The sequence below is a fragment of the Rhineura floridana genome, chromosome 3, assembly GCF_030035675.1.
Source record: "Rhineura floridana isolate rRhiFlo1 chromosome 3, rRhiFlo1.hap2, whole genome shotgun sequence".
Classification (NCBI taxonomy): domain Eukaryota; kingdom Metazoa; phylum Chordata; class Lepidosauria; order Squamata; family Rhineuridae; genus Rhineura; species Rhineura floridana.
In genome coordinates, this window is record NC_084482.1 from 225,444,906 (window position 1) to 225,720,610 (window position 275,705).

Here is a 275,705-nt window from a genome sequence, read left to right on the forward strand (position 1 = left end):
CATCGCCGCGGAACTGAAGTACCGCCGCCGCTCTGCCCCGGTAGGGCCGCGGAGAGGCAAGCCATTGAGGGGCGGGGGTCACGGCCGCGGAGAAACGTGGCTGTAAGACAGCCCCCCCCAAGGGCGTTATACCCCCTTCTCCAGGCAGCCTGGCCTGGATCGGGCTCCCAAACACGCGGTTCAGTGGAGCCCGACAAGATGGAACAATTTAAAGGACCCTTAACTTAAAGGGACAATAAAAAAAAGAGGCTTACAAGTCTAAAAAGGCGCAAGAAAAAAGGGACGGGGGGGGAGAGAGAAACTCCATCCCCCTAGTCCTTAAAGAAAAAAGGGGAGAAAAAACACAAGGAGTCAACCCCTAAGTAAACAACTCACGTGGAGAGTAGTTCTGATAGTCTGCCTTGGACCAGGACAGGAAATGAACTGGGGTCTGCAGGCCAGTGATGCCCCCTCAGACTGCAAACGACAGCGCATTTCCTGTCCTGGGACCAGATGACAGACTACTACCCAGGTGTTGGACTGGCATCCAGGGAAAATAAGCTTGCTTCTCATAGCGAAGCTCTTTCCACAATCCATGCATTCATGCAGTCTCCTTTATGTTGAGTAAGGCAGTGCTTCTGAGTGAAGCTTTCCCCACACTGGATTTCATACCTCTTTGATGTGAAGTAAGATGTATACTTTGGTATCCCCCCTTTAGAATGCACACCTTAACATGGTCAGGGGGTTTGAGAGTGTTGAAGAAGCTGAGAGCAATGCCGTCAGGAGTCTAGACCAAAAGGCTAGACTCCTAGCAGGGGCACCCAAGGTGGAATGGTAAAAGCTGAGACACCAGACTAAGATGCATCCAGACTCAGAGGAAGGCAATTCTAAACCACTTCTGAATACCTCATACCACGAAAACCCTATGAGCAGAGTATCCAAAATACTGGGGCTTCCCCCAGGCACCTGGTTGGCCACTGTGAGAACAGGATGTTGGACTAGATGGGCCACTGGCCTGATCCAGCAGGCTCTTCTTATGTTCTTAAAATGCAGCACGAGATAGCGCTGGAAGATGAGACCTCCAGGTCAGATGGCACTCACCGAGCTACTGGGGAAGAACAATGGGCAAGTACGAGTAGCGCTGTGACTAATGACGCAGCTGGGTCAAAGGCAAAAGGAAGCCCAGGGGCTGATGCGCACAGATGGAAAAGGAGAGTCTGGAGTTGTACGACAGACACAATAGGAACATGGAATGCTAGAATCATGAACCAGGGAAAGTTAGAAATCGTCAAGCAAGAAATGGAATGTATCAACATTACAATACTTGGCATGAGTGAATTAAAATGGACGGGAATGGGACATTTTCAATCTGGCAACTACAAAATATTTTATGCAGGAAATGATAAAGAAGAAACAGGGTTGCTTTAATAGTGAGAAGTGATGTAGAAAAAGCAATTAGGAGCTACAACGCAGTGAGTTCAATGAAATTAATCAGGAAACCTATTAATATAACCATTATCCAAGTCTACGCTCCAACGGCAAACACAGAAGAAGAGGAATTGGAAAGATTTTATGGAGAAGTACAGTAAGAAATAGATCACACACCAAAACAAGATGTGCTGATAATCATGGGGGACTGGAATGCAAAAGTAGGGGAAAGAGAAGAATTGGGAATTGTGGGGAAATGAGGCTTAGGAGATATAAATGGTGAAAGAGTTACTGAATTCTGCAAAGCCAATACTGTCTTTCTAGCAAACACATTTTTTGAGCAACCAAAAAGACGACTGTATACGTGGACATCACCAAATGGTCAATATAGGAATCAAATTGATTGTATAATTGGTAGCAGAAGATGGAGAAGTCCCATACTTTCTGCGAAAACAAGACCGGGAGCAGACTGTGGTACTGATCATGAACTGGTATTATTGAAAAGCTAAAGAAGAACAACAAAACAATCATAATGCCAAGATACAATCTAAACATCCCAGAAAAATATGGAAATGGAAATGGACTGCCTTCAAGTCAATTCTGACTTATGGCGACCCTATGAACAGGGTTTTCATGGTAAGCAGTATTCAGAGGTGGTTTACCATTGTGTTCCTCTGAGCCTGAGAGGCAGTGACTGGCTGAAGGTCATCCAGTGAGCTTTATGGCTGTGTGGAGATTTGAACCCTGGTCTCCCAGGTCATAGTCACTCTAACCACTACACCACACTACACCTGTACTAAAAGAGCTTCATTGGCTCCAAGTTCGCTTCCAAGTACAATTCAAGATTCTGGCTTTGACCTTTAAAGCCCTAAATGGTTTGGGACCTAGGTATGTGTCTGCCTGCCTTCCCCTCCTTAGTCATGCCCATCACACAAGAGCAGGAGAAGAGGGCCTGTTGCAAGTGCCTACTATATCTGAAGCCCAATTGGTGAATACTAGCAACAGAGCCTTCTCGGTTGTGGCCCCTACAGTATGGAATGTTCTCCCCTATGAGCCAGGATCAGCCCACCCTCCAAAAAATATAAAGAGCGAATAAGGAACAGAATTGAGGCGTTAAACTTAGTTGATAGAGAACCAGAAGAACTCTGGATTGAAGCAAGAGACATTATCAGGGAAGACTGTAAAAAGACAATACTTCTAGTTAAAAAGAGAGAAAGACCTCAATGGATGATTGAAGAAAGACTTAAAATGGTTAAAGAGAGAAGGAAAGCAAAAGCAAAAGGAGGCAGAAACATGGTTAGAATCCTAAATCCAACAATACAGTGACTAGTACGTAGAGACAAAGAGAACTATTACAACCACTATTGTATAGAAATAGAAGAGGACAACAAAAAGGGAAGAACAAGAGCCCTATTCCAAAAGATTAGAGAAATGAAAGGGAAATTTAAACCAAGAGTAGGTATGTTGAATAATCAACAGGGGAGCACACTGACTGACTGAGATAAAATAAAAGGAAGATGGAAGCAATACACTGAAGAACTCTATAAAAGAGATGCAAGGATGACAGATTCATTCATGGAGGAACCATATGATGAAGAACCAGAAATCTTAGAATGTGAGGTGGAAGCTGCTGTTAAATACTTGGAAGAAACAAATTACCAGGAATAGATGGCATACCAACAGAGTTGCTACAAGCTACTGAGACAGAATCTGTCCAAATTTTGAAAAAAATCTGTCAAGAAATATGGAAAACTAAACAATGGCCCACAGACGGGAAGTGTCCAATATATATCCCAATTTCAAAGAAAGGGGATCCCAGGGAATGCAGTAATTATCGAACTATTGCCTTAATATCCCATGCAAGTAAAGTAATGCTCAAGATTCTACAACAAAGGCTCTTACCATATATGGAGCAAGAAATGCCAGACATCCAAGCTGGATTTAGAAAAGGAAGAGGCACCAGAGATCATATCGCAAACATACATTGGATAATAGAAACGACCAAGGAATTTCAGAAGAAAATCACCCTATGATTTATAGATTATAGCAAAGCCGTTGATTGTGTCGATCATGACAAGCTATTATTTATTTTATTTATTATTTGATTTATATATCTTCTTCCCAGTAGGATCCCAGGGTGGCATCACTAGAAAAGACGATAATGCAGGGGAAAACAGAAGGGGTAGAAAATAGGAAGACCAAACAAGAGATAGATTGATTCCATAAAGGAAGCAACAGACCTGAACGTACAAGATCTGAACAGGGTGGTTCATGACAGATGTTGTTGGAGGTTGCTGATTCATAGGGTCGCCATTGAAGGCACATAACACACACATTCTTCTGGGAGGATGCTCTCTCTCCCCCCCCCCCAACCTTCTCCACACAAGCAAGCTCTAGCCACAGCCTGCCCAGGCTTGTACAACCAAGGCTTCAGTTGTTACTGAAGAAAACAATGGTAAATCCGGCCTGCCTGTGTTGGCTGGCATTGTGTGGGGCTGTTTCCCTCCCCCTCTCTTCCTGGAACCAGCTGCTGGAGCAGGCTCAATACGTACCTTGCAGGGTGGGCTGGCTTCTCTGAGAAGATTTCAGCAGCAAGATCAGAATGCTAAAATAGAAGAAATGTTCACAGCTACAAAGCAAAGTTAACATCTCAGAACCCCAAATTATATTGGGGTACCCCAAACAATATACCTCCATGGTCTGGGGACTCTCCCCATCAAGAATGACAATAGACTTATTGCATCAAAATTATCAGACTACTGAAATGTTCATAAATGTATAATGATGTCATAAAGTATAAAAAAATAAGTAACTGGGGGTGCCCACCACAAACTCTTCTCTGGGCCAGGACAAATCATACATCCCAGGAAAGGTGAAGTTGCCAACTCTGACTGAAGCACTTTCCACACTCCATGCATTTATATTTAGTGGTTTGATGGATTATTTGGTAAAGAAACCAATGTCTCATTAACCACTTTTTATAGGAATATCATTTGCACTATGTAGCTACAAGTTATTATGTTGAGGTGGCTTTTAGACAGGGTAGAAGAGTATATAAGGAGCTGTTTGGATTGTAAGGATGCTCGCTCTCTTAACTTGGCTGCGACATCGAGACCCAGGCTTGGTAAAGTATACTTTTATATTGTAACCTGATCGATGCTCTTTTAATCATTCTTAGGGAGAGCATTTTCTGTATTAGGGATAGATAAATAAAACAGAGTTGTGTTATTTGTGGTTGTTCTTGGTGGCTGTTCTTCAAAATAACTTGTCTTTCTCCTAAGAAAGGTATTGGAGGCTGTTTTATAAGGCCTTGCTTACTCACAAAAGGAATTTGGGGTACAAGTGCCTGAAGAAGAGGTTACCATGACAACAACACCCCACAGAAATTTGTGTAGCATTGGTCTTCAGCCTCCACTGCCTTTGTATCTGACCACCTGTTCTTTTGACTCTGACCAAATCTGTGGCTCTTTGAACGTAGAGAACCAAGTCCTTGGCTCTGATCCCTGACCCAATCATTGGTCTCTGCCTTAAACTCCTAACAGGTTTTTCTTTTTCTTTCTTATTTGCCCAAACAGGTGAAGGGCAGGAGAAAAAGCATTATATGGATCCCTTTGTAGTGTCTTTGGAAACAAGAAAGTGGGAAAAGAGACATCTGGGACTACAGTAAAAGGCACAAGGAAAACCAAACAATGAGGAAATCTTGTACTTTGCACCCTCTTGTTGCCAATTAAGTCTTGATTCAGTAGGAAGATCACAAAGGGATAAGAAAGGGAAAGTTTACGGTGGAGGAAGGAATATTAAAAAATAAACCAATTTTTTTTTAAAAAAATCTGAAACCCACAGAGGGGCGAAACCATATGAATGCATGGAGTGTGGAAAGTTTTTAAGACACCATCACCACCTTACTTCACATCAAAGAACCAGTACAGGACAGAAAGCTTATGAGTGCATGTAAGATGGAAAAAGGTTCAATATGAGCTCTCATCTTACTTGACATCAAAAAAACTCACACAGGAGAAACTGTGTGCAGGGGGGAGACTGCACTTGGACCATCAAGGGGCAAGCGTTTCCACCTGCCTTGCCCCACCCCTCTGCCTGGGCCTTATCAGGAGGAGCTGCAGACTGAGAGGTGCTGCTGCAGGGGTGAGACTGTGCTGGGACCATCAAGGGGCAGGTTTTTCCACCTGCTTTGCCCCCACCCCTGTTCTTAGTGACATTTTTCTGGGGACTGCCCTTTACCAGGAAGATGAATGCTTTTGGTTTGCTTTTTTGAAATGTTAGGATTTTGTTAGTTTGATTTTTTTTTTTTTGTAAATGGTATTGTTTTTATTTGTATTTTGTATTTGTATGTAAGCCGCCTTGGGGGCCTATTTGGCCAAAAGGCGGCCTAGAAGTAAAACGTAACATGACAATATAAATGCATGGAATCTGGAAAGTTTTTCAGTCAAAGTGGACACCTTACTTCACATCAAAGAACCCACACAGGCATGAAATCCACCCAGTGTGGAAAAAGCTTCACTCAGAAGGGCTGCCTTATACAACACTGGAAAGATCAAGATGGACTTAACCTGCAGATCTGGTTCAACAAAATATGGACGATAGCTATACTAGACAAAATCACGCTACATCTTCGATTTCTAAGAGGTGCAGCAAAACCGGAATTGTTTACGTCAGTATGGTGGAACTATATGGAATACACCTCACGACGAGACCTACATACCCAGCTTTCTTCATCTGCAAAAACTATCTGGTTTTCCTAAACAAATAATAATACTCCTACAATTTTAAACCATCTCGTGATAAAATTGTATTTAATTTTTACTCACTATAATAATCACCTATATACCAATACTTACCAATTTACTTTCCATAACATAGCACATAAACCGAATCAAAACAGGAATTGGCTCTAAAGTGGGGGGAGGGGGGAGGGTATTAAAGTTAAATTGATGTATTTTTGTATCATTATATTATTCATGTTAAATTACTATAAAATCAATAAAAAACAATTAAAAAAAAAAGAAGGGCTGCCTTACTCAACATAAAAGTACGCACACAGGTGAGAAAATGAACAAATGCGTGAAGTGTGGAAAGAGTTTCACTATGAGATGTAACCTTACTTTACATCAAAGAACTCACACAGGTGAGAAACCATATACACGCATAGAGTGTGGAAACAGCTTCAGTGGTAGAAAAGATCTAACTATCCATGAAAGAACCCAAACAGGAGAAAAGCCATATATATATTTATAGAGTGTGGAAAAGGTTCAGTCAGAGCCAACACCTTAATTCTCATCACAGAATCCACACAGGAGAGAAGCCTTATAAGTGTCTGGAGTGTGGAAAGAGTTTCAGTCATAGTGGAAGCCGTATTTTACATGGAAGAACCCACACAGGAGAGAAATCATATAAATGTATGGAGTGTGAAAAGAGCTTTAGTGCGAGCTTTAGACTTAGTATGAATCAAAGAACCCACACAGGAGAGAAACCATATGAATGCACAGAGTGTGGAAAGAGCTTCAGGTTCAGAAAAGTTCTAACTGTACACGAAAGACCCCACACAGGAGAAAAAACATATCAATGCATGGAGTGTGGAAAGAGCTTCATTGATAGTAGCAACCTTAGGTCCCATCAAAGAACCTATACAGGGGAGAAGCCATATAAATGTTTGGAGTGTGGAAAGAGTTTTAGTTATAGCGGAAGCCTTACTTTACATCAAAGAATCCACACATGGGAGAAACCACACAAATGTGTGGAATGTGGAAAGAGTTTGCAGTATGGAAAGAGCTTCAGAAACAGCAGAATCCTTACATCAAATCAATGAACTTGTGTAGAAGAGGAACCATAGACATGCCTTAACTGTGGAAAGAAGAAACCATATCAGTGCATCCTACGGCAGAAACATGAGTGTTAGAGGAAGTCTTTCTAAACATAAAAGAATGTAAATGTATGGAGTGTGGAAAGAGCTTCAGGGCAAGCTTTAAGTTCACCTCACATCAAGAAGTGCCTACCTCACAGCATTGGTGTAAGGATAACTTGAGGAAAAGGATACCCATAAATGCCATCTTGAGTGGTTTGGAGAATAGGTGAAATGGATATAAATGCAATACTGATGAATAAAGAATAAGTCTTTCTCCAGCCTGCCTGTCCCTGATATTGAATTAGGAGGGGTGTGTGCGAGTGTGGTGCGCACATGCATGTGCATATTTGGAACTCAAGATTCAGATCCGGTGTAGAACAGGTCTACAGCATACATTTAAAGCACATCTGACACACTTTTAAAGAACATGACTTCCCCAAAAGAATCATGGGAACTGCAGTTTGTTTAGGGTGCTGAGAATTCGTGGCTCACTGAGAGGAAAACCACAGGTAGCACAATTCTTTGGGGGAAATCATGTGCTTTAAATGTGCATTGGATGTACTTCAAATGGTGAGTATGTGGCTGAATCATCCCTGCCTCTGTCGCCATGGGTGCACTAGAGGATGTCCAGGTGCAAAGAGAGTGAACCTGTCATTCATAGGAGTGGCCGTTTGCTTGCTCAGTCCCAAGCTGGGAGGCAAGCCCTGCGCAACTAGATGTGCCCACCCTGTCCAGTTATGGGGGATGCAAGGGGCATGTCAAGTGTTGCGACAACATCTTCACTTGTGTAGCCATGCCTAGTGGTACCTTGCTGCAGTCTGAATGCTGTCCCATCTGTAGCCTTTCTTTCAACAAGCCTTTTAAGTAGAGACCGTATCCCAGCCTGCATGTGCACTGGAATTGCTTTTTAAGATGTTTTTAAAGCTTTTTTAAAAATATGTTTTTAAATATGTTTTGTTTTAATATGTCTTTAAATATGTTTTGTTTTAATATATTTTAAAGTCTGTGTTTATAATGTTTTAGAGTGTTTTTAGTGTTTCTCTTAGCCTACTGGGAGGGAGGGATATAAATTTAAATAGTCTGATCTATATTCCAGTCCTGTGCTAATCTGTGGATCAAAGCCACTGGCAATAACCAAACTGAGAGTCCCAGATCTGAATCTGTTGGCAGGAGCCAGGACACAGGTGGCTTCGGAGCAGTTTGCAAAACAGGGAAAACCAACTGTACAACACTGCTAAACTACAGAATAATTAAAAATGCATCAAGATTAAAATACACAAGAAACAATTGATGAAAATATGAAAGTACACACAACCATGATTAAAATATGCAATAAAATTAAAATGTGGAATAAAACAATCCCATTAAAACAGCACAGCAATTAAAATAGCAATTAAAATAGAGAGTCGGGTCAAGAGATTATGGGCAATGCCTGTGTCAACGGCGGTGTCTTCAGGGCCGGTGGGAGGCCAACACCACCAGTGAAAAAGCCCCCCACCCTGTCACCATGGCTTTACCCTTCACTGTACATCTTGCCAATGGTGATCAGGGGTTGGTTGCAAATCTCTGTCTCATGGTCCTTTATTTCCCCTCCCAAAACAATCCTCCATAGTCGCCTGCCTAAGGTGCACCTTCTTTGGCTTCGGGGTGGGGGGGGCGGAGAAGGAACTTGAGCCGGAGAGGGGAAGCTCTCACTCTGCCCTGCACCCCTTATCCCTTACTTATTGAACCCTTATGCAGCTCATTTTTAACTGCTGCTATGTACCACTTCTGTCTTCCGCCTGCAACTCAAAATTGGCACTATTACCGGTGGCAAAACCTTTGTTATTTACAATACCCACACCCATCGATAGCTCGGGGGACTGTGGGGGGGCACAAGGTTTGCCGGTACCACAGAGTCATCTATGTCTCATGATGGCACACCCTATAGGATAGGGTGTGTTTGCATATACCGTAAACAGAGAGTGTGAGGAATTAAATTGACCCTGCAAATGCTGTTGGACCCCATCAGCAATAGCTGTTTTGTCTAGAGTTGATGGGAGTTGGAGTGTATGATTTCTCACAGCCCACAGCAGATTTGGGGGTGAGCACCCCAGTTACTTATTTGTCTATTTTTGTTGTGCATAAGTGGCCTTGTTTATGCCACGTGCTCACAAGAAGCTCCAGGTCAGGCCGCATGCAGTGGCGTTTCATTGAGGACTCTCCCCTATGCTTCAGCGTATGATTTGTCATGGCCGGCAACAGATTTGGGGGTGAGCAACCCCAGATACTTTTTTCCTGTCCACTTTGTCTGTTTATGTTCACTCGTGAAGTGGTCTGCCAAGACCCTCAGCAATTTTCAAGTGCCCTGTGGAAAACACAGTTTGAGAACCACCGCCCTACAACCGTTGGTCAGGAAACTGAGCAGAGGGGCAGTGACCCTGGACGGAATTAAAGGTGGTGCCCAGGACAAGGTGTGAGATGTGAGTCTTGGGTAAGAACAGTGTCCGTAGTACTGTCAATTCAATATATGTAAATGGCCAATTGCTCCAGCCCTTTAGCAAGATTATATTACTACAATAATTCTAGTATGAAATAAGACTAGCTATGTTCTGCCTCCATAGTCAGAAATGGCATGCTTTCGAATACCAGTCGCCGGAAGCCGCAGGCGGGGAGGGTGCTCCTGCGCTCAGGGCATCTCGGTGGCCACCGTGAGAACAGGGTGCTGGACTCTTCTTACGTTCTTAAGACTAATATTGACTGATATGTCAAAGTCCTGATGAGAAAGGAACCCAATTTAACTCAGAGATATCACTTAATTTGCAGTCCTGCACAGACTTCACCTGTGAGTCCATTGAAGTCAGTGGGGCATCCTGAGCTGGCGTGCCATTTGCTGGGATTATCGACTTCCACTATGGGATGCCCAAGGGCCGCCAGACACCTGGAACTGTCCTTGATTTGATCTTCTTGGCATTGCCTTTCACTCTTTTTTACCAGTCCTTCCACCTGCATTCTGAACGGATGCACGTCCATTCTTGGCCTTCAAGCAGGTGCTGTGCACAATATGAGGAAAACATAGTTAAACTCTGCACTATGTGGAGAAGTGCTTTAATTTGTCTGTCCCGAATCTTCCGATATTCAGCTTCATTGGATGCCCGGGACGTCTAGTGTAATTATTAAGAATCTTTGGTAGGTATATATTGCAGCTGAGTGAAGAATAACTGGCCAGTTAAGGCTGGTAGTGGAAAAAACAGACAAAGGTAAGGTTTATTACTACGAAGAGGTAAAGTCATACATGATGAAGGGGCCATGCGGCCTGCGCTCAAGGAGCCGTTACTGAGAACAAAGGAAGAAAAGGGAGGCAGGGGAGGAGCAAAAGCTGCAAAAGCAACACTAGAGGAGGACTCAGCAGAGGGAAGAATAGATTGCCTTTCTGTCCCCTCTCCCTGGTTCAGGTCACTTGTAACATGTCTTGGTGCTTTACTCCAATTATGAGAGAGGGAGGAAAACTTCTTTGTCCGCCTACTTCATGCCTTGCATAATTTGTTAAACTTCTGTGGTGAAGTGCAGCTCAATTATCAAAGGGATGTTTTAAGGAAGCTCCGATTCAATTTCCCCTCTGCTGCAACCAATCCACCGGCAGGGGCGTTTGTTTTCCTTCAGGATCGGCCTTGAGAGTTTAGGGTTAGAAAGCAGAAAAAGAGGAGCCCGGGCAACCGCACACAGCCTCGTAGTAGCTCCTAGGAAGGACGGCGCTCCTCTGTCCCTGAGCCCGCGGAGACGACCAAGGGGCTCCTCCTCCGGCTCCGACACGTGCAGGAAGCAGTCCGGTCATGCTGAAGGTGTGCTCTACCGCCGTAGCTGTATGGTTCTCTGCCTTCGAAACGGAACCCGAAGTGTCGCTGGAACAGGTTCCGAAGGGCCATCAGCGCAGCTTAAAGAAAGGGAGGGAGGGAGAGAGAGGGAGGAAGAGGAGGGGGGTTTCTTCAGAGGCGGGAGATATTCCGAGGGGCGGAGTTCTGGCAGTTCTCCAGGAAGGGGAAACTCGCGTGGTCAGATTCCCGGGCAAAGGGGAAGCTGGTGCCTGGAGAGGACAAACAGGTAAGAGGGGTTAATTTGCCTCTTTTTGGGGGGAGGAAGAGCCCCCTCCCAAACGCCCCTCTGGGAATGCATGCACTCCGGCCGAGAGAGGGAGAAAAACTCGGTGCGGGGGCCGAACAGCTAGTTTTGCATTGCACAATCCTGTTTAAATCTCCCTCTCCCGTGGAGAGCAACTCCCTCCGGCCTCGTGATGGGGAGGAGGAAAAAGAGCTCCCCCAAGAAGGAAGAGATCCCCCTCACCAAGAATCGCCCCGCTGCTCTCCAACTGATTCCCCCCCCCGCTCAACTTGCAGGCTCCTCCCGCCCTCCCCTCTCTGAGTTCTGTCTAGTGGGGGGGGGAGACAAAGCAGCCTCCTTTGGGGGGGGTAAATGGCTGCAGGCAGAGGCTGGAGGGAATGAACCGCGAAAGCCCCCTTCTTCCCCGGAGGGGCTTCTCCGCTGACCTCCGGGCCATTCATTCATTTCCATGGTTACTTTCTGCCAATCCACCATGCGGTCCCCGGGGTGGGTTGCCGCCATCCCAGGCGGGCAGCGAGGCCTTCTCCTGTGCGCGGAGGAACAAGGCAGCGCTGGGCGCGGAGAGGCGCCTCCAGGCCGGGCTACTTCTGGCCCGGGAGTCGCGACGTGCGTGTGGGGCGAGCGGCGCCCTCCTCCCGGCTGACGGCCAGGCCGGGCTCCAGCCCGACGGAGAGGGGAGGAACTGCCCCCCCCGGAGAGCAGGCTAAGCCCCGGCTCCTGTAGGGAGGGGTCCTGGGGACACCCCGAGGTCCTTCACCGAGGCTCACGGAAAGGGGCACCCCAGATCGGCCACCGCTGCCCCCCTGAGAAGGCACGGCGCCACCTTGTGGGCGTCACAGGACGCTCCTCCGGCACTGTCTTGAATCCCAAACCAAGAATCCAGCTGTAGACCATGGAGAAGGCAGAAGTTCTCTGGGCCCTTTTCAGACATCTGGTCTGAGTCCCCCTTGTCAGGCCAGGAGGAGGAGAAATGCAGTGGGCTGTAGGTAAGGAGGCAGCACTTGGTGACATTTAGGGGGCCCTTGTTTAGAGGTTTTCTACTGCTCTGGCTGAGATTTTTATATATGTTAAAGTTGCTAAGTCACCCATATCTTCTCCCCAAATCTTCCCTCTCTCTCTTCCCCTCCCCCCAGCTTGGTGTCCTTTGAAGAGGTGACCAGGTGTCTGTCCAAGTAGGAGAGGGCTGTGCTGGATCTAGGTGAAAGGACTCTGTAGAAAGATGTCTTGCTGGGGATCTGTGGGAATGTGGCTTCTATGAGTAAGGTTTGAAGTCATGTTGTTCTCATTAGTTCCTGGGAAGGATGGAGCCAGAGAGGAAGGCTGTGGCCGGTAAGTCTGCCCTGCCCATCCTGAGCCTTCCTGTGTCACCGTCTTCTGGCCTGGCAAGGGCTGAAGGTACAAGAGCAGTTTCTCTCTATGCTGGGTCTTCTCATCCCGTTGCTGTGAGGGGAAGACTTCTGCCTTCTCCACTATACCAGTGAGCAGAAGACTTAATTTGATAGTACTGTGGTCACTGTTCCCAGTCGGTTTGACAACACTTTTGTCTCTCTCTCCCGGGAGCCACTTAATCCTGAGTCTGTCGTGATCACTGTGTCCCAAAATCCTTGAAACCCCCAAACCAACCTTGTAGTCACCAAATTCACCAGGGCTGGTAAATAATTAAAGCCAACCCTGTCAGGTAGGCCATGTTGCTACCACCCCTTTGTCTGCCAGTCTGGGCCAGCTTAACACCTTAAGTTAAAAGAACGTCATTGGGATTTCAAAGACACAAGAGCTAAAGACCAGACTGTGCTTCTTGCAGCCTGAGCAAAAAAGCTAAACAGTAGGAAATAACCCAAAGGCCAAGGTGCTGGTTTCACTCAACAAGGCTTACAAAAGAACACACACCAGTCAATATGAGGTCGCTTTATTAAAAATATAAGTGCATATAAGAGCAGCATGAAAAATCCTGAAACCCACAACACCCACAAGGCACAGGTAGAACTCTCTAATAAAGATCAAAGGGCGGTTGCAAATTGAAGCACGTGATGAAAATTAAGAAACTAACTTCCTAACATTAAGAAATGCAACCAGAGCTTAAAATAAGAAGAGGCCTGGCAGCAACAGCTGAAGGCCTAAAATCCAATCAGTCAATCAGGAGCTTCCTGGAAGATGGAATATTCCAGCGCCTTTTCCCGCCTTCTCATAGGTGCGCTCCCACAGCTAGCTAAGGCTAAGGACTTTGAGTGCATGCAGGTATCTTAATCCTGGCTCGTCTAGAAAGGGAAAAGATGTTACCCATAAGGCTGCATTCCAGTAGTAACATGTTACCCACAATTCTTCATGGCAAAGCCATGTTTTGAGGCCAAATGAACACATTTTCTTGACAAAGTCCACAGTGGCTGCCCCTATGGTCAGTTCCATGACTACCTGTTCTAGGGCACCGTTATTTAGCTTATGTAGAAATATCACCTCTTGATTGTGACAGCAACGCGCATGTAGCCAGTCAATGTGAGGTTAGTTGAAGTCGCCCATTGTTACATTTCCTTTTTCATATACTCTTTTCCCCTTCCTCCTCATCCCCTCCCCCATAGTCAGTTTCACCTATCGTAAGCATGATTACAGGGGAGTAAATCCCACTGAACTCAATAAGCATGCAAATCATCAGCCCATTCTCAGTAACTTGCACAGGATCCCATTTCTTACCTCATGGAATAAAAAGCAGACAAATTCACCAACCAGCAAAAAAAAATTGCAGTTTGAGAATGTACCCATAGCCAACAGATATTTCTATCAAACTTTAAAAAGCCGGGTAATTGGGCAGCTACAGTGAATGCACCAGGGGGAGCAGGAGGCCTGACCTCCTCTCTGAGATATTGTACTGCCCTACAAATTTGTAAAAATGCAAACACAATTTAGGTTGGTCTTTCACAGTCCAATCCACTTCCTGTGTAGCTTGGAAGAATTTGGTAACGTGCCTCTGAGCATACTGTGAGTGGTGGCAAGGGTTGTTTTGTTTTGTTTTGTTGCCAATTAGTGAATTAAGTATCTTGGACATGGGAGCATATTTAGTGTGCATCTGAGCATACTGAAAATGGACAATTAGGAATTCTGGTACAACTTATTTTTGTGAAAACTAAGTTACTCAACTAGTTGGAACCGATTAGCAATTTAAAACAGGCATATTTTGTGGCTATATTGTAAGTGCGATCTTATTGCTTGTAATTGATGTTAATCAATCCAAGGCCATGTCCTCGAGAGAAGATTGAGTTTTATGGCAGTAGACACAGCTGCATTAGGAAATGATGGGCCAGGAATGTGGATCTGGTGTCCATCACTTGTCATTCTAAGGAGGGTATCACAGAGAGACAAACGATGCCTTTTCTTCCCAGTGTAATAGGTTTAATTGGGCTACCTTGGGTTGAGGGAAATTACGGACACGATTGACATGAGTATCAGCTCTGGAGCCTGATCCATTCACCCTGAGCCCAGCCAAGACAAGTTGTGTAGAAGGGGAAATATTTGCCACAGAGGCAGATACTCACAACTATCCTGTCCCGGAATCTGCCTCTTTTGGGATTTCTGGCATGTTGGACTCGATGCCCTCGTTCACATACAGAGCAACAGGGCATCCTTCCTTCTCCTTCCTAGAGAGTTTATATCCAGAGATAAGTGTCCCACTGCTTCTTTCCATAGGATAAGGTTTTCATTACGCCCAATATATCAGTGCTGTCCTGTAAGACCAAGCACTTCAGTTCGCCCATCTTGGCTCCGGGTATTGTAGCATCAGCAGTTAGACACTTACATCTCAAGCCCTGGCCTGGGAGGTGGCTCCTTAGTCCCAAAAATGCATCTCGCCTGTAAGGACAGCGACTAAACTTTGTCTCCCTTTGCCTGTCCAGAATTTTGGATGATGGCACCTGCCTCTGATCCTGTTGGATTGATGAAGAGCTGGAAGTCCTGATGTTGACTGGCTGGAACTTCCTTGTTATGCTTTCATCGGGCCTTGAAAAGCTGGCTCTTTAACCAGGCTTGGGAAGGGGGTTAGGGTGGCAGAGGGCAGTTCCGTGGGGGTTTATTCAGTTTTTAAATTTTATACTGTTTGCTTTTTGAATTGTTTTTACATAGATTGTATTGTATTTTGTTGTACGTCACCCAGAGTGGCAGATTAACCTCTGCCAGATGGGCATCTAACAAATCTAATAAATAAATAAACTTCACCCTCTTTGAGGCTGATTATAAATCCCTCGATAAATAAATGCATGTTTGCGATGCAATCCTGGCAGACAGAGCTGTAGGCTTGAAAGGCACCAGCCTACCACAGCACTCATTCAGCTTATCCCAAGCACCAGTTCCTGTCACTACTTCACTGTTAAATGCCTGGCCTCAGAGCTGACTCCTCAATCCAAGAAACGCATCTCACTTTGGAGGACATTGCCTAAACTTTACCTCCCTTTCCTTTCCTGGAGCCTTGCATTATGACACTTGCCTTTGGCCTGCTCTCATCCCTCTTTCCTACTCCGGAACTTTTCCCTGCCTGCAACTTTTGGACCTCACTTTTGCATTTGGCCCTGTTGGGTCAATGGGCAGCTTCCCCCACATCCTGATTTTGCCCTTTGTTGATGTCTAAATCAGAGAGAATTGTTTCATTGCAGGACAGGTTATAAAGGGAACAGGTATTCCACCTGCCCTTCTTAGACTAGATTCAGAAGTTGCAGGCAAAATATAGACATGAATGGGTATGGTGGTGAGCAATTCCCTCCCAGTACATCACACCACCACAAACCTGTGTAGCACTGGTCTTGGGCCACGACTGCCTTTGTATCTCACCACCTACTCTTTGGGCCATTACCAAATTTCCTTTCCATCATATAACCTCCTGGATATTTGAATGTAGAGAAGCAGCTCATTGTATTTGATCCTTGATCCAATCCTTTGTCTCTGCCTTGAACTCCTAACAGGTTTTTCTTTTTCTTTGTTTGCCCAAACAGGTGAAGGGCAGGAGAAGAAGCATTATATGGATCCCTTTGTAGTGTCTTTGGAAACAAGAAAGCAGAAAGTGGGAAAAGAGACATCTGGGAATCAAAGGGAACTTAAAAGGCAGATGGTAAACCAAAGAAAGAAGAAATCTTGTACTTTGCAGGATGCTGTTATTGATGAACTCTTGATCCCATAGGAAGATCACAAAGGAAAGGAAAGTGTCCAGTGTGGAGAAACTATTAAAAAGTAAGCCAAAATAAAATTGGGGAACCTACAGGTGGGAGAAACCATATGAATACATGGAGTGTGGAAAGTGTTTCAGACTGTCACCACCTTACTTCACATAAAAGAACCCATATAGAACAGAAAGCATATGAGCGCATGGACTGTGGAAAGAGGTTCAGTGGGAGCTGTCACCGTACTTTGAATCAAAGAACCCACACAGAGGAGAAACAATATGAGTGCATGGAGTGTGGAAAAAGCTTCAGTCAGAAGGGCCACCTTACTCAACATAAAACTACTCATGCAGAGGAGAAATAAGCTTACTTTACATCAAAGAATCCACACATGCGAAAAACGGTATGAATGCATAGAGTGTGTGAAATGTTTCAGTCGGAGTGAACACCTTACTTCACATCACAGAACTCACACAGGGGAGAAGCCATATAAGTGTCTGGAGTGTGGAAAGTGTTTCAGCCATACTGGAAGTCTTACTTCACATCAAAGAACCCACACAGGAGAGAAACCATATAAATGTATGGAATGCGGGAAGACCTTTAGTGCAAGCTGCAAACTTAATTTACATCACAGAACCCACACAGGAGAGAAACCATATGTATGCATGGAGTGTGGAAAGAGTTTCATTGATAACGGAAGCCTTACTTTACATCAAAGAACCCACACAGGGCAGAAGTATGAATGTATGGAGTGTGGAAAAAGCTTCAGATATAGAGGAGGTTTAACTAAACATGAAAGAACCCACACCGAAGAAAAACCATATGAATGCATAGAGTGTGGAAAGAGCTTCAGCGATAGTGGAACACTTTCCTCCCATCAAAGAATCCACACAGGAGAGAAACCATATATATGCATAGAGTGTGGAAAAAGTTTCAGTCGGAGTGAACACCTTACTTCACATCACAGAACTCACACAGGGGAGAAGCCATATAAGTGTCTGGAGTGTGGAAAGAGTTTCAGTCAGAGTGGAACTCTTACTTCACATCAAAGAACCCACACAGGAGAGAAACCATATAAATGTATGGAATGTGGAAAGACCTTTAAAGGAAGCGGCAAACTTACTTTGCATCATAGAACCCACACAGGAGAGAAACCATATGTATGCATGGAGTGCGGAAAGAGTTTCATTGATAATGGAAGCCTTACTTTACATCAAAGAATCCACACAGGGGAGAAACCATATGAATGTATGGAATGTGGAAAAAACTTCAGAAGTAGAGGAGAGTTAACTAAACATGAAAGAACCCACACAGGGCAGAAGTATGAATGTATGGAGTGTGGAAAAAGCTTCAGATATAGAGGAGGTTTAACTAAACATGAAAGAACCCACACAGAAGAAAAACCATATGAATGCATAGAGTGTGGAAAGAGCTTCAGCGATAGTGGAACACTTTCCTCCCATCAAAGAATCCACACAGGAGAGAAACCATATATATGCATAGAGTGTGGAAAAAGTTTCAGTCGGAGCCAAAGCCTTACTTCACATCACAGAACCCACACAGGGGAGAAGCCATATAAGTGTCTGGAGTGTGGAAAGAGTTTCAGTCAGAGTGGAACTCTTACTTCACATCAAAGAACCCACACAGGAGAGAAACCATATAAATGTATGGAATGTGGAAAGACCTTTAAAGGAAGCGGCAAACTTACTTTGCATCATAGAACCCACACAGGAGAGAAACCATATGTATGCATGGAGTGTGGAAAGAGTTTCAGTGATAGTGGAAGCCTTACTTTACATCAAAGAATTCACACAGGGGAGAAGCCGTATAAATGTATGGAATGTGGAAAAAACTTCAGAAGTAGAGGAGAGTTAACTAAACATGAAAGAACCCACACAGGAGAGAAACCATACAAATGTTTAGAGTGTGGAAAGAGTTTTAGTGTGAAATCTAAACTTACTTTGCATCAACGAACCCACACAGGAGAGAAACCATATGAATGCATGCAATGTGGAAAGAGCTTCAGTGATAGTAGAAACCTTTCCTCCCATCAAAGAACCCACACAGGAGAAAAACCATATACATGCACAGAGTGTGGGAAAAGTTTCAGTTGGAGCCACAGCCTTACTTCACATCAAAGAACCCACACTGGAGAGAAGCCATATAAGTGTCTGGTGTGTGGAAAGAGTTTCAGTCGTAGTGAAAGTCTTACTTCACATCAAAGAACCCACACAGGAGAGAAGCCATATAAGTGTCTGGAGTGTGGAAAGAGTTTCAGTCATAGTGGAAGTTTTACTTCACATCAAAGAACCCACACAGGAGAGAAACCATATATATGCCTACAGTGTGGGGAAAGTTTCAGTTGGAGGCACCACCTTACTTCACATCAGAGAACCCACACAGGGGAGAAACCTTATAAGTGTCTGGAGTGTGGAAAGAGTTTCAGTCGTAGTGAAAGTCTTACTTTACATCAAAGAACCCATACAGGAGAGAAACCATATAAGTGTCTGGAGTAACATCTTACTACACACCAAAGAACCCACACAGGGAAGGAAACAAAAATGTATGAGGTGTGGAAAGAACTTTTGTCATAGCAAAAGCATTACTTTGTATCAGATGAAGTGGCTGCATGATGGCCCTACCTTCAGACTGTGTCCCTGGACATTATCCCTTCCCCTAGAAGCTGTTGACATGGACTCTAACATAAACAGTAAGCAAGGTTCATTACTGACTGGCCTGTTTTGCCTCTTTAATACGAAGAAGGGTATTCCTGTCTCATATTAGCTTATACTATTTGGGCAGATGCAAGTCACTAAACCTTGTGGCTAATGTTACTAGATTGCAACCTGCCCTGGGACCTGATGGTAAAGGAAAGGTATTATTATAGGCCCACTAGTCTTTTAGCCTGTGTAGACGCGGGGACAGAGTTGACTTCTGTGCTTGTTGCAGGGTTTGATCGTGTTCTCTGTTTCTCTGTTGAGTGGATCATCATTGCAGATAAGCTGTTGTTTCAAATTAGGGTGTTTGTCAACAAGGAGAAGCCTATCCCTGAAGCCCTGAGCAAAGGAGGTGGAATGTTAAGATGACAGTTACAAAAGGAGCACTACTTAACATCTTAACGTCTTAATATTCAATCGATTTAATGCATTTTACATTTAATATTTTAGTACTGGGTTTTGTAGTTGTTTATATGTTTAATTATGTTTAGGTATTTTTGGTATAATTTTTAAGTTTAATATATGTTTTTAAATTGTATATTGGATGTTATATGTTGTGAACCGCCCAGAGAGCTTCGGCTATGGGGCGGTATAGAAATATAATTAATAAATAATAAATAAATAAATACTGAGAAGCTGGCAATTTCCAGATTTTACTAAAACAAACTTTTAGAAGATGAGTTATACCTACATCTGAGCAAGAGTGTGGTTAGAGAGTTAGACTTGAAGTTGGGTGACCGGGGTTCAAATTTCTCTTCGGCCATGAAGCTCACTAGGTAACCTTAGGCCAGTTAGGTCAGCCTAACCTACCTCACAGGGTTGTTGTGAAGATACCATTGGGAGGGAGGGAGCCATGTCTGTATGCCACCTTGAGCAACTTTGCTTTGGAGTTGCTGTAGCTGTGAACCTTTCTTCTTTTTTAGTATGAATGCATTCTGAACTTTCAGGCAACTGGGAACTAGGAACCAACTTCAGCATGGTACTGCAGAGGGAATGGGGGCAGCAAACTCTATGCTATTTGCAGGCCGGCTTTGATTGCTTTTGGGATCCAAGCAACAAGTTCTTATTTCCTGCAACAAACCTAAAAGGACTATGAGCTTTTGTTGTTGTTGAACCCTGTTAATTGCTGGGGGGAGGGGAAGAAATTGTAATTCCTTTACTGCTGAGAAGCAATGGCAACCAGACTGTTACAGAGGATTAGTGTTACTTATCTGTTCTGATCACATATGAGAATTATTTCTTTTACTTCAATGTACATTTAAGTTTGATCTTTATGGTTTTGCCTTGTCGCTGCAACTATGGATGGGAATCCCATTCAGAAAAGACTGAACTGGCAATTCTCCTATTTAATGTAGAGATATTTGTGGGTTACATTTGCATCCTTTGCATTGCACAAGCCTTCTGCAAGTCACGCCCGGATCTCCTCTCCAGCGGATATTTGGAAGGGGCGGGGAAGGGTGACTCTGGCTGCAAAGATAAATGGCTGTGCACTGTACAGACTTCATACACGTGAGGAGTCCTTTCAGTGGTCGGAGGTTCTCTTTGCCCTATCTGGAGATGCTGGTGGGGATTGAACATGGACTGTGGGCCTTCCCAATAGAGAAACCCACCTTCAAAAATTAGGACACCTGCATCTCTTCAAAAAAACACACACCATGATACTAACACTAGACTACACTTTAGGGTTGTTGTACGCTACTGCTTCAAACCCCTCCCATCCCTCCAGCAAAATGAGTATAACAGCACTGGGCTATTTTGCAGGGCTTGTGTTAACTGACTCCCTGGCATTTTATTTTGTTTTAATTAAAAGCGCTTCTAAACCACTTAACGTTTAAAAAATCTCTTAAGAGGTGTACAGTATTTACAATAAGAAAACCATTGAAACAAAAATAAAAGCTGTAACCAATAAAACAACTGTATAAAGTATATAAAAGCAAATAAAACAGATTCAGGGGATTATGACCCTCAGTTACAGTTAAGCTAAATTCGGGGAGACCTGGATTGTTTTCTACAGGACACCAGAAGAAGCAGAACGTGCGTCTCCAGCAGGGGAGCCCAGCAGAAAAGGTTTAAAGTCAAACAATCCGCTTTCTTTTCTTTTTTTTAAAATGACAGTTTGTATACCACTTTATTGTCCAAACCTCTAAGCGATAGCATGAAATATACATTAAAATTATCTACAGATGTCAAAAGTTAAATACAAGGTAACTTCAAATCTGTCAAGATATAAATAAAACCACCCATTTAAAACTACATTATAAAATAAAATTGCTTATGAAAATACATGTCAGCATTGCATGGTTGGGTAAGCTTGCCCAAGCAAAACTGTTTTAGCAAGGCACCAGAAATAATCCTGCAAAGGTGCCTGCCTGACATCAAGGCGCAGAGTTCCAGAGTGTAGGCGCTGCCCTGCTGAAAAATGGATTCCTTATGACTGGAACAAAAATTATGTGGCCGTTACACAAGACGGGAACAGCGCTTGTACCTTTTGCCTCATATTTCATGTTCCACAAATGCTAGAAATTTACTCTTTCATTAAGATGAAAGCGGAGAATCTGGGGATTATGAATCCTCCCACGGACAGCCCATGTTTTCAGTGCAGAAGGAGATGGGGGGCTGGAGTGCTGTCTCCTGACTGATGCACATCACGATCAGAGGGGAGTGCTCTGAGGGATGTTGATGCAAATCACACTTTTCTTTCACCTGCTTGGGGACTCCTTTGCAAATTCAATCCATCCTGAGCAGGATGCCTCGAAGGGTTGGGGGTGGGGAGGCAACATCCCTTCCGCCAATCACTTTCTATTTTGTTCACCAATGTCACATGCTCATCCTCTACCCCCTTTGTTATATTTTTATGCCATGTGCGTTCTATTTAGTTTGTTTAGAGTTTTTACAATATTTTATCAGAACACAAAGTCACCCCCCTTTCCCACCCCACCCCCTTTCTTAGTTGTAGGGCCATGGGGGGCTGAGCAGTGGCATCACTAGGGTTGGGGTCACCCAGTGTGGTAACTCATGGTGTCACCCCCATGGACCTCCTCCCATACCAGACCATACAGAATCCTTAGTAATGTTTTTTGTACTAATGTTACTCGTAAATTGTAATATCCGTATATCACTGAATGTAATAGCACACACACACACACAGAGCCAGCTGTGGGATCGTCACACAAACAACCTAGAACATTTTCCCCCTTTCACAAGGACATGCAAAAGATTGAACCCAGGACCTTCTGCACGCAAAGCACATGCTCAGCCTACCACTGAGATATAGGGTAGAAAAGCACTCACTGTTCTGCTGGCCTGGGGATAATTCTGAGGGCCAGTGGGAGCCACAGATGTGATGGGAGGCAGGGAGAAGTGAGTGGGCAAAGAGTGCAGGTGCAATGCCAAGGTGCCGTCTCAGCAAAACTGATGCCAGCCCTAGTGGGTAAGCCCCATTCAACAGGGTGGGATTTACTTCTGAGTAAACATGCACAGGATTGCAAGGTGGAGGGAGCAGCAAATCCCCCCTCTCTGAACCCCAGCTTAGCCCTTCCCCACTTTAAAGTTGACAATGAGGACACTGAACTTGTCAAGGATTATCAATACCTTGGCACAGTCATTAACCAAAATGGAGAAAATAGTCAAGAAATTAGGCTAGGACTGGGGAGGGCAGCTATTGGAGAACTCACATGTGAATATGTATCACTGAACACTACAGTCAGGATCATTCAGACCATGGTATTCCCCATCTCTAAGTATGGATGTGAAAGTTGAACAGTGAAAAAAATGGATAAGAGAAAAATCAGCTTATTTGAAATGTGGTGTTGGAGAACTTTGCGCATACCATGGACTGCGAAAAAGACAAATAATTGGGTGTTAGAACAAATTAAACCAGAGCTATCACTAGAAGCTAAAATGATGAAACTGAGGTTCTCATACTTTGGACACATAAGAAGACATGCTTCACTAGAAAAGACAATAATGCTGGGAAAAACAAGGGAGTAGAAAAAGAGGAAGAACAAACAAGAGATGGATTGATTCCATAAAGGAAGTCGCAGACCTGAACTTACACGGTCTGAACAGGGCGGTTTACAACAGATGTTACTGGAGGTTGCTTATTCATAGGGTTGCCATAAGTCATAATCGACTTGAAGGCACATAAGAACAAAAACCTTGAAACGCAGGAAGCTGCTTTAGACTGAGGATCATTGGTTCATCTAGTTCAGTATTGTCTGCCCTGACTGGCAGCAGCTCTCCAAGATTCCAGGCATGGGCTCTTTCCCAGAAATGTCGGCGATCGAACCTGGGCCCTTCTGCATCCAAGGAGGTTCTCTTCTAATGAGCTTCGTTTCGTTCCCAAATGGTGAGCCCCCCTTCAAAAGATCCACCATCTGTCCGCTGCTGAAGTGTATCCAGGGGGTGGAAGGGGGTGAGCAGCCTCGATGTCAAAGCAGGGACAGAGAAAGGGTAGGCCTTGGCCTTGTTGGAGGCAGGTGTTCGTGGGGGCCATTACTGGCCCTGGGATCACAGCCCCCAAAAAGTCTGTTGCCAACCCCTCTCATACCATCAGAGGAGCCTGGCTGCTGGGTCAGGCCAAGAGCCCAGCATCATGCCCTCAGTGGCCAACCAGAGGCCCCACTGGGAAGCCTGAAAGCCTCAAGGGCAACAGCAACACTTACCCCCAAATGACATTCCCAGCAACTGGTATTCAGAGACATTTCCTGCCTCCGACAGCGGAGGGAGCAACAGAGCCATTATGGTCAGCAGCCATTGAGCCTCTAGAAACGTGTGCAACCCGCTTTGAAAGCCATCCAAGTTGGCGGGCATAGAATCGTAGAATAGTAGAGTTGGAAGGGGCCTATAAGGCCATCAAGTCCAACCCTCATTGGCATCCCAAAGTGCAGCCTCTGTTCCCACCCGCCCCATGCTTACTCTGCACCAGGACAGCCCCCCCACCAAAAAAATCTGGAGGTTGCAAGAAAACCAGGCAATGGAAGCAATGGAGTTTGGGCTCTGTTTTGCATGACATTGGATTGGAGTTGATTGCACGGAGAAGCCCTCAGGTTCTTAAAAAGGGTGGAGCCTAGGAGTTTATTCTCCCCCTCCTCCGTCCCTGCTTTCCCCGCCTTTTTTGCGAAGGAAACTGACCAGGCTGGAACAGGGAGGTGCAACGACCAACCAGAGACTCAGAAAAGCAGTGGAAGACATGCAGCCTTCCGGTCCTCATTCAGAGGCTGGAACTGGTTTCATTGCCGTCATACCTCTTTCATCCCCCCTCCTTGCGTTTCTTTGGACCGGCACCCTTCCGCATTGCTGCTCTCGTTTGGGAACCGGAAGTGTTTTGGAGTCTAAGCACTACCCTACCCCTTTGGTCCATTAACCATTAGAGTTCCGTTGACCTTTTCCTCCACCTGAGGAGCCGCTCGCTCTCACGCTCTCACATTCGTCACTCATTTGAGAGCAAATCTAGCTCGAGGGAGTGCGAAGGAGCCAGCCTGTGAGGCGGCAGGGCGGGCGCTGAGGGAAGAGGGCAGTCGCCGCGCTCGCTCCTGATCTCTGTCTCCCTCTCCTCCTTGGCCGCGCCTGCCGCTTCCCAGTGGTGCCGGCTGCACCGCCCTAGTGACGCCCCTGCCGAGAGGGGCGTTTGGAGGGGACTCTTCCTTCCCCCCCCACAAAACTGCCATTTCCTCCCCCCCCCTTTATCTCCTTGTCCTCTCCAGGCAGATTCCCCCTTCTGGAGAGCGAATTGGAGGTGCATCGCTGCACCCCTGGGAGTGTAGCGGGGACAACCCACGTCTGGTCCCTGTTCGAAGGGGGGAGACTCACAGAGCTACGGCTGTGGAGCAGTCCCGGCGAGGCCTGCCCGGGTTGGCGTTTCCTGTCCCAGCCGGGCAAAGAGCCCCCTTGTAACGCCCTGGGGCTCAGCGGACGAGGAGGGGCGGCGTTGCTCAGCGATTGCATAAGGCCGGGCGCAATTGGAGAGGCTCCTCCTTTGCTGCTTTCTAAAGCTCAGCCCCAAGGCAGGCTGTGAGGAATTGTTACCCGGCATCCCATCTGTTCAATGATTCGAAAGGTTTGCAGGGGGAAAATTCTCTACCATGTACAAGCCCCAACCTTTTTGGACTGAGGCGAAAGGGGTTCAAACTTCTTTTTTTAAAAAAAGAGCACTTGCAAATGCACTTACACAAGTTACCAGCCTAGCAAAGTTCTTACTAGACTGTCCAACCACCAGTAAATACATGAATTAAAAGCAAAATCATCATGAGCTCTGAAAACTCTAATTTCAGAAATTAGAAAAATTAGCATTACAAAAATATTTTTAGGGATTTGCATTATTGTTTGTGTTTTGCGTTATTTATTAATTAATTAAAATAATATCCTGCCCTTCCTCGCAGCTGGAGCCCCAGGGTGGCAAACAAAAACACTAAAAACACTCTAAAACATCTTGAAAATATATTAAAATAAAACATCTTTTTTAAAATCTTTTAAAAAAAATCTTTAAAAACAACTTAAAAACCAATTCCAACACAGACACAGACTGGGATAAGGTTGCTACTTAAAAGGCTTATTGAAAGAGGAAGGTCTTCAGCAGGCACTGGAAACATTTAGCTAGCTTGCTAAGCAGAATATCACAGGGCACTTTGTCAAAAGCTTTGCTGAAGTCAAGATATATTATGTCCACAGCATTCCCACAATCTGCCAGGAAGGTTACCCAATCAAAAAATGGGATAAGATTAATCTGGCAGGATTTGTTCTTGATAAATCCAGGTTGGCTTGTAGTAATCACTGTATTGTTTTCAAGCTGTTTACAGACTGGCTGCTCCAGAATTTTCCCAGGGATGGATGTCAGGCTGACTGGTCTGTAGTTCCCTAGTTCCTCCTTTTCCCCCTTTTAGAAGGCAGAGATGACATTAGCCCTCCTCCAGTCATCCGGCTGATGGGAGGTGGGGTCCAATAACATTTCAAGGACCAGACGTTCCCCACCTTTTCCCTGGCTGTTCAGTGTGGCCGAGAGGGACACACAGATAACTGGGGACTGAAGTGGGTGCCTAAGAACTGACTGGGTCCATCTGGTGAGTGAGCTGTGATGGAGCAATTCGCTGGAGTGTTGAGGAGAAGCAGGTTGGAGAGAAGTAAAATATATATGTAATTTTTTATAGGTGAAATACAAGTATATTTGCATCAACATTCCTCAAAGCGCTGTGACCCCTCTGATCTGTGTCAGGAGGGAGCACTCCACCCCCTCCCCCCAATCTCCTTCAGCATTGAAGACATGGGACTGTCTGCAGGAGGATTCATAATCCCCATATTCTCAGCTTTCATTTTAATGAAAGAGTAAATTTCTAGCATTTGTCGAACATGAAATATGAGGCAAAAGGTGCATGCGCTGTTCCCCCGTCTTCTGCAAGGAGCTCACAGGCTCTGGCCTTTCCAAGTTTTTAGCCAATGGACAAAGCCATGGCGATGACTGACATTCCTCTCCTATGGGAGGGCTGCATAATGTTTGTTCCACAGTTGTAAGGAATCCATTTTTCAGCACGGCAGCGTCTACATTCTGGAACTCCCTGCCCCTTGACGTCAGGCAAGCACCTTTTTCGGGATTATTTTTGATGCCTGCTAAAAAGGTTTTAGCTTGGGCACGTTTACCCAGACATGCACTGCAGACTCGTATAACTATATGCAAATTTATTTTATGATGTATATTTTGAAATAGCTGAGTTTATTTACATCTTGACTTTTTTGAGGTTACCTTGTATTTGACTTTTGTTGATAATCTTAATGTGTATTTAATGTTATTCGCTTAGAGGTTTGGACAATTAAGTGGTATACAAACTCTGTCAATTTTTTTTTAAAACATGAAAGCAGATCTAGCAGATTTAAGCCTTTGCTGCTGGTCATCCCTGGTGGAGACACAAGTTCTGCTCCTTCTGCTGTCCTGTAGAAAACAATCCGGGTCTCCAGGATTTTAGCATAACTGTAACTGAGGGTCATAATCCCCTGAATCTGTTTTATCTGCTTTTATATACTTTGTTGTTGTTATATGCCTCCAAGTCAATTATGACTTATGGTGACCCTATGAATCAGTGACCTCCAAGAGCATCTGTCACGAACCACCCTGTTCAGATCTTGTAAGTTCAGGTCTGTGGCTTCCTTGATGGAATCAATCTATCGATGAAAATGTCGACCCAGTGTGTGGCAGCTGTGAAAAAGGCAAATTCCATGCTAGCGATAATTAGGAAAGGTATTGAAAATAAAACAGCCGATATCATCATGCCATTGTATAAATCTATGGTGCGGCCGCATTTGGAATACTGTGTACAGTTCTGGTCGCCTCATCTCAAAAAGGATATTTTAGAGTTGGAAAAGGTTCAGAAGAGGGCAACCAGAATGATCAAGGGGATGGAGCGACTCCCTTACGAGGAAAGGTTGCAGCATTTGGGGCTTTTTAGTTTAGAGAAAAGGCGGGTCAGAGGAGACATGATAGAAGTGTATAAAATTATGCATGGCATTGAGAAAGTGGATAGAGAAAAGTTCTTCTCCCTCTCTCATAATACTAGAACTCGGGGACATTCAAAGAAGCTGAATGTTGGAAGATTCAGGACAGACAAAAGGAAGTACTTCTTTACTCAGCGCATAGTTAAACTATGGAATTTGCTCCCACAAGATGCAGTAATGGCCACCAGCTTGGACGGCTTTAAAAGAAGATTAGACAAATTCATGGAGGACAGGGCTATCAATGGCTACTAGCCGTGATGGCTGTGCTGTGCCACCCTAGTCAGAGGCAGCATGCTTCTGAAAACCAGTTGCCGGAAGCCTCAGGAGGGGAGAGTGTTCTTGCACTCGGGTCCTGCTTGTGGGCTTCCCCCAGGCACCTGGTTGGCCACTGTGAGAACAGGATGCTGGACTAGATGGGCCACTGGCCTTATCCAGCAGGCTCTTCTTATGTTCTTATGTTCTTATCTCTTGTTTGGCCTTCCTCTTTTTCTACTTCCTTCTGTTTTTCCAAGCATTATTATCTTTTCTAATGAATCATGTCTTCTCATTATGTGTCCAAAGTATGAGAACCTCAGTTTCATCATTTTAGCTTCTAGTGATAGTTCTGATTTAATTTGTTCTAACACCCAATTATTTGTCTTTTCTGCAGTCCATGGTATCCGCAAAGCTCTCCTCCAACACTGAAACACGAGAGTCCCTAAAGCGGCGGCGGCGGGGATCTTCTCAGAGGCCATAGCTCTAGGGGTCCCCGTATTCTAAAAGGAACCTGAAGTGTCGCAAGTGAGTGGGAGAGGAGAGGAAAGTTCCCAGAGAGGCCGGAAATTTAAATGAAAAAGTGTGGGGAGGGACTTCAGGCCACACACACCTCCCTTTGTATTGCAGGGCGGGAAATCGGCCCTGTAAGATTCCCTGTGGAAGTGGGGAAAGACGATGTCCGGAGAGGATAAAGAGGTAAAGATGCAAAAGGGTGTGTGTGATGAGACGCGGGGGCAGGAGGGTAAAGACTCTCCCTCCAAAAAAGCTCCCCTCCCCTCTCAGAACCCATAGACAGGGGCTGAGCCCATGCACCCCACCTGAAAAAATGCTGCACGATGGCGCAAGCCTCCTTGAAGTCCCCCCCACCCAGCAAAGATCAACTTCTCCGAAAAAAATCGTCAGGGAAGGTGCAAGGAGGAGGGGGCTGCTGGGCGGCTTTCTGCGGAGGAAACAACCTTGCATGGTTGGGGAGGGGGGGGGGAAGGAGATGTCCAAAAACGGGGGGAAGGAGGAAGGAATCCCCCTCAAGGAATCCAGGTTGGTCTGCCCGCAAAGACCCCCCCGCGCCCATTTGCAGGGCTAGAAATGGAGGGTCTTCCTGCCCTCTCTGATCGCCCTCCAGTCTCCATGGGAGGGGTGGGATGGGGTTGCTCGGTCCAGAGGAAAAAGCCTTTGGGTATGGGGTAGAGACAACTGTGCGGCATCCCTGCTGGAGGAAACCCCCCTTTGGATTTTCTGTACCTGCAAAAAAAGGTGATGGTGCTTGTCTTAAAACTGAGCAGACACCCCCCCTCAAAAGCCGCAAGGCAGAGGCGGAAGGGAATAAAGTCAGTGCCCCCCCCCCTTGTCCTCTGCTGGACTTGCAGCTGTTGCTTTTTGGGGAGAGGGAAGGGCTCTCCAGACCTCTTTAGTTTGACGGGACTCTCTGTGCTGTGAGGAAGAAGGATTTTTTGGAAAAATCAGTCCTTAAACTTCACTCCCTACAGCGAGCAGAGTGAGGCCAAATTTAAATTTTTTTTGAAAGGTTTATATCCATCAAAACAGAGAGATGATTACTTTAAGAACATAATCACTAACAGGCAAAAACCCTTGCGGTTCATTGTTTATTAGCCCACAGATATTTCTATAAAGTTTTAAAAGCAGCGAAATTGGGCAGCTATAGTGAACGCACCAGGGGAGCAGGAGACCCGACCCCCTCTTGAGATATTGGACTGCCCTACAAATTTGTCAGAATGCAAACACCATTTGGGTTGGTCTTTCACAGTCCAATCCACTTGCTGTGGAGCTTGGAAGAATTTGGTAACATGTGCCTCTGAGCATATGGTGAGTGGTGGCAGCACCTGCCATCTCCAAAGATGGAGAATTATATTTTTGTGTTTGTTGGTGTTCTTCTTACTTTGCTTCTTTTCTGTGTTACTTCTGTTTCTACAGAGAATCTAACCTAGAAAATTATTTTCTCTCATTATTCATCCTAGAAATCGTAAAGACAGCCTTTTCACTTTCAAACTGGAGGTTATGTTCTATTTCTATTTTGGGTGCATTAACAGTTGAATCTGAAACTAGTTTGGAAAAACAAACTTGGCCTGCCCAAGATGCATGTTTTCAGCCTGCTGTGCTGAAACTACTCCACCTAACAAAAACGTGGGCATGGTCAACTTAAAACATAAAGTACACCTAGCATTTTGCTAGAATATATTTCACCTCCCACTGTTTTATCTTGTGCAAACTGAGACACTCCTCATGTTAATTGGAAACAATTCTGCAGAACAGTCAGTGCCATTATTCCACAATTGTTTTTGGAGCTTTTTCTTAGTGTTCCAAAGTGTTGCTATACTTCATATACTCACAGGAACAGAAGCAAAAGAAAATGATTTACTATCGAAACTTTGCTAAAATTGCAAAGTAAGTCAAACACATTTAAAGTGACTATCTGAACTATATCAACTGTTTTAATATTGTTGCTTCCTGCTAAATCAAGATCAGCACAGCATATGTCTTGTTTCTATTATCTGGGCAGATTGCACGTGTTGCCACCACTCACCATATGCTCAGAGGCACATGTGACCAAATTCTTCCAAGCTACACAAGTGGATTGGACTGTGAAAGGCCAACCCCAATGGTGTTTGCATTTTGACAAATTTGGAGGAGAGGAGAGGAGTTCAGGTCTCCTACTCCCCTGGTGCATGCAGTAAAAAAGGTAAAGGTGTCCCCGCACTTACAGTGCGAGTCATTTCCGACTCTTAGGGTGAAGTCTTGTGACGTTTACTACACCGTATATATGGGGTGGGATTGCCAGTTCCTTCCCCGGCCTTTCTTTACACCCCAGCATGTGCCGGGTACTCATTTTACCGACCACGGATGGATGGAAGGCTGAGTGGACCTCGACCCCTTTTACCGGAGATTCGACTTCCTCCTTCCGTTGGAATCGAACTCTGGCCGTGAGCAGAGCTTCAGCTGCGTTACCGCCACTTACCACTCTGCACCACGGAGGATCTTCTTTTTAATCCGGAAGGTAAGAAATGGGATCCTGTGCAAGTTTGCTGAGAATGGATTGATCATTTGCGTGCTTATTGAGTTCACTGGGATTTACTCCCCTGCACTCATGTTTAGGATTGGTGAAACTGACCATGGGGGGGAGAGGGAGGGAGGGCTGCAGTGGCCAGGGGAGGAGGAAGAATGAAGAGGGGAGGGGAGGAAGAATGGAGTAGGAAGGGAGAAAAAAGGGGAAGGAGGGGAACGGCAGGTTTGATCATTTACATGCTTATTGAGTTCAATGGGATTTACTCCCATGCAGTCATGGGTAGGATAGGTAATACTGACCATGGGGGAAAAGGAGTAGAGTGGAGAGGAGAGGGAAAGCGGAAGGAAGGGGAGAGGTGAGTGGAAGGAGGGGTTGGGGGAAGGAGGGGATTGGAAGGGGAGAGGGAGGGACAAAGGAAGGGAGGGAAAGGTCAAAAGGGAGGAGGAGGCCAGGTTTGATCATTTGCATATTTATTGAGTTCAATGGGATTTACTCTCATGCAATCATGCTTAGGATAGGTCAAACTGACCATGGGGAAGGAGGCCTGGAGTGGGCAGGGGAGGAGGAAGGGAGAGGAGAAGGGAAGGAGGGGAAAGGCAGGTCTGATCATTTGTATGCTTATTGAGTTCAATGGGATTTACTCCCGTGCCATCATGGTTAGGATAGGGAAGAAACTGACCATGGGGAGGAAGGGGAGAGTAGAGGGAATGGAGTGGAAAGGGGAGAGGAAGGAGGAGGGGGAGAGGAAGGAGGAGGGGGATGGGGAGGAAAGAGGAAAGAGAGAGGGGGAGGGCAGGTTTGATCATTTGCATGCTTTTTGAGTTCAGTGGGATTTACTCTTGTGCAATCATGCTTAGGATAGGTGACACTGAAGTGGGGAGGCAGGGAGGGGAGGAGAAGGGTGGGAGGGGGAAGGAAGAAGGGGAGGGGAGGAGATTGGGTGGGTGGGCACTGGGCAGAGGGGGAACCCCCTTCCTTTCCAAAAGAAAAAGATAGTAAACAGTACCATTGCTTTTCAGCATTTTCCCCAACTTTTTATTCTACAGCAGGCACATGTAGCCTCCCACCCAAATTTAAACCAAAGCTGTTCCTGGCCACATCCACACCAGACCTTTATTCCACTTTAGACAGTCATGGCTTCTCCCAAAGAATCCTGGGAAGTGTAGTTAGTGAAGGGTGCTGAGAGTTGCTAGGAGAGGCCCTGTTCCCCTCACAGAGCTTCAGTCAGAGTGGCTGACTGTTAATCCACTCTGGCCACTGGAGCTCTGTCAGGGGAAGAGGAGTCTCCTCTCAGTCCCCTTCACAAACCACACTTCCCAGGATTCTTTGGAGGAAGGCATGACTGTCTAAAGTGAAATAAAGATCTGGCGTGGGTGTGGCCCTGATTAGGCAAGCCCAGCAGTTATGAATCTGGCTTTTAGAGCACTGTTGGTTCTTACTGAGCAGGCCCAGCGTTATCATTGATGTCAATGCAACATTGGTTAAATTAATTAAAAATCAGCCAGGCATTTTTTAAACTTTTAAAATGCAGAAGATGAAGGACAGAGTACGGGGCAAGGTCAGTAATAGGATTGCGTTGGCACCACCTTCATAGTCAGTCATTCACCCAGAGTATTTTTCCCCCTTTCTACTCCTCTTCTAATAGCAGAAGGAGGTTGAGAAAACTCTCTGAGCCCCAAAGTCCTTGAGTTTCCTTCCTAGAGCATCAAAGTCTGACGTGATTTCCTCATAGCTTTGCTTGGCAGTATCATTCGTTCCCACATGGATGAGAAGAAAGGGATATCTGTCATTGGGCTTTATGAGTGATGGCAACCCTTCCGTCGCATCTCTCATCCATCCTCCAGGGAGGCAGCATACCTGGCGAGTCCATGGATCTTCTCGGCATATGTGGCTTTCAATCCCATGCAGTAGGGAGTCTCCCAGCAGTGCTGCTCTTCTCTTCTTGTTGTCGTGGGGCGTGGATTCATTGCCTCTGCTTGACTGAGCTTCAGCCTCTCGCTCGCTGTCGTGTGTGGTCCCCTGTAATTCTTCCCCTTCAGGCGCCTGGAAGTGGTTCTGTAGTTCCCCTGGTGATAGATGTCTTCTTGCTCTTCTACTCCTGTCACCTTTTTCCATGGAGTTTCCTCCACTTCATTGTTGCTTTCCATAACAGTCTCCTCTTCTGCTTCAACGTGCTGTTGTTCTTCCACCTCCTGTACTTCTCTTTGCTGTTATTGTTCCAACATTCTGTATAAGAACTCTTCATCTTCTCTTATTCTCTTCAGTGTAGCCACCTGCCACTCCAGGCCCCTCACTTTTCTTCCAACAGTGCCACCAGCTTGCACTTTTTGCATGTGTACGCCATGTTGTTCTCAGGCAAGAAAACAAACATCGTACACACCTGGAGTGTCCTTCCTGTCCATAGTCTCTACTGCTTTCTTTCTTTCTTTCTTTCTTTCTTTCTTTCTTTCTTTCTTTCTTTCTTTCTTTCTTTCTTTCTTTCTTTCTTTCTTTCTTTCTTTCTTTCTTTCTTTCTTTCTTTCTTTCTTTCTTTCTTTCTTTCTTTCTTTCTTTCTTTCTTTCTTTCTTTCTTTCTTTCTGTTAGAATGACCTGTGCTTTGTCTTTCCTTCTCCAGGGAAATTGGAGAGTCCCACTGGTATGTGGTGCGCCGTACAAGGAAACATTTGTTTTCAGGAACTTCCCCATTGACCTCCCCTGCCAAACTCCTCTGACAAACTCCTGTTCACTCTCTCTCAGAGAGCTGGCTTACTTGTATATCCTCTGGACCAGCTGACACAGCTCCCTCTGCTCTGCTCAGTTAGGAGTCAGGAAACACAGTGAAAACTCCCAGCATGCACAGCTGCTCCTAGTTGCACTCAGCAGCTATCAGGCCACGCCCCTTCCAGTCAAGCTGCTATGGAGCCCGTCAGAGCTATATTGGGCAGGCATGTTTGGCCGTATGGTGCCGTGGGACCAGTCAATGTGAGGGCAGTTGAAGTCACCTATTGCTACATCTCCCTTTTTCAATACTCCTTTGTTTTCATTTTTCATCTCAACATCACCCTGAGTATTTTGACCAGAGGGACAATGACACCTCCCCAGTGCTAAGTTACAAGGCATTACAGATGTAAACCATTTGTCTCTGCCTTGAACTCCTAAACAGGTTTTTCTTTTTCTTTCTTATTTGCCCAAACAGGTGAAGGAGCCCCTTTTGGTGTCTTTGGAGACAGGCAAGCATTGAAGTAGGAAAAGAGACATCTGGAAATCGAAGGGGACTTACAGTAAAAGGCACAAGGAAAACAAGGCAGAAAGGAAATCTTGTACTTAGCAGACGGCTATTGTCAATGAACTCTTGATCCAGTAGGAAGATCACAAAGGGAAAAGGAAGGGAAAGCGTCCAGGGGGGTGGAATATTAAAAAAATAAACCAAAGGTTTTTTTAAAAATCCAAAACCCACAAAGGGGCGAAACCATATGAATGCATGGAGTGTGGAAAATTTTTCAGACACCGTCACCACCTTACTTCGCATCCAAGAACCAATACAGCACAGAAAGCTTTTGAGTGCATGGAATGTGGAAAGAGATTCAACAGGAGCTCTCATCTTACTTGGCATCAAAGAACCCACATAGGGGGGAACCGATATAAATGCATGGAATATGGAAACCTAACTTCACATCAAAGAACCGACACAGGCTTGAAATCCACACAGTGTGGGAAAAGGTTCACTCAGAAGGGCTGTCTTACTCAACATAAAGACACGCACACAGAGCAGAAACTGCATGAATGCATGGAGTGTGGAAAGAGCTTCACTATGAGAAGCAAGCTTACCTTACATCTAAGAACCCACACAGGAGAGAAACCATATCAATGCACAGAGTGTGGGAAAAGTTTCAGTCAGAGCTCACAGCTTAATTCACATCACAGAATCCACACAGGGGAGAAGCCATATAAGTGCCTGGAGTGTGGAAAGAGTTTCAGTCAGAGTGGAGGGCTTTCCTCCCATCAAAGAACCCACACAGGAGTAAAACCATATAAATGCATAGAGTGTGGAAAAAGTTTCAGTCACAATCAAAGCCTTACTTCACATCACAGAATCCACACAGGGGAGAAGCTATATAAATGTCTGGAGTGTGGAAAGAGTTTCAGTCAGAGTGGAAGCCTTTCCTCCCATCAAAGAACCCACACAGGAGAGAAACCATATAAATGTATGGAGTGTGGAAAGAGTTTTAGTGTAAGGAGTATACTTACCAAGCATCAAAAAACACACACAGGAGAAAAACCATATGAATGCATAGAGTGCGGAAAAAGTTTCAGTGTTAGAGGAAATCTTTCCTCCCATCAAAGAACCCACACAGGAGAGAAACCATATAAATGTCTGGAGTGTGGAAAATGTTTCACTCATAGTAAAAGTCTTACTTTACATCAAAGAACACACACAGGGGAGAAACCATATAAATGCACGGAGTGTGGAAAGAGCTTTAGTGTAAGGAGTAAACTTATTTTGCATCAAAGAACACACACAGGAGAGAAACCGTATAAATGCATGGAGTGTGGAAAGAGTTTCAGTGTTAGGGGAAATCTTTCCTCCCATCAAAGAACCCACACAGGAGAGAAACCCTATAAATGCATAGAGTGTGGAAAATGTTTCAGTCAGAGCCAGTACCTTACTTTACATCAAAGAACCCACACAGGAGAGAAACCATATTTATGCATACAGTGTGGAAAATGTTTCAGTCTCAGCCAACACCTTACATCACATTGCAGAACCCACACAGGGGAGAAGCCTTATAAGTGTCTGGAGTGTGGAAAGAGTTTCAGTCATAGTGGAAGCCTTACTTTACATCAAAGAACCCACACAGGAGAGAAACCATATAAATGTATGGAGTGTGGAAAGAGCTTTAGTGTAAGGAGTAAACTTACTTTGCATCAAAGAACACACACAGGAAAGAAACCATATGAATGCATGGAGTGTGAAAAGAGTTTCAGTGATAGTGGAAACCTTTCCTCCCATCAAAGAACCCACACAGGAGAGAAACCTTATAAATGCACAGAGTATGGAAAAAGTTTCAGTCACAGCCAACCCCTTACTTCACATCACAGAACCAACACAGGAGTAGCCATATAAGTGGAGTGTGGAAAGAACTTCAGTTGTAGCGACAGACTTACTTTACATCAAAGAGGAAATCTTTCCTCCCATCAAAGAACCCACACAGGAGAGAAACCATATAAATGTCTGGAGTGTGGAAAATGTTTCACTCATAGTAAAAGCCTTATTTTGCATCAAAGAACCCACACAGGGAAACCTCTTAAATGTATGGAGTGTGGAAAGTGCTTCTTTCAGAGTCAGCAACTTACTCAACATCAAAGAACCCACAGGAAGAACTGTAAAAATGTATTGACTGTGGAAAGGTTCACTGTGAGCTCTTACCTTAATCTGCATCTCCAATGACATCTTACTGCACCCTAAAGAACCCACACAGGGAAGAAAACAAAAATGTGTGAAAAGAGCTTCATTCATAGCAGAAGTGTTACTTAACATGAAATAGCTGCATCATGGCCCTACCTTCAGATTATGGCCATGCAACATTATATCTTCTCCTAGAAACTGTTGACATGGATGATTTTGAACCCACTGCCCAGAGTATTGATTTGAGCAATGAAACCGAATTCAATCAGCAGAAGTCTGGGATAGGTGTGATAGCTTTCCTTGGTCCTCCATTAATCCCTTCTACCCACCACCCACTTCCAAAATATTGAGTGTGCAAAGGTTCAGTGTGAGCCCTTACCTTAATTTGCATTATCAGTAACATCTTACAGCACAGCAAAGAACCCACACAGGGAAGGGAAAAAAACGTATGGAGTGTGAAAGAGCATCGGTCATAGCAAAAGCAAATGAAGTGGCTGCATCATGACCGTACTTTCAGACTATGGCCTTGTAACGTTACATCTGCTCCTAGAAATGTTAACATGGATAATTTTTAATCCAACGCCCAGAGAATTCATATGCGCAACACTAAATCTGAATTCACAGTAAACTTTCCTAAATCCTCCATTAATCCCTTCTACCCTCCACCCACTTCCAACTATCTACCAATTAAATTGTCACCAGGACCCTTACTGTTATTCCATGTTCCCTTCATTTCCTCTTCCCTCTCTCCGAGGGATCTTCTCTCTCCTCCAACATAAACAGTAAGCATGGTTCATTACTGATTGGCCTGTTTGTCCTTCGTAACAAAATGAAGAAGGTTGTTCCTGACATATATAAACTTATACTATTTTGGCAGATGCAAAGCACTAAACCTTGATGTGGCTAACATGACTAGGTTGCTGCTGAAGGACGGGTAATCAATTTAATCATCATCATCATAAGTCATCCTGTGGCCTTGTTTCCTCAATAAATGTGGGGACAGAGTTGACATCTGGGCTTGTTTCAGGGTTTCATCATTTTTTTCTTTTTTGAGTGGAACATCATTCCTGATGAGAAGCTGTTTCAGATGAGGATGTTGTCTGTAGATAAGGAGAAGCCTATCCCTGAAGTCCTGTGTGAGGGAAGTGGAATGTTAAGATGATAGTTGCAAAAGGAACAGTACTGAGAGAAGTTGACGATTTCTGGATATATGCTAAATTCCCTCTGGTTCCCTCAAATTAAACTTAACCATGCCCCGGCTGCTTATCTTACCAGTTTGACCTGTGCTCAGTTGCGCAGAGCCTTTACAGAATTGCGGTTTCAAACCATGCCCTCAGCTATTCTAGAGGGCAGATATAAGGGCACCCCGATCGCTGAACGCCTCTGTATTTTTGGTTGTAAAGTCCCTGAAGATTTAGCCCATTATATGCTTTTATGTCCCTTATATCAGCACCCCAGAGAAAAATTTTTAGCTTCTTGTTTGAGTTCCACCAGGGGGTCTCCCAATGCAAAATTAGTAATAGAGTTATTAATGGACAATAACAAGCAGGTCACAATTGCATTGGCTAATTTTGCTTTCGCTGCTAAAAAGCTTAGAGCAGCGTACGTAAACTCCCTATGAAACCAACTTGGTGACATACTCAAGTTTTAAGTCTTCTGATTTTAAAATGTTTTCTTGTAATCCTTTGTGCCAAATCATGTCTAATTGTTTTTATTCTGTTATTTTTATGATGCAACGGCCTATGGCTATATGCAAATAAAGGAAATTGATTGATTGACTATTGTCTCCATTTTGGTTAATGACTGTGCCAAAGTATTGATAATCCTTGACAAGTTCAGTGTCCTCATTGTCAACTTTAAAGTAGGGAAGAGCTAAGCAGGGGTTGAGGGATTTGCTGCTCCCCCCACCTTGCAATCCTGTGCATGTTTACTCAGAAGTAAATCCCACCCTGTTGAATGGGGCTTACCCACTAGGACTGGCGTCAGTTTTGCTGAGACGGCACCTTGGCATTGCACCTGCACTCTTTGCCCACTCACTTCTCCCTGCTTCTCATCACATCTGTGGCTCCCACTGGCCCTCAGAATTATCCCCAGGCCAGCAGAACAGTGAGTGCTTTTCTACCCTATATCTCAGTGGTAGGCTGAGCATGTGCTTTGCGTGCAGAAGGTCCTGGGTTCAATCTTTTGCATGTCCTTGTGAAAGGGGAAAAATGTTCTAGGTTGTTTGTGTGACGATCCCACAGCTGGCTCTGTGTGTGTGTGTGTGCTATTACATTCAGTGATATACGGATATTACAATTTATGAGTAACATTAGTACAAAAAACATTACTAAGGATTCTGTATGGTCTAGTAAGCGAGGAGTGTCGGTAGAACAGGTTCCGAAGTGCAAGGAGGGCAACTTAAAGAAAGGAGGGGGCTTTCTCCAAAGGCGGGAGATATTCCGAGGGGCGGAGTTCTGGCAGTTGAGTCTCGTCCTTTCGTTTTCCAGAACGGGGAAACCCACGTGGTCTGATCCCCTGAGAAAGGGAAGGCTGGTGCCTGGAGCGGACAAAGCGGTAAGGGGGGGTTAATTTGCCTCTTTCTTGGGGGAGGAAGAGCCCCCTCCCAAACGCCCCTCTGGGAATGCATGCACTCCGGCCGAGAGAGGGAGAAAAACTCGGTGCGGGGGCCGAACAGCTAGTCTTGCATTGCACAATCCTGTTTAAATCTCCCTCTCCCGTGGAGAGCAACTCCCTCCGGCCTCGTGATGGGGAGGAGGAAAAAGAGCTCCCCCAAGAAGGAAGAGATCCCCCTCACCAAGAATCGCCCCGCTGCTCTCCAACTGATCCCCCCCGCTCAACTTGCAGGCTCCTCCCGCCCTCTCCTTTCTGAGTTCTGTCTAGTGGGGGGGGGAGACAAAGCAGCCTCCTTTGGGGGGGGTAAATGGCTGCAGGCAGAGGCTGGAGGGAATGAACCGCGAAAGCCCCCTTCTTCCCCGGAGGGGCTTCTCCGCTGACCTCCGGGCTATTCATTCATTTGCAGGGTTTCTTTCTGCCTGTCCGCCATGCGGTCCCCGGGGTGGGCTGTCTCCAACCCGGGCTCCGCGGCAGAGAGAAGCGGGACTGGCCCCGGGCATCAGCCTTAGCGCTGGTTCCTGTAGGGAGGGGTCCTGGGGACACCCCGAGGTCCTCGACTCGAGGCTCACGGGAAGGGGCTCCCCAGCTTTGCTTCTGGCGCCGCGGGATGCCACAGCTGCCCCCCGGGAAGGCGCGGCGCCCCCTTGCGAGGGTCACAGGCTGCTCCCTCCAGTCCTCTATTAAGTCCCGAATCAAGAATCTGCAGCGCTGTTGAACACGCAGAAGGCAGCTGTTCTTTGGGCCCTTTTCAGACATCTGGTCGGAGTCCCCCTGTCAGGCCAGGAGGAGGAGAAATGCAGTGGGCTGTAAATAAGGAGGCTACACTTGGTGATTTTTAGGGGGTCCTCGTAGCAGAGTTTTCTACTGTACCTGCTGAGATTTTGAGTTAGTTTCTTCTCCCCAAATTTTCCCTCTCCCCCTCCCCCCACTTGGTGTCCTTTGAGGAGGTGACCGCCTGTCTGTCCAAGGAGGAGCGGACTGTGCTGGATCCAGGCCAAAGGGCTCTGTAGAAAGACGCCTTGCTGCGGATCTGTGGGAATGTGACTTCTCTGGGTAGGGATCCTTCTGTCCGTCCCTTCTGTGGTATGGCTGAAAGGCTTGCAGCCCTGTTATTATTAGTTATGGGTAAGGCTGTGGCCAGAGAGGAAGGCTGTGTCCAGTAAGTCTGCCCTGCCCATCCTGAGCCTTCCTGTGTCACCGTCTTCTGGCCTGGCAAGGACTGAAGGTACAAGAGCAGTTTCTCTCTATGCTGGGTCTTCTCGTCCTGTTGCTGTGAGGGGAGGACTTCTGCCTTCTCCACTATACCAGTGAGGGGAAGACTTAATTTGATAGTACTGTGGTCACTCTTCCCAGTTGGTTTGACAACACTTCTGTCTCTCTCTCCTGGGGCCATTTAATCTTAAATCTGTCATGATCACTGTGTCCCCAAATCCTTGAAACCCCAAAACCAGCTCTGGAACGTAGAACGCTGCTGAACACCACAGCTCTTTTTCAGGGACCCTGTAGTCACCAACTTCACCAGGGCTGGTAAATAATTAAAGCCAACCCTGACAGGTAGGCCATGTTGCTAGCACCCCTTCTGTCCACCAGTCTGGGCCAGGGGACTCTTAACACCTTAAGTTAATGTCAGTGGGATTTCAAAGACACAAGAGCTAAAGACCAGACTCTGCTTCTTGCAGCCCGTGCAAAACAGCCAAAGAGGAGCAAATAACCCAAAGTCCAAGGTGCTGGTTTCACTCAACAAGGCTTACCAAAAAACACACACCAGTTAATATGAGGTAGCTTTATTAAAAATATAAGTGCATATGAAAGAGCAGCATGAAAATCCTGAAACCCAGAATGCCCACAAGGCACAGGTAGAACTCTAATAAAGATCAAAGGGCGGTTGCAAATTGAAGCACATGATGAAAATTGAAGCACATGATGAAAATTAAGAAACTAACTTCCTAACATTAAGAAACACGAACAGAGCTTAGAATAAGAAGAGGCCTGGCAGCAACAGCTGAAGGGCCTAATATCCAATCAGGAGATCCTGGAAGGTGGAATATTCCAGGGCCTTCTCCCTCCTTCTCATAGGTGTGCTCCCACAGCTAGCTAAGGCTAAGGACTTTGAGTGCATGCAGGTATCTTAATCCTGGCTCGTCTAGAAAGGGAAAAGATGTTACCCATAAGGCTGCATTCCAGTAGTAAGATGTTACCCACAATTCTTCATGGCAAAGCCATGTTTTCAGGCCAAATGAACACATTTTCTTGACAAAGTCCATGGTCGCCGCCCCTCTGGTCAGTTCCATGTTCTGGGGAACTGTTATTTAGGTTATGTAGAAATATCACCTCTTGATTTTGACAGGAACGCACACGTAGCCAGTCAATGTGAGGTTAGTTGAAGTTGCCCACTGTTACATTTCCTTTTTAGATAGTCCTTTGATTTCATTTTTCATCTCAATATCTCCCTGAGCATTTTGACCAGAGGGACAATTACATATCCCCAGTGCTAAATTACAAGGCATGATCTAAAGCACTGATGCAGAGTGGTCTCCTAATTTGTTGAAATTAATGAAAGATCAACCATGTTCACAAAGTACCTGTAATCCTATTGCTGACCTTGCCTCATACTCTGACCTTCAATTTCACCTGTCCTAAGGATGATTGCGTGGAAGTAACTCCCATTAAACTCAATAAGCATGCAAATGATCATCCCTCCCCTCCCTAACTCCTACGCCTCACCCCTTACCCTCTCTAGCCATGATGGCTGTGCTCTGCCACCCTAGTCAGAGGCAGCATGCTTCTGAAAACCAGTTGCCAGAAGCCTCAGGAGGGGAGAGTGTTCTTGCACTCGGGTCCTGCTTGCGGGCTTCCCCCAGGCACCTGGTTGGCCACTGTGAGAACAGGATGCTGGACTAGATGGGCCACTGGCCTGATCCAGCAGGCTCTTCTTATGTTCTTATGTTCTCTCCCTTCCATTTCCTCCCTTCTCCCCTCCCTTCTCTCCCCACTCCAGCCCTCTCTCCCTCCACCATGCTCAGTTTCACCTGTCCTAAACTTGATTGCATGGGAGTAACTCCCATTGCATGGGAGTAAATCCCATTAAGATGAATAAGCATGAAATGATAACTTCTGCCCTCTTCCTCTCCTCCCCCTCCCACCTGCTCCCATCTCCCCATCTCCCCTCTGCCCTTCCTCCTCCCCTCCCCCATAGTCAGTTTCACCTATCCTAAGCATGATTACAGGGGAGTAAATCCCATTGAACTCAATAAGCACGCAAATGATCAACCCATTCTCAGTAAACTTGCACAGGATCCCATTTCTTACCTCACAGAATAAAAAGCAGACAAATTCACCAAGCACTTCAGTTCGCCCATCTTGGCTCGGGGTATTGTAGCATCAGCAGTTAGACACTTACATCTCAAGCCCTGGCCTGGGAGGTGGCTCCTTAGTCCCACCAATGCATCTCGCCTGTAAGGATGGTGGCTAAACTTTGTCTTCCTTTCCCTGGCCAGAATTTTGGATGATGGCACTAGCCTTTCTTCTCCTCTTATCCCACTTTTCCTGCCTGCTACCTTTAAACATCACACTTGCCTCTGACCCTGTTGGATTGAAGAAGAGCTGGAAGTCCTGATCTTGACTGGCTGGAACTTGACCCTTGTTGAGACCGATTATAAATCCCTCAATAAATAAATGAATCTGTTTACGATGTAAACCTTGCAGACAGAGCTCTAGGCTTCAAAGGCACAAGCCTCATCTCAACTCTCTGATTTGCTCTGGAACTTTTCCCTGCCTGCAACTTTTGGACCTCACTTTTGCATCTGGCCTTGTTGGGTCGATGGACAGCTTCCCCCACATCCTGATTTTGGCCTTTGTTGATGTCTAAATCAGAGAGAATTGTTTCATTGCAGGACAGGTTATAAAGGGAACAGGTATTCCACCTGCCCTTCTTAGACTAGATTCAGAAGTTGCAGGCAAAATATAGACATGAATGGGTATGGTGGTGAGCAATTCCCTCCCAGTACATCACACCACCACAAACCTGTGTAGCACTGGTCTTGGGCCACGACTGCCTTTGTATCTCACCACCTACTCTTTGGGTCATTACCAAATTTCCTTTCCATCATATAACCTCCTGGATATTTGAATGTAGAGAAGCAGCTCATTGTATTTGATCCTTGATCCAATCCTTTGTCTCTGCCTTGAACTCCTAACAGGTTTTTCTTTTTCTTTCTTGTTTGCCCAAACAGGTGAAGGGCAGGAGAAGAAGCATTATATGGATCCCTTTGTAGTGTCTTTGGAAACAAGAAAGCAGAAAGCGGGAAAAGAGACATCTGGGAATCAAAGGGGACTTAAAAGGCAGATGATAAACCAAAGAAAGAAGAAATATTATACTTTGCAGGATGCTGTTATTGAAGAATTCTTGATCCCATAGGAAGATCACAAAGGGAAAGAAAGGGAAAGTGTCCAGTGTGGGGGAAACTATTAAAAAGTAAGCCAAAGTAAAATTGTGGAACCTACAGGTGGGAGAAACCATATGAATATATGGAGTGTGGAAAGTGTTTCAGACTGTCATCACATGTAGTATGGAAGGTCTGTCTATATAAGAAAGAAGCTTACATTATATCAAAGAACCCATACGGAGAAGAAAACGTATATGTGAATTGAATGTGGAAAGACTGTCAGTATGAGAAATAAGCTTAGTTTACATCAACGAATCCACATAGGTGAAAAACTATATGAATGCCTACACTGTGGAAAAAGTTTCATTCGGAGTAAACACCTTACTTCACATCACAGTACTCACACAGGGGAGAAGCCATATAAGTGTCTGGAGTGTGGAAAGAGCTTTAGTGCGAGCTATAGACTTAGTATGAATCAAAGAACCCACACAGGAGAGAAATCATATGAATGCATAGAGTGTGGAAAGAGCTTCAGTGATAGTGGAACACTTTCCTCCCATCAAAGAACCCACACAGGAGAGAAACCATATATATGCCTACAGTGTGGGAAAAGTTTCAGTTGGAGGCACCACCTTACTTCACATCACAGAACCCACACAGGGGAAAAACCTTATAAGTGTCTGGAGTGTGGAAAGAGTTTCAGTCGTAGTGAAAGTCTTACTTTACATCAAAGAACCCACACAGGAGAGAAACCATATAAATGTATGGAATGCGGAAAGACCTTTAGTGTGAGCTGCAAACTTAATTTGCATCACAGAACCCACACAGGAGAAAAACCTTATAAGTGTCTGGAGTGTGGAAAGAGTTTCAGTCGTAGTGAAAGTCTTACTTTACATCAAAGGACCCACACAGGAGAGAAACCATATAAATGTATGGAATGTGGAAAGGCCTTTAAAGATAGAGGCCAACTTACTTCACATCACAGAACTCACACAGGGGAGAAGCCATATAAATGTATGGAATGCGGAAAGAGTTTCAGTCATAGTGGAAGCCTTACTTTACACCAAAGAACCCACACAGGGGAGAAGCCATATGAATGTATGGAGTGTGGAAAAAGCTTCAGATATAGAGGAGGTTTAACTAAACATGAAATAACCCACACAGGAGAGAAACCCTACAAATGCATAGAGTGTGGAAAAAGTTTCAGTTGGAACCGAAGCCTTACTTCACATCACAGAACCCACACAGGGGAGAAGCCATATAAGTGTCTGGAGTGTGGAAAGAGTTTCAGTCAGAGTGGAACTCTTACTTCACATCAAAGAACCCACACAGGAGAGAAACCATATAAATGTATGGAATGTGGAAAGACCTTTAAAGAAAGCGGCAAACTTACTTTGCATCATAGAAGCCACACAGGAGATAAACTATATGTATGCATGGAGTGTGGAAAGAGTTTCAGTGATAGTGGAAGGCTTACTTTACATCAAAGAATTCACACAGGGGAGAAGCCGTATAAATGTATGGAATGTGGAAAAAACTTCAGAAGTAGAGGAGAGTTAACTAAACATGAAAGAACCCACACAGGAGAGAAACCATACAAATGTTTAGAGTGTGGAAAGAGTTTTAGTGTGAAATCTAAACTTACTTTGCATCAACGAACCCACACAGGAGAGAAACCATATGAATGCATGGAATGTGGAAAGAGCTTCAGTGATAGTAGAAACCTTTCCTCCCATCAAAGAACCCACACAGGAGAAAAACCATATATATGCACAGAGTGTGGAAAGAGTTTTAGTGTGAAATCTAAACTTACTTTGCATCAACGAACCCACACAGGAGAGAAACCATATGAATGCATGGAATGTGGAAAGAGCTTCAGTGATAGTAGAAACCTTTCCTCCCATCAAAGAACCCACACAGGAGAAAAACCATATATATGCACAGAGTGTGGGAAAAGTTTCAGTTGGAGCCACAGCCTTACTTCACATCAAAGAACCCACACTGGAGAGAAGCCATATAAGTGTCTTGAGTGTGGAAAGAGTTTCAGTCATAGTGAAAGGCTTACTTCACATCAAAGAACCCACACAGGAGAGAAACCATATAAATGTATGGAATGTGGAAAGACCTTTAAAGAAAACGGCAAACTTACTTTGCATCATAGAACCCACACAGGAGAGAAACCATATGTATGCATGGAGTGTGGAAAGAGTTTCAGTGATAGTGGAAGGCTTACTTTACATCAAAGAATTCACACAGGGGAGAAGCCGTATAAATGTATGGAATGTGGAAAAAACTTCAGAAGTAGAGGAGAGTTAACTAAACATGAAAGAACCCACACAGGAGAGAAACCATACAAATGTTTAGAGTGTGGAAAGAGCTTTAGTGTGAAATCTAAACTTACTTTGCATCAACGAACCCACACAGGAGAGAAACCATATGAATGCATGGAATGTGGAAAGAGCTTCAGTGGTAGTAGAAACCTTTCCTCCCATCAAAGAACCCACACAGGAGAAAAACCATATATATGCACAGAGTGTGGGAAAAGTTTCAGTTGGAGCCGCAGTCTTACTTCACATCAAAGAACCCACTCTGGAGAGAAGCCATATAAGTGTCTTGAGTGTGGAAAGAGTTTCAGTCATAGTGAAAGGCTTACTTCACATCAAAGAACCCACACAGGAGAGAAGCCACATAAGTGTCTGGAGTAACATCTCACTGCACACCAAAGAACCCACACAGGGAAGGAAACAAAAATGTATGAAGTGTGGAAAGAACTTCAGTCATAGCAAAAACATTACTTTATATCAGATGAAGTGGCTGCATCATGGCCCTACCTTCAGACTGTGTCCCTGGACATTATCCCTTCCCCTAGAAGCTGTTGACATGGACTCCGACAGAAACAGTAAGCAAGGTTCATTACTGACTGGCCTGTTTTGCCTCTTTAATACGAAGAAGGGTATTCCTGTCCAATATTAGCTTATACTATTTGGGCAGATGCAAGTCACTAAACCTTGTGGCTAACGTTACTAGATTACAACCCACCCTGGGACCTGATGGTGAAGGAAAGATATTAACAATAATAATAATAGGCCCCCTAGTCTTTTAGCCTGAGTAGACGGAGAGACAGAGTTGACCTCTGTGCTTGTTGCAGGGTTTGATCATGTTCTCTGTTTCTCTTTTGAATGGTTCATCATTGCTGATGGGCTGTTGTTTCAAATTAGGGAGAAGCCTATCCCTGAAGCCCTGAGCAAAGGAGGTGGAATATTAAGATGACAGTTACAAAAGAAACACTACTCAGAAGCTGGCAATTTCCAGATTTTACTAAACTTATAGAAGATGAGCTAGAGAGTTAGACTGGAAGTTGGGCGACCAGGGTTCAAATTTCTGTTTGGCCATGAAGCTCACTAGGTAACCTTAGGCCAGTTAGGTGAGCCTAACCTACCTCACAGGGTTGTTGTGAGGATACCATTGGGAGGGGGAGAGCCATGTCTGTATGCCACCTTGAGCTCCTTGTTAACTTTGCTTTGGAGTTGCTGTAGCTGTGAACTTTCCTTTTAGTATGAATGCATTCTGAACTTTCAAGCAACTGGGAACTAGGAACCAACTTCAGCGTTGTACTGCAGAGGGAATGGGGGCAGCAAACTCTATGCTATTTGCAGGCCGGCTTTGATTGCTTTTGGGATCCAAGCAACAAAGAAAGTAGTTCTTATTTCCTGCAGCAAACCTAAAAGGACTATGAGCTTTTGTTGTTGTTGTTGAACCCTGTTAATTGCTGTGGGAGGGGGGGAATGAGATTGTAATTCCTTTACTGCTGAGAAGCAATGGCAACCAGGCTGTTACAGAGGATTATTGTTACTTATCTGTTCTTTTTTTTTTTAATAATTTTTATTCAAATTTTTCAAAAGACAAACAAAACAAAGTCAAAAAACATAACAATACAACAAAAAAATAAAAATAAAATAGTTGACTTCCGATTTGTCGCAGATCAGCTATAAGTATATAATATACATCAAACCTGTCCCTTAATAAATACATACAGGATCACTTTTCTCCATAGGCTATCTTAGTTAATCGTCAAATCCCAATATCATCATTTTATTTTGATCTTTCAACAAAAAGTCTAAGAGAGGCTTCCATTCCTTAAGAAATGTGTCTGTCGATTTTTCTCTAAGTAGACATGTCAATTTATCCATCTCTACTAAGTCCATTAATTTCAATAGCCATTCTTCCGTTGTTGGTGTTGATTCCATTTTCCACTTTTGTGCATATCATAATCTTGCTGCCGTAATCATATATAATATTATTCTTCCATATTTCTTTTCTATTTGTTTATCCATAAAACCCAATAAAAAAAATTCTGGTTTTGACTGAATATTTATCTTTAGAATTTTTTGCATCCTACCTATCTGTGCCCAAAATGATTTTGCCTTTTTACACAGCCACCACATATGATAAAATGATCCTTCTTGTTGTTTACATTTCCAACAAACATTAGAAACATTACTATACATTTTTGACAACTTTTCTGGAGTCATGTACCAACGGTACATCATTTTATAGAAATTTTCTTTAAGATTATAGCATAATGTAAATCTCAAGCCTTTTTTCCACATATTTTCCCATTGATCCATTTGTATGTTATAACCAAAATTTTTTGCCCACTTTACCATACACTCTTTTACTTGTTCTTCCTCCATATCCATTTTCAGTAAGAGTTTATACATTTTCGCAATTATATTTTCATCATTTGTACACAATCCTATTTCAAAATCAGATTTACTTATTTCAAACCCATACATTTTCTTGTCCATTTTAAATCTTTCTAACAATTGTAAATAGGCAAACCATTGAGAACTATATCCTTCCTTTATCAGTTGTTCTCTCTCTTTCATTATATATTCTCCATGTACATTTTCTAATAGTTCTTGATAAGTTAGCCATTTCTCTTTTCCAGCCATTTCTCTTCTGTAAAAAGCTTCTTGACTTGAGACACATAATGGTATTTTCGAATAGAACCTTGGTTTATATCTATTCCATATTTTCAACAAAAGACGTCTTATAAAATGATTGTTAAAGTCTACATTTACTTTTGCTTTGTCATACCATAGATATCCATGCCATCCCCACTTCAGGTTATGGCCCTCCAAATCCAATAGTCTTTTATTCCTCAATAAAATCCATTCCTTTATCCAGACTAAACAGCAGGCAGCAAAATAAAGTCTCAGATTTGGTAATCCCAGTCCTCCTCTTTCTTTGGCGTCTTGTAGTAATTTAAATTTAACTCTTGGTTTTTTTCCTTGCCATACAAATTTAGAGATATCTTTTTGCCATTGTTTAAAAGGTAAATCAGAGGATATTACAGGTATTGTTTGAAACAAAAACATCATTCTCGGTAATACATTCATTTTTATCACAGATATTCTACCCATTAATGACAATTGTAGTTTATCCCATTTTAGCAGATCTTTCTTAATCTCTGTCCATAATTTTTCATAATTATTATGAAACAACTTTGAATTTTTATTTGTCATAATGATACCTAAATATTTCAACTTTTTCTCTATTGTAAAATCTGTCTTGTCCATTAACTCTTTCTGTTCCCTTAAAGTTAAATTTTTCACCAACATCTTTGTTTTTTGATTGTTAATCTTAAATCCTGCTAACGGTCCAAATTCTTTTAATTTGTCCATCAATACATTAATTCCTTCCAAAGGGTTTTCTAATACAATTATCAAATCATCAGCGAATGCTCTCAGTTTATATTCTTCTTTTTTTATCTTTACTCCCGAAATCCTTTTATCTTGCCTTATATCTCTAAGCAGCACTTCTAAGACCAGAATAAATAGAAGGGGAGATAATGGACATCCCTGTCTTGTACCCTTTTGTATTTCACATGAATCCGTTAAATCTCCATTAACAATTATCTGAGCCTTCTGAGATGTATAAATCGATCTAATCCATTTTATAAAATTGTCTCCAAAATCCATTTGCTCCAAAACCTGAAACATAAATTTCCAATTCAAATTATCAAATGCTTTCTCAGCATCTAAGAAAATCAAAGCTGCTTGTTTATCATTTCGTTGTTCTAAATATTCCAACACATTCAAGACATTCCTGACGTTGTCACGTAATTGTCTTTTAGGTAAAACCCCCGAATTACTTATCTGTTCTGATCGCATATGAGAATTATTTCTTTTACTTCAGTGTACATTTATGTTTGACCCTTATCATTTTGCCTTGTCACTGCAACTATGGACGGGAATCCCACAGTCAGAAAAGACTGAACCAGCCCACTTCTCCTATTTAATGCCGAGATATTTGTGGGTTACATTTGCATCCTTTGCATTGCACAAGCCTCCTGCAAGTCACGCCCGGATCTCCTCTCCAGCGGATATTTGGAAGCGGCGGGGAAGGGTGACTCTGGCTGCAAAGATGTAGGGTGTGTGCTGTGCAGACTTCATACACATGAGGAGTCTTTCCCTACCTGGAGACGCTGGGACATTCCGCGGTTCTGCATGCAAAGCAGATGTTCTGCCACTGAGACGTGGTCCTTCCCCATAAAGAAACCCACCTTCAAAAATCAGGACCCCTGCATCTCTTAAAAAAAAACAATAAACCATGACACTGACACTAACTACACTTTAGGGTTGTTGTACGCTACTGCTCTAAACCCCTCCCATCCTTCCAGCAAAATGGTTATAACAGCAGTGGACTACTTTGCAGGGCTGGTGTTATTTTGTTTTAACTGAAAGCAGTTCTAAACTGCTTAACGTTTAAAAAATCTCTTAAGAAGTGTACATTATTTACAATTAAAAAACCCATTAAAACAAAAATACAAGCTATAACCAATAAAACAAGCCTCTAAACCATATAAGAGCAAATAAAACATTCAGAGGATTATGACCCTCAGTTACAGTTACGCTAAAATCCTGGAGACCCGGATTGTTTTTTCCAGGACAGCAGAAGAAGCAGAAATTGCATCTCCACCAGAAAGACCAGCAAAAAAGGCTTAAAGACAAACCTAAATCTACTTTCATGCTTTCAAAAAAAAATTAACAGAGTTTGTATACCACTTAATTGTCAGAACCTCTAAGCGAATAACATTAAATACACGTTAAAATTATCAACAAAAGTCAAATACAAGGTAACCTCAAAAAAGTCAAGATGTAAATAAAATGAGCCATTTAAAACTATACATCATAAAATAATTTTGCATATAGAAATACAAGTCTGCAGTGCATGTCTGGGTAAATGTGCCCAAGCAAAAACATTTTTAGTAGGCATCAAAAATAATTTCGAAAAAGGTGCTTGCCTTACGTCAAGGGGCAGGGAGTTCCAGAGTGTAGGCGCTGCCCTGCTAAAAATATGGATTCCTTACAACTGTGGAACGAACATTATGCAGCCCTCCCATAGGAGAGGAATGTCAGTCATCGCCATGGCTTTGTCCATTGGCTAAAAACTCGGAAAGGCCAAAGCCAGTGAGCTCCTTGCAGAAGACAGGGGAACAGCGCTTGCACCTTTTGCCTCATATTTCATGCTAGAAATTTACTCTTTCATTAAAATGAAAGCTGAGAATATGGGGATTATGAATCCTCCTGCAGACAGCCCCATGTCTTCAATGCTGAAGGAGATTGGGGGGAGGGGGCTGGAGTGCTCCCTCCTGACACAGATCAGAGGGGTCACAGCGCTTTGAGGGACATTGATGCAAATATACTTGTATTTCACCTATAGAAAATTACATATATATTTTACTTCTCTCCAACCTGCTCCTCCTCAACATTCCAGTGAATTGCTCCATCGCAGCTCACTCACCAGATGGACCCAGTCAGTTCTTAGGCACCCACTTCAGTCCCCAGTTATCTGTGTGACTCTCTCGGCCACACTGAACAGCCAGGGAAAAGGTGGGGAACGTCTGGTCCTTGAAATGTTATTGGACCCCACCTCCCATCAGCCGGATGACTGGAGGAGGGCTATTCTTGTCTCTGTCTTCAAAAAGGGGGGAAAGGAGGAACTAGGGAACTACAGACCAGTCAGCCTGACATCCATCCCTGGGAAAATTCTGGAGCAGATTATAAAGCAGCCAGTCTGTAAGCAGCTTGAAAACAATACAATGATTACTACAAGCCAACCTGGATTTATCAAGAACAAATCCTGCCAGATTAATTTTATCCCATTTTTCGATTGAGTAACGTCCCTGGTAGACTGTGGGAATGCTGTGAACATAATATATCTCGACTTCAGAAAAGCTTTTGACAAAGTGCCCTGTGATATTCTGCTTAGCAAGCTAGCTGCGTGTTTCCGGCGCCTACTGAAGACCTTCCTCTTTCAACAAGCCTTTTAAGTAGAAACCTTAGCCCAGTCTGCATCTGTTATTGCTGCTTTTTAAGTTGTTTTTAAAGTTTTTTTTAAAAAAGATGTTTTTAAATTTTTCTTTTTTAAAAAAATATGTTTTGTTTTGATATATTTTCAAGATGCTTTAGAGGTTTTTTTAGTGATTTGTTTGCCATCCTGGGCTCCAGCCGGGAGGAAGGGCAGGATATAATATTAATTAATATTAATTAACTAATTAATATGCAAATCCCCCAAAATATTTTTGTAATACTAATTTTTCTAATTTCTGAAATTAAAGTTTTCAGAGCTGATGATGCTTTTGCTTTTAATTCATATGTTTACTGATGGTTGGGCAGGCTAGAAAGAATTTTGTTAGGCTAGTAACTTGTGTAAACGCATTGGCAAGGCTGTATCCACCCTCACCCCCCTTTTCCACAGCTATGCTGTGTGGAGCTGACTGGAGTTGGAGTGTATGATTTCTCACGGCCCAATTTAGGGTGAGCACCCCAGTTAAGTTATTTTTTCCTCCGCTCTTTGTCTGTTTTTGTTGTGCCATGCACCCACTAGAAGCTCCAGGTCAGACCGGATGCAGGGGCGTCGCATAGCGGACTCTCCCCCCTTTGCTTGAGTGTACGATTTGTTAGGGCCCACCGCAGAGTTGGAGGTGAGCAATCCCAGTTACTTTTTTCCTGTACATTTGGTCTCTTTATGTTCAGTCATGGAGTTTTCTGCCAAGATGATCATGTGCACTGTGGAAAACACACTGAGAACCACCGCCCTACAACTGTTGGTCAGGAAACTGACTAGAGGGCAGTGACCCTGGACTGAATTTTAAGTGGTGCCCAGGACATGGTGTGAGATTTGCAAATGGCCAATTGCCAAGCAAATCCAACACTTGTCACACTTGACTTTCAAAGAGGAAACTTCACAAAAATGAGAGGATTGATAAAGAGGAAACTGAAGGGCGCCCTCAAGAGGTGCTCCAAGTTTCTGTAGGCCCTTGGTCACAGAGACACAGTGGGCTCCTTCGCCCCTCCCTTTCCTCCTCAAACCACACCCCTCCTCCTCTTGGCCCTAGCCCTTTAGGCAAGACTATTTTACTACAATAATTCTAGTATGAAATAAGACTAGCTATGTTCTGCCTCCATAGTCAGAAATGGCATGCTTTCGAATACCAGTCGTCGGAAGCCGCAGGTGGGGATGGTGCTCCTGCGCTCAGGGCATCTCGGTGGCCACCGTGAGAACAGGGTGCTGGACTCTTCTTACGTTCTTAAGACTAATATTTATTTATTTATTTATTACATTTGTATACTGCCCCATAGCCGAAGCTCTCTGGGTGGTTTGCAACAATTAAAAACATTAAAAACAAATATACAAATTTAAAAACACATTTTTAAAAAGCAATTTAAATGGTATTTTATGCAGGGTTATCTTATGCCAGAATATGGATAGAGATGTACGTTTTAACATGCATTCAGTGTGTATCCTACTGAATGCAATTATATTTATATTATTACATTATGGCTTATTTATGTACTGTTTTTTGGCCCAAAGACCCCAAAGCAGTGAACAGAATATAAAGATACAGTAAATCAATCAAAACAATAAAATTTTGGCTGCAGTATTAGGCAATACTGGAACTGAACTCTTAGGATCAGGCTACACAATATACAGGCTAGACACAGCAACACAGATAAAGTGAACGCACAACCATTCTCGTACATTTGGATGAACATCCTACTTATGTCTTAATTCTTAATCCAACAAGTGATACATGCACAAAAATCCGGGCATGGTGAAGGTGTGCTCTACCACTGCCTTCGAAAAGGAACCTGAAGTGTCGCTAGAACAGGTTCCAAGGTGCAGTGAGTGCAAGCTAAAGAAAGTGGGGGGGGGGAGAGGAAGAGGAGGGGGATTTCTTCAGAGGCGGGATTTATTCCGAGGGGCGGAGTGCTGGCCGTTGAGCCCCCTCCTGTCGTTTTCCAGGACGGGGAAACCAGCGGCGTCAGATCCTCTGGCAAAGGGGAGGCTGGTGCCTGGAGAGGACAAAGAGGTAAGGGGGGGTTAATTTGCCTTTTTTGGAGGGGAGGAAGAGCCCCCTCCCAAAATCCTCTCTGGGAATCCATGCAATCCAGCTACCAAGTTTGCATTGCACAATCCTGCTTAAATCTCCCTGCCCTGTAGAGATCTACCCGCCCCCGACCCACAGGATGGGTGGGCAGCAGGCCAGCTTGGTGATGGGGAGGAAAGAGAGCTCCCCCCCAGAAAGGAAGAGATTTCCCCTCACCAAGACGCCACCAGCTGCTCTCCAAGTGCCCCCCGCAAATTGCAGGCTTTAGATTGGAAGCTGTTCCCACCCTCCCCTCTCTGAGCTCTGTCTAATCTGGGGGTGGGGAGAAGCAGCCTCCTTTGGTTGGGGGCAGTGGGGGGCGTAAATGGCTGCAATCCTCCAGGCAGAGGCTGGAAAACCACAAACACTCCCTTTTTCTCAGGAGGGGCTTCTTAAGATGACCTCTTGAGGGTTTGCTGGACCTGCCTTCAAGTCTTTTTTATATATGTAATATTTATAAGATTTATTTAGTGTTGATGAAAAAGTAACAACAGCATAATATAAAAACAATAATTTCATTATGAACATTAAAATAGTAAAATGTTAAAGAAAAATATATATCAGACCACAAAGAGAAAAAGAGTGAATAAAAAAAGGATTATTTTAATGTATTTCTTGGCCTTCTCCCTATGGTCCCAGGACAGGTTGCAACAATTTTGAATACAACCCTCCTGCCCTGTAATTTAAAATATGCAATTTATAGAAATGGATAAAACAGTCAAAATTATAAAAACAAGCATCATTTCCGCCAGAACAACCTGTACTGAGGAGGGGAAGGTTAAAAAGGCACCCCCTTGCAGGGTTGGCAGCAGAGGGTTGTAAATAAGTCCCTAAATTTCGCTCCCTTCAACTTATGGTGATCATTGGAGAAGGAGCAGAGTCAGGCCAAAATGAAACGCAAACGTGATTTCTTTAAATCAAAGCAGAGAAATGATATTTACAAACACTCAGTAAGGTTTGAAATAACTGGATGAAAAGTGTATATAAATGAAATATATACTGCAGTCTTATATTTCATATCTATTATGGGAATGAACAGTATTAAATTGGCAAATAAAAATAACTGGCAGGTCAAGGAAGAATAGATCGCTAAGCCCTAAATTGCATCTTCTTAAAACTTCTGCCAGCCCAACCTTGCTAACAGCACTCTGGATTCCGAGCATTATAGCACCTGTTCCAAACTGTCTGTGAGCCAAATTCCCTGTGGAGTTGGCGGCCCCAGCCTCCTTTTGGAGGAGGGGGGGATAGAAATGTAATACTAAATAAATAAAATGTGGAGGCCCCCCCCAACCCTTTCCCTAGTTCTTGTGCAGATGACTTTCCAGAATACAGAGATTTTAAGGAGGGGGGGTTGATGGGAGCTCCCAAGGTCAAGAGTGGAAGAAGTTGGTGAGGTGGGGAGATATTGGGCCAACCTCTCTTGACCCGTTCTAGATCAAGTCCACCAAGGGAAGTAGCGGGGTGTGGTTCTCCTGCGAGGAAGTAGCACTGGAAATATGTATCCTGGCATATTTCTCCCTCCCCATTGTTACCCTCACATGCAGGGGAAGACACTTGTGACATGCTCTGGATCCTCTCCCCTTTGTATGAGGTCAGGCTAGCCCAGATAAGGGAGGGGAGATCTTCTCCTTCTCGGGTTTAATGGCTTTGCAAGGCAAGGGTGAGGTCTCCTTCAGAGGTGGAAGTTGTCCAGGAGTGGGATGGCTCCTCCCACTTGCTTCAGAGGCAGGGCTATGCACCACCACCACCACCACCAAACATGTGTCAGAGATTGGCAGGATGGAGAGGAGGGCCTATCTGGAAGATCTCAAGACTCACGAGAAGTCAGTCCTTCCAGTGACCTGGTCCCAAGCCGGTTAGCCTTTTCTGCGTCACAACCGGCCCTTGAATCATGCCCAGACACACCTTGGGAGGCAGGCAGTGCAGCTGTTGTAATGTGAGAGATGCAGTCTGCCCAGAACTGGCCCTTGTCCACTGCCGGGCTGCAGTGTTCTGAACCAGCAGAAGTTCCTGATCACTCTTGGAGCCAGGTATCATCACCAGCAACAATTCTCGTGAGAAGTCTACCTCTCTGGGGATGTCTAGCCTGTGGCTCTGCCCTCTTTCACGTACAGAGCAACACCACCTCCAGGACATCCTTCCTCTTCTTTCCCACAGAGTTTGCATCCAGAGATAACGCTGCACCACTGATTCTCTCCATCCCACCAGGTGTCAATTATGCCCGCCACATTGGTGCTGTCCTCTGTGACCAAGTGCTCCAGGTTCCCCATCTAAATGCAGGTATCTCTGTTAAAGCCCGGCCTCAGAGGGGTCTCCTCAGTCCCAGCAGTTCATCTCAGGTGTGAGGTCCTTGCCTAAGAAATTAACCTTCCCAACATGGGTCTCTGTCTTCATTCATGAGCCTTGTTGCAGTTCTCCTGTTTTTCTGCTTTTCAGTTGGTAATCTGAGATTACAGGATCAGAGGAATTTGGGTTGTTGCCTTCACACAGTAATCAAAAGGTTTCAGCAATGCACAGAAAGAGGAAAGTGGAGAACTTTGGAAATGATGAAGGCAAAGAAGGAGGCAGGTGTGTATTCTCAACGGGATGCCTTGGGACGCAGTCGCATTCCTTTTTTTGGAGGAGGTCCCCTCCTGGCCCCCTCTGTCTCTACAGCCAATCAAGTTGTGCAATTCCCAAGTGCTGAGCATGCATGTTAAAAGCTAAGTCCTTTCCTGGTAGCCTTGGGAGAGACGGGCCTTGAATCCAGTGAGGTGAGCAGTCACTACAGCCAATAAACAGTCAGCATGGATCCCCCTTGTACACTGATTGGCTCCCACCATTGTTGTGGGGAAGAGAGAGTCATGAGGACCTGAGACATAGAAGTTTACATAGAGGAGGGTGGACAGCCAAGCCCAAGTGCTTACTTTCTTTTGATCGCTGCAAACTCAGGCTGCCAGCCAGCCGCAAGGTTTGGGGAAGTGCCGGGGGCTTGCTTTTAAAAATGGTTGTGAAAGGAACTATGGGGCAGTATATGGGTCGCTGCATGCTGAAGATGCTGTTCACTGCCAGCGAGTACCTCCTTTCCTTTGCCCCAGGGAGAAATTTTCCGGAGGGTGTGTGTGTTCAAGTAGTGTGTGTGTGAGAGAAAGCTTTTGTTCAATGGGGACTTACTCCTAAGTAAATGTGCCTTGGATTGCAGCCTTGCAGCCCATTCCCATGCATGCTCACTCAGCAGTAAGTCCCACTGTGTTCAATGGGTTTTACTACCAGGTAAGTGTGTATCTTAATAACAACTGTAGGAAGATCATCAGAAAACTCTGACAGTGCAAATGAAATCCCAAGACAGAGAGAGAGAGAGAGAGATCCACTCTAAAGCAGTAACTAGAAACCTTCTCAGATTGGTACCTTATTTTTGGAGCAGAGAAATAGAAAGTGTATTATTAACTCTCCTTTTAAAAAAAAAAAGCCAAAAAAGAGGGGATGTGTGGTTTTGTTCCAGCCCAAAGCCAGGAGTTAGGGAGGGAAAGAGAGAGAAAAATAAGTTTGGGGAGGTGTGTGTGTGTGTGTGGAGATCCATAGAGCTGGTGTGTGTCTGGATGTTTCTGTTGGGGAGGTGGAGTTGAGTTACTGAAGGTCTTCCTGCTGATCTTAGGCTGGTAATCTTAGGCATTGCATTTCAGATGGAAGGGGCTGACAGTGATTTAAGAAGTACAGCAATTATGTTCAGATGCTCATACTGGGATAAACTGAAGATTTAAATAGTTGGAAATCAAGACTGATTCATTCGTTATGGTTATTGACTAGTACATCATAATAACTACCTCTCTTTTTTCTTTTTCTTTTTTGATCAAAAATGATTTTTTACCTCACAGGCTTGTTGTGAAGGTATAGAGGGAGATGTACAATGGTTGAAAGGGGGACTTAGTGCTTGTATCATAGGCATCCTTCCTATGCATCTTTATAAAGGAAGGGACATGATTTTTTTCTCCACCCCGCTTAGTACACCTGCAGGCTTCAACCAATCTGGCATGATTATTGTGTGTTTAGATGCATGCATTAGTCCCGATGGCATTCAAGGGTGCTTATTCCCAGGTTGGTGCGTACAAGAGGCCCTCTCACCATGAACCCTCTGCCCCTTCCTCACAAGAAATCCTAGGCTATAATCTTTTACCCACTTACCTAGGATTAAGTCCCATTAAACATATATGCTTCTCTGAGTAGGCATGTATACCATGGGATTTTTTAAATATCCATCCACGCTTACTGAGTAGTAGAATCTACAGAAAATAATTTATAAGGTGTACCTGATCTTAAATGCAGATTACAAGGAGACATAAGCCAGTAGCTTGTACAGGGAAGGGGAAAACAGCAGCTCTTTAGGACCCCAGGTATTCCTGGTGTCCAAGATGAAAATGAAATGGACTGCCTTCAAGTCGATCCAGATATATGGTGACCCTATGAATAGGGTTTTCATGGTAAGCAGTATTCAGAGGTAGTTTACCATTGCCTTCCTCTGAGGCTGAGAGGCAGTGACTGGCCCAAGGTCACCTAGTGAACTTCATGGTGGTGAGGGGATTTGAACCCTGGTCTCCCAGGTTGTAGCCCAACACTCTAGCCACTACACCACACTGGCTCTAAACAACGCACTTATCAATGGATGAGACTGAAAGCTTATTTTTACTGAATAAAATACAATGGTATTGTATTGCCACCCTGGGCTCCTTTGGGGGGAAACGCAGGATATAAATTCAATAAATAAAATAATCTTAGAAGGTTGCATAATATTACAAGGGAACATGGCTGTAAGGGATAGGAGGGGGCACTGTGTGACTATCATGAAGGGGTCCTGCACTTCTAAATTTAACACTACACTACTGAAAGCAGGTGTGTGGGGTTCATTCCTGCTCAGATAATTAGTCTTTGCCTTGAATTCCTAAGAGGAATTTCTTTTCTCTTTCTCCAAACAGGTGCAGGGCAGAACAAAGAGAATTATAGGGAGCCATCTGTGGTGTCATCAGAAACAAGCAACCTTGAAGTGGGAAAAGAGACATCTGGTTGCTGAAAGGGACCAAAAATCATGAGGGAAGCCAACTGAAGAAATTCTGTATTTTGCAGGGGGCTGATGTCCAATAACTCTTGGGAAGTTTACAAAGGCAAAAGAAAGGGAAATTGTCCAATGCGGGGAGAAATATTCAAAAGTAAACCAACATTAAATAAACATTGCGGAACACACATAAGGAAGAAGCCATGTCAAGGCATGGCTTGTGGAAATAGTTTCAATCAGAGTGGCAGACCATATGCAGGAGAAAAACCATATGAATACATGGAGTGTGGAAAGGGCTTCAGTAGCAGTGGGAGCCTTTCTACATGTGAAAGGACCCACACAGGAGAGAAACCATATAGATGTATGGAGTGTGGAAAGAGTTTCAGCCGAAGTGGGAGCCTTATTTCACACCAAAGAACCCACACAGGGGAGAAACCATATAGATGTATGGAATGTGGAAAGAGTTTCATCCGAAGTGACTACCTTACTTCACATCAAAGAACCCACACAGGGGAGAAACCATATAGATGTATGGAATGTGGAAAGAGTTTCAGTCGAAGTGACAGCCTTATTTCACACCAAAGAACCCACACAGGGGAGAAACCATATAAATGTATGGAGTGTGGAAAGAGGTTCAATCAAAGTGGAAGCCTTAGTTTGCATCAAGCAACCCACACAGGAGAGAAACCATATAGATGTATTAAGTGTGGAAAGTGTTTCAGTCGTAGGGGAAACTTTATTGTACATCAAAGAACCCACACAGGGGAGAAACCATATAGATGTATGGAGTGTGGAAAGAGTTTCCGTCGAAGTGACAGCCTTACTTCACACCAAAGAACCCACACAGGGGAGAAACCATATAGATGTGTGGAGTGTGGAAAGAGTTTCAGTCGAAGTCACAAGCTTACTTCACATCAAACAACCCACACAGGAGAGCAAAAGTACCAATGCACTGAGTGTGGAAAGAGTTTCAGTCGAAGTGAGAACCTTACTTCACATCAAAGAATCCACACAGGGGAGAAACCATATAAATGTATGGAGTGTGGAAAGAGTTTCAGTCATAGTGGAAGCCTTCATATGCATCAAAGAACCCACACAGGAGAGAAACCATATAGATGTATGGAGTGTGGAAAGAGTTTCAGTCAAAGTGGCAGCCTTACTTCACACCAAAGAACCCATACAGGGGAGAAACCATATAGATGTGTGGAGTGTGGAAAGAGTTTCAGTCGAAGTCACAAGCTTACTTTACATCAAACAACCCACATAGGAGAGCAAAAGTACCAATGCACTGAGTGTGGAAAGAGTTTCAGTCGAAGTGAGAACCTTACTTCACATCAAAGAATCCACACGGGAGAAACCATATAAATGTATGGAGTGTGGAAAGAGTTTCAGTCAGCGTGGAAGCCTTCATTTGCATCAAAGAACCCACACAGGAGAGAAACCATATAGATGTATGGAGTGTGGTAAGAGTTTCAGTCGAAGTGGCAGCCTTACTTCACACCAAAGAACCCACACAGGGGAGAAACCATATAGATGTGTGGAGTGTGGAAAGAGTTTCAGTCGAAGTCACAAGCTTACTTTACATCAAACAACCCACACAGGAGAGCAAAAGTACCAATGCACTGAGTGTGGAAAGAGTTTCAGTCGAAGTGAGAACCTTACTTCACATCAAAGAATCCACACGGGAGAAACCATATAAATGTATGGAGTGTGGAAAGAGTTTCAGTCAGCGTGGAAGCCTTCGTTTGCATCAAAGAACCCACACAGGAGAGAAACCATATAGATGTATGGAGTGTGGAAAGAGTTTCAGTCGAAGTGGAAGCCTTACTTCACACCAAAGAACCCACACAGGGGAGAAACCATATAGATGTATGGAGTGTGGAAAGAGTTTCAATCGAAGTGAGAACCTTACTTCACATCAAAGGATCCACACAGGGGAGAAACCATGTAAATGTATGGAGTGTGGAAAGAGTTTCAGTCATAGTGGAAGCCTTCGTTTGCATCAAAGAACCCACACAGGAGAGAAACCATATGGATGTATTCAGTGTGGAAAGAGTTTCAGTCGAAGTGAGAGCCTTACTTCACACCAAAGAATCCACACAGGGAAGAAACCATATAAATGTATGGAGTGTGGAAAGAGTTTCAGTCAGCGTGGAAGCCTTCGTTTGCATCAAAGAACCCACACAGGAGAGAAACCATATAAATGTATGGAGTGTGGAAAGAGTTTCAGTCAAAGTGGAAGCCTTACTTCACACCAAAGAATCCACTCAGGGGAGAAACCATATAGATGTATGGAGTGTGGAAAGAGTTTCAATCGAAGTGAGCACCTTATTTCACATCAAAGAATCCACACAGGGGAGAAACCATGTAAATGTATGGAGTGTGGAAAGAGTTTCAGTCATAGTGGAAGCCTTCGTTTGCATCAAAGAACCCACACAGGAGAGAAACCATATGGATGTATTCAGTGTGGAAAGAGTTTCAGTCGTAGGGGTATCTTTATTGTACATCAAAGAACCCACACAGGGGAGAAACCATACAAATGCATGGAGTGTGGAAAGAGTTTCAGTCAGCGTGGAAATCTTGGTGTACATCAAAGAACACATACAGGGGAGAAACCACACAAATGTTGGGAGTGCGGAAAGAGCTTCAGTCAGATTACCAGCCTCACTTCACATCAAGGAACCCACACTGGGGAGAAACCATAGAAATGCATGGAGTATGGAAAGAGTTTTAATCTCAATAGAAGACTTCCTTCACATCAAAGAACCCATACAGGCGAAAACCTATATGTATGAATAGAGTATGGAAAGTGTTTCACTAAAAAGGGAAGCCTTACATCACATCAGAGAATCCACACATGAGTAAAACCATATAGCTGTATGGATTGTGGAAAGTGCTTCGATCGCAGTGAAAACCTTAGTTTACATAAAAGAACTCCCACTGGGGGAAAATGGCACAAATGTTTGGAGTGTTGAAAATGCTTCAGTTGTCCTGGAAGCCTTAGTTTACATAAAAGAACCCACAAGGGGGGAAGTTGGGAGTGTGGAAAGAGGTTCAGTTACAGGGTAAGCCTCACTTCACATCAAAGAATGCACACAGGAGAGAAACCATGTTGATGTATGGAGTAGTGGAAAGTACTTCTGCAGTAGAAAAGCAATAACTGTACATCAAAGAATCCACATGGTATAGAAACTATACCAATGCATGGAGTGTGGAGAGAGTTTCAGTCATTGTGGAACTCTTACATGAAAGAACCCACATGGCAGAAATCACACAAAGTTTTGGAATGTGGAAAGAGCTTCAGTTATAGGGAAGCCTTACTTCACATCAAAGAATCCACACAGAGAAAAACCATATACATGCATGAAGTGTGGAAAGAGCTTCAGTACAAGTGATAAAGGTTCTTCAAACCACAAAAGTGGAAGCCTTACATTTCATCAAAGAACCCACACAGTTGAGTAGGTGTGGGGAAACTTTTTGATTCCATGGCGCAGATTGTTCTCAGGATCAGCTTCGCAGACCAACTTTGACAGGTGTGCATGGTTACCCACCTGTCAATCACACAACACCAGTATGACCCCCATATGACTGACACGGAGGTTGCCCCACGTTCCCAGTAAAATCTTTATGGGGTTCTTATATGTTTTGCAAAGTGGAAGGGGCATGCCAAGCAGGAGTTAGAAGCTTACATGTAAGAGGCTTTCTTTGGCTGTGTGTGCCTCTTCCTACAGAGCAAACTGGGCAGAATTTAATTAAGAATGAGTGGGGATCAAATCCTGTTGCATAGCATACAGGTTGACTCTTCACTGCTAGGAGACTTCAGCTGATTGTCAGATATGCATGGTTTGTGAGAAATGGCCTCACAGGCCAAGCTTGGCCCATGGGTTACAGGTTCCCCACCTCTGCAGTAGAGAAATGATATAAATGTATGGAGTGTGGAAAGTATTTCCATTACCATTAGAACCTTGTTTCTCATAAAAGAACCCATACAAGTGAGCAATGATATAAATGTATAGAGTGTAGACAGAGCTTCTGAAGGAGGCTGTATTATGGTGCCTCTGGAACATCTCAGAGAATGGTGGAGCATGCAATGATATTAATATGATTTATGTATTTGTTTAAAAGCAAATCTTCGAGAACCCATGTCTCATTAGTCCTTCTTGAGTCTTTTAGCAAAAGTTTATAAATGTATTAAGGCTCATCCATACGAGAGTTCAATGTGGGTTTGAGGATGCTTGTGCCTTTGCTATTTTTATGTCATCCATAAGACGTCGTCACCCCACTTGTAACTATCCTCTTCTGCACAACTTCCCTTGGCTGGCCAGTGTAGCCTATTTAAACCTATTATATTTAGAATAAAAGCCAGCTTTTGTCTCTTTGCGATGTCCTTACCGTGATGACAGGTGACAGAGACCAGATTCACAGTCCCAATCCATCATTCCCTGCCTTAAATCAATGCGACTGTTTCTCCTGGCAAAAAACGTACAAGTTTAAGCTTATTTTAAAGACGTATCACCTTGAATTGACTAACATCAATTGCAAGCAATAGATGACACTCAAAACCACGCCGTAAGCCAGTGGTTCCCAAACGTTTCCCTCTATGGACCCCTTGAACATTTCTGAGAATCTTGGTGGGCCAATTAATCCTTTTTTTGGCCTGTTGTAGCAACTGTAATGCAGTGTGCTAGATGCTGTATGATTTTTAATTGTGTTTTTATTGCTTCATTTCTTATGTATTGTTTTACAGTTAAGAATCGATATATAAACGGGAGGAATTTACTGAGGGATTTGTCTGTGTGTAGGTGGAATTGCTTGCAAAAGGCAAGTCATCTCTTTTAAGGTGTGGGAAAGGGCTGAAAAGGTACTCCACAGATCTGAACTCAGTTATCTCTAAAAAAATCCTTAAAAGCTGTCACTGTTTCCCCTTTCCTTCCGCAAAATAATCTTCAGTTTTCTCTCCATTCATTTCTAAACCTCATCATCATGCAGCCAATCCCGTGCATATTTTCATGGAGGCAAGCCCCACTGAAATGGATAGTAAATGTACATAGGACTGCAGCCTTACAAGCTTGATCCTATGCACTTTTACTCAGAGGAAAGCCTAACTGTGTTCTATGGTGGAAAGGTTTGTGATTTACTCAAAAGGAATCATTATGGTTCACAGCCTCTTTGTTTTACCTCTCCTTAGCCTGGGGTCACAGAGTTCCACTTCAAGGAGGGGGGGCATGTGTGCCACAGTATGTTAAAGGGGGCTGCAAAATAGGGGGGAGGGAAATGTGGAGTGTGAAAGAGGAGAATGGCAGCAGCTGTGCTAGGAAGGGTGTTGTTTGCCAAGTCTTTGCTTGTCCAGTCGACTTGACCACTCCGCCTCTGAATGAGTACTTTGCTAGAGGAGTTAGGGGCAACTCAGTTTGCACAGAAGGCTGATGTGTCTGCATAGGAAAGAGTAGACATAGAGAAGAGCCTCCACGTTTCCTAGACTGTCCTTTCCCCTTTAACCTGTGTTGATCTTTCTTCCAGTGCTAGACCGAAACTCTTAGGGATGCTGATCTCACCTGCTGCTCCGTTTTCCTCCCTTGGAGTGGAGACCCTTTGAATCTCTCTTCACTTGAAATGCAGGAGCAAGCATGACTTGTTGCTTCTCCACCGTAACTAGCCAGAACGAGGGATCTATCCTATCAACCTGTATTTCCTTTACTAAATGCCAGCTTTGCTGTTTGCTCAAGGCCAGCGTCTCGGTGTGATTGTATCCAGGGTGAAGTGGGCTCCTCCAACAGGGATTCTGCTGCAGCCCAGCTTCTGCCGGCATTCAGCTCGGCTGCTAACAAGGCTTTCCATATCCAGTCATTTGCACCTCCAAGATGAAACAGATTTAGAAGGAAGAAAGCGAGACAAGGGAAATGTGGACTGCTACGCTAGCCACCAAGGAGGTAGGCTGGAAAGGAGATCCACCTCACACCACCATGTAGTGTGAAGCCGAGCGGCTGCTGTCCCACCACGGTTCACAGACATACCACGGACCAGCAGCATGAAGCTTGCAGACCAAGAGAGCCACCAAGCACAGGAAACCAATGGATGATTTCCATCAGCATCTCCTGCAAAGCACTGATTGGACAGCCAGGGTTAAAACCTTTGAGATGTGCCAGTCACAAAAGGGAAGGGGGGAGTCCCTGCACATTTCCCTTCAGCACTGTAAAAATGGGGGGGGTCCCCACAGGGTGTTTCTTAATTCCCAGATTCTTTTTTTAATAAGAGCTTAATTTCTAGCATTTGTGGAACCTAAGATATGAGGCAAAAGGTGCAACCGCTGTTCCCGTTTGTTTTGCAAGAGCCTCACCTGCTGGCACTTTTCCATGTTTCATAGCAATGACTTGACATTTCTCTCCAATCAGAGGGCCACATAATCTTTTATGAATCTTTTAACATGGCAGCACCTACACTCTGGAACTCCCTGTCCCTTGACATCAGCCAGGTGCTTTCGATTGCATTGTTTTTGCTCCTGCTGAAAACCATTTTTATTTTGGCAAGCATATCCAGACATTCAATGTTGGTGTGTATTGCAATATGCAATTTTATCGTTTTATTTTTTCAACTGCTGGCTTTATTTATATCTTGCATTCTTGAGGTTGCCTTGCTTTTAACTTCTGATTTTTGTTGGTAATTCTAATGTATGTTTCATGTCAGCTGCTTACGGATTTTACAGTTAAGCGGCATACAAATTCTGTTAAATAAAAATGAAGAAATAATTGATGAAAGCAGATCTAGCTCTGTCTTTAAGCCTTTTCTGCTGGTCTTCCCTGATGGAGATGCGATTGCAGGTAGTGCCCTGGAGAAAAAAAATATGGGTCTCCAGGAGTTTAGTGTAGCTGTGCCTGAGAGTCATAAACTCCTGAATTGGTTTTATTTGCTTTTATTTCTTATTTAATTTTATTTAGAATATTTCTATCCTGCCCTTCTATACAATAAAATCACACACATATATAATAAAATACACAATAAAACATAAAACATTACAGTAAATTAAAATGAATAAAATGCTATTAAAATGCATAAGATGCATTATGCATACACATACAAACATGTATATATCTGCATACATCTATAAGAAAGTGAGAATAAAAGAACTTAAAAGATAAAAAACTTGAAACAGCATCAGGCTGACCCGTCAGTCCCAACCAAAGGCTCTCCGGAACAAAATAGTTTTTACAAGTTTCCAGAAGACCATCAGGGAAGAAGCAAAGTGGGCTTCTTGGGGCAGGGAATTCCAAAGTCTGGGAGCCACCATTGAAAAGGCTCTCTCCCCCGTTTTATTTGTTTTTATACAGTCATTTAGGTTGCATTTTTGTTTTAATGAAGATTAAAACAGTGTACATAGTGTTCACTGTGTAGAGATTTTTTAAAATATTAAGGTAAATATTTCTATTTCTAAAATATTTAGAAATGCTTTTAAATAAAATACACACAAAAGCAGCAAGGACAGAACGAAGGTCATGATGTTTCTTACTCAGTCTTATCTCATACCCCCATGTGAGTTTATAAACATTTTTAAAAATCCTCTGTTAATGCCAATGCACAAAAAGGTCCATCATTGATTTAATTTTAAAAATGATTTAATTTTAAAAATGTTTATTGTGTTGGATTGTTGCTTGTATTTTAGTATTGTTTTGTTATTTATTGTATTTTTATGCTGTTTTATGTTCACCGCCCAGAGAGCTATTGCTAGTCGGGCGGTATATAAATTTAATAAATAATAATAATAATAATAATTATTATTATTATTATACCCATTTTGCAGGGAGCAAGACTGTGGCCAAGAATCAGTTACACCAGCCTTGCAAAGTAATGCAGTATTGTGATGTGCAGTTTGCTGAAGGGATGGGAAGAGTTTAGGGCAGGAGCTAACCACAACCTTTACGTGCAGTCCAGTGTTGTTATCCTGGCATGTTGGGATATTTTTAGGGGAGATTGGGGGGGTTCTCTTTTAAGTTGGGGTTCCCTTTAGGGAAGGGCCATAGCTCAGTGGTGGAGGATCTGCTTTGCATGAAGAAGGTTGAGGTTAAATCCCCAAGATCTCCAAATGAGGCTAGGAACAAGACCACTGTCTGAAAAGACTTCTCCAGTGAATGAAGGTTGGACAGCTTTACACACACACCCCTTTTTATCTTTGCACCCAGAGACACTTTAACCATTTATTTTGGTTTATGAACTGAAATTGGTGGAGAGCAGGAACCTCTCCGGGCCTGTAGATTTGCTTCAGATGGTTGAGGACCCCAAACCTGCGTCTCCTCTGGGCAGGCAGGCAGGCAGTTGAGCTGCTTGGGAATTCTACCCATCCTCCCTTGCCCACGGAGGAACTTAGCTCTCTAGGAGCAAGAAGCAACCCGGGGCAGAAGCTCACTCAGGATAACCGTTGCCTGGCTGCGACAATGGACTGGATGAGAACTAACAAACTGAGACTCAATCCTGACAAGACTGAGATGCTGTTGGTGGATGGTTTCTCTGATCGGATGGTGGATATATACCCTGTCCTGGATGGGGTTACACTCCCCCTAAAGGAACAGGTGCGTAGTCTGGGAGTCATCTTAGACTCTTCCCTCACACTTGAGGCTCATGTAGCCTCGGTGGCCCAGAATGCGTTCTACCAACTTCGGTTGGTAGCCCAGCTACGTCCCTATCTGAGTAAGGAGGACCTCGCATCAGTGGTACATGCTATGGAAACCTCGCGTCTGGACTACTACAATGCGCTTTACGTAGGGCTACCTTTGAAGACGATTCGGAAGCTACAGCTAGTGCAAAATGCGGCAGCCAGACTGCTAACAAGAACTAAACGGTCTGAGCATATAACACCTGTGCTAGCCCGTTTGCACTGGCTTCCAATATGCTTCCGGGCCAGATTCAAAGTGTTGGTACTTACCTATAAAGCCTTATACGGCGCGGGACCACGATATCTGTCGGAACGCCTCTCCCGATATGAACCGGCCCGTACACTACGGTCTACTACGAAGGCCCTCCTCCGGGTTCCGACTCATAGGGAAGCCCGGAGAGTGGTGACAAGATCTAGGGCCTTCTCAGTGGTGGCCCCCGAACTATGGAATGGTCTCCCTGAGGAGGTGCGCCTGGCGCCGACACTATCATCTTTTCGGCGCCAGGTTAAAACCTTTCTCTTCTCTGAGGCATTTTAATTCCTGTTAATTCTAAATTATTATATTTTGATTTTAGACTGTACAGTTTTGTGTACAGTTTTGTGTTATTTTTATTGTATTTTTAATGTTCACCGCCCAGAGAGCTGTTGCTAGTCGGGCGGTATATAAGCTTAATTAATTAAATAAATAAATAAATAAATCCAAAGCCTCCCCACGGCCCCACCTGTATCTGGGGAACAGCTGTCCTCCTTCAGCTAGGCTGTAGTCAGGCAGGTGAGGCTGAGCAAGAGTGGCACATTGGCCTCGGCTGACCCTGGGGCATTTTCATGGCTGAGCCCATGAACTGGAGCCCAGGATGCAATGTCCATAATCAAGAAATAAATAATACAAAATTCAGGTGGCTGCCTCTATTTTAAGGGCAGAGGGTCTCGGGTGCAGATTCTGTCTCAGTTTAGACCCCCTCCCAGGCTTGTAGTCAGCCTTCCTTATTAGGTGGGGCAGCCACATTTCTAGGTGGGCGTTTGGAGGGGAGGTGCATAGAGCCAGCCAATCCCCCCCCACTGATAGGACGTGAGGGCCAGGACAGGGGAAAGGTAAGATAGTGACCTTCCCCCTCACTCCTCCATCCAGAGAGCATGTTAACTTACATGAATGAAGTTTAATCTGTTGAATTGTCTCACCTTTTTTTGAGAGATCCCCAGCAATATCATACTCAAAAGCATGACTTTGCCTAAAGCTACAGGCCTCTTTCACTTGTGGCCTGTCCCTGCCTTCTGATTCTCCATGAACTCAACTTTGATCATGACAGTGAGCTCCTGAGCGTGACTTTGATGCTATATTAGGTATTTCAGGTTTAGATTCCTCCTGAAAAACAAACTTGTCCATACTTCAAGTTTAGGGAAAGGCAGAGAGAACAGAAATACTTTAGGGTGTGTTTATTAACTCCTCCTTGAGAGTCCCTCCTTCTACTCTTGTTCCTGGACTTTAGATTTTCCTTCCTATTGGACAATCAAGGGAAAACTGACTGACCGAGATGAAATAAAAGCAAGATGGAAACAACAGATTCAATCATGGAGGAACCGTATGATGAAGAACCTGAAATTTTAGAATGTGAGGTGGAAGCTGCTTTTAAAATACTTGGAAGAAAAAATCACCAGGAACAGATGGCACACCAATAGAGTTGCTACAAGCTACTGAGACTGAATCTGCCAAATTTTGACAAAAAGCTGTCAACAAATATGGAAAACAATGGCCCACAGACTGGAAGCATTCAATATACATCCCAATTCTAAAGAAAGGGGATCCCAGGGAATGCAGTAATTATCAAACTATTGCCTTAATATCCCGTGCAAGTAAATGCTCAAGATTCTACGACAAAGGCTCTTACCATACATGGAGCAAGACGTGCCAGATGTCCAAGCTGGACTCAGAAAAGGAAGAGGCACCAGAGATCATATTGCAAACAAACATTGGAGTATGGAACGGACCAAGGAATTTCAGAAGAAAATCACCCTGTGCTTTATAGATTACAGTAAAGCCTTTGACTGTAGATCATGAAAAACTATGGAATGCTTTAAAAGAAATGGGGTGCCACAGCATCTGATTGTCCTGATGCGCAACCTATACTCTGCACAAGAGGCTACTGTAAGGACAGAATATGGAGAAACCGATTGGTTCCCAATTGGAAAGGGTGTGGGACAAGCAGGGCTGGTTCTAAAGGGTGGCCCGAGGGACTCTGGAGCTACAGGGGCCCTACAGGGGCCTTCCGCGATCCAAGGCAGGAGCCGCGGATCACAGGACGGGAGCTTCCGAGCCACCCGCCATCCCCCCGCTTCACCTACCTTTCTCTCTGCTATTTTTTGCGGCTGCGTGCAGTGCGTGCACAGGGTTGCTATCAATCAAGATGGCAGCTGAGATTTTCCTAAGGGGCTGAAGCCTCTGCTGCCATCTTGGTTGATGACAGCGATGTGCACGTGTAGTTACTTATTTTTTCTGCGTGTTTTTTTTCCATTTTGGTTGTGCGTAGATACCATTATTTATGCTGTTTGCCCAGCAGAAGGTCAGGGCCAGGCGGGAAGTAGTGGCATCTTGTAGAGGACACCCTCCCCTTTCCTGGGGTATAAGATTTGTCCTGGCCCAGAGCAGACCTTGGGGTGGGCACCCTCAGTTACTTTTTTTAAAATGATTTTATAATATCATTATTCATTTATGACAATTTCAGAAGCCTGATTATTTTGATTGAATAAATGTATTGTTATTCTTGATGGAGAGAGTCCCCCAATCACAGTGATATATCATATGGGGTACTGCAACATATATTTTGCGGTTCAGAGACATGTCAGCTTTGGGGTGAGGTTGCTGTAACTTTCAACTTTTCTTTTCTAGTGTTTTGAACTTTCAAGCAAATAAGGAACTGGGAACCAACTTCAGCGTCGTCACAGAGAAGCAGTGGGCTCCTTCCCCCCTCAAATCACACTACATTATAATAATTCTAGTATAAAATAATACCATCTGTCAATGGGGATCCTTCTGAGCTGACGTGCCATTTGTTGGGATTATCGACTTCCACAATTGGAAAGGGAACTTCTCTTAGGGGCTAAGTGGCCCACTGATGCCGTGTACCCAAGGGCCCCCAGACACCTGGAACTGGCTTTGATTTGACCTTCCTGGCATTGCCTTTCACTCTTTTTTACCAGTGCTTTCCCCTGGATTCTGAACGAACACAGAACCACTCTTGGTCTTCAGGCTTCATGCAGGTGCTGTGCACAATATGAGGGAAATGTACTTTAACTCTGTGCTATGTGAAGGACTTTATTTTGTCTGTTCCAAATCTTCCAACATTTAGCTTCATTGGATGTCCGGGAGTTCCAGTCTAACTATTACATTTTGGGGCAGGGGAGGAGCAAAGCCTGCAAAAGGAGGACTCAGCAGAGGGAAGAATAGATTGCCTTTCTATGGCCCCTCCCTGGTTTGTCCACTTTCTCCATGCCCCGCATAATTTTATACACTTCTGTCGTGAAGTGCAGCTCAATTATCAAAGGGATGTTTTAAGGAACCTCTGATTCAATTTCCCCTCTGCTGCAAACAATCCACCGGCAGGGATGTTTGTTTTCCTTCCTAGTGTGCCTTGAGAGTTTAGGATTAGAAAGCAGGAAAAGAGGAGCCCGGGCAATTGCACGCACCTCATCCTAGCTCTGAGGAAGAACACAGCTCCCCTGTCACTGAGCCCGGGGAAATGAAAAGGGAACTTTTCCTCCCGCTTCGATACCTGTAAGAATGCAATCCAGGCATACTGAAGGTGTGCTCTCCGCCGTAGCTCTATGGCACTCTGCCTTCGAAAAGGAACCTGAAGAGTCGCTAGAAGAGGTTCCGAGGTTCAATGAGGGGACAGGAAGAGGAGGGGGTTTCTCGAGGGGCGGGAGATATTCCGAGGGGCGGAGTTCTGGCAGTTGAGACCCTCCAGGAAGGGAAACCCGCGTGCTCAGATCCCCGGGCAAAGGGGAGGCTGGTGCCTGGAGCGGACAAAGAGGTAAGGGGGGGTAACTTGCCTTTTGGGGGGAGGAAGAGCCCCCTTCCAAACGCCCCTCGGGGAATCCATGCAGTCGAGCTGCCAGGTTTGCACTGCACAATCCTGCTTAAATCTCCCTCCCCTGTAGAGATCCACCCCCGGCCCACGTGATGGGTGGGCAGCAGGTTGGTGATGGGGGGAGGGAGGTGAAATAACTCTTCCCCCCCCCGAAGGAAGGGATTCCTCCTCACCAAGAAGCCACCAGCTGCTCTCCAAGTGCCCCCCCCCAAATGCAGGCTTTTGATTGCAGGCTCTTCCCGCCCTCTCTGAGCTCTGTCTAGGTTTTTTTGGGGGGGGGAGAAGAAGCACCCTCCTTGGGTGGGGGCCGTAAATGGCTGCAAGGCTGCACGCAGAGGCTGGAGGGAATGGACCGCGAAAGCCCCCTTCTTCTCCGGAGGGGCTTCTCGCTGACCTCCGGGCTATTCATTCATTCATTTCCTGGTGCCTCTCCACCATGCGGTCCCTGGGATGGGTCGCCTGCCTCCATCCCGGGCGGGGAGAAGAAAGGCAGCGCTGGGCGCGGAGAGGCGCCTCCAGGCCGGGCTACGTGTGGCCCGGGAGCCGCGACGTGCGTCTGGGGCGAGGGGCGCCCTCCTCCCGGCTGACGGCCAGGCCGGGCTCCGGCGCAGCGGAGAGAAGCGGGACTGGCCCCCCGGGGAGCAACCCCGGCTCCTGTAGGGAGGGGTCGCGGGGACACCCCGAGGTCCTTCCTCGGGGCTCACGGGAAGAGTCTCCGCGGCTTTGCCTCTGGCGCCGCGGGATGCCACAGCCGCCCTCCCCCGGAAGGCGCGGCGCCACCTTGTGGACGCTCCTCCGGCTCTGTCTTGAGTCCCAAATCAAGATCGGGAGTGCTGTTGAACATGGAGAAGGCAGGTGTGCTGCAGCCCCTTTCAGACATCTGGTCGGAGTCCCCGTCAGGCCACGAGGAGGAGAAATGCAGTGGGCTGTAGGTAAGGTGGCTGCAATTGGTGACATTCAGAGGGTCCTTGTAGCAAAGTTTTCTACTGCTCCTGTTGAGATGTTGATAGATTTTTTTTTGCTAAGTCACCCATAGAGTTACTTTCTTTTCCCCAAATCTTCCCTCTCCCCCTCCCCCTTGGTGTCCTTTGAGGAGGTGACCACGTGTGTCCAAGTAGGAGAGGGCTCTGCTGGATCCAGGCCAAAGGACTCTGTAGAAAGACGTCTTGCTGGGGATCTGTGGGAATGTGGCTTCTATGAGTAAGGTTTGAAGTCATGTTGTTCTCATTAGTTCCTGGGAAGGATGGAGCCAGAGAGGAAGGCTGTGTCCAGTAAGTCTGCCCTGCCCATCCTGAGCCTTCCTGTGTCACTGTCTTCTGGCCTGGCAAGGACTGAAGGTTGAAGCAGAAGCTTCTCTCTCTGTGCTGGATCTTCTCTTCCCATTGCTGTGAGGGGAAGACTTCTGCCTTCTCCATTATACCAGTGAGGGGAAGACTTAATTTGATAGTACTGTGGTCACTCTTCCCAGTCGGTTTGACAACACTTCTGTGTCTCTCTCCTGGGAACCACTTAATCTTGAGTCTGTCATGATCACTGTGTCCCAAAATCCTTGAAACCCCAAAACCAGCTCTGCAATGTAGAATGCTGCTGAACACCACAGTTCTTTTCAGGCACCCTGCAGTCACCAATTTCACCAGGGCTGGTAAATCAAAGCCAACCCTATCAGGTAGGCCATGTTGCTACCAACCCTTCAGTCCACCAGTCTGGGCCAGGGGACTCTCAAACTTTAAGTTAAATGGATGTCCTCAGGATTCCAAAGCGGCAAGAGCTAAAAACCAGACTCTGCTTTCTGAAGCCCTGAGCAAAACAGCTAAACAGTAGCAAATAGCCCAAAGGCCAAGGTGCTGGTTTTACTCAATAAGGCTTACCAAAAAACACACACCAGTTAATATGAGGTAGCTTTATTAAAAATATAAGTGCATATGAAAGAGCAGCATGAAAATCCTGAAACCCAGAACACCCACAAGGCACAGATAGAAGTCTCCAATAAAGACCAAAGGGCGGTTGCAGATTGAAATTCCTAACACTAACGCCAACAGAGCCTAGGATAGCAAAGATACCTGAGCCCACCAGAACACGTTGCCTGAGATGTAGTGCCAGGGAAGATGTGGGGCAATGAGACAAAGAAAGTTCTATCTTTCATAGGAAAAGGCTTGGCAGCTACAGCTGAGGGCCCTAATAGCCAATCAGGAGACCCCTGGAAGGTGGAATATTTCAAGGCCTTTTCCTGCCTTCTCATAGGTGCGCTTCCATAGCTAGCTAAGCCTGATTTATTTTTATTTTTTTATTTGTGAGATTTGTTAGATGCCCATCTGGCAGAGGTTAATCTGCCACTCTGGGCGACTTACAACCAAACACAAGTACATTCCATATAAACATAATCAGAATCCAAAAAATTAGAAATTAAAAATTAAAAGCTTAAACATTTAAACCCCCCAAGATCTGCAATCTGCCAGCCTAAATTTGAATTTAAATCCCCCAAGAACTGCAGTCTGCCAGCCTAATCCCCTTCCCATGCCTGGGTAAAGAGCCAGGTCTTCAAAGTCCGCCGAAAGCATAACAGGGAGGGGGCCCGACGGAGGTCAGTTGGCAACAAATTCCAAAGCATAGGAGCCACGATAGAAAAGGCTCTAGACCTTGCCCTCATCAGCCTCGCTTCTTTTACTGGAGGTATAAGAAGTGAGCCATTCAAGGACGATCTTGTAAGCCCCTGGAGCGAGTGAAGGCGACTCTTTAAATAGAGTGGGCCGGCCTCATGAAGAGCCTTATAAGGTAAACCCAGGATCTTGAATTTGGCCCGTGCAACCACAGGTAGCCATTGCAATTCCTTAAGGACTGGGGTGATATGGTCACAGCGGCGACTGCCCTTAATCAGGCGAGCCGCCGCATTCTGCACTAGTTGCAGCTTACGAACCGTAGTCCAGGGAAGACCAACATATAAGGCATTACAATATTCCAACCGGGATAGGACCAGAGCATGTACTACTTTGGGAAGCAAGTAGCTCGGGAGGTAAGGGTGTATCCTTCGGACGAGATGTTATTGATAAAACGCTGCCTGACTGACGGCCGCTACCTGCGCCTCCATAGATAGCTGGGAGTCAAGAATGACCCCCAAACTCCGGACTTGATCTCTTAGGGGCAGTAGTACCCCATTGAGCATCTAATTCCCAATTTCTCTTTGTCAGCCACCAACAGAACCTCAGTTTTATCAGGACTCAGTTTGAACTTACTCCTGCTCATCCAATCCCTCACCGACTCCAGACACTTAGACAGCATTTCTATCGCCGCTGGTGGGGAAGATTTAAATGAGAGGAACATCTGGGTATTGTCTGCATATTGGTGGAATTGCAGCCCAAATCTCCTAATGACATCTCCCACTTTGAGTGTGTGCAGGTGACTTAATCCTGAGCTCATGGCTCATCTAGTGAGGAAAAACTGCTTCTCAGCAGAAGGATATTACCCATAAGGCTGCATTCCAGGAGCAAGATGTTACCCAGAATTCTTCATGGCACAGCCATGTTTTCAGGCCGAAGGAACAGGTTTTCTTGACAAAGTCCACGGTGGCCACCCCTCTGGTCAGTTCAATGGCCACCTGTTCTAGGGCACAGTTATTTAGGATGTGTAGAAATTTCTCCTCTTGGTTGTGACAGGAACGCACATGTTGCCAATCTGTGTGAGGGCAGTTGAAGTCACCCATTGCTACATTTTCTCTTTTGGGTACTCCCTTCATTTAATTTTCATCTCAAGTTCACATTGAGACATCCCCAGTGCTAAATTACAAGGCATTACAGATCTAAAGCGTTGATGCAGAGTAGGGTTGCCAGGTTCCTGGCCTGAGAATGATCCTGTATCTTTAGGAGAAGAGAAAGTCAGCCAAGTGCAGGTGTTCTTGCAATAGTGTAATGGGAAAAACCACAAGGTGAAATTCTCCCTTCCCCCTGCACAACTTTTAAAGATACAGAAGACCTCTTGGTTGCCAGGCGACCATTGGACCTCACTTTTGCATCTGACCCCATTGGGTCGATGGACAGCTTCTCCCTTGTCCTGATTTGGCCTAAATAGGAGAGGTTTTTTTTCATTGAGGGACAGGGTACAAATGCAACTGGAATTCCATTGTTAAACGATGGCGCAATACCTGGCCTCCTTAGACTATTTTATTTATTTATTTATTATTCCATTTATATCCTGCCCTTCCTCCCAACAGGAGTCCAGGGTGGCAAGACTAGAATCAGAGGTTGCAGGCAAAATACAAACATGAATATGAAGTGGTGAGGAATTCCCCTCCCAGCACATCACATCAGCACAAACTTGTGTAACATTGGTCTTGGGCCACCACCGCCTTTGTATTTGACCACCTACTGTTTGGGCCCTTACAGAATTTCCTTGTCATTGTTTAATCTTCTGGATATTTGAATATAGAGAAGCAGGTCCTTGGGTTTGATACCTGCCCCAGTCCTTGGTCTGTGCCTTGAACTCCTAACAGATTTTTCTTTTTTTTTCTTATTTGCCCAAACAGGTGAAGGGCAGGAGAAAAAAGACGGAGCCCTTTCTGGTGTCTTTGGAAACAAGCAAGCACGAAGTAGGACAAAAACATCTCGGACTCAAAGGGGTCTACAGTAAAAGGCACAAGGAAATCTGAACAAAGAAGAAATCTTGTACTTTGCAGACTGCTGTTGTCGATGAACTCTTGATCCAGCAGGAAGTTCAGAAAGGGAAAGTTTCCGGGGGGGGGATATTAAAAAATAAACCAAAGTTAAAAAAAAATCCAAAACCCACAGAGGGGAGAAACCATATGAATGCATGGAGTGTAGAATGTTTTTCACACACCATCACCACCTTTCTTCACATCAGAGAACGAATATAGGACAGAAAGCATATGAATACATGGAATGTGGAAAGAGGTTCAACATGAGCTCTCATCTTACTTGGCATCAAAGGACCCAACCAGGAGAGAAATGATATAAACGCATGGAATGTTGAAAGTTTTTCAGTTGAAGTGGACATCTTACTTCACAGTGTGGAAAAAACTTCAATCAGAAGGGCTGCCTTACTCAACATATACATACAGAACGGCCCCGCTCATACAGCGGGTTACATTCCGGACCCCCGCTGTAAAGCGAAAACCGCTGTAAAGTGGATCCCATTTATTTACATTGACCAAAATGGCGCCCGGCGGCAAAAAAAATGCTGTAAAAGCAGAACAAGCGTTGTCAAGCAGGGCCTTTCTACAGTTCACAACCGTTGTATTAGCGGAACGCTGTAAAGCGAAGCACTGTAAAGCTGGGGCCCTACTGTACACACACAGATGAGAAACTGCATGTATGCATGGAGTGTGCAAAGAGCTTCAGTATGAGAAGTAAGCTAACTTTACATCAAACAACCCACATAGGAAAGAAACCACATACATGCATAAAGTGCGGAAAGTGCGGAAAGCGCTTCAGTAATAGAAGAGATCTAACTGTACATGAAAGAACCCACACAGGAGAAAAACCTTATGAATGCGTAGAGTGTGGAAAAGGTTTCAGGCAGATCCAACACCTTACTTCACATCACAGAATCCACACAGGAGAGAAGCCATATAAATGTATGGATTGTGGAAACAGCTTCAGTCGTAATGATATCCTTACTTTACATCAAAGAACCCACACAGGAGAGAAGCCATATAAATGTGTACAGTGTGGAAAGACCTTTAGTGTGAGGTGTAAACTTACTTTGCATGAAAGAACCCACACAGGAGAGAAACCGTATGAATGCATGGAGTGTGGAAAGAGTTTCATTGATAGTGGAAGACTTTCCTCCCATCAAAGAACCCACACAGGAGAGAAACCATATATATGCATAGAGTGTGGAAAGAGCTTCTGTAGTAGAAAAGATCGAACTGTACATGAAAGAACCCACACCGGAGAAAAACCATATACATGCACAGAATGTGGAAAAGGTTTTAGTCGGAGCCAACACCTTTCTTCACATCACAGAACCCACACAGGGGAGAAGCCTTATATGTGTCTGGAGTGTGGAAAGAGTTTTAGTCGCAATGGAAGCCTCACTTTACATCAACGAATCCACACAGGAGAGAAACCATATAAATGTATGGAGTGTGGAAAGAGCTTTAGTGTGAGCTGCAAACTTACTTTGCATCAAAGAATCCACACAGGAGAGAAACCTTATAAATGTATGGAGTGTGGAAAGAGCTTTAGTGCGAGGTATAAAGTTACTTTGCATCAAAGAACACACACAGGAGAGAAACCATATGAATGCATGGAGTGTGGAAAGGGTTTCATTGATAGTGGAAGTCTTTCCTCCCATCAAAGAACCCACACAGGAGAAAAACCATATAAATGCATAGAGTGTGGGAAGAGCTTCGGTGGTAGAAAAGACCTAACTGTACATCAAAGAACCCATACAGGAGAAAAACCATATAAATGCATAGAGTGTGGAAAAAGTTTCGGTCGAAGTCAACACCTTACTTCACATCACAGAACCCACACAGGGGAGAAGCCATATAAGTGTCTGGAGTGTGGAAAGAGTTTCAGCTGCAGTGGAAGCCTTACTTCCCATCAAAGGACACACAGAGAGAAACCATATACATGCATAGAGTGTGGAAAGAGCTTCAGTGGTAGGAAATATCTAACTGTACATGAAAGAACACACACAGGAGAAAAACCATATGAATGCATGGAGTGTGGAAACCGTTTCATCGATAGTGGAAGCCTTATCTCCCATCAAAGAAGCCATACAGGAGAGAAGCCATATAAGTGTTTGGAGTGTGGAAAGAGTTTCAGTCGCAGTGGAAGCCTTAATGTACATAAAAAAACCCACACAGGAGAGAAACCATATACATGTATGGAGTGTGGAAATAATTTTAGTGCAAGGTATAGACTTACTTTGCATCAAAGAACACATACAGGAGAGAAACCATATGAATGCATGGAGTGTGGAAAGAGTTTCATTGATAGTGGAAGTCTGTCCTCCCATCAAAGAACACATACAGGAGAAAAACCATATATATGCATGGAGTGTGGAAAGAGTTTCAGTGGTAGAAAAGATCGAACTGTACATGAAAGAACCCACACTGGAGAAAAACCATATAAATGCATAGAGTGTGGAAAAAGTTTTAGTCGGAGCCAACACCTTACCTCACATCACAGAACCCACACAGGGGAGAAGCCTTATATGTGTCTGGAGTGTGGAAAGAGTTTCAGTCATAGTGGAAGCCTTACTTTACATCACAGAATCCACACAGGAGAGAAACCATATGAATGCATGGAGTGTGGGAAAGGTTTCAGTTACAGTGGAAGCCTTACTTTACATCAAAGAACCCACACAGGGGAGAAACCATTTAAATGTATGGAGTGTGGAAAGTGCTTCAGTCAGAGTCAACAACTTACTCGACATCACAGGACCCACATGGGGAACTGTAAAAATTTATTGAATGTGGAAAGGTTCAGGGTGAGCTCTGACCTTAATTTGCATCATCAGTGACATCTTATTGCACACCAAAGAACCCACACAGGGAAGAAAACAAATGTATGGAGTATGAATGTATGAAAAGACTTCATTCATAGCAAAAGCGTTACTTTACATCAGAGACCTTCGGCTATGGGGTGGTAAACAAATGTAATCAATAATAATAAATAAATAATAATAATAAATGAAGTGGCTGCATCATGACCCTTCCTTCAGACTATGGCCTTGCAACACTATGTCTGATCCTAAAAACTGTTGACATGGATTATTTTGAACCCAAGTCCCAGAGTATTGATTTGACCCACAATGAAAATGAAGTCAACTGAAGGCTGGAATAGGTGTGATAGCTTTCCTTGGTCCTCCATCAATCCCTTCTACCCACCACCCACTTCCAACTGTCAACAGATTAAATTCTCACCAGGACCCCTACTGTCCCCTCCTGTCCTCCCACACTCCGAGGGATCTTCTCTCTCCTCCAACATAAACAGTAAGCATGGTTCATTACTGATTGGCCTGTTTGTCCTTCGTAACAAAACGAAGGGTGTCGCTGTCAGATATTAACTTACACTATTTAGGCAGATGCAAATCGCTAAATCTTGATGTGGCTAGCATGACTAGGTTGCAATCCGCCCTGCTGGTGAAGGACAGGCAATAAATTGAAGAAGTCCTCCTGTGGTCTTGTTTCTTGAGTAAATGTGGGGACAGAGTTGACATCTGGGAGGGAAGAGGAGAGGACCTAGAGAGGAAGGAGATCTTTTTTAAAAAAATTAAGGGGGGGGAGGGACTTCAGGAGCCACCCGCCTTTGTACTGCACGGCCGGAAATTGGCCTGTGAGATTCCCTCTGGAAGGGGGAAAGGATGATGGACAGAGAGGAAAAGATGCAAAAGTGGGGGTGATGAGACAGGGAGGAGGAGGACAAAGATGGGCAGAGGACAGAGAGCTGTGCTGTTTCCCTGTTGGAGGGGAGCCCCCTTGAAATTTTCTATACCTGGGGGGGAAAGTTTGGTCCCTCTTCCCCTTGCTAGACCAGGAAAACCGGGGAGGAGGTGGTCATAGAATGATAGAATAGTAGGGTAGGAAGTGTCCTGCGAGGCCATCCAGTCCAGCTCCCTGCTCAATGCAGGAATCCAAGTTGAAGGTTGTGTTGAAACACAACTTGTCACTTTTAAATTTAAAATCCTCTATGCAGATTTGGAATCCTGCCCTGAGCAAGGGGTTGGACTAGATGACCTAGTGGTCCCTTTCAACTCTACTATTCTATGATTCTATGAGGCTGAGGGAAATAAAGAAATGTCCCCCTCCTCACCTGCTGCTCATGGGGGGGGGGAGAAACAGGACTTCTCCAGACACTAAATTGAGAGTTTGGCTGGATTCTCTATGCTGGGGGGAGGGGAGAGATTTTTTAAAAAAAACACTACCATAGGGTTGGCAGCCAAGGTTGAAAATTGGTCTCTAAATTTTGCTAACTTGAGTTTGTGGTGATTATCGGAGAGGAAGCAGAGTCAGGCCAAAAATAAAAGATTTGAAAGATTTATGTAAATCAGAGTGAGCAATATATGTGAGAAGGATCTTGGAATTGTCATTGATCACAAGCTGAATATGAGCCAACAGTGTGATGTGACTGCAAAAAAGGCAAATGCTATATTAGGCTGCAAAAAAGGCAAATGCTATATTAGGCTGCATTAACAGAAGTTAAATTCTAGTAAAAGCATAATGATGTCATAAAATCATTAAAAAAAATAAGTAACTGAGGGTGCCCACCCTGAAATTTGCTCTGGGCCAGGACAAATCATACACCCCAGGAAAGGGGAGGGTGTCCTCTATGAGATGCCAGTGCTTTCCACCTGGCCCAGGGCATCTGCTGGGCGCAGGGCACAACCAAAATGGACAAAAAGATGAATAAACAAGTAAGTAACGGGGGGTACCTGCCCATAATTTCCTCTGGGCCAGGACAAATCATACACCTCAGGAAGGGGGAGGATGTCTTCAACAAGATGCCACTTCCACCTGGCCCAGAGCTTCTGTTGGATCCAGGGCATGTATAAGTGCATCCACGCAAAACGAAAAGAAGCAAAAACCACAAAATCTTATCTGGGCAAAGGCAAAACACCCCAGAAATTGATAGGGTGTCCCCCTATGATACTCCAGTGCTTACGGCCAGTGCTTATGATCTATGTGGAATTTTATAATGTTTAACTTTTGTATTGGTCTTCTCTGTTACTTATCATGTTATAGCTCAATTATTCTTAAAAGCCATTCGTGTTGGTGACAGAAGGACTCATGGCAGGGTCAACAAACAATGATTTCTTGAAGAAGATGTAATTAGATGACACTCTAAAGTACGCATGGATGGCATCTCAGAGAACACACTCCCCCAGATGCATGGAAGTATGATTTGTGGTGCCCCAAATCATCTTTTAGCATGGGCACCCCAGATTCTTATTGTCTTCTACATATTCCCTGTTTTTCTAATACATATATGCCCTTGCCTGTACCATACATACAAAAGAAGCTCTGGGCTGGTGGGAACCCTCTCCCGCATGCATGGATGTACGACTTGTACTCCCCAAAGCATGTTTTGGGGTGGGAACCCACAGCTCCTTATGCAATTTCTACATTGCTTGTTGTGCATAGATGCCCATATCTGTTCCTTGTGTCCACAAGAAAATCCATGCCGGACAGGGTGCAGTGGCATCTCGTTGAGGACACCCTCCCCTTTGCTCTGGTGAATGATGTTTCATGGCCCACAGCAGATTTTGGAGTGGTCACCTCATTACTTTTTTCCTGCATGTTTTTGTCTATGTTGGTTGTGTGTACTGTTCACTCTTCATTATTTTAGTTCTGTATATATGCCTTTATGAGTGCCCTGCACCCAGCAGGACCTGGGCAGGTGGGAAGTACTGGCATCTTGTAGAGGACACTCTCCCCCTTCCTGGAAGGTATGAATAGTCCTGGCCTAGTGCAAATTTTGAAGTGGGCACCCCCAGTTACTTTTTTTCTGCATGTGTTAGATGCCATTATTTGTGCCCTGAGCCCAACAGAAGATTTGTCCTGGCTCAGAAGACATTGTGGGGTGTGCACCCCCAGTTACTTATTTTTTCCTGCATGTTTTTCTCCAATTTGGTTTTGCATAGATGCACTTATTCATGCCATGCACCCAGCATAAGCTCTGGGCCAGGTGGCAAGCAGAGGCATCTCATAGACACCCTCCCCTTTCTTGGGGTGTATAATTTCTCCTGGTCCACAGCAAATGTTGGGGTGTGCACCTCCAATTATTTCTTTCTTTCTTCAAGTTTCAGTCTCTTTTGGTTGTGCATTGATGCATTTACCTGTACCCTGCACCCAGCAGAGGCTCTGGGGCAGGTGGGAAGCACAGGCATCTCATAGAGGACACCCTCCCCTTTCCTGGGGTATATGATTTGTCCTGGCCCAGAAAGGATTTTGAGGTGGGCACCCCCAGTTACTTATTTTTTATGATTTTATGACATCATTATGCTTTTACTAGAATTTCAGAAGCTTGAAAGTTTTAATGCAATATATTTGTTAGTCCTGAGGGGGATCATGGAGATATATGATACAAAGTATTGCAACATATATTTTGGGGTTCAGAGACATGTTAACTTTGGCTTGCAGTTGCTGTAGCTGTCAACTTTTCTTCTTTTTTAGTGATTTGAACTTTCAAGCAAATAAGGAACTGGGAACTAGGAACCAACTTCAGTGTTGTCAGAAGTTTCTGATCACTCTCGGAGCCAAGTGTCACCACTAGGGTCACCAGGTTCTTGGCTTGAGACTGATCCTGTATCTTTAGGAGAAGAGAAAGTCAGCCAAGTGCAGGTGTTCTTACATTGTAATGAGAAAAACCTCAAGGTGGAATTTTCCCTCCCACCTGCTCAGCTTTTAAAGATACAGAAGACCTCTTGGAGGCCGGGCCTGGCAACCAAGAGGTCTTCTGTATCTTTAAAAGTTGTGCAGAGGGAAGGGAGAATTCCACCTTGTGGTTTTTCCTATTACAGGGTTGCAAGAACACCTGCACTTGGCTGACTTTCTCTTCTCCTAAAGATACAGGATCAGTCTCAGGCCCTGAACCGGCAACTCTAGTCACCACCCACAACAATTCTCTTGAGAAATCTACCTCTTCCGGGCTGATTGCCCTCTTTCACATACAGACTGTTGGACTTATTGCCCTTGTTGGAGAAATTTTCCTCCTCCATTGGGATCTTTTGCTGGGGGTCCTTAAATAAATTTGAAGACACAGACTTGAAGCAAAAAAGTAGGCCTTTATTCTTTACAAGCATATGCATATGCACGGGCAAGGTAAGCCTCCAGAAACGTCCAGGAGAGACTGCACTGAGACACTGTGTGCAAGCTCTTTTATATCTTAATATTACAGCATGTGACAGTAATTCACCAATCTTATGAGTCCTTGCCCCCATAACATCATTCCAAACCAATCAGAAAGCATTAGCTAACTCCCTTGGTGATTCCAAGATTCTGTCCATATCATAAATGTTACCGTTGTCCTACTGTCTCTAATGAATCTTGGTTCTAGTTAGAACAGTTACTTATTGTGAATATGCTTTCAGGCATACTCAGTACATCCCGTATGCCATTGTTTTCAGATGGGTCAGGCTGACTCAGGCACACCTGGACAGAGCTTGGAAGATTACTTTTAAAAAGTAATAAATTACAGTTGCAATTACTTGGCCCAAAAAAGTAGTAATTACCGTTACAATTACAATTGCTCTGAAAGTAACTGATTACTTTACTTTTCCTCAAAAGTAATCACTACAATTACATTTCAGTTACTTTTTAAACAAAACTCCTACAAGGTGCTGGCCTTGGCTGCTGCACATCTAAGAAGCCTAAAACAATATTAAAAATAAACACACACACACAGGGGATAGTAGAATAAAAATTTTTATCTGTAAGATTAACATAATGGCATAACAGAATCTCACATCCCCCCAAGCAATGAAGATACCCCAACTCTTGAAATCAAATTTTACACTTGAAATGCTTTTATAATATGTTTCTGTTATGTCTCAAAAGAACAAGATGCTCAAAGAGCATGTCAGACAAGGAATGTCTTTTTACAGTCATTACGTTGCCACCAGTACTGAACAGGCGTTCTACTGCGGCGCTTGAAGGCATGCCTGTGTCGTGCTGCAAAAAACACTGCAGCACACGTGGAAAGCCATGGAGTGATGACACTTCCCTGCTGGGAGACCTCAGGTACCTCACCAGTTCCTCCTCAGCAGTGTCCACTGCTGACTTCTTGCCCTGGGGCAGAAAGTTAAAGAAGTCATCTGCTAAGTCATCTCCTGCCTGGTCTTTATCTGAAGACTGATCACTGTCCTCATTAAGTACACCCATCTTTATTTCAGCTTTCAACAAGGCTTCCATTGTGTATCTAAGAAAGAGAGAGGATATGTTAACACATATATGTTAGGAAACCATCATCTGCTCTTCATTTCCTGATGCTTGTCATGTCCCCTGGTTCAGGGTCCAGCCTGAGCCTGTGGATGATGACATGGAAGGTAGGAAGGTGACCAAGTCACCACACTCATGGGGCAGCACAGCAGACCCTTAAGGATTACCTGCAGCAACCCAAGGTTGTGATGAGGAGCCCCAGGAAGAAAAGGCCCAGCCCCTGCCTACCACCTTAAGCCCTCTGATGCCTCCCTTGAGACGACATTTCCCTTGGAGTAATCCACCCAAAGGGCTTCCCTAATGTTCTTACTTGTTGGTATGGGTGGTGGCCTGACACGATTCCAGCCGATCTAGTTTGAAGCGAGGGTATACGCAGGCTGCTAGAAGAAGCAGATCCCTGCCAGATCCCCACCTCTCAAGGGTTGTCTGCTGCTGCTTCAGCATTTTGGGAGGAGGGGTGTCATGCATTGGTTCAGGAAGGCCACGTCTCCTTGCCTTTATTGCTTCTTCAATTGCTCTCAGCTTCTCAGGGTGTGCCCTCTGAGGAAGAAGAACAAAGCATGAATCCAAGAAAAAATGGAAGAGGAACTTCACAATTTAAACATAAATAGACAATGGACACTCTGTGAGGACCAGCATGACAAAGGCTTACCTCAAAATGTTTCTTCACATTGGATGAGGAGGAAACAGCTGATCTCAGATTTTTGATCCTTGGAAGGCAGTAATTGCATCGTACAACAACATTTTTCCCACTCTGGCTCACAAATGTACAAGCTTTCTCAAAGCCAAACCATGGTACTTGCTGTTCTGCAGATGTGGCTGTGGGCAATTGGCACTGCTTCATGCCCTCCTCCTCATGCACAGGGCCTCCTTTCTGAACCTCACTTTCTAGTTTTGCCTCCTCAGGATCAACAAGCTGTGACTCAAGTGGCCGCACTAACTGACTGCTGCTCTCAGCAGCAAAACCTGCAACAGGCGTCTCTGTAATAAACAAGAGATGATGCTCCTATATGGGTGAACTTCAGCTGTGATGTGCCCCCATCTCTTCCCCATGCTGCAAGATCCCCCAGTCAGAGTGGAAGTAAGCAGGTCGATAGCACAATTAAAAGAGATCCTATTTGCTCACTTAATAACCCTGCCTGGGCCAGTCTAACCTACTATCTCACAGGGTTGTTGTGAGAACAAAATGAGACTAGGGTTCAAATCCCCACATAGCCATGAAGCTCACTGAGTGACCTTGGGCCAGTCACTGCCTCTCAGCCTCATGAAAACCCTATTCATAGGGTCACCATAAGTTGGAATCAACTTGAAGGCGGTACATATATTTTTTATTTTGAATATGATGATTATGATAATAAATATGCAGCATTTCAAATTAATTCTGTATGAGAAGCATTCCATGCCAAGCTTGGAAAACCAAGGATGAGGTATAAAATGTAGACAAAAATACTTTTGACAAAATGCCGTTTATATTTTATATATATGAGCCTGGGTAGGGAACATTTAATCTAGCCTACTTGCTTTCAGCAAGAAGGGTTAAGTGCCTTCAGGCCAGGGCAGTCACCAGAAGGCCACAGCAGGGACAAAGGAGCCTAGTGTTGTGGAGATGTTAGATGGGAGCTTTGGGGAGTAAAGATGGAGGCTCCTGAAGGCTGCAATTCTAAACACACTAAGGGATTAAGCCCCATAGAACTCAACAGGACTGACTTCTAAGTAGATATAGTTTGGACTGTGCTGTTGGTAAACCTTGACTAGGGTTCTTCTGCAAAGACATCCATATCCAAGCAGGGTTGGCAACCCCCTGCCTGGAATACCCTGCCCTTATCTTTTAATGTGGCTGCTCCAAATGTTTTTACAGATTTGACCCTTTACTTCAGAAAGAGGTCTGAAAAATGAGTAAGAGTAAGAAGTATCTTTTAAAATTGTTCTTTTCAATTCACTCTTGAATGAACATCATACCTAGGGCAGATCCATACCATTCCTTTAAAGCACATTCAACACCCATTTGAAGCACATGAATCCCACCACAGAATCATGGGAACTGCAGTTTGTTAAGAGTGGTGAGAACTATAACTGTGTGGGGGAAATGACACTTCCCAGAATTCTTTAGGGGAAGTCATGCGCTTTAAATGCGAGTTGGATGTGCTTTACACATATTGTGTGAATCCGCTTAATAAATTTTGCCTGCATGTAAATTGTTTTAATTAATTTTTCAAAATGAAAATAAGCTATAAAGTGTAGTGGGTGACCATGGGCTACTCACCATTTCTCAGCCTATCTGCCCCTCAGGATGAAAACAATGGAGAACCATGACTACCCCAAGGCATACTTAAAATGTAAAGGAAGTATTGTACAACCATAGTATGCAATTGAATACTTATAGGGACACAGCATGACAAAACTGGGTGGAAGTAAAAGTTCTACACTTAGGAAAAAGAAACCAAATGCACAGTTATAAGATGGGGGATACTTGGCTCAGCAGTACGACATGCAAGAAGGATCTTGGAATTGTTGTTGATCACAAGCTGAATATGAGCCAACAGTGTGATGTGGCTGCAAAAAAGGCAAATGCTATATCAGGCTGCATTAACAGAAGTATAGTTTCCAAAACATGTGAAGTATTAGTTCCCCTCTATTCAGCACTGGTTAGGCCTCATCTTGAGTGCTGTGTCCAGTTCTGGTCTCTGCACTTCAAGAAGAATGCAGACAAACTGGAACAGGTTCAAAAGAGGGCAACAAGGATGATCAGGGGACTGGAAACAACGCCCTATGAGGAGAGACTGAAGGAACTGGGCATATTTAACCTGGAGACGAGAAGACTGAGGGGAGATATGATAGCACTCTTCAAGTATTTGAAAGGTTGCCACACAGAGGAGGGCCCGGATCTCTTCTCTTTTTTTTTTTACAATAATTTTTATTCAAATTTTCATAAAACATAGAAAACAAAATCATAAAACATTCAAAGACAAAAAACAAAACAAAACAAAAATGATTAAACAAAAAAAAATAAAATGTTGACTTCCCATTTGTCACATATCAAATCAGTTATAGGTCTACAATATATAACAATCCTGTCTCTTAAATCATATTATAAAATCACTTTCCTCCAGTAGTTATCTTAATTAATCATCAAATCTCATAAACATTACTTTATTCTTTCCACAAAAAGTCAAAGAGAGGTTTCAATTCTTTAAGAAATATATCTATCAATTTTTCTCCAAATAAACATGTCAATTAATCCATCTCGTTAATAATTATAATAATCTTATTGTCATAATCATAGTCCAAATAAACATTTCGATTAATCCATCTCATCAGAATCTGTTAGGTCCAATAATTTCAATAGCCATTATTCCATTATCCCTATTAGTTCCATCTTCCATCTTCAATAGTCCTGTTAAGTCCAGTAATTTCAGTGTCCAATCTTCCATTATCAGTATTCCATAATAATCTTGCTGTTGTAGCCATAGTCATATAATAAGAGTCTGATGGGAATTTCCTCTATCCCAAATATTTTCTTGCCATCCATTCTGAATAAGTTGCTGAAACATTGTTGTAAATTCATATCTGTGTTCTTCTTTTTTAGAAAATGCACTGGCTCATCTCTTAAGAGTTTTTCCATTGTCACATGACTGCAGTTAATTCCATAGATTTTCTCTATATCAAGCTCCATCACATCATTCCAGTCCAGAAGATTATCCAAGCCATTGATAACTTTATCTCTAATATCTTCATTAATTTCTTCAGAGATAACGTTAAATTCCAAACAGTAGATTTTATTTCTAAAATCCATAAACTCCAGATCTTTTTCCAATTCCACATTTGTTCCAATCTCCAGGGCTTGTATCTTCCCTTTATTTTTTCTTTTCTCATCTCTGATCTCATTCTCCTCTCTCACAGGGTCCCCTATTTCTTTAAACTCCTGCGTCATTTTGCTCAGTTCAATTTTCAGCTCCTTACTACCCTGTCGCAGGGTTTGTTTCGTTATCTCAATCTCATCCATTATTTTCTGAAACATAATTACTTCCAGATTCTCAGCCACTTTCTTGATTGCCATTTTTAAAACCACGAAAACAAAGCAAAACAAAAATCAAGAAGAACCACTTCTTATTTCAGCAACAATTGGGTTAATATTCCAGGCTTGATGACATCACAGTATAAACAGAGCAACCTGCCTTATCTCTCTATGTTCAAGAATGCAAAATAAATTTAGTTCCCAGCATCAAAACAGTTAGTGGCGTCGTGAAGAAGCAGATTCGTCAAAATAAAATAGACCAAAAAGAGAATAGTCCCAGACAATATAATATTCCTCGGAATAGAAATCAGGAATAGAAATCCCTCTTCTGTTTATTATCTTTAGAATGCACTTCCAGGACAGCTTTTTGCGACAGAAACAGAGATAAGCTGTTAATTTCGTGAATAACAGAGAAAAGCTATATCTCACCCAGAAGTTGTCCAAAGCCGATCAATCTGACAAATCTCCTTTTGCTGCAACAATTTAAACCAAGTAAAAAAAATAATAGAAAGAAGGGTGCTTGCCTGTTAGTCCGTTCTCTCTTTCAAGAAAAGATAAACGTATCGCTTAAGCAGATAGAGCTTGTTAGGAAGTCCGTCCGGCATTGTTGGCTGGACCTTATCTCATAAATTAATGAAATCCAGTCCTCCCAACAAAAACAGGCTTTGAGGTTGATCTCTACGTTTCTCCCTGCCCGGGAGAAATTTCATCAGTCAAAAAAAAAAATGTTCCGACTGATTTATATCTGAATAAGCTTCTTTTGAGGCGGGAGCCCGTCCCAAAAGCAGGCACAAGCGAAGTCACCCTTCCCGGAAGTCTCGGGCCCGGATCTCTTCTCAATGATCCCAGAGTGCAGGACACAGAATAATGGGCTCAAGTTGCAAGAAGCCAGATTTCGACTGGACATCAGGAAAAGCTTCCTGTTAGAGCCATACAACAATGGAACTAATTACTAGAGAGGTAGTGGGATCTCCGACACTGGAGGCATTCAAGAGGCAGCTGGACAGCCATCTGTCGGGAATGCTTTATTTGTATTCCTGCATTGAGCAGGGGGTTGGACTTGATGGCCTTATAGGCCCCTTCCAACTCTACTATTCTATGATTCTATGAAAATATTTATATAAGCATGACTATCAAATATGTTTATTTATATAACCTGTAAAGATATTTATAGTGCAATCCTATGTTTGTTTACTCAGAAGCAAGTCCTAATGTATTCAATGGGGCTTACTCAACCAGGGAAAACTGCAGCCTCAAGTGATAAGGAACTTCTTCTTTTAACAAGTCCTTTAAGTTGAGAGCTTATCCCAGTCTGCGTCTGTGTTGAAATTGCTTTTTAATATGTTTTTAATTTTTTTCTTAAAAAAAATGTTTTTAAAGCTTTTAAAAATGTTTTTAAAGATGTTTTGTTTTAATATATTTTAAAGTCTGTTTTTATGATTTTTAGTGTTTTTAGTGCTTTTGTTTGCTGCCCTGGGCTCCTACTGGGAGGAAGGGTGGGATATAAATAAAATAATAAAAGTAAATAAATAAACTTCATTCATTTTTTTAAAAAATGAGTATTAGTTTCCTACATAATAAAAACTGTGATAAACCCTGCCTAATTTCTTTAAAAATAGGGTTGGAGGGAGAGAGATTTACAACACAAACACAAGTCTGCACTTTACTCACAATCATGAAAGGGCAGGGTTGCAAGCCAGAGCTTTGAAAAGTTACTTTAAACTACAACTCCCATCAGCCCCAGCCAGCATGGCCACTGGATTGGGCTGATGGGAGTTGTAGCTAGAGCATGATCTGTTTAAAAAAAAGTTGTGCAGGGGGGGTTTACGTTGTGGTGTATATCTCTGTGATGTGAAGTAAGGTGTTGCCTCTGACTGAAACTTATTCCACACTCTGCACATTTATAGGGTTTTTCTCCTGTGTGGATTCTTTGATGTACAGTTATAACACTTCTACCACTGAAGTTTTTCCCACACTCTATGCATTTATATAGTTTCTCTCCTGTGTGGATTCTTTGATGTAAAGTAAGCTTATTTCTCATACTGACGCTCTTTCCGCATTCAGTACATATATACTTTTTCTTCCCTGTATGGGTTCTTTGATATAAAGTAAGCTGAGTTCTTATACGGACGGACTTTCCACACTACATGTATTCATGCAGTTTCTCCTCTGCATGCGTACATTTATGTTGAGTAAGGTGGCCCTTCTGACTGGAACTTCTTCCACACTCATGCATGCATATCATTTCTCCCCATCTGAGTTCTTTGATGCAAAGTAAGGTGAGAGCTCATGCTGAACCTCTTTCCACATTCCAGGTACTCATATGCTTTCTGTTCTATATGGGTTCTTTCATGTGAAGTAAGCTGGTGAGAGTCTGAAACACTTTTCACACTCCATGCATTGATATGGTATTTCCCCTCTGTAGGTGCCGCAATTGTACTTTGGCTTACTTTTTAATATTTTTCCCACACTGGAAACTTTCCCTTTCTTTTCCCTTTGTGATCTTCCTAGGGGATCCAGAGTTCATCGATAACAGCGCCCTGCAAAGTACAGGATTTCCTCTTTCATTGATTTTGCTTCTGCCTTTTAAGTCTCCTTTGATTCCCAGATGTCTCTTTTCCCACTCTGTGCTTGCTTGTTTCCAAAGACACCACAAAGGGCTCCATATAATGCTTTTTTCCTGCCTTTCACCTGTTTGGGCAAATAAGAAAGAAAAGGAAAAACCTGTAAGGATTTCAAGGCACAGAGAAATGATTGGATCAGGGATCAAACACAATGACCTGCTTCTCTACATTCAAATATCCAGAAGATATTTCTCTTTGCTTTCTTTATGCTCACATCTTTCCTAAATTGAGATGCACACACTGGTCTATTGCTGATGTATTTTAAATAAATTGTCCAATCAGCTTCCAGCTTCTGCCCATATCTGGTCACCAGCCTCTGGGCTACTGGGGCAAATTAAGGACCTCGCTTTCAGCAAGAGAGGTTACCTGTTTCTGCCCTGTGTTGGAGTTTTAAAATATATCAGTTTTGTGGAAACATGCTTCACTATATACACATTTGTTACATATATCTTACATTATACATACAGATCTAGGACAATAGGCTGAAATCGGCATACGCAAACATATAATAATATAATAAATAATATGATAGAAACATATAATAAAGTCTACAGAACTCTCTTGGTCTGTTTTAAGTATTAATTGTGTTTGCATTTTGACCAATTTGTAGGGCAATACAGTATCTCAGAGAGGAGGTCAGGTCTCCTGCTCCCCTGGTGCATTCACTATAGCTGCCCAATTTCCCTGCTTTTGAAAGTTTGATAGAAATATCTGTGGGCTATAGGTATGTTCTTAAACAGCAAGGGTTTTGGCAATTAGTGAATTTCTCTGCTTTTTAATCCAGGAGGTAAGAAATGGGATCCTGTACAAGTTTGTTGAGAATGGATTGATCATTTGCATGCTTATTGAGTTCCATGGGATTTACTCCCCTGCAATCATGCTTAGGATAGGTGAAAGTGAGCACGGAGAAGGGGGAGGAGGGAGGGCAGAGGGGAGGAGGGGGATGGGAGCAGGCAGGAGGGAGAGGAGGACAGGTTTGATCATTTGCATGCTTATTGAGTTCAGTTGGATTTACTCCTGTATAATCATACTTAGGATAGGTGAAACTGAGCATGGGGAGAAGGGGGAGGGAGGGGGGAGCGAAGAAGGGGTAGTGGGAGGGAACCGTAGGAAGGGAAATGAGACCTCTGACAGAAAAATGTATAACAGGGCTCTGGATTTACTCCATTTTTACAGTTTGAACTCTTGATTATCTCTCTGACTGTTTTCTCTATCGCCATGAAAACTTAAGAGAGTTGTTAAGCAAGCGTTTCTGGGTTCAGGACTATAAGTTTAGTAAGGTTTTGTTTTGAAATGAGCTTATGGGAAGCAGCAGAATGGCATGGAGGGGATTTTCAATGCAACATGGCAGAATGTGACAAACCCAGGCTGGCTACTATAGCCACTATTGTGACTCTATAATGTATGTTAATTGTGAAGCTGTATTGAGGCCTCGAACCATCTGGAAATGACCTTTTTCTCCTGGAGGTGGGGATATGTGATTTGAGTTGGCCCAAATTGGTGATTGACGGGTACAACCTGGCCATTTTGCTGTGTTCAAAAGGGCATCAAGTATAGCACATAGTATCCACCTGTTACAAAATTCTTCCAAGCTACACAGGAAGTGGACTGCACTGTGACAGACCAACCCAAATGGTATTTGCATATTTACAAATTTGTAGGGCAGTCTAATATCTCAGAGAGGAGGTCAGGTCTCTGCTCCCCTGGTGCATTCACTATAGCTGCCCAATTTCCCTTCTTTTTAAAGTTTGACAGAAATTTCTGTTGGCTATAGGTACGTTCTTAAACCTCAAGGATTTTTGCCTATTAGTGAATTGTATTTCTTTCAAATATCCAGATATCTGAAGAATGTACCCCCATCCTGCTATAATTTAGAATGGTTTTGCTTTTCTCTGATAATTGTGATACTAATTAATTAAGCTTAGGAGTGTATCATAAACTTATATTCTTTTGCTTGTCAAAGGAAAAAGTAATGTAAACATTATTTCCTTTGAGCACCTAGTCAGTCTTCTCATCCGTGAAGCTCACACATTGCTTATGCCCAGATAGCCTTGTGATTCAGGTAATGATGAATTCAGAAGGCTCCCCCCACTCTGCATCAATGCTTTAGATCTGTAATGCCTTGTAATTTAGCACTGAGGATGTGTCAATGTGAACTTGAGAAGGAAATTAAATGAAGGGAGAAAATGTAGCAATGGGTGACTTCAACTGCCCTCACACAGATTGGCAACATGTGCGTTCCTGTCACAATCAAGAGGAGAAATTTCTGCACATCCTAAATAACTGTGCCCTAGAACAGGTGCCCGTTCAACTGACCAGAGGGGTGGCCACTGTGGACTTTGTCAAGAAAACCTGTTCCTTCAGCCTGAAAACATGGCTCTGCCATGAAGAATTCTGGGTAACATCTTGCTCCTGGAATGCAGCCTTATGGGTAATATCCTTCTGCTGAGAAGCAGTTTTTCCTCACTAGATGAGCCATGAGCTCAGGATTAAGACATCCACACATCCACAGGCTGCATTCACACTATACACTTATTCCACTATTATTCTACTTTAAACCATCATCTTCCTCCAAAGAATCCTGGGAAATGTAGTCTGAGAAGGGTGCAGAGAGTTGTCAGGAGAAGCCTAATTCCCTCACAGAGCTACAATTCTGAAAGTCCCCTTGGAAGAGGGATTGATTTGTAAAGCTCTCTGAGGAAAAGAGGAGCCTCCTGACAACTCTTAGCCCTCTTCACAAACTACATTTCCCAGGATTCTTTGGGGGAAGCCATGAGTATTTAAAGTGGAATAATAGCGGAATAAATATCTGGTGCGAATGTGACCTAAAAGTCCCCAGCTGTGCGAGCGCACCTATGAGAAGGCAGGAAGAGGCCCTGGAATAGTCCACCTTCCAGAGGTCTCCTGATTGGCTATTAGACCCCTCCGCTGTTGCTGCCAGGCCTTTTCTTACAAGAGTCAGAACCATCCTAAGCTTTGTTAAGTGTCTTAGTGTTAGGAATAGTCAGTATTTCATCATGTGCTTCAATTCGCAACCACCCTTTGATCTTTACTGGGAGATTTCTACCTGTGCCTTGTGGGTGTTCTGGGTTCAGGATTTTCATGCTGCTCTTTTATATGCACTTATATTTTTAATAAAGCCACCTCATATTGTAAGCCTTGGGTAGCAAAACCAGTACTTTGGCCTTTGGGATAAGTGCTACCATTTAGCTGTTTTGCTTGGCGCTCCAAGAAGCAAAGAGTCTGGTCTTTAGCACTTGCCTCTTTGGAATCCTAAGCATGCCTGTTCAACATAAGGTTTGAGAGTCCCCTGGCCCAAACGGGTGGACAGAAGGGATGGTAGCAACATGGCCTACCTGATAGGGCTGGCTTTGATTATTTACCAGCACTGGTGAAGTTGGTGACTGCAGGGTGCCTGAAAAAGAGCTGTGGTGTTCAGCAGCGTTCTACGTTGCAGAGCTGGTTTTGGGGTTTCAAGGATTTTGGGACCCAGTGATCATGACACATTTAAGATTAAGTGGCTCCCAGAACCAGATGATAGAAAGAAGTGTTGTCAAACCAATTGGAAACAGTGGTCATAGCACTATCAGATTAAGTCTTGCCCACACTGGTATATTGGAGAAGGCAGAAGTCTTCCCCTCACAGCAACGGGATGAGAAGACCCAGCATAGAGAGAAACTGCTCTTGTACCTTCAGCCCTTGCCAGGCCAGAAGACGGTGACACAGGAAGGCTCAGGATGGGCAGGGCAGACTTACTGGCCACAGCCTTACCAATAACCTTTCAGCCATACTAAAGATGGGACAGACAGAAGGATCCCTACCCAGAGAAGTCACATTCCCACAGATCCGCAGCAAGGCGTCTTTCTACAGAGCCCTTTGGCCTGGATCCAGCACAGTCCGCTCCTCCTTGGACAGACAGGCGGTCACCTCCTCAAAGGACACCAAGCCTGGAGGAGGAAGGAAGAGGGAAGGTTTGGTGAGGAAAAGGTAACTCCGTGGCTGACTTAGCAAGTCAAAAAATCCTAACTTGTACCAAAATCTCAGCAGGAGCAGTAGAAAAACTCTGCTACAAGGACCCCCTAAATGTCACCAATTGCAGCCTCCTTACCTACAGCCCACTGCATTTCTCCTCCTCGTGGCCTGACAGGGGGACTCGATCGGATGTCTGAAAAGGGCCCAGAGAACAGCTGCCTTCTCCAAGGTCAACAGCGCTCCGATTCTTGATTTGGGACTCAAAACAGAGCCGGAGGAGCGTCCTGTGACGCCCACAAGGTGGCGCCGCGCCTTCGGGGGGCGCAGCTGCAGCATCCCGCAGCCTCAGAGACTAAGCTAAAGGGACCCTTCCGGCGCGCTTCGGGTCGAGGACCTCGGGGTGTCCCCAGGACCCCTCCCTACAGGGGCCGGGGCTGAGCCTGCTCCCCGGTGGGGCCAGTCCCACTTCCCTCCCTCGCGCTGGAGAGTCGGCCTGGCCGACAGCCGGGAGGAGGGCGCCCCTCGCCCAACACGCACGTCGGGACTCCTTGGCCAGAAGTAGCCCAGCATCGAGGCGCCTCCCCACGCCCAGCGCTGCCTTTATCCTCCCCGCCCGGGATGGAGGCAGCCCACCCCGGGGACCGCACGGTGGAGAGGCACCAGGGAATGGATGGATGGATAGCCCGGAGGTCAGCGGGAAGCCCCTCCGGAGAAGAGGGAAGGCTTCGCGGTCCATTCCCTCCAGCCTCTGCCGGCATCCTTGCAGCCAATTACGCCCCCCTCCCCCCTCCCCCCACCAAAGGAGGCTTCTTGTTCCCCCCCCCACTAGACAGAGCTCAGAGGGCGGAGAGCTTCCAATCAAAAGCCTGCACATTCGGGGGGGGGGAGGCTTGGAGAGCAGCTGGTGGGTTCCTGGTAAGAGGGATCCTTTCCTTCCTGGGGGGGGGGGAGAAGCTCTTTTTCCTCCCGCCCCAGCCAAGCAAGGCTGTGTCCTCCCCACCACCACTGCCACCCAAGCTGGCCTGCTGGGCACCCATCCCATGGGCCGGGGGCGGGTGGATCTCTACAGAGCAAGAAGATTTAAACAGGGCTGTGCAATGCAAACCTGGCAGCTCGACTGCATGGATTCCCCGAGGGACATTTGGGAGGGGGCTCTTCCTCCCCCCAAAAGGCAAATAACCCCCCCTTACCTCTTTGTCCTCTCCAGGCACCAGACTCCCCTTTGCCCGGGGATGTGACCACGCGGGTTTCCCTTCCTGGAGGGTCTCAACTGCCACAACTACGCCCCTCGGAATATCTCCCGCCCCTCCACAAATCCCCCTCCTCTTCCTCTCCCTCCCTCCCTTTCTTTAAGCTGCGCTGATGGCCCTTCGGAACCTGTTCCAGCGACACTTCGGGTTCCGTTTCGAAGGCAGAAAATCATAGAGCTACGGCGGAGAGCACACCTTCTTCAGCATGACCGGACTGCTTCCTGCACGTGTCGGAGCCGGGGGAGGAGCCCCCTGGTCGTCTCCGCGGGCTCAGGGACAGAGGAGCGCCGTCCTTCCTCGGAGCTACTACGAGGCTGTGTGGAGTTGCCCGGGCTCCTCTTTTTCTGCTTCCTAACCCTAACCTCTCAAGGCCGACCCTGAAGGAAAACAAACGCCCCTGCCGGCGGATTGGTTGCAGCAGAGGAGAAATTGAATCGGAGCTTCCTTAAAACATCCCCCTGTTAATTGATAATGATAATAATAATAATTTAATTTGTGGGTCGCCTATCTGGCCAATGGCCACTCTAGGCGACGTACAATTTAACAACAATACATTACATCATAATAAAATACATCATAAAATACAATAAAACAATAAAACAGTTACAGTACAGAGTAGTAGGCTATTCGTCGTAAAAATTTAACCCTCCCCGGAAGTCCCACAGGCCTGTCTGAAGAGCCAGGTCTTCAAAGCTTGGCGGAATACATTCAGGGAAGGGGCTGCACTTCACCAGAGAAGCTTATAAAATGACCGCAATTCTTTGGGGAAATCACGTGCTTTAAATGTGCAGTGGATGTCCTTTAAATGTATGGCCCTTGAGATCTTTTCCAATCGGCTTTCAACTTCTACCCAGCCGCATCTGGTCGCCAACCTCTTCCCTAATTGGCAAAGACTCCCTTTCAGCAGGAGGGCTGGTTGTGTCTGCCCTGTGTTGCAGTTTTACATTTACCAATTTTGTGGAAACATGCTGCAGCATATGTAGCATGTAGAAATATAATGATGGCTACAGAGCTCTCTCTTGACCTTTTTAAAGTTCTGTTTCAAACACTCTGGTTCAGGATTCCCGGTCTGAGTTAGGCCTCAGTGAGCGTGTTTACGAACATGACTGAGTCAGATCCATCAGTACATCTGGCTCAGTATTGTCTACACTGACTGGCAGGGGCTCCCCAGGGTTCCAGGCAGGCCCTCTCTCCCAGCTCCACCTGGAGATGCCGCTCAGGATTGAACCCGGGACCTCCTGCATGCAAGGCGATGCTCAACCACTCAGCTGCAGCCCTGCCCCCTTGGCATTCACGAACAATAATATTGGGTGCCATAATAAGGGGATTCTGGAACCATCCAGGCCATGCGGTGGCAGTCCACCTGTGGACTCCTTCCTTTTCTACTGTGCTTCAATCTCTTTTAAGGCAAAGGTCTTGCCGTGATAGGGGGGTGTTTGCTAGTTCCCTGGTTGTCAGATAAACAGCCCAACCAGCATTTGTCTGTCTCTGCGTTGGTTGTGCATTTGCCCCCGATGATGTTTTTGCTGAACCCTCATTTTTTGGAGAGAGACCTTTTGGCCCTGCAAATGCTGTTGGGCTCCAACTCTCCCCATCCCTCCCCATTGGCTGTGCTGGCTGCAGCTAAAGAAGGGGGAAGTATAAGGAAACTGTTTGCTGGCATAATAAAAAGCAAGAATTACAAAAGAGAATACAAATACACACCCTTATCACTTATGCCACAAGAGGGAACAGCTATTCTCTGCCAAGATTACAACCTGTCATATTAATTAATTAATCAAAATTAAGACTTTGAAACTTAACTCTACCTACGTTTGGGGGTTTTCCACGGTAGCTGTCTGTCATCTGAGGGAAATAGGAATTCTGGGCTTGATGGACTTTAGTGCAGTTTCCCATTCATGGACGAGGTGGAAGATCTGCTCTGCCACAGCAGATCCTCAGAGACAGTCCCTGGAGGACCAAGAGGCCTTCAAGCCTCCTTAGAGTCTGCACTTGTTCTGCCTGTGTAGTCCCAGCTACAAAGCTGCTCTCTCTCTCTCTCTCTCTCTCTCTCTCTCTCTCTCCGCCACCCCTTCTGTCTGACACTTACCTATCCACCCCCTTTTTTACCTGTAGGGGCTGCCAACTCTGATGGGATCTCAGGTTCACCACGATCTCCTGCCCAAGAGCCCCAGTTAAGAAGCACCAAACAACCATTTTGTATCTTTAACCCGTAACCCAGCTCAAGAAAAAACCATGACAGCCAGCACCACAAGGATATAGGTTTGGTCCCATCAGCCTTCTCTCATACAGATAAATTGAGTGTGTGTTTGAAAAAGAAATGCATGTTTGTTTATTCCATCTATATCCCACCTTTCCTGCAAGGAGCTCAAGGTGGCATATGAACATGGCTCTCCCCCTCCCAATGTTATCCCCACAACAACCCTGTGAAGTAGGTTAGGCTGAGCTAACTGGCCCGAGGTCATCTAGTGAGCTTCATGACCTAGCAGGCACTTGAACCCTGGTTGTCCAGGCTCCAGTCTGACACTCTAACCACCACATGACACTGTCTCTCAAATGTAGATAAACCTCATCTTCTACAAGTTTTCCTAATGTAAATCTAGAAATTGTCAACTCTCAGTTCTGTTACTTTTATCAACGTCACCTTAATATTCCACTTCCCTTGCACAAGGCTGCAGGGATAGATTCCTCCTTGCATAAAAACAACACCCTAATCTGAAACAGCTTCTCATCAGCAATAACGATCCATTCAACAGAGAAACAAAGAAAATGATCAAACCCAGCAACAAGCCCAGAAGTCAACTGTGGCAACAAGATCACAGGACCTATTCTTATTCTTGTTCTTGTTACCACCACCACCTGTCCTTCACCAGCAGGTCCCAGGAACGGTTGCAACGTAGTAATGTTAGCCACGTCAAGGTTTATTGACTTGCATCTGCCCAAATTGTATAAGCTAATATCTGACAGCAACATCCTTCTTCATTTTGTTACGAAGGACAAACAGGCCAGTCAAGAATGAACCATGATTACTGTTTATGTTGGAGGAGAGAGAAGATCCCTCAGAGTGTGGGAGGAGGAGCATGGCATGACAGTAAGGGTCTTGGTGAGAATTTAATCAGTTGGCAGTGGGTACAAGGGATTAATGGAGAACTAGGGAAAGCTATCCACCTATCCCAGACATTAGCTGATTCTCAATTTGGTTTCCTTGTTGCTGAAATCAATACTCTGGAAGTTGGGTTCAAAATTATCCATGTCAACCGTTTCTAGGAGCAGATAAAATGTTGCAAGGCCATAGTCTGAAAGCAGGGCCATGATGCAGCCACTTCCTTTGCTTTTGCTATGACTGAAGTTCGTTCCACATTCCATGCATTGTTGCTTTCTTCCCTGTGTGGGTTCTTTGGTGTGCAGTAAGACGATACTGGTGGTTCAAATTAAGGTAAGAGCTCGCACTGAACCTTTCCACATTCAAGACATTTTTATGGTTTCGCCCCTCTGTGGGTTCTTTGATGTCAAGTTAGCTGCTGACTATGACAGAGGCATTTTCCATCCTCCAGACACTTGTATGGGTTTCCCTCCGTGTGGGTTCTGTGATTTGAAGTAAGGGGCTGGCTCTGACTGAAACTTTTTTTCACACTATATGCATTCATGTGGCTTTTCTTTTGTGTGGGTTCTTTCATGTTTAGTAAAATTTCTACATCTGAAGCTTTTTCCACACTCCATACGTTCTTCTTCCCTGTGTGGATTCTTTGATGTACAGTAAATCTTTCACTATGACTGAAACTGTTGCCACACTCCAAACACTTGTATGGCTTCTCTCCTGAGTGGGTTCTGTGATGTGAAGTAAGGTGATGGCTCTGACTGAAACGTTTTCCACACTCTGTGCATTTATATGGTTTCTCTCCTGTATGGGTTCTTTGATGTAAAGAAAGGCTACTACTCTGACTGAAACTCTTTCCACACTCCAGACACTTACATGGCTTCTCTCCTGTGTGGGTTCTTTGATGTAAACAAAGACTTCTACTACGAGTGAAACTTTTTCCACACTCCAGACACTTATATGGCTTCTCCCCTGTGTGCGTTCTGTGATGTGAATTAAGTTGTTGGCGCTGAATGAAACTTTTTCCACACTCTGTACATTTATATGGCTTTTCTCCTGTGTGGGTTCTTTCATGTACAGTTAGCTCTTTTCTACCACTGAAGCTCTTGCCACACTCCATACATTTATATGGTTTCTCCCCTGTGTGGGTTCTGTGATGGGAAGTAAGACTTTGGCTGCGACTGAAACTTTTTCCACACTCTATGCATTTATATGGTTTCTCTCCTGTGTGGATTCTTTGATGTAAAGAAAGACTTCTACTACGAGTGAATCTTTTTCCACACTCCAGACACTTATATGGTTTCTCTCCTGTGTGGGTTCTGTGATGGGAAGTAAGGCTTTGGCTGCGACTGAAACTTTTACCACACTCTATGCATTTATATGGTTTCTCTCCTGTGTGGGTTCTTTGATGTAAAGTAAAGTTTCCACTATGACTGAAACTCTTTCCACACTCCATACATGTATATGGCTTCTCCCCTGTGTGGGTTCTGTGATGTGAATTAAGTTGTTGGCGCTGAATGAAACTTTTCCCACACTCTGTACATTTATATGGCTTTTCTCCTGTGTGGGTTCTTTCATGTACAGTTAGCTCTTTTCTACCGCTGAAGCTCTTGCCACACTCCATACATTTATATGGTTTCTCCCCTGTGTGGGTTCTATGATGCGAAGTAAGGCTTTGGCTCCAACTGAAACTTTTTCCACACTCTATGCACTTATATGGTTTCTCTCCTGTGTGGGTTCGTTGATGTAAAGAAAAGCTTTTACTACAACTGAAACACTTTCCACACTCCAGACACTTATATGGCTTCTCCCCTGTGTGGGTTCTGTGATGTGAAGTAAGGTGTTGGCTCTGACTGAAGCTCTTACCACACTCTATGCATTTATATGGTTTCTCTCCTGTGTGGGTTCTTTGATGTAAAGGAAGGCTACTACTGTGACTGAAACTCTTTCCACATTCCAGACAATTAAATGGCTTCTCCCCTGTATGGGTTCTGTGATGGGAAGCTAGGCTTCGACTACAGCTGAAACTCTTTCCACACTCCAGACACTTATATGGCTTCTTCCCTGTGTGGGTTCTGTGATGCGAAGTAAGGTGATGCCTCTGACTGAAGTTCATTCCACACTCTGCACATTTATAGGGTTTTTCTCCTGTGTGGATTCTTTGATGTACAGTTAGAACACTTCTATCACTGAAGTTTTTCCCACACTCTATGCATTTATGTAGTTTTTCTCCTGTGTGGATTCTTTGATGTAAAGTAAGCTTATTTCTCATATTGACGCTCTTTCCGCATTCAGTACATATATACGTTTTCTTCCCTGTATGGGTTCTTTGATATAAAGTAAGCTGAGTTCTTATACGGACGGACTTTCCACACTACATGTATTCATGCAGTTTCTCCTCTGCATGCGTACATTTATGTTGAGTAAGGTGGCCCTTCTGACTGGAGCTTCTTCCACACTCATGCATGCATATCATTTCTCCCCGTCTGCGTTCTTTGATGCAAAGTAAGGTGAGAGGTCATGCTGAACCTCTTTCCACATTCGATGCACTCATATGCTTTCTGTTCTATATGGGTTCTTTCATGTGGAGTAAGCTGGTGAGAGTCTGAAACACTTTTCACACTCCATGCATTGATATAGTTTTTCCCCTCTGTAGGTGCCGCAATTTTACTTTGGCTTACTTTTTAATATTTTCTCCCACACTGAACACTTTCCCTTTCTTTTCCCTTAGTGGTCTTCCTAGGGGATCCAGAGTTCATCGATAACAGCACCCTGCAAAGTACAGGATTTTCTCTTTCATTGATTTTCCTTCTGCCTTTTAAGTCACTTCTATTCCCAGATGTCTCTTTTCCCACTCTGTGCTTGCTTGTTTCCAAAGACACCACAAAGGGATCCATATAATGCTTTTTTCCTGCCTTCCACCTGTTTGGGCAAATAAGAAAGAAAAGGAAAAACCTGTAAGGATTTCAAGGCACAGAGAAATGATTGGATCAGGGATCAAACACAATGACCTGCTTCTCTACATTCAAATATCCAGAAGATATTTCTCTTTGCTTTCTTTATGCTCACATCTTTCCTAAATTGAGATGCACACACTGGTCTATTGCTGATGTATTTTAAATAAATTGTCCAATCAGCTTCCAGCTTCTGCCCATATCTGGTCACCAGCTCTGGGCTACTGGGGCAAATTAAGGACCTCGCTTTCAGCAAGAGAGGTTACCTGTTTCTGCCCTGTGTTGGAGTTTTAAAATATATCAGTTTTGTGGAAACATGCTTCACTATATACGCATATGTTACATGTAGCTTACATTATACATACAGATCTAGGACAATAGGCTGAAATCGGCATACGCAAACATATAATAATTCACTAATAGGCAAAAAAACCTTGCGGTTTAAGAATGTACCTATAGCCCACAGATATTTCTGTCAAACTTTAAAAAGCAGGGAAATTGGGCACCTATAGTGAATGTACCAGGGAACCAGGAGACCTGACCTCCTCTCTGAGATATTATACTGTCCTACAAATTTGTCAGAATGCAAACACAATTTGGGTTGGTCTTTCACAGTCCATTTGACTTGATGTGTAGCTTGGAAGAATTTGGTAACATGTGCCTCTGAGCATATGGTGAGTGGTGGCAACACCTGCCTTCTCCAAAGATGGAGAATTATATTTTTGTATGTTTGTTGGTGTTCTTACTTTGCTTCTTTCCTGTGTTACTAATGTTTCTGCAGGGAATCTAAACCAGAAAATGCCCCACCCTCCTTATTCATCCTAGAAATCTGTGTCAAATGTATTTTTATTAATTTCAAAGCCTTTTTATTGGTCATTGTCATGTGATGGTGAAGACAGCCTTTTGTGTTTGATATTGGAGGTTATGTTCTATTTCTATTTTGGGTGCATTAACAGTTGAATCTGAAACTGCAGTTTGAAGTAAAATCAGACTTACAATATGTTGCTACTTCAGCAATGACTCCAGCTGTTGGGAAAAAGAGGATGCATATTTTCAGCCTGCTATGTTTAAACCACTACATTTAAGGCAATCTAGGCACAGTCAATTAAAAGCATAGATGCACACCTAGAATTTTGCTAGAATATATTTCACCTCCCACTGTTTTATTTTGTGCAAATTGAGACACTTCTGACGTCCACTAGAGACTATTTTGCAGACGTCAGTGCCATTATTCCACAATTATGTTTGGAGTTTTTTTAGTATACATGTTGCTGTACTTCACATAGTCATAGAAATAAAAGCAAAAGAAAATGATTTCCTATAGGAAACTTCACTAAAATTGAAAAGTAGATCAGACATATTTAAAGTGACCATCTGAAGTATATCAGCTGTCTTAATAATGTTGCTTCATCCCTGCTAAAACAAGATCAGCACAGCACATATCTTCTTTCTATTATTTGGGCTGATTACAGGTGTCGCCAACACTCACCATATGCTCAGAGGCACATTACCAAGTTCTTCCAAGCTACACAGCAAGTGGATTGGACTGTGAAAGACCAACCCAAATAGTGTTTGCATTTTGACAACTTTGTAGGGCAGTCCAATATCTCAGAGAGGAGGTCAGGTCTCCTGCTCCCCTGGTGCATTCACTATAGCTGCCCAATTTCCCTGCTTTTTAAAGTTTGATAGAAATATCTGTGGGCTATAGGTACATTCTTAAACTGCAAGGTTTTTTGCCTATTAGTGAATTTCCCTGCTTTTTAATCCGGGAGGTAAGAAATGGGATTCTGTGCAAGTTTGCTGAGAATAGATTGAACATTTGCATGCTTATTGAGTTCAGTGGGATTTACACACACACACCCAACAATCAAGCTTAGGATAGGTGAAACTGACCACAGGGGATGGGGAAGGGAGGAGGAGGGATAATAATAATAATAATAAAATTTTATTTATGAGTCGCCTATCTGGCCGAATTAACAGTCGCTCTAGGCGACGTACATTTACATATTAAAATACAATAAAAACCCATGAAAACCAAAACAGTAATTAATGTACCAGTATTAAAAACAACCTACCCCAGAGATCCCATAGGCCTGCCTGAACAGCCAGGACTTCAAGGCCTGGCGGAAACCTATCAGGGAAGGGGCATGGCGAAGATCAAAAGGAAGGGAATTCCAGAGGGTAGGGGCCACAATTGAAAATGCCCTCTCTCTGGTCCGTACCAGCCTCGCTATCTTAACTGGTGGGACCGAGAGAGGGTCTTGTGTGGCTGATCTCATCAGGCGGCATAATTGGTGCTGCTGGAGGTGCTCCTTCAGATAAACTGGGCCGAAACCGTATAGGGCTTTGAAGGTCAACACCAACACCTTGAATTGGGCCCAGTAAGCAACTGGTAGCCAGTGTAGATCTACTAACACCGGAGTGATATGATCACGGCGACGGCTGTTCTTAATCAAACGTGCCGCCGCATTCTGTATCAGTTGTAATTTCCGGACCGTTTTCAGGTGTAACCCCATGTAGAGCGCATTACAGTAGTCTAAGCGGGAGAAGTCCAGGGCATGTATCACCCGTGGGAGCAGATGGGCAGGAAGGTAGGGTTGCAGTCTCTTTATCAGATGTAATTGATACCAAGCTGCCCAGCTCACTGCCGAGACGTGAGCCTCCATGGACAGCCGGGAGTCAAGAATGACCCCGAGGCTGCGGACCTGGTCTTTTAGGGGCAATTTTACCCCATTGAACACAAGGTCTATATCCCCCAACCTGCCCCTGTCTCCCACGAGCAACACCTCGGTCTTGTGGGGATTTAGTTTCAGCCTATTCCTTCCCATCCATTCACTAACGGATTCCAGGCACTTGGAAATGGTGTCCACTGCCAACTCTGGTGAGGACTTAAACGAGAGATAGAACTGAGTGTCATCCGCATATTGGTGGCACCGCAGCCCAAATCTCCTGATGATGGCTCCCAGCAGCTTTACATAGATGTTGAATAGCATGGGGGAGAGGATAGAGCCCTGTGGCACTCCACAATTGAGAGGCCAAGGGTCTGAAACCTCATCCCCCAATGCCACCCATTGGTGCCTGTCTGAGAGACAGGAACAGAGCCACCGTAAAACAGTGCCCCCTATTCCTAATCCCTCCAGGCGATCTAAAAGGATACCGTGGTCAACGGTATCAAAAGCCGCTAAGAGATCCAGGAGGACGAGGAAGGTGAATTCTCCCTTATCCAAGGCCCTCCTCATATCATCCACCAGGGCGACCAAGGCTGTTTCCGTTCCATGTCCAGTCCTGAAACCTGATTGGAATGGATCTAAATAATCTGCTTCATCCAAGTGTGTCTGTAACTGTTTAGCCACCACTCGGTCAATCACCTTGCCCAGAAATGGTAAATTAGAGACTAGGCGAAAGTTATTCAACTCTTGGGGATCCAAGGAGGACTTTTTCAGGATGGGCTTTATAACTGCCTCCTTGAAGGCTAATGGCATTGCACCCTCTTCCAAGGATGCATTTACTATTGCCTTGATCCCTTCGCTCAGTCTTTCTTTGCAGCTCATAATGAGCCACGAGGGGCAAGGATCCAACAGACAGGTGGTTGGCTTCACAGTAGAGAGCACCTTGTCCACTTCCTCAGAGGGAAGAGGCTGAAACCGATCCCACCATACCGGAATGCAACTGGCCGGCTCTGGCTCACTTCCTGTATCCACGGCGCACGGAATCCTGCTCTTCAGGCGCTCGATTTTATCGGCAAAGTGTTTAGAAAATGTGTCACAGGAGGCTTTAGAATGCTCCATGGGTTCCTGAACAACTGGACCGACCAGATTTCGGACCACTTGGAACAACCCCCTGGGACAGCACTCTGCGGACGCAATAGAGGCAGCAAACAATTCCTTCTTTGTTGCCCTTGTTGCCACCTGGTTGGCAGCTATTGCTGCTCTAACCAGTGTCCGATCGTCTTCAGAGCAAGATTTCCGCCACCGGCACTCTAGGGAGGGGTAGAAAGGCAGAGGGGAGGACTGGGATGGGAGCAGGCAGGAGGGGGAGGGGAGAAGAAGGACTGATGTGGTCATTTGCATGTTTATTGAGTTCAGTGGGATTTACTCCTGTGAAATCATGCTTAGGATAGGTAAAACTGACGGGGAAGGGACGGAGGGCTGGAGTGGGCAGGGGAGGTGGAAGAAGGAAGAGGGGAGGGGAGGAGAAAGGGAGAGGAAAGGGAAAAGGCAGGTCTGATCATTTGTATGATTATTGAGTTGAATCGGATTTACTCCTTTGCAATCATGGTTAGGATAGGTAAAACTGACCAGGCTGGGCCTGCCAACCAAGAGGTCTTCTGTATCTTTCAAAGTTGTGCTGGGGGAAGGGAGAATTCTACCTTGTGGTTATTCCCATTACAGTGTTGCAAGAACACCTGCACTTGGCTGACTTTCTCTTCTCTTAAAGATACAGGATCAGTCTCAGGCCCTGAACCTGGCAACCCTACCTCCCACCCAAATTTAAAACAAAGCTGTCCCTGGCCATATCCACACCAGACCTCTATTACACTTTGGACAATCATTACTTATTTATCTATTTATTTAGTGTATTTATATACCACCCCATAGCCGAAGCTCTCTGGGCGGTTTACAATAACTAAAAACATTGAAAACAAATCTACAAATTTAAAAACACATCTGTTAAAAACAATTTAAAACAATTTATCATGGCTTCTCCCAAAGCCATGGCTCAAAGCCAATCATGGCTTCTCTCAAAGAATCCTGGGAAGTGTAGTTAGTGAAGGGTGCTGAGAGTTGCTAGGAGACGCCCTGTTCCCCTCAAAGTCCTTCAATCAGAGTGGCTGACTGTTAAACCACTCTGGCCACTGGAGCTCTCTCAGGGGAATAGGAGTCTCCTCTCAGCACCCTTCACAAACTACATTCCCAGGATTCTTTGGGGGAAGCCATGACTGTCTCAAGTGAAATCAAGTTAGGTGTAGCTGTGAGGCTTTTACAACACTGACAGTTGGTCCTTACTGAGCATTTCTTAAATTAATTAAAAATCAGCCAGGCATTTTTTTAACTTTTAAACTGCAGAAGATGGAGGTCAGAGTATGGGGCAAGGTCAGTATTAGAATTACAGGTACCCTGTGAACATGGCTGATTTTTAATGAATTTCAACAGATTATGGGAACTCTGGCAGAAAAAAGTCCAAAAGGGCTCTGAGTTTTTTTCTCTCTTTTTAGACTGTGAACTCTCGATTCTCTCTGACTGTTTTGTGTATTGCCATGAAAATTGAGAGGTTGTTAAGCAAGTGTTTCTGAGTTCAGAACTATAAGTTTTGTAAGGTTTTGTTTTGAAATGAGGTTATGAGAAGCATCAGAATGGCATGCGGGGGATATTTTCCATTTAACACTGCGGGATGTGAAAAATCCCCGCTGGCTATCGTATACAGTTGAATATGTGATTTGAGTCGGCCCAAACTGGTGATTTAGGGCTACAACCTGGCCATTTTGCTGTGTCCAAAAGGACATCAAGTACAGCACACAGTATCCACCTGTTACCAAATTCTTCCAAGCTACACAGGAAGTGGACTGCACTGTGACAGACCAACCCAAATTGTATTTGCATATTTACAAATTTGTAGGGCAGTCCAATATCTCAGACAGGAGGCCAGGTCTCTGTTCCCCTGGTGCATTTACTATAGCTGCCCAATTTCCCTGCTTTTTAATGTTTGATAGAAATGTCTGTTGGCTACAGGTACGTTCTTAAACCTCAAGGGTTTTTGCCTATTAGTGAATTGTATTTCTTTCAAATATCCAGATATCTGAGGAATGTACCATCCTACTATTAGAATGGTTTTGCTTTTCTCTGATAATGAATGGTAGGTAGGTAGGTAATACTTCATTGCTCATGACCAAAGGCCGCCGCAATGATATACAAATAACAAAACAGAATACAAATATTAATAGTAAATATGAAAGGGTTAGGGTTTAAAAGGATTAAAATTTTACACTAAAAACCAATATTCATACAGTCCTGTACAACCAAGGATACTAAAACAGGTATGAAGAGGTGACCGACCAAATGAAACATTTGTACACTAACAACCACTATTCAGGATTAGGGTTGCCAGGTCTCCGGTTTTCTGCCGGAGTCTCCGGCAAAAGGGGGCCGTCTCCGGCCTCCGGCAATACTTTATTTAAACTGGAGAATCTCCGGCTTTTCATTGGCCCCCTCAGGCACGCATGTGTGATTGACACACGCATACTGTTGGGCTGTAGCTGGCTGTCTTCCCGCTCTTTCTCAGTCAGGCAGCAGGGACTGCAGTACAGACAGACAGGAGGACTTGAGCAGCCGCCGCCCCTGCAGGGACCCCCCCAGCAGTAAAAAGTAAAATCGGTCACTCTCCCTACCCCCACCCCCATTCCCTCCCCCTGCCTGCCCTCCTAAATGGTTTAAAAGTAAGAGATCGCTCACTCTCCCTGCCGTCCACCCCCATTCCCTCCCCCCGCCTGCCCTCCTAAATGGTTTAAAAGTAAGAGATCACTCACTCTCCCTACCCCCACCCCTATTCTCTCCCCCCGCCTGCCTTCCTAAATGGTTTAAAAGAGATCGCTCACTCTCCCTGCCCCCACCCCCATTCTCTCCCCCCGCCTGCCCTCCTAAATGGTTTAAAAGTAAGAGATCGCTCACTCTCCCTGCCCCCACCCCCATTCTCTCCCCCTGCCTGCCCTCCTAAATGGTTTAAAAGTAAGAGATCGCTCACTCTCCCTGCCCCCACCCCCATTCTCTCCCCCCACCTGCCTTCCTAAATGGTTTAAAAGTAAGAGATCGCTCACTCTCCCTGCCCCCACCCCCATTCTCTCCCCCGCCTGCCTTCCTATATGGTTTAAAAGTAAGAGATCACTCACTCTCCCTGACGTCCACTCCTATTCCCTCCTCCCGCCTGCCCTCCTAAATGGTTTAAAAGTAAGAGATCGCTCACTCTCCCTGCCCCCACCCCCATTTTCTCCCACCTTCCCTCCTAAATGGTTTAAAAGTAAGATCGCTCACTCTCCCTGCTGTCCACTCCTATTCCCTCCCCCCGCCTGCCCTCCTAAATGGTTTAAAAGTAAGATCACTCACTCTCCCTGCCGTCCACCCCTATTCCCTCCCCCCACCTGCCCTCCTAAATGGTTTAAAAGTAAGATCGCTCACTCTCCCTGCCGTCCACCCCTATTCCCTTCCCCCACCTGCCTTCCTAAATGGTTTAAAAGTAAGATCGCTCACTCTCCCTCCCCCCACTCCCATTCTCTCCCCCCGTCTGCCTTCCTAAATGGTTTAAAAGTAAGATCGCTCACTCTCCCTGCCGTCAACCCCTATTCCCTCCCCCCACCTGCCCTCCTAAATGGTTTAAAAGTAAAATAGCTCACTTTTACATGTTTAACGTTTTGCTTTTTTTTAAAAAAAGAAATGAAATCCTGCCTAGCCTAAACGAAGTTATTTATTTTAAAAACAATATCAAACATTATTTTATTTTGGCGATTTTTCCCGTCAGTGAGAGGGCACTTCCGGTGCTCTTCCGGATCACGCGACGCCTCAGCTGAGGCTTCCCAGCAGGCGGGTAGGAGACTCAGCACGCTCTTTCCTCCCTACCTGGGAGAAATGGGAACGGGGGCAATTTGGGGGAGCAGTGAGTAACCTAGCAAGAAAAGCCGGCGGAAGAAAATAATCGTGACACGTTCCTCTTTTGCGTAGATGGAGCGTGTACTAATTCACAGGTTGCCTGCCCGTTTATTATTATTGAGACGGGAGTTAGAGCAAAGCCACACACCTTTTCCTCAGTCCAAACCAGCGGTACTGGTTTTTTTAAAAAGGCAAGCAGTAAATAAAATGCATGTACCAAAATATAGAAGATAGAGTGGGAAGGAACAAGACCTTTTAAAAAGGGGGATTGACTGGAGAGACTATGGAGGTTAGAGGAAATGAAAGGCAGGTGGAGGATCTGTAGGGTAGAACCAGGACAATAAATAGCCACTGTACTTGTATCAGCTAGAAAGTATTTGGACAGTAACCAGGATGATTTTTGTTCAAAGCTTCACACTGCTATAAAAGTTTCTTAGTGATCTTGTGCTAGTCACTGTCTCTCTCTCAATTTAATGCACCTCAAAGGGTTGTGAGAATAAAATGGACATGAAGGAGAACTATTTATGCCTTCTGGAGTTCCTTGGAGGAAAGTGAGCCAATAAATATATAGATTTGGTAAATGTCTGTTGCAACAGAAACATATTGTTATTAATGCAAATATGGAAACGTGCAAATTATTATTATGCAAATACAAAGCAGCTGTAACATAGAAAAGATTTTTTTTAATTGCATGATCTGTAGATGTGGTTGTAGCTTACTTTGCTAGGGTGGAATACAAAATGAATAATGGCAAATTCTTCTACATGTCTGCTTGTAAGTAAGTCCTAGGTAAGTGCATAAGATTGCATCCTAAGGCAGAAAATGTAAATAGGCAGGGAAGGTAATACATAGGTAGAGAGATGCAGATTAATAGTTTGTTTGAAAGGGGGGAAACAGTCTGAAAGAGGAGGTATCCAGCTACCAAAGGTAAGATGCATGATCTTGGAAAAGAACAGTCTGGAATGTTAAAGCCCCATTGCAAGGTACAGCAGGCACATAGTCAGTCTAAACATTTGGGAGGCACCAAAAAGCGTAGGGAAGCCAGAAAAAAGTAATACATTTAATTATTTTTAATACATATTGTGGGCAGAAAAAAATTAGGGGGATGGGGACCAGTAACCTCCTCCAGCCGAAGCCCCTGGCTACTGGCCTGGGCTACAGTAACTTAGAAAGCCATAGGGTACAGTGATGTTCTATATAGCCCATTAAACTTAGTCGTCTTGTGGAGAAGGTATTGAAGAAGAAAGGCAGTGTACAAATGTTTTATGTAAGTAAATAAAAATACTAGCTCTTACGTCCAAATAAACAAACATGGGATTATTGTTTATATATATATAAACAGCACTGTAACACTGCTTCTGAGATTTGGCATCTGGGAAGAGGAGGCAGAAGGGATTATTTTACAAGCTGCTCTCCCCTTCCACTTCTACGTCTTTCACCACTTTCATCCCAGCTAGCAAAAAGTTAAAACACAGAGATGAAAAGAAATGCTGGCTGTTACTCATTCGCATTTGGTAAATTGCCTGTTAACTAATAGTAAATGTTGGAGTTAAAAGCAAGTGAAAATGGGGATAGGGAGGAAGAAAAAACAAACAAGACTTGGCATTTCCTTGTTGCTGTAAATGCATGCTTATTACATTTATAGTTTCCACCAATAAGATCAGAGCAGGACTATAGCTTCACATCAACCCTGTGAAGTATTGTTAGGCTGTGAGAGAGCATGTGACTTGCCTATCAGAGTGAGCTGCACAACTGAATGGGATTTAATGTTTGGATTTCCAATCCCATCCTGCTAGCAGGAAAGCACTCCTGAGGTACAGAGCCTGATCTGTAATTCTGGGATGGGTGGCTCGGTGGGATTGTTATATGAAATCCTTTGCTCACTGTCTCCCTGTATATAACATGCTGCCTCCCACTTACCTTTGCCTCTCTTCTCTTTTGTACTTTCCTCTGCTTGTGTGGTGTTCCTGTTGTTCAGATCTTGTAAGTTCAGGTCTGTGGCTTCCTTGATGTCGGAGAGCCCACTACCTACCTAGCTCTCTAAGGTAATTGGTTCCATTGCTGTATGGCTCTAATAGTTAGGAAGTTTTGCTGATGTTTAGTCGAAATCTGGCTTCCAGCATTATTGAGCCCATTATACCATGTCCTGCACTCTGAGACGATCAAGAAGAGATCCCAGCCCTACTCTGTGTAACAACCTTTCATGTATTTGAAAAGTGCTATCATATCTCCCCTTAGTCTGCTCTTCTCTAGGCTAAACATGCCCAGTTCTTTCAGTCTCTCCTCATAGGACTTTGTTACCTGTCTCCTGATTATCCTCGTTACCCTCCTCTGAACCCATTCTAGTTTGCTTTATCTTTCTTAAAGTGTGGTGTCAAGAACTGGATGCAGTACTCAAGATGAAGCCTAACCAGTGCTGAATAAAGGAGAACTAGTACTTCACTCACTTTGTTAATGCAGCCTAAAATAGCATTTGCTTTTTTTGCAGCCACATCACACTGTTGGCTCATATTCAGTTTGTGATCAACAACAATCCCAAGATCCTTCTTGCATGTAGTATTGCTGAGCCAAGTATCCCCCATCTTAATAACTGCATTTGGTTTCTTTTTCCTAGGTGTAGAACTTTGCACTTATCCCTGTTAAATTTCATTCTGCTGTTTTTAGCCCAATGCTCCAGCCTATTAAGATCCCTTTGAATTTTGTTTCTGTCTTCCAGGGAATTAGGTATTCCTCCCAATTTTGCATCATCTACACATTTGATAAGCATTCCCTGCCCCTCCTCATCCAAGTCATTAATAAAAATGTTGAAGAGCACTGGGTCCAAGACCAAGCCCTATAGTAGCCAGCTAGTTACCCCCCCCAGGTTGAGAAGAAACCATTGATTAGCACTCTGAATATGATTGTGTAGCCAACTGTGGATCCACCCAATAGCTGTTCCATCCAGTCCACATTCAGCTAGCTTGCTAATCAGAATATCATGTGGCATTTTGTCAAAAGCTTTGCTAAAGTTGAAATATATTGTGTCCACAGCATTCCCACAGTCTATCAGGGAGGTTTGTTGTTGTTGTTATGTGCCTTCAAGTCGATTATAACTTATGGTGACCCTATGAATCAGTGACCTCCAAGAGCATCTGTCATGAACCACCCTGTCCAGATCCTGTAAGTTCAGGTCTGTGGCTTCCTTTATGGAATCAATCCATCTCTTGTTTGGCCTTCCTCTTTTTCTGCTCCCTTCTGTTTTTCCCAGTATTACTGTCTTATTTAGTGAATCAGGTCTTCTCATTATGTGTGCAAAGTATGATAACCTCAGTTTCATCATTTTAGCTTCTAGTGATAGTTCTGGTTTAATTTGTTCTGACACCCAATTATTTGTCTGTTTTGCCTAGAAGGCCCTCCTTTGTCCTTAACAGGCTGCAAATGGAATCTACATTCAGAGGCTGTATACTTCTGGTTGGCACATCCTGATTTGCTTATGGGCATTTGAAGTAATTTGTTTGGCTGCTGTTGAAGACAGAGTAGTTATGTTCAGATGTAATGCTAAACCATGGTGGCATATTGTGTGAATGAACAGCTATAGGTCACATACTCTCTTGTCCCATGCAATCAGAAGCAAGGGACACATTTGGGAGCTATTTGGGAGCTATTTGTTGTTGTTATGTGTCTCCAAGTTGACTACGACTTATGGCGACCCTACGAATCAGTGACCTCCAAGAGCATCTGTCATGAACCACCCTGTTCAGATCTTGTAAGTTCAGGTCTGTGGCTTCCTTTATGGAATCAATCCATCTCTTGTTTGGCCTTCCTCTTTTTCTACTTCCTTCTGTTTTTCCCAGCATTATTATATTTTCTAGTGAATCATGTCTCTTCATTATGTGTCCAAAGTATGATAACCTCAGTTTCATCATTTTAGCTTCTAGTGATAGTTCTGGTTTAATTTGTTCTGACACCCAATTATTTGTCTGTTTTGCAGACCATGGTATCCGCAAAGCTCTCCTCCAGCACTACATTTCAAATGAGTTGATTTTTCTCGGGGGGGGGGCAGAGAGGTGCCGGGGCTGAAGCGGCCCAGAGATCACCAAGGTTGCCTGGCCCAGAAGGCCCTGGCATCGAGGCTGGGTGGGGCAGCTTCGGGGGGAAAAGGAGGCAGGCGCTCTGCACAGTGCACATGCTTATTGCTTAGGAGGAGGCGCTCTCTTCCTTTATTTTTATTTTTTTTTCTTTTTCTTTTTCTGGTCCTCCCCTCTCTCCTGCTGCCTGTCGGTCCTATATAAGGCCTCGTAAAGTAGAAAGGCAATTGCTGCCTACACTCACCCTGTTTGTATGGCCATAAATATTAGGGGACACCCACTGCAGTAGCCAGCCAACACATAAAGTTGCAGTGCCTTATGGATAACTTTGTGGATGATCCCCAGTCAAGTGTTAGCAACAGCACAATGCTGACAGGCAGTTCCCAACTGCTTGCCTAGAATGCCCTCCCTTGTCCTTAACATGGCTGCAACCGTATCTACTCAGAAGTAAGTCCTATTGAGTTCTATGGGGCTTAGTTCCTTAATAAGCATGTTTACAGTTGCTGCCTTCAGGGGCATCCATCTGTGCTCCCATCTAACATCTCTGCAACACTGAGCTTCTTTCTTCCAGTAATGGCCTGGCCTGAGGGCACGTAAACCCTTCTTGCCAGAAGCAAGTAAGCTAGATTAAATGTTCCCTAAAGGCGTTGAACTGTGATCTGGCAGACCAGGGTTGGAATCCCCACACAGCCATGAAGCTCCCTGGGTGACCTTGGGCCAGTCACTGCCTCTCAGACTCAGAGGAAGGCAATAGTAAACCCCCTCTGTCTGAATACTGCTTACCATGAAGACCCTATCTGGGATCAACTTGAAGGTAGTCCATTTCCATTTTGCATCACCCTAAGCTTGTGAGAAAGAATGACTTTGTCACTTCAGATGGACCTAGCAACACCCTATTTTAGGTAAGATTTCTATTTTAATCTCCAGAGAATTTTTTTTGAATGGTATGCTCCAAGCAACTGTGGTTGATACAATGTATCATGTTTAATGATGTCACTAGGGCCCGCCCCGTGATGTCACTAGGGCCCGCCCCGTGACGTCACTAGGGCCCGCCCCCATTTTCTCAGGTTTTTGAATGGTTCCGACCTGGCAACCCTATTCAGGATCCTACATTCTTTTGAAACTTGGCTCTAATTTTCCCAGCTGCAAAAGCGAAGTTTGCCACTTATCTAGTTATAAAAATATCCGTGCCCACTAAAAGGACACAGACTTGTTCCAAAGTAGGCCTGTTATCAATCAGATGGGTGATAGGGGCAAAGAACTTAGCCCTCAAATCTTTGTAAAGAGGGCTGTGCTGCCTCCACAGGGTTAGAATAGTATATAGAGATATTCCTTCTGTTGTGTTACATAAGGCATTTATTAGGTTAAGTTATGGAACTCTAGAGGGTTGTCTCTATGCTCCCTCAGCCTCATAGTAACTTCCTGTCAGGTGATATCACCCCTCTCTTTAATTGGTTAGTTATTTTTTCCCTCCAAAAACCTGCCTCAGTTTGTTTCAGTCATCAGTGAAGCTAGCAGCAGGCCTAGTAGCACCAGAGGACATCACTCCTTTTTTACCTATCTCTCTCTCAGAAGATATCTCTCGCAGAAGATACTTCTCTTCCAGAATTGCCTCTTCCAGAAGCTTCTTTCTCAGAAGGTAACTCTCCTCCATTTAATCTACCTCATCAACAATCCTACAATATAATTACCTGCTATCAACCTTCTTCATCATCATCATCACCCTCCTCAGTTCATCATCCCCAGAGACTGTATGCTTTCCTTTAAGTTTCTGTATACCTTTGTGTTTCCTGGTTTAATAAAATAGTTCTGATTAAAAGAGAGAGATTGAGTTGACTGTCTGGCAAAGTGGGTTTCAGAACCACGGGCTCAGAACAGTAAAAAAAGGAGTGTTTACACTTCCTCTGAAGTCTTGAAAGCAAGTGAATTAGCATGTAACCCTCCTGCTAAAAAATCCACTCAGCTTCTCTTACAAGTTTCTAGCCTGCTTGTCACACAAAGTAGCTGGGCCCATTCTGAGTTATCAGGAGACTGTGTTTGGCTGTACATTACTCCAAAGCAGACTGGAAACTCATACGCAGAGTTCTTCAACCCCCAGACGGCGCAGACCAAGCCAAGCGGGAGACAGAACAAAGCACATGGGTATTCCAACCACGCTGAAGGCAGTAGCCCACCAGCTATTCACAAGGCCTGATTGCTCAAGGCAAGCCCTCAGACCACCTTGTACTCAGCTCCAAACTCAAGCTCTGGGTGCAAAACGCAGATCGGCCTACAAAGAGCCAGCCCTGTTGTTTCCCCACATTGAGTGAGCACCAGAGCGCCACCTGCTGGACTCCAAGCATAACTGCAGTCCAGCTACCCACATTAGAAGTTGCAGCCATTTTAGAAAGCTTCTGCAAACTGCAAAATGCAGGTTTCCACAATGCCATTTCCCAATGAAGCAAACTGCAATGAAGGCAGTCAGGATAAGGCTGAAAGTGCTACATCCCTATCAGACAAAAGAAAAATGAAACTAACATCTAAGATGAGGGAGTTTCTAGAAGCGCAAGAGGCTCAACTTTCCATGAAGTGCAGCAGAGCCTGGGAAAAGGTAGAGAGTGACCTGGAAGTATCCAGAACAGCTGCCATCCTGGAAGACATGCAGAAAGTCCACAAAAACCTGGCAAAGCACTGCATCGCCTGGCTTGGCCTGACACAAAACCACTACCGCATCCTAGACAGACTGAATTCAGAAACAAGCCTGAGTGAGAAACAGGTAAACAAACAGCGACATAAACTAGTTGATGAGGTTCAGGAGGACCTGCAGCAGCGCATCCTAGCCTCAAGGGAACTAGAAATGCAAGATGGGTTATCACCTGCATCATCTGGTGACAAAGTCAAAGGGATTGAGCCTCGGGAAGCACCAAACCCTAAGGCCCTTCTTTCATCAAGAGCTTCCACAACATCAAGCTCCAAAGCTTCTTCCAAGTTAACCAGTAGTTCTGGGAAGTCAGCCATAATTGCCCTAACCCTTGCCGCAGCCGAGGCAGATGCTGAAGCTGCAGCAGCAAAAGAGCGCACAGAATTTGCCAGGAGAGAGGCTATTCTATGTGTAGCAGCCGCTCAGGGGAAGGCAAAGATGGAAGGGGAATTGGCTCTTCTTGAAGAAGAAAAGGTAGCTGCCCAGGCCACTGCACGGGCCAAGGCCCTGAAAACAGCCCTGAAAAGGGAAGAGACAGATTTCCATCCTGAGAAGCTGGAAGAGGTGGACTATGCTCAGCGCATATCAGAATACATATCAGACCAGACAACTTCGCTGTTTGAGTCCATAAGGTGTGAGCCCAGCCACAGCCCAGAGTATGCCTGTCAGCCTGACTCCCGTAGGCCTCGATACACTGAAGCTTCCTATTGGGCCCGTACAGCAGATGTTTGCACTGGGAGCAATCCATTGGACAAGATAGAGTTGGAGTTCAGGGGCCAATCACAGCCATGCCTTCCCAAGATGGATGACATCCCACCTCTCCTTGATGAGGATCCCCTGCTGAGGTTCCACCAAATGGGCCCATCTCCCATGCACCCTGGGAGACTTCACAGGTAACCCCTCCAGAAACTTACACTGCCCCCCGCGAAGGCCGTCAGAGGCTATGGAATACTCCAGGTCATGCTGTCAACTACTCCGGCTTGGCTGCCCAGTTATCTAGACAGGACCTGTTATCTGGAGGGCTTACAGAATTTAGCGATAGACCAGAAGACTTCAGACCCTGGAAAGATGCGTTCCTAACCACTACCCAAGGTCTGGAGCTGTCAGCTGCTGAAGAGCTTAACCTCATGACAGCCTGGCTGGGGCCTGATTCTGCAGCCCAAGTGCGGCGTATCCGTGCAGCATGCATAGGCAAACCCAAGGAAGCGCTGTGTCGAGTTTGGAATCGGCTAGAGACACGCTATGGTGCACCTGCAGAGATTGAAAGTCCCCTTATGGCAAAACTGGAAAGCTTCCCCAAGGTAACCAGTAAAGACTACTACAGGCTGTGGGACCTGACAGATCTCCTGGAGAAGCTTGCAGCTGCGAAGGCAGACCCACATCTTCCAGGACTCTCATGCCTAGACCACTACCTGTCTCAAAAGCCTATTGTAATCAAGCTGCCATATCCAATACAAGAGAAATGGAACTCTGCACTCACAAACTACAGGGAAAGGTACCAAGGCATCTATCCTCCCTTTTCTTTCCTTGTCAGCTTCGTCCACAGAGTTGCTAAACAGATGAATGACCCCTACTGTACCTGCTCTGCATCGAGTACCATTGACCCTACTCATAGGAAGACATCTACACGTGACACCAAACCTAGAGCAGTTGCAACTGTCCGTAAAACAGAGATTGCAGATCTCATGTCTACACCTAAGAAAGCAGAAGGCCCAGACCATATCTGCCCACTACACAAAAGGCCCCATCCTCTAAAGAGGTGCAGAGCCTTCAGAGAGAAGCCACTTGAAGAACGCAAGGCTCTGTTGAAGGACCACAAGATTTGTTTCAGGTGCTGTGCCTCCACTGAGCACTCTGCTAAGGACTGTAAGGTCAGCATTAAGTGCACCGATTGCAGCAGTGACAGACATGTTACCGCACTGCATCCTGACTCAAGCAAAGCAATTCAGTCCTCATCTGTTCCCTCTGCCATCAACCATGGCGGGGAGGGAAGTAACAAGAAGACAGAGCTTGATGTCTCCACAGTCAGGTGCACCAAGGTGTGCGGTCCAGGGCCTAAAGGAAGGTCCTGTCACAAAATATGCCTAGCCAAAGTGTTTCCTGAAGGGCATCCAGAAAGAGCTATAAAAATGTACGTCATGCTAGATGATCAGAGCAATGTCGTTGGCAAGACCTGAATTCTTTGAACTGTTCAATCTCCATGGGAACAAGATCCCATACATTCTTGAGACGTGTACGGGTGTCACACAGACAGCGGGGAGAAGGGCCACCGGCTTCCTGATTGAACCCATCCAGGGTGAGGTGCAGCACCCCTTACCTCCACTGCTAGAATGTGATGCCCTACCGAATAGGCGTGACCAAATCCCCACCCCAGATGTTGCCTTCAGCCAACCACATCTCAAGCCGATTGCCAACCACATTCCGCCTCTAGATCCAGATGCCCAGATTCTGCTCCTGCTGGGGACAGACATCTCAGAAGTCCATGTGACCCGTGAACAACTTACTGGAGCTTATGGTGCTCCCTATGCCCAAAGACTGGACCTCGGGTGGGTTATTGTGGGCAACGTCTGTATGCATCGTATTTGCAGGCAAGGCCACACGAGTGTCTTTGCTACAAGTATTCTGGAGAACGGACGTTCTTCATTCTCAGAGCCGTGCCCAGAACACTTTACTGTGAAGGAAGACCTCTCCCTTAGAGGGCCTCTCCAGCCTCCTAGAAAGGGAGATATAGCTTTAGGAGCCACAGTGTTCCAGACAACCAAGGATGACAACAAGCTTGCTCTGTCTATAGAAGACAAGCAGTTCCTGAAAATAATGAACAAAGAATTCTTTCAGAATGAGTTCAATAGCTGGGTGGCACTGCTTCCATTCCTCACACCTAGACATAGCCTGCCCAACAATTGTGAGCAGGCCCTGTCACGGCTCATCACCTTGCGCCGTACCCTGGAGAGAAAATCTGAAATGAAAGCCCACTTTGTGGATTTCATGGACAACATGTTGAAGAATAAGCATGCAGAACTCGCACCACCACTGAGAGAAGGTGAAGAGTGCTGGTATCTTCCGTTCTTTGGCGTGTACCACCCACAGAAGCCAGGGCAGATCCGAGTGGTGTTTGACTCCAGCGCACAGTTCCAAGGATTCTCCCTGAACAAGTCCCTCCTCACAGGACCAGACCTGACCAACAGCTTGCTCGGTGTAATTATCCACTTCAGAAAAGAAGCCATTGCAATAACCGCATATATTCAACAGATGTTCTACTCATTTATTGTCAGAGAAGATCACCGCAACTACTTGCGGTTCCTGTGGTACAGTGATGAACATCACAATAAAGAAGTGACTGAATACCGCATGGGAGTCCACGTCTTCGGAAATGGACCATCTCCTGCAATAGCTAACTATGGACTGCACCGTACTGTGCAACTAGGTGAAGAAAAGTATGGCCGTGATGCCAGGCAGTTCATAGAGAAAGACTTTTATGTGGATGATGGCCTGAAATCCTTACCTACCCCAGAAGAGGCTATTGACCTGTTGAAGAGAATGCAGCAGATGTTAGATGCCGCCAACTTAAAGCTGCACAAAATAGCCTCTAACAGCCCTCAGGTGATGGAAGCATTTGTTCCTGAAGATCACGCTAAAGGCCTAAGAGATTTGGATTTGAGTTCTGACACCCCACCAATATAACACAGCCTTGGGCTGAGTTGGGACCTCAAAGGTGACACCTTTACATTTCAGGTGTCATCTCAAGAAAGGCAGTTTACTAGGCCTGGTGTCCTATCAACGGTGAACAGCCTGTTTGACCCCCTGGGGTTTGCAGCTCCTGTGACTATCCAGGGAAAATATCTTTTGAGAACTCTGACCGTAGAAACCAAAGACTGGGACGAGCCACTTCCTCCTAGCCGAAGGCATGAGTGGGAGTCATGGAGTAACTCCCTCAGTACTCTGCAAACTGTTAAGATACCACACACCTATGTTCCAATCTCACCCTCCACTGCCATGCGAAGAGAAATCCATGTCTTCTCCGATGCATCCACGAAAGTGATAGCAGCTGTGGCATACTTGAAAGTCACTGATGGGGAGAAGCGCCCCCACGTAGGGTTCATACTTGGCAAGGCCAAACTAGCGCCACGGCCAGAACTCACCATTCCAAGACTCGAGCTGTGCGGAGCAGTGTTGGCTGTGGAGATTGCACAATTAGCAGGAAAAGAGTTGGACTTTGAACTTGATGCTGTACGTTTCTACACAGACAGTAAGGTAGTTCTGGGCTACATATACAACGAGAGCAGAAGGTTCTATGTGTACGTAAGCAACAGGGTAACGTACATCCACGAACCCTGAACAGTGGCACTGTATTCCCACCGACCAGAATCCAGCAGATCATGCCACACGCTCAATCCCAGCAGTGCAGCTCCCTGTGTCAACATGGCTAAAAGGCCCAGAGTTCCTCTTAAATTCGGAAGCTACATTTCCAGAGGAAGGGGACTGCTATAATATCTTCGCTTCAGACCAGGATGTAGAAATACGTCCAGAAGTTGCCAGCTTGAAGACAGAAGTTATACCAGAGGATCATCTGGGAACACAGCACTTTGAACGTTATTCCAAATGGACAGTGCTTTCCCGAGGAGTCATCGAACAAGTCATCCCTTGCACAGATGGAAAGGTCTGCAAGGTACAGACCAGAATCGTCAAGCAAGGTACCCAAAAAGCCTTCACCCAACCAATCACTGAAGTAGTACTCTTTGTATCCAAGCAGGAAGCTCAGACCTAGTATATATGTCCTTTAGTCAGTATTGAAGCTGTATGTTTCTTAGTAATGTTGATTCCCATCATCACAGTATATAGGTGATGGAATCTATAGAATTCCAGACGGGGAGTGTGCTGCCTCCGCAGGGTTAGAATAGTATATAGAGATATTCCTTCTGTTGTGTTAAATAAGGCATTTATTAGGTTAAGTTATGGAACTCTAGAGGGCTGTCTCTATGCTCCCTTAGCCTCATAGTAACTTCCTGTCAGGTGACATCACCCCTCTCTTTAATTGGTTAGTTATTTTTTCCCTTCAAAAACCTGCCTCAGTTTGTTTCAGTCATCAGTGAAGCTAGCAGCAGGCCTAGTAGCACCAGAGGACATCACTCCTTTTTTACCTATCTCTCTCTCAGAAGCTATCTCTCTCACAGAAGCTATCTCTCTCACAGAAGATACGTCTCTACCAGAATTGCCTCTTCCAGAAGCTTCTTTCTCAGAAGGTAACTCTCCCCCATTTAATCTACCTCATCAACAATCCTACAATATAATTGCCTGCTATCAACCTTCTTCATCATCATCACCCTCCTCAGTTCATCATCCCCAGAGACTGTATGCTTTCCTTTAAGTTTCTGTATACCTTTGTGTTTTCTGGTTTAATAAAATAGTTCTGATTAAAAGAGAGATTGAGTTGACTGTCTGGCAAAGTGGGTTTCAGAACCACGGGCTCAGAACAAGGGCAGTTCAACAAATAGTGGAGAATATCCTCCACTTTGCCTGAGTTACATATACAGCAGCGGAGGTAAATAGGGATGTTACCATATCTCCCTGTGAGGAGTGCTGTGGGCATTGTTTGGAAGCGTAAAGCAGTAAAGGCTCTCCTCAGCCATGGCGCATCTAGGAAGAAAAAATATGGTTCCAGAATAAAAGAAGATTTATACATGGGGAACCAATAAGAAAAAGACGACTGCGTAGAAGCATGAAGATCCCATCTTTTAGAGGAGAGAAATATTCTATCCTTCAATAACAATTTAGCATGAGTGGAAACATGGGAAGGGGGGGACTCTATACTTATCCCATAGAAAGCCAGGGTCGACTTAGTCCTGTTTAGCCAATTATTTTGCAAGGGGTTTTGTAGTTGTTCAAGCAGGCATTTTTTTGGTAACTGAGAGTCATCCATGGAGACTAGTCTTAGCCAAAAAAAGGCCAGAGCTGCATGAGCCGAAGCTTCTAAGGAATACAAACCTGTCTCTAACCTCAAGAGACAGACAGGCATGCCTTTTGGGGTTGCCAATAGTGTGCGAAGGAAAGCATTTTGAACTTTCTCTAATGTGTTCATATTGGTATAGCCCCAGATCTCTGCACCATAAAGCAACATAGGTATTATTTTCCTTTGGAACACTTCCAGTACGGGTGGTACCAAACTGCCTCCCTTGAATTTAAAAAAGTGCAGTAGCAAATAAATGGAATGGGAGGCCCTCAATTTGGAAAACTCAGCTTGTGGTTTCCGTGAGAGGGTGGAAGTAAAGGTAAGACCTAAATACTTAAAGGTGCGTTGTTGTTGTATAAGTTTTTCATTTAATTTCCATATGTGACTCTTAATGTTCCTGCCAAAGACTACCACTTTAGTCTTGGGGTAGTTTATTTCTAAGTGTTCCTTCATACAGAAGGCGCACAGGCTTCTTAATAGCCTCCTCATGCCTATCTGCATGATGGAAATCAGAGCTAAATCGTCAGCATAAAGCAGCACCGAGACCTTTGAATCTAAAATCGAAGGCGGGAAAAAGCAGGGCCAGTAAATTCATTGGCAATATTATTAATATAAAAATTGAAGAGGAATGGGGCCAGGAGGCCACCCTGGCGTACGCCTCTCTTTGTTGGGACCGCATCGGAAAGCAGACCATTTGCACCTAACCTAACCCTAAGAAACGTGTTGGCATGAAGTATTTGTAACAGGCAAAGGAGTTGTCGATCGATGTTTGTGGAGGCAAGTTTTTGCCAAAGCCTTTCTCTGTCAATGAGGTCAAAGGCAGATGTAAAGTCGACGAAAGTAACAACTAATCCTCTTATGACAGGAATATTTCTGGATGAAGTGGAGCAATGTCAAGCAATGGTCCATGGTTGACTTTCCCTTAATAAATCCTGCCTGTTCTTCCGTGATAATCATGTTCTCATTAGCCCAAGAGTGCAATTTCCCCAACAAATATTTAGCATACAACTTAGCAGCAACATCAATAACGCTTATCAGGCGAAAAATTTTCGGGTCAGAATCTGAACCCTGTTTATGAATTGGGATCACTATACTGCCCGCCCATGCCTTGGGCACATTACCAATGAATGGTGATACTAAGTGATTAAGCTTAGGAATGTATCATAAACTTATATTCTTTTGCTTGTCAAAGGAAAAAGTAATGTAAACATTCTTTCCTTTGAGCACCTAGTCAGTCTTCTCATCCGTGAGTCTCACACATTGCTTATGCCCAGATAGCCTTGTGATTCAGGTAATGAGGAATTCAGAAAGGTACCTCCACTCTGCATCAATGCTTTAGATCTGTAATGCCTTGTAATTTAGCACTGGGGATGTGTCAATGTGAACTTGAGAAGAAAATTAAATGAAGGGAGTACCCAAACGAGAAAATGTAGCAATGGGTGACTTCAACTGCCCTCACACAGATTGGCAACATGTGCGTTCCTGTCACAACCAAGAGGAGAAATTTCTACACATCCTAAATAACTGTGCCCTAGAACAGGTGGCCGTTCAACTGACCAGAGGGGTGGCCACCGTAGACTTTGTCAAGAAAACCTGTTCCTTCGGCCTGAAAACATGGCTGTGCCATGAAGAATTCTGGGTAACAACTTGCTCCTGGAATGCAGCCTTATGGGTAATATCCTTCTGCTGAGCAGTTTTTCCTCACTAGAGGAGCCATGAGCTCAGGATTAAGACATCCACACATACTCAGGCAGCATTCACATTGTACATTTATTCCACTATTATTCCACTTTAAACCATCATCTTCCTCCAAAGAATCCTGGGAAATGTAGTTTGAGAAGGGTGCAGAGACTTGTCAGGAGACGCCTAATCCCCTCACAGACCTACAATTCTGAGAGTCCCCTTGGAAGAGGGATTGATTTGTTAAACCACTCGGGGAATTGTAGCTCTCTGAGGAAAAGAGGAGCCTCCTGACAACTCTTAGCCCTCTTCACAAACTACATTTCCCAGGATTCTTTGGGGGAAGCCATGAGTATTTAAAGTGGAATGATAGTGGAATAAATGTCTGGTGCGAATGTGACCTGAGAGTCCCCAGCTCTGCGAGCACACCTATGAGAAGGCAGGAAGAGGCCCTGGAATAGTCCACCTTCCAGAGGTCTCCTGATTGGCTATTAGACCCCTCCGCTGTTGCTGCCAGGCCTTTTCTTACAAGAGTCAGAACCATCCTAAGCTTTGTTAAGTGTCTTAGTGTTAGGAATAGTCAGTATTTCATCATGTGCTTCAATTCGCAACCGCCCTTGGATCTTTATTGGAGATTTCTACCTCTGCCTTGTGGGTGTTCTGGGTTCAGGATTTTCATGTTGCTCTTTTATATGCACTTATATTTTTAATAAAGCCACCTCATATTGTAAGCCTTGGTTAGCAAAACCAGTACCTTGGCCTTTGGGATATGTGCTACCATTTAGCTGTTTTGCTTGGGGCTCCAAGAAGCAAAGAGTCTGGTCTTTAGCACTTGCCTCTTTGGAATCCTAAGCATGTCTGTTCAACGTACGGTTTGAGAGTCCTCGGGCCCAAACGGGTGGACAGACGGGTTGGTAGCAACATGGCCTACCTGATAGGGCTGGCTTTGATTATTTACCAGCCCTGGTGAAGTTGGTGACTGCAGGGTGCCTGAAAAAGAGCTGTGGTGTTCAGCAGCGTTCTACGTTGCAGAGCTGGTTTTGGGGTTTCAAGGATTTTGGGACCCAGTGATCATGACACATTTAAGATTAAGTGGCTCCCAGAACCAGATGAGAGAAAGAAGTGGTGTCAAACCAATTGGAAACAGTGGCCATAGCACTATCAGATTAAGTCTTGCCCACACTGGTATATTGGAGAAGGCAGAAGTCTTCCCCTCACAGCAACGGGACGAGAAGACCCAGCATAGAGAGGAACTGCTCTTGTACCTTCAGCCCTTGCCAGGCCAGAAGACGGTGACACAGGAAGGCTCAGAATGGCCAGGGCAGACTTACTGGACACAGCCTTACCAATAACCTTTCAGCCATACTAAAGATGGGACAGACAGAAGGATCCCTACCCAGAGAAGTCACATTCCCACAGATCCGCAGCAAGGCGTCTTTCTACAGAGCCCTTTGGCCTGGATCCAGCACAGTCCGCTCCTCCTTGGACAGACAGGCGGTCACCTCCTCAAAGGACACCAAGCCTGGAGGAGGAAGGAAGAGGGAAGGTTTGGTGAGGAAAAGGTAACTCCGTGGCTGACTTAGCAAAAATCCTAACTTGTACCAAAATCTCAGCAGGAGCAGTAGAAAAACTCTGCTACAAGGACCCCCTAAATGTCACCAATTGCAGCCTCCTTATCTACAGACCACTGCATTTCTCCTCCTCGTGGCCTGACAGGGGGACTCAGATCGGATGTCTGAAAAGGGCCCAGAGAACAGCTGCCTTCTCCAAGGTCAACAGCGCTCTGATTCTTGATTTGGGACTCAAGACAGAGCCGGAGGAGCGTCCTGTGATGCCCACAAGGTGGCGCCGCGCCTTCGGGGGGCGCAGCTGCGGCATCCCGCAGCCTCAGAGGCAAAGCGGAAGGGACCCTTCCGGCGCGCTTTGGGTCGAGGACCTCGGGGTGTCCCCAGGACCCCTCCCTACAGGGGCCGGGGCTGAGCCTGCTCCCCGGTGGGGCCAGTCCCACTTCCCTCCCTCGCGCTGGAGAGTCGGCCTGGCCGTCAGCCGGGAGGAGGGCGCCCCTCGCCCCACACGCACGTCGGGACTCCTTGGCCAGAAGTAGCCCAGCATCGAGGCGCCTCCCCGTGCCCAGCGCTGCCTTTCTCCTCCCCGCCCTGGACGGAGGCAGCCCACCCCGGGGACCACACGGTGGAGAGGCACCTGGAAGGGGATGGATGAATAGCCGGAGGTCAGCGGGAAGCCCCTCCGGAGAAGAAGGGGGCTTCGCGGTCCGTTCCCTCTAGCCTCTGCCGGCAGCCTTGCAGCCAATTACGCCCCCCACTCCCCACTCCCCCCAACCAAAGGAGGCTTCTTGCCCCCCCCACTAGGCAGAGCTCAGAGGGCGGAGAGCGGCAGAGCTTCCAATCAAAAGCCTGCACATTCGGGGGGGGGAGGCTTGGAGAGCAGCTGGTGGATTCCTGCTAAGAGGGATCCTTTCCTTCCTGGGGGGGGGAGCTCTTTTTCCTCCCGCCCCAGCCAAGCAAGGCTGTGTCCTCCCCACCACCACCGCCACCCAAGCTGGCCTGCTGGCCACCCATCCCATGGGCCGGGGGCGGGTGGATCTCTACAGAGCAAGAAGATTTAAACAGGGCTGTGCAATGCAAACCTGGATTCCTCGAGGGGCGTTTGGGAGGGGGCACTTCTCCCCCCCCAAAAAAGAGGCAAATTACCCCCCCTTACCTCTTTGTCCTCTCCAGGCACCAGCCTCCCCTTTGCCCGGGGATGTGACCACGCGGGTTTCCCTTCCTGGAGGGTCTCAACTGCCACAATTCCGCCCCTCGGAATATCTCCCGCCCCTCCACAAATCCCCCTCCTCTTCCTCTCCCTCCCTCCCTTTCTTTAAGCTGCGCTGATGGCCCTTCGGAACCTGTTCCAGCGACACTTCGGTTCCGTTTCGAAGGCAGAAAACCATAGAGCTACGGCGGAGAGCACACCTTCTTCAGCATGACCGGACTGCTTCCTGCACGTGTCGGAGCCGGGGGAGGAGCCCCCTGGTCGTCTCCGCGGGCTCAGGGACAGAGGAGCGCCGTCCTTCCTCGGAGCTACTACGAGGCTGTGTGCAGTTGCCCGGTCTCCTCTTTTTCTGCTTCCTAACCCTAACCTCTCAAGGCCGACCCTGAAGGAAAACAAACGCCCCTGCCGGTGGATTGGTTGCAGCAGAGGGGAAATTGAATCGGAGCTTCCTTAAAACATGCCCCTGATAATTTAGCTGCACTTCACCAGAGAAGCTTATAAAATGACCCCAATTCTTTGGTGAAATCACGTGCTTTAAATGTGCAGTGGATGTGCTTTAAATGTATGGCCCTTGGGATCTTTTCCAATCGGCTTCCGACTTCTACCCGGCTGCATCTGGTTGCCAACCTCTTCCGTAATTGGCAAAGACTCCCTTTCAGCAGGAGGGGCTGGTTGTGTCTGCCCTGTGTTGCAGTTTTACATTTACCAATTTTGTGGAAACATGCTGCAGCATATGTAGCATGTAGAAATATAATGATGGCTACAGAGCTCTCTCTTGACCTTTTTAAAGTTTGAGAGTTCTGACACTCTGGTTCAGGATTCCCGGCCTGAGTTAGGCCTCAGTGAGCGTGTTTACGAACATGACTGAGTCAGATCCATCAGTCCATCTGGCTCAGTATTGTGTACACTGACTGGCAGGGGCTCCCCAGGGTTCCAGGCAGGCCCTCTCTCCCAGCTCCACCTGGAGATGCCGCTCAGGATTGAACCCGGGACCTCCTGCATGCAAGGCGATGCTCAACCACTCAGCTGCAGCCCTGCCCCCTTGGCATTCACGAACAATAATATTGGGTGCCATAATAAGGGGATTCTGGAACCATCCAGGCCTTGCAGTGCCAGTCCACCTGTGGACTCCTTCCTTTTCTACTGTGCTTCAATCTCTTTTAAGGCAAAGGTCTTGCCGTGATAGGGGGGTGTTTGCTAGTTCCCTGGTTGTCAGATAAACAGCCCAACCAGCATTTGTCTGTCTCTGCGTTGGTTGTGCATTTGCCCCCGATGATGTTTTTGCTGAACCATTTGCTCATGTTTTGGAGAGAGACCTTTTGGCCCTGCAAATGCTGTTGGGCTCCAACTCTCCCCATCCCTCCCCATTGGCTGTGCTGGCTGCAGCTAAAGAAGGGGGAAATATAAGGAAACTGTTTGCTGGCATAATAAAAAGCAAGAATTACAAAAGAGAATACAAATGCACACCCTTATCACTTATGCCACAAGAGGGAACAGCTATTCTCTGCCAAGATTACAACCTGTCATATTAATTAATTAATCAAAATTAAGACTTTGAAACTTTACCTGCGTTTGAGGGTTTTCCACGGTAGCTGTCTGTCATCTGATGGAAATAGGAATTCTGGGCTTGATGGACTTTAGTGCAGTTTCCCATTCATGGACGAGGTGGAAGATCTGCTCTGTCACAGCAGATCCTCAGAGACAGCCCCTGCAGGACCAAGAGGCCTTCAAGCCTCCTTAGAGTCTGCACTCTGCCTGTGTAGTCCCAGCTACAAAGCTGCTCTCTCTCTCTCTCACTCTCTCTCCGCCACCCCTTCTGTCTGACACCTATCCACCCCCTTTTTTACCTGTAGGGGCTGCCAACTCTGATGGGATCTCAGGTTCACCACGATCTCCTCCCCAAGAGCCCCAGTTAAGACCAAACAACCATTTTGTATCTTTAACCCGTAACCCAGCTCAAGCAAAAACCATGACAGCCAGCACCACAAGGATATAGGTTTGGTCCCATCAGCCTTCTCTCATACAGATAAATTGAGTGTGTGTTTGAAAAAGAAATGCATGTTTGTTTATTCCATCTATATCCCACCTTTCCTGCAAGGAGCTCAAGGTGGCATATGAACATGGCTCTCCCCCTCCCAATGTTATTCTCACAACAACCCTGTGAAGTAGGTTAGGCTGAGCTAACTGGCCCGAGGTCATCTAGTGAGCTTCATGACCTAGCAGGCACTTGAACCCTGGTTGTCCAGGCTCCAGTCTGACACTCTAACCACCACATGACACTGTCTCTCAAATGTAGATAAACCTCATCTTCTAAACTTTTTTTTTAGTGTGAATCTAGAAATTGTCAACTCTCAGTTCTGTTACTTTTATCAACGTCATCTTAATATTCCACTTCCTTTGCACAAGGCTGCAGGGATAGATTCCTCCTTGCATAAAAACAACACCCTAATCTGAAACAGCTTCTCATCAGCAATAACGATCCATTCAACAGAGAAAGAAAGAAAATGATCAAAACCTGCAACAAGCCCAGAAGTCAACTGTGGCAACAAGATCACAGGACCTATTCTTATTCTTGCTCTTGTTACCACCACCACCTGTCCTTCACCAGCAGGTCCCAGGAACGGTTGCAACGTAGTAATGTTAGCCACGTCAAGGTTTATTGACTTGCATCTGCCCAAATTGTATAAGCTAATATCTGACAGCAACATCCTTCTTCATTTTGTTACGAAGGACAAACAGGCCAATCAAGAATGAACCATGCTTACTGTTTATGTTGGAGGAGAGAGAAGATCCCTCAGAGTGTGGGAGGAGGAGCATGGCATGACAGTAAGGGTCTTGGTGAGAATTTAATCAGTTGGCAGTGGGTACAAGGGATTAATGGAGAACTAGGGAAAGCTATCCACCTATCCCAGACATTAGCTGATTCTCAATTTGGTTTCCTTGTTGCTGAAATCAATACTCTGGAAGTTGGGTTCAAAATCATCCATGTCAACCGTTTCTAGGAGCAGATAAAATGTTGCAAGGCCATAGTCTGAAAGCAGGGCCATGATGCAGCCACTTCCTTTGCTTTTGCTATGACTGAAGTTCGTCCCACACTCCATGCATTGCTGCTTTCTTCCCTGTGTGGGTTCTTTAGTGTGCAGTAAGACGATACTGGTGGTTCAAATTAAGGTAAGAGCTCGCACTGAACCTTTCCACATTCAAGACATTTTTATGGTTTCGCCCCTCTGTGGGTTCTTTGATGTCAAGTTAGCTGCTGACTATGACAGAAGCACTTTCCATACTCCAGACACTTGTATGGGTTTCCCCCCGTGTGGGTTCTGCGATTTGAAGTAAGGGGTTGGCTCTGACTGAAACTTTTTTCCACACTATATGCATTCATGTGGCTTTTCTTTTGTGTGGGTTCTTTCATTCTTCTTCCCTGTGAGGATTCTTTGATGTACAGTAAATCTTTCACTATCACTGAAACTGTTGCCACACTCCAAACACTTGTATGGCTTCTCTCCTGAGTGGGTTCTGTGATGTGAAGTAAGGTGTTGGCTCTGACTGAAATGTTTTCCACACTATATGTATTTATATGGTTTCTCTCCTGTGTGTGTTCTTTGATGCAAAGTAAGTTTGCAGCTCGCACTAAAGGTCTTTCCACATTCCGTACATTTATATGGTTTTTCTCCGGTGTCGGTTCTTTGATGTAAAGTAAGACTTCTACTACGAGTGAAACTTTTTCCGCACTCCAGACACTTATATGGCTTCTCCCCTGTGTGGGTTCTGTGATGTGAAGTAAGGTGTTGGCTCTGACTGAAGCTCTTGCCACACTCTATGCATTTATATGGTTTCTCTCCTGTGTGTGTTCTTTGATGTAAAGTAAAGCTTCTACTATGACTGAAACTCTTTCCACACTCCATACATGTATATGGCTTCTCCCCTGTGTGGGTTCTGTGATGTGAATTAAGTTGTTGGCGCTGAATGAAACTTTTTCCACACTCTGTACATTTATATGGCTTTTCTCCTGTGTGGGTTCTTTCATGTACAGTTAGCTCTTTTCTACCGCTGAAGCTCTTGCCACACTCCATACATTTATATGGTTTCTCCCCTGTGTGGGTTCTATGATGCGAAGTAAGGCTTTGGCTCCAACTGAAACTTTTTCCACACTCTATGCATTTATATGGTTTCTCTCCTGTGTGGGTTCGTTGATGTAAAGAAAAGCTTTTACTACAACTGAAACACTTTCCGCACTCCAGACACTTATATGGCTTCTCCCCTGTGTGGGTTCTGTGATGTGAAGTAAGGTGTTGGCTCTGACTGAAGCTCTTGCCACACTCTATGCATTTATATGGCTTCTCCCCTGTGTGGGTTCTGTGATGTGAAGTAAGGTGTTGGCTCTGACTGAAGCTCTTGCCACACTCTATGCATTTATATGGCTTCTCCCCTGTGTGGGTTCTTTGATGCGAAGTAAGGTGATGCCTCTGACTGAAGCTCATTCCACACTCTGCACATTTATAGGGTTTTTCTCCTGTGTGGATTCTTTGATGTACAGTTAGAACAGTTCTACCACTGAAGTTTTTCCCACACTCTATGCATTTATATAGTTTTTCTCCTGTGTGGATTCTTTGATGTAAAGTAAGCTTATTTCTCATACTGACGCTCTTTCCGCATTCAGTACATATATACTTTTTCTTCCCTGTATGGGCTCTTTGATATAAAGTAAGCTGAGTTCTTATACGGACGGACTTTCCACACTACATGTATTCATGCAGTTTCTCCTCTGCATGCGTACATTTATGTTGAGTAAGGTGGCCCTTCTGACTGGAGCTTCTTCCACACTCATGCATGCATATCATTTCTCCCCATCTGCGTTCTTTGATGCAAAGTAAGGTGAGAGCTCATGCTGAACCTCTTTCCACATTCGATGCACTCATATGCTTTCTGTTCTATATGGGTTCTTTCATGTGGAGTAAGCTGGTGAGAATCTGAAACACTTTTCACACTCCATGCATTGATATAGTTTTTCCCCTCTGTAGGTGCCGCAATTTTACTTTCGCTTATTTTTTAATATTTTCTCCCACACTGGACACTTTCCCTTTCTTTTCCCTTTGTGATCTTCCTATGGGATCCAGAGTTCATCGATAACAGCGCCCTGCAAAGTACAGGATTTCCTCTTTCATTGATTTTCCTTCTGCCTTTTAAGTCACTTCTATTCCCAGATGTCTCTTTTCCCACTCTGTGCTTGCTTGCTTCCAAAGACACCACAAAGGGCTCCATATAATGTTTTTTCCTGCCTTTCACCTGTTTGGGCAAATAAGAAAGAAAAGGAAAAACCTGTAAGGATTTCAAGGCACAGAGAAATGATTGGATCAGGGATCAAACACAATGACCTGCTTCTCTACATTCAAATATCCAGAAGATATTTCTCTTTGCTTTCTTTATGCTCACATCTTTCCTAAATTGAGATGCACACACTGGTCTATTGCTGATGTATTTTAAATAAATTGTCCAATCAGCTTCCAGCTTCTGCCCATATCTGGTCACCAGCTCTGGGTTACTGGGGCAAATTAAGGACCTCGCTTTCAGCAAGAGAGGTTACCTGTTTCTGCCCTGTGTTGGAGTTTTAAAATATATCAGTTTTGTGGAAACATGCTTCACTATATACGCATATGTTACATGTAGCTTACATTATACATACAGATCTAGGACAACAGGCTGAAATCGGCATACGCAAACATATAATAATTCACTAATAGGCAAAAAAACCTTGCGGTTTAAGAATGTACCTATAGCCCACAGATATTTCTGTCAAACTTTAAAAAGCAGGGAAATTGGGCACCTATAGTGAATGCACCAGGGAACCAGGAGACCTGACCTCCTCTCTGAGATATTATACTGTCCTACAAATTTGTCAGAATGCAAACACCATTTGGGTTGGTCTTTCACAGTCCATTTGACTTGCTGTGTAGCTTGGGAGAATTTGGTAACATGTGCCTCTGAGCATATGGTGAGTGGTGGCAACACCTGCCATCTCCAAAGATGGAGAATTATATTTTTGTATGTTTGTTGGTGTTCTTACTTTGCTTCTTTCCTGTGTTACTAATGTTTCTGCAGGGAATCTAAATCAGAAAATGACCCAACCTCTTATTCATCCTAGAAATCTGTGTCAAATGTATTTTTATTAATTTCAAAGCCTTTTTATTGGTCATTGTCATGTGATGGCGAAGACAACCTTTTGTGTTTGATATTGGAGGTTATGTTCTATTTCTATTTTGGGTGCATTAACAGTTGAATCTGAAACGGCAGTTTGATGTAAAATCAGACTGATTACAATATGTTGCTACTTCAGCAATGACTCTAGCTGTTGGGAAAAAGAGGATGCATATTTTCAGCCTGCTATGTTTAAACCACTTCATTTAAGGCAAGGTGGGCACAGTCAATTAAAAACATAGAGCACACCTTGAATTTTGCTAGAATATATTTCACCTCCCACTGTTTTATTTTGTGCAAATTGAGACACTTCTGAGGTCCACTAGAGACTATTTTGCAGAAGTCAGTGCCATTATTCCACAATTATGTTTGGAGTTTTTTTAGTATAAATTTTGCAAAGTGTTGCTGTACTTCACATAGTCATAGAAATAAAAGTAAAAGAAAATGATTTCCTATAGGAAACTTCACTAAAATTGAAAAGTAGATCAGACATATTTAAAGTGACCATCTGAAGTATATCAGCTGTCTTAATAATGTTGCTTCATCCCTGCTAAAACAAGATCAGCACAGCACATATCTTCTTTCTATTATTTGGGCTGATTACAGGTGTCGCCAACACTCACCATATGCTCAGAGGCACGTTACCAAATTCTTCCAAGCTACACAGCAAGTGGATTGGACTGTGAAAGACCAACCCAAATGGTGTTTGCATTTTGACAACTTTGTAGGGCAGTATAATATCTCAGAGAGGAGGTCAGGTCTCCTGCTCCCCTGGTGCATTCACTATAGGTGCCCAATTTCCCTGCTTTTTAAAGTTTGATAGAAATATCTGTGGGCTATAGGTACATTCTTAAACTGCAAGGTTTTTTGCCTATTAGTGAATTTCCCTGCTTTTTAATCCAGGAGGTAAGAAATGGGATCCTGTGCAAGTTTGCTGAGAATAGATTGAACATTTGCATGCTTATTGAGTTCAGTGGGATTTACACACACACACCCAGCAATCATGCCTAGGATAGGTGAAAGTGACCACAGGGGATAGGGAAGGGAGGAGGAGGAGGGAGGAGTAGAAAGGCAGAGGGGAGGACTGGGATGGGAGCAGGCAGGAAGGGAGAAGAAGGACAGATGTGGTCATTTGCATGTTTATTGAGTTCAGTGGGATTTACTCCTGTGAAATCATGCTAAGGATAGGTAACACTGACGGGGGAGGGACGGAGGGCTGGAGTGGGCAGGGGAGGTGGAAGAAGGAAGAGAGAAGGGGAGGAGAAAGGGAGAGGAAAGGGGAAAGAGGGAAAAGGCAGGTCTGATCATTTGTATGATTATTGAGTTGAATCGGATTTACTCCTTTGCAATCATGGTTAGGATTGACCAGGCTGAGCCTACCAACCAAGACATCTTCTGTATCTTTCAAAGTTGTGCTGGGGGAAGGGAGAATTCTACCTTGTGGTTTTTCCCATTACAACGTTGCAAGAACACCTGCACTTGGCTGACTTTCTCTTCTCTTAAAGATACAGGATCAGTCTCAGGCCCTGAACCTGGCAACCCTACCTCCCACCCAAATTTAAAACAAAGCTGTCCCTGGCCATATCCACACCAGACCTCTATTACACTTTGGACAATCATTATTTATTTATCTATTTATTTAGTGTATTTATATACCACCCCATAGCCGAAGCTCTCTGGGCGGTTAACAATAACTAAAAACATGAAAAACAAATATACAAATTTAAAAACACATCTTTTAAAAACAATTTAAAACAATTTATCATGGCTTCTTCCAAAGCCATGGCTCAAAGCCAATCATGGCTTCTCTCAAAGAATCCTGGGAAGTGTAGTTAGTGAAGGGTGGTGAGAGTTGCTAGGAGACGCCCTGTTCCCCTCAAAGACCTTCAATCAGAGTGGCTGACTGTTAAACCACTCTGGCCACTGGAGCTCTCAGGGGAATAGGAGTCTCCTCTCAGCACCCTTCACAAACTACACTTCCCAGCATTCTTTGGGGGAAGCCATGACTGTCTCAAGTGAAATTAAGTTAGGTGTAGCTGTGAGGCTTTTACAACACAGACAGTTGGTCCTTACTGAGCATTTCTTAAATTAATTAAAAATCAGCCAGGCATTTTTTTAACTTTTAAACTGCAGAAGATGGAGGTCAGAGTATGGGGCAAGGTCAGTATTAGAATTACAGGTACCCTGTGAACATGGCTGATTTTTAATGAATTTCAACAGATTATGGGAACTCTGGCAGAAAAAAGTCCAAAAGGGCTCTGAGTTTTTTCCCCTCTTTTTAGACTGTGAACTCTCGATTCTCTCTGACTGTTTTGTGTATCGCCATGAAAATTGAGAGGTTGTTAAGCAAGTGTTTCTGAGTTCAGGACTATAAGTTTTGTAAGGGTTTGTTTTGAAATGAGGTTATGAGAAGCATCAGAATGGCATGCGGGGGATATTTTCCATTTAACACTGCGGAATGTGAAAAATCCTTGCTGGCTATCGTATACAGTTGAATATGTGCAGAGTTTGGAAGATTACTTTTAAAAAGTAATAAATTACAGTTACAATTACTTGGCCCCAAAAAGTAGTAATTACCGTTACAATTACAATTGCTCTGAAAGTAACTGATTACTTTACTTTTTCTCAAAAGTAATCACTACAATTACATTTCAGTTACTTTTTAAAAAAACTCCTACAAGGTGCTGGCCTTCGCTGCTGCACATCTAAGAAGCCTAAAACAATATTAAAAATAAACACACACACACAGGGGGTAGTAGAATAAAAAAAATTATCCATAAGATTAACATAATGGCATAACAGAATCTCACATCCCCCCAAGCAATGAAGATACCCCAACTCTTGAAATCAAATTTTACACTTGAAATGCTTTTATAATATGTTTCTGTTATGTCTCAAAAGAACAAGATGCTCAAAGAGCATGTCAGACAAGGAATGTCTTTTTACAGTCATTACGTTGCCACCAGTAGTGAACAGGCGTTCTACTGCGCCGCTTGAAGGCATGCCTGTGTTGTGCTGCAAAAAACACAGCAGCACACCTGGAAAGCCATGGAGTGATGACACTTCCCTGCTGGGAGACCTCAGGTACCTCACCAGTTCCTCCTCAGCAGTGTCCACTGCTGACTTCTTGCCCTGGGGCAGAAAGTTAAAGAAGTCATCTGCTAAGTCATCTCCTTCCTGGTCTTTATCTGAAGACTGATCACTGTCCTCATTAAGTACACCCATCTTTATTTCAGCTTTCAACAAGGCTTCCATTGTGTATCTAAGAAAGAGAGAGGATATGTTAACACATATATGTTAGGAAACCATCATCTGCTCTTCATTTCCTGATGCTTGTCATGTCCCCTGGTTCAGGGTCCAGCCTGAGCCTGTGGATGATGACATGGAAGGTAGGAAGGTGACCAAGTCACCACACTCATGGGGCAGCACAGCAGACCCTTAAGGATTACCTGCAGCAACCCAAGGTTGTGATGAGGAGCCCCAGGAAGAAAAGGACCAGCCCCTGCCTACCACCTTAAGCCCTCTGATGCCTCCCTTGAGACAACATTTCCCTTGGAGTAATCCACCCAAAGGGCTTCCCTAATGTTCATACTTGTTGGTATGGGTGGTGGCCTGACACGATTCCAGCCAATCTAGTTTGAAGCGAGGGTGTAGGCAGCCTGCCAGAAGAAGCCTCTTGTCCTCCCAGATAGCTGCAAAACGCTTTCTTAGGGCTTCGCGCACACCTCTCAGCAGCTGAAAACAGTATGTGTACCTCTCAGGTTTGTTTTCCAGTCCTTCTAACTTGCGGTCCAGATTGCAGAGCATTGGTAGCAAATACCCCATGAACATGCCGTTCTCCCGTTGCAGGATATCTAGGGACTGGGCTAGTGTCTCCATAATCTCTGTGTATTCCTGTACCACTTCAATCTCAGCAGCTGTGATCCTGGACAAGGAGCAGCGGTCCATTATGGCATGCATTTTTAGTGGCACAGTTGACAGGAGCTCATGTAGTTGCTTCAATGAATCAAAGGTGGAATTCCACCTGGTCTTATTCGGTACCTTCAGATACACACCACATTGCGCACGGATATACTCAGCAATCTGTGCTGACTGGTTCTGCTTGGACCACAACTTGCTGCACTTTCCCATCAAGGAACGAAACTGTTTCTTGAAAGGACCAAGAAGACTACTTTTGGAGGAGTCAGAAAGCATGGCCTCTATGTCTTGTGTTGCCACAAGGTTGAGGGTGTGGCTAGCACATCTCTGGTGTGGTGGTAAAACAAAATCCTCTCCTGAGTCTGCAGCTTCCTCCTCTGCCTCAGGTCCTGTGTCCAGGATCTCACAGATAGGCACAAACTCCACCTCAGCCTCCTCCTCCTCCTGGTCATCACCATCATCGTCACTGGTGCCTGCAGCTTCCACTGGTTCTTTGGCCATGAAAACTCTCAACGCTTTCACAAAGTTGGAGCCATTGTCTGTAGTAGTGCACATAACTTTGTTGTGGATCCTGTACTGCACATGTACATCATGCAGTGCTTTTGAAAGGACATCGTATGTATGGCGCCCCTTCAGACGCTTACAAGCCAAGGCCCCGACCTCACGTTTCAGGGTAGTTGGGTTGATCCAGTGGGATGTTACCCCAAAGTAACTCTTCTTGCTATTGGTCCAACAATCTGCAGTGGTTGCTATATATGCCACAGCACCCATTCGGTTTGCAAGAGTTCCTCTCATGTGGCATGCTCTCTTCTCAATTCTGTCTCTCAGAGTCTTGGCACATATGCTGGTGAGATCTTTGGGGAGTCCAATGCGAACCAGATTAATGAATGATGGTTTGTCCACAGTCTGAAGTGGTAATGTCTCCTCTACAATGAAATCAATGATTCTCCTGTCATAAGAACATAAGAACATAAGAAGAGCCTGCTGGATCAGGCCAGTGGCCCATCTAGTCCAGCATCCTGTTCTCACAGTGGCCAACCAGGTGCCTCAGGGAAGCCTGCAAGCAGGACCCGAGTGCAAGAACACTCTCCCCTCCTGAGGCTTCCGGCAACTGGTTTTCAGAAGCATGCTGCCTCTGCCTAGGGTGGCACAGCACAGCCATCACGGCTAGTAGCCATTGATAGCCCTGTCCTCCATGAATTTGTCTAATCTTCTTTTAAAGCCGTCCAAGCTGGTGGCCATTACTGCATCTTGTGGGAGCAAATTCCATAGTTTAACTATGCGCTGAGTAAAGAAGTACTTCCTTTTGTCTGTCCTGAATCTTCCAACATTCAGCTTCTTTGAATGTCCACGAGTTCTAGTATTATGAGAGAGGGAGAAGAACTTTTCTCTATCCACTTTCTCAATGCCATGCATAATTTTATACACTTCTATCATGTCTCCTCTGACCCGCCTTTTCTCTAAACTAAAAAGCCCCAAATGCTGCAACCTTTCCTCGTAAGGGAGTCGCTCCATCCCCTTGATCATTCTGGTTGCCCTCTTCTGAACCTTTTCCAACTCTATAATATCCTTTTTGAGATGAGGCGACCAGAACTGTACACAGTATTCCAAATGCGGCCGCACCATAGATTTATACAACGGCATTATGATATCGGCTGTTTTATTTTCAATACCTTTCCTAATTATCCCTAGCATGGAATTTGCCTTTTTCACAGCTGCCGCACACTGGGCCGACATTTTCATCGTGCTGTCCACTACAACCCCGAGGTCTCTCTCCTGGTCGGTCACCACCAGTTCAGACCCCATGAGCGTATATGTGAAATTAAGATTTTTTGCTCCAATATGCATCATTTTACACTTGTTTATATTGAATTGCATTTGCCATTTTTCCGCCCATTCACTCAGTTTGGAGATATCTTTTTGGAGCTCTTCGCAATCCCTTTTTGTTTTAACAACCCTGAACAATTTAGTGTCGTCAGCAAACTTGGCCACTTCACTGCTCACTCCTAATTCTAGGTCATTAATGAACAAGTTGAAACGTACAGGTCCCAATACCGATCCTTGAGGGACTCCACTTTCTACAGCCCTCCATTGGGAGAACTGTCCGTTTATTCCTACTCTCCGCTTTCTGCTTCTTAACCAATTCCTTACCCACAAGAGGACCTCTCCTCTTATTCCATGACTGCTAAGCTTCCTCAGAAGCCTTTGGTGAGGTACCTTGTCAAACGCTTTTTGAAAGTCTAAGTACACTATGTTCACTGGATCACCTCTATCTATATGCTTGTTGACACTCTCAAAGAATTCTAATAGGTTACTGAGACAGGACTTTCCCTTGCAGAAGCCATGCTGGCTCTGCTTCAGCAAGGCTTGTTCTTCTATGTGCTTAGTTAATCTAGCTTTAATAATACTATCTACCAGTTTTCCAGGGACAGAAGTTAAGCTAACTGGCCTGTAATTTCCGGGATCCCCTCTGGATCCCTTTTTGAAGATGGGCGTTACATTTGCCACTTTCCAGTCCTCAGGCACGGAGGAGGACCCAAGGGACAAGTTACATATTTTAGTTAGCAGATCAGCAATTTCACATTTGAGTTCTTTGAGAACTCTCGGGTGGATGCCATCCGGGCCCGGTGATTTGTCAGTTTTTATATTGTCCATTAAGCTTAGAACTTCCTCTCTCGTTACCACTATTTGTCTCAGTTCCTCAGAATCCCTTCCTGCAAATGTTAGTTCAGGTTCAGGGATCTGCCCTATATCTTCCACTGTGAAGACAGATGCAAAGAATTCATTTAGCTTCTCTGCAATCTCCTTATCGTTCTTTAGTACACCTTTGACTCCCTTATCATCCAAGGGTCCAATTGTCTCCCTAGATGGTCTCCTGCTTTGAATGTATTTATAGAATTTTTTGTTGTTGGTTTTTATGTTCTTAGCAATGTGCTCCTCAAATTCTTTTTTAGCATCCCTTATTGTCTTCTTGCATTTCTTTTGCCAGAGTTTGTGTTCTTTTTTATTTTCTTCATTCGGAGAAGACTTCACAATTTAAACATAAATAGACAATGGACACTCTGTGAGGACCAGCATGACAAAGGCTTACCTCAAAATGTTTCTTCACATTGGATGAGGAGGAAACAGCTGATCTCAGATTTTTGATCCTTGAAAGGCAGTAATTGCATCGTACAACAACATTTTCCCCACTCTGGCTCACAAATGTACAAGCTTTCTCAAAGCCAAACCATGGTACTTGCTGTTCTGCAGATGTGGCTGTGGGCAACTGGCACTGCTTCATGCCCTCCTCCTCATGCACAGGGCCTCCTTTCTGAACCTCACTTTCTAGTTTTGCCTCCTCAGGATCAACAAGCTGTGACTCAAGTGGCCGCACTAACTGCCTGCTGCTCTCAGCAGCAAAACCTGCAACAGGCGTCTCTGTAATAAACAAGAGATAATGCTCCTATATGGGTGAACTTCAGCTGTGATGTGCCCCCATCTCTTCCCCATGCTGCAAGATGCCCCAGTCAGAGTGGAAGTAAGCAGGTCAATAGCACAATTAAAAGAGATCCTATTTGCATCATTTTTGCTCACTGAATAACCCTGCCTGGGCCAGTCTAACCTACTATCTCACAGGGTTGTTGTGAGAACAAAATGAGACTAGGGTTCAAATCCCCACATAGCCATGAAGCTCACTGGGTGACCTTGGGCCAGTCACTGCCTCTCAGCCTCATGAAAACCCTATTCATAGGGTCACCATAAGTTGGAATCAACTTGAAGGCGGTACATATATCTTTTATTTTGAATATGATGATTATGATAATAAATATGCAGCATTTCAAATTAATTCTGTATGAGAAGCATTCCATGCCAAGCTTGGAAAACCAAGGATGAGGTATAAAATGTAGACAAAAATACTTTTGACAAAATGCTGTTTATGTTTTATATCTATATCTATAATTAGCAATACAGCTGAGTGATGTATGTAAAGTATTTTTTCTTTCCCTTTTCTTTTTTATTAATATTTTAGTACTACTGCTAAAGTTCTGATGAAAGAATAAAGCATTCATTAGCCAAATTCAAATGATTAGAACACATCACATAAATTCCACTGAAGTTGGAGTTTTTGCCATAGAAAATGAAAAAAACATATAACCTATGATAGCCCAACAGACAATCAGAACTAATATAAAACCCTATTGCTTCTCATTTGCAAATCTTGCAAGATCTAAGGTAACTCTAGATCATGTGAGTTCAGGTGATGCATGTTATGTACATTTGTATAGATATTAGCAGAGATTGTCAACAGTCTATGATGCTTGTGTGTGCCAATGTGTGTGTTTGTGGCAGGCTTTTACCCTTCATTGAGATCACTGAGATGTAAGACTTAGTAAAATAAGAAAAGCTATTTCATTTATAGAAATACATCGTAGATAGGAAAGGCATACCTAGTTCTAAGTAACTAACTTGGAGGCGCAACATCCAGGTTTGGGAGTTGCCCTCACTGCCCCTTCTTCATGTGTACTGGAGAGTGACAGAATAGGGCTAGAAGCAAATAGAAAGCAAAAATGGAAAGTAGGGTAACATCTAAAGAAATACTCCCCTTTGACTTTATTTCTAGACATGTTTCAGAAAATAATGAATGGGATTAACTCAATAAAACAAGAACTGAGAAATAATAGACAAGCGTGGAGAATTGAATTTCACGAAATGAGACAGGAGCTGAAAGAAACTCAGGATTCTGTGAGAAAGGAGAATAAAGATAGATCTGGAAAACAAAAAAAGGATGAAAGAGAAATTAAAGGCAAGGTTCAAATTATGGAGATTGGCTTAAATATGGACATGAAAAAAGATTTGGATTTCCTGGCTATGACGGATCCTGGAGACAAATATTATAGTTTGGAATTCAGCGCTGTCCCTGAAGGAATTGAAGAGATTGGAGATAAAGATATTATCGGTTCAAAAAAATTCCTGGACTGGAAGGATTTGATGGAATTTGAAATGGAGAAAGTTAACAGAATTAATCCCTGTTTTGTGTCAATGGAAAAACCTTCAAGAGATGTACTAGTGTATCATGTGGAAAAGATGAACAGAGATGCGGCTTTGCAACAATACTTCAGTGATACGTTTGGATTTGATGGCAAGAAAATATCTGTGATGGAGGAAATTCCTATCAGACTTTTATTATATGACTATGACAGCAAGATTTTTGGGTGCGTAAAGATGGAAGATGGACCCAATATGGATAATGACAGAAGAGCGATATGAAATTACTGGACTTAGTAGATTTGATGAGTTGGATTAATTGACATGTTTATTTAGAAAAAAATTGATTGACATATATCTCAAGGATTGGAAACTTCTCTTTGACTTTTTGTGGAAGATTAAAATGATATGATGCTAATGAGATTTGAAACCAACTAAGATAACCGCTGGAGGAAGGTGATTTTATAATCTATTAAGAGATAGGTTTGTTATATATTATAGATTTATAGCTGAACTATGACAAATTGGAAGTCAATATTTTTATATATATTTTTTTCTTTTTGTATTGTATTAGTTATTGATTTGTGTTGTTTTCTTTTTGTATTATTTTGGTTTTGAAAATTAGAATAAAAATTAATTGAAAAAAAATACTCCCCTTTACAACTCTTCTTTCTTTCTTTCTTTCTTTCTTTCTTTCTTTCTTTCTTTCTTTCTTTCTTTCTTTCTCTATATATATTTATTTATATTTATATATATCCCGCCCTTCCTTGCAGTAGGAGCCCAGGGCGGCACTGACAGTGGTTGACCGTCACTTCCTAAAAAGCAGTAATGATGAAACCCCTCAACATTGCCAATTGCAGCCTGTGCAGCTTTGGCACTGTTCGTCTTATTGAAGCTTACTTGAGCTTCTGCTTTTTGCACCTGCACATTCTTTTCTAGGCAGCAATTGTGTTGCAGCGACTGCACCACACAGCCTGAGACTTCTCTCCTCCTTGTTTTGGTCACCACATGGCAATGTCATCAAGAAAGGGCTTGCACATAAATACACAAGCCTGGGCTGTGATGAGAACAGATTAATCTCAACTCTGAAATTCACTACATGCGAACTAAACGGTACTTGTCTTCCTGGTCAAATGATTTTTTTTAAAAAAACAACAACTCTAGGGCTACAAGCTTTAATTTTCAGCAAATTAATTAACTAAAAGGAGAGTTGATTAATCAGTGGGGCCTATTTTTATTGGTAAGAATGAGTTTTAATATGAGACACTTGTTTATTGTTTTTAGAGTAATTTTGTGTGTTACTGTACTGGGGAATGCATGAAACAATAACAGAGATCAGCCTTGATTTTTTTTAACTGTGTGCCCTAGAGCTTCTGTATTGAATTCTTCATTGTCTTGCACTCTTTTTAATTATTATATTCTGGAAATTCTCATAGATTTGAAGTCTTGGTGATAAGCAAATCAATTGAAATGTAATTGATCAGTTTATTGAAAGGGAGAGGATTAATCAGTTAAACATTTTAATTTTACATTGCCCAGATATTCAGCTGCAATAAATGGATTTTTTTCAACAAGAGGTGATCTTCACAGGTACCCCGCCTGGGGATGCTGTTGGAGAGAATGGGGTTTACAGGAGTTGTCTCTCTCTGGGACTGGGAATCTCTCTCTTTCTCACAGAACATGAGTTTGAGACCTGGGGGACTGAGAGGAGGAGCTGCAAGGACCCTACTTCTCACCTCATCTCTGCCAAGAACAAAAAAATCAGCCTTAAGCCATTTATTATACGCCTAATGATTTTTTATTATTATTATTATTATTATTATTACTGAGACAGTTTTTGTCCCACATACAATTCAGTCTTGTGATTAAACAGGACAAAAATACAAATAAAAAGAAAGATGGAGTTCAAATAAATATACAATAAAAAGCTAGCCGGCATTTTAAAAGGCAGGAGTGCTCTGTCTGGATAAATACAGCACACAGGTAGGCATGGAAACAAGGGGGAGAGTTCAAAAAGGGGGGGAAGGAAGAGAAGTAGGCCAGAGCTTGGAAAAGTTACTTTTTTGAACTATAGCTCCCATCAGCCTAATCCAGTGGCCATGTTGCCTAGGGCTGATGGGAGTTGTAGTTCAGAAAAGTAACTTTTCCAAGCTCTGAGTAGGCCGAAGTTTCAGAAGTGCCTTGTGATTGATGGAGGGGGTGGCAGCGAGGCAAGGAGAGGCAGTGGGGCGGCAGAAGGTGCCATGGGGGGTGGGGGGGGCAGAAGGTGCCACGGGGGCAGAAGGTGCCACGGGGGCAGAAGGTGCCACGGGGGGGCACACACACACACACAAATCATCGTCACTCACCTACACAGCTCTTCGCCATTCTGCTGCTGCCTTCTCCGTTGTCCTTGCCCTGGCTTTTTCCTCCGGCGTCCATTTTTTCCTCTCAGATGCTAGCAGGCCCTGCCTATTCACCTCTTCCCTCGTGCCTCCTAACACAGATCACGAGGGAAGAGAGAGTCTGTGCAGAGGTCCAATCAGTGTGAGGCACATGTCTTGTGTTAACCAATCACAGCCAGGAGCTGACTTCCCCTTGTTCCCACCCCCAAGTAACATCCAACCTAACGTGGAAATGTTAAAGTTGCAGCTGAAAACTAGGGAAATTACTAGTCGTTCCGTTACTTGCCAAATGTAATGGAATTACCCACTCGTTATTTAAAATTGTAACAAATTACAAGTAACTCGTTAACAATAACGAGTTACTTCCAAGCTCTGAATATGTGATTTGAGTCGGCCCAAACTGGTGATTTAGGGCTACAACCTGGCCATTTTGCTGTGTCCAAAAGGACATCAAGTACAGCACACAGTATCCACCTGTTACCAAATTCTTCCAAGCTACACAGGAAGTGGACTGCACTGTGACAGACTAACCCAAATGGTATTTGCATATTTACAAATTTGTAGGGCAGTCCAATATCTCAGAGAGGAGGTCAGGTCTCTGCTCCCCTGATGCATTTACTATAGCTGCCCAATTTCCCTGCTTTTTAATGTTTGATAGAAATGTCTGTTCTTAAACCTCAAGGGTTTTTGCCTATTAGTGAACTGTATTTCTTTCAAATATCCAGATATCTGAGGAATGTACCATCCTACTATTAGAATGGTTTTGCTTTTCTCTGATAATGAATGGTAGGTAGGTAGGTAATACTTCATTGCTCATGACCAAAGGCCGCCGCAATGATATACAAATACAAATAACAAAATAGAATACAAATATTAATAGTAAATATGAAAGGGTTAGGGATTAAAAGGATTAAAATTTTACACTAAAAACCAATATTCATACAGTCCTGTACAATCAAGGATACTAAAACAGGTATGAAGAGGTGGAGACCGACCAAATGAAACATTTCTACACTAACAACCACTATTCAGGATCCTACATTCTTTTGAAACTTGGCTCTAATTTTCCCAGCTGCAAAAGTGAAGTTTGCCATTTATCTAGTTATAAAAATATCTGTGCCCGCTAAAAGGACACAGACTTGTTCCAAAGTAAGCCTGTTATCAATCAGATGGGTGATAGGGGCAAAGAACTTAGCCCTCTGTAAAGAGGGCAGTTCAACAAATAGTGGACAATATCCTCCACTTTGCCTGAGTTACATATACAGCAGCGGAGGTAAATAGGGATGTTATCATATCTCCCTGTGAGGAGTGCTGTGGGCATTGTTTGGAAGTGTAAAGCAGTGGACTTCCGGGAAGGGTGACTTAGCTTGTGCCTGCTTTTGGGACGGGCTCCCGCCTCAAAAGAAGCTTATTCAGATATAAATCAGTCAGAACATTTTTTTTTTGACTGATGAAATTTCTCCCGGGCAGGGAGAAACGTAGAGATCAACCTCAAAAGTCTGTTTTTGTTGGGAGGACTGGATTTCATTAATTTATGAGATAAGGTCCAGCCAACAATGCCGGACGGACTTCCTAACAAGCTCTATCTGCTTAAGTGATACGTTTATCTTTTCTTGAAAGAGAGAACGGACTAACAGGCAAGCACCCTTCTTTCTATTATTTTTTTTACTTGGTTTAAATTGTTGCAGCAAAAGGAGATTTGTCAGATTGATCGGCTTTGGACAACTTCTGGGTGAGATATAGCTCTTCTCTGTTATTCACGAAATTAACAGCTTATCTCTGTTTCTGTCGCAAAAAGCTGTCCTGGAAGTGCATTCTAAAGATAATAAACAGAAGAGGGATTTCTATTCCTGATTTCTATGCCGAGGAATATTATATTGTCTGGGACTATTTTCTTTTTGGTCTATTTTATTTTGACGAATCTGCTTCTTCACGACGCCACTAACTGTTTTGATGCTGGGAACTAAATTTGTTTTGCATTCTTGAACATAGAGAGATAAGGCAGGTTGCTCTGTTTATACTGTGATGTCATCAAGCCTGGAATATTAACCCAATTGTTGCTGAAATAAGAAGTGGTTCTTCTTTATTTTTGTTTTGCTTTGTTTTCGTGGTTTTAAAAATGGCAATCAAGAAAGTGGCTGAGAATCTGGAAGTAATTATGTTTCAGAAAATAATGGATGAGATTGAGATAACGAAACACACCCTGCGACAGGGTAGTAAGGAGCTGAAAATTGAACTGAGCAAAATGACGCAGGAGCTTAAAGAAATAGGGGATCCTGTGACAGAGGAGAATGAGATCAGAGATGAGAAAAGAAAAAATAAAGGGAAGATACAAGCCCTGGAGATTGGAACAAATGTGGAATTGGAAAAAGATCTGGAGTTTATGGATTTTAGAAATAAAATCTACTGTTTGGAATTTAACGTTATCTCTGAAGAAATTAATGAAGATATTAGAGATAAAGTTATCAATGGCTTGGATAATCTTCTGGACTGGAATGATGTGATGGAGCTTGATATAGAGAAAATCTATGGAATTAACTGCAGCCATGTGACAATGGAAAAACTCTTAAGAGATGAGCCAGTGCATTTTGTAAAAAAGAAGAACACAGATATGACTTTACAACAGTATTTCAGCAACTTATTCAGAATGGATGGCAAGAAAATATTTGGGATAGAGGAAATTCCCATCAGACTCTTATTATATGACTATGGCAACAACAGCAAGATTATTATGGAATACTGATAATGGAAGATTGGACACTGAAATTACTGGACTTAACATCTTCTATTGAAGATGGAAGATGGAACTAATAGGGATAATGGAATAATGGCTATTGAAATTATTGGACCTAACAGATTCTGATGAGATGGATTAATCGAAATGTTTATTTGGACTATGGTTATGACAATAAGATTATTATAATTATTAACGAGATGGATTAATTGACATGTTTATTTGGAGAAAAATTGATAGATATATTTCTTAAAGAATTGAAACCTCTCTTTGACTTTTTGTGGAAAGAATAAAGTAATGTTTATGAGATTTGATGATTAATTAAGATAACTACTGGAGGAAAGTGATTTTATAATATGATTTAAGAGACAGGATTGTTATATATTGTAGACCTATAACTGATTTGATATGTGACAAATGGGAAGTCAACATTTTATTTTTTTTTGTTTAATCATTTTTGTTTTGTTTTGTTTTTTGTCTTTGAATGTTTTATGATTTTGTTTTCTATGTTTTATGAAAATTTGAATAAAAATTATTGTAAAAAAAAAAAAGGAAGTGTAAAGCAGTAAAGGCTCTCCTCAGCCATGGCGCATCTAGGAAGAAAAAATATGGATCCATAATAAAAGAAGATTTATACATGGGGAACCAATAAGAAAAAGACGACTGCGTAGAAGCATGAAGATCCCATCTTTTAGAGGAGAGAAATATTCTATCCTTCAATAACAATTTAGCATGAGTGGAAACATGGGAAGGGGGGGACTCTATACTTATCCCATAGAAAGCCAGGGTCGACTTAGTCCTGTTTAGCCAATTATTTTGCAAGGGGTTTTGTAGTTGTTCAAGCAGGCATTTTTTTGGTAACTGAGAGTCATCCATGGAGACTAGTCTTAGCCAACAAAAGGCCAGAGCTGCATGAGCCGAAGCTTCTAAGGAATACAAACCTGTCTCTAACCTCAAGAGACAGGCAGGCATGCCTTTTGGGGTTGCCAATAGTGTGCGAAGGAAAGCATTTTGAACTTTCTCTAATGTGTTCATATTGGTATAGCCCCAGATCTCTGCACCATAAAGCAACATAGGTATTATTTTCCTTTGGAACACTTCCAGTACGGGTGGTACCAAACTGCCTCCCTTGAATTTAAAAAAGTGCAGTAGCAAATGAATGGAATGGGAGGCCCTCAATTTGGAAAACTCAGCTTGTGGTTTCCATGAGAGGGTGGAAGTAAAGGTAAGACCTAAATACTTAAAGGTGTGTTGTTGTTGTATAAGTTTTTCATTTAATTTCCATATGTGACTCTTAATGTTCCTGCCAAAGACTACCACTTTAGTCTTGGAGTAGTGTATTTCTAAGTGTTCCTTCATACAGAAGGCACCCAGGCTTCTTAATAGCCTCCTCATGCCTATCTGCATGATGGAAATCAGAGCTAAATCATCAGCATAAAGCAGCACCGAGACCTTTGAATCTAAAATTGAAGGTGGGAAAAAGGCAGGGCCAGTAAGTTCATTGACAATATTAGGAACGGGGCTAGGAGGCCACCCTGGCATACTCCTCTTTTTGTTGGAACCGCGTCAGAAAGCAGACCATTTGCACCTAACCTAACCCTAAGAAACGTGTTGGCATGAAGTATTTGTAACAGGCAAAGGAGTCGTCGATCAATGTTTGTGGAGGCAAGTTTTTGCCAAAGCCTCTCTCTGTCAATGAAGTCAAAGGCAGATGTAAAGTCGACGAAAGTAACAACTAATCCTCTTCTCTTATGACAGGAATATTTCTGGATGAAGTGGAGCAATGTCAAGCAATGGTCCATGGTTGACTTTCCCTTAATAAATCCTGCCTGTTCTTCCACGATAATCATGTTCTCATTAGCCCAAGAGTGCAATTTCCCCCCAAAATATTTAGCATACAACTTAGCAGCAACATCAATAACGCTTATCAGGCGAAAAATTTTCGGGTCAGAATCTGAACCCTGTTTATGAATTGGGATCACTATACTGCCCGCCCATGCCTTGGGCACATTACCAATGAATGGTGATACTAAGTGATTAAGCTTAGGAATGTATCATAAACTTATATTCTTTTGCTTGTCAAAGGAAAAAGTAATGTAAACATTCTTTACTTTGAGCACTTAGTCAGTCTTCTCATCCGTGAGGCTCACACATTGCTTATGCCCAGATAGCCTTGTGATTCAGGTAATGATGAATTCAGAAAGGTACCTCCACTCTGCATCAATGCTTTAGATCTGTAATGCCTTGTAATTTAGCACTGAGGATGTGTCAATGTGAACTTGAGATGAAAATTAAATGAAGGGAGTACCCAAAAGAGAAAATGTAGCAATGAGTGACTTTAACTGCCCTCACACAGATTGGCAACATGTGCGTTCCTGTCACAATCAAGAGGAGAAATTTCTACACATCCTAAATAACTGTGCCCTAGAACAGGTGGCCATTCAACTGACCAGAGGGGTGGCCACCGTGGACTTTGCCAAGAAAACCTGTTAATTTGGCCTGAAAACATGGCTCTGCCATGAAGAATTCTGGGTAACATCTTGCTCCTGGAATGCAGCCTTATGGGTAATATCCTTCTGCTGAGAAGCAGTTTTTCCTCACTAGAGGAGCCATGAGCTCAGGATTAAGACATCCACACATACTCAGGCTGCATTCACACTGTACACTTATTCCACTATTATTCTACTTTAAACCATCATCTTCCTCCAAAGAATCCTGGGAAATGTAGTTTGAGAAGGGTGCAGAGACTTGTCAGGAGACGCCTAATCCCCTCACAGAGCTACAATTCTAAGAGTCCCCTTGGAAGAGGGATTGATTTGTTAAACCACTCGGGGAATTGTAGCTCTCTGAGGAAAAGAGGAGCCTTCTGACAACTCTTAGCCCTCTTCACAAGCTACATTTCCCAGGATTCTTTGGGGGAAGCCATAAGTATTTAAAGTGGAATAATAGCGGAATAAATATCTGGTGCAACTGTGACCTAAGAGTCCCCAGCTGTGCGAGCGCACCTATGAGAAGGCAGGAAGAGGCCCTGGAATAGTCCACCTTCCAGAGGTCTCCTGATTGGCTATTAGACCCCTCCGCTGTTGCTGCCAGGCCTTTTCTTACAAGAGTCAGAACCATCCTAAGCTTTGTCGAAGTGTCTTAGTGTTAGGAATAGTCAGTATTTCATCATGTGCTTCAATTTGCAACCGCCCTTGGATCTTTATTGGAGATTTCTACCTCTGCCTTGTGGGTGTTCTGGGTTCAGGATTTTCATGTTGCTCTTTTATATGCACTTGTATTTTTAATAAAGCCACCTCATATTGTAAGCCTTGGTTAGCAAAATCAGTACCTTGGCCTTTGGGATATGTGCTACCATTTAGCTGTTTTGCTTGGGGCTCCAAGAAGCAAAGAGTCTGGTCTTTAGCACTTGCCTCTTTGGAATCCTAAGCATGTCTGTTCAACGTAAGGTTTGAGAGTCCTCGGGCCCAAACTGGTGGACAGAAGGGTTGGTAGCAACATGGCCTACCTGATAGGGCTGGCTTTGATTATTTACCAGCCCTGGTGAAGTTGGTGACTGCAGGGTGCCTGAAAAAGAGCTGTGGCGTTCAGCAGCGTTCTACGTTGCAGAGCTGGTTTTGGGGTTTCAAGGATTTTGGGACCCAGTGATCATGACACATTTAAGATTAAGTGGCTCCCAGAACCAGATGACAGAAAGAAGTGTTGTCAAACCAATTGGAAACAGTGGCCATAGCACTATCAGATTAAGTCTTGCCCACACTGGTATATTGGAGAAGGCAGAAGTCTTCCCCTCACAGCAACGGGACGAGAAGACCCAGCATAGAGAGAAACTGCTCTTGTACCTTCAGCCCTTGCCAGGCCAGAAGACGGTGACACAGGAAGGCTCAGAATGGCCAGGGCAGACTTACTGGACACAGCCTTACCAATAACCTTTCAGCCATAGTAAAGAAGGGACAGACAGAAGGATCCCTACCCAGAGAAGTCACATTCCCACAGATCCGCAGCAAGGCGTCTTTCTACAGAGCCCTTTGGCCTGGATCCAGCACAGTCCGCTCCTCCTTGGACAGACAGGCGGTCACCTCCTCAAAGGACACAAAGCCTGGAGGAGGAAGGAAGAGGGAAGGTTTGGTGAGGAAAAGGTAACTCCGTGGCTGACTTAGCAAAAAATCCTAACTTGTACCAAAATCTCAGCAGGAGCAGTAGAAAAACTCTGCTACAAGGACCCCCTAAATGTCACCAATTGCAGCCTCCTTACCTACAGCCCACTGCATTTCTCCTCCTCGTGGCCTGACAGGGGGACTCAGATCGGATGTCTGAAAAGGGCCCAGAGAACAGCTGCCTTCTCCAAGGTCAACAGCGCTCCGATTCTTGATTTGGGACTCAAGACAGAGCCGGAGGAGCGTCCTGTGACGCCCACAAGGTGGCACCGCGCCTTCGGGGGGCGCAGCTGCAGCGTCCCGCAGCCTCAGAGGCAAAGCTAAAGGGACCCTTCCGGCGCGCTTCGGGTCGAGGACCTCGGGGTGTACCCAGGACCCCTCCCTACAGGGGCCGGGGCTGAGCCTGCTCCCCGGTGGGGCCAGTCCCACTTCCCTCCCTCGCGCTGGAGAGTCGGCCTGGCCGTCAGCCGGGAGGAGGGCGCCCCTCGCCCCACACGCACGTCGGGACTCCTTGGCCAGAAGTAGCCCAGCATCGAGGCGCCTCCCCACGCCCAGCGCTGCCTTTCTCCTCCCCGCCCTGGACGGAGGCAGCCCACCCCGGGGACCGCACGGTGGAGATGCACCTGGAAGGGGATGGATGAATAGCCGGAGGTCAGCGGGAAGCCCCTCCGGAGAAGAAGGGGGCTTCGCGGTCCGTTCCCTCTAGCCTCTGCCGGCAGCCTTGCAGCCAATTACGCCCTCACTCCCCCCTCCCCCCAACCAAAGGAGGCTTCTTGCCCCCCCCCACTAGACAGAGCTCAGAGGGCGGAGAGCGGCAGAGCTTCCAATCAAAAGCCTGCACATTCGGGGGGGGGGAGGCTTGGAGAGCAGCTGGTGGATTCCTGCTAAGAGGGATCCTTTCCTTCCCGGGGGGGGGGAGCTCTTTTTCCTCCCGCCCCAGCCAAGCAAGGCTGTGTCCTCCCCACCACCACTGCCACCCAAGCTGGCCACCCATCCCATGGGCCGGGGGCGGGTGGATCTCTACAGGGCAGGGAGATTAAAACAGGGCTGTGCAATGCAAACCTGGCAGCTCGACTGCACGGATTCCCAGAGGGACACTTGGGAGGGGGCTCCAAAAAAAATCCTTACCTCTTTGTCCTCTCCAGGCCCCAGCCTCCCCTTTGCCCGGGGATCTGACCACGCTGATTTCCCGTTCCTGGAGGGTCTCAACTGCCACAATTCCGCCCCTCGGAATATCTCCCGCCCCTCCACAAATCCCCCTCCTCTTCCTCTCCCTCCCTCCCTCCCTTTCTTTAAGCTGCGCTGATGGCCCTTCGGAACCTGTTCCAGCGACACTTCGGTTCCGTTTCGAAGGCAGAGAACCATAGAGCTACGGCGGAGAGCACACCTTCAGCATCACCGGACTGCTTCCTGCACGTGTCGGAGCCGGAGGAGGAGCCCCCTGGTCGTCTCCGAGGGCTCAGGGACAGAGGAGCGCCGTCCTTCCTCGGAGCTACTACGAGGCTGTGTGCAGTTGCCCGGGCTCCTCTTTTTCTGCTTCCTATCCCTAACCTCTCAAGGCTGACCCTGAAGGAAAACAAACGCCCCTGCCGGTGGATTGGTTGCAGCAGAGGGGAAATTGAATCGGAGCTTCCTTAAAACATGCCCCTGATAATTTAGCTGCACTTCACCAGAGAAGCTTATAAAATGACCCCAATTCTTTGGTGAAATCACGTGCTTTAAATGTGCAGTGGATGTGCTTTAAATGTATGGCCCTTGAGATCTTTTCCAATCGGCTTCCGACTTCTACCCGGCCGTATCTGGTTGCCAACCTCTTCCGTAATTGGCAAAGACTCCCTTTCAGCAGGAGGGGCTGGTTGTGTCTGCTGTGTTGCAGTTTTACATTCACCAATTTTGTAATTTTGTACCAAGAAGATGCCAGCATGGTTAACGAGCAAAGTCAAGGAAGCTCTTAGAGGCAAAAAGTCTTCCTTCAAAAAATTGAAGTCTTGTCCGAATGAAGAAAATTAAAAAAGAACACAAACTCTGGCAAAAGAAATGCAAGAAGACAATAAGGGATGCTAAAAAAGAATTTGAGGAGCACATTGCTAAGAACATAAAAACCAACAACAAAAAATTCTATAACTACATTCAAAGCAGGAGACCATCTAGGGAGACGATTGGACCCTTGGATGATAAGGGAGTCAAAGGTGTACTAAAGAACGATAAGGAGATTGCAGAGAAGCTAAATGAATTCTTTGCATCTGTCTTCACAGTGGAAGATATAGGGCAGATCCCTGAACCTGAACTAACATTTGCAGGAAGGGATTCTGAGGAACTGAGACAAATAGTGGTAACGAGAGAGGAAGTTCTAAGCTTAATGGACAATATAAAAACTGACAAATCACCGGGCCCGGATGGCATCCACCCAAGAGTTCTCAAAGAACTCAAATGTGAAATTGCTGATCTGCTAACTAAAATATGTAACTTGTCCCTTGGGTCCTCCTCCGTGCCTGAGGACTGGAAAGTGGCAAATGTAACGCCCATCTTCAAAAAGGGATCCAGAGGGGATCCCGGAAATTACAGGCCAGTTAGCTTAACTTCTGTCCCTGGAAAACTGGTAGATAGTATTATTAAAGCTAGATTAACTAAGCACATAGAAGAACAAGCCTTGCTGAAGCAGAGCCAGCATGGCTTCTGGAAGGGAAGGTCCTGTCTCAGTAACCTATTAGAATTCTTTGAGAGTGTCAACAAGCATATAGATAGAGGTGATCCAGTGGACATAGTGTACTTAGACTTTCAAAAAGCGTTTGACAAGGTACCTCACCAAAGGCTTCTGAGGAAGCTTAGCAGTCATGGAATAAGAGGAGAGGTCCTCTTGTGGATAAGGAATTGGTTAAGAAGCAGAAAGCAGAGAGTAGGAATAAACGGACAGTTCTCCCAATGGAGGGCTGTAGAACGTGGAGTCCCTCAAGGATCGGTATTGGGACCTGTACTTTTCAACTTGTTCATTAATGACCTAGAATTAGGAGTGAGCAGTGAAGTGGCCAAGTTTGCTGATGACACTAAATTGTTCAGGGTTGTTAAAACAAAAAGGGATTGCGAAGAGCTCCAAAAAGACCTCTCCAAACTGAGTGAATGGGTGGAAAAATGGCAAATGCAATTCAATACAAACAAGTGTAAAATGATGCATATTGGAGCAAAAAATCTGAATTTCACATATACGCTCATGGGGTCTGAACTGGCGGTGACCGACCAGGAGAGAGACCTCGGGGTTGTAGTGGACAGCACGATGAAAATGTCGACCCAGTGTGCGGCAGCTGTGAAAAAGGCAAATTCCATGCTAGCGATAATTAGGAAAGGTATTGAAACTAAAACAGCCGATATCATAATGCTGTAATATAAATCTATGGTGCGGCCGCATTTGGAATACTGTGTACACACTTTCCCAGGAGGATGCCTCCGCCTGTGCAGCCTCTGAGACGGCTCCCGTCTTGGATGAAACTTTTTCAGTTTTAAATCCAGTCAGAAGGGTCTTTTTTGACTCGGGATAATATCTTCCGGATAAGGAAGAAACGTGAGATTTCCCACACAGCTTTGTTGTGATTGTTGGAGACTGGAATTCGTCAGAATTGTCTGTGAAAGAAGGTCTTCCAACAGCTCGGACAGAGCGAGGATTTATAGCTAGCTCAGCTGAAAAAGTGACCCGTTTTTTTTTTAAGAAAATGGTTTAACAGGCAAGCATCGTCCTGTCTACGCTTATCACTTTCTTATCTACACAGCTAAAGAGATTTGTCAAGGAATCAGCAATTAAGAAAACCTGGGTGAGCCAAAACTTTCTTTTTTACTCACAGAACTAAGGGGGAAGAAAATAAAAATAGCCTATCTTTTTTTTTTATTGCAAAAAGCTGACATGGAAAATAGCATTATTAAAGATTACAACGGATGAGGGTTTTCTTTTTGATTTATAAGACTTTGGTGTAATATATGTCTGGGACTATTTTGATCTATTTTTTTTTTTTGACGAATCTGCTCATTTTTTCTGCTACTAGTCTTTTGGACGCTGTGAACTAAAGCTGTTTTTGCACTTCTGGGCATATAAGAGATATGTCTAGAGTAAAGATTAACTCCTTTGTAACTGGATAAAGAAATAAACAGCTCTTTGCTTGGGACACTGAAAATTGAAGGAGTTTTGTTACTTTGGCTTTAAGAATGACAATTAAGAAGATCATGGATGTACAAGAAGGGACTTTATCTCTAGACATGTTTCAGAAAATAATGAATGGGATTAACTCAATAAAACAAGAACTGAGAAATGATCGTCAAGCGTGGAGAATTGAATTTGACGAAATGAGACAGGAGCTGAAAGAAATTCAGGATTCTATGAGAAAGGAGAATAAAGACGGATTTGGAAAACCAAAAAAGGATGGAAGAGAAATTAAAGTCAAGATTCAAACTATGGAGATTGGATTAAATATGGACATGGAAAAAGATTTGGATTTCCTGGCTGTGATGGATTCCGGAGACAAATATTACGGTTTGGAACTCAGCGCTGTCACTGAAGGAATTGAAGAAATTGGAGATAAAGATATTATCGGTTCAAAAAAATTCCTGGACTGGAAGGATTTGATGGAACTTGAAATGGAGAAAGCTAACAGAATTAATCCCTGTTTTGTGTCAATGGAAAAATCTTCAAGAGATGTGCGAGTGTATCATATAAAAAAGAGGAACAGAGATGCGGCTTTGCAACAATACTTCAGTGATATGTTCGGAACTGATGGCAAGAAAATATCTGTGAAAAAGGAAATTCCTATCAGACTCTTATTATATGACTATGACAGCAAGATTATTGGGTGCGTAAAGACGGAAGATGGAAAATGGAACCAATACGGATAATGGAAGAAGAGCGATTTGAAATTACTGGACTTAGTAGACTTGATGAGCGGGATTAATTGACATGTTTATCTAGAAAAAAAATTGATTGACATATATCTCAAGGATTGGAAACTTCTCTTTGACTTTTTGTGGAAGAATAAAATGATATGATGTTAATGAAATTTGTAACCAATTAAGATAACCGCTGGAGGAAGGTGATTTTATAATCTATAAGTTACAGGCTTGTTATATATTATAGACTTATAGCTGAACTACGACAATTCGGAAGTCAATTTTTTTGTATTTTTTCTTCTTTTTATTGTATTAGTTATGGATTTGTATTTTTTTGTATTGTCTTGCTTTTGAAAATTTGAATAAAAATTAATTGAAAAAAAAAGGAATACTGTGTACAGTTCTAGTCACCTCATCTCAAAAAGGATATTATAGAGTTGGAAAAGGTTCAGAAGAGGGCAACCAGAATGATCAAGGGGATGGAGCGACTCCCTTACGAGGAAAGGTTGCAGCATTTGGGGCTTTTTAGTTTAGAGAAAAGGCGGGTCAGAGGAGACATGATAGAAGTGTATAAAATTATGCATGGCATTGAGAAAGTGGATAGAGAAAAGTTCTTCTCCCTCTCTCATAATACTAGAACTCGTGGACATTCCAAGAAGCTGAATGTTGGAAGATTCAGGACAGACAAAAGGAAGTACTTCTTTACTCAGCACATAGTTAAACTATGGAATTTGCTCCCACAAGATGCAGTAATGGCCACCAGCTTGGATGGCTTTAAAAGAAGATTAGACAAATTCATGGAAGACAGGGCTATCAATGGCTACTAGCTGTGATGGCTGTGCTGTGCCACCCTAGTCAGAGGCAGCATGCTTCTGAAAACCAGTTGCTGGAAGCCTCAGGAGGGGAGAGTGTTCTTGCACTCGGGTCCTGCTTGCGGGCTTCCCCCAGGCACCTGGTTGGCGACTGTGAGAACAGGATGCTGGACTAGATGGGCCACAGGCCTGATCCAGCAGGCTCTTCTTATGTTCTTATGCTGCAGCATATACATATATGTAGCATGTAGTAAATATAATACATACAGACTTAAGACAATCGGCTTAAATTGGCCTAGGCCAACATATAATGATGGCTACAGAGCTCCTCTTGATCTTTTTAAAGTATTAGATTTCTGTTTCAACCACTCTGGTTCAGGCTTCTTGACCTGAGTTAGGCCTGAGTTAGTGTGTTTACGAACACGGGAAGCTGCCTTCGACTGAGTCAGATCCATCAGTCCACCTGGCTCAGTATTGTCTATACTATAAAATGGCCTCACAGGTTAAGATTGGCTCCCCACCTCTCTCTAGTAGATAACTCATATAAATGTATGGAGTGTGGAAAGAGTTCCCATTACCATTAGAACCTCATTTCTCATAAAAGAAAGCATACAAGCAAGCAATGATAAAAAAGTATGGAATGTGGCCAGACCTTCTTAAGGAAACTAGGGATCTATCCTGTTTCTGTTGTTAGATGCTTTCAAGCCCATCTCGTCTTACGGTGACCCTATGAATCAGCAACCTCCAAGAGCATCTGTCATGAACCACCCTGTTCAGATCTTGTATGTTCAGGTCTGTGGCTTCCTTTATGGAATCAGTCCATCTCTTGTTTCGCCTTCCTCTTTTTCTACTCCCTTCTGTTTTCCCCAGCATTAAAGTCTTTTCTAGTGAATCATATCTTCTCATGATGTGTCCAAAATATAACTTTAGTTTCATCATTTTAGCTTGTAGTGATAGTTCTGCTTTAACGGACCCACCATTAAAGACGTTATCTTGGAAGAAAATCTTACTTGTCAACAAGTGATTGCCAAAATGAATTGTCGGGAAATCAGAAGAAGGCTAGACTGGGGAGGACAGCTATGAGAGAACTAGAAAAGGTCCTCAAATGCAAAGATGTATCACTGAACACTACAGTCAGGATCATTCAGACCATGGTTTTCCCAGTCACTATGTATGGATGTGAAAGTTGGACAGTGAAAAAAATACATAAGAGAAAAATCAGCTTATTTGAAATGTGGTGCTGGAGGAGAGCTTTGCAGATACCATGGACTACAAAAAAGACAAATAATTGGGTGTTAGAACAAATTGATTTTGGCAATCACTGTGGCCGAGTAAGATTTTCTTCCAAGATAACATCTTTAACAGTGGGTCCATAAGTGACCGTGGAGGCCACACAGATCCACACAGCCTCCTTCCAGATGGAAGATAGGCGCGATGAGGATTTGCTTGACATGCCTTCTGCTTAGATCGTTTGCCCCTTTCGCTCTGTGCTTGTGCTTCTTCAAAGTCCATAGCATCTTTGATAATAGCCAACCTCCAACTGGGACGCTCATGGGTCACAGCTTCCCTATTCTCAATCGTCATGTTACACTTTTTTAGATTAACTTTAAGAACATCTTTAAACCTCTTTTGCTGTCCACCAATATTTCATTTTCCATCCTTAAGTTGGGAGTAGCAGCTGCTGTGGAAGACGGTGATCAGGCATTTGAACAATATGGCCAGTTCAGCGACGTTGAAGGATCATTATTTCCACACTGGTGGTCTTTCCTTCTTCCAAAACACTAACATTAGTCCGTATATCTTCCCAAGTAATTTGCAGAATTTTCCAGAGGCAGCATTGGTGGAATCTTTCCAGAAGTTGAAATTGGCGTTTTGGCATTTATAATTGGTCCATGTTTCACAGGTGTGCAGTAAGGTTGGTAGTACAATGGCTTTGTAAATAAGTGTTTTGGCCTCCCTGCAGATATCTCGATGCTCGAACACTCTATGCTTCATTCGGGAGTATGCGGCACTCGCAGAGCTCAGATGATCTTGAATTTCAGAATTGATGTCTTAAACCGGAACTATCACTAGAAGCTAAACTGAGGTTATCATACTTTGGGCACATCATGAGAAGACCTGATTCACTAGAAAAGACAATAATGCTGGGAAAAACAGAAGGGAGTAGAAAAAGAGGGAGGCCAAACAAAAGATGGATTAATTCCTTACACAAGAAAGGGAAATAATGCTTCTGTGTTTTGCCTCATATCTCAAGTTCCACAAATGCTAGAAATTTGTTATGTGCCTCCAAGTCGACTATGACTTATGGCGACCCTATGAATCAGTGACCTCCAAGAGCATCTGTCATGACTTTCATTAAAAGGAAAGCTGAGAATCTTGGGATTATGACTCCTCCCACAGACAGGCCCATGTTTTCAATGTTGAAGGAGATTGGAGGGAGGGGAGGCTGGAGTGCTCCTTCTTGATTGACACACATCACAATCAGAGGGGGGTTTTACACATGGCCTTCCACTCACAGCGCTTTTAGGGATGTTGATGCAAATCACACTTGTCTTTCACTTGGGCTCCTTTGCAAGTTCAATCTCTCCTGAGCAGGATGCCTCAAAGGGTTGGGGAGGAGGGGGGGCAACGTCCGTCCCTCCAATCACTTCCTATTTTGATTACCAACAACGTCATATACTCACCATCCACCGCCTTTGTTTTTATGCCATATTTATGCCTGTTCCTTTTTTTTTTTTTTGAGTGGGTACAATATTTATTATTAGAATAAGTCACCCCCCCTTTCCCACCCACCCCTTTCCTTAGTTGTAGGGCCAGAGGTGGCTGAGAGTTCCTTTTCACCTGTTAATTGATTTGGGTTTTTGCAAAGCTTCCTTGTGCCTTGTTCCTTCACACTTCACCTTTAGGGCCGGTATTTGTGAGCAATTTCATTCCATTTTATTCTCATATTCTGTATCTCACCTACATTTTTAGCAGAGTTTTGTCCTGTATAGGTCTGGGACTTTGCATGTCAGTGTCTTGTCTTAGTTTTCCTCCCAACCTGCTCCTTCCCAACACTCCAGCAAATTGCTCCATCTCAGCTCACTCACCAGACGGACCCAGTCAGTTCTTCGGCACCCACTTCAGTCCCCAGTTGTCTTTGTGCCGCTCGACCACATTGAACACCCCAGATCACGTGGGGAACTTTTGATCCTTGAGATGTTATTGAACTCCACCTCCCATCAGCTGCAGCCAGCACAGCCAATAGGGAGGGACGGTGAGAGTTGGAGCCCAACAGCATCTGCAGGGCCAAAAGGTCCCCGTCCAAAAAATGAGGGTTCAGCAAAAACATCATCTGGGCAAATACTCATCCAACACACAGAGAGGCAAATGCTGGTTGGGCTGTTTATTTTGCAGCCAGTCCTTCCCCTTCAAAGAAATTAAAGCACAGTAGAAGAGAAAGGAGTCCACAGGTGGAATACACCCCCATGGCCTGGATGGTTCCGGAATATACCTTTTCAACCCTCGGTATTGCACCAAATGTTATTGCTTGTGAATGCCAAGAGGGCAGGGCTGTAGCTCAGCAGTTGAGCATCTGCCTTGCATGCAGGAGGTCCTGGGTTCAATCCCCAGTGGCATCTCCAGGTGGAGCTGGGAGAGAGGGCCTGCCTGCAACCCTGCGGAGCTGCTGCCAGTCAGTGTAGACAATACTGAGCTGCATGGACCAATGGATGTGACAGTATAAGGCACCTTCCTGAGTTCCTAAACACGCCATTGGCCAAGCAATTTCTCTCCCCTCCTCATAAATTCAACCCATTACTAACAATGTAGTTTATCACACACTTTCTGGAGAGTTCACTGATGTTTAGAAAAGTCTGGAAGTTCCCCTAGTTGACCACAGTGAGCCCTTTTGACACCCCTGAAACGTCTGTGCCAACTGAGGCCTAGCTCAGGTCAGGAATCTTCAACTGGAATGTTTAATACAGAGGTCTAATAGTTAAAACAGACCAAGGGAGAGTTCTGTAGCCGTTATATATGTTTGCCTATCCAATTTAAGTCTATTGTTGTCGGTCTGTATTATGTATGTTGTGTGTAATGTATGTGTATACACAGAAGCATGTTTCCACAAAACTAGTAAACTGAAAACTCCAACACAGGACAGCCTTCTAACACTCCTGCAGACACAACCAGCCCCTCCTGCTGAAAGCGAGGTCCATAATTTGCTCCAATAGCCAAGAGCTGGTGAGCAGATGTGGCCAGAAAGTGGAAACTGATTGGAAAATTTATTTAAAATACATCAGCATCTGCAAGAGACCAATATGCGCATCTCAACTTGGAAAGATGGGAGCATGAAGAAAGCAAAGAGAAATTAACAGCAAATTATGCAGAAATGAATTTTGGGGAAGGGGAACAATAAGAAAGTGTTTGTCAGCGAAATAAAATCCAACAAGTACACAGAAAGAACAAAACAGAATGCAAATAATGCACCTTAAGCCAAAAGATGGAACAGCTATTCTCTGCCAAGATCACAGCCTGTTATATTGGAATTAATTAAAATTAAGACTTTGAAACGTAACTCTACCTACGTTTGGGGGTTTTCCGTGGTAGCTGTCTGTCACCTGCTGGAAATAGGAATTCTGGGCTAGGTTGACTTTAGTGTAGTTTCCCATTCTTGGACAAGGTGGAAGATCTGCTCTGCCACAGCAGATCCTCAGAGACAGCCCCTGCAGGACCAAGAGGTCTTCAAGTCCCCTGAGAGTTTGCACTTGCTCTGCCTGTGTAATCCCATCTGCAAAACTGCCCCCCGTCTCTCTGCCACCCCTTCTATCTCACACTTACCTATCTACACCCTTTTTAACCTGAAGGGGATGCCACCTCTGATGGGATTTCAGGTTCACCACTATCTCCTGCCCATGAGCCCTAGTTAAGCAGCACCAAATGACCATTCTGTATCTTTAATCCGTAACCAGGTTAAGAAAAAAAAACTGTTAGCCAGCACCACAAGAATATAGGTTTGGTGTAATCTGCTTTCTCTCATAGAGATAACATGGTTGTGCGTTTTAAACAAAGAAAAATGTTTATTTACTTATATATTTATTACACTAAGAGTGCCAGTGTGCCATAGTGGTTAGAACATTGGACTATGACCTGGGAGACCAGGGTTAGAATCCTCACACAGCCATAAAGCTCCCTGGGTGACCTTGGGCCAGTGACTACCTCTCAGCGTCCGAGGGCAATGATAAGCCATCTCTGAATACCGCTTATTTTTATTTAATATTTATTAATTAATTATATCTATATACTGCCCCATAACCAAAGCTCTCTGGGCGGTTTACAGCAACTAAAAACATTAAAAACAAATATACAAATTTAAAACACATCTTTTAAAAACAATTTAAAAACAAATGCTAAAATGTCTGGGAGAAAAGTCTTGACTGGCGCCGAAAAGATAACAGTGTTGGCACCAGGCTCACCTCATCAGGAAGATCATTCCATAATTTGGGGGCCACCACTGAGAAGGCCCTCTCCCTTGTTGCCAGACTCCCAGCTTCCCTCGTTGTGGGCACCCAGAGGAGGGCCTTAGATGTTGAGCATAGTGTACGGGTGGGTTCTTATCGGGAGAGGCCTTCCATCAGGTATTGTGGTCCCAAGCCGTGTAAGGCTTTATAGGTTAAAACCAGCACCTTGAATCAAGCTCAGAAACATACAGGCAGCCAATGCAAGCAGGCCAGAATCAGTTTTATATGTTCGGACTGTCTGGTCCGTTACCAATCTGGCCGCTGAATTTTCCGAACTGTCTTCAAAGGCAGCCCCTCATAGAGTGCATTGCAGTAATCTAACGTGGAGGTTACCAGAACATGGACAACTGAAGCCATGAAGCTCCCTGGGTGACCTTGGGCCAGTGACTGCCTCTCAGCCTCCGAGGAAGGCAATGATAAGCCATCTCCGAATACCGCTTATTTTATTTATTTAATATTTATTAATTAATTATATCTATATACCGCCCCATAACCAAAGCTCTCTGGGCGGTTTACAGCAACTAAAAACATTAAAAACAAATATACAAATTTAAAACACATCTTTTAAGAACAATTTAAAACACAATTTAAAATTTAAAAACAGTTTTAAAACACATGCTAAAATGCCTGGGAGAAGAGGAAAGTCTTGACTGGCACCGAAAAGATGTTGGCACCAGGCACACCTCATATGGGAGATCATTCCATAATTTGGGGGCCACCACTGAAAAGGCCCTCTCCCTTGTTCCCATCCTCCGAGCTTCCCTCAGAGTAGGCACCCGGAGGAGGGCCTTAGATGTTGAACATAGTGTATGGGCGGGTTCGTATCGGGAGAGGCGTTCCATCAGGTATTGTGGTCCCAAGCCATGTAAGGCTTTATAGGTCAAAACCAGCACCTTGAATCGAGCTCAGAAACATACAGGCAGCCAATGCAAGCAGGCCAGAATCGGTTTTATATGTTCAGACCATCTGGTCCCTGTTACCAATCTGGCCACTGCATTTTGCACAAGCTGCAGTTTCCGAACTGTCTTCAGCCCCACGTAGAGTGCATTGCAGTAATCTAACTCGGAGGTTACCAGAGCATGGACAACTGAAGCCAGGTTATCCCTGTCCAGATAGGGGCACAGCTGGACCACCAACTGACGTTGGTAGAAGGCATTCCATGCCACCGAGGCTACCTGAGCCTCAAGTGACAGAGATGGTTCTAGGACAACTCCCAAGTTCCGAACCGGCTCCTTCAGGGGGAGTGCAACCCCATCCAGGACAGGTTGGACATCCATCATCTGGTCAAAAGAACCCCGCACTAGGAGCATCTGAGTCTTGTCTGGATTGTGCCTCAGTTTATTAGCCCTCATCCAGTCCATTGTCGGAAGCAGGCACTGGTTCAGTCTCACCTGAAGAAGATGAAAAGGAGAAGTAGAGCTGCGTGTCACCAGCATACTGATGGCAACACACGCCAAAGTTCCGGATGATCAAACCCAACGGTTTCATGTAGATGTTGAACACCATGGGGGACAGAACTGACCCCTGAGGAACCTCCTACTGGAGAGTCTAGGGTGCCGAGCAATGTTCCCCAAGCACCATCTTCTGGAGCCGACCTGCCAAGTAGGAGCAGAACCACCACCATGCAGTCCCTCCCACTCCCAACTCAGTCAGTCTTCCCAGAAGGATACCATGGTTGATGGTATCGAAAGCTGCTGAGAGATCAAGGGGAATCAACAGAGTCACACTCCCCCTGTCTCTCTCCCAACAAAGCTCATCATACAGGGCGACCAAGGCTGTTTCCATGCCAAAACCAGGCCTGAAACCCAACTGAAATGGATCCAGATAATCGGTCTCATCCAAGACCGATTCTATTCATAGGGTTGCCATAAGTTGTGATCAACTTGAAGGCAGTCCATTTCCATTTTTTTTAATTACACTTATATCCCAATTTTCCTCCAAGGAGCTCAAAGTGGCATACCAACATGGCTCTCTGTGATGTCCTTCCCTTCTCTGTGACCACTAGAGATGTCTCACCTCTGTCAGGCCCACTTTATGATGTGTAGCCTACCTCTGGCCACCCCAAGTCAGGATTGTCGTGTTTATTTTTACCTCTCTCCGCTCTAGCACAGATCTCAAAAGATCCCCCTGCTAGGCCACACTACTCAACACTCTGTGTACCCAATATAGCCTCTAGACTGTGCCTTAGTCTCTTCCTGGCTATTTTGATAGCTTGTGACTGTGTGTTTAGGTAATTCCCAAACCCCCTGCAGCCTCTTGTCTATGAAGCTCACAGCTCTGGGTTGCTCTGTGGTACTGAATGTTGATACAATATCTCTTCCTTCGCCGCTACCACCATTCGATACTGTTTCTTGTCAGCCTTGGTTACTCTGCGTCCCCCCCTGATCTGTACACCCCAGCTAAGGAATCAGGCTTTAAGTAAACCAAAAAAATGTATATTGATAACACTAGGAATAACAAGATTACTTATAGATTTCATTGACAAGCATATGGTTTCATATATGTTTCTCTTATGTTCCTTATTCCTAATATTTGCCTCAGAACTCCCAATCCAATCTCTCAACAGCCACCTCTTACTCTCTACACAACTCTTCAACCCCCACCAACTCTCCAACCCCCACCACCTTGTCCAACACCCCCACGACTCAACTGTCATCCTCTCATTTATACCCTCAGCCATTCAAACACACAGCCAATCCTCATCCAGCATTCTACAGCCCATGTACTTCCCCTTCTCACTCACTCCACTTACCATATTTCCTATAATAAACCTGCACTTACCATATTTACATTACATTCACATACTGGAACATCACATTCCCCCCCCCTTAAAATAAAAGCACAGTATTACTCTTGATCCAGGACTAATATGACGCGTTAATTACACTGGTGAGTCACTCAGGGGTAGAGTGTCTTTTGAGTCCCATGTCTGGATCACGTGACTGCAGTCCCAGCCAAAAGTCCATCCGCCAACACATTGTCCTTTCCTTTTATAAAAACAAAGTCCACCTGATATTCCTGCAACGCCCAGGACCACCTCTGCAGCATGGTGTTATTGTTTTGCATGGTATCCAGCCACAGCAATGCGCGATGAACAGTCACGACCATGCATCTTCGTCCCCACACGTATGGAAGTAGCTTGCTCAGGCCCCACACGACTGCTAGACATTCCTTTTGCACAGATGAATAGTTTTTCTCTCTTGCTGTCAGTTTGCAACTTAAATATGCTATAGGATGCCTGGTGCCTTCTCTCTCCTGCATTAAAACGACTCCAAGAGCTAAATCCGATGCATCCGTGGCCACGATAAAAGGCTGCTCAAAATCTGGCACTACTAACACAGGGCTTTGGCACAATGCTTGTTTTAATTGGTCAAAAGCCTTTGGACACATTCCAGTCCATAACACACGCTCAGCACACTTTTTCTTTGTCAAATCATGTAATGGGGTTGCTATTTCCCCAAATCCTTTTACAAATTTCCGATAAAAACCAGCCACACCTAAAAATGCCCTTACTTGTTTTTTAGTTAAGGGAATGGGCCAAGATTGTATTGTCTTGACTTTGCTCCATAAGGGGGTTATCTGGCCACTCCCCACCTTATGTCCTAAATAAATCACCTCATTCACCCCAAACTGGCATTTCTTGGCTTTGATAGTTAGCCCAGCCTTCTTAAGTGCCTCAAACACTGCTGTCAGGTGTTGTACATGTTCAGGCACTGACTTACTAAATATGGGTGTATCATCTATGTAGGCCATAGCGAACTTTGACATGCCTCTTAAAACTGTGTTAATAAGTCTTTGGAAAGAACTTGGTGAGTTCCTAAGCCCCATGGGTAGAGTTACAAACTCGAACAACCCATCCGGCGTACTAAAGGCAGTTTTGGCTCTGGATTCTTCTTCTAACTCCATCTGCCAAAACACTTTACACAGATCTATTGTGGAGATAATTGTTGCTGCTCCCAATAGTTCTAACATTGTGTCTACCCTAGGCATAGGATAAGCATCTGGGACTGTGATTTTGTTGATGGCACCAACACTATACTTGAGGCCCAGGGACTCATTGATTCCCTAATCACATCTAGTTCTAACTTATCTTCCACTTCCTTTCTGATCTCATTCAATACTTTCCCATTCACACCGTTAAATCTCTGTTAACCCATTAGTTGCTGGGTGATATGTGGTTGTTTTTAAGTGTTTTAACCCACAGCACTTCCACATACACTGCATCACCTCGCCCATAAAGACACTTTGTCGGTTAACACTTCGTGAGGAAATCCCAACCTCATGAAGATTTTAAGAAGAGCCTCTGCCACTACAGGGGCGTCCACCGACCTTCCGGCTTCAGCATCAGGGTATCTAGTGGCAAAATCCACCACTACTAGTATATATTTCCTGCCATGTCTCGTAGGTTTAGAGAAAGGACCCACCAAATCTATTCCCACTCTATAGGATGGCTGTCCTATTATGGGAAGGGTCTTCAAGGGTGCTTTTGTTTTTATCCCACTTTTTCCCACTTTTGTACAAATGAGACAGGAGGAAAGTACTGTTTTATATCCTTGGAAATATTAGGCCAATAATAATGTGTTGTCAGCCTTTTCTTCGTCTTTTTTATTCCAAGGTGCCCTGAACAAGGAACATCATGTGCCATATCCAGCAATCTAGGTCTATATTTGCTAGGCACTAACAACTGTTTGACTGGTTCACAGCAGTTCTCTCTCTCAGCAGGCAACCACAGTCTGTACAGTACCCCATTCTCACACACTATTTGATCCCTCAGATTTTCTGTAAAGGGGATTCTTTGTGGAAGGGCTTGTTCCTTTATTTGTTTTAAACTTTTATCATTCTCCAGCTCTTTTCTGAACTGTTGTGCCTCAGCAGAAGAAACCATTTGAACAATGTCTCATATCAGGCTCACTAGGGGTTGCTATGGCAACCTCAGGCTCAGCCACAGATTCCACCCTGTTTTGCTCAGAGCCAGCCAAAATGGCTTCAGCTCCCTTGCTCAGTTGATTTCGGGTCACAACATATATTTTTCCTTGTGCTCCCATAGCATCTCTTCCCAGTATCACTGGTTCTTATTGCTGGGCATTGATACCCACTTTACGGGTCTCCTCCTTTCCTCTCCATTTTAATTTTATAAGGGCCATGGGAATTCTTTCTGGTTCACCCCTCACTCCTTGAATTACCTTTTCCTGAGGTAAAATTTCCTCAGATTTTACCAAATCTGGCCTCAGTAAAGTCTGAGCAACACCAGGATCCAGCAAAGCCCAATATTTTGCCCCTTGCACACTCACTTCCTCTCTCAGACTTGAATCAAAGACCTATACATTTGTCCAGTTTATCTGGCAGAACTGAACTTTCTTCGTTTCTCCCTCTCTTGGTTCTGTTTTCACTGCTCTTCCTTGAGCAGGATTACCAATAGGGTTGGCAACTTCACATTGGAAACGAAGATGTCCTGGCCTACCACATTTATAGCATAATTTTTCCTCCATTTTGGGGTACACAGACCCACTCTGAAGTGTCCTGTGCCCTTCTGATTTTATTCGAGGACTCACTCGCTGTGGTACCACATCCCTTCTGCTATTATTACTGGGTCTGGGTTTAAACTCTCTTGATGTTTTTCCCACCCAGCCAGTTCTATTTGAGGCTAAGTGATCTGCCAACTCTGCTGCCTCCTGAACAGATTTAGGGGAACGGTCTTTAACCAGGAGCCTTATTTCTGATGGTAACTGATGATATAGTTGGTCCAGTATCATGAAGCTTGTCACCCACTGAATGAGCCTTCGAACTCCCCATCCACTTTCCAAATATGTCCATCAATTTTGCTCCCAATTCTACAAAAGACCTCCCTGTTTGGATCTGGCAGTTTCTAAATAACTTCCTAAAATAGTCAGGTCCCAGTCTGAATTCTTTGAACACTGCCTCTTTAAATTTGTCATAAGTTACTGGCCTGTCTGAGGGGAAATATTGGTATATCTCTGCCAGTTCCCCTTTGATTAGATTGGATAAATATGACATATATTTATCTTCTGGTAGCCCCCACATCTAAGCTGCCTTTTCAAATGTGTTGAGGTAAATTTGTGGGTCTTGTCCAGGCTCATATACCACAAAGTCTTTTGGCGTAATCTTTATTTTTGTTTCATTTCTGTCTTTCCTTGTTTCATCAGAATGAAACTTCTCTCTTTCTAATTTTAACTTTTCCACTTGTATCTCAGCCTCCATTCTCCCTCTTTCAGCCTCCATTCTCCCTCTTTCAATCTCCAACATTTGCTGCCTTTCCTTCTCCTCAGCCTCCATTCTCCCTCTTTCAGCATCCATTCTCAATCTCTCAGTTGCAAAGACCCACTGCTTGTCTTTTTCCTCAGCTTCCCATCTTACCTTTTCTCTTAAATACTCTGTATAAGTAGGATTACTTGAGTACCCTTCTAATTAGAGTACCCTTTATTAATTAGAGTACTCTTATTTTGTATTCTTGACGTTGTTTGGTTCTTGTATTGTTCCTCTGTTTTTTGTTTTTGATTCATTGTATTTATTGTATTTATACATTGTACTTGTTTTTATCTTCTATGTACACCGCCCAGAGAGCCTTCGGGCTTAGGGCGGTATATAAATAAAATAAAATAAAATAAATAAATTAAATAGGGTCTCTTTGACAGGATCTTTGGATTGGATTGATGCGAATGTTATCAATGCTACTCGCAATTCATCTACCCCTTTATCCTTGTGAGGCAAATAGAACGCTATGCATTTCTCCACCAGCTCCTCTCTTTTCATTTTCATATATTCAGCCATGTTTTTCGGAGCTCACACACTCTTTGCCACTCACTCTCACAAGTAATCTTTATTTGTTATTCCTTTTAACCACACCACTTTTAGGGACTCTCTGTTGTTCATATCCCACCGCTACAGCCACCACATGTGACATCCTTCCCTTCTCTGTAACCACTAGAGATGTCTCACCTCTGTCAGGCCCACCTTATGACATGTAGCCTACCTCTGGCCACCCCAAGTCAGGATCATCGTGTTTATTTTTACCTCTCTCCGCTTTAGCACAGATCTCAAAAGATCCCCCTGCTAGACCACACTACTCAACACTCTGTGTACCCAATATAGCCTCTAGACTGTGCCTTAGTCTCTTCCTGGCTATTTTGATACCTTGTGTCTGTGTGTATACGTAATTCCTGACCCCCCTGAAGCCTCTTGCCTATGAAGCTCACAGCTCTGGGTTGCTCTGTGGTACTGGACGTTGATACAATATCTCTTCCTTCGCCGCTACCACCATTCGATACTATTTCTTGTCAGCCTTAGTTACTCTGCCTCCCCCCCTGATCTGTGCACCCCCAGCTAAGGAATCAGGCTTTAAGTAAACCAAGAAAATATTTATTGATAACACTAAGAATAACAAGATTACTTATAGATTTCATTGACAAGCATATGGTTTCATATATGTTTCTCTTATGTTCCTTATTCCTAATATTTGCCTCAGAACTCCCAATCCAATCTCTCAACAGCCACCTCTTACTCTCCACACCACAACTCTTCAACCCCCACCAACTCTACAACACCCACCACCTTGTCCAACACCCCCATGACTCAACTGTCATCCTCTCATTTATACCCTCAGCCATTCAAACACACAGCCAATCCACATCCAGCATTCTACAGCCCATGTACTCCCCCTTCTCACTCACTCCACTTATCGTATTTCCTATAATAAACCTGCACTTACCATATTTACATTACATTCACATACAGGAAGATCACACTCCCCCTGCCAATTTTATCCTCACAACAACCCTGCCCAAAGTTACCTAGTGAGCTTCATGGCAGAGCAGGGATTTGAACCCTGGTCGTCCAGCTTCCAGTCTGACTCTAATCACCACACCACACTCTCTTTCAGATGTAGCTAAAACTCATCTTTTAAAGAAACAACGAAAATGATCAAACCCTGCAACAAGCACAGAAGTCAACTCTGTCCCTGTGTCTACTCAAGCAAAAGAAACTAGGAGCATATTGTTATTAATATTTCCTTTCCTTCATCATCAGATCCAGGGCGGGTTGTAATTCAGTAATGTTAGCCACATCAAGGTTTAGTGAATTGCATCTGCCCAAATAGTATAAGCTAATATCTGACAGCAACACCCGTCTTCGTTTTATTACAAAGGCCAAACAGGCCAGTCAGGAATGAACCTTGCTTACTGTTTATGTTAGAGTCCATGTCAACAGTTTCCAGGAGCAGGGATAATGTCCCAGGAACATAATCTGAAGATAGGGCCATAATGCAGTCACTTCATTTAATATCAAGTACAGCAGGGCCCCACTCATATGGCAGGTTACATTCTAGACCCCTGCCGAAAAGCAAAAAGCGCAGAAAAGTGGACCTCAATCAATAGAATGGTGCATTACGCCCGAAAACCGCTGTAAAAGTGGAATAAACGCCATATGAGTGGAGCTTTAGTCTAATTGCATCTAATTGAGACAGCCGCATTAGCAAAGCGCTGTAAAGCGGGGGCCCTACTATAATGCTTTTGCTATGACAGAAGTTCTTTCCACACTCCATACATTTTTGTATCGTTCCCTCTGTGGGTTCTTTGATGTGCAGTAAGATGTTACTCCAGACACTTATGTGGATTATCTCCTGTGTGGGTTCTTTGATGGGAGGAAAGGTTTCTACTATCACTGAAGATCTTTCCACATTCCATGCATTCATATGGTTTCTCTCCTGTGTGGGTTCGTTGATGCAAAGTAAGTTTGCCGTTTTCTTTAAAGGTCTTTCCACATTCCATACATTTATACGGCTTCTCCCCTGTGTGGGTTCTTTGATGTGAAGTGAGGTGATGGCTCTGACTGAAACTTTTTCCACACTCCAGACACTTATATGGCTTCTCCCCTGTGTGGGTTCTTTGATGTGAAGTGAGGTGATGGCTCAGACTGAAACTTTTTCCACACTCTATGCATTTATGTGGTTTCTCTCCTGTGTGGGTTCTTTGATGTAAAGAAAAGCTTCTACTATGACTGAAACACTTTCCACACTCCAGACACTTATATGGCTTCTCCCCTGTGTGGGTTCTGTGATGTGAAGTAAGGTTTTGGATCTGACTGAAACTTTTTCCACACTCTATGCATTTAAATGGTTTCTCTCCTGTGTGGGTTCGTTGATGCAAAGTAAGTTTGCTGCTTTCTTTAAAGGTCTTTCCACATTCCATACATATATATGGTTTCTCTCCTGTGTGGGTTCTCTGATGTGAAGTAAGCTGTGAGCTCTGACTGAAACACTTTCCACACTCCAGACACTTATATGGCTTCTCCCCTGTGTGGGTTCTGTGATGTGAAATTAGGCTTTGGCTCAGACTGAAACTTTTTCCACACTCTATGCATTTATATGGTTTCTCTCCTGTGTGGGTTCGTTGATGCAAAGTAAGTTTGCTGCTTTCTTTAAAGGTCTTTCCACATTCCATACATTTATATGGTTTCTCTCCTGTGTGGGTTCTTTGATGTGAAGTAAGCTGTGAGCTCTGACTGAAACACTTTCCACACTCCAGACATTTATACGGCTTCTCCCCTGTGTGGGTTCTTTGATGTGAAGTAAGGCTTTGGCTCAGACTGAAACCTTTTCCACACTGTAGGCATATATATGGTTTCTCTCCTGTGTGGGTTCTTTGATGAAAAGAAAGGCTACTACTGTGACTGAAACACTTTCCACACTCCAGACACTTATATGGTTTCTCCCCTGTGTGGGTTCTGTGATGAGAAGTAAGGTTTTGGCTCTGACTGAAACGTTTTCCACACTGTAGGCATATATATGGTTTCTCTCCTGTGTGGGTTCTTTGATGTAAAGAAAGGCTACTACTGTGACTAAAACTCTTTCCACATTCCAGACAATTAAATGGCTTCTCTCCTGTATGGGTTCTTTGATGGGAAGCTAGACTTTTACTACAACTGACACTCTTTCCACACTGCAGACACTTATATGGCTTCTCCCCTGTGTGGGTTCTGTGATGTAGCCGAAGGTCTTGGCTCTGACTGAAACATTTCCCACACTGTATGCATTTATATGGTTTATCGCCTGTGTGGGTTCTTTGATGCGAAGTAAGGTGTGGCCTCTGACTGAAACTTATTCCACACTCTCCACATTTATAGGGTTTTTCTCCTGTGTGGATTCTTTGATGTACAGTTAGAACACTTCTACCACTGAAGTTTTTCCCACACTCTATGCATTTATATAGTTTTTCTCCTGTGTGGATTCTTTGATGTAAAGTAAGCTTATTTCTCATAGTGACGCTCTTTCCACATTCAATACATATATACTTTTTCTTCCCTGTATGGGCTCTTTGATATAAAGTAAGCTGAGTTCTTATACGGACGGACTTTCCACACTACATGTATTCATGCAGTTTCTCCTCTGCATGCGTACATTTATGTTGAGTAAGGTGGCCCTTCTGACTGGAGCTTTTTCCACACTCATGCATTCATATCATTTCTCCCCGTCTGAGTTTTTTGATGTAAAGTAAGGTGAGAGGTCATGCTGAACCTCTTTCCACATTCCAGGTACTCATATGCTTTCTGTTCTATATGGGTTCTTTCATGTGAAGTAAGCTGGTGAGAGTCTGAAACACTTTTCACACTCCATGCCTTGATATAGTTTTTCCCCTCTGTAGGTGCCGCAATTTTACTTTGGCTTACTTTTTAATATTTTCTCCCACAGTGAACACTTTCCCTTTCTTTTCCCTTAGTGGTCTTCCTAGGGGATCCAGAGTTCATCGATAACAGCACCCTGCAAAGTACAGGATTTCCTCTTTCATTGATTTTCCTTCTGCCTTTTAAGTCTCCTTTGATTCCCAGATGTCTCTTTTCCCACTTTGTGCTTGCTTGTTTACAAAGACACCACAAAGGGATCCATATAATGCTTTTTTCCTGCCTTTTACCTGTTTGGGCAAATAAGAAAGAAAAGGAAAAACCTGTTAGGATTTCAAGGCATGGAGAAATGATTGGATCAGGGATCAAACACAATGACCTGCTTCTCTACATTCAAATATCCAGAAGAAATTTCTCTTTGCTTTGTTTATGCTCACATCTTTCCTAAATTGAGATGCACACACTGGTCTATTGCTGATGTATTTTAAATAAATTGTCCAATCAGCTTCCAGCTTCTGCCCGTATCTGGTCACCAGCACCTGGGCTACTCGGGCAAATTAAGGACCTCGCTTTCAGCAAGAGAGGTTACCTGTTTCTGCCCTGTGTTGGAGTTTTAAAATATATCAGTTTTGTGGAAACATGCTTCAGTATATACACATATGTTACACATAGCTTACATTATACATACAGATCTAGGACAACAGGCTGAAATCGGCACACGCAAACATAATATTTCACTAATAGGCAAAAAAAACCTTGCGGTTTAAGAATGTACCTATAGCCCACAGATATTTCTATCAATCTTTAAAAAGCAGGGAAATTGGGCAGCTATAGTGAATGCACCAGGGGAGCAGGAGACCTGACCTCCTCTCTGACATATTGTACTGTCCTACAAATTTGTCAGAATGCAAACACAATTTGGGTTGGTCTTTCACAGTCCAATCCACTTGCTGTGGAGCTTGGGAGACTTTGGTAACATGTGCCTCTGAGCATATGGTGAGTGGTGGCAACACCTGCCATCTCCAAAGATGGAGAATTATATTTTTGTATGTTTGCTGGTGTTCTTCTTACTTTGCTTCGTTCCTGTGTTACTAATGTTTCTACAGAGAATCTAAACCAGAACATTTCCCCCCTCCTTATTCATCCTAGAAATCTGTGTCAAATGTATTTTTATTAATTTCAAAGCCTTTTTATTGGTCATTGTCATGTGATGGTGAAGACAGCCTTTTGTGTTTGATATTGGAGGTTATGTTCTATTTCTATTTTGGGTGCATTAACAGTTGAATCTGAAACTGCAGTTTGATGTAAAATCAGACTGATTCTAATATGTTGCTACTTCAGCAATGACTCTAGCTGTTGGAAAAAAGAGGATGCATGTTTTCAGGCTGCTATGTTTAAACCACTTCATTTAAGGCAAGGTGGGCACAGTCAATTAAAAACATAGAGCACACCTTGAATTTTGCTAGAATATATTTTACCTCCCACTGTTTTATCTTGTGCAAATTGAGACACTTCTGAGGTCCACTGGAGACTATTTTGCAGACGTCAGTGCCATTATTCCACAATTATGTTTGGAGTTTTTTTAGTACAAATTTTGCAGTGTTGCTGTACTTCACACAGTCATAGAAACAAAAGCAAAAGAAAATGATTTCCTATAGGAAACGTCACTAAAATTGCAAAGTAGATCAGACATATTTAAAGTGACCATCTGAACTATATCAACTGTCTTAATAATGTTGCTTCCTCCTGGCTAAAACAAGATCAGCACAGCACATATCTTCTTTCTATTATTTGGGCTGATTACAGGTGTTGCCACCACTCACCATATGCTCAGAGGCACATGTTACCAAATTCTTCCAAGCTACACAGCAAGTGGATTGGACTGTGAAAGACCAACCCAAATGGTGTTTGCATTTTGACAACTTTGTAGGGCAGTACAATATCTCAGAGAGGAAGTCAGGTCTCCTGCTCCCCTGGTGCATTCACTATAGGTGCTGAATTTCCCTGCTTTTTAAAGTTTGATAGAAATATCTGTGGGCTATAGGTACATTCTTAAACTGCAAGGTTTTTTGCCTATTAGTGAATTTCCCTGCTTTTTAATCCGGGAGGTAAGAAATGGGATCCTGTGCAAGTTTGCTGAGAACAGATTGATCATTTGCATGCTATTGAATTCAGTGGGATTTACACACACACACCCAGCAATCATGCTTAGGATAGGTGAAACTGACCACAGGGGATGGGGAAGGGAGGAGGAGGAGGGAGGGTGGAAAGGCAGAGGGGAGGACTGGGATGGCAGCAGGCAGAAGGGGGAGGGGAGAAGAAGGACAGATGTGGTCATTTGCATGTTTATTGAGTTCAGTGGGATTTCCTCCCATGCAATCATGCTTAGGATAGGTAAAACTGACTGGGGGGAAGGGATGGAGGGATGGAGTGGGCAGGGGAGGTGGAAGAAGGAAGAGGGGAGGGGAGGAGAAAGGGAGAGGAAAGGGGAAAGAGGGAAAAGGCAGGCCTGATCATTTGTATGATTATTGCGTTGAATCGGATTTACTCCTTTGCAATCATGATTAGAATAGGTAAAACTGACCAGGCTGAGCATGCCAACCAAGACATCTTCTGTATCTTTCAAAGTTGTGCTGGGGGAAGTGAGAATTCTACCTTGTGGTTTTTCCCATTACAATGTTGCAAGAACACCGGCACTTGGCTGACTTTCTCTTCTCTTAAAGATACAGGATCAGTCTCAGGCCCTGAACCTGGCCCTACCTCCCACCCAAATTTAAAACAAAGCTGTCCCTGGCCACATCCACACCAGACCTCTATTACACTCTGGACAATCATTATTTATTTATCTATTTATTTAGTGTATTTATATACTGCCCCATAACCGAAGCTCTCTGGGTGGTTTACAATAACTAAAAACATTGAAAACAAATCTACAAATTTAAAAACACATCTTTTAACAACAATTTAAAACAATTTATCATGGCTTCTCCCAAAGCCATGGCTCAAAGCCAATCATGGCTTCTCTCAAAGAATCCTGGGAAGTGTAGTTAGTGAAGGGTGCTGAGAGCTGCTAGGAGACGCCCTGTTCCCCTCACAGACCTTCAATCAGAGTGGCTGACTGTTCAACCATTCTCTCAGGGGAATAGGAGTCTCCTCTCAGCACCCTTCACAAACTACACTTCCCAGGAGTCTTTGAGGGAAGCCAGGACTGTCTCGAGTGAAATCAAGTCTGGTGTGGGTGTGGCCCTCTGATTAGCCACGCCCAGCAGCTGTGAGGCTTTTAGAACACTGACAGTTGGCCCTTACTGAGCATGCCCCACGTTATAATAGGCTTCCAGCCACAATTTCTCAAATTAATTAAAAATCAGCCAGGCATTTTTTTAACTTTTAAACTGCAGAAGATGGAGATCAGAGTATGGGGCAACGTCAGTATTAGGATTACAGGTACTCTGTGAAAATGGCTGGTTTTTAATGAATTTCAACAGATTATGGGAACTCTGGCAGAAAAAAGTCCAAAAGGGCTCTGAGTTTTTTTTCTCCGTTTTTAGACTTTGAACTCTCGAGTCTCTCTGACTGTTTTGTGTACCGCCATGAAATTTGAGAGAGTTCTTAAGCAAGCATTTCTGATTTCAGAACTATAAGTTTTGTAAGGTTTTCTTTTGAAATGAGGTTATGGGAAGCATCACAATGGCATGCGGGGGGTATTTTCCATTTAACACTGCGGAATGTGAAAAATCCCCACTGGCTATAGTATACAGCCATTCTCGTGGCTGTATAATATAATAAATAATATGATAGAAACATATAATAATGGCTACAGAGCTCTCTTGGTCTGTTTTAAGTATTAGACCTCTGTATAAAACACTCTGGTTGAGGATTCCTGACTTGAGTTAGGCCTGAGTGGGCACAGAAGCTACAGGGGTGTCTTCTTCCAAGCTACACAGGAAGTAGATTGGACTGTGAAAGACCAACCCAAATTGTGTTTGCTTTTTGACAAATTTGTAAGGCAGTACAATATCTCAGAGAAGAGATCAGGTCTCCTGCTCCCCTGGTGCATTCACTATAGCTGCCCAATTTCCCTGCTTTTTAAAGTTTGCTAGAAATATCTGTGGGCTATAGGTATGTCCTTAAACAGCAAGGATTTTTGGCAATTAGTGAATTTCTCTGATTTTTAATCCAGGAGGTAAGAAATGGGATCCTGTACAGGTTTGCTGAGAATGGATTGATTATTTGCATGCTTATTGAGTTCCATGGGATTTACTCCCCTGCAATCATGCTTAGGATAGGTGAAAGTGAGCATGGAGGAGGAGGGAGATGGGAGGAAGCAGGAGGGGGAGGACGACAGGCTTGATCATTTCCATGCTTATTGAGTTCAATGGGATTTACTCCTGTATAATCATGCTTAGGATAGGAAGAAGGGGTGGTGGGAGGGAACCGTAGGAAGGGGAATGAGAACTCTGAGAGAAAAAAGTCCAACAGGAACAGATAAAATGTTGCAAGGCAATAGTCTGAAAGTAGGGCCATGATGCAGCCACTTCATTTGCTTTTGCTATGACTGAAGTTCGTTCCACACTCCATGCATTGTTGCTTTCTTCCCTGTGTGGGTTCTTTGGTGTGCAGTAAGACGATACTGGTGGTTCAAATTAAGGTAAGAGCTCGCACTGAACCTTTCCACATTCAAGACATTTTTATGGTTTCGACCCTCTGTGGGTTCTTTGATGTCAAGTTAGCTGCTGACTATGACAGAAGCACTTTCCATACTCCAGACACTTCTATGGGTTTCCCCCCGTGTGGGTTCTGTGATTTGAAGTAAGGGGTTGGCTCTGACTGAAACTTTTTTTCACACTATATGCATTCATGTGGCTTTTCTTTTGTGTGGGTTCTTCCATGTTTAGTAAAATCTCTACATCTGAAGCTTTTTCCACACTCCATACATTCTTCTTCCCTGTGTGGATTCTTTGATGTACAGTAATGGCTTCTCTCCTGAGTGGGTTCTGTGATGTGAAGTAAGGTGTTGGCTCTGATTGAAACATTTTCCACACGCCATGCATTTATACGGTTTCTCTCCTGTGTGGGTTCTTTGATGTAAAGAAAGGTTACTACTCTGATGGAAACTATTTCCACGTTTCAAACAATTAAACGGCTTCTCTTCCATATGGGTTCGTTGATGGGATGCTAGACTTTGACTACAACTGAAACTCTTTCCACACTCCAGACACTTACATGGCTTCTTCGTTGTGTGGGTTCTGCAATGCGAAGTAAGGTGTGGCCTCTGACTGAAACTTATTCCACACTCTGCACATTTATAGGGTTTTTCTCCTGTGTGGATTCTTTGATATACACTTAGAATACTTCTACCACTGAAGCTTTTCCCACACTCATGCATTTATATAGTTTCTCTCCTGTGTGGATTTTTTGATGTAAAGTAAGCTTATTTCTCATACTGACGCTCTTTCCACATTCAGTACAGGAGGAGGGGGATGGGAGCAAGCAGAAGGGGGAGGACAGGTTTGATCATTTGCATGCTTATTGAGTTCAATGAGATTTACTCCTGTATAATCATGCTTAGGATAGGTGAAACTGAGCATGGGGAGAAGGGGAAGGGAGGGGGGAGGGGAGAAGGGGTGGTGGGAGGGAACCGTAGGAATGGGAATGAGAACTCTGACAGAAAAAAGTCTTAACAGGGCTCTGGATTCCCCGTTTTTACACTTTGAACTCTTGATTTTCTCTGACTGTCTTCTCTATCACCATGAAAACTTAAAAGAGTTGTTAAGCAAGTGTTTCTGGGTTCAGGACTATAAGATTAGTAAGGTTTTGTTTTGAAATGAGCTTATGGGAAGCAGCAGAATGGCATGGAGGGGATTTTCAATGCAACATGGCAGAATGTGACAAACCCAGGCTGGCTACAATATATAGCCACTCTTCTGACTCTATAATGTATGTTAATTGTAAAGCTGTAATGAGACCCCGAACCATCTGGAAATAACCTTTGTCTCCTGGAGGTGGGGATATGTGATTTCAGTCGGCCCAAACTGGTGATTTAGGGGTACAACCTGGCCATTTTGCTGTGTCCAAAAGGGCATCAAGTACAGCACATAGTATCCACCTGTTACCAAATTCTTCCAAGCTACACAGGAAGTGGACTGCACTGTGACAGACCAACCCAAAATGTGTTTGCATATCTACAAATTTGTAGGGCAGTCCAATATCTCAGAGAGGAGGTCAGGTCTCTGCTCCCCTGGTGCATTCACTATAGCTGCCCAATTTCCCTGCTTTTTAAAGTTTGATAGAGATTTCTGTTGGCTACAGGTATGTTCTTAAACCTCAAGGGTTTTTGCCTATTAGTGAATTGTATTTCTTTCAAATATCCAGATATCTGAGGAATGTACCATCCTGCTATAATTTAGAATGGTTTTGCATTTCTCTGATAATTAATTGTGATACTAAGTAATTAAGCTTAGGAATGAATCATAAACACATTCTTATGCTTGTCAAAGGAAAAATAATGTAAACATTCTTTCCTTTGAGCACCTAGTCAGTCTTCTCATCCGTGAGGCTCACATATTGCTTATGCCCAGATAGCCTTGTGATTCAGGTAATGATGAATTCAGAAAGTTACCTCCACTCTGCATCAATGCTTTAGATCTGTAATGCCTTGTAATTTAGCACTGGGGATGTGTCAATGTGAACTTGAGATGAAAATTAAATGAAGGGAGTACCCAAAAGAGAAAATGTAGCAATGGGTGACTTCAACTGCCCTCACACAGATTGGCAACATGTGCGTTCCTGTCACAATCAAGAGGAGAAATTTCTACACATCCTAAATAACTGTGCCCTAGAACAGGTGGCCGTTCAACTGACCAGAGGGGTGGCCACCATGGACTTTGTCAAGAAAGCCTGTTCCTCTGGCCTAAAAACATGGCTCTGCCATGAAGAATTCTGGGTAACATCTTGCTCCTGGAATGCAGCCATATGGGTAATATCCTTCTGCTGAGAAGCAGTTTTTCCTCACTAGATGAGCCATGAGCTCAGGATTAAGACATCCACACATACTCAGGCTGCATTCACACTGTACATTTATTCCACTATTATTCCACTTTAAACCATCATCTTCCTCCAAAGAATCCTGGGAAATGTAGTTTGAGAAGGGTGCAGAGACTTGTCAGGAGACGCCTAATCCCCTCACAGAGCTACAATTCTAAGAGTCCCCTTGGAAGAGGGATTGATTGTTAAACCACTCGGGGAATTGTAGCTCTCTGAGGAAAAGAGGAGCCTCCTGACAACTCTTAGCCCTCTTCACAAACTACATTTCCCAGGATTCTTTGGGGGAAGCCATGAGTATTTAAAGTGGAATGATAGTGGAATAAATGTCTGGTGCGAATGTGACCTAAGAGTCCCCAGCCTTAGCTAGCTGTGCAAGCGCACATATGAGAAGGCAGGAAGAGGCCCTGGAATATTCCACCTTCCAGAGGTCTCCTGATTGGCTATTAGACCCCTCCGCTGTTACTGCCAGGCCTTTTCTTACAAGAGTCAGAACCATCCTAAACTTTGTCAAAGTGTCTTAGTGTTAGGAGTAGTCAGTATTTCATCATGTACTTCAATTCGCAACTGCCCTTTGAACTTTATTGGGAGATTTCTACCTGTGCCTTGTGGGTGTTTTGGGTTCAGGATTTTCATGCTGCTCTTTTATATGCATTTATATTTTTAATAAAGCCACCTCATATTGACTGGTGTATGTTCTTTCTGAAGCCTTGGGTAGCAAAACCAGTACTTTGGCCTTTGGGATATGTGCTACCATTTAGCTGTTTTGCTTGAGGCTCCAAGAAGCAAAGAGTCTGGTCTTTAGCACTTGCCTCTTTGGAATCCTAAGCATGCCTGTTCAACGTAAGGTCTGAGAGTTCCCTGGCCCAAACGGGTGGACAGAAGGAATGGTAGCAACATGGCCTACCTGATAGGGCTGGCTTTGATTATTTACCAGCCCTGGTGAAGTTGGTGCCTGCAGGGTGCCTGAAAAAGAGCTGTGGTGTTCAGCAGCGTTCTACGTTGCAGAGCTGGTTTTGGGGTTTCAAGGATTTTGGGACCCAGTGATCATGACAGACATAAGATTAAGTGGCTCCCAGAACCAGATGACAGAAAGAAGTGTTGTCAAACCAATTGGAAACAGTGGCCATAGCACTATCAGATTAAGTCTTGCCCATACTGGTATAGGCAGAAGTCCTCCCCTCACAGCAACGGGATGAGAAGATCCAGCATAGAGAGAAACTGCTCTTGTACCTTCAGCCCTTGCCAGGCCAGAAGACGGTGACACAGGAAGGCTCAGGATGGGCAGGGCAGACTTACTGGCCACAGCCTTACCAATAACCTTTCAGCCATAGTAAAGAAGGGACAGACAGAAGGATCCCTACCCAGAGATGCCACATTCCCACAGATCCGCAGCAAGGCGTCTTTCTACAGAGCCCTTTGGCCTGGATCCAGCACAGTCCGCTCCTCCTTGGACAGGCAGTCACCTCCTCAAAGGACACCAAGCCTGGAAGAGGAAGGAAGAGGGAAGGTTTGGTGAGGAAAAGGTAACTCCGTGGCTGACTTAGCAAAAATCCTAACTTGTACCAAAATCTCAGCAGGAGCAGTAGAAAAACTCTGCTACAAGGACCCCCTAAATGTCACCAATTGCAGCCTCCTTACCTACAGCCCACTGCATTTCTCCTCGTGGCCTGACTGGGGGACTCAGATCAGATGTCTGAAAAGGGCCCAGAGAACAGCTGCCTTCTCCAAGGTCAACAGCGCTCCGATTCTTGATTTGGGCCTCAAGACAAAGCCGGAGGAGCGTCCTGTGACGCCCACAAGGTGGCACCGCGCCTTCGGGGGGCGCAGCTGCAGCGTCCCGCAGCCTCAGAGGCAAAGCTGAAGGGACCCTTCCGGCACGCTTCGGGTCGAGGACCTCGGGGTGTCCCCAGGACCCCTCCCTACAGGGGCCGGGGCTGAGTCTGCTCCCAGGTGGGGCCAGTCCCACTTCCCTCCCTCGCGCTGGAGAGTCAGGCTAGATGGAGGTCAGCAAGAAGGCCCTCGGGAAAAGGGAGCCTTCGCGGCAGTGGCGTCACTAGGGGTGGTGTCACCCGGTGCAGTAAATCATGGTGTCACCCCCATGGACCTCCTCCCATACCAGACCACACAGAATCCTTAGTAATGTTTTTTGTACTAATGTTACTCTTAAATTGTAATTCCCGTATATCACTGAATGTAATAGCACACACACACAGAGCCCGCTGTGGGATCGTCACACAAACAACCTATGGATGTGAAAGTTGAACAGTGAAAAAAATGGATAAGAGAAAAATCAGCTTATTTGAAATGGACTGCGAAAAAGACAAATAATTGGGTGTTAGAACAAATTAAACCAGAGCTATCACTAGAAGCTAAAATGATGAAACTGAGGTTATCAAACTTTGGACACATCATGAGAAGACATGATTCACTAGAAAAGACAATAATGCTGGGGAAAACGGAAGGGAGTAGAAAAAGAGGAAAGACAAACAAGAGATGGATTTATTCCATAAAGGAAGCCGCAGACCTGAACTTACAAGATCTGAACAGGGTGGTTCATGACAGATGCTATTGGGGGTCACTGATTCATAGGGTCGCCACAAGTCGTAATCAACTTGAAGGCACATAACAACAATGACTTATGGTGATCCTATGAATCAGTGACCTCCAACAGCATCTGTCATGAACCACCCTGTTCAGATCTTGTAAGTTCAGGTCTGTGGCTTCCTTTATGGAATCAATCCATCTCTTGTTTGGCCTTCCTCTTTTTCTACTCCCTTCTGTTTTTCCCAGCATTATTTTCTTTTCTAGTGAATCATGTCTTCTCATGATGTGTCCAAAGTATGATAACCTCAGTTTCATCATTTTAGCTTCTAGTTCTCCAACACCACATTTGAAATAAGCTGATTTTTCTCTTATCCATTTTTTTCACTGTTCAACTTTCACATCCATACATAGAGATGGGGAATACCACGGTCTGAATGATCCTGACTTTAGTGTTCAGTGATACATATTTGCATGTGAGTTCTCCAATAGCTGCCCTCCCCAGTCCTAGCCTAATTTCTTGACTATTGTCTCCATTTTGGTTAATGACTGTGCCAAAGTATTGATAATCCTTGACAAGTTCAGTGTCCTCATGGTCAACTTTAAAGTGGGGAAGGGCTAAGATGGGGTTGAGGGATTTGCTGCTCCCCCCACCTTGCAATCCTGTGCATGTTTACTCAGAAGTAAATCCCACCCTGTTGAATGGGGCTTACCCACTAGGACTGGCATCAGTTTTGCTGAGACGGCACCTTGGCATTGCACCTGCACTCTTTGCCCACTCACTTCTCCCTGCTTCTCATCACATCTGTGGCTCCCACTGGCCCTCAGAATTATCCCCAGGCCAGCAGAACAGTGAGTGCTTTTCTACCCTATATCTCAGTGGTAGGCTGAGCATGTGCTTTGCGTGCAGAAGGTCCTGGGTTCAATCTTTTGCATGTCCTTGTGAAAGGGAAAAAATGTTCTAGGTTGTTTGTGTGACGATCCCACAGCTGGCTCTGTGTGTGTGTGTGTGTGCTATTACATTCAGTGATATATGGGAATTACAATTTAAGAGTAACATTAGTACAAAAAACATTACTAAGGATTCTGTATGGTCTGGTATGGGAGGAGGTCCATGGGGGTGACACCATGATTTACCGCACCGGGTGACACCAACCCTAGTGACGCCACTGTTCTGGATGAAGTGGGGATTGTAACACACACAACAAATTGCAGAGCAAACACATACTATCCAGATTGTGACACAAGTTTCCATAAACTAGAGCCCACTCATCTTACCCACAAAAGCTCATGCCACAACCAGTTCTATAAACAGTTATTGTGTAACATTATTATTATTGCATTGAAAGTTTGTATAGGACAAGAGAAGTTTCTAAATAAAAATAGGATTGTACACACATCTGCTTTTTAAAGGACCACAAGCCTCTTGTACATTTGTTGAGCCAGAACAGGGGTTATGGCAGCAGAAACAGGGTCAGGTAATTCCTCACGTTACTTAATATGATGTATGAGTTGAGGATTTTATACCCCGCAGCAGTTACCCGTTCTCCCAGTCCCAGATCAGTCCCACCCATACACTATTATTTTTCGCATTAACAGCATGTACGCCTTTTTTAAAAAAGCTGTGTGTGTGTGTGTGTGTGTGTGTGTGTGTGTGTGTGTGTGTGTGTGTGTGTGTGTGTGTGAGAGAGAGAGAGAGAGAGAGAGAGAGAGAGAGAGAGAGTCGCTCCCTTTTCCAAATGCACACACTCATTTACATGCTCCCGGGCCCGCGGCTGCACCCGAGCGAGGGAGGGTCCCCTCCTGGGCAAGCCTCGCCCAGCGGGAGTCTCTCGGGAGTCAGGACAAGCCAGCCCGGCCGGGGCCGCAGGGGCGTCACTCGGGCAGTGCGGCAGGTGTGGGCCGCCCCGGGTGACACCACGAGCCGCCCCCCCAGCCGGAAGACCTCCCCTCCTCCTCGCTCTGCCCCGCCTGCGTCTCTCACTGCGCTGCGAGGAGCTCACCGGATCCCCACCGACGCAGCCCGTCGCCAAAGAGTCCGCGGAGAGGGCGGCGCGGAAGCGGCTCTCTAGCCGTTCTCGACTGGACGACGCCGCTTCCCCACTTCCCTTCCTCTCTAGGAAGCACGTTCCCTTTCCTTAACCCTTCCGCGGCCAACCTTCTCCGGGTTGGCTTGTCCTGACTCCCGAGAGACTCCTCGCTCGGGTGGAGCCGGGGCCCCCGGGAGCATGTAAATGAGTGTGTGCATTTGGAAAAGGGAGCGAATCTCTCTCTCTCTCTCTCACTCACACACACACACACACACACACACACACACACAGACAGACACACACACTGCTTTTTAAAAAAATTCGTACATGCTGTTAATGCGAAAAATAATAGTGTATGGGTGGGACTGATCTGGGACTGGGAGAACGGGTAACTGCTGCGGGGTATAAAATCCTCAACTCATACATCATATTAAGTAACGTGAGGAATTACCTGACCCTGTTTCTGCTGCCATAACCCCTGTTCTGGCTCAACAAATGTGCAAGAGGCTTGTGGTCCTTTAAAAAGCAGATGTGTGTGCAATCCTATTTTTATTTAGAAACTTCTCTTGTCCTATACAAACTTTCGATGCAATAATAATAATGTTATACAATAACTGTTTATAGAACTGGTTGTTGCATGAGCTTTTGTGGGTAAGATGAGTGGGCTCTAGTTTATGGAAACTTGTGTCACAATCTGTATAGTATGTGTTTGCTCTGCAACTTGTGTGTGTTACAATCCCCACTTCATCCAGAACTATGTGGTCCAAGAGGAGAAAATAGCTATCTTTGTACCCATACATTCAATCTGACAGGTGATTAATCTATGTTTAGTGGTCTTGTAAATGCATAATTTATCCATGTTGCAAGCTGATGATGTGCATGCAAGTGAAGGAACTGAGAGTGAAAACCAGCACCAAAGAGGAGGAGGAGTTAACATTTTTATAGCACTTTCAAATTTAACACACATTATCCAGATGTAGTGCTGGTATAGCACAGTGGGGAGGAGAGCCTGGCTGGGAATCCAGAGTCTGTGAGTTCAAATCCCCGCTGTCTCCTGGGTGTAAAGGGCCAGCTAAAGATCACCCCCCACAGGGAGTGGCTCAGGGGTTACGTGCCCTGCCACCTGTGCACCCATGGGCAAGCTGTATAGTCCCAAGGAGCCCAGTTGCCCCCCAGCTGGCAGTTGTGGACAAGGAAGGGGCTGGCTTGTGCAGCTGTGGCAAACTGAGCAGGCCCTAGCCAGCTGGGGAGAACTAGCCTCAGAGGGAGGCAATGGTAAAGCCCCTCTGAATACTGCTTACCATGAGCACCCTATTCATAGGGTCACCACAAGTCGGGATCGACTTAAAGGCAGTCCATTTCTATTTCATCCAGATGTATGGGAAAGGTAAGATTCAAACCAGAGGCTTCCTGAGTATGTGATGGAATACGTATAAGAGAAATATACATACAGAAAAAAACAGATGGATACATGCCCATGAAATTGATAGACATGATCACACATGTCATCATCCTTACCAAGGATGGCAGTAAATTTACAATCTTGTTTTTGCAGATACCTTTAATCCACATGGAATAATCACAGACAGTACAAAAGCATGATAGGGGAAGAGCTGTAGTTCAGTGGTAGTATTTCTTTTGCATGCAGAAGGTATTGCTATTGCCATTACATTCAGTGATATACGGGAATTACGATCTGCGAGTAACATTAGTACAAAAAACATTACTAAGGATTCTGTATGGTCTGGTACGGGAGGAGGTCAATGGGGTGACACCATGAGTTACTGAACTGGGTGACACCACCCCTAGTGACGCCACTGCCTGCCTTTTTACCCATAACTCTGTGACCATGATACCACTTCCCCTTTCTCATCTAATTCAGCACAGTGAAAGCCACTAGGCAGCATTTATTATTCAGACACATATAGACCTCTGCCCAAATAGAAAACCCTTCATCCTAGGATTTCTTAATCCCCAAAATCCTAACGGTGTCCTTGCGTTCCTGTTTGGATGAAGGGGTGCACACGCACGCACAAACACACATTCATATAGAAAGTCTTTTACTTTCGTGAGGCTGGAATGTAGCCCATAGTACAAAGGTAAAAGTCACATTATTTCTTCACCCACTTTTGCCTCTACCTCACATGCGGCCCCCAGAAGATTGCCAATGATGGAATGTGGTCCTCAAGCTGATGAAGATTCCCTACCCCCTGTTATGCAGAAACACCATCATAAGAGCCGGGACCAAGAAGAGATTTTTCAGGTGTAGACAAATGTGCATGAAATTCAGGGAAGTTCCCGCAGACTGTCAGGAGCTCCTGACTCTGTCAGCCCAGAATATGGAGCCACCTTGCATCAGTGTTGCCTACAAAGGGGCTCCCCAAGATCTCAGGCAATGAAGGGGCATATCCCAGCCCTGACCTCTTTCATGAGCCTCCCCAGTGCTGAAACAAAGCACTGGGGCAGATGCATCGCTGGGGCAGTCTCTTGGCAGGTGCATGAGTTGCAGTGGCTCAAAGATGAATTTTGGGGTCGGGAATCTCAGGCCCCGGGGCCAAATGGGTCCAAGCAGGGGCACCAGGTTGGATTGTACAACCCTTTTAATTTTCCACACCATAGTATAGCTAGACTCAGTCACTCAGCACTGCTTGGACCACATTAAGCCCACCGTGACCCACTGGTTGAGGAGGGGTCCCTTCTCCCAGATGACCTTTTTCCTGGGGGCCCTCAAACTTTGTGCCATTCCTGGGAGTGGCTCCAAGCTGGGGTGGGTGGTCCCCAGGTCAACCCTTGGCAGGTTGGCCTGATCTCCTCTGCCGGACTGTAGCCATGGGGCACAACAAGGGGGAGGGTCTGTGCACAGCCCTAGCAAACAAGTCCTTCCTTTTGTCTATCCAGAATTTTCTCACATTCGTCTTCATTGGATGCCCCCAAGTTCTAGTTACAAGAGCGGGAGAAAAACTTTACCCTCTCCACTTTCTCAACTATAATTTTATGCACCTCTGTCAGGTCCCTCCTTACCTTGTCTCTAAACTAAAAAGCCCCTTATGTTGCAACCTTTCCTCATAGGGGAGCCGCTCCAAACCCTTGATCATTTTGGCACCCCATATCAACCTCCTGGACTGTGCTTGATGCAAGAACACAGAGGGTTGGTTTGAGGTGGAAAATGTGGTCTGGACCAGCTCCCCGTGTGTAGTGATGGATCAGGCCAGAGACTTGATTACCCATTTACAAATAAGTGTTGACCAGAAGGAAAGGAGATTTACATTGCAGAGCCAAGAGCTCTGAGCAGCAAGCACGGCTGTCATCAACATGAGGGTTGAAGGAAGAGAAAGAAAATGGAGGAAGTAGAAGAGGGAGCTATGGCTAGAGAAACAGGAAGCGACAAAGTGGCTTTCCCATCTCAACAAGCTATAGATTAACCCTTTGAGCTCAGGTTCTCAGTGACTCACGGACTGAGTCCTCCAACAGAAAACACAGAATGGAGCGGCAAACCTTCTATGGGCCAGGAAAGGCTTTGGAGAAGCAAATTTGGAGAGGCATTTCAAGGAGGGAAGGAGGCTGATGGGTCGAGAGGAGAAGGCCAGGCTTGGCATCAGGCCAGAGGGTCACCAGGAGCATATTGTCCCCGGTGCGTTCGAGCACATCACTCTTCCTTTAAAGGGCAGGCAGAGATGGTCCAGTGGCCCTCCACTGCATCCTCCATCTGCTGTCCCATCATAGCCAGACAACAGGGAAGAGGGGCGTTGTAGTCAGGCAGCATATGGAGGGCTGCAGACTCCCCATCCCTGCTATTGTTGTTGTTGTTGTAAACCACCCAGAGAGCTTTGGCTATGGGGCGGCATACAAATGTAATAAGTCAATAATTATTAATACTATCTGATTTGATTGAATGCAGCCCTCAACGGCTTCTCTCCTATTCTGTACTCAGTTACAGCGTTCCAATTACAAAATAACCCAATCAGAACATGACATGCCAAGGGCACCCAAAGGTGAAAAATGACTGGAATTTTTTTGGCAGAAGTGGGGGCCACAACAAGTCATTCAGAAACTTTCTCCCTATGTTAAAAGGCAATATAACCCAGAAATTAACCTTTTCATCATCTGTTACAAAGACCTCGGTCTGACTGTTCACTGTATCCCACTTTGACAAGACTTGGGGCTCATCCTGCTTGTGACATCATACATGACATCATAATCAAATCTTGATTTCAGACTAGGCTGTATCCCTGCTGGCTGAGGTGGATAAAGCCCTATACTAGGTAACTGTCAGCCTGACCCTTCAGCAAATCAGGCTTCAGGTGTCACCCCAGAGCTGCTCCTGAGATGTTCACAGCCCACCCCCCATCCCTATTCGTCTCGATACCCGGACAGTTATTGACATGGGCACAACATGCTTGGCAATGGCTTTGTCCCAAGCAAAACATGGTGCTGGAGGTACCCTTAGGGCATGTTGCATAGTGGACACTTTCCTGTATTTGTCAGAGTATGATTTGTATTGGCAATTGGTCATTTACATGTATGTTTCATTTAATAGGACTATGGTCACTGCACCCAACTGGTTCAGAAACACTTACCTCTCACACCAGGTCCTGGGTGCCACTTAAGTCCACAGTTGCTGTCTCTCTGGTCGGTACGATGACCAACTGTTCTAGGGCACAGTCATTTAGGATATCTAAAAATTTTGCTTCTTAGGTCATGACTGGAACACACATGTAGCCAGTCTATGTGAGTATAGTTGAAGTCACCCATTATTACAACATTCTCTAGTTAACTTAAGAACATAAGAAGAGCCTGCTGGATCAGGCCAGTGGCCCATCTAGTCCAGCATCCTGTTCTCACAGTGGCCAACCAGGTGCCTGGGGGAAGCCCACAAGCAGAACACTCTCCCCTCCTGAGGCTTCCGGCAACTGGGTTTCAGAAGCATGCTGCCTCTGACTAGGGTGGCAGAGCACAGCCATCGTGGCTAGTAGCCATTGATAGCCCTGTCCTCCATGAATTTGTCTAATCTTCTTTTAAAGCCGTCCAAGCTGGTGGCCATTACTGCATCTTGTGGGAGCAAATTCCATAGTTTAACTATGCGCTGAGTAAAGAAGTACTTCCTTTTGTCTGTCCTGAATCTTCCAACAAATTATCTCTGCTATCTTTTCGACGCCTTTTGAAGACTTTTCTTTTTCAGCAAGACTTTTAAGTTGAGAGCTATCCCAGTCTGTGTCTGTGTCAGAATTGCTTAACATGTTTTTTAATAATGTTTTTAACCCTTTTAAAAAGGTTTTTAAAAAGTTTTTAATGCTGGCTTGTCTTAATGTATTTTAAGATTTGTTTTTATGATGTTTTAAAGTGTTTTTAGTGCCTTGTTTGCCGCCCTGGGCTCCTGCTGGGAGGAAGGCCGGGATACAAATTAAATAAATAATAATAAATAATAGTTTGGATGCTTCCTCAATTTCATTCTTCATTTCAAGATCTCCCAGGGCATTTTGATCAATATAAAACATGCACTGGAATTATCAATAAAAATCCACATATTTAAAAAGGAAAATGAATAACATCAACAGTTAAAAGTATACTAAATGATATGAAAGCACCTGGTAAAGTGGCCATTACATAGGATTAGCATTACTTTTTTATTTCCATTTATTAATTGCTTCCCCAAAACACCAACAAAACCATTTCATACATCAAAATGATTAAAAGTATTTTAAAATCCAATACAAATACAAACAGGGATAAAGATCTCCATTTAAAAGTTTGGTTGGGGGGGGGGAAGGAAGGTCTTCAGTTGATGCCCAAAAGAAAACAGAGACAGAAGATATCTGATATGTAAAGGAGGGAGTTGCAGTGATTAGTTGGATACATAAGAGGTGCGATGATCTTCTAGGTATCTTGGCCCAAAGCTGTATAGGGCTTTAATCTTTGATAGCCTGTACGATTAAAATTAACTACATACTTAACATTGCTAAATACTACATTGGTCCACCGAAATCCCACCACTCCTCTACTTTAAAGATGTAGAGTAAGGCCCACACTGAAGGTCATTCCATATTCCATTCATTTACAGTTTCTCCCCTGGCTGCATTCTTTCATATAAAGTAAGGTGACGATTCTCACTGAAACGCTTTCCACACACCATATATCTGTTGTGGAATTTACAATGGCTTCTGTTTTGTGGGAGACTCCATGAAGAAGCAAAAGCCTGCTTTAAGGTTGTTTAGTCAGTGAAGCGCTTCACTAGAGCAGATCTACACCCTAACTCCTCAGGGGCAGTTAGGTCAGGCCTTCTATTGGTAACAGCAGTATGTGACAACAGCTCCATGGGCGGACGAGTGCGCCAGGCCTTGCTCTAATGGCGGCCTATGCCACATCACATCTCAATGGTTTCTCCCCCGTGTGTATTCTGTGATGTACATTAAGTGCGCTACTCACACTGAAGCTCTTTCCACATTCCATGCTTTTAAATGGTTTCTCCCCGGGTGTGTCCAAGGTATGTGCAAAGCTCTCCTCCAACACCACATTTCAAATGCGTTGATTTTTCTCTTACCCGCTTTTTTCACTGTCCAACTTTCACATCCATACATAGAGATCGGGAATACCATGGTTTGAATGATCCTGACTTTAGTGTTCAGTGATACATCTTTGCATTTGAGGACCTTTTCTAGTTCTCTCACAGCTATCCTCCCCAGTCCTAGCCTTCTTCTAATTTCTTGACTATTGTCTCCATTTTGGTTAATAATTGTGCCAAGGTATTGATAAACCTTGACAAGTTCAATGTCCTCATCGTCAACCTTAAAGTTACATAAATTTTCTTCTGTTGTCATTACATGACTTGAAACGAATGCTGATGAAAGTTAAAGAGGAAAGCACAAAAGCAGGACTACAGCTAAACATCAAGAAGACTAAAGTAATGACAACAGAAGATGTATGTAACTTTAAAGTTGACAATGAGGACATTAAACTTGTCAAGGATTAGCAATACTTTGGCACAGTCATTAACCAAAAAGTTGGTGAAAGGTGGACAGTGGAAAAAGTGGATAAGAGAAAAATCAATTCATTTGAAATGTGCTGCTGGAGGAGAGCTTTGTGGATACCATGGACCTAGAAAAAGACAAATAAATGGGTGTTTGAACAAATAAAACCAGAACTATCTCTAGAAGCTAAAATGATGACACTGAAGTTATCATATTTTGGACACATAATGAGAAGACATGATTCACTAGAAAAGAATAATGCTGTGAAAAACAGAAGGAAGTAGAAAAAGAGGAAGGCCAAACAAAACATGGATTGACTCCATAAAGGAAACCACAAACCTGATCTTAAGGATCTGAACAGCGTGGTTAACAACATATGCTACTGGAGCACACTGATTCATAGGGTTGCCATAAGTTGAGATGGACTTGAAGGCACATAACATTAACATTAACTACATACTTAACATTGCTAAATTCTACGTTAGTCACCTAGATTCCACCAGTCCTCCACTTTAAAGACATAGAGTAAGGCTCACACTGATGTTATTCTGCATTCCATTAATTTAGTTTCTCTCCTGCATGCATTCTTTCATGTTAACCAAGGTGATGATTCTTACTGCATGCATTTAAATGGTTTTTCCCATGTGAGTTGTATGATGTGCATTAAGTTTACTGCTATCACTGAAGCTCTTTCCACACTCCATGCATTTATATGGTTTCTCCCCTGTGTGTTCTCGTTGATGTCTAGAGAGGGCACCGTTAGCACTGAAGTTCTTTCCACACTCCATGCACTGAAAAGGTTTCTCCTCTGTGTGAGTTCGTTGATGTTCAGTGAAGCTACATTTCGCAATGAAGCTCTTTCCACACTCCCTGCATTTAAAGGGTTTCTCCCCTGTGTGGGTTATTTGATGTAAAGTTAAAAGATCATTGCGAATAAAACCCTTTCCACACTCCCTGCATTTAAATGGTTTCTCCCCAGTGTGCGTTCGGCAATGTAAAGTAAGGTTACCGCTCTCACTAAAACTCTTTCCACATTCCATACATTTAAATGGTTTCTCCCCCGTGTGTGTTCGTAGATGTACGGTAATATGACTGCTCATTCTAAAACTCTTTCCACAGTCTGTGCATTTAAATGGTTTTTCCCCTGTGTGTATTCTGTGATGCACCTTAAGTTTACTGCTCGCACTGAAGCTCTTTCCACATTCCTTGCATTCAAATCTGTTCTTCCCTGTATGTGCTCGTTGATGTGAAGTTAAGTTACTTCTGTTACTGAAGCATTTCCCACACTCCATGCATTCATACGGTTTCTCCTCCATGTGGATTCTTTGATGTGAAGTAAGGGAATCATTCCGACTGAAGCTCTTTCCACACTCGATGCATTTAAAGGGTTTCTCCCCTGCATGGGTTCTTTGATGTGAAGTAAGGGAATCCTTTCGACTGAAGCTCTTTCCATATTCAATGCATTTAAAGGGTTTCTCCCCTGCATGGGTTCTTTGATGTGAAGTAAGGGAATCCTTTCGACTGAAGTTCTTCCCACATTCCATGCATTTATATGGTTTCTCCCCTGTGTGTGTTCTTTCATGTAAAGTAAGGTGACTGCTCTGACTGAAGCTCTTTCCACACTCGATGCATTTAAAGGGTTTCTCCGCTGTGTGGGTTCTTTCATGTACAGCAAGTGAATCCTTTCGACTGAAGCTCTTTCCACACTCTCTGCATTTATATGGCTTCTCCCCTGTGTGGGTTCTTTTATGTAAAGTAAGGTGACCGCTCTGACGAAAGCTTTTTCCACACTCCATGCACTTAAATGGTTTCTCCTCTGTGTGGGTTCTCTGATGCAAAGTCTTAGAAGTAGAGGATTTCTTCTTATTCTTTGACTGGTTTCTTTTACACTTTTTCGGTCCTCTGTGATTTCCAAACGTCTCATTCTGTGCTTCACGCTTGGTTGTTACCAATGGCATCATCTGTGATTCCCTGTAATTCTCCTTCTTCTGCCCATCATCTGCTGAGGGGGAAGAGGGAGAAAAAAAAGTCAGAATTTCAAGGCAAAGGCAAAGGATTTCATTACAGACAAGCTCAATAAGCTACTTCTCAACTTTTCCATTTCCACAGTTCTCCCCCTTTGTATCTCAAGCTGAAACCAAAGTTATCTGAATATTCTACAGTGTCACACACCATGAATTCTTCTCAGGTCCATATTCCACTTCATATCACTATGATATGACCCAGATGTGTCTTGTTTTTCCTCCTACCGTGATACAACTGAGATATATTTCTAAAATAATATGAAATAAGAAGTGGGGTTAAGGGGAAAAGAAACGCAGAAATGAAATTACTTTTTCAAGGAGAATAATACTGGCTTGGAAAATTATACAAGCTATATCAGCAGAAGACGAGCAAATTAAATTCAGTTCACATTTCTACATTCATTTCTGATTTTTTAAAAAATCACCCTCATGAAAAATGTCCAGCATTAGTTCAAATGTATCCTAATAAACACATTTTCTGGTAGGGAGATTGGACTAATGTACGCTCTGGGCTCCTGCTGGATGGGTGGGATATTCATCAAAAAATAAATCAATAAATAAAGTACATATTTTTGCCAGCCATTTCTTGTCAAATACATTTTTGCTTGTTATTTTGACTCATATATTCATTCTTACGCACACTTTCCACTAATATATCATTTTTGCAAACATTGGCTGGCTGGCAAACTACATCGCAAAGTCTGAATAAGTGCAGATTTCCAAGGATGCCTGTGTCTGTGCGCACAGTTTCAGAAAGTGCAAATTGGATTAATTTGGCTTGAAATTCCCACCCATCCGAAGTCAGCTGCGAGGGGAAGAACTGTGAAAGAGACAGCCCCAGGAGAAAGCCTCAGGCTACAGCCCTCTTCGGTGAGCCAGAGAATGTTAGCAACAAAACCCTGATGCACGTAGTCAGTTACCGTAACCAGTAACATCAAAATCGTCAAAAGACGAGAATACCTTGGCCAAGTTACCTACCCTCATTATGCTTTCAGTTCCCTGCAATGAATCCCTGCATTGAGCAGGGGGTTGGACTCAATGGCCTTACAGGGCCCTTCCAACTCTACTATTCTATGATTCATAATCCATAATAAAGGGTTTTGAGGGGGAAAAGTAAGATTAGAAAATTGAGAAAAACGGTAAGAGCTTTTCTTTCCACTTTTACCCCAGCTCACCTGTCGAATCGCCTTTACTGGCTAGATCCTAAGGTAGAGGCAGGACTGGATGAGTGCAGGCAGTCCTTTATGCAACCCAGTCCTCGAGTTGCTCAGGGCTTTAAAGTGTTTGAGGATGTATATAAGATATCATGTAACTTTATAACTGGGGAGTCATTCCTTTCCCAGTACATAGAAACACCTCCCTTGTTAACAATCGCACAACATAGATCAGTTACCCCTGAAAATTCTACATGTTTGAAGTTGTGAATCAGACCATTGATCTATCTGGTCCAGAATTGTTGGCCCCGATACGCAGTGGCTCCCCCATGGACTAAAGCAGAGATTTTCTCCACACCTGCCACCTTTCCCAAAGGCCCTTCTGTTGCAGAGAGAAGCCAGTTTTGTTACATGTATCTGACTGATGAAAACCCCCAATTCTCACTCCCTTCATGCTATGAGTGCCAGGTGAAGGTGGTGTCCTTCATCTGCCCTGCTGGGCAAGAGGACTATGACAAACTTCAACTGGAGAGCGACATCAGCTAGGAAAAGGTACATAACAAATAGCAGCAAAGCAGTAAATTTTTATTTTATTTCACAAAATCTATACACCACGATTGTAAACACTTCTAAGCAGTTTACCAAAAAAAGATCAATTCAAGAGTTAAAAACAAGTCATTAAAAACATTTTAAAACAAAACTAAAAAACATTAAACAAAACATTTGTTTATATGGATAGACTTGGGTAAACCAAAAGGTTTTAAGCAGGTGCTGAAAGGAATACAGCAAATGAATGCATGTCAGTTTACAAAAGATATTAGCATAATCCACACAAAAAAATTAAAGGAAAATCAAAAGCCCGTATACATCAAAATAACAACAGGATACTATGCTTACCTGGGAAAATAAAGTGAAGGAACTATTTAAGAACAGAAGAAGAGCCTGCTGGGTCAGGCCAATGTGCCATCCCCTGCAGCATCTTTTTCTCACAGTGGCCAACCAGATGCCCAGGGGAAGCTCGTAAGCAGGACTTGAGTGCACTCTTCCCTCCTGCCGTTTCCAGCCACTGGTATTCACAAGCGTGCTGCCTCCCCACACGGAGACATGAATTTGTCTAACCCCTTTTAAAGCCATCAAAGAGAGGGAGAAAAACTTTTCTCTATGTGCAACATTTCCTCATAGGGAAGTTGCTACATAAGAACCCACGTCGGTTCCATCACCAACTGTTCTAGGGCACAGTCATTGAAGGCATGTAGAAATTTTACTTCCATGTCATGACTGGAACACCCTGTCTATGTGAGGGTAGTTCAAAGTCCCTCATTACTACAACATTTCCTAATTTGGATGCTTCCTCAATTTCATTCTTCATCTCAAGATCTCGATGGGCATTTTGATCAGGGGGAATTATTATTGGGGTCTGGTATCACCACCCACAATGATTGTTTTCTTTTACAATTCATTTTAGTTACGTGTTTAACAAAATGTGAATACTGCTGAAGTGTAATTAAAACCTCTAAGTAGTTTACAAAGAATATAAAATATGTATTAAAACTATCAAGAAAAATCAACATTTAAAAAGTTTAAAAAGCAAAATGAATAAGATCTACAGTTAAAAGTATACTGAATGATGCTGGATTGCCTTCAAATCGATCCTGACTTCTGGCGACCCTGTGAATAGGGTTTTTGTGGTAAGTGGTATTCAGAGGTGGTTTACCAGCACCTGGAAAAGTGGCCATTACATACAAGATTTAGCATTATTATTATTATTATTATTTCATCTATTAATTGCTTCACACAAGATATCTCAAAAATGCCAACAAAAACATTTCATACATCAAAACGATTTAAAACCTTTTTTTAAAATTTAACAGAAATAGAGGCTGGGATAAATATGTCCATTTTAAGAGGTTGGTTGAAAAAAAGGAAGGTCTTCAATAGGCACCCAAAAGAAAATAGAGACGGCGCCTGTCTGATATGTAATGGGAAGGAGTTCCAAAGGCTAGGTGCCACCACAGTAAAGATCAGTTCCTATGCCATACAGAATGGATGTCCTGATGAGATGTTACATGCAAGAGGCCCTCTCCTGCACATTGCAGTGATTGGTTGGATATATAAGAGATGATCTAGGTATCCTGGTCCCAAGTGGTATAGGATTGTAATCTTTGGTAGACTGTAAGATTAAACTTAACTACATACTTACCATTGCTAAATACTACATTGGTCCACCTAAGTTCCACCAGTTCTCTACTTTAAAGACGTAGAGTAAGGCTCACACTGAAGTTTATTCCGCATTCCATTCATTTACATGGTTTCTCCTGTGCGTGCATTCTTTCATGTAAAGTAAGGTGACAATTCTTACTGAAGGGTTTTCCACACTGCATGCATTTCAATGGCTTTCCCGTGTGTGATGTGCATTAAGTTTACTGCTCACACTGAAGCTCTTTCCACATTCCATACATTTAAAAGGTTTCTCCCGTGTGGATTCTTTTATGTACGTCAAGGGAATGCTTTCGACTGAAGCTCTTTCCACACTCCGTATATTGAAACGGTTTCTCCTCTGTGTGTGCTCGTTGATGTCTAGTGAGGGTACTTTTCACAATGAAGCCCTTTCCACACTCCGTGCATTTAAATGGTCTCTCCCCTGTGTGTGTCCTTTCATTTAAAGTAAGATGACTGCTCTTACTGAAACTCTTTCCACACTCCGTGCATTGGGGCAAAGTCTGAGAGAGGATTTCTTCTTCCAGTTCTTTGGCTGGTTTCTTGCAGACGTTTTTGGTCCCCTGTGATTTCCAAACGTCTCTTTTTCTGCTCCACACTTAGCCAATGTTACCAGTGACATCATCTGTGGTTCCCTATAATTCTCATTCTTCAGTCCATCATCTCCTGAGGGGGAGGAGGGAAGGGAAAAAATCACATTGAAATTTCAAGGCAAAGACAAAGGATCTCATCATAAATCAAGCCCAATTTTATGCTTCTTAGTTCTTGTTGTTGTTGCTATGTGCCTTCAAGTCAATTACGACTTATGGTGACCCTATGAATCAGTGACCTCCAGGAGCATCTGTCGTGAATCACCCTGTTCAGATCTTGTAAGTTCAGGTCTATGGCTTCCTTTATGGAATCAATCCACCTCTTGTTTGGCCTTCCTCTTTTTCTACTCCCTTCTGTTTTCCCCAGCATCACTGTCTTTTCTAGTGAAACATGTCTTCTCATGATGTGTCCAAAGTATGATAACCTCAGTTTCATCATTTTAGCTTCTAGTGACAGTTCTGGTTTAATTTGTTCTAACACCCAATTAGTTGCCTTTTTCGCAGTCCATGGTATGCGCAAAGCTCTCCTCCAACACCACATTTCAAATGAGTTGATTTTTCTCTTACCCACTTTTTTCACTGTCCAACTTTCACATCCATACATAGAGATCGGAAGTACCATGGTCTGAATGATCCTGACTTTGGTGTTCAGTGACACATCTTTGCACTTGAGGATCTTTTCTAGTTTTCTCACAGCTGCCCTCCCCAATCCTAGCCTTCTTCTGATTTCTTGACTATTGTCTCCATTTTGGTTAATGACTGTGCCAAGGTATTGATAATCCTTGACAAGTTTAGTGTCCTCATTGTCAACTGTAAAGTTACATAAATCTTCTGTTGTCATTACTTTAGTCTTCTTGACATTCAGCTGTAGTCCTGCTTTTGTGCTTTCCTCTTTAACTTTCATCAGCATTCGTTTCAAATCATTACTCGTTTCTGCTAAGAGTATGGTATCATCTGCATATCTTAAATTATTGATGTTTCTCCCTCCACTTTTCACACTTCCTTCATCTTGGTCCAATCCCGCTTTCCGTATGATATGTTCTGTGTACAGATTAAATGAATAGGGTGATAAAATACACCCCTGTCTCACACGCTTTCCGATGGGAAACCAATCGGTTTCTCCATATTCTGTCCTTACAGTAGCTTCTTGTCCAGAGTATAGGTTGCGCATCAGGACAATCAGATGCTGTGGCACCGCCATTTCTTTTAAAGCAGCTTTGACCATTCTGCCTTGGGTGCCCCTGCTAGGAGTCTAGCCTTTTGGTCTAGACTCCTGATGGCATTGCTCTCAGCTTCTTCAACATTCTCAAACCCCCTGACCACGTTAAGGTGTGCATCCGAAAGGGGGTCTTAGTTTTTACATCTCCACAGTTCTGTGCCTTTCTTTTTGTGTGCCCAGCTGAAACCAAGGTTATCGGAATATTCTGCAGTGTCACAGAACATGAATTCCTCTCAGGTCCATATTCCACTTCGTATCACTAGGCCCAGATGTGTCTTGTTTTTCCTCATACCGTGATACAACAGAGATATATTTCTAAAATAATACGCAATAAGAAGTGGGGTTAGGGGGAAGAGAAATGCAGAAATGAAATTACTTTTTCTAGGAGAATACTGGCTTGGAAAATTACTGTTAAAATACATTATATATGATTGGGAGCTGTTTAAAAACACAATATTAGAAGCTCCACTGGAGCGTATGCCGCAGTTCAGGAAAGGTGTGATCAGGGCCAAGAGGATGCCGTGGTAAATAAGCAAAGTCAAAGACACCTTTAGAGTCAAGTAGGCTTCCTTCAAAAAAATGGAACACAGACACAAACTTTGCAAAAGAAATGCAAATAGACAATAAGAGATGCTAACAAAGAACTTGAAGAGCACATTGCTAAAAACACAAAGACCAAGAAATTTTTTTAAATACACAAGTAACAGGAGACCGTCTACAGGGGCGGTCGGTCCTTGGATGACAACAGAGTCAAAAGAGCGCTGTAGAGATGTGGAATGAATTCTTGGCATCTATCTTCACTGCTGAAGACATAAGGCAGATCTTGGACTAACTTTTGCAGGAAGGGAGACTGAGATAGTTCTAGGCCTAATAGACAAGATAAAAACTGACAAATTGCCAGGTCCAGATGGCATCCATCCAAGAGTTTCAAAGAACTCGAATGTGGAATTGCGGATCTTCTAACAAACATATGTATCTTCTCTTTAATATCAGCCTCCATACCCGAGGACTGGAAAGTGTTCCATGTAACACCAATTTTTAGAAAGGGATTCAGGGGGGATCCTGGAAATTACACATCAGTTTGCTTAATGTCTGTTCTGGGGAAACTGATGGAAATGGTTGTTTTCAGAGAAAATTACCAAACATCGATGAATAAGCCTTGCTGTGATTTCAGCATAGTTTCTGCAATGGTAAGTCCTGTCTCACTAATTTTTTAGAGTTCTTTGAGAGTGTCAACAGGCACAGAGACAGAGGTGATCCATTTGACTTAGACTTCCAGACAGCTTTTGAAAAAGCCCGTACACCATTGCAATGGCGACCTAGTATGCGGCAGCTGTGAAATACACGGATTCCATGCTAGGGGGAGATGGAAAAGGAACTGAAAATAAAACTGCCAGTATCATCATGCAGTTATAGAAATATGAGGCAACCACACTAGGAAAGCTGTGTACAGTTCTGGTTGCCTCACCTCAAAAGTAACTGGAAACGGTTCAAAAAAGGGCATCCAAAATGAACAAAGCGATGGAGCAAATCCTCTCTGAGGAAAGGTTGCAGCCTTTGGGCTCTTTAGTTTAGAGGAAAGGTAACAGCCTGGCTGGGAGTCCAGAGTCTGTGAGTTGAAATTCTCGCTTGTGTCTCCTGGGTGTCAAGGGCCAGCTAAAGATCACCCCCCCAGTGAGTGGCTCAGGGGTTACATGCCCTGCCACTTGTGCAGCCATGGGGAAGCTGCATAGTCCCAAGGAGCCCAGTTGTCCCCCAGCGGGCAGTTGTGGACAAGGAAGGGGCTGGCTTGTGCAGCTGTGGCAAGCTGAGCAGGCCCTAGTCAGTTGGGGAGGACTAGCCTCAGAGGGAGGCAATGGGAAACCCCCTCTGAATACCGCTTACCATGAAATCTCTACTCATAGGGTTGCCATAAGTCGGAATCGACTTGAAGATAGTCCATTTCCATTTCAAGTAAGAGGTTTCATGACAGACGTGTATATATTTAAGCATGGTGTGAAGAAAGTGGACAGTGGAAAGCTTTTCTCCCTCTCTCATAACACGAGAACTTGTTGACATACAGTGAAGCTGGAAGTGGAAGATTCAGGACTGACCAAAAAAAGTCCTTCTTCAAGCAGCGCATAGTTCAACTATGGAATTTGCTCCCACAAGTGGCAGTGATGGCCACCAACATGAATGGCTTTAAAAGAGGATTAGACAAATGCCAGGAGGCTATCAATGGCCACTAACTATATTTATTTACTTATTTTGTTTATTTAAAACTGTTCAGAGTTTTTAACATCTCACATGCCTACCCATGGACCAGTCTTGGCCCACCAGACCTCCCTGTTTGGCTCACAAGGCTGCTTTAGGGAAACCACGCCCACCTGCCCCATACCTGATTATGCATGACGTCAGATGTGGGGCAGGCAAGGGAACAACCAGGAGCTTAATGTTTGCTGTGCTGGAGCGAGGCGGCTTTCACCAGCTCATCAGCTGATGGGCTGTAGGAGGGGGAATCGTCTCCTTCCCCCTTTGAGTGCTTTGCAGCTTTAAGACAGCCGCCATGCTCTCAACAGGGCGACTGTTGCACTCAAGTCCTGCTTGCATGCTTCACATGGGCTTGTCTTTGAAAGGGGAAGCGTGGGGAGACTTAGCCCTGCACTAAGTGGTGTGCAGTTAAAAAAAAACAAAATAAGCCGAACAAAAATGCCACCTGAAGCAAATAACGTAACAATATTAAAAGGAGATGAAAGCAACTAAGAGAGACCTTCAGAAATCCACTGCCAGGGACAGCAAGCTTCCCGTTGTGTGCCAGAAGCCCATATTGTATATTGATTTGTAATATCTAAGTCTAAGAGGCTCTTGCACCATTTCATTTTCTTTTCTCCAGTTTGAGCGGAGGGTTTTTTATTTAATGCTGGGAAGTCTACCGAGCTCCCAGGCGTATAACATCAAAACAATGATAAAAGCTGTCAGTTCTTTCCTGACCTTCTTGTTTCCAACTGACACCCGACTGATGCCTGTAATGCAAAAGATGTGCATATCGGCAAATGAATTGAGAGACGGCTATAGACTGAGAAGTGCGAAAGGTTCCCAAGGTAACGTGTCATTTTTCCCATCATTTGCCCCTTTTTTCCTCAAAAAAGGAGTGTGTTAAGCCCCACAGTTTACCAGTCTCCTGGACTTGGACACTCGTCGTTCTATTACTTCATGGGAAGACTCCAAGGTTTTCTTTGTCCTGGGACTTAGTAGGTGAGACTTATTCATTCTTTTCCATTGTTGCTCTTAGATTTCACAGGATGTCTAGAACTGCATGACTATATCACTGTATAACAATATACTTTAAAGCTTGAATAATACTATCTATTTAACTGAACAGGCTTTGTGTAACAGCCTGACATGTTCAGTTATAATACTTTGCCTTGAGAATTTAAGTCAGTTTACTGGCTAAAGCCAGGAATGCATGTTACCTGTGTAACTAAGGATTAAGTGTGTATGAAATAAACATTATTTATTTGTTTGTGTGAAGATCTCATTATTTTGCTGATAAATCCCTAGTCCTAAGAGAACCTTTGGTGGGATTGTCCTCTTTTGATTGGCGCCTGTGGATATCTCCAATGTTCAGAGACAGGGCGCACTTAGATCAGCACAGAATTTGGTGACAGGAGCTCTGCGGAGCCACAAGGTTAACAGGGAATTCTTGTGACCCCTTGGTGCATCCTCGAGAAAGAGGTAGCGCAGACTATTTCATTCTGAATACAAATTGCAAGGACAACTGTGAGAACAGCAGGAGGGAGCAACTACAGGCATACCCCGCTTAACGTCGCTTCACTTAGTCACCTCGCTATAACATACATGCTCCATACTCCACCATGCCCCCCTTAACGTACGCGCGCTTCGCAATCAGGGACACTTAATGGCGTGACACCGCTGCCATCTAGTGGCAATTGCAGTGCAGTACATGCATAGATAATTGCTTCACTTTAAGTACATTTTCACTTTACATACACGCTCCGGTCCCATTGCATATGTTAAAGCGGGGTATGCCTGTATTACACTCCAATCCTGCTTGCTCACTTCTCACAGGCATCAACTGTGAGGACAGGATGCTAGACTAGATGCTCCACCTTTGGCCTGATACAGCAGGGCTCTTCTTAAATTCTCCAGAACATTCTCCAGGAGAACTCCCACCCTGATGGGTTAATTTGACAGCAATGATAGGAACTACACAGGAATTATTGAGAACTGGGAAGCTTTCGCCCATGAGCATCCCAATTGCAGGTTGGACTTTGAAGAAGCACAAGTACAGGGCGAAAGGGACAAACGAGCTAAGCGGAAGGCGCATCAAGTAAATCCTCATCGTGACCGTCTTCCATCTGGAAACCGATGTCCTCACTTTGGGAGGCTGTGTGGATCCAGAATTGGCCTCCACAGACACTTAGAGACCCACCGTTAAAGATCTTATCCTGGAAGACACTCTTACTCAGCCAGGAGTGATCGCCAATGAATCAATACACAGGAACTGCAAAATCCTTCCATTCCCAAACAAAAGGACCTCAAAACACAGCTAAGCATCTACCTGCTGATGAAGCCACTTCTTCTTCGGGGTCCTGGATAAGCAGATCTTCTCCTTCTTCCCAACAGGAATTGAGGTCCGATTCTTTCAAGGAAAAAGACAAGACTAGTTATTTTTGACCATAAAATATTCAGCCATTCCAAACAGAGCTTTCTAAAACTAAGCAGAGGCATATTTTTGATCTGTAAAGTCCTGTGAATAGAGTAGGGCCATGTGAAGCCAGTAGGATCAGTCTGGCACTTGTGTACAGGCATTCACTGGACATAAAGCTCATCTTGAAATGCCTGTTGGGGATGACTCTACGGAACCTAATAAAGCCAGCTGTTTTCATTTGGGCCCTATCATTTTATCACGCCAAAAGCAAAAATCATCCTGGGAACTGTCCCTCCTCTGCCCCAAGTAGGCGAGCCAGGGGTGCACTTCAAATGTCTATTTCTGGACAAAATCTTCCATGGCAATTAAGATCAAAGCCAGTGCAACATATTGATGTAGCTAGAAATGCTCACATCAACACCACCAGCTCTTTGCTGTCTGGGTTGGAAAATAATATGTGTGTATGAGAGAGAGAATATCGTCGGATAGGAGAGGAGAGAGAGAAGAAAAAGAAATAATGGTACATTTCCCATGAATCCTCCCATCTTAAACAGCGGAGCAGTGTCAGAGGTGGCAGCAGCAGCAGCCAAGGCGACAGGAGCAGGGAAGGGATCTTTGCAACGTCTGCTCTCCCTACTCCCAGCAATAACAACAGCGGCTGCCAATTCACAGCAACTTGAACAGTGACTGGTGCAAAGTGGAGCAGCACCACATCAGGAGGAACAACATGTGGCAACCTTCTGAGAATAGCCGACGGGTTGATGTTGAAAAGTTCCCTGAGTTGGAGACAGGGAAGGAAGGTGTCGCCGAGTGGGAGAGTGGGGCGGAGAAAGCTCCCAGATGGGAGCTGAGAGCGAGCATCGGGATGGAGGAGTGCAGAAGGCACCAGCTCTGTAAGTAACTGTGGAAATGGTGCTACTTCAGCTCTTTTAGCCTGCATATATCACTTTTTAGACACACACATATTCTAAAAAACACACAGACACTATACAACAACAAATCACTGAAGACAATTGCAACTGCATGAAAGTATAAAGACATAAAGCCAGACATGTATGAGGAGCCACCACCAAAAAAGTCCTTTCCCAGACCTTTACACTGTGCACCTCATCCCAGGAAGACCTCACCTGCTGACCTTAACGCATGGGCAGGTTAAGGGCGAAGACATTGATGGCTGGCTACAAGCTTATGAGCCTGGGAGATGTTCCACCCTAATATTGCCTGTGTTAGTTTTAAAACGGCCTCAGTTTGGTTCACTCTGCAATAGAAGCAGAGACTGCAGGAAGCCTGATGGGAAAAGTTGCATAAGCAGTAAAATTGGTCATTTCACCTGAGATGATATTGCAAGTCATATGCACAGGACACGACCTTTCACAATGCAATCTCATCACAGAGTGCCTCTCAGGAGAGGCAAACGTGCTTTGAGTCCAGATCCAGTCATGCTAGCTGGAGAGTGCCTAACGCCTCCTCGCTCCAGAAGAGAAAATCCTAGCAGGATAGGGATCCCACCTGACCCTGTTGTGAAGTGCCACGATCCACCTAACTAGATTAAGAAAGGCCGGTCAGGAAAGGCACCTCCCTCAACTAATCACTGCTGGAATTTTGCTTCAAAGCTTTTCTCCAAAAGGTCATAAAACTTGCGCTTCCAACTTGCACGGTTCCATTTGTTGACCAAAATCTGCTTGAAATCGCTCTTGCTGAACCACTTAGCCCCATTTGGGACCCAGGTCAGGCTCCCATTATGCTCCCCTCATTGCCTTTGCTGCCTCTGGTTTCTGCTTCTCTGGACCCCCTGCTGCTGATGCAGTCCTGCTTGCTGCAGCTGCTCCAAAAGGGAGCACTTTGAAGGGATCTGCGACAGTTCCTGCTTTCCCCGGATCCCTGCTAGCTGGAGCAGAGACCCTTGTTCCAGTTACCCAGAAGCTCCCTCTTTCCTGCTTTCCTGCCTCACTCAGGAGTTTCAACGTCTACCTTTCCTACCTCCGGAGGGTTCCCCACCAGGGCTGGCAAAGAAATCTCTTGCACCTAATCCTGTTTTCTGATGGTCCGTCCCTTGCAAATTGTAGCCTCCACGTCCACTCCCTCTCGCTAGCTTTGAGAGTGTCTCAAATGCCATCTGTCATGAACCCTTGCCACCCTGCAGGTGGTAGGTACATGCTTCAGACCCAATTCCCCACCCTGGGCAATTGATCTGGGACCCAATATCCCTCCTTGCCAAGGCGATGCAAACCAACACCAACCCTGCAAGGTAGACAATAGGCTGCCACCACCCCTTCAACTGGTTCCACTCTGAGTTAGAGGAAACCCAGAGCCCAGATATAGGTAAACCAAGGATTCCTAAAGACAAGAGCCAAACAGGCACTCCTTGTCCAGAAGCCTCTGGGAAAGCCAAAACGCACACTTGGTAGTTTGTGGTCAGTGGACAAGGTGTTGGATTCAGAACCAAATTGGTCTCACTCAATGAACACACAAAGTAATAAGCAGCAGCTTTAATAATAAAATGTAAGTACACAGTTAACAGCAGCAAACAATTCCTCAAAACCACACCCAGCCAGGGGTTCAGGTACAACGTATGAGAGTTCAGACACAACAGAAAAATAACCAACTAACTAGCCTATTCTACTTACCGATGAGGCAGTTGTTGCAAATCTCCTCTCTCCTCAGAGAGATATCATCAGGATAGTAAAAGGCAGTGGAACCCCACATGGCATCCAGGGAAACAACCAGGGGAACAATGGCTATGGGTAGCATTCCCTATACTTAAGGGAAAAAACCCAGCAACAGTTCCTAATGATTTAGCCAATCAGGGGGCTCAGTGATGCAGTCATATTCCCGAAGCTTCTTCAGTTTTCACGCCGCGGCAGGCCCCCTCCCTTCCTGATCTCAAACCTTCTCAGGCCCGCATGGCCTCGAGTACCAGGCTCTCACCAAGTGCTGCTATTCAGGCCTCCTAATTAGTTGCAGCTGAGAAACAAAACCTAAAAGTTTCCCACAGAGGCCCATCTCCTCCCACGATGAAAACCCCACAATCCTCTGCATCTGAGCCATTTTTACACAGTCCAGTTTAACCCAGTGTGAACCAATGTTGTGATTTCATGACACCATCCACTGGTCCTCCCTGCCCAGCGGCGCATGACTGAACCCTAGTCTGCAAAGCGAGAGAGGAGGGGCAGGCTAGTGCTGAACTCCACCTTCCCCCTCGATTTCCTCTGAAGCCTTGTTACCCCCACGGCCATCATAGATGTGTATTCTTCCTGATCTGTTCTGCACCGAAGTGTTCAATATGCACATTCAGATTCTAGGAATGTGTGTGCTCATTTTTTTAAGACCTGCATAAATTACTGGGGAAATCAGCCAAGATGCTCTACTGCCGCTGTCTAAAGATCCTAATTCACAAGACTCCTACAATGTGTGTATATTTATTTATTATTTGATTTATATCCCGCCTTTCCTCCCAGCAGGAGCCCAGGACAGCAAACAGAAACGCTAAAAACACTTTAAAACATCATAAAAAGACCTTAAAATGCATTAAAACAAAACGTTAACATTTTTAAAAAAGCTTTAAAAACATCTTTAAAAAAAAAAAGGGTTAAAAACATATTATTAAAGAAAACATATTAAAAGCAATTCTAACACAGACACAGACTGGGATAGGCTTCAACTTAAAAGGCTTGTTGAAAGAGGGAAGTCTTCAAAAGGCACCGAAAAGATAGCAGAGATGGCGCCTACCTAATACAGTAATACCTTGCATTAACGTACTCAACGGGACCAGAGCGAGTACGCAAACCGAAAATGTCCTTAAAGTGAAGCACTACCTTTTAAAACTTTTTCTACCTCTCCTTCATGAGGAGCCTCAAAGCCCCACGCTAAAGCCTCTGCTGCTGTGCTGCCGCACCTCTCAGCTGATTTGCCCAAAAGATTCATAGGGTCGCCATAAGTCGTAATCAACTTGAAGGCATATAACAACAACAAACTATTTGCTGTGTGAAGAAGAATCTTCCAGAATTCCGCTTCATTGAATGTACATGAGTTCTAGTGTTAGGAAAGGGAGAAAAATTTTATCTACCCACTTTCCCCATGCCATGCATAATTTTATAAACTGATATCATGCCACCTCTGATGCGCCTTTTCCCTAAATGCTGCCGCCTTTCCTCATAGGCGAGTCATTTCATCCCCTTGATCATCTTGGGTGCCCTTTTCTGAACCTTTTCCAGCTCTACAGAATCCTTTTTGAGGTGAGGCGACCAGAACAGGACACAGTATTCCAAATGCAGCCACACCAAAGATTTATGTAATGGCACTGTGATTTCGGCAGTCTTCTTTTCAATACCTTTCCTAATGATCCCTAGCATGGAGTTTGCCTTTTTCGCAGCTGCTGCACACCAGTCAAAATCTTGATCGAGCTATCCACTACGACCCCAAGGTCTCGTTCCTGGTCAGTTAGCCTGTTCAGGCCCCATCAGTGTATATGTGAAATTAAGATTTTTTGTTCCAATCTACATAACTTTACACTGGTTTACACTGAATTGCATTTCCCATTTTACCACCCATTCACTCAGTTTGGAGAGGTCATTTTGGAGCTCTCCACAATCCCTTTTTGTTTTAACAACCCTGAACAGTTTGGTATCAACTGCAAACCTGGCTCCCTCACTGCTCACCCCAACTCCAGATTGTTTATGGACACGTTAAAAACCACACGTCCCAGTACCCATCCTTGGGGGACCCTGGTTTCTACAGCCCTCCACTGGGAGTACACTACTTCCTGCTACTTAGAGAAATCCTGATCCACAAGAGGACCTTGTGATGTTCCTGTAAGTTAGCATCTGTAAATATGGTAAGTGCGGGTCTATTGGGTGATGTATGGTAATTGACTGAGAGAGAAGGGGGGAGTACATGGGTGAGAAGCTAAAGTGTGCTGGATGATGATTGGCTGAGTGGCTGGCTGGCTGAAGGTATAAATGGAGGTTGGTGGGTTGGAAGAGGAGGAGAGAGAGTTTAGAGAGTCAGTTGGAGAGAGGTTGTTGAGAGGTTGTTGAGTTGGTTGGCAGAGTTCGGAGGGAAGTTTGGATTGGATTTGGCTGATATTTAAAGAGGATATATTTGAACAGAAACATAAAGAGTGACCATATATGAAACCATACGCTTGTGAAACATTCCTGAAGTAATCTTGTTATTTCCTGTTATTAGTAAATAAATACTTCTTTGGTTTACCAAAGGCCTGATCCTTGGCTGGGGAATATACAGACCAGAAGGGAGGGCAAGGTAATTACCAAGGCTGAACAGAAACAGTATCTAATGGTGGCAGCGGTGAAGGGAGGAATGGTAACAAGTCAAGTATCCAGAGCAACCCAGAGTTGTATGCTTTTTATATAAAGATACAAGGGGGTTGGGAACAGCATAAGCACTCAGTCACAAAAGTAACCAGCTAGAGAGAGACTCAGGCAAAGTCTCTGGGAGTATTGGTTATAGGACGTGACTGGTGGTGCTGCCTAGCAGTGGGATCTAGTGAGATCTGTGCTAGAGCGGAGTGAGAAACCATATAAAGGATGGTCCTGACTGGTGGTGTCCCTGGTGGTGCTTAGTGAAAGGCAGTAGCCACAAGCAGGTGGGAACCTGACAGGGAGAACCAGGGAAGGGCGTCACATGTGGTGGCTGTAGCAGTGGGATACGAACAAAAGGAGAGGTCAGATACGAACAAAAAGAGAGTCCCTAAACAGTGGTGTGACTGTAAAGGAATAACAAATAAAGATTACTTGTGAGTGAGTGGCAAAGAGTGAGTGAGTTCCAAGAAACATGGCTGAGTTCATGAAGATGAAGAGAGAGGAGCTGGTGGAAAAATGTATAATGTTCCAGTTACCTCATGAGGGTAAAGGGGTGGATGAATTAAGAGTGTCATTAATAACATATACGACAATCCAAACCAAAGAACCTGCAAGAGAAGAAGCCACAGAAGGGTGTTTAAGTAATCCTGCTTATGTGGAGTATTTAAGAGAGAAGTTAAAACTGGAGGCTGAGAAATTGAGAAAGGAAAGTGAGGAAAAAGATAAGGATAGAGAAATTGCAATGGTAAAAATGAGAATGGAGGTGGAGGAAAAGGAAAAGCAACATGTGATGGAGGCTGACGAAAAGGAAAAGCATCGGATGTTGGAGATGGAAAGGTTGAGAATGGATACTGAGATACAAGTGGAAAGATTAAAACTGGATAGAGAGAAATTTCACTCTGAGGAGACAAGGAAAGAGAGAGATGGAGCAAAAATAAAAATTACTCCAAAGGACTTTGCTGTCTATGAGCCTGGTCAAGATCCTCAAATTTATCTCTCAACGTTTGAAAAGGCAGCTCAGATGTGGGGGCTATCTGAAGATAAATACATGCAGTATTTATCAAATCTGATTAAAGGGGAATTGGCTGAAGTGTATCAGTACTTCCCCTCAGACATTCCAGTAACATATGCTGAATTCAAAGAAGCAGTGTTTAAAAGATTCAGACTGGGGCCTGATTATTTTAGAAAGCTTTTCAGAAACTGCCAGATACAGACAGGGAGGTCTTTCGTGGAGCTGGGGGCAAAACTGATGGACATATTTGGGAAATGGCTGACAAGTGCAAAAGCTCAGTCTGTGGAGGAGGTGAAAAACCTCATGATACTGGATCAGTTGTACCATCAACTGCCATCCGAAATTAGGTTGCTGGTGAAAGATCATGCCCCTAAATCTGTAACAGAAGCAGCAGAGCTAGCAGATCATTTTGCCTCAAACAGATCTGGGTGGATGGCAAAACCACTAAGAGATTTTAAACTGAGACCAAATAACAATGGCAGAAAAGATGTGGCACCACAGAGAGTAAACCCTCAAATAAAATCAGAAGGGCACAAGACACCTCAGTTTGGGTCTATGTTCCCTAAAACAGAGGAGAAAATCTGTTACCGATGTGGGAAGCCAGGCCATCTGTGTTTTCAATGTGAGAGTGTAAACCCCCTCAGTAATCCTGTTCAAGGAAGGACAGTAAAGAGTGAACTGAGAGAGGGAGAACCGAAAAAGATACAGTTTTGTCAAATAAGCTGGTCAAAGGCCCAAGATTTGGACTCAAGCTTGAGAGAAGAAGTATGTGTGCAAGGGACAAAATATTGGGCTTTGCTAGATATTGGGGCTGCTCAGACCTTACTGAGGCCAGATTTAATAAAATCTGAAGAAATTTTACCTCAGGAAAAGCTGGTAATCCAAGGGGTAGGAGGCGAACCAGAAAGCATTCCCATGGCCCTAATAAAACTAAAATGGAGGGGAAAGGAGGAGATGTACAGAGCGGGTATCAATGCTCAGCAAGAAGAACCTGTGATTCTGGTCAGAGATATTATGGGGGCAGGAGGAAAAATTTATGTGGTGACTAGACAACAACTTGGCAAAGCAGCAGAAGCCATTTTGGCAGAGACTAAAGAAAACAGGGTGGAACCTGTGATTGGGCCTGAGGTTGCCATAACAACTGCTAGTATGCCTAGAGCAAAAGAAACATTGTTACAAATGGGGTCTGTCACAGAGACACAGCAGTTCAGAGAGGAGCTGAAAAATGATAGCAGTTTGAATGTAATGAAGGAAAAAGCCCTCCAAAGCAGAATTCCCTTTACAGAAACTCTGAGGGATCAAACTGTATGGGAGAATGGTGTGCTGTACAGGCTGTAGTTGCCTAACGAATGGGAGAACCACTGTGAAAATGTGTGGAAAAGTGGGGGGAAATCAAAAGCTCTACTAAGATTCCCTATTCCATTGGTGTGCTATGTTGTGAAAGAAACCTCACCCATTTGGTACTTTTATGGGGTGAGGGACTTTGGAAGTGCACAACCTACATCTTTGGTTAAAAACTATATTAGTCTTCAGAGTTTTCCTTCTCATACATCCACAAGGCATGGGTGTAATACATCCTGTGGGGAAAGAGGAAGGAACCCAGATTTCTTGATGGAAATACAATTAAGCAGGGTGAGATTCAAGCCTGAAGTATATCCATCTGGCGAATCAGAATGTGAGGTCAACTTGTTAAAGCAACCAGTTTCTTGTCAAGTGGTTGTGGTTCAAGATCTAGAGAACAGAGATAGTTTGGATACATCTCAGATGAATAAATTTCTATACCTTTACTGTAGTAAAGAAATGTTTAGAAAGGCACATTCTAATATGTTGACAAAGCATCGCAGGTGTGTCCTGAGTCGGGCAGATCACAAGAGTGTTGTTTACGAGTGTCATTAGTGCCACTTCGTCTCAATATTGATCAGGATACCCTGGGGTTCTTGAAGGATTTCTTCACTAGTCTGTCTACAGAAGTAAAAATCCTAATGACTCTAGATCATGGGGTTAAAAAGCTTCATGGTGCAGACATAACATGTACCTTACCCAAGCATCCCAGTAGTTTAAAGGAGCCAAGCCCGATTATTTCTTTCTCATTACACAAACGAGTGAGTCAGAATGAAAGAGTGCTTGAGGAAATCAGGAAACAAGGGAGAGCATTTTTAGGTATGGCTGGTTTTTACAGAAAGTTTATAAAGGGGTTTGGTGAGATAGCAACCCCACTGCATGAGTTAACGCAGAAAAAGTGTGCTGTGTGAGATGGGATGAACAGTGCCAAAAGGCTTTCGACCAACTGAAGCAAGCACTGTGTCAGGGTCCGATATTGATAGCTCCGGACTTTGAACAACCATTTATAGTGGCAACAGATGCATCTGATTTGGCTCTTGGAGTTGTGCTGATGCAAGAGCGAGAGGGCATCAAGCACCCCATTGCCTACTTAAGTCGCAAACTGTCGTCAAGGGAAAGGAACTACTATTCGGTCCAGAAGGTGTGCCTAGCAGTCGTGTGGGGCCTGGGAAAGCTGAGACCCTACGTCTCGGAAAGGAAGTGTACGGTCATCACGGATCATCGCGCATTGCTGTGGCTGGACACTATGAAAAATAGCAACACCTTGCTGCAAAGGTGGTCTTGGGCACTGCAGGAGTACCAGATAGACTTTGTTTACATCAAGGGAAAGGACAATGTGTTGGCAGATGGACTTTCGAGGCAGATGGCGGATACTACAATCAAGTGAGCAAGATGTAATTTGAAAAGGACACTTTACCCCAAAGTGATGGACACTTGTATATAAACGTGACGTATTAATCCTGGGTGCAGGAGAAATACTCTGCTGTTATTTAAGGGGGGGGAATGTGATGTTCCTGTAAGTTAGCATCTGTAAATATGGTAAGTCCGGGTCTATTGGGTGATGTATGGTAATTGACTGAGAGAGAAGGGGGGAGTACATGGGTGAGAAGCTAAAGTGTGCTGGATGGTGATTGGCTGAGTGGCTGGCTGGCTGAAGGTATAAATGGAGGTTGGTGGGTTGGAAGAGGAGGAGAGAGAGTCGGTTAGAGAGCCGGTTGGAGAGAGGTTGTTGAGTTGGTTGGCAGAGTTCGGAGGGAAGTTTGGATTGGATTTGGCTGATATTTAAAGAGGATATATTTGAACAGAAACATAAAGAGTGACCATATATGAAACCGTACGCTTGTGAAACATTCCTAAAGTAATCTTGTTATTTCCTGTTATTAGTAAATAAATACTTGATCCTTGGCTGGGGAATATACAGACCAGAAGGGAGGGCAAGGTAATTACCACGGCTGAACAGAAACAGTATCTAATGGTGGCAGCGGTGAAGGGAGGAATGGTAACAAGTCAGGTATCCAGAGCAACCCAGAGTTGTATGCTTTTTATATAAAGATACAAGGGGGTTGGGAACAGCATAAGCACTCAGTCACAAAAGTAACCAGCTAGAGAGAGACTCAGGCAAAGTCTCTGGGAGTATTGGTTATAGGACGTGACTGGTGGTGCTGCCTAGCAGTGGGATCTAGTGAGATCTGTGCTAGAGCGGAGTGAGAAACCATATAAAGGATGGTCCTGACTGGTGGTGTCCCTGGTGGTGCCTAGTGAAAGGCAGTAGCCACAAGCAGGTGGGAACCTGACAGGGAGAACCAGGGAAGGTCGTCACAGACCTCTCTTCTTATTCCATGACTGCTAAACTTACACAGGAGTCTTCGGTGAGGTACCTTGTTGAGAGCTTTCTGAAAGTCCAACTACAGTATGCCCACTGGACCACCTCTATCTAAATGCTGCTCAAAGAATTCTAATAGGTTTGTGAGAGAACTCACCGAGAGAGGCCACCATGTTGTATATCTCCTCCGTGACTTCCCTGTGCAGAGCCCTTTGGCCAGAATCCAGAAGAGCCCACTCCTCCTCCGTGAAATGCACAGCCACCTCCTCAAAGGTCACCGGACCCTGGAAGGAGGAGAAGAAGAGATAATTTCTCCAAGGTGCACCACGGAGTAACAGAGTAATTGCATGTAAGCTTTTACTGATTTATCACCCCTGTAGTCACTGTTAGATCTTGCAGTGAAATCCGCTAACTTGGATGGCTTTATAAGAGGATTAGATAAATTAATGGAGGATAACACTATCGGTGGCTGCTAGCCACGATGCTTCCACTGTCGGAGGCAGTATGCTGGGGATCGTGACATAGCAGGCCACTGGCAAGTGCATATTAGCCTGGGCAATGGAACATGCTGAGATTATTCCCTTACTGACCCCCTCGTTTCATGACATGAGTAAAACCAGAAACTGTTTCACACCAACTGACGTGCTCCATACCCCTTTTCTCCTTTTTTAAGGCGTGAATGCATTAAGATCAATCTGCAGCTAAATGTCTTTGCTGTTTCCCGTAACAAACGGAAACTTCACTCGTGCATTCAAAGACAGCTTTTGCGTGGGGAATGCATTTCTACGTTTGAGACTGCTTCTACAGAATATTCACAGCAGCACACAGCTGACACCTGGGAAAGATCCCACCTCTCTAGCAGTGTCTTAAGACATGTGGGCACGTGCGTGTTCTGCCAGGCACATGAAACAGAATCACACGTGGGGGGAGTTGCTCTTGCGCTCAGGTCCTGCTTGTGGGCTTCCAACTGGGGCTTCTGATTGGCCACCGTGAGAACAGGATGCTGGACTAGACCGGCCACTGGCCTGATCCAGCTTTTTTTAGGCAGTGTCAAAAGTAAAGAGAAAAAGGGATATACTTTCACAGCTCCTCCCTGTTGGAAGTGGGGCAAGAGCAACTCCTGTTTTGTTCTTCTGTTCATGTACCAGAAGGGAGATAAGAATGAGGGTCCACCAGATGGATAGGCTTGGCTACCTTTACCTGTGATGCTCTGGCTGACTTCCTTCCGTTGTTAGACTGATACGTCTTAGGGAAGCTGATCTGCCCCTCCTCCTTCCACCCGTTTCTCTCTTCTTCGACTGTCCGAGAGAGAGGCCACGTCTGGGCGTTGCGCCTCCAACTTAGTTAGTTAAAAGTAGGTATGCCTTTCTATCTACTATGTATTTCTATAAATAAAGTAGCTTTTCTTATCTTCCTAAGTTTTAAGTCTCAGTGATCTCAATGCAGGGTAAGAGTCTGCTACTTAGGTAAGAACATAAGAAGAGCCTGCTGGAACAGGCCAGTGGCCCATCTAGTCCAGCATCCTGTTCTCACAGTGGCCAACCAGGTGCCTGGGGGAAGCCCGCAAGCAGGACCCGAGTGCAAGAACACTCTCCCCTCCTGAGGCTTCCGGCAACTGGTTTTCAGAAACATACTGCCTGTCACTAGGGTGGCAGAGCACAGCCATCACGGCTAGTAGCCATTGATAGTCCTGTCCTCCATGAATTTGTCTAATCTTCTTTTAAAGCCATCCAAGCTGGTGGCCATTACTGCGTCTTGTGGGAGCAAATTCCATAGTTTAACTATGCGCTGAGTAAAGAAGTACTTCCTTTTGTCTGTCCTGAATCTTCCAACATTCAGCTTCTTTGACTGTCCACGAGTTCTAGTATTGTGAGAGAGGGAGAACTTTTCTCTATCCACTTTCTCAATGCCATGCATAATTTTATACACTTCTATCATGTCTCCTCTAACCCGCCTTTTCTCTAAACTAAAAAGCCCCAAATGCTGCAACCTCTCCTCATAAGGTAAACACACACACGGGCACACATATATTTCAGATCGCTGTCGTTCTCTGCTAACAAATATACAAATTTACACAACACTCCCCACAGAGAGAGGCACCCCCAATAATTGTTCTTTTACCTGAGGGGGCTGCCCGGCAGCTCTTTCCACCCCACCCCAGAGAAGGGGCAGTCCAGACAGTCCCTCTAAGGCCATTGCGCTGCCAGCTGGGGAGTTGGATCTGGGGATCTCGTAGCCACGGCCACAATGCACCTTCGAGTCAGGAGCAGCTTTCAAGTGTCTGCAGGGTAGAGACGGGAGGGGAAGAATTTCATCCTGCACACAGATTTGGATCTCAGGAGTTTAAATATTACAACCTGCCTCAGTGTCTCCTTCCCGTGTTACTTTCCTCCAGCCTCAGTGTCCTTCAGGATGTTTGACCTCCAAAAAGCCTTCACCGTCAGGCCCTAGATAGCTTCCAGAGCCCTCCCCGGGTTCTTCCAGACCGCCCTCCGTGCCTGGAAAGGCCCCACCTCTTTCACCACCCCCAGTGTGAATTTTTCCTGGGCCTTCACACCTTGACCTCTTAGCCTAAACCCAGCGCTCTGACCCACTCCTTGAGTTCTCTGTAAAGGGTTTGCATGTGTGCTGAAGAACCTTCTGACTTTTAAATGGCTGCAGCGTACCTCCTAGAGAAAGGTCAGACTCACAGCCACGGCTTTACGCGCTCTTTCCTCCAGCCCTGCCCATCACTGTAGAGTGGCCCCCGGAAAAAAGATCAGCTGGTGAGGAAATGCAGCCCTCAGGCTGGACAGTGCCCTCCCCTGCTCTAACCAAAACATTATTGACAGGCTCTCATCCTGCCCCACCTCACAGGGTTGTTGTGAGCATTGGTCAGCTATTGCTTTGGACCCTCTATAACACTTAAGAGGCCTTTGTCAGGACCCTTCCTGCCAGGATCCCACCTCAGCCACCACTTGCTAGGATCCCGGCTGTAGTCACTGCCTTGTCACGGTCCCACCTCAGGGTCTGCTCTCAAAATGGTTCTCACCGGCTCTAGCAAAGATCTCTCAAGATCCCACTGCTAGGCAGCACCACCAGACCTTCCTGTAAAACAATATTGCCTTGAGACTGTGCCTTAGTCTCCTCCTGGATAATTGCTGCTTTGTGTCTGGGTGCACTTGCAGGCCACAACCCCCCTGTATCTTTGTGCCTAAAAAGAGTACAGCCCTGGGTTGCTCTGGATACCTGATGATGTTACACTATCTCTTCACCGCTGCCACCATTTATACTGTTTGCCAACCTTGGTATATGCCCTGCCCACCCTTCTGGTCTGTGATATCCCCAGCCAAGGATCAGGCGTTCTGGTAAACCAAGAAATATTTATTTATATACACAGGAATAACAAGATTACTTAAAGGTATAGTTAACAAGAGTATGGTTTCATCAGATGCTTTTCTCTTTATGTTTCTAGTCATCAATAACCTGCCTCACTACGACTTCCGGGAAGGGTGACTTCGCTTGTGCCTGCTTTTGGGACGGGCTCACGCCTCAAAAGAAGCTTATTCAGATATAAATCAGTCAGAACATTTTTTTTTGGACTGATGAAATTTCTCCCGGGCATGGAGAAACGTAGAGATCAACCTCAAAAGCCTGTTTTTGTTGGGAGGACTGGATTTCATTAATTTATGAGATAAGGTCCAGCCAACAATGCCGGACGGACTTCCGAACAAGCTCTATCTGTTTAAGCGATACGTTTATCTTTTCTTTAAAGAGAGAACGGACTAACAGGCAAGCACCCTTCTTTCTATTATTTTTTTTACTTGGTTTATATTGTTGCAGCAAAAGGAGATTTGTCAGATTGATCGGCTTTGGACAACTTCTGGGTGAGCTATAACTCTTCTCTGTTATTCACGAAATTAACAGCTTATCTCTGTTTCTGTCGCAAAAAGCTGTCCTGGAAGTGCATTCTAAAGATATAAACAGAAGAGGGATTTCTATTCCTGATTTCTATTCCGAGGAATATTATATTGTCTGGGACTATTCTCTTTTTGGTCTATTTTATTTTGACGAATCTGCTTCTTCACGACGCCACTAACTGTTTTGATGCTGGGAACTAAATTTGTTTTGCATTCTTGAACATAGAGAGATAAGGCAGGTTGCTCTGTTTATACTGTGATGTCATCAAGCCTGGAATATTAACCCAATTGTTGCTGAAATAAGAAGTGGTTCTTCTTTATTTTTGTTTTGCTTTGTTTTCGTGGTTTTAAAAATGGCAATCAAGAAAGTGGCTGAGAATCTGGAAGTAACTATGTTTCAGAAAATAATGGATGAGATTGAGATAATGAAACAAACCCTGCGACAGGGTAGTAAGGAGCTGAAAATTGAACTGAGCAAAATGACGCAGGAGTTTAAAGAAATAGGGGATGCTGTGAGAGGGGAGAATGAGATCAGAGATGAGAAAAGAAAAAATAAAGGGAAGATACAAGCCCTGGAGATTGGAACAAATGTGGAATTGGAAAAAGATCTGGAGTTTATGGATTTTAGAAATAAAATCTACTGTTTGGAATTTAACATTATCTCTGAAGAAATTAATGAAGATATTAGAGATAAAGTTATCAATGGCTTGGATAATCTTCTGGACTGGAATGATGTGATGGAGCTTGATATAGAGAAAATCTATGGAATTAACTGCAGCCATGTGACAATGGAAAAACTCTTAAGAGATGAGCCAGTGCATTTTGTAAAAAAGAAGAACACAGATATGACTTTACAACAGTATTTCAGCAACTTATTCAGAATGGATGGCAAGAAAATATTTGGGATAGAGGAAATTCCCATCAGACTCTTATTATATGACTATGGCTACAACAGCAAGATTATTATGGAATACTGATAATGGAAGATTGGACACTGAAATTACTGGACTTAACAGGACTATTGAAGATGGAAGATGGAACTAATAGGGATAATGGAATAATGGCTATTGAAATTACTGGACCTAACAGATTCTGATGAGATGGATTAATCGAAATGTTTATTTGGACTATGGTTATGACAATAAGATTATTATAATTATTAACGAGATGGATTAATTGACATGTTTATTTGGAGAAAAATTGATAGATATATTTCTTAAAGAATTGAAACCTCTCTTTGACTTTTTGTGGAAAGAATAAAGTAATGTTTATGAGATTTGATGATTAATTAAGATAACTACTGGAGGAAAGTGATTTTATAATATGATTTAAGAGACAGGATTGTTATATATTGTAGACCTATAACTGATTTGATATGTGACAAATGGGAAGTCAACATTTTATTTTTTTTGTTTAATCATTTTTGTTTTGTTTTGTTTTTTGTCTTTGAGTGTTTTATGATTTTGTTTTCTATGTTTTATGAAAATTTGAATAAAAATTATTGTAAAAAAAAAAATAACCTGCCTCACTACCAGCCTAATCCAATCCAACCCACAAAACCAACTCCAACCTCTCTCAGAACTCCCACCAACAGAACTCCTCTCTCAACTGTCATCCTCTCATTTATACCTTCAGACACTCAAACGCTCAGCCAATCATAATACAACATTCTCCAGCATTCCAGCCCATGTACTCCCCCCTCTCACTCAGTCTACTTACCACATATACTCTAATAAACCCGCACTTACCATATTTACAGTAATATATGTACAGGGGCATCACAGCCTTCCTGTCAATATGGGTCTTTCTATGGCAAATGGTGACACGCCTAATATACTGTTTTTTAAATAATGTTTATTACTTTTTTATATATCTTGTACTGTCAATTGTTATTGAGAGCCCCTCTGAATACCGCTTACCATGAAAACCCCATTCATAAGGTCGCCATAAGTCGGAATTGACTTGAAGACAGTCCATTTCCATTTTCACTTTCAATTGTTATTACCTATAAGTCACTTGGTTCATAACAGATGCTCTTGGAGGTCACTGATTCATAGGGTCGCCATAAGTCATAGTCAACTTGGAGGCACATAATAACAACAAATAAGTCACTTTGAGTGCACATATTTGCGTAGAAAAGCGACTAATAAATTTAATAAACAAATAAAATGAATTAAAAATAAATAAATATTATTTATTAACTGCTTGTCACCGGAAGGTCTCCAAGACCCTCAGCACCCCTGAGCTGGGCCAGACATGAACAAGAAGGAGAGATCCACCAGGCGGATTTGCCCTCCCCCTCCAACAGACTCCTGCCTGCAGACTGTTTATTGGGAAGGCCAAATCTCCCCCCCCAAAAAAGCACCCCTCATTCTCCTACGACGCTGAAGTTGGTTCCTAGTTCCCAGTTCCTTACTTGCTTAAAAGTTCAAAACACTAAAAAAAGAAGAAAAGTTGACAGCTACAACTTCAAGCCAAAGTTAACATGTCTCTGAACCCCAAAATATATGTTGGGGTACCCTGTATGATATATCGCTGTGATCGGGGGACTCTCCCCGTCAAGAATAACAATACATTTATGCAATCAAAATCATCAGGCTCCTGATATTATCATAAATATATGTCATAAAATCATAAAAAATAAGTAACGGGGTGCCCACCCCAAAATCTGCCCTGGGCCAGGACAAATCATACACCCCATGAAAGGGGAGGGTGTCCTCTACGGGATGCCAGTGTATCCCATCCAGCCCAGAGCTTCTACTGGGCGCAGGGCACCCAGGGGATCATTTATGCAACATCAAAATAGACAAAAACACACAGGAAAAAATAAGTAACTGGGGATACTCACCCCAAAATCTGCTCTGGGCCAAGGCAAATCATACAGTCCAGGAAAGGGGAGGGTGTCCTCTACGAGATGCCACTGCGTCCCACCTGGTCCAGAGCTTCTGATGGGCGCAGGGCACAGAGGAGGGCATCTATGCAAAAGGGTCTCTCCCTCCCGCGTTGGCTCGCAAAAGCAGCACAGCATTCTCCTCTCCCCCCCCCGCCATGCAATGTGCCCCCCAACAGGGCCCTTTCCTCTGCATCAAGACCCCCTTCCCTCCCCCCCATCTGAGTTGCACATCGTCCCTGGACAGAGGGGGCTGGTCTGCAAGGGGGGAAGCAGCTGCCCCCTTTTGCAGCTGGACCGCACGGATCACCCCCTTTTCTGTGGATTCCCAGAGGGGGAGGGCGGCTCTCTCCTCCTTCTCCCTCCACCCACCCACCCCCCAAAAGCAAATCCTCCCCAAAATGTCGCACCTTTGTTCTCTGCGCGCTCCACCCTCCTCCTCTTCCTCTCCTGGCTTTTTCTCCTTCCGGATTAGCAAGGGAGACCCCTCCCCTCCTCCTTGGGATTAACTCTTCCCGCCTCGGGAAGAAGCAGAGCTCAAGGGCCTTGACCCACCGGAGGCCTGGGGGGGCAACACGCGTCCCCTCCCTCTCTCTCCCCGCTCCCCCTCCCTGCTCTTCTGGTTGGGGCTGCAGCTGCCCCAGGAAATAGGGTGGGGGTGCATCTGAACAAGAGGCCCCCATCATGCGGGGCCCCGTACCAAACCCTTCCACCTACCCCCTGCACCCTCTCCCCGCCCCCTCCTCATTCAATACTGAGCCTCCCCCAACACACCCCTTGCGATTCAAAGCGCCTCCCTCCCATTTGCCCACCGGAGGACCCGGTGGCGGGCAGCGGGGCAAATCCAGACGTGCAGAGTCGCAGCCGCGCCCCTCCCCCTTTTTGTGCTTCGCGGCTGGTTAGGCCTGAGATCCCTCCTTCCTGCCTTCTCCCCTAACAACAGACCCTCCCTAGGAGGCCATGAGAGTTTGCTCTTAAGGGGAGAGCGTTAGCTACGGAGAGCTCTCTGTTTGGCTCCAATCACCAAAAAAAGGACAAGAAACGATGTTAGAGGACTCTTCTCAGTGGCTAACACGCTCCCCTTTCACTCTGATTGGCTCATCCTATGCTGGAGACAAAGGGACCCTGCTGGCATGGTTGGGCATGCAAGGGGGTGTTTATGAGGGGGGCCTTAAAAGGTGAGCCCTGAAATATGCTGTCAAAGATGATGTTGCATAGTGGGCAAAGTGTTTGGGGGGGGGCGGAAGAAATCTTAAGGCTTGCGGAGAGGGGGAGAGCAGTCCTGCCCGTCAGTCCTCCAGTGGGGCAAGGAACCGAGCTCTGGTGCCTAGAGAGGCAGGAAGTTGCCCTCAAAAGGAATTGGAGACAATATGTCCCGAGAAGAGAAACAGCCCCCCAGGGAGAAAGGTGGAGCGTGCAAGGGGCAACGAGGCCCAACATATTTGGGAGTGGCGGTGACTGGGGGGGAGGAGAAGGATTTGCTTTGGGGAGGTTGAACGAAAAGAAGGAAGAGCCCCCCCACTCACCCTCCCTCCCTCCTAGAATCCACAGAGAGGAAGGAAGGGGCTTGATCCAGCCCCAGACCCCTGCAAAGTGGGGCTCAAGCTGCAGGCTACCTCCATTGCAACATCCCTGGCTTGAAGCAGCCCCCTCACGCCCTCCCTGCAGGTCGACCCAGGGAATGGGCGGGGCCTGGGGGGAGAGGAGGCACCCTTGCTGGGGTGGTTGTGCTCCTTCAGGGCCCCACAGCTGGAGGGGGAGAGCCTGCTGGGATTCCCTGGATCCTGCAAAGTGGCTGCTCACTTTCCCCCCTCCTGCTCGGCAAGTAAAATGGGGGTCTTGGGGGTGGGAATTTGAAACTGAGCACGCCCCTTAATGGCCTTCTGAGACATCTGATGGCGGAGGCTGGAGGGAGGAAATGAATAATGCCCCTCCTCAGCGGGGCTTGTGAGGGAAAAGGGCTCTTCCAGACATCCAGATTCAGACCTTCCACCTTCTGTCCTACCCAAACGGGGGCCGCTGCTATTCCCTGTTACTACAATAGGATGTAGGCACAGGAACTTGATAGGACCCTGATAGGGTAGCACACGTGACCAGGAATTTAAATGAACCAGATAACTGTATTCACTAATAGGCAAAAACCCTTGTGGTTTAAGAATGTATCTATAGCCCACAGATATTTCTATGAAACTTTAAAAAGCAGGGAAATGGGGCAGCTATAGTGAACGCACCAGGGGAGCAGGAGACCTGACCTCCTCTCTGAGATATTGGACTGCCCTACAAATTTGTTGAAATGCAAACACAATTTGGGTTGGTCTTTCAGAGTCCGATCCGCTTACTGTGTAGCTGGGAAGAATTTGGTAACATGTGGCTCTCAGCATATGGTGAGTTTTGTCTGTCCAGAACCTTCCAACATTCAGCTTCATTGGATGCCCACCCACCGACTTTCTCCTGAGGGAAAAGCCCATTCTCCTACAAATTTGTAATAACGCAAACACCATTTGGGTTGGTCTTTCACAGTCCGATCCGCTTCCTGTGTAGCTCAGAAGAATTACCAAATTGTTACCAATGTGCCTCTGAGCATATGGTGAGTTTTGAGCCCACTCTCTTACCCCAACACGACACAAACAGGTGTGCAAAATCGCTGCTTCCTGCCCCATGTCAAGGATCAAGGGCCTCCGGCCAACCCCTTCTCCCCATGAACCTGGGAGCGAACCAGCAGAGAAAGAGCACCATGGACCACATGCCTTCCCCCAAGGGGTCCCCACCTGAAGCATGAAAGGGGAGTGTTAGCTACTGAAAAGAGTCTTCTCAGTGACTGACTCATCTCCTTTCACTCCGATTGGCTCTAATCAGCAGGAAAGAACAAAGAAGCATGTTAGAAGACTCTTCTCAGTGGCTAACACACTCCCCTTTCATGCTGATGCTGGAGACATTGGGACCCTGTTCCCAAAATGTAAGAGGTCCAAGACCCCCTGAGACCTTGGACAACCACACCCCTGGTTGACCCATGGCCATCTTCAGGCTGAGCAGCCACCTCCCCCAAACCCAGCCCCACCTTTGCTTCAAGCAGGTGACTAGGGGAGCGGAAATAACAATATGACATTTGCAAAAGTAAAAATAAAGAGGCTTACATTAGTTTTACTTGCTTACTATCCGGAATAGAAGAAAGGGTTAAAAGTTCTTATATTAAAATTTATATCCTGCCCTTCCTCCCCATGGGAGCCCAGGGCAGCAAATAAAAACAACACTCTAAAACATCTAAAACAGACTTTGAAATATATTAAAACAAAACATCTGTTAAAAAACCCTGGTCTGCAGGGCGACGTGTTTCCTCTGAAGCTCTGATTTGATGGAATGCAGCCCTCCAGGGCTTGGGCTCTGTCAGTTTCTGAGGGCAGCTTCTTAGCTCTTATTTAGTAGTCAAGTGCTTCGTGCCAATTACAAAATAACACCATTGGACCATTACATGCCAAGGGCACCCAAAGGCTGGTATGTTCTTGGCATAAGTGGGGCCACAAGAAGTCATTCAGAAACCTTCTCCAGAATTGGCCTCCACAGTCACTTACGGAAGACCTTACCCTGGAAGACAATCTTACTCGGCCACCTGAATGAATGAATGTTGAAAGGGAATATCACCCAGAAATTAACCTTTTCATCACCTGTTACAGAGATCCACCTTGAGAGTATTAAGCTTGGGTCTGACTGTTCACTGTATCCCACTTCATCAAGACCTGGAGCTCATCCTGCTTGTGACATCATACATGACATCATTATCAAATCTTGATTCCAGACCAGGCTGTATCCGTGCTCAATAAAGCCCTCAACTAGGTCAGACTGACTCTCCAGCAAATCTGGCTTCAGGTAGCACCCAGAGCTGCTCCTGAGATGTGCAGAACAGAAACTTTGTTTACAGCAACCCGTCCACCCGCTCGTCCCTTATCCATCTCTTCATACCTTGGCAGTTCTTGACATGAGCACACCGTGCTTGACAATGGCTTGGCCCCCAGCAGAAGATGGTTCTGGAGGTTCCACTTAAGTCCACGGGTGCCGGCCCTTTCGTCAGTTCCATGACCAAGTGTTCTAGGGTGTCACCCATTATTACAGCATTTCCTACTTTGGATGCTTCCTCCATTTTATTCTTCATTTCAAGACCTTCCTGGGCATTTTAATCAATATAAAATACGTATCGGAATTATCAATAAAAACCCACATTTAAAATCAAATTTAAAAAACAAAATGAATAAAATCAAGCACTTGGTAAAGGGGCCATTACAGAGAAGGATTAGCATTATTTTTAATTTCCATTTATTAATTGCTTCCCTAAAACACCAAAAACCATGTCATACATCAAAACGACTAAAGTATTTTAAAATCCAGTACAAATACAAACTGGGATAAAGATCTCCATTTAAAAGTTTGATTGGAAAAAAAGGTCTTCAGTAGATGCCCAAAGAAAATAGAGACAGCACTTGTCTGATATGTAATGGGAGGGAGTTGCAGTGATTGGTTGGATATGTAAGAGGTGAGACGATCTTCTAGGTACCCTGGCCCAAAGCCGTGTAGGGCTTTAATCTTTGAGAGCCTGCAAGATTACAATTAACTACATACTTTTTGTTCCTGTTGTTATATGCCTTCAAGTCGATTATGACTTATGGCAAGCAGTCTCCCATCCAAGTACTAACCAGGCCTAACCTTGCTTAGCTTCCGACCTCAGATGAGATCAGGTGTGATCAGGGCAGTATGGCCTTGGCAACTACATACTCAACATTGCTAAATACATTGGTCCACCTCAATTCCACCAGTCCTCTACTTTAAAGACATAGAGTACGGCTCACACTGAAGTTTATTCCGCATTCCATTCATTTAGTTTCTCCCCTGCATGCATTCTTTCATGTAAAGCAAGGTGACGATTCTTACTGAAACTCTTTCCACACACCACACATTTAAATGGTTTCTCCCTCGTGTGTGTTGTATGATGTGCATTAAGTTTACTGCTGTCACTGAAGCTCTTTCCACACTCCATGCATTTATATGGTTTTTCCCCTGTGTGTGTTCGTTGATGTCTAGAGAGGGCACTGTTAGCACTGAAGTTCTTTCCACACTCCATGCACTGAAAAGGTTTCTCCCCGGTATGGGTTCGTCGATGTCTACAGAGGGCACCGTTAGCACTGAAGTTCTTTCCACACTCCATGCACTGAAAAGGTTTCTCCCCGGTGTGGGTTCGTCGATGTCTAGAGAGGGCACCATTAGCACTGAAGTTCTTTCCACACTCCATGCACTGAAAAGGTTTCTCCCCGGTGTGGGTTCGTTGATGTCTAGAGAGGGCACCGTTAGCACTGAAGTTCTTTCCACACTCCATGCATTTATATGGTTTCTCCCCTGTGTGGGTTCGTTGATGTCTAGAGAGGGCACCGTTAGCACTGAATTTCTTTCCACACTCCATGCACTGAAAAGGTTTCTCCCCTGTGTGGGTTGTTTGATGTAAAGTTAAAAGCTCATTGCGAATAAAACCCTTTCCACACTCACTGCATTTAAATGGTTTCTCCCCGGTGTGCGTTCGGCGATGTAAAGTAAGGTTACCGCTCTCACTAAAACTCTTTCCACATTCCATACATTTAAATGGTTTCTCCCCCGTGTGTGTTCGTAGATGTACGGTAATATGACTGCTCATTCTAAAACTCTTTCCACATTCCATACATTTAAATGGTTTTTCCCCTGTGTGTATTCTGTGATGCACCTTAAGTTTACTGCTCGCACTGAAGCTCTTTCCACAGTCCTTGCATTCAAATCTATTCTTCCCTGTATGTGCTCGTTGATGTGAAGTTAAGTTACTTCTGTTACTGAAGCATTTCCCACACTCCATGCATTCATACAGTTTCTCCTCCATGTGGATTCTTTGATGTGAAGTAAGGGAATCATTCCGACTGAAGCTCTTTCCACACTCGATGCATTTAAAGGGTTTCTCCCCTGCATGGGTTCTTTGATGTGAAGTAAGGGAATCCTTTCGACTGAAGTTCTTCCCACATTCCATGCATTTATATGGTTTCTCCCCTGTGTGTGTTCTTTCATGTAAAGTAAGGTGACTGCTCTGACGGAAGCTCTTTCCACACTCCCTGCATTTAAATGGTTTCTCCCCTGTGTGGGTTTGTTGATGTTGAGTGAAGCTACGTTTCACACTGAAGTTCCTTCCACACTCTCTGCATTTAAATGGTTTCTCCCCTGTGTGGGTTCGTTGATGTGAAGTAAGGGAGTAATTCCGACAGAAGCTCTTCCCACACTCCATGCATTTATATAGCTTCTCCCCTGTGTGTGTTCTGCGATGTAAAGTAAGGTTAACACTCTCACTAAAACTCTGTCCACAATCTGTGCATTTAAATGGTTTCTCCCCCGTGTGTGTTCGTTGATGTACAGTAAGATGATTGCTCACTCTAAAACTTTTTCCACACTCTGTGCATTTAAATGGCTTCTCCCCGGTGTGGGTTCTTTGACACAAAGTCTGAGAAATAGAGGATTTCTTCTTCCCATTCTTTGACTGGTTTCTTCCAGATGTTTTGGGTCCCCTGTGATTTCCAAACATCTCTTTTTGTGGTTCACACTTGGCCAATCTTACCAGTGACACCATCGGTGGTTCCCTATAATTCTCATTCTTCTGCCCATCATCTGCTGAAAGGGAAGAGGGAGAAAAAAATAATGTTGGAATTTCAAGGCAAAGACAAAGGATCACATTAGAGATCAAGTCCAACAAGCTACTTCTCCATTTTTCCATCTCCACAGTTCTCCCCCTTTCTGTTTCTATGCCCAGCTGAAACCAAGGTTATCTGAATATTCTACAGCGTCACACAACATTAATCCCTCTCAGGTCCATATTCCACTTCGTATCACTAGGCCCAGATGTGTCTTGTTTTTCCTTCTACTGTGATACAACGGAGATATATTTCTAAAATAATACGCAATAAGAAATGGGGTTAGGGGGAAGAGAAATGCAGAAATGAAATTACTTTTTCTAGGAGAATAATACTGGCTTGGAAAATTACTCTTAGAATATATCAGTAGAAGACAAGCAAATTAAATCCGTTCTCCACATTTCTGCAGTAATTTCTGATTTTTTAAAAAATCATCCTCATTAGTGCAAATTTACCCTAATAAACACATTTTTGTAGGGAGATTTGGCCAGTGTACACATTTTTGCCAGCCATTTCTTGTCAAATACATTTTTGCTTGTTATTTTGACTCATATATTCATTCTTACGCACACTTTCCACTAATATATCATTTTTGCAAACATTGGCTGGCTGGCAAACTACATTGCAAAGTCTGAATAAGTGCAGATTTCCAAGGATGCCTGTGTCTGTGCTCACAGTTTCAGAAAGTGCAAATTGGATTAATTTGGCTTGAAATTCCCACCCATCCGAAGTCAGCTGCGAGGGGAAGAACTGTGAAAGAGACAGCCCCAGGAGAAAGCCTCAGGCTACAGCCCTCTTCGGTGAGCCAGAGAACATTAGCAACAAAACCCTGATGCACGCAGTCAGTTACCGTAACCAGGAACATCAAAATCGTCAAAAGACGAGAATACCTTGGCCAAGTTACCTACCCTCATTATGCTTTCAGTTCCCTGCAATGAATCCCTGCATTGAGCAGGGGGTTGGACTCAATGGCCTTACAGGGCCCTTCCAACTCTACTATTCTATGATTCATAATCCATAATAAAGGGTTTTGAGGAGGGAAAGTAAGATTAGAAAACTGAGAAAAACGGTAAGAGCTTTTCTTTCCACTTTTACCCCAGCTCACCTGTCGAATCGCCTTTACTGGCTAGATCCTAAGGTAGAGGCAGGACTGGATGAGTGCAGGCAGTCCTTTATGCAACCCAGTCCTCGAGTTGCTCAGGGCTTTAAAGTGTTTGAGGATGTATATAAGATATCATGTAACTTTATAACTGGGGAGTCATTCCTTTCCCGGTACATAGAAACACCTCCCTTGTTAACAATCGCACAACATGGATCAGTTACCCCTGAAAATTCTACATGTTTGAAGTTGTGAATCAGACCATTGATCTATGTGGCCCAGAATTGTTTGCTCCAACAGCAATTGGTATTCACAAGCAAAGTGTTGCCATCCTAGCTAGTAGCCATTGATAGCATTATCAGTCATTAATTTGTCCAACCTGGGGACCAGTGGAATCCACTGGATTCCTCAATGCCCTGGGGGAGATTCCAGGAAATAGTGCAGGTAACCCTGTTGAAGCCCTTGTCAAACAACGAGGTGCTTCGGATCTTGACACGCTTTCCCCTGACAGCCCTCTCCGGCATTGTGGAGCCTGGTTTGCACCTTGGTACACCAGTGAGCTAAGGGCAATGAAACAGGCTGGACGACAGCTAGAACGCAAATGGTGAAAGATGTGCTGTGAGGCTGATCCGGCATGAGTAAAACATCATAACCGTGCCTACTGTGTGGCGGTGAGGGTGGCGGAGAAGGCCCACTTCTCTGCCTCCATCACATCCTCAAGTAGCCATCCAGTGGAGCTTTTGCGTATTGTCAGGGGTCTGTTGACATCAACTCCAGGAAATGGAGTCTTAGACCCTTCGGAGGCCCACTGTGAATTGTCTGCAAGGCACTTTGAGGGTAAAGTTGCTCGCCTCCATAGCAGTCTTGATGCCCCCTCCACATATACTGTAGTCCCCAATGAGGTGACCAGTGAAATGTTTGCTGCAATTTCTTGGGAACGGTTTCAGTTGATGCAGCCTGATGACGTAGACAAGGTGCTTGCGATGATGCGGCAAGCGATGATGATCCTCTTGACCCTTGCCCTTCTTAATAATAATAATAATAAATTTTATTTCTGAGTCGCCTATCTGGCCGAATCAACGGCCACTCTTCTTGGCTTATTAAAGCTTGCCATGGGGGTTTGACCAAGTGGATCCAGGGTGTGGTCAACACATCATTGCAGGAGGGAGTGGTTCTAACCGTCCTGAAAGAAGCAGTGATTTGACCGCTCCTGAAAAAGCTCACCCTGGACCCATTGGTCTGCAACAATTACCGACTGGTCACAAATACCCCCTTCTTAGGGAAGGTGATTGCGAGGGTTGTGGCGCAGCAATTGCAAGTACTCTCGGATGAAACAGATTATCTTGACCCATCCCAGTCTGGGTTCAGCAGATACCATCTTATCGGGAGGTCCGTTCTGCACAACATAGGAAATGGACCTTTAGTGTGGCGGCACCTACCCTTTGGAATTTCCTCCCCTTAAATATTAGACAGGCGCCATCTCTCTTATGTTCTTGGCATGTACTGAAGACCTTCCTCTTTCAACAAGCCTTTTAAGTCGAGACCTTATCCCCTTCTGCATCTGTGTTGGAATTGCTTTTTAATGTGTTTTTAAAGCTTTCTTTTTAAAGAAAACAGTATGTTTTTCACTTTTTTAAAAAAGGTGCCTTGAAAGCTTTTTAAAAATGTTTTTAAAGATGTTTTGTTTTAATGTATTTTAAAGTCTGTTTTTATGCTTTTAAAACTGTTTTAGTGCTTTTGTTTCTGCCCTGGGCTCCTGCTGGGAGGAAGGGTGGGCTATAAATCAAATCATAAATCAAATAGATAAATAAATAAATAAAATATTATGCAGTAAGAAGCTGGGTAAAGGGGAAGAGACATGCCGTAAGATTGAAACTGGACACAGCTCACTGCACACTGATTCCCATGAATTTGACTGCAGTCAGAAGAGGTGGTCAGAGAGAGATATAGGAACACGGGAAGTTGCCTTGTATGGAATCAGGGCAATGGTCCCTCCAGCAAAGTGTCATCTATGCTGTTTAGAAGCTGCTCAGTGGGGTTTTAGCGGTACTTGAAGAGTCCAAGGATTAACCCTGTGTTCTCTCGCTGACCTAAGATAGGGACAGCAGAAGACCAACATTATACAAATTTGAGATGATGCTCTGAACTGTAAGGGGAACTCCTTACCAGTCAACACACAGCAGGGTGTACAATTCACTGGCAACCTTTCAATTTAGGCACAGGTATCGCATCATCGTATTGTTCCCATTATAACCTTTCCCAAGATACTTTTCATCCTCAGAGCCCTGTCCAATTGGATCTTTTCCCTCCAGTGTGGAGATGAAGCCCAGATTGCATATTTCCTTCAAAGAAACAGATAAGCTAGTTCACTCTGAATACAAAATAGTCCAGGCAATCCATGTACACCTATTGCTATGGCCCCTCCCTAAAGCAAAAAAAAAAAAGCAGGCTCTTAGATCTCCTGGTGATGAACAGTACAGGGGTGTGTGGATCTCACTCGAACTTGAGAACTTGCTGGGACGTAAATCTGATAGATAAATAAAACTTGTGAATAGGTAACTGTATATCAAGCTCAGCTGAGTGGGACAACGGAAAACAATTCACCTATCTTAATTTGGGAGATTTCTCAGAAGAGGGAAAGGCAAGCTCAACCTGGACACCACCCCTCCTCTTCATAAGAACAGCCCTGCAGGATCAGATCGCAGCCTATCTAGTCCAGCATCCTCACAGTGCCTAGGTAGATCAGTATGGGAAGTCCACAGGGAGGACATAAAGACAACATCCGTCTGCAGCTATGCTTCCCCTGAATCGAGAGGTGGCACATAGCCATCATGCTTCCCTGGGCCCTTTCAGAGGAAGGGTGGGAAAGAATGATTGTGGGTGGCGATACCAGGCCCCAAGAATAATTTCGTAATGGGGATGTGCTGTGATTCCCCTGATCAAAACGCTCAGGGAGATCCTGAGATGAAGCACCCAAAAGAAGTTATGCTGTAGTAATGGGTGACTTCAGCTCCCTTCACACAGACAGGTGAGATTCCCTGAATGACTATGTCCTAAAGCAGTTGGTCCTTGAACTGAACAGATGAGGGTCAGCCTGGACTTAATCTGAAATGGCGCTCAGGATCTGGTATGAGATGTGTTGGTGAACCAACTGGGAGCAGTGATCATAGTACATTAAATTAAACATACATGCAAATTGCCAATTGCCAAGAAAACCCCACACAACCACATTCAAAGGAAGAAACTTCTCAAAAATGAGGAGATTGGTAAAAAGGAGGTTGAAAGGCAAAGTCAAGGGGAACAAATTACTCCAAAATGCTTGGGAGCTGTTTAAAAACACAATAGTAGAAGCTCCACTGGAACATATACCACAGTTCAGGAAAGGTATGATCAGGGCCAAGAGGATGCCGTGGTAAATAAGCAGTCAAAGACACTGTTAGAGATAAGAAGGCTTCCTTCAAAATAATGGAACACAAACTTTGCAAAAGAAATGCAAGTGGACAATAAGAGATGCTAACAAAGAACTTTAAGAGCACATTGCTAAAAACACAAAGACCAAGAACAAAATTTTTAAATACACTAGTAACAGGAGACTGTCTACAGGGGTGGTTGGCCCTTGGATGACAAGGAAGTTAAAAGAGTGCTAAAGAATGACAACGAGACTGCAGAAATGCTGAATGAATTCTTGCCTTCTCTACTGCAACAAGCAATGGATCCCCAGGATCTGAGGCAGACAAACCCCTTTCCCGGCATCTGCCACCGAATCTTTCATGTGCAAAGCAGGTACTAACCCCTTGAGCTGCGGTCCCTCCCCAAATGTCCAGGGCCAAGGCACCCATTTCCATAACAGCATCCCTGCAGTGGAGGGTTAAATGGCACTAATACTAAATCCATACCTTCAACATTTATCGGTCAAGAAAAAAACAAGTGTCCTTACCTAGAGAGGCCACCATGTCATATATCTCATCCGTGACTTCCCTGTGCAGAGCTCTTTGGCCGGGATCCAGAAGAGCACACTCCTCCTCCGTGAAATCCATGGCCACCTCCTCAAAGGTCACCGGACCCTGGAAGGAGGAGAAGAGATAATTTCTCCAACTTGCACCACGGAGTAACAGAGTAATTGCATGTGAGCTTTTGTTGATTTATCACCCCTGTAGTCGCTGTTAGATCTTGCAGTGAAATCCGCTAACTTGGATGGCTTTATAAGAGGATTAGATAAATTAATGGAGGATAACACTATCGGTGGCTGCTGGCCGTGATGCTTCCACTGTTGGAGGCAGTATGCTGGGGATCGTGACATAGTAAAGTGGCCCCCAGAAAGCGGATCAGCTGGTGAGGAAATGCGGCCATCAAACTGGACAGTGCCCTCCCCTGCTCTAACCAAAACATTGTTGACAGGCTCTCATCCTGCCCCACCCTACAGGGTTGTTGTGAGCATTGGCCAGCAATTGTACTTTGGGCCCCCTATAGCACTTAGGAGGCCGTCCTGTCAATATGGATGAGCCTAAGGCAAATGGTGAGCCTGTGCAGAAGCGCTTCATATGATGGGTTTTTATAACTTTAATAAGTTATCTTTTACTTTCAATTTATATCTTTTACTTTCAATTGTTATTACCTGAAGGTCACTTTGAATGCACATATTTGTGTAGAAAAGAGACTAATAAATTTAATAAACAAATAAAAGAAAAATAAATAAACATTATTTATCAGCTGCTTGTTACCAGAAGGTCTCCAAGACCCTCTGCACCCCTGAGCTGGGCCAGACCTGAACAAGGAGGCGAGATCCACCAGGCGGCTTTGCCCTCCCCCTCCAACAGACTCCTGCCTGCAGGCTGTTTATTGAGAAGGCCAAATATTCACCCCCCCCAAAAAGCACCCCTCATTTCCCTTGCCTAAGAGGAAACCCAAAATCTAAATGGGTCTCTCCCTCCCGCTTTGGCGCGCAAAAGCAGCACAGCATTCTCCAATGTGCCCCCCAACAGAGCCCTTTCCTCTGCATCAAGACCCCCCTTTCCTCCCCCCATCTGAGCTGCACATCGTCCCTGGAGAGAGGGGGCTGGTCTGCAAGGAGGGGAAGCAGCTGCCCCCTTTTGCAGCTGGACCGCATGGATCACCCCCCCTTTCCGTGGATTCCCAGAGGAGGAGGGGAGCTCTCTCCTCCTTCTCCCTCCACCCGGCCCCCCAAAAGCAAATCTTGCCCCTCCCCAATATGTCGCACCTCTTTTCCCTCCAGGCGCTCCAGCCTCCTCCTCCTCTCCTGGCTCTTTCAGTCTTTCTCCTTCCGGATTAGGAAGGGCGACCCCTCCCCTCCCCCTTGGGGCTAACCCTTCCCGCCTCGGCAGGAACCAGAGCTCAAGGTCCTTGACCCACATGAGGCCTGGGGGGGCAACACCCCACCCCTCCTCCTCTCAGTCCTCCAGTGGGTCAAGGAACCGAGCTCGGGTGACTATTTGGGAATGGGGCAACGCGGAAGGAAGGAGAAAGATTTGCTTTGGGGAGGTGGAACGACAAGGAAGGAAGAGCCCCCCACTCACCCTCCCTCCCAGAATCCACAGAGAGGAAGGAAGGGGCTTGATCCAGACCCAGACCCCTGCAAAGTGGGGCTCAAACTGCAGGCTGCCTCCATTGCGACATCCCCGGCTTGAAGCAGCCCCCTCACGCCCTCCCTGCAGGTCGACCCAGGGAATGGGCGGGGCCTGGGGGGAGAGGAGGCACCCTTGCTGGGGTGGTTGTGCTCCTTCAGGGCCCCACAGCTGGAGGGGGAGAGCCTGCAGGGATTCCCTGGATCCTGCAAAGTGGCTGCTCACTTTCCCCCCTCCTGCTAGGCAAGTAAAATGGGGGTAATGGGGGGGATTTGAAACTGACCACGCCCCTTAATGGCCTTCTGACGTGCCTCAAGGCGGAGGCTGGAGGGAGGAAATGAATAATGCCCCCCCCCCAGGAGAAACTCCGACTTCTTAGCCGGCAAGAAAGCCAGAGAATTCTATAGACGGACGTGCAACCCTTCCTCCCAGCGAGCAAGAGGAAGACCATCACAGGCCAAGGAACCATTTTGCTGCTATTTTTGTGCACTGAGAAGAGTCTTCTAACATGTATCCTTGACCTTTCCTGCAGATTGGAGCCAATCTGAGTGAAAGGGGGCGAGTTAGCCACTGAGAACACTCTTCTCATCAGCTAACACGCTCACCTTTCATGATGATTGGCTCCTAGGGATGTCTGTTGTGGGAAAAGGCATTAATAGGGATCTCATTCCCAACCCAGCAGCAAAAAAGGGGGGAGGGGCATGACCCTGCACTTCTGAATTTCAGACTACACTGCTGCACCCCATGCTTGGTTCAGGGAATCACCACCCAGCGGGATGCTTGCCTCAGATACGCTCCCTTCACCCCAAGATTCAGACCTTCCACCTTTTGTCCCACCCAAAATGGGACCACTGCTGTTCCCTGTTATCACAATAGGATGTAGGCACAGAAACTTGATAGGACCCTGATAGGGTAGCACACGTGACCAGGAATTTAAATGAACCAGATAACTGTATTCACTAATAGGCAAAAACCCTTGCGGTTTAATAATAATAAAATAAAATTTTATTTGTTAGTCGCCTATCCGGCCGAATTAACGGCCACTAGGCAACGTACATTTCCAATAAATTTTATCCAAGATAAAACCAATAAAGACATACTCAACCATTAAAAACACCACTCTTTCAAGTGGTCAGCAACATAAAAAACCTAACCCTCCCCAGAAGTGCCATAGGCCTGTCTGAACAGCCAGGTTTTTAAGGCTTGGCGAAAGCCTATCAAGGAGGGGGCATGGCGGAGATCGAAAGGGAGTTCCAGAGGGTGGGAGCAACAATTGAAAATGCCCTCTCTCTGGTTCGCACCAGCCTAGCTATTTCAGCTGGGGGAATCGAGAGAAGGTCTTGTGTGGCTGATCTAGTTAGGCGGCCTAATTGGTGATGCTGGAGGCGGTCCTTAAGATAAACTGGGCCGAAACCGTATAGGGCTTTAAAGGTCAGTACCAGCACCTTGAATTGGGCCCGGTAAACAACTGGTAACCAGTGTAGATCTATTAACACTGGTGTGATGTGATCACGGCAACGACAGTTCCCAATTAAACAAGCCGCCGCATTCTGTATCAGCTGTAATTTCCAGATCGTCTTCAAGGGCAGCCCCATGTAGAGTGCATTACAGTAGTCTAAGCGAGAGGAGACCAGGGCATGTACCACTCGTGGGAGCAGGTGGACAGGAAGGTAGGGCCGCAGCTTCCGTATCAGATGAAGTTGATACCAAGCTGCCTGGCTCACTGCCAAAACCTGGGCCTCCATGGACAGTTGGGAGGAGTTGAGAATGACCCCGAGGCTGCGGACCTGGTCTTTCAGGGGTAATTTTACTCCATTAAGTACCAGGTCTATATCTCCCAACTTATTCTTATCTCCGACGAGCAATACCTCTGTCTTATCAGGGTTTAGTTTCAGCCTATTCCTTCCCATCCATTCACTAACGGATTCCAGGCACTTGGACATGGTATCTACAGCCAACCTTGGTGAGGACTTAAACGAGAGATAGAGCTGAGTGTCATCCGCATATTACTGACACTGCAGTCCAAATCTCCTGATGATGGCTCCCAGCAGCTTCACATAGATGTTAAATAGCATGGGGGAGAGGATAGAACCCTGTGGCACTCCACAATTGAGAGGCCAAGGGTCTGAGACCTCATCCCCCAAAGCCACCCGTTGGTGCCTGTCAGAAAGATAGGAACGAAGCCGCCGTAAAACGGTGCCCCCTATTCCTAATCCTTCCAGGCGATCTAAAAGGATACTGTGGTCAACAGTATCGAAAGCCGCTGAGAGGTCCAGGAGGACGAGGAGGGTATGTTCTCCCCTATCCAACGCCCTCCTCATATCATCCACCAGGGCGACCAAGGCTGTTTCAGTTCCATGTCCAGTCCTGAAACCCAACTGGAATGGATCCAAATAATTTGTTTCATCCAAGTGTGCCTGCAATTGTTTGGCCACCACTCGCCTTGCCCAAGAATGGTAAGTTAGAGACTGGGCGGAAGTTGTTTAACTCTTGAGGATCCAAGGAGGACTTTTTCAAGATGGGATTGATTATTGCCTCCTTGAGGGTTGATGGCATTGCACCCTCTTCCAAGGATGCATTTACCACTGCCTTGACCCTTTCGCTCAGCCTCTCTTTACAGCTCATAATGAGCCATGATGGGCAAGGATCTAGTAGACAGGTGGTTGGCTTCACAGTCGAGAGCACCTTGTCCACTTCCTCAGAAGGAAGAGGCTGAAAACGATCCCATCGGACCGGAATGCAACTGGCCGACTCTAGCTCACTTCCTGTATCCACAGCGTACGGAATCATACTTTTCAGGCGCTCGATTTTATCAGCAAAGTGTTTAGCAAATATGTCGCAGGAGGCTTTGGAGTGTTCTATGGGTTCCTGGGCAACTGGACCGACCAGGCTTCGGACCACTTGGAACAACCTCCTGGGACAACACTCTGCAGACGCAATAGAGGCACCAAAGAAATCTCTCTTCGTTGCCTTTGTTGCCACCTGGTAGGCAGCTATTGCTGCTCTAACCAGTGTCCGATCGTCTTCAGAGCAGGATTTCCGCCACCGGCGCTCTAATCGTCTCACCTCCTGTCTCAGACCCCACAACCGTGGCATATACCAGGGTGCTATCTGAGTTCTAGTCAGGGGGAGAGGATGTTTCAGAGCCACCCGGTTTATTGCCCTAGTGATCTCCCCATTCCATTCCATCACCAGGGCTTCAACCGGGCGTCCTTCAGCAGGCTCCAAAACTCCCAGCGCATTCAGGAATCCTATAGGATCCATCAGGCGTCTGGGGCGGACCATCCTAATCGGTCCTTGTCCCCTGCGGAGGGTGTGTGGCATTGAGAGGTCTATATTCACCAGGTAGTGATCTGACCATGACACGGGGTAAGAGAAAACAGGCCCCATTTTCAGAGCACTTTCCTCCCCTCTCGAGATAAACACAAGGTCTAGAGCATGACCGGCTACGTGGGTGGGCCCTATAGTACTGAGGTGAAGTTCCCAGGAAGTCATGGTTTCCATGAAATCCCGAGGGGCTCCAGTGAGGACAGTCTCAGCATGCACATTGAAGTCCCCCATAACCGAAAGATTGGGGGAGAGCATCCGTACATCCGCAACCACCTCAAGCACCTCGGCCAGGGAGTCTGCTGTGCAGCGGGGTGGGCGGTACACAAGCAGGATCCCTAAACTGCCCTTTGGGCCCAACCTCCAGTACATGCAATCAACAAACTTGGTTCCGTGGAGAGGAGATCTGGCAAAAACTAAGGACTCCCGATAGATGACAGCCACTCCCCCTCCCCGCCTACCAACCCTCGGCTGGTGTGCGTATTGGAAACCGGCTGGACACATGGCCCCCAGCGTGGGGGCTGAGGTCTCATCCAGCCAGGTCTCCGTAATACATACCAGGTCTGCGCCCTCATCCAGGATCATATCATGGATGATCAATGTTTTTTGGGCCACAGACCTGGCGTTACACAACAGCAGACGAAGGTTGGACGGAGTCCTGCTTCCCCCAGTATTCTTTTGGTTATGGACAGGCCCGGAGCAAGGGATGGATATGATACATCTATCCCTTGTTCCCCTAAGTTGGTGTGGCCTGCCACGTACACCTATCCAGGATCTGCCGCCCAGCCTTTTCATATCGTGGCTACCCATCCTCTGCATGGTACCCCCCTCCAATCCGCACACGGCCATCCTCCTTGTTTGTCACTCAGACAGGCTCCCCATCCCTAGGGCGTCCCGATGTGTCACTGCTAGGGAACTTGTGGTAGACCATGAGGTAGATGAAAGAGTTAGTGGGGTTCTCCCTTGTTCATATGGACGGGTGGGTTCATACTTCGCATCCCCCTCCTGCGCAGTATCTGTCTTGTCACCCTGAAAATCCGGGCAGCGGCTGTGGATCTTTGTCAGCTGTGTTGACAGTTGCTCAAGTCTACATAATATTTCCATACGATCTTCTAAGGCAAGAGCTCCAAATGATTGTAAAAGTGCCTCTTCTACCTGCACATATAGAATACTAGATTCGTCAATCGAATGAGGAGACATTTGCGGTATAAAGATCATGTTCTCTTTTTGGGGAGCTGTCTTTTCCTTTTTAGGACTTTCTTCTGGGGTCTCCAGATCAATGAGCCATCCATATTTATTGTCTTGAAGGAAATTTGGGCGAGGCCGGGGGTTCGAAAACAAGGATTCTGGTAGTGCCTTGTTTTCAAAGAACCTCCCAGGAACAATGTCCCATTTAGCAACGTACCTATAGCCCACAGTTATTTCTATAAAACTTTTAAAAGCAGGGAAATGGGGCAGCTATAGTGAATGCACCAGGGGAGCAGGAGACCTGACCTCCTCTCTGAGATATTGGACTGCCCTACAAATTTGTCAGAATGCAAACACAATTTGGGTTGGTCTTTCAGAGTCCGATCCGCTTACTGTGTAGCTGGGAAGAATTTGGTAACATGTGCCTCTGCGCATATGGTGAGTTTTGTCTGTCCAGAACCTTCCAACATTCAGCTTCATTGGATGCCCACCCACCCACTTTCTCCTGAGGGAAAAGCACACTCTCCTACCCCGACACACACAGGTGTGCAAAATCGCTGCTTCCTGCCCCATGTCAAGGATCGAGGGCCTCCAGGCAACGCCCTCCCCCCATGAACCTGTGGGGCAGAGAAAGAGCACCATGGACCTCATACCTTCCCCCAAGGGGTCCCCACCTGAAGCATGAAAGGGGATTGTTAGCTACTGAAAAAAGTCTTCTCAGTGACTGACTCATCTCCTTTCACTCTGATTGGCTCTAATCAGCAGGAAAGAACAAGCATGTTAGAAGACTCTTCTCAGTGGCTCACACACTCCCCTTTCATGCTGATGCTGGAGACATTGGGACCCTGCTCCCCAAAATGTAAGAGGTCCAAGACCCCCTGAGACCTTGGACAACCACACCCCTGGTTGACCCATGGCCATCTTCAGGCTGAGCAGCCACCTCCCCCAAACCCAGCCCCACCTTTGCTTCCAGCAGGTGACTAGGGGAGCGGAAATAACCATAATATGACATTTGCAAAAGTAAAAATAAAGAGGCTTACATTAGTTTTACTTGCTTACTATCCGGAATAGAAGAAAGGGTTAAAAGTTCTTATATTAAAATTTATATCCTGCCCTTCCTCCCCATGGGAGCGCAGGGCAGCAAATAAAAACAACACTCTAAAACATCTAAAACAGACTTTGAAATATATTAAAACAAAACATCTGTTTAAAAACCCTGGTCTGCAGGGCGACGTGTTTCCTCTGAAGCTCTGATTTGATGGAATGCAGCCCTCCAGGGCTTGGGCTCTGTCAGTTTCTGAGGGCAGCTTCTTAGCTCTTATTTAGTAGTCAAGTGCTTCTTGCCAATTACAAAATAACACCATTGGACCATTACATGCCAAGGGCACCCAAAGGCTGGTATGTTCTTGGCATAAGTGAGGCCACAAGAAGTCATTCAGAAACCTTCTCCAGAATTGGCCTCCACAGTCACTTACGGAAGACCTTACCCTGGAAGACAATCTTACTCGGCCACCTGAAAGAATGAATGTTGAAAGGGAATATCACCCAGAAATTAACCTTTTCATCACCTGTTACAGAGATCCACCTTGAGAGTATTAAGCTTGGGTCTGACTGTTCACTGTATCCCACTTCATCAAGACCTGGAGCTCATCCTGCTTGTGACATCATACATGACATCATTATCAAATCTTGATTCCAGAGTAGGCTGTATCCATGCTCAATAAAGCCCTCAACTAAGCCAACTTCAGACTGATCCTTGGATATATTCATAGGGTTTTCATGGCAAGAAGTATTCAGAGGTGGTTTACCATTGCCTTCCTCTAAGCCTACAGCACCCGGTATTCCTAGTCGGTTTCCCATCCAAGTACTAACCAGGCCTAACCCTGCTCAGCTTCCGAGAGCAGATAAGATTGGGCGTGTTCCGTGCAGTACGGCCATTGGCAACTACATACTTAACATTGGTAAATGCATTGGTCACCTAAATTCCACCAGTCCCCTACTTTAAAGACATAGAGTAAGGCTCACACTTGTTTATTACACATTCCATTCATTTACAGTTTCTCTCTTTCATGTAAAGTTACGTTTCTCACTGAAACTCTTTCCACTCACCATGTCTAAATGGTCTCTCCCCCGTGCATTCTCTGATGTACATTAAGTGCACTGCTCACACTGAAGCTCTTTCCACACTCCATGCACTTAAAGGGTTTCTCCCTTGTGTGGGTTCTTTCATGTACAGTAAGGGAATACTTTCGACTGAAGCTCTTTCCACACTCCATGCATTGAAATGGTTTCTCCCCTCTGTGTGTTCTGTTATGTACCGTAAGTTTACTTCTCACAGTAAACCTCTTTCCACACTCCATGCATTGAAATGGTTTCTCCCCTGTGTGTGTTCTGTGATGTACCATAAGTTTACTGCTCACAGTAAAGCTCTTTCCACACTGCATGCATTGAAATGGTTTATCCCCTGTGTGGGTTCGTCGATGTTCAGTCAGGCTACGTTTCGCACTGAAATTCTTTCCACACTCCCTGCATTTAAAGGGTTTCTCACCTGTGTGGGTTATTTGATGTGAAGTTAAAAGATCATTTCGAATAAAACACTTTCCGCACTCCTTGCATTTAAATGGTCTCTCCCCGGTGTGTGTTCTGCGATGTGAAGTAAGGTTACCACTCTTACTAAAACTCTTTCCACACTCCATACATTTAAATGGTTTCTCCCCCGTGTGTGTTCGTAGATGTACGGTAATATGACTGCTCACTCTAAAACCTTTTCCACAGTCTGTGCATTTAAAAGGTTTCTCCCCTGTGTGTATTCTGTGATGTACCTTAAGTTTACTGCTAGCGCTGAATCTTTTCCCACACTCCACGCATTCAAATCTCTTCTCCCCTGTGTGTGTTCGTTGATGTGAAGTTAAGTTACTTCTCTTACTGAAATCTTTTCCACACTCCATGCATTTAAAGGGTTTATCCCCTGCATGGGTTGTTTGATGTGAAGTAAGGGAATAATTCTGACAGAAGCTCTTTCCACACTCTGTGCATTTAAACAGCTTCTTCTCTGTGTGGATTCTTTGATGCAAAATCTGAGAAACAGAGAATTTCTTCCTTCCATTCTTTGACTGGTTCCTTTCAGATGTTTTGGGTCCCCTGTGATTTCCAAACATCTCTTTTTTTGGTTCACACTTGGCCAATCTTACCAGTGACACCATCGGTGGTTCCCTATAATTCTCATTCTTCTGCACATCATTTGCTGAGGGGGAAGAGGGAGAAAAAAATAATGTTGGAATTTCAAGGCAAAGACAAAGGATCACATTACAGATCAAGCCCAACAAGCTACTTCTCAATTTTTCCATCTCCACAGTTCTCCCCCTTTCTGTTTCTATGCCCAGCTGAAACCAAGGTTATCTGAATATTCTACAGCGTCACACAACATGAATTCCTCTCAGGTCCATATTCCACTTCGTATCACTAGGCCCAGAGGTGTCTTGTTTTTCCTTCTACTGTGATACAATGGAGATATATTTCTAAAATAATGTAAGAAGTGGGGTTAAGGGGAAAAGGAATGCAGAAATGAAATTACTTTTTCTAGGAGAATAATACTGGCTTGGAAAATTACTCTTACAATATATCAGCAGAAGACGAACAAATTAAATTCATTCCCCACATTTCGGCATTAATTTCTGATTTTTTAACAAATCATCCTCCTTTTTCTAGGAGAATAATACTGGCTTGGAAAATTACTCTTACAATATATCAGCAGAAGACGAACATATTAAATTGATTCCCCACATTTCGGCATTAATTTCTGATTTTTTAACAAATCATCCTCATTTTTGTAGAGAGTTGACTAATGTACACATTTTTGCCAGCCGTTTCTTGTCACATAATGCATTTTGCATGTTATTTTGACTCATATATTCATTCATGCACACTTTCTCCTAATATATCATTTTTGCAAACATTGGTTTATTTATTTATTTAAAATATTTCTATCCCGCCCTTCTACCCTGCAACAGGGCACTCAGGGTGGCTACAATAAAAACACAAAACATTACAGTAGATTAAAATGCATAAAATACTATTAAAATACATAAAATGCATTATGCACATACATACATAAAATGCAATTCTGTATATCCATACATATATGTGCATGCACGTATAAAAACGTGAGACTAAAAGAACTTAAGATTTAAAAATGAAGAATAAAAAGCTTAAACCAGTGTCAGGCTGACCCGTCAGTCCCAACCAAAGGCTCTCCGGAACAAAATAGTTTTGACAAGTTTCCGGAAGGCCATCAGGGAGGGAGCAAAGCGGGCTTCTTGGGGCAGGGAATTCCAAAGTCTGGGAGCCACAATTGAAAAGGCTCTCTCCCGCATGCCTGTCAATCTAACTTCTTTCATTCCAGGCATGCAGAGAAGAACGGAGGTAGATGATCTTAGATGCAGGCTAGGAACATATGGACGTAAGCGGTCCCTTAAGTTAACCGGTCCACGGCCATTTAGGGCTTTACAGGTCAAAACCAGCACTTTGAATTGGGCCTGGAAACAAATTGGGAGCCAGTGGAGTCGATAAAGCACAAGGGTGATATGCTCCCTGCGCCGTGCTCCAGTTAACATTCTGGCTATTGCATTTTGAACCAACTGCAATTTCCAAACCATTTTCAAAGGCATAGAGTGCGTTACAGTAATCAAGCCTCAATGTCACCAATGCATGTGTCACCGTGGCCAAGTCAGATGCTTCCGGGAATGGACGCAGGTGGTAGACCATTTTGAGATGGCCAAAAGCCCCCCTGGCTACCGCAGCCACCTGATATTCCAGCAGCAGGGCAGGATCCAGAAGAACTCCCAGACTGAGTACCTGCTTCTTCAAGAGGCGTGCAACCCCATCGAGAACAGGTTGCAACCCTATCCCTAGGGCAGTTTTTCCCTTGGCCAGCAACTCTTCCGTCTTGTCTGGATTAAGTTTCAGTTTGTTTGCCCACATCCAGCCCTTCACAGCCTCCAGGCACCTGTTCAGGACAAACAGTCCCATCTTGCCATCAGATGGAAGGGAGAGATAGAGTTGAGTGTCATCAGCATATTGATGACATTGCACTCCAAATCTCTGGATGACTTCTCCCAGTGGTTTCATATAAATGTTAAAGAGCATGGGAGACAAAATGGAACCCTGAGGTACCCCGTAGGCCAATGGCCAGGGGGCCAAGCAGTAGTCTCCCAGCACCACCTTCTGGGTTCTGTCCATGAGGTAGGAATGGAGCTACTGTAAAACAGTGCCTGTAAGACCCATCCCAGGAAGACAGCTCAGAAGGATACCATGATCGATGGTATCAAAGGCCGCCGAGAGGTCCAGCAGCACTAAAAGGGATGCACTCCCCCTGTTCGATGCCTGGCGTAGGTCATCAAGCAGGGCGACCAGGGCAGTCTCTGTCCCATGACCAGGCCTGAAGCCTGATTGAAAAGGGTCTGGTTGGCAAACTACATTGCAAAATTCAAGTAAGTGCAGGTTTTGAAGGATGGCTGTGTTTTCTGTTCTCATAGTTTCAGAAAGTGCGATTTTCAAATATCAGCAGAACAGTAAATTTTTCTTTTATTTTATTTATTTCACAAAATTTATATACCGCTTGATTGTAAACACTTCTGAGCGGTTTACAAAGAAAAAATTAAATTATCAATTAAAGAGTTAAAAACAAGTCATTAGAAACATTTTAAAACAAAACAACTAAAAAAAATTAAACACAACATCTGTTTATATGGATAGACTTGGGTAAACCAAAAGGTTTTAAGCAGGTGCCGAAAGGAATACAGGAACTGAATGCATGTCAGTTTACAAAAGATATTAACATAATCCACAAAAAAAAATTAAAGGAAAATCAAAAGCCCGTATACATCAAAATAACAACAGGATACTATGCTTACCTGGGAAAATAAAGTGAAGGAACTATTTAAGAACAGAAGAAGAGCCTGCTGGGTCAGGCCAATGCGCCATCCCCTGCAGCATCTTTTTCTCACAGTGGCCAACCAGATGCCCACGGGAAGCTCATAAGCAGGACTTGAGCGCACTCTTCCCTCCTGCCGTTTCCAGCCACTGGTATTCACAAGCGTGCTGCCTCCCCGCACGGAGACATGAATTTGTCTAACCCCTTTTAAAGCCATCAAAGAGAGGGAGAAAAACTTTTCTCTATGTGCAATATTTCCTCATAGGGAAGTTGCTACATAAGAACCTACGTCGGTTCCATCACCAACTGTTCTAGGGCACAGTCATTGAAGAGATGTAGAAATTTTACTTCCATGTCATGACTGGAACACCCTGTCTATGTGAGGGTAGTTCAAAGTCCCTCAATACTACAACATTTCCTAATTTGGGTGCTTCCTCTCAAAAATGCCAATAACAACATTTCATACATCAAAATGATTTAAAACCTTTTTTAAAATTTAACAGAAATAGAGGCTGGGATAAATATGTCCATTTTAAGAGGTTGGTTGAAAAAAGGAAGATCTTCAATAGGCACCCAAATGAAAATAGAGACGGCGCCTGTCTGATATGTAATGGGAAGGAGTTCCAAAGGCTAGATGCCACCACAGTAAAGATCAGTTCCTATGCCATACAGAATGGATGTCCTGATGAGATGTTACATGCAAGAGGCCCTCTCCTGCACATTGCAGTGATTGGTTGGATATATAAGAGATGATCTAGGTATCCTGGTCCCAAGTGGTACAGGATTGTAATCTTTGGTAGACTGTAAGATTAAACTTAACTACACATTTACCATTGCTAAATACTACATTGGTCCACCTAAGTTCCACCAGTCCTCTACTTTAAACACGTAGAGTAAGGCTCACACTGAAGTTTATTCTGCATTCCATTCATTTACATAGTTTCTCCCCTACGTGCATTCTTTCATGTAAAGTAAGGTGACAATTCTTACTGAAGGTTTTTCCACACTGCGTGCATTTCAATGGTTTTTCCTGTGTGTGTTTTGTGATGTGCTTTAAGTTTGCTGCTCACACTGAAGCTCTTTCCACACTCCAGACATTTAAATGCTTTCTCTCCATGTGTGTTCTGCGATGTACCTTAAGTTTACTGCTCACATTGAAGCTCTTTCCACACTCCAGGCATTCAAATGGCTTCTCCCCTGTATGAGTTCTTTGATGTAAAGTAAGGGAATCATTCCGACTGAAACTTTTTCCACATAGAATGCATTTATATGGTTTCTCCCCTAGGTGTGTTCTGTGATGTACCTTAAGTTTACTGCTTGCAGAACTGCTGAAGTTCTTTCCACACTTCACACATTCAAATTTGTTCTCCCCTATGTGTGTTTATTGATGTGAAGTTACTTCTCTTACTGAAATTCTTTTCACACTCCATGCATTCAAATGGTTTCTCCTCTTTGTGGATTCTTTGATGTGAAGTAAGGGAATAATTCTGACTGAAGCTCTTTCCGCACTCGAGGCATTTAAAGGGTTTCTCCCCTGCGTGGGTTCTTTCATGTACACTAAGGGAATCCTTTCAACTGAAGCTCTTTCCACACTCCATGCATTTAAATGGCTTTTCTCCTGTTTGTGTTCTGTGATGTACCATAAGTTTACTGCTCACAGTAAAGCTCTTTCCACACTCCATGAATTGAAATGGTTTCTCCTCTGTGCGTGTTCATTGATGTTTAGTAAGGGTAATGTTCGCAATGAAGATCTTTCCACACTCCATGCATTGAAATGGTTTCTCCCCTCTGTGTGTTCTGTGATGTGAAGTAAGGATATCATTCCGACTGAAGATCTTTCCACACATTCAAATGGTTTCTCTCATGTGTTCTTTCATGTAAAGTAAGGTGACTGCTGTTACTGAAGCTCTTTCCACACCACATGTATTTAAACAGCTTCTCCCCTGTGTGGGTTCTTTGATGCAAAGTCTGAGTAGAAGATTTCATCCTCCCATTCTTGGACTGGTTTTTTTTCAGACTTTTTTGGTCCCCTGTGATTTCCAAACGTCTCTTTTTGTGCTTCACGCTTAGCCAATGTTACCAGTGACATCATCTGTGGTTCCCTATAATTCTAGTTCATCTGCTCCTCATCTGTTGAGGGGCAGGAGGGAGGAAGATAATCACATTGAAATTTCAAGGCAAAGACAAAGGATCTCATCATAAATCAAGCCCAATTAGTTGCTTCTTGGTTTCTGCATCTCCACAATTCTCCCCCTTTCTGTTTCTATGCCCAGCTGAAATCAAGGTTATCTGAATATTCTGCAGTGTCACACAACATGAATTCCTCTCAGGTCCATATCGCACTTCATGTCACTAGGCCCAGATGTGTCTTGTCTTTTCTGCTACTGTGATACAACTGAGATGTACTCTAAAACAATATGCAGTAAGAAGATGGGTAAGAGACATGCCGCAAGGTTGAAACTGGACACTGATTCCTATGAATTTGATTGCAGTCAGAAGAGGTGGTCAGAGAGAAATATAGGAACACGGGAAGTTGTATGGAATCAACACTATACAAATTTGAGATGATGCTCTGAACTGTAAGGGGAACTCCTTACCAGTCAACACACAGCAGGGTGTACAATTCACTGGCAACCTTTCAATTTAGCCACAGGTATTGCATCATCGTATTGTTCCCATTACAACCTTTCCCAAGATATTCTTCAAATCCATACCTGCTGATCTCTCCCCTTCCTCAGAGCCCTGTCCAACTGGTTCTTTACCTTCAAGTGTGGAGATGAAGCCCAAATTGCATATTTCTTTCTTTGAAGCTAGTTCACTCTGAATCCAAATTGTCCAGGCATTACATGTACACCCATTGCCATGGCCCCCTCCCAAAAGCAAAAGAGGCAGGGTCCTAGATCTTCTGGGGATCTCATTGCAACTTGAGATCCTGCTGGGACATAGATCTAAGAAATAAGTAAATGTTGTGAATAGGTAACTGTATATCAAGCTCAGCTGAGTGGGACAACGGAAAACAATTCACCTATCTTAATTTGGGAGATTTCTCAGAAGAGGGAAAGGCAAGCTCAACCTGGACACCACCCCTCCTCTTCATAAGAACAGCCCTGCAGGATCAGATCGCAGCCTATCTAGTCCAGCATCCTCACAGTGCCTAGGTAGATCAGTATGGGAAGTCCACAAGGAGGACATAAAGACAACATCCGTCTGCAGCTATGCTTCCCCTGAATCGAGAGGTGGCACATAGCCATCATGCTTCCCTGGGCCCTTTCAGAGGAAGGGTGGGAAAGAATGATTGTGGGTGGCAATACCAGGCCCCAAGAATAATTTCATAATGGGGATGTGCTGTGATTCCCCTGATCAAAATGTTCAGGGAGATCCTGAGATGAAGCACCCAAAAGAAGTTATGCTGTAGTAATGGGTGACTTCAGCTCCCTTCACACAGACAGGTGAGATTCCCTGAATGACTATGTCCTAAAGCAGTTGGTCCGTGAACTGAACAGATGAGGGTCACCTTGGACTTAATCTGAAATGGCGCTCAGGATCTGGTGTGAGATGTGTTGGTGAACCAACTGGGAGCAGTGATCATAGTACCATTAAATTAAACATACATGCAAATGGCCAAGAAAACCCCACACGATCACATTCAAAGGAAGAAACTTCTCAAAAATGAGGAGAATGGTAAAAAGGAGGTTGAAAGGCAAAGTCAAGGGGAACAAATTATTCCAAAATGCTTGGGAGCTGTTTAAAAACACAATATTAGAAGCTCCACTGGAACATATACCACCGTTCAGGAAAGGTATGATCAGGGCCAAGAGGATGCCGTGGTAAATAAGCAGAGTCAGACACCTTTAGAGTCGGGCACCTTTACGGCCCTGCTTTCCGGTACTTCGCTTCTCGGCGCTTTGCTAATGCGGCAGTTTTGAATTTTATCCACGTTCCATATGTTCAGCGCTTGTTCCGTTTTTGCAGCGGAAAATAGCCAGAATGCAGAGAGACGCTGAGTGCACAAATTGATGGTGCCCGACACCCTCCTTGGACTCAGCTGCTGAGAGCGTTGTCAGAGCTTGGAAATGTTCCTTTTTAAAACTACAGTTGGGTTGATGGGAGTTGTAGTTCAAAAAAGGAACGTTTCCAAGCTCTGACAACGCTCTCAGCAGCTGAGTCCGAGGAGGGCGTCAGGCGCCATTTTTGGTGATTCAGTCTGATTCAGCATTTGTGCGTTCTGCGTCTCTCTGTACTGTATTATGGCTATTTTCCAAACTTTCAAAAGTTAAGGTTATCATATCTTACATTATACAGTACAATGTTTATATATACTGTATAAATATATATAATAATTTATAATATATAAGTAATTTATATAATTTACTGCCACCGTAAGGAAGGTGAGTGAGTGAGCAGGCAGGGGGGAGGGCGAGCCAGGGAGCTGGCAGAGGGTGAATGAGCGGCCACGGGCGGGCCGGCAAGTGGGTGGGCAGCTCCCTGTCTGCGATTTGGGCAGGGAGTCTGCCACCATAACGAGGGTGAGTGAGCGAGCAAATGGGGGGGAGCAGTGGGAGAGGGCAACACTGTGCCCCACTTTTCAGTGCTTTTTGGCAGGGGTCTGGTCCCTAACCTGCCGTATGAGTGGGGCCCTACTGTATTGATTTACTTGTTTATTTAAAACTGTTCAGTGTTTTTAACATCTCATATGCCTGCACTGGGGAACCTCCTACCCATGGACCAGTCTTGGCCCACCAGACCTCCCTGTTTGGCTCACAAGGCTGCTTTAGGGAAACCACGCCCACCTGCCCCATACCTGATTATGCATGACGTCAGATGTGGGGCAGGCAAGGGAACAACCAGGAGCTTAATGTTTGCTGTGCTGGAGCGAGGCGGCTTTCACCAGTTCATCAGCTGATGGGCTGTAGGAGGGGGAATCGTCTCCTTCCCCCTTTGAGTGCTTTGCAGCTTTAAGACAGCCGCCATGCTCTCAACAGGGCGACTGTTGCACTCAAGTCCTGCTTGCATGCTTCACATGGGCTTGTCTTTGAAAGGGGAAGCGTGGGGAGACTTAGCCCTGCACTAAGTGGTGTGCAGTTAAAAAATACAAAATAAGCCAAACAAAAATGCCACCTGAAGCAAATAACGTAACAATATTAAAAGGAGATGAAAGCAACTAAGAGAGACCTTCAGAAATCCACTGCCAGGGACAGCAAGCTTCCTGTTGTGTGCCAGAAGCCCATATTGCATATTGATTTGTAATATCTAAGTCTAAGAGGCTCTTGCACCATTTCATTTTCTTTTCTCCAGTTTGAGTGGAGGGTTTTTTATTTAATGCTGGGAAGTCTACCGAGCTCCCAGGCGTATAACATCAAAACAATGATAAAAGCTGTCAGTTCTTTCCTGACCTTCCTGTTTCCAACTGACACCCGACTGATGCCTGTAATGCAAAAGATGTGCATATCGGCAAATGAATTGAGAGATGGCTATAGACTGAGAAGTGCGAAAGGTTCCCAAGGTAACATGTCATTTACTCCATCATTTGTCCCTTTTTCTCCTCAAAAAAGGAGTGTGTTAAGCCCCCCAGTTTACCAGTCTCCTGGACTTGGACACTCGTCGTTCAATTACTTCACGGGAAGACTCCAAAGTTTTCTTTGCCCTGGGACTTAGTAGGTGAGACTTATTTATTTATTTATTTGTTTATTTATTTATACTTGTATACCCCCCCACAGCCGAAGCTCTCTGGGCGGTTTACAGTAACTAAAAACATTAAAACAAAGAATTATTCATTCTTTTCCATTGTTGCATTCTTAAATTTCACAGGATGTCTAGAATTGCATGACTATATCACTGTATAACAGTATATTTTAAAGCTTGACTAATACTATTTAACTGAACAGGCTTTGTGTAACAGCCTCACTGTTCACGCCTAACTTTAGATTGTTTATGAACGAGTTAAAAAGCACAGGTCCCAGTACCAATCCTTGGGGGACTCCACTTTGTACAGCCCTCCACTGGGAGAACGGTCCATTTATTCCTACTCTCTGCTTCTGGCTACTTAACCAATTCCTGATCCACCAGAGGACCTCTCTTCTTATTCCATGACTGCTACGCTTATGCACGAGTCTTCAGTGAGGTACCTTGTTGAAAGCTTTTTGAAAGCCCAACTACAGTATGTCCACTGGATCACCTCTATCTAAAAGTTTCTCAAAGAATTCTAATAGGTTTGTGAGACAGAACTTATCCTTGCAGAAGCCATGCTGGCTCTGCTTCAGCAAGGCTTGTTCTTCAATAAGCATGCTTATTTTATCTTTAACAATACTTTCAACCAGTTCCCCTGGGACAGACATTAAGCTAACCAGCCTGTAATTTCTGGGATCTCATTGGGTCCCTTTTGAAAGATTGGTGTTGCAATGGCCACTTTCCAGTCCTCATCTATGGAGGTGGATCTGAGGGACAGGTTACATATTTTTGTTAGAAAATCAACAATCTCACATTTGAGTTCTTGGAGACATTTTGAGTGCATGCTATCTAGACCTGGCAATTTATCCATTTTTATTTTGTCTGTTAAGCCTAGAACTTCATCTCTCATTACCGCTGTTTGCCTCAGTTCCTCATACTCTCTTCCTGCAAAAAGTTAGTTAAGGTGCAGGGATCTGCCCTATATCCTCCACTGTGAAAACAGATGCAAAACATTCATCAAGCTTCTCTGCAATCTCCTTATCCTGCTTTCTTCATGGGCAGCCCCACGTGCAGCACATTAGAGTAGTCCAACTTGGAGGCTACCAGAGCATGGGTAATCTGGGCCAGGCCATTCCTATCCAAAAACTGAGCATGGGCGCTCCTAGCCACTGAGGTCACCTGGGCCTCAAGTGACAAAGGTGGTTCTGGAGCACCCCCAAAGGACGCACCTGGTCCTTAGAGGGGAGTGCAACCCCATTAAGAACAGGTACTTCTGCCAATTCCTGGCCACAGGAACCGCCCATGCTTTTTATTGGAAAAACTATGGATCAGGAACAACCAGAGAATCTTCCTCAATGCAAATGCAAAACAAGTATAGAAGACAGCAATGTTTTCCAGTCCCTACTGGGGATGCTGTGAGCCTTGTCAAGCTCCAATGCTTGCGGGCAGGATCCAGGTAGACACCAGCCCTGCTCATAGCCAGACGCAAGCACAGCTGTGCCCACCTTGATTCTGCACTGCCGTCTCCGCCTCTTCCTGCTTCAGAGAGAAAAGCTGACCTTTGGAGCGAGGAGGCAGTGGCTCTTCCCACTGGGGTTTAAGACTACAGAGGGTGAAATTATCTGCCCTCTCCTCCCACTGGAAGGGGCCTCTAAGGCCATCAAGTCCAATCCCCTGCTCAGTGCAGGAACCCACATTAAAGCATACTAGCCTTGTCTACTGCAACAAGCAATGGATCCCCAGGATCAGAGGTGGACAAACCCTTTCCTGGCATCTGCCACCAAATCTTTCATGTGCAAAGCAGGTACTAACCCCTTGAGCTGCGGTCCCTCCCCAAATGTCCAGGGCCAAGGCACCCATTTCCATAACAGCATCCCTGCAGTGGAGGGTTAAATGGCACTAATACTAAATCCATACCTTCAACATTTATCGGTCAAGAAAAAAAACCAGTGTCCTTACCTAGTGAGGCCACCATGTCGTATATCTCCTCCGTGACTTCCCTGTGCAGAGCTCTTTGGCCGGGATCCAGAAGAGCCCACTCCTCCTCCGTGAAATCCACGGCCACCTCCTCAAAGGTCACCGGACCCTGGAAGGAGGAGAAGAGATAATTTCTCCAACTTGCACCACGGAGTAACAGAGTAATTGCATGTGAGCTTTTGTTGATTTATCACCCCTGTAGTCGCTGTTAGATCTTGCAGTGAAATCCGCTAACTTGGATGGCTTTATAAGAGGATTAGATAAATTGAGGATAACACTATCGGTGGCTGCTAGCCACGATGCTTCCACTGTCGGAGGCAGTATGCTGGGGATCGTGACATAGCAGGCCAGTGGCAAGTGCATATTAGCCTGGGCAATGGAACATGCTGAGATTATTCCCTTACTGACCCCCTCTTGTTTCATGACATGAGTAAAACCAGAAACTGTTTCACACCAACTGACGTGCTCCACACCCCTTTTCTTCCACTTTAAGGCGTGAATGCATTAAGATCAATCTGCAGCTAAATGTCTTCGCTGTTTCCCGTAACAAACGGAAACTTCACTCGCACAGGAGTGTCTTTTAAGACATGTGGGCACGTGCGTGTTCTGCCAGGCACATGAAACAGAATCACAAGTGGGGGGAGTTGCTCTTGCGCTCAGGTCCTGCTTGTGGGCTTCCAACTGGGGCATCTGATTGGCCACCGTGAGCACAGGATGCTGGACTAGACCGGCCACTGGCCTGATCCAGCTTTTCTTAGGCAGTGTCAAAAGTAAAGAGAAAAAGGGATATACTTTCACAGCTCCTCCCCACTCCCCACAGAGAGAGGCACTCCCAATGATCGTTCTTTTACCTGAGGGGGCTGCCCGGCAGCTCTTTGCACCCCACCCCAGAGAAGGGGCAGTCCAGACAGTCCCTCTAAGGCCATTGCCCTGCCCGCTGGGGAGTCGGATCTGGGGATCTCGCAGCCGCAGCCACGATGCACCTTCAAGTCAGGAGCGGCTTTCAAGTGTCTGCAGGGGAGAGACAGGAGGGGAAGAATTTCATCCTGCACACAGATTTGGATCTCAGGTGTTTAAATATTACAACCTGCCTCAGTGTCTCCTTCCCGTGTTACTTTCCTCCAGCCTCAGTGTCCTTCAGGATGTTTGACCTGCAAAAAGTCTTCACCGTCAGGTCCTAGATAGCTTTTAGAGCCCTCCTCGGGCTCTTCCAGATTGCCCTCCATGCCTGGAAAGGCCCCACCTCCTTCACCACCCCCAGTATGAATTTTTCCTGGGCCTTCACACCTAGACCTCTTAGCCTAAGCCCAGTGCTCTGACCCACTCCTTGAGTTCTCTGTATGGGGGGGGGTGCTGAAGAAACTTCTGATTTTTAAATGGCTGCAGCGTACCTCCTAAAGAAAGGTCAGACTCACAGCCACTGCTTTACATGCTCTTACCTCCGGCCCTGCCCATCGCTGTAAAGTGGCTCCCAGAGCGGATCAGCTCGTGAGGAAACGTGGCCCTCAGGCTGGACAGTGCCCTCCCCTGCTCCAACCAATACATTATTGACAGGCTCTCATCCTGCCCCACCTCACAGGGTTGTTGTGAGCATTGGTCAGCTATTGTACTTTGGACTGTCGATAGCACTTAGGAGGCCCTCCTGTCAATATGGATGTTCCTAAGGCAAATGGTGAGGCTGGACAGAGACACTGGTTTTTTTATAAATTTTATTACTTTTTTATTTATCTTTTACTTTCAATTGTTATTACCTGAAGGTCACTTTGAATGCACATATTTGTGTAGAAAAGAGACTAATAAATTTAATAAACAAATAAAAGAAAAGAAAAATAAATAAATATTATTTATCAGCTGCTTGTTACCAGAAGGTCTCCAAGACCCTCTGCACCCCTGAGCTGGGCCAGACCTGAACAAGGAGGCGAGATCCACCAGGCGGCTTTGCCCTCCCCCTCCAACAGACTCCTGCCTGCAGGCTGTTTATTGAGAAGGCCAAATATTCACCCCCCCCAAAAAGCACCCCTCATTTCCCTTGCCTAAGAGGAAACCCAAAATCTAAATGGGTCTCTCCCTCCCGCTTTGGCGCGCAAAAGCAGCACAGCATTCTCCAATGTGCCCCCCAACAGAGCCCTTTCCTCTGCATCAAGACCCCCCTTTCCTCCCCCCATCTGAGCTGCACATCGTCCCTGGAGAGAGGGGGCTGGTCTGCAAGGAGGGGAAGCAGCTGCCCCCTTTTGCAGCTGGACCGCATGGATCACCCCCCCTTTCCGTGGATTCCCAGAGGAGGAGGGGAGCTCTCTCCTCCTTCTCCCTCCACCCGGCCCCCCAAAAGCAAATCTTGCCCCTCCCCAATATGTCGCACCTCTTTTCCCTCCACGCGCTCCAGCCTCCTCCTCCTCTCCTGGCTCTTTCAGTCTTTCTCCTTCCGGATTAGGAAGGGCGACCCCTCCCCTCCCCCTTGGGGCTAACCCTTCCCGCCTCGGCAGGAACCAGAGCTCAAGGTCCTTGACCCACATGAGGCCTGGGGGGGGGCAACAAGCAGCAGATCCCATTCCGCTGGGACCAGTGAGGGCCCCCTCTAAATTCCCGGGCCACTCACTGCTAGAGCCGGGCCTGGTAGCCCTTAGTTTCAAACAAAACAGTTTTATTCACCCATGCATAAATCCACAAAGAGTAAGGACGTTTGGGGGGGAAGAAGGGAGCGGATCGCTTCCAGATCCCATCAGACGCTCCCAACTGGAGAGTTTCGCCCGGCAACAGGCTGATCTTCACCAGGGCGCTCTTTTATTGGCTCAGATTGCAAGGCTTACTCTGCTGCGCGGAAGCCGCCACCCCCTCCACTTGGGGGCAGGCAGGCTAGAAGAAGCATGCAGCCGAAATCCCTACTTCTGGTGGCTCCAGAGACACCTGCTTGCTCACCTGGATCACAGGGATGTCGTCGGGGTTGCCTGGAGTCATAAACTGGTTGCTTTTTTGGGAGCAGGGTCCCAGCCAAGCCCCTATGTATGAGCCAATCAGCATGAAAAAGGATCTCGGGAGCCACTGAGAAATGCCCTTGTGCTTCCTGACTGCAGCCAATCAGGCTGCAGCCAATCACTAAAAGCAACAAAAAAGCTTTCTTCAGGTATGTCCATAGTAAAAGACAGAGAAAAGAAATGGTGGCACAACTACTCAATGAGGATGGCAAAATGATAACAGATGACAAAGAAAAGACAGAAGTGCTCAATTCCTGCTTCGGCTCAGTCTTCTCCCCAAAAAGGGTCTATGATCCTCCTAGGAAACTTGAAGTGGAAGGGGCAGGATTGCAGCTTGAGATTGATAGAAAAATGGTCAAGAAATACCTAATCACTTTCAACGAGTTCAAACCTCCAGGGCCCGACGAACTGCATCCTAGAGTATTGAAGGAACTGGCTGAAGAACTCTCAGAACCTCTGTCTATTATCTTTGCGAAATCATGGAGGATGGGTGAAGTGCCAGATGACTGGAGAAGGGCTAATGTTGTCCCCATCTTCAAAAAGGGCAAGAAGGAGGAACTACAGACCAGTCAGCCTAACATCAATCCCTGGAAAAACTCTGGAGCAGATGATGAAGCAGTCAATCTGTAAGCACCTTATTTATTTATTTATTTTATTTGTACCCTCCCTTCCTTCCAGCAGAGCTGAGGGCGGCAAACAGAAACATTAAAAACACTTTAACAACGTTAAAAACATTTTTTAAAAAATGTTAAAAACATCTTTTTTAAAACGGTTAAAAACATTATTAAAAGACATATTAAAAGCAATTCTAACACAGGCACAGACTGGGATAGGTCTCAACTTAAGAGGCTTGTTGAAAGAGGAAAGTCTTCAAAAGGCGCTGAAAAGATAGCAGAGATGGCGCCATGTTCCGATACCCGCTCCGGGCTATAATACGCTTTTTATGTAAAAAAGCCCTGAACGGCAACTTCCCAATGAGCCAGACCTACCAAATTCACCAACCACACATGTTGCTGCCTCTCCTTGTGTTGGGAAATGGGAGATGACACAGGATGACCCAGGAACCTCTGGGGTGATCAGCAATACCCTTTCTTGCTGTATGTAGGTCCACTAAGCAACACTATTGATGCTGCTACCAGGTTGCGAATGGCTGGTGAATTGGGGAGGGAGAGAGAAAGAGAGATTGGAGGGGCAAGTCGGCTGGCTTTTACTTGTGGCTTTTCTGCTGTCGGTAATGAGAGAAGACACTCCTTGCTGCCACTGAGCCACCTCCACAGAAGGAATATAGGATACCTGGGCTGCTGCCTTATTGGTCTGAAAAAAGAAGGGATCATCCTCTCTCTGCAGAGATCAGCAGATCTTATAGTACCCCTAGTGGGAAGAAGAGTAAACTGCAGCTATTCTCTAGCACCAAAAGCTATCTGTAGTTGCATTCAAGAAAAACAACAATGTACTATATTGTTTTCACACACATACCTCATTAATCATTACTAGAGCTGCCAACTAAGTAATAATATTTATTGGAGCAATTTGTTTTGCAGTTAAATTTGCATACTATCAACATTTCATTCAGGATGTTTTGTGTAGATGACTGTATAATTTATAAATAAACACTACCACTCATTGTTGGAATGAAAGGTCATCTTTAATATATATTACAGTAACATAAGAGAATCAAAGTATTCACAAAAATACAGAAGTGTGCCCTTAACTTTCAGCAGTACCAATTTAAATTTGACATCAGCAAATGAAATTTGTCTCTGTTGTTAAATTAACTGAAGTTATATTTGACTATATACCACTGAAAACAATTGGAGCGCATAGCACAAATCTTTGCTTGTGTGTATGCAAGTGGGTTAGCAGTCTACTGGCGAGTTTGATTGTTTGGGATGCTTTTGAACTGGCTATTGACTTGGCTGGTTCAGATGTTGTTCTGGGCTCTGTTCAGAAAGATGTATTATTGCATGGAATGTGGCTTATGTGAAAGTTTTGTGTCTTATTGCATGCATCCCATGGAGTCATGTGGGACTGGTGAATTTCGGAGGTCTGGTTCACTGGGAAGTCACCATTCCAGGCTGTTTCATTCCATTCCGGAGGGCATTTTGGTTGTTAAAGGGTTAATAAAATCCTATCGGAATGGTTTTTGTTCCTAAATGTTGTTCTCAAGTGTGTCTAACACATCCCAGTGTTTTTGGCATCAAATTCTTATATAAAGAGCCCTTCCAGAGTGTTCCGTTCCAGCTTTTACACCTTCCCCATTTTAAAGAGAGCGAGGGAGGGGAGGTGAGGGGAGGAGTATTTCTCGAGGGGCGGGAGATATTCCGAGGGGCGGGAGATATTCCGAGGGGCGGAGTTCTGGCAGTTGAGAGCCTCCAGGAAGGGGAAACCCGCGTGGTCAGATCCTCGGGCAAAGGGGAAGCTGGTGCCTGGAGCGGACAAAGCGGTAAGGGGGGTTAATTTGCCTCTTTCTTGGGGGAGGAAGAGCCCCCTCCCAAACGCCCCTCTGGGAATGCATGCACTCCGGCCGAGAGAGGGAGAAAAACTCGGTGCGGGGGCCGAACAGCTAGTTTTGCATTGCACAATCCTGTTTAAATCTCCCTCTCCCGTGGAGAGCAACTCCCTCCGGCCTCGTGATGGGGAGGAGGAAAAAGAGCTCCCCCAAGAAGGAAGAGATCCCCCTCACCAAGAATCACCCCGCTGCTCTCCAACTGATCCCCCCCGCTCAACTTGCAGGCTCCTCCCGCCCTCTCCTCTCTGAGTTCTGTCTAGTCGGGGTGGGGGTTGGGGGGAGACAAAGCAGCCTCCTTTGGGGGGGGGTAAATGGCTGCAGGCAGAGGCTGGAGGGAATGAACCGCGAAAGCCCCCTTCTTCCCCGGAGGGGCTTCTCCGCTGACCTCCGGGCCATTCATTCATTTCCATGGTTTCTTTCTGCCAATCCACCATGCAGTCCCCGGGGTGGGTTGCCGCCATCCCAGGCGGGCAGCGAGGCCTTCTCCTGTGCGCGGAGGAACAAGGCAGCGCTGGGCGCGGAGAGGCGCCTCCAGGCCGGGCTACTTCTGGCCCGGGAGCCGCGACGTGCGTGTGGGGCGAGGGGCGCCCTCCTCCCGGCTGACGGCCAGGCCGGGCTCCAGCGCAGCGGAGAGAGGCGGGACTGGCCCCCTCGGGAAGCAGGCTCAGCCCCGGCTCCTATAGGGAGGGGTCTTGGGGACACCCTTTTGACCCGAGGCTCACTGGAAGGGTCCCTTCAGCTTTGCCTCTGAGGCTGCGGGGTGCCACAGCTGCCCCCCCGGAAGGCGCGGCGCCACCTTGCTGGCTTCACAGACTGCTCGCTCCAGCCCTGTATTAAGGCCCAAATCAAGAATCTGGAGCGCTGTTGAATACGGAGAAGGCAGCTGTTCTCTGGCCCCTTTTCAGGCATCCGATCTGAGTCCCCGTCAGCCCAGGAGAAGGAGAACTGTAGTGGGCTGTAGGTAAGGAGGCAACAATTGGTGACATTTAGGGGGTCCTTGTAGCAGAGTTTTTCTACTGCTCCTGCTGAGATTTTTAAGATTTTTTGCTAAGTCCCCCATGCACTTGCGTCTTCCTCACCAAGCCTCCCCTCTTCCCCCCACTTGGTGTCCTTTGAGGAGGTGACCAACTGTCTGTCCAAGGAGGAGTGGGCTCTGCTAGATCCAGGCCAAAGGGCTCTGCAGAAAGACGCCTTGCTGGGGATCTGTGGAAATGTGGCATCTCTGGGTACAGATCCTGCTCTCTGCCGCTTCTGTGGTATGGCTGAAAGGCTTGCAGCCCTGTTCTTATTAGTTATGGGTAAGGCTGTGGCCAGAGGAAGGCTGTGGCCAGTAAGTCTGCCTGCCCATCCTGAGCCTTCCTGTGTCACCGTCTTCTGGCCTGGCAAGGGCTGAAGGTACAAGAGCAGTTTCTCTCTATGCTGGGTCTTCTCGTCCCGTTGCTGTGAGGGGAAGACTTCTGCCTTCTCCACTATACCAGTGAGCGGAAGACTTAATTTGATAGTACTGTGGTCACTGTTCCCAGTCGGTTTGACAACACTTTTGTCTCTCTCTCCCGGGACCACTTAATCCTGAGTCTGTCGTGATCACTGTGTCCCACAATCCTTGAAACCCCCAAACCAGCTCTGCAACGTAGAACGCTGCTGAACACCACAGCTCTTTTTCAGGCACCCTGCAGTCACCAACTTCACCAGGGCTGGTAAATAATCAAAGCCAGCCCTATCAGGTAGGCCATGTTGCTACCAACCCTTCTGTCCACCCGTTTGGGCCAGGGGACTCTCAAACCTTACGTTGAACAGGCATGCTTAGGATTCCAAAGAGGCAAGTGTTAAAGGCCAAACTCTTTGCTTCTTGGAGCCCCAAGCAAAACAGCTAAATGGTAGCACATATCCCAAAGGCCAAGGTACTGGTTTTGCTAACCAAGGCTTACAATATGAGGTGGCTTTATTAAAAATATAAATGCATATAAAAGAGCAACATGAAAATCCTGAACCCAGAACACCCACAAGGCAGAGGCAGAAATCTCCAATAAAGATCCAAGGGCGGTTGCGAATTGAAGCACATGATGAAATACTGACTATTCCTAACACTAAGACACTTCGACAAAGCTTAGGATGGTTCTGACTCTTGTAAGAAAAGGCCTGGCAGCAACAGCGGAGGGGTCTAATAGCCAATCAGGAGACCTCTGGAAGGTGGACTATTCCAGGGACTCTTCCTGCCTTCTCATAGGTGCGCTCGCACAGCTGGGGACTCTTAGGTCACATTCGCACCAGATATTTATTCTGCTATTATTCCACTTTAAATACTCATGGCTTCCCCCAAAGAATCCTGGGAAATGTAGTTTGTGAAGAGGGCTAAGAGTTGTCAGGAGGCTCCTCTTTTCCTCAGAGAGCTACAATTCCCCGAGTGGTTTAACAATCAATCCCTCTTCCAAGGGGACTCTCAGAATTGTAGCTCTGTGAGGGGATTAGGCGTCTCCTGACAACTCTCTCTACCCTTCTCAAACTACATTTCCCAGGATTCTTTGGAGGAAGTCATGACGGTTTGAAGTGGAATAATAGTGGAATAAGTGTACAGTGTGAATGCAGCCTGTGTATATGTGGATGTCTTAATCCTGAGCTCATGGCTCATCTAGTGAGGAAAAACTGCTTCTCAGCAGAAGGATATTACCCATAAGGCTGCATTCCAGGAGCAAGATGTTACCCAGAATTCTTCATGGCACAGCCATGTTTTCAGGCTGAAGGAACAGGTTTTCTTGACAAAGTCCACAGTGGCCACCCCTCTGGTCAGTTGAATGGCCACCTGTTCTAGGGCACAGTTATTTAGGATGTGTAGAAATTTCTCCTCTTGATTGTGACAGGAACGCACATGTTGCCAATCTGTGTAAGGGCAGTTGAAGTCACCCATTGCTACATTTTCTCTTTTGGGTACTCCCTTCATTTAATTTTCTTCTCAAGTTCACACTGACACATCCCCAGTGCTAAATTACAAGGCATTACAGATCTAAAGCATTGATGCAGAGTGGAGGTACCTTTCTGAATTCATCATTACCTGAATCACAAGGCTATCTGGGCATAAGCAATGTGTGAGCCTCACGGATGAGAAGACTGACTAAGTGCTCAAAGTAAAGAATGTTTACATTACTTTTTCCTTTGACAAGCAAAAGAATATAAGTTTGATACATTCCTAAGCTTAATTAATTAGAATGCACCAGGGGAGCAGAGACATGGCCTCCTCTCTGAGATATTGCACTGCCCTACAAATTTGTAAATATGCAAATACCATTTGGGTTGGTCTTTCACAATGCAGTCCACTTCCTGTGTAGCTTGGAAGAATTTGGTAACAGGTAGATACTATGTGCTGCACTTGATGCCCTTTTGGACACAGGAGAATGGCCAGGTTGTACCCCTAAATCACCAGTTTGGGCCAACTCAAATCACATATCCACACCTCCAGGAGACAAAGGTCATTTCCAGATGATTCAAGGCCTCAATACAGCTTCACAATTAACATACATTATAGAGTCACAAGAGTGGCTATATATTGTAGCCAGCATGAGTTTGTCACATTCTGCCATGTTGCATGGAAAATCTCCTCCATGCCATTCTGCTGCTTCCCATAGGCTCATTTCAAAAGAAAACCTTACTAAACATAGTCCTGAACTCAGAAGCGCTTGCTTAACAACTGTCTTAAGTTTTCATGGCGATAGACAAAACAGTCAGAGAGAATCAAGAGTTCAAAGTGTAAAAATAGGGAAAAAATCCAGAGCCCTGTTAGACTTTTTTCTGTCAGAGTTCTCATTCCCCTTCCTACGGTTCCTTCCCACCAGCCCTTCTTCGCTCCCCCTTCTCCCCATGCTTAGTTTCACCTATCCTAAGCATGATTATACAGGAATAAATCCCACTGAACTCAATAAGCATGCAAATGATCAAACCTGTCCTCCTCCCCCTCCTGCCTGCTCCCATCCCCCTCCTCCCCTCTGCCCTCCCTCCTCCCCCTTCTCCATGCTCACTTTCACCTATCCTAAGCGTGATTGCAGGGGAGTACAACCCATGGAACTCAATAAGCATGCAAATGATCAATCCATTCTCAACGAACTTGTACAGGATCCCATTTCTTACCTCCTGGATTAAAAAGCAGAGAAATTCACTAATTGCCAAAACCCTTGCTGTTTAAGAACATACCTATAGCCCACAGATATTTCTATCAAACTTTGAAAAGCAGGGAAATTGGGCAGCTATAGTGAATGCACCAGGGGAGCAGGAGACCTGACCTCCTCTCTGAGATATTGTACTGCCTTACAGATTTGTCAAAAAGCAAACACAATTTGGGTTGGTCTTTCACAGTCCAATCCACTTCCTGTGTAGCTTGGAAGAAGACACCCCTGTAGCTTCTGTGCCAACTCAGGCCTAACTCAAGTCAGGAATCCTCAACCAGAGTGTTTTATACAGAGGTCTAATACTTAAAACAGACCAAGAGAGCTCTGTAGCCATTATTATATGTTTCTATCATATTATTTATTATATTATTATATGTTTGCGTATGCCGATTTCAGCCTATTGTCCTAGATCTGTATGTATAATGTAAGCGATATGTAACATATGTGTATATACTGAAGCATGTTTCCACAAAACTGATATATTTTAAAACTCCAACACAGGGCAGACACAACCAGTCCCCTCTTGCTGAAAGCGAGGTCCTTAATTTGCCCGAGTAGCCCAGAGGCTGGTGACCAGATACGGGCAGAAGCTGGAAGCTGATTGGACAATTTATTTAAAATACATCAGCAATAGACCAGTGTGTGCATCTCAATTTAGGAAAGATGTGAGCATAAAGAAAGCAAAGAGAAATATCTTCTGGATATTTGAATGTAGAGAAGCAGGTCATTGTGTTTGATCCCTGATCCAATCATTTCTCTGTGCCTTGAAATCCTTACAGGTTTTTCCTTTTTTTTTGTTATATGCCCAAACAGGTGAAAGGCAGGAAAAAAGCATTATATGGATCCCTTTGTGGTGTCTTTGTAAACAAGCAAGCACAAAGTGGGAAAAGAGACATCTGGGAATAGAAGTGACTTAAAAGGCAGAAGGAAAATCAATGAAAGAGGAAATCCTGTACTTTGCAGGGCGCTGTTATTGATGAACTCTGGATCCCCTAGGAAGATCACTAAGAGAAAAGAAAGGGAAAGTGTCCAGTGTGGGCAAAAATATTAAAAAGTAAGCCAAAGTAAAATTGCGGCACCTACAGAGGGGAAAAACTATATCAATGCATGGAATGTGAAGAGTGTTTCAGACTCTTACCAGCTTACTTCACATGAAAGAACCCATATAGAACAGAAAGCATATGAGTACCTGGAATGTGGAAAGAGGTTCAGCATGACCTCTCACCTTACTTTGCATCAAAGAACGCAGACGGGGAGAAATGATATGAATGCATGAGTGTGGAAAAAGCTCCAGTCAGAAGGGCCACCTTACTCAACATAAATGTACGCATGCAGAGGAGAAACTGCATGAATACATGTAGTGTGGAAAGTCCGTCCATATAAGAACTCAGCTTACTTTATATCAATGAACCCATACAGGGAAGAAAACGTATATATCTACTGAATGCAGAAAGAGCGTCAGTATGAGAAATAAGCTTACTTTACATCAAAGAACCCACACAGGAGAAAAACCCTATAAATGTGCAGAGTGTGGAATAAGTTTCACTCAGAGGCATCACCTTACTTCACATCACAGAACCCACACAGGGGAGAAGCCATATAAGTGTCTGGAGTGTGGAAAGAGTTTCAGTTGTAGTCAAAGCCTAGCTTCCCATCAAAGAACCCACACAGGGGAGAAACCATATAAGTGTCTGGAATGTGGAAAGAGTTTCAGTCAGAGTAGTAGCCTTTCTTTACATCAAAGAATCCACACAGGAGAGAAACCGTATAAATGCACAGAGTGTGGAAATAGTTTCAGTCAGAGCCAAAGCCTTACATCGCATCACAGAACCCACACAGGGAAGAAGCCATATAAGTGTCTGGAGTGTGGAAAGAGTTTCAGTTGTAGAAATAGCCTAGCTTCCCATCAAAGAACCCACACAGGGGAGAAACCATATAAGTGTCTGGAATGTGGAAAGTGTTTCAGTCATAGTAGAAGCTTTTCTTTACATCAAAGAATCCACACAGGAGAGAAACCGTATAAATGCACAGAGTGTGGAAATAGTTTCAGTCAGAGCCAAAACCTTACTTCGCATCACAGAACCCACACAGGGGAGAAGCCATATAAGTGTCTGGAGTGTGGAAAGAGTTTCAGTTGTAGAAAAAGCCTAGCTTCCCATCAAAGAACCCACACAGGGGAGAAACCATATAAGTGTCTGGAATGTGGAAAGAGTTTCAGTCAGAGTAGTAGCTTTTCTTTACATCAAAGAATCCACACAGGAGAGAAACCGTATAAATGCACAGAGTGTGGAAATAGTTTCAGTCAGAGCCAAAACCTTACTTCGCATCACAGAACCCACACAGGGGAGAAGCCATATAAGTGTCTGGAGTGTGGAAAGAGTTTCAGTTGTAGAAAAAGCCTAGCTTCCCATCAAAGAACCCACACAGGGGAGAAACCATATAAGTGTCTGGAATGTGGAAAGTGTTTCAGTCATAGTAGAAGCTTTTCTTTACATCAAAGAATCCACACAGGAGAGAAACCATATAAATGCATAGAGTGTGGAAAATGTTTCAGTCAGAGCTCACACCTTTCTTCACATCACAGAACCCACACAGGGGAGAAGCCATATAAGTGTCTGGAGTGTGGAAAGTGTTTCAGTTGTAGTCAAAACCTTACTTTACATCAAAGAATCCACACAGGAGAAAAACCCTATAAATGTGCAGAGTGTGGAAAGTGTTTCAGTTGTAGTCGAAACCTTACTTCACATCAAAGAACCCACACAGGAGAGAAACCATATGAATGTATGGAATGTAGAAAGAGGTTCAGTGATAGTAGAAACCTTTCCTCCCATCAAAGAACCCACACAGGAGAGAAACCATATAAATGCATAGAGTGTGGGAGCAGTTTCAGTTGGAGCCAAAGCCTTACTTCGCATCACAGAACCCACACTGGGGAGAAGTCATATAAGTGAAGTGTGGAAAGAGTTTCAGTCGTAGTCAAAGGCTAGCTTCCCATCATAGAACCCATACGAGGGAGAACCCACAGAGGGGCGAAGCCATAAAAATGTCTTGAATGTGGAAAGGTTCAGTGCGAGCTCTTACCTTAATTTGAACCACCAGTATCGTCTTACTGCACACCAAAGAACCCACACGGAAGAAAGCAACAATGCATGGAGTGTGTAACGAACTTCAGTCATAGTAAAAGCAAATGAAGTGGCTGCATCATGGCCCTGCTTTCAGACTATGGCCTTGCAACATTTTATCTGCTCCTAGAAACGGTTGACATGGATGATTTTGAACCCAACTTCCAGAGTATTGATTTCAGCAACAAGGAAACCAAATTGAGAATCAGCTAATGTCTGGGATAGGTGTGATAGCTTTCCCTAGTTCTCCATTAATCCCTTGTACCCACTGCCAACTGATTAAATTCTCACCAAGACACTTACTGTCATGCCATGCTCCTCCTCTCACACTCTGAGGGATCTTCTCTCTCCTCCAACATAAACAGTAAGCATGGTTCATTCTTGATTGGCCTGTTTGTCCTTCGTAACAAAATGAAGAAGGATGTTGCTGTCCGATATTAGCTTATACAATTTGGGCAGATGGACAGTGAAAAAAGCGGGTAAGAGAAAAAACAACGCATTTGAAAGGTGGTGTTGGAGGAGAGCTTTGCGCATACCTTGGACACACCCAGGGGAGAAACCATTTAAAAGCATGGAATGTGGGAAGAGCTTCAGTGTGAGTAGTGCACTTAATGTACATCACAGAATACACACGGGGGAGAAACCATTGAGATGTGATGTGGCATAGGCCGCCATTAGAGCAAGGCCTGGCGCACTCGTCCGCCCATGGAGCTGTTGTCACATACTGCTGTTACCAATAGAAGGCCTGACCTAACTGCCCCTGAGGAGTTAGGGTGTAGATCTGCTCTAGTGAAGCGCTTCACTGACTAAACAACCTTAAAACAGGCTTTGGCTTCTTCATGGAGTCTCCCACAAAACAGAAGCCATTGTAAATTCCACAACAGATATATGGTGTGTGGAAAGCGTTTTAGTGAGAATCGTCACCTTACTTTATATGAAAGAATGCAGCCAGGGGAGAAACTGTAAATGAATGGAATATGGAATGACCTTCAGTGTGGGCCTTGCTCTACATCTTTAAAGTAGAGGAGTGGTGGAATTTCGGTGGACCAATGTAGTATTTAGCAATGTTAAGTATGTAGTTAATATTAATCGTACAGGCTATCAAAGATTAAAGCCCTATACGGCTTTGGGCCAAGATACCTAGAAGATCATCGCACCTCTTATATATCCAACTAATCACTGCAACTCCCTCCTTTACATATCAGATATCTGCTGTCTCGGTTTTCTTTTGGGCATCAACTGAAGACCTTCCTTCCCCCCCCCAACCAAACTTTTAAATGGAGATCTTTATCCCTGTTTGTATTTGTATTGGATTTTAAAATACTTTTAATCATTTTGAAGTATAAAATGGTTTTGTTGGTGTTTTGGGGAAGCAATTAATAAATGGAAATTAAAAAGTAATGCTAATCCTATGTAATGGCCACTTTACCAGGTGCTTTCATATCATTTAGTATACTTTCAACTGTTGATGTTATTCATTTTCCTTTTTAAATATGTGGATTTTTATTGATAATTCCAATGCATGTTTTATATTGATCAAAATGCCCTGGGAGATCTTGAAATGAAGAATGAAATTGAGGAAGCATCCAAACTATTATTATTATTTATTTAATTTGTATCCCGGCCTTCCTCCCAGCAGGAGCCCAGGGCGGCAAACAAGGCACTAAAAACACTTTAAAACATCATAAAAACAAATCTTAAAATACATTAAGACAAGCCAGCATTAAAAACATTTTAAACACTTTTTAAAAAGGGTTAAAAACATTATTAAAAACCATGTTAAGCAGTTCTGACAGAGACACAGACTGGGATAGCTCTCAACTTAAAAGGCTTGCTGAAAAAGAAAAGTCTTCAAAAGGCGTCGAAAAGATACGAGATAATTTGTTGGAAGATTCAGGACAGACAAAAGGAAGTACTTCTTTACTCAGCGCATAGTTAAACTATGGAATTTGCTCCCACAAGACGCAGTAATGGCCACCAGCTTGGATGGCTTTAAAAGAAGATTAGACAAATTCATGGAGGACAGGGCTATCAATGGCTACTAGCCGTGATGGCTGTGCTGTGCCACCCTAGTCAGAGGCAGCATGCTTCTGAAAACCAGTTGCTGGAAGCCTCAGGAGGGGAGAGTGTTCTTGCACTCGGGTCCTGCTTGCGGGCTTCCCCCAGGCACCTGGTTGGCCACTGTGAGAACGGGATGCTGGTCTAGATGGGCCACTGGCCTGATCCAGCAGGCTCTTCTTATGTTCTTAAGTTAACTAGAGGATGTTGTACTAATGGGTGACTTCAACTATACTCACATAGACTGGCTACATGTGTGTTCCAGTCATGACCTAAGAAGCAAAATTTTTAGATAAAATATAAAATATTTTAGATATTTTTAGATATCCTAAATGGTACCGACCAGAGAGACAGCAACTGTGGACTTAAGTGGCACCCAGGACCTGGTGTGAGAGGTAAGTGTTGCTGAACCAGTTGGGTGCAGTGACCATAGTCCTATTAAATGAAACATACATGTAAATGACCAATTGCCAATACAAATCATACTCTGACAAATACAGGAAAGTGTCCACTATGCAACATGCCCTAACGGTACCTCCAGCACCATGTTTTGCTTGGGATAAAGCCATTGCCAAGCATGTTGTGCCCATGTCAATAACTGTCCGGGTGTCGAGACGAATAGGGATGGGGGGTGGGCTGTGAACAAAGCTTCTGCACATCTCAGGAGCAGCTCTGGGGTGACACCTGAAGCCTGATTTGCTGAAGGGTCAGGCTGACAGTTACCTAGTATAGGGCTTTATCTACCTCAGCCAGCAGGGATACAGCCTAGTCTGAAATCAAGTCTTGATTATGATGTCATGTATGATGTCACAAGCAGGATGAGCCCCAAGTCTTGTCAAAGTGGGATACAGTGAACAGTCAGACCGAGGTCTTTGTAACAGATGATGAAAAGGTTAATTTCTGGGTTATATTGCCTTTTAACATAGGGAGAAAGTTTCTGAATGACTTGTGACCCCCACTTCTGCCAAAAAAATTCCAGTCATTTTTCGCCTTTGGGTGCCCTTGGCATGTCATGTTCTGATTGGGTTATTTTGTAATTGGAAAGCTGTAACTGAGTACAGAATAGGAGATAAGCCGTTGAGGGCTGCATTCAATCAAATCAGATAGTATTAATAATTATTGATTTATTACATTTGTATGCCGCCCCATAGCCAAAGCTCTCTGGGTGGTTTACAACAACAACAACAATAGCAGGGATGGGGAGTCTGCAGCCCTCCATATGCTGCCTGGCTACAACGCCCCTCTTCCCTGTTGTCTGGCTATGATGGGACAGCAGATGGAGGATGCAGTGGAGGGCCACTGGACCATCTCTGCCTGCCCTTTAAAGGAAGAGTGATGTGCTCGAACGCACCGGGGACAATATGCTCCTGGTGACCCTCTGGCCTGATGCCAAGCCTGGCCTTCTCCTCTCTACCCATCAGTCTCCTTCCCTCCTTGGAATGCCTCTCCAAATTTGCTTCTCCAAGGCCTTTCCTGGCCCATAGAAGGTTTGCCGCTCCATTCTGTGTTTTCTGTTGGAGGACTCAGTCCATGAGTCACTGAGAACCTGAGCTCAAAGGGTTAATCTATAGCTTGTTGAGATGGGAAAGCCACTTTGTCGCTTCCTGTTTCTCTAGCCATAGCTCCCTCTTCTACTTCCTCCGTTTTCCTTCTCTTCCTTCAACCCTCATGTTGATGACAGCCGTGCTTGCTGCTCAGAGCTCTTGGCTCTGCAATGTAAATCTCCTTTCCTTCTGGTCAACACTTATTTGTAAATGGGTAATCAAGTCTCTGGCCTGATCCATCACTACACACGGGGAGCTGGTCCAGACCACATTTTCCACCTCAAACCAACCCTCTGTGTTCTTGCATCAAGCACAGTCCAGGAGGTTGATATGGGGTGCCAAAATGATCAAGGGTTTGGAGCGGCTCCCCTATGAGGAAAGGTTGCAACATAAGGGGCTTTTTAGTTTAGAGACAAGGTAAGGAGGGACCTGACAGAGGTGAATAAAATTATAGTTGAGAAAGTGGAGAGGGTAAAGTTTTTCTCCCACTCTTGTAACTAGAACTTGGGGGCATCCAATGAAGACGAATGTGAGAAAATTCTGGATAGACAAAAGGAAGGACTTGTTTGCTAGGGCTGTGCACAGACCCTCCCCCTTGTGCCCCATGGCTACAGTCCGGCAGAGGAGATCAGGCCAACCTGCCAAGGGTTGACCTGGGGACCACCCACCCCAGCTTGGAGCCACTCCCAGGAATGGCACAAAGTTTGAGGGCCCCCAGGAAAAAGGTCATCTGGGAGAAGGGACCCCTCCTCAACCAGTGGGTCACGGTGGGCTTAATGTGGTCCAAGCAGTGCTGAGTGACTGAGTCTAGCTATACTATGGTGTGGAAAATTAAAAGGGTTGTACAATCCAACCTGGTGCCCCTGCTTGGACCCATTTGGCCCCGGGGCCTGAGATTCCCGACCCCAAAATTCATCTTTGAGCCACTGCAACTCATGCACCTGCCAAGAGACTGCCCCAGGGATGCATCTGCCCCAGTGCTTTGTTTCAGCACTGGGGAGGCTCATGAAAGAGGTCAGGGCTGGGATATGCCCCTTCATTGCCTGAGATCTTGGGGAGCTCCTGTGTAGGCAACACTGATGCAAGGTGGCTCCATATTCTGGGCTGGCAGAGTCAGGAGCTCCTGACAGTCTGCGGAAACTTCCCTGAATTTCATGCACATTTGTCTACACCTGAAAAATCTCTTCTTGGTCCCGGCTCTTATGATGGTGTTTCTGCATAACAGGGGGTGGGGAATCTTCATCAGCTTGAGGACCACATTCCATCATTGGCAATCTTCTGGGGGCCGTATGTGAGGTAGAGGCAAAAGTGGGTGAAGAAATAATGTGACTTTTACCTTTGTACTATGGGCTACATTCCAGCCTAACAAAAGTAAAAGACTTTCTATATGAATGTGTGTGTGTGTGTGTGCGTGCGTGTGCACCCCTTCATCTAAACAGGAAGGCAAGGACACCGTTAGGATTTTGGGGATTAAGAAATCCTAGGATGAAGGGTTTTCTATTTGGGCAGAGGTCTATATGTGTCTGAGTATTATAAATGCCGCCTAGTGGCTTTCACTGTGCTGAATTAGATGAGAAAGGGGAAGTGGTATCATGGTCACAGAGTTATGGGTAAAAAGGCAGGCAGTGGCGTCACTAGGGGTGGTGTCACCCAGTTCAGTAACGCATGGTGTCACCCCACGGACCTCCTCCCGTACCAGACCACACAGAATCCTTAGTAATGTTTTTTGTACTAATGTTACTCGCAGATCGTAATTCCCATATATCACTGAATGTAATGGCAATAGCAATACCTTCATGCAAAAGAAATACTACCACTGGACTACAGCTCTTCCCCTATCATGCTTTTGTACTGTCCGTGATTATTCCATGTGGATTAAAGGTATCTGTAAAAACAAGATTGTAAATTTACTGCCATCCTTGGTAAGGATGATGACATGTGTGATCGTGTCTATCAATTTCATGGGCATGTATCCATCTGTATTTTTCTGTATGTATATTTCTCTTATACGTATTCCATCCCATACTCAGGAAGCCTCTGGTTTGAATCTTACCTTTCCCATACATCTGGATGAAATAGAAATGGACTGCCTTTAAGTCGATCCCGACTTATGGTGACCCTATGAATACGGTGCTCATGGTAAGCGGTATTCAGAGGGGCTTTACCATTGCCTCCCTCTGAGGCTAGTTCTCCCCAGCTAGCTAGGGCCTGCTCAGTTTGCCACAGCTGCACAAGCCAGCCCCTTCCTTGTCCACAACTGCCAGCTGGGGGGCAACTGGGCTCCTTGGAACTATACAGCTTGCCCATGGCTGCACAGGTGGCAGGGCACGTAACCCCTGAGCCACTCCCTGTGGGGGTGATCTTTAGCTGGTCCTTTACACCCAGGAGACACGAGCGGGGATTTGAACTCATAGACTCTGGATTCCCAGCCAGGCTCTCCTCCCCACTGTGCTATACCAGCACTACATCTGGATAATGTGTGTTAAATTTGAAAGTGCTATAAAAATGTTAACTCCTCCTCCTCTTTGGTGCTGGTTTTCACTCTCAGTTCTTTCACTGCATGCACATCATCAGCTTGCAACATGGATAAATTATGTATTTACAAGACCACTAAACATAGATTAATCACCTGTCAGATTGAAAGTATGGGTACAAAGATAGCTATTTTCTCCTCTTGGACCACATAGTTCTGGATGAAGTTTGGATTGTAACACACACAACAAATTGCAGAGCAAACACATACTATCCAGATTGTGACACAAGTTTCCATAAACTAGAGCCCACTCATCTTACCCACAAAAGCTCATGCCACAACCAGTTCTATAAATAGGACAAGAGAAGTTTCTAAATAAAAATAGGATTGCACACACATCTGCTTTTTAAAGGACCACAAGCCTCTTGTACATTTGTTGAGCCAGAACAGGGGTTATGGCAGCAGAAACAGGGTCAGGTAATTCCTCACGTTACTTAATATGATGTATGAGTTGAGGATTTTATACACCGCAGCAGTTCTCCCAGTCCCAGATCAGTCACACACATACACTATTATTTTTAGCATTAACAGCATGTAGGTCTTTTTTAATAAAGCAGAGAGAGAGAGAATCGCTCCCTTTTCCAAATGCACACACTCATTTACATGCTCCCGGGGCCGCGGCTCCACCCGAGCGAGGGAGGGTCCCCTCCTGGGCAAGCCTCGCCCAGCGGGAGTCTCTCGGGAGTCAGGACAAGCCAGCCCGGCCGGGGCTGCAGGGGGAAAGCGGTGCGCCGGGAGGAGGCCAAAGACTCCCCGCGCAAAGCGCCTTTCTCGGGCGGAGGAGGAGAAGGTTGGCCGCGGAAGGGTTAAGGAAAGGGAACGTGCTTCCTAGAGGGGAAGGGAAGTGGGGAAGCTGCGTCCTCCAGTCGAGAACGGCTAGAGAGCCGCTTCCGCGCCGCCCTCTCCGCGGACTCTGGCGACGGGCTGCGTCGGTGGGGATCCGGTGAGCTCCTCGCAGCGCAGTGAGAGACAAAGGCGGGGCAGAGCGAGGAGGCGGGGAGGTCTTCCGGCTGGGGGGGCGGCTCGTGGTGTCACCCGGGGCGGCCCACACCTGCCGCACTGCCCGAGTGACGCCCCTGCGGCCCCGGCCGGGCTGGCTTGTCCTGACTCCCGAGAGACTCCCGCTGGGCGAGGCTTGCCCAGGAGGGGACCCTCCCTCGCTCGGGTGCAGCCGCGGGCCCGGGAGCATGTAAATGAGTGTGTGCATTTGGAAAAGGGAGCGAATCTCTCTCTCTCACACACACACGCACACACACACACACAAACACAAACACACTCTGCTTTTTTAAAAACGGCGTACATGCTGTTAATGCGAAAAATAATAGTGTATGGGAGAGACTGAGTAGAAAAGTCATTGTTGTTACGTGCCTTCAAGTTGATTACGACTTGTGGCGACCCTATGAATCAGTGACCCCCAATAGCATCTGTGATGAACCACCCTGCTCAGATCTTGTAAGTTCAGGTCTGCGGCTTCCTTTATGGAATCAATCCATCTCTTGTTTGTCCTTCCTCTTTTTCTACTCCCTTCCGTTTTTCCCAGCATTATTATCTTTTCTAGTGAATCATGTCTTCTCATGATGTGTCCAAAGTATGATAACCTCAGTTTCATCATTTTAGCTTCTAGTGATAGCTCTGGTTTAATTTGTTCTACCGCCCAATTATTTGTCTTTTTCGCAGTCCATGGTATGCGGAAAGTTCTCCAACACCACATTTCAAATAAGCTGATTTTTCTCTTATCCCTTTTTTTCACTGTTCAACTTTCACATCCATACATAGAGATGGGGAATACCATGGTCTGAATGATCCTGACTTTAGTGTTCAGTGATACATATTTGCATGTGAGTTCTCCAATAGCTGCCCTCCCCTAGTCCTAGCCTAATTTCTTGAATATTGTCTCCATTTTGGTTAATGACTGTGCCAAAGTATTGATAATCCTTGACAAGTTCAGTGTCCTCATGGTCAACTTTAAAGTGGGGAAGGGCTAAGCTGGGGTTGAGGGATTTGCTGCTCCCCCCACCTTGCAATCCTGTTTACTCAGAAGTAAATCCCACCCTGCTGAATGGGGCTTACCCACTAGGACTGGCATCAGGTTTGCTGAGACGGCACCTTGGCATTGCACCTGCACTCTTTGCCCACACACTGCTCCCTGCCTCTCATCACATCTGTGGTTCCCACTGGCCCTCAGAATTATCCCCAGGCCAGCAGAACAGTGAGTGCTTTTCTACCCTATATCTCAGTGGTAGGCTGAGCATGTGCTTTGCATGTAGAAGGTCCTGGGTTCAGTCTTCTGCATGTCCTCGTGAAAGGGAAAAAATGTTCTAGGTTGTTTGTGTGACGATCCCACAGCTGGCTCTGTGTGTGTGTGCTATTACACTCAGTGATATACGGGAATTACAATTTAAGAGTAACATTAGTACAAAAAACATTACTAAGGATTCTGCATAGTATGGTACGGGACGAGGTCCATGGGGGTGACACCATGATTTACCGCACCGGGTGACACCAACCCTACGCCACTGCCGCGAAGGCTCCCTTCTCCCAAGGGGCTTCTCGCTGACCTCCATCCATTTCCTGGTGCCTCTCCACTGTGCAGTCCCCAGGGGTGGGCTGCCTCCGTCCCGGGTGGGGAGGAGAAAGGCAGCGCTGGGCGTGGGGAGGTGCCTCGATGCTGGGCTACTTCTGGCCAAGGAGTCCCGATGTGCGTGTGGGGTGAGGGGCGCCCGGCTGACGGCCAAGCCGACTCTCCAGCGCGAGGGAGGGAAGTGGGACTGGCCCCACCTGGGAGCAGGCTCAGTCCCGGCCCCTGTAGGGAGGGGTCCTGGGGACACCCCGAGGTCCTCGACCCAAAGCGCGCCGGAAGGGTCCCTTCAGCTTTGCCTCTGAGGCTGTGGGATGCTGCAGCTGCTCCCCCCCGAAGGCACGGCGCTAGCTTGTGGACGTCACAGGACGCTCCTCTGGCTCTGTCTTGAGTCCCAAATCAAGAATCGGAGCGCTGTTGACCTTGGAGAAGGCAGCTGTTCTCTGGGCCCTTTTCAGACATCCGATCGAGTCCCCCCGTCAGGCCACGAGGAGGAGAAATGTAGTGGGCTGTAGGTAAGGAGGCTGCAATTGGTGACATTTAGGGGGTCCTTGCAGCAGAGTTTTTCTACTGCTCCTGATGAGATTTTGGTACATGTTAGGATTTTTTGCTAAGACACCCACAGAGTTACCTTTTCCTCACCAACCCTTCCCTCTTCCTTCCTCCTCCAGGCTTGGTGTCCTTTGAGGAGGTGACTGCCTGTCCAAGGAGGAGCGGACTGTGCTGGATCCAGGCCAAAGGGCTCTGTAGAAAGACGCCTTGCTGCGGATCTGTGGGAATGTGACTTCTCTGGGTAGGGATCCTTCTGTCTGTCCCTTCTTTACTATGGCTGAAAGGTTATTGGTAAGGCTGTGGCCAGTAAGTCTGCCCAGGCCATTCTGAGCCTTCCTGTGTCACCGTCTTCTGGCCTGGCAAGGGCTGAAGGTACAAGAGCAGTTTCTATGCTGGATCTTCTCATCCCGTTGCTGTGAGGGGAAGACTTCTGCCTTCTCCACTATACCAGTGTGGGCAAGACATAATCTGATACTGCTATGGCCACTGTTTCCAATTGGTTTGACACCAGTTCTTTCTGTCATCTGGTTCTGGGAGCCACTTAATCTTAAATCTGTCATGATCACTGGGTCCCAAAATCCTTGAAACCCCAAAACCTGCTGTGCAACGTAGAACGCTGCTGAACACCACAGCTCTTTTTCAGGCACCCTGCAGTCACCAACTTCACCAGTGCTGGTAAATAATCAAAGCCAGCCCTATCAGGTAGGCCATGTTGCTACCATCCCTTCTGTCCACCCGTTTGGGCCAGGGGACTCTCAAACCTTACGTTGAACAGACATGCTTAGGATTGCAAAGAGGCAAGTGCTAAAGACCAGACTCTTTGCTACTTGGAGCCCCAAGCAAAACAGCTAAATGGTAGCACATATCCCAAAGGCCAAGGTACTGGTTTTGCTACCCAAGGCTTAGGAAAGAACATACACCAGTCAATATGAGGTGGCTTTATTAAAAATATAAATGCATATAAAAGAGCAGCATGAAAATCCTGAACCCAAAACACCCACAAGGCACAGGTAGAAATCTCCCAATAAAGTTCAAAGGGCAGTTGCAAATTGAAGTACATGATGAAATACTGACTATTCCTAACACTAAGACACTTAACAAAGCTTAGGATGGTTCTGACTCTTGTAAGAAAAGGCCTGGCAGCAACAGCTGAGGGTTCTAATAGCCAATCAGGAGACCTCTGGAAGGTGGACTATTCCAGGGCCTCTTCCTGCCTTCTCATAGGTGCGCTCGCACAGCTAGCTAAGGCTGGGGACTCTTAGGTCACATTCGCACCAGACATTTATTCCACTATCATTCCACTTTAAATACTCATGGCTTCCCCCAAAGAATACTGGGAAATGTAGCTTGTGAAGAGGGCTAAGAGTTGTCCGGAGGCTCCTCTTTTCCTCAGAGAGCTACAATTCCCCGAGTGGTTTAACAATCAATCCCTCTTCCAAGGGGACTCTTAGAATTGTAGCTCTGTGAGGGGATTAGGCGTCTCCTGACAAGTCTCTGCACCCTTCTCAAACTACATTTCCCAGGATTCTTTGGAGGAAGATGATGGTTTAAAGTAGAATAATAGTGGAATAAATGTACAGTGTGAATGCAGCCTGAGTATGTGTGGATGTCTTAATCCTGAGCTCATGGCTCATCTAGTGAGGAAAAACTGCTTCTCAGCAGAAGGATATTACCCATATGGCTGC

General features: G+C 44.7%; 12 protein-coding genes and 3 pseudogenes across 22 annotated transcripts; 7 read left to right on the forward strand and 8 right to left on the reverse strand.

The window, feature by feature from the left end:
- The first annotated feature begins 11,253 nt into the window (after nucleotides 1–11,253).
- Nucleotides 11,254–19,703, forward strand: LOC133381785 (zinc finger protein 850-like). Its single transcript, XM_061621246.1, has 2 exons — nucleotides 11,254–11,347; nucleotides 16,336–19,703. Exon 2 carries the CDS (start codon nucleotides 16,782–16,784, stop codon nucleotides 19,014–19,016), a length of 2,235 nt encoding a protein of 744 aa, XP_061477230.1. The 5' UTR covers nucleotides 11,254–11,347; nucleotides 16,336–16,781; the 3' UTR covers nucleotides 19,017–19,703.
- Nucleotides 19,704–28,545: 8,842 nt separating this feature from the next.
- Nucleotides 28,546–38,057, forward strand: LOC133381793 (zinc finger protein 420-like). Of its 2 annotated transcripts, none has more exons than XM_061621258.1 (3): nucleotides 28,546–28,649; nucleotides 30,751–30,966; nucleotides 34,152–38,057. In XM_061621258.1, the coding sequence occupies exon 3, from the start codon at nucleotides 34,437–34,439 to the stop codon at nucleotides 36,078–36,080; it is 1,644 nt and encodes a 547-aa protein (XP_061477242.1). In that variant the 5' UTR covers nucleotides 28,546–28,649; nucleotides 30,751–30,966; nucleotides 34,152–34,436; the 3' UTR covers nucleotides 36,081–38,057. The 2 variants fall into 2 exon arrangements, with proteins under 2 accessions (XP_061477242.1, XP_061477243.1); XM_061621259.1 differs by having other exon boundaries at nucleotides 30,781–30,966.
- Nucleotides 38,058–43,767: 5,710 nt separating this feature from the next.
- Nucleotides 43,768–46,281, forward strand: LOC133381791 (zinc finger protein 850-like; the record flags this gene model as incomplete). Its single annotated transcript, XM_061621256.1, has 1 exon — nucleotides 43,768–46,281. A coding segment is annotated over one exon (2,301 nt), but the record flags the coding sequence as incomplete, so codon positions are not given.
- Nucleotides 46,282–59,040: 12,759 nt separating this feature from the next.
- LOC133379072 (zinc finger protein 91-like) lies at nucleotides 59,041–61,532 on the forward strand (annotated as a pseudogene).
- Nucleotides 61,533–71,430: 9,898 nt separating this feature from the next.
- On the forward strand, nucleotides 71,431–79,157 carry LOC133381787 (zinc finger protein 850-like). 2 transcript variants are annotated; one of them, XM_061621247.1, is made up of 2 exons: nucleotides 71,431–71,499; nucleotides 76,073–79,157. In XM_061621247.1, the coding sequence occupies exon 2, from the start codon at nucleotides 76,882–76,884 to the stop codon at nucleotides 79,036–79,038; it is 2,157 nt and encodes a 718-aa protein (XP_061477231.1). In that variant the 5' UTR covers nucleotides 71,431–71,499; nucleotides 76,073–76,881; the 3' UTR covers nucleotides 79,039–79,157. The 2 variants fall into 2 exon arrangements, with proteins under 2 accessions (XP_061477231.1, XP_061477232.1); XM_061621248.1 differs by lacking the exon at nucleotides 71,431–71,499 and adding an exon at nucleotides 72,413–72,488.
- Nucleotides 79,158–94,889: 15,732 nt separating this feature from the next.
- On the forward strand, nucleotides 94,890–96,969 carry LOC133379073 (uncharacterized). Its single transcript, XM_061613682.1, has 3 exons — nucleotides 94,890–95,064; nucleotides 95,429–95,754; nucleotides 96,273–96,969. The coding sequence occupies exons 1-3, from the start codon at nucleotides 94,890–94,892 to the stop codon at nucleotides 96,426–96,428; spliced, it is 657 nt and encodes a 218-aa protein (XP_061469666.1). The 3' UTR covers nucleotides 96,429–96,969.
- Nucleotides 96,867–127,516, reverse strand: LOC133381788 (zinc finger protein 883-like). 2 transcript variants are annotated; one of them, XM_061621250.1, is made up of 3 exons: nucleotides 127,353–127,516; nucleotides 125,774–125,899; nucleotides 96,867–102,334 (listed from the first exon to the last, which is right to left on the reverse strand). In XM_061621250.1, exon 3 carries the CDS (start codon nucleotides 101,682–101,684, stop codon nucleotides 99,825–99,827), a length of 1,860 nt encoding a protein of 619 aa, XP_061477234.1. In that variant the 5' UTR covers nucleotides 101,685–102,334; nucleotides 125,774–125,899; nucleotides 127,353–127,516; the 3' UTR covers nucleotides 96,867–99,824. The 2 variants fall into 2 exon arrangements, with proteins under 2 accessions (XP_061477234.1, XP_061477233.1); XM_061621249.1 differs by lacking the exon at nucleotides 127,353–127,516 and adding an exon at nucleotides 127,099–127,214.
- A 2,271-nt stretch (nucleotides 127,517–129,787) lies between these two features.
- Nucleotides 129,788–136,609, reverse strand: LOC133381794 (zinc finger protein 665-like; annotated as a pseudogene).
- Nucleotides 136,610–170,044: 33,435 nt separating this feature from the next.
- On the reverse strand, nucleotides 170,045–184,612 carry LOC133381792 (zinc finger protein 420-like). The gene is made up of 3 exons (XM_061621257.1): nucleotides 184,300–184,612; nucleotides 181,722–181,843; nucleotides 170,045–173,606 (listed from the first exon to the last, which is right to left on the reverse strand). The coding sequence occupies exon 3, from the start codon at nucleotides 172,953–172,955 to the stop codon at nucleotides 171,291–171,293; it is 1,665 nt and encodes a 554-aa protein (XP_061477241.1). The 5' UTR covers nucleotides 172,956–173,606; nucleotides 181,722–181,843; nucleotides 184,300–184,612; the 3' UTR covers nucleotides 170,045–171,290.
- LOC133379074 (zinc finger protein 79-like) lies at nucleotides 173,143–178,702 on the reverse strand. The gene is made up of 2 exons (XM_061613684.1): nucleotides 178,359–178,702; nucleotides 173,143–173,260 (listed from the first exon to the last, which is right to left on the reverse strand). The coding sequence occupies exons 1-2, from the start codon at nucleotides 178,700–178,702 to the stop codon at nucleotides 173,143–173,145; spliced, it is 462 nt and encodes a 153-aa protein (XP_061469668.1).
- Nucleotides 184,613–190,456: 5,844 nt separating the features above from the next.
- Nucleotides 190,457–221,120, reverse strand: LOC133381790 (zinc finger protein OZF-like). Of its 4 annotated transcripts, XM_061621254.1 has the most exons (6): nucleotides 220,496–220,676; nucleotides 219,567–219,726; nucleotides 215,870–216,029; nucleotides 213,906–214,032; nucleotides 203,662–203,742; nucleotides 190,457–193,898 (listed from the first exon to the last, which is right to left on the reverse strand). In XM_061621254.1, exons 3-6 carry the CDS (start codon nucleotides 215,942–215,944, stop codon nucleotides 192,523–192,525), a joined length of 1,659 nt encoding a protein of 552 aa, XP_061477238.1. In that variant the 5' UTR covers nucleotides 215,945–216,029; nucleotides 219,567–219,726; nucleotides 220,496–220,676; the 3' UTR covers nucleotides 190,457–192,522. The 4 variants fall into 4 exon arrangements, with proteins under 4 accessions (XP_061477238.1, XP_061477237.1, XP_061477236.1 ...); XM_061621253.1 differs by lacking the exons at nucleotides 219,567–219,726; nucleotides 220,496–220,676 and adding an exon at nucleotides 220,948–221,120; XM_061621252.1 differs by lacking the exon at nucleotides 219,567–219,726 and having other exon boundaries at nucleotides 190,457–193,895.
- Nucleotides 221,121–224,835: 3,715 nt separating this feature from the next.
- Nucleotides 224,836–234,148, reverse strand: LOC133382451 (oocyte zinc finger protein XlCOF6-like). Its single transcript, XM_061622174.1, has 4 exons — nucleotides 233,857–234,148; nucleotides 232,938–232,979; nucleotides 232,260–232,386; nucleotides 224,836–227,203 (listed from the first exon to the last, which is right to left on the reverse strand). Exons 2-4 carry the CDS (start codon nucleotides 232,959–232,961, stop codon nucleotides 225,384–225,386), a joined length of 1,971 nt encoding a protein of 656 aa, XP_061478158.1. The 5' UTR covers nucleotides 232,962–232,979; nucleotides 233,857–234,148; the 3' UTR covers nucleotides 224,836–225,383.
- A 6,094-nt stretch (nucleotides 234,149–240,242) lies between these two features.
- Nucleotides 240,243–240,361, reverse strand: LOC133382581 (5S ribosomal RNA; annotated as a pseudogene).
- Nucleotides 240,362–240,444: 83 nt separating this feature from the next.
- On the reverse strand, nucleotides 240,445–256,267 carry LOC133382453 (zinc finger protein 501-like). Of its 5 annotated transcripts, none has more exons than XM_061622178.1 (4): nucleotides 255,957–256,267; nucleotides 252,847–253,006; nucleotides 251,978–252,104; nucleotides 240,445–241,663 (listed from the first exon to the last, which is right to left on the reverse strand). In XM_061622178.1, exons 2-4 carry the CDS (start codon nucleotides 252,919–252,921, stop codon nucleotides 240,534–240,536), a joined length of 1,332 nt encoding a protein of 443 aa, XP_061478162.1. In that variant the 5' UTR covers nucleotides 252,922–253,006; nucleotides 255,957–256,267; the 3' UTR covers nucleotides 240,445–240,533. The 5 variants fall into 5 exon arrangements, with proteins under 5 accessions (XP_061478162.1, XP_061478161.1, XP_061478160.1 ...); XM_061622177.1 differs by lacking the exon at nucleotides 255,957–256,267 and adding an exon at nucleotides 254,912–255,019; XM_061622176.1 differs by lacking the exon at nucleotides 255,957–256,267 and adding an exon at nucleotides 254,803–254,896.
- A 1,028-nt stretch (nucleotides 256,268–257,295) lies between these two features.
- Nucleotides 257,296–266,156, forward strand: LOC133381796 (zinc finger protein 665-like). Its single transcript, XM_061621262.1, has 2 exons — nucleotides 257,296–257,410; nucleotides 262,447–266,156. The coding sequence occupies exon 2, from the start codon at nucleotides 263,097–263,099 to the stop codon at nucleotides 264,582–264,584; it is 1,488 nt and encodes a 495-aa protein (XP_061477246.1). The 5' UTR covers nucleotides 257,296–257,410; nucleotides 262,447–263,096; the 3' UTR covers nucleotides 264,585–266,156.
- The last annotated feature ends 9,549 nt before the right edge of the window (nucleotides 266,157–275,705 follow it).

Bases quoted from the DNA above. Each gene is read 5' to 3' on its own strand.
- LOC133382453 (XM_061622175.1), bottom strand. From the start codon at position 254,715: ATGGGATCTGGAAGCGATCCGCTCCCTTCTTCCCCCCCAAACGTCCTT. The intron at 252,105-252,846 runs GTAAAAGAACGA...TCCTCCTTCCAG, and splicing joins CTGCCGGGCAGCCCCCTCAG to GGTCCGGTGACCTTTGAGGA. The intron at 241,664-251,977 runs GTAAGGACACTG...CTTCCCCCTCAG, and splicing joins CGACATGGTGGCCTCACTAG to CAAATGATGTGCAGAAGAAT.
- LOC133381787 (XM_061621247.1), top strand. From the start codon at position 76,882: ATGGAGTGTGCAAAGAGCTTCAGTATGAGAAGTAAGCTAACTTTACAT.
- LOC133379074 (XM_061613684.1), bottom strand. From the start codon at position 178,702: ATGCATGAGTGTGGGAAAAGCTTCAGTGGTAGAAGTATTCTAAGTGTA. The intron at 173,261-178,358 runs GTGTGGAAAATG...TTCACATGAAAG, and splicing joins AAACCGTATAAATGCATGGC to AACCCATATAGAACAGAAAG.
- LOC133381796 (XM_061621262.1), top strand. From the start codon at position 263,097: ATGAGAAATAAGCTTACTTTACATCAAAGAACCCACACAGGAGAAAAA.
- LOC133381785 (XM_061621246.1), top strand. From the start codon at position 16,782: ATGAGTGCATGGAGTGTGGAAAAAGCTTCAGTCAGAAGGGCCACCTTA.
- LOC133381793 (XM_061621258.1), top strand. From the start codon at position 34,437: ATGGAGTGTGGAAAATTTTTCAGACACCGTCACCACCTTACTTCGCAT.
- LOC133381792 (XM_061621257.1), bottom strand. From the start codon at position 172,955: ATGAGAAATAAGCTTACTTTACATCAAAGAATCCACACAGGAGAAAAA.
- LOC133381788 (XM_061621250.1), bottom strand. From the start codon at position 101,684: ATGAGAAATAAGCTTACTTTACATCAAAGAATCCACACAGGAGAAAAA.
- LOC133382451 (XM_061622174.1), bottom strand. From the start codon at position 232,961: ATGTGCATTCAAAGTGACCTTCAG. The intron at 232,387-232,937 runs GTAATAACAATT...TCCTCCTTCCAG, and splicing joins GCATTCAAAGTGACCTTCAG to GGTCCGGTGACCTTTGAGGA. The intron at 227,204-232,259 runs GTAAGGACACTT...CTTCCCTTTCAG, and splicing joins TGACATGGTGGCCTCTCTAG to CAGATGATGGGCAGAAGAAT.
- LOC133379073 (XM_061613682.1), top strand. From the start codon at position 94,890: ATGGGACAGACAGAAGGATCCCTACCCAGAGAAGTCACATTCCCACAG. The intron at 95,065-95,428 runs GTTTGGTGAGGA...ACTAAGCTAAAG, and splicing joins AGGAGGAAGGAAGAGGGAAG to GGACCCTTCCGGCGCGCTTC. The intron at 95,755-96,272 runs GTCAGCGGGAAG...TGTCCTCTCCAG, and splicing joins GATGGATGGATAGCCCGGAG to GCACCAGACTCCCCTTTGCC.
- LOC133381790 (XM_061621251.1), bottom strand. From the start codon at position 220,527: ATGATTTGCCTTGGCCCAGAGCAGATTTTGGG. The intron at 216,030-220,495 runs GTGAGTATCCCC...TCTACCCTGCAG, and splicing joins GGCCCAGAGCAGATTTTGGG to ACACTTGAAAGCTGCTCCTG. The intron at 214,033-215,869 runs GTAAAAGAACAA...TCCTCCTTCCAG, and splicing joins CTGCCGGGCAGCCCCCTCAG to GGTCCGGTGACCTTTGAGGA.